Here is a 288,358-nt window from a genome sequence, read left to right as displayed (position 1 = left end):
AGTATCCCCAGAGGTTCATAAATCAACCCCAAGGGGCTCATAAATCAATCAGCATGTTAGTAGGTTTGCCTCTGAAAATATACTTGTCCCTGAATGTATGCAACCCACACAAACAAATGGTGCTTGTTCTGTCTTCGCCCTACTACTGATGTTATGAAACTACTATCAAGAAAAAGGAGGAAACTGATGCTTCTAACTACTGCTCTATCTCCCTTTTAATACGTTTCTCCATAGTTGTAGAAAAATTTAGTCACTGGCAATTCAGTTTCAAAACAGGTCTATCAACTGAGGATGCTATAGTTTCTCTTACCAATAATGTTTTAGAAGCACCTACCAATAAACTAGCTTCTGTTGGTACAGTCTGTGATTTAACCAAGGCTTTTGACTGCCTTAATCATGGAATCCTCCTTACAAAACCGATTTTTATGGCTTAAGTGGTGCAGCAGGAAATTGGCTTCATTCCTACGTAACTCACAGAAAACAGAGGGTTCCACTTCATCACCGAGATGGTACAACAGCTTCATCTGACTGGGGAACAGTACGTACAGGAGTATCACAAGTTTCTGTTCTAGACCCCTTGCTCTTCTTTATTCTTAAGCAAATTTACTCTCTTTGCTGATTATACAGCTGTTTTAGTTGTTAAAATACCTGGCAAGGACATATCAGCAACTGTCAACACTATTTTCTCTGATACTTAAAAGTGGGTCAGTTGCAATGACCAAACTTAAATGAAATAAGAACCAGTACATTAGGTTTCACAAGTCTCACAAACTTCTACAGGAGATAATACTAAAATGCTATGATCAAGACATACACTGTGTAGACTTCACAAATTTTTAGGTCTAAATTGGTTTTACCATATTCTGGATAAGACAAAAAAACTTAGTTCAGCAACTTATACATGGTATACTATAGGATCAACTATTGATACTGACACTTTTGAGACTGCATTTTTTGGTTGTTTTTTTTCATTATTGTCCTACTGTATTATATTTTGGGGTTACCAATCAATGGCAAAAAGTGTTTGTTGCTCAGAACAGAGTAACCCAAATTCTAAGTGGTGTCAATAAAAATCATTCTTTCAAAAATCTTTTTAAAAAAATATTAACAATGACATCACAGTATGTCCTAATCATTATGTGCTTTTTAATTAAGAAGCACTCCATGTACAAAACCAACACTGTATATCATGATCACGATACAAGATCTGTACATGATCCACATACTGACATCAAACATTGAGTTTTATGCAAAAGGGAGTACATTACTCAAGAACAAAGGTGTTAAAAGCACACCCATCAAACATAAGAAATCTTACCAGTGCAATATGTCAGTTTCAGAGCAAATTGAACAAATAAGTATTGAAAAACTGCTTTTACTCCTTTGATGATATTTTAATGTAAATGTTACATCTGTTATTAAAATTTTGTAAATATTATTAGTGATGTACTTTAATTTTAGCATTTTAGAACTTTTAATGTATATTAAGTATCATACACGATTTTATTGTTTTATACTTCAGTATTGCTGTAGTTTAAGTTCAAGTTTCTAATAATCTGTTTATTTTGTTCCCCTATTCACGTTATATTACAATTTGTGATTAAAATACATCAATTTTTAATTTTTTATTTATCTTGTTTATACACAGAAAAATTGATTAGTTCCATATCCATAAAATTCTTTTGCCCAGTGGATCAACAGAACATGTATAAACAAATAACTAAATATAGAACGATGGATAGGATTTCAGGGCGTCCACTGATTATTCATTTTTTCAAATTCAAGGTATTTTCCAGGTTTTTCAAGGCAGTTTCTTTCAGGTAAATTTTTTATCAGTTTTTTCTTCAAAAATATATATTTATAATTAAAAGAACAGCCATAATTAATTAAAATAATTTCATTGGTAATATAAACCACAGATATGAATTAAAATATTCATAAAATATTAAATAATGCATTTTGATTTAGAGGCAACATCAAATAAGAGATTATTAATTTGATTTGTACACACACACAAATGAAAGCAAGCAGAAAAAAAGATTTAGTAAATACAAAAGAGCAAATATGTTGTTTCAAGCCTCCAAGATTTATGCAAAGATAGGATAATTGTTTATTCGTTTCCATTATAAAAAAATTGCTTGAGTTTTTTCCTGTAAATTCACGAAATTTGTATAATGAAGATCAATAAATCATTTCTTTAAATTTTCTATCTCTACCTGAATCTTTGAAACTCCAAACTACGTGTCTGCTCTTTTTTATTTTCTAGATACTTGATTTCTACATGCCTTCATTTGTTCATTAATTAATTATTCCACCATTTCTCTTTCAAATTCATTTCTCCTGTTTTCCATATCCACTTTGTATGTACAATGTGTGCATTGTGGAAGCAATATACAACACTCACCAAAATTGAAATTTCTATTCCATAAGTGTCTTGTACCTTGTCATATGTGTATCTTTGAGCATCAAGGCTTTTTGTTTGATTTTAAGTTATGTCATGTGGCATTATTAATATACTTCATGCAAAGTCTCAGAAATTTTGGGTTTACTTTGAAGATAATTTGATTATATCAGTCTAGAGTTTATCGAGATTTTCGAGGTCTTGCAACATTTCATCTCGTCTTCAATTCTTTTGCTGCTGCAAATCTCCAAAACCTCAAGTTTGCTACACTCTGGCTTTGAAAGCAATATTCATCCATTTGGTTCCAAATTGTGAAGACGTATTATAAATCTTCTTTTAACTAAATCATCGTTTAATGCTATTTCTGTATTCATGCAGGAAATCGGACATGTTAAGTTGTATCTGAGGGGTGATTTATCAAGCAAATTCTGTAGTATGCTAACAGTACATGTTTGCATGCTTCACTTCAGTAAAAATATTTCTTCTTCAGCTACATTCTTCATTTTTTAACTATACTTGTCATTAAAAATATGTTTTTGATCATTAAGATGTCTACTTTCACAACTCGCTCCATCAAAATGTTTGTAAGATTATGTAGTTCATCATACATAAATTGAGATATCAGAAGATTGTACTGAAAATCGAGAAAAATGGTTTCAACAAATATTCTGTTGAGCTGAAGAATGCCAGTTTTAGAGTTTGCAATTTTCAGAAACCTAAATCATGATGATTGCAGAAAGTTTTTCGATTTCTTTATCTCAGTAAAATAAGTTCAAGTATGTATGAGAATTTCCACACCTTTTTCGACTGTGTTGGCATCAGTGGCAGTTCGTCCTTATTTATATTGATGGGCACCAGATGGAAGGTTAATGAACTTTATAACTGAATTTTTCTGAACTGTTGTTGTATAACGTTTATTTTTGTCTTTTATGTTAGAGAAAAGGGATATTTAAATAGGTTTCTTCCCCATAATGTAATGCAGTAAAATTATAAACTGAGTTTTGCACATAATATCTATTGTTTCATGTGTCTGCACAGAAATAAAAGTGGCAGCAATTTCCTCAGTGTAAACTTGACACATACAGTCTAAAAGGTCATTTAAGTTTAAGTGGCCATCTAACACATTATCAACATTTCCTAAAAGAGATAACAAATCTAGGAAATTTACACAGCTGAGCCCTTAGAACTAATCTATGAGTTACACATGATGTTAAACACTCTACTACTCTATCTGATATGTGTCTATTCTTCGTAACTAACTCATTATTATGTGTCTGTACTGACATTTCCATTTTCCTTGTGTGTCTTAATTCGATCTTTTAAATGTTTTAGATCCTTACAGCCAACTATTGTCTACAATCCTTCACCACCAAATAAAGCACGGGAGTAACAAAGTAACTTTTGTTGCTCTTCTCTCAGTATTAACTATGGTTTTTTTGGAGAACCATTTATTGTACATAATTGTGTTCTTATTTCCACCGAGTTGATCCACTAAGAAATCTTTTAGTTGATTTGTACATAACCACTTGATTTTTAGCTCTTCTCCCATACTTAATAAATTAAAGATTTTGGCCAGTTTTGCTGTTTGCAACATTTCCTGTTGACATACAAGTAGATGCGTTAAGTAGTGTAGATGAAACTTCAGGCTACAGACCCAAGCCAGCTGGCTCCAAACGCTGCGTAGTAGTGCATACAGGTGGGAGAGTGGCAATGTGACACAGATTGCAGGATTTGATGACATGTGAGGAAGGAGGGTGTAATCTCCCCCGCCCTTTTCCTGATTCCAGTTATTGCCCATAACTAAACGCAGTCTATTATGAAAAATTTATGAGAGGTGAAGATTACAATAAACTTTCTAGTTTCCTTAGCTTTGTGTGTAGAGTGCCCTCCAGTTCTTCTTGTCTAGAGGTCCGATTGTTGAAGCTGAAATTCTCACATTTTAGGTCCAAATGATTCATTTGATCTAAATAAATTTGAAGATTGTTGTTGCAGAATTTTTGTTGTTATGTTGACTTTTTTTAGATTTTAGTATGTCATACTGTCTTTTGAATTTTCACATTAACAAAGCGAAAATTACATTGTTCGCCCAAAATACAAAAATACCTCCAATCACTCTACATGCATGCTTACTACTACCTCATTCAGCAGAAATAATAATATTCCAAAGGGTTTACAAGTTTTCTTGACAAATAAATTTCTTTTAGTTTCGATTATTATTTCATAAATTAATCCAGAAATAAATGAAGTAAACAGTGCTAGATTGTGTAATTAATAATAGAAATTTTAAGTGTACCAAATAATATGTAATTTAAAATGCTTCTGAAAAAATAATTTTAACTGTACATTCAGAACTAGTATATATATATCGTAATGTCGTAAATAAAAATTAGCTTGAAATATAACGTATTGTGTACAAAATTATTTGGAAGTTTTGAGAAAAGCAGCTGATATAATACTGACCTGTTAAAAATTTGAAAAAGAACACTGGTATCGACAACTACTGTTGAGGAAAAGTAATGCTAGAGGAGCATCTCCCATCACAAGGAGTACGATTGAGCCAGTTTGCCTGCTGAGCCTGCCTGATGGGGCCCAAGCTATACTATGGTTAAGGGAAGAGAAAGGGAAACGGCTTGGTCATGTCCCTATGGCTGTGGGGCAGGCGGTGTGGAGTGAGTACAGACCAGTGGTTACTGGCCTGCTATAATTCGTGCTCATGCTGACTTAATCAACAGGATTTGGTTTTAAACATACAGTTATGGCAAATTTCTTATAGTATGTAAAAAATACATTAGTTAACTGTGAGTGGTTGCTATTTGTTCATAAACTAATTGGTATCTTGTAGTTACATTCTTAAATGAGTGCTATGTTTATGATATGACACGAAGGAAGATTTTTTTATAACCAAAGGTTCATATGCTTACAACCACAATGGGTGTCTTTCAAATTGTCAACTGTTGACAGTAGACCACTTAAAGGATTGCAGGGCCTTGCCCACACTACACCAAAATCATGTCATACTCAAACTGTTCGATATAATATTGAAAAAATACGCAGAATAAAATTATACCACAAATTTCTGGTGATGCTCCACTTATTCTGTGACCTTCATGCACCGAATCATATAATAAATAATAAAGCACTCTCAAAAATGAGACAATTTCACAGTTAGTTTTGACTGTTTTGAAAGCATTTTTAGGTTGCCGACCAAATACTGCACGTGGACGCCTCGCTGATGACGCTTGCTAGATGAAGTCGCCTAAGCTCCAAACTGGTAGCGTCCAGACTGGAGGCTGGTCAATGCATGTCCTAGAAAATTATTACCATTGCCCGGATGACCAGACAAGCAAATTTCTGTCAGAAATTCTCTGCACCAGGAGTGGCACAGTGACATGATTGTATGGCGTGAAAGTCAAAAAACAAGACCTCGAGAGCCCCTCTTCCATTGCACAAAGTGAGTTTCTGCCTCACTGTTTGAAAAGCTCGCCAGTGGTGACAGTTCAACAATCAAAGCAGCAGTCCCAGCTTTTTAACAGGTGCTCTAAACTTCCCACTACCATGCTCTGTTCATTTCCCTGCCAATGAATGACTTTCCCTCCAATTTTTTTGGAGGGTGGAGACTTCACTGTTGCCTAGCTTATCCCAGCTACTGTGAGGAGCTTATTCTCCAAGCTTCTGGGAGTCACGCCACCTGCCAGACATTGTATGCGCGCAACGGCGCATCGCCAGTTCGCCCGAAGTTGGGTGGCTGTTTCTGCGAGTTCTTACTGCAAAAGCCCACAGCTTGTGACGTAGAGACGAGTCCTTTTGTTCACAACACGAGCCACTAGCCGAAAGCAGCTATCTGCCGTTGTGACGGCTGTGAGAGTTCATTGCCCGGCACTCTGAACCCAAGGTAGGCCGGCAACGAGAACTAGAATGACTTTTTACAACACCAGAATTCAATCCACACGAGTATTTGTTTCATGATGGAAGTGGACAATGGTCGCTGTATTCCCTTCCTTTACAGTTTGTCAGCTGATTTAGCCCATCTCGAGTTCACCTTTCACCAGAATGGTTATAGTGAAAGACAGACCAGATGTGTGTTGTGCTCCCGACCAACTGTGCAACAGGTAGATGGTGATAGCACGGAGGTGGCACCGAAGTCTAAGGCCTTTTTGCCTTACGTAGAAAGCATTTTAAACAGGATTGGTCATATTATGCGGAAATATGATGTGAAATCTGTTCTTTATATGATGGTCCTCTTAGGTTCCGTCAAGGATGATCTTGGTTTGCGTAAGGCGGGTGTCCACCATATTCCTTGCAATTGTAGCTTGTCATATATTGGACAGACTGTCAGGACTCTGGAAAACCGGTGTACTGAGCATAATCATCCCACACATTTACAACAGCTGAACAAATCCGCCACTGCAGAACATTATCTAGGCATCCGTCATCGTATGGGGTATAACAACATGGAGAATTTGACGTGGACTTTCCAGCTATTGGGATAGAGTTAATAATAAAGCAGTTGAAATTAAATTAGCAAGTAATCTTATAAATAGAGATGGTGGTTTTTCTTAAATTCTGCATGTTTGTGGTTGTCGATGATGTCACCCAGCAGCATTCCCATAAGTTATTTGAAGAATATTGTTACAGTTATTGTTATGGAAGCAGTGCTTGAGGTGCTTCCTGAATGCACGCCACTGGCTATTTGAAATACAATATGTGGTTGAAATTGATAATATATCAATACAGGTTGGATACCGAAAAAAAGTTTTCAAACTCAAGGTTTTTGAATAAAATTAAGGGTTTTTCCCAGTTTTGAAAGTACCGGCTTTTTCCCGGTTTTCCAGATTTCGAGGTTCGCTGTACACCCTGGGTGCGTGTGTGTGTGCTGTGTGCGGACACAGGAGCAGCTGGCTGCAGTTCACCAACAGCTGAAGGCGCTTATGGCCATGGTCAGCCGTTTGAACGCTGGTGGCTCAAGGTGTGGCAGCAGGGGAGAAACTGGTGCCTCACATGACACACCACAGGTGTCACTTGTTTCACCCACTGGCTGTGCTGTTGAGATACCTTCCAACATACCCGATATGGGGGATCCACGCACACTGCAGGGTGAGTGGCAGGTTGTCACACGGCCATATCGCTAGAAGTGAAGCTTACCCATTCACTCTGTGGGTGGACAGGTGGTCGCTCCTTCAACAGGGTCTGAGCAGGCGTATGGGAGGAAAGGGTTGCTAGTTATCAGGAGCTAAAATTGTAGGTGCATTATGGAGCCCTGTAGGGAAATGGAATGCAGGGCTGCAAAGAATCTCAACGTGTGTTTGGTGTTTCTGATGGAGGTGCCTCATATGAGATGTGGAGGAGGTTGTGCCTGCGGCTATCGAGGTTGCAGGATGCACTAGTCTGCAAGTTGTTGATCATGTCGGTACCAATGACGCCTGTCGCTTGTGTTCTGAGGACATCCCCAGTTCCTACAGGGGTCCAGCAGAAGTGGTGAAGACTGTTGGTCTCATCTGTGGGATGCAAGGAGAGCTCACAAATGGCAGTACCGTACCAAAGGCAGATCGGGTACTTTGGTCTGGAGGCAAGCGGAGGGTCTCAACCAGAGGCTCAGTCGATTCTGTGACAGTCATGGCTACAGGTTTCTGGACATGCGCTGTAGTGTGTAAAGTTGTACAGCTTCCCCTAATACGTTAGGGATGCAGTTTTCTTTTTAGGCTAGGTGGTAGTTCGAGGTTCTCTGAGGAACGCCCGCCACTCAATATGCAGAACATGAAATCAGGCTAGTGTAGAGACACTTCGACTGCCAAACTTTTAACAGTAAACTGTCGAAATATTCAAAACAAAGTTCCAGAGTTTACTGCCTTCCAGAAAGTTTCTCGCTTTCTAGTTATTCTCAGGACTGAGAGCTAGCTGATACATGTAAAAAGCTCCATGATTTTTAGCAAACATATATCGTGGAACATATATCGGAAAGGCAAACTAGATGCCACAGGAATGGGTGGAGGGGGGGGGGGGGGGGTGTTCATTGCAGTTGACAAAAGTATCGTCTTTAATGAGGCTGATTTTCCAGTGTGACAGAGAAGTTATCTGGACGTGTAGGACAGGTCTAGGTGAAATCAAGTTAATTACTGAATCTTTTTACTAGCCACCAGATACCGCTGTGACAATCTGTCATTTAAGGAAAGTGTATGGTCAGTAGCGCCGATATATCCAGATCGTGCCGTATTAGCTGGAAGCGACTTTTATCTACCGAGTATAGACTGGTACACCTAAGGATTCATTGCAGGTGATACGCACAGACAGTCTTGTGAAGTACTTCTGACCACGTTTTCCTAAAGCTGCCTTGAACTAGCAAGACAAACCACAAGCGGTGGAAACATTTTAGACCTACAAACAGGCCTGACCTTATCCAACAGTGTCAATATAGAGAAAGGCATTACTGCTCACGATGTCATCATAGATAGATGGTTGCTAAAGTTAATAAATTCGTCAAGAAGGGTAGGAGAGTGTTTGTGCTAGAAAAAGCAGATAAGCAGTTGTTAGCATTCCACTTAGACAATGGATGGATATCATTTAGCTCCAGCACGACGAGCGTAAAGGAATTATTAGCAAAGTTTAAACTTATTGTAAATCGAACTCTGGAGACGTATTTGTCAAGTAAGAGGATTAAGGTAGGAAACGACACTCAGAAAAATGCTCAGGAAACAGGCTGTTGCACTTTCGGTTCAAAAAAAAGCACGCAAATGTTTACAGGCAAAAGTTAGTAACAATTCATGCATCCGAAAAAAGTTCAATGCACAAAGCAAACAACATCCACCGTCATAACTTAGCGAAAAACGTTGCCAAGAATAAAAGAAAATTCTCGTCATCCGTAAAATGGCTAAGCAGGGCGAAGGCTTCTTTCCATCCAGTCACTCGCCGACCAGTCTGGGGCGGTAACAGAAGACAGCAAGAGGAAAGCTGAAGTTCTAAATTTCACGTTAACAACTCGTTTACGCAGGAGGATCGTAGAAACATACCGTCGTTTGACTCCCGTGTCATGGAATAGATAGGAATTAGCATCCATGGTGTAGAAAGCAACTGAAAGAGTTGAAAACAAATAAGTCACCCGGTCCAGATGAAATCTCAGTTCGGTTTTACAGACAGTACTCTGCAGGATTGGCCCCTTACTTAGGCTGCTTTTATCGCGATCTCTCGCCCAGCGAAGAGTCTGAAGCGACTTGAAAAAAGCGCTGGTGATTCCCGTGAATAAGAGAGGCAAAAGAACTGACCCGCAAAATTACACACCAATATCCTTAACTTCAGCTTGCTGCAGAATTCTTAAACACATTCTGAGTCTGAATATAATGAACTTCCTAGAGAGAGAAAAGCTTTGATCCACAAATCAGCACAAATTTATGAAGCGTCTTTCGTACAAAACTCAGCTTGTCCTATTCTCGTAAGATATTCTAACAACCATGGATGGAGAGCAACAGGCAGATTCCACATTGCTAGATTTCTGGAAAGCGATGGCTTGGTGGCCCACCACAGACATGCTGAAGGTGCGAGGATATGGTTTAGATTCCCAGATATGTGAGTGGCTCGAAGACTTTTTAAGTAATAGAACTCAGTACGTTTTCCTCGATTGCGAATGTCCATCAGAGATAAGGGTATCATCAGGGGGACCGCTTTTATTCTCTATGTGGTGTCACCGCCAGACACCACACTTGTTAGGTGGTAGCCTTTAAATCGGCCGCGGTCCGGTAGTATACGTCGGACCCGCGTGTCGCCACCATCAGTGATTGCAGACCGAGCGCCGCCACTCGGCAGGTCTAGAGAGAGTTCCTAGCACTCGCCCCAGTTGTACAACCGACTTTGCTAGCGATGGTTCACTGCCGACTTACGTTCTCATTTGCCGAGAAGATAGTTTAGCATAGCCTTCAGCTATGTCATTTGATACGACCTAGCAAGGCGCCATTATCAGTTACTATTGATATTGTGAACTATGTACCGTCAAGAGCGACGTTCGTCATTAATGGATTAAAGTTAAGTATTCCACCAGCTACGTCCGTTGTTTCTAAATTCTAATTTCCTTGTCTGTTCCAGACCTCACGCCAGCCTGCGTGAGCTAAATCGCGTGCCTTTCGGCCTTCTCTAGTAACACGGTGTTGGCTCTCCTGTCAACCACAACACTCTATACTCATAAACTACATGACAGACAGGCTGATCAGTAATTTATGGCTGTTTGCTGATGCTGTGGCGTACGGGAAGGTTTGTAGGAGTGCAGATGATGACTCAGACAAAATTTCTAGTTGGTGTGATGAATGGCAATTTGGTCTAAATGTAGAAAACTGTAAGTTAATGTAACTTTCGAATAGAGCATTAGTAGGATGCTGAATGACGGTCACATCGATTAAACATCTAGGCGTAACACTGCAACAAAGTGGTAAGAAATGGAGTGAGCACACCAGATTGGTAGTAGAGAAGGCGGATGCTCGACTTCGTTTTATTAGGAGAATTTTGTAGCTCATCCGTAAAGGAAACGGCATATGGAACGCTAGTGCGTGCCGTACTTGAGAAACTTTAAGAGTGCCTGGGATTCCCGCCAGGTCGGATTAAAGGGAGACATCAAAGCAATTCAGACGCGTGCTGTTAGATTTGTTGCCGGCCGCGGTGGTCTCGCGGTTCTAGGCGCGCAGTCCGGAACCGTGCGACTGCTACGGTCGCAGGTTCGAATCCTGCCTCGGGCATGGATGTGTGTGATGTCCTTAGGTTAGTTAGGTTTAAGTAGTTCTAAGTTCTAGGGGACTAATGACCACAGCAGTTGAGTCCCATAGTGCTCAGAGCCATTTTTTTTTTTTTTTTTTGTTAGATTTGTTACCGGTAGGTATATCGCGCAAGTATCATGGATGTGTTTCGTGGCTCAAATAGGAGTCCCTGGAGGGAAGATGATTCTCTTTTCGCAAGGAACTATTGCGGATATTTAGAGAACCGTATTTGAGGCCGATTGCGGAACGATTTTAGTGTCGCCAACGCAAGCACGTTGAGGATAAGATTCTAGAAATTCGGGCTCGTACAGAGTCTTTTTAGACAGTTACTTTTCCCTCGCGCTATATGCGAGCGGAACAACGTACCCTCCGTCGCGCACCGTATGGCGGTTTGCGGAGTATATATGTAGATGTAGATCCATATTTCTCCCTCATAATTTACGGAAGTAGACATATTCTTTATAAACGACTCAAATTGCTGCTCACAGCTTGTAATTTCCTTTTACATTGTAATGTTAATACGTTAACATTGAAAATTTTACACCCACACACACGCACACACACAAGGAATGCTAGTCTCGCACACTGCTACCATCTTCTATCACACCTACAGATCAGGTGCTAGGGTGGAAATGACACCCAAAAGTAACAACATTTCGTGAAATCGCAGTCTGTGTTAAAATATTGCAGATGGATCATTTGCAGTAACACACTCATACCGGGCAGCGACAATTCCGCACCTGCTAGGTCATTGATGTCGTCAGCAGTGGAAAACAAAACACTGTAGTAAAGATATGTCCCATCGAGTATAAATATCTATGAAGTAAGCCTTTGGATGGGCAGAACGAGAAAAGAAAACCTTAGAAATGTTCAGAAAGTGACCATAGGCACAAATTAATTTGTGCTGTGAATGTAAAATGACTCGTTCCACATCATTACGATCTATGGTGCAAAATGATCCATTTTACATGAAACTAAGTAATTAACTTAACAGTCCACAATGTTCCGTGTATCTAAAGTCACGTGATTTTGTAACGGCGCATTTTAGCCTGTATAATGCTTAACATATTTTGAGTGTTATTACTTCGCTGCTACGGATAGATCACCTTCAGAAGTACTACATCTACATCTACATGACTACTCTGCAATTCACATTTAAGTGCTTGGCAGAGGGTTCATCGAACCACAATCATACTATCTCTCTACTATTCCACTCCCGAACAGCGAGCGGGAAAAACGAACACCTAAACCTTTCTGTTCGAGCTCTGATTTCTCTTATTTTATTTTGATGATCATTCCTACCTATGTAGGTTGGGCTCAACAAAATATTTTCGCATTCGGAAGAGAAAGTTGGTGACTGAAATTTCGTAAAAAGGTCTCGCCGCGACGAAAAACGTCTATGCTGTAATGACTTCCATCCCAACTCGTGTATCATATCTGCCACACTCTCTCCCCTGTTACGTGATAATACAAAACGAGCTGCCATTTTTTGCACCCTTTCGATGTCCTCCGTCAATCCCACCTTGTAAGGATCCCACACCACGCAGCAATATTCTAACAGAGGACGAACGAGTGTAGTGTAAGCTGTCTCTTTAGTGGACTTGTTGCATCTTCTAAGTGTCCTGCCAATGAAACGCAACCTTTGGCTCGCCTTCCCCACAATATTATCTATGTGGTCTTTCCAATTGAAGTTGTTCGTAATTTTAACACCCAGGTACTTAGTTGAATTGACAGCCTTGAGAATTGTACTATTTATCGAGTAATCGAATTCCAACGGATTTCTTTTGGAACTCATGTGGATCATCTCACACTTTTCGTTATTTAGCGTCAACTGCCACCTGACACACCATACAGCAATCTTTTCTAAATCGCTTTGCAGCTGATACTGGTCTTCGGATGACCTTACTAGACAGTAAATTACAGCATCATCTGCGAACAGTCTAAGAGAACTGCTCAGATTGTCACCCAGGTCATTGATATAGATCAGGAACAGTAGAGGTCCCAGGACGCTTCCCTGGGGAACACCTGATATCACTTCAGTTTTACTCGATGATTTGCCGTCTATTACTACGAACTGCGACCTTCCTGACAGGAAATCACGAATCCAGTCGCACAACTGAGACGATACCCCATAGCTCCGCAGCTTGATTAGAAGTCGCTTGTGAGGAACGGTGTCAAAAGCTTTCCGGAAATCTAGAAATACGGAATCAACTTGAGATCCCCTGTCGATAGCGGCTTTGTATACGCGTTTTATGGACATCGTAACAGTTTGATACCAGGAACCATAGACTTCCTACATACAAACTAGACCACCCATTGGCGCTAGTGTCGCGTCCTCACATTGGACGTGGTGGAAGCCGCCATTTGCAGGGAAACAGTGCGTAAACATGGTTCGTTCGTGTGCTGCTTTTAATTATAACAGTAAGAATGGAAGCAAAGACGAAGACAGAAACAATGTTACATTTCACAGGTCAGTCATTTCTTGTTGTTTGTTACTTTCTATTGCTTGTATATAGTATTTTCATGGAGAAATAATACATCACGAGGGTTTGTTTTTGTTTAGATTTCCCCTTACAAATGATTTTCTAAATCGGAAATGGATTATTGCTACTCGGAGAGAGAACTTCCAACCGACAGAAAATCATTTGCTGTGCTCTCTTCATTTTGAAGTGAATTGTTACATGGAAAATCATGTAAATAGACGTCAACTGAAGGACGATGCTGTACCGACAGTATTTGGATTTCCAACTCATTTGAAAAAAGGATAGTGTTTGCAAAGCCATTTAATGCAAATACTAAATGTAGGTGACAGCAGGTTGTTCTGTAGCCTAACCTGATGTCTATATTTACACCTTATACTGTATCTAATAAATCTTCTGCCACAAAAATTGCAAACTACATAGGGAAAAAGTTGCAGTGTTAGATTACAGACAATGGTACTGTGTTGAATGTCAAATAGTTATATTATCTTTGCATATCAATTACTAAAAGTACTAACAGGGCTAATGTACTAAGTTGAACTGAATGAAGAACTAGGCACATGATAGGTATTTAAATTTTTAATCAAATATATATTAAGTATGAATCAGAGGCAGGTCGAATAATTGCGTTTAGATTCCTAACCTGTGTTGTCAGAGGGTGATTATACTTCGTATATGGTCAAATATTTGATCAAATGTTGCAAACTCAACCACTTTCAGAGGTGCTATCAGTGTTAAAAACTAATGTGCAAATGAAATTCCTATGGTACTTCAAGTGATATGGGTTATTACAATTAATCATACCAATATTCGAGTGTAGACAATACTGTGCTAAACAAAAGTAAGCGTGCAAAATGTACACAGTAGTCGGCAAAAAGCAAACAGGACCTGACAGGTAATTATGTGAATTAAACAACAATCGTACTGTCTGCTACTTTTAAAAAAATGGTTCAAATGGCTCTGAGCACTATGGGACTTAACATCTGAGGTCATCAGTCCCCTAGAACTTAGAACTACTTAAACCTAACTAACCGAAGGACATCACACTCATCCAGACTGAAGTGCCTAGAACCGCACGGCCACACCGGCCGGCGCTACTTGAAAAGTTTCAAGTAATTATCTAATGCAAATAGCTCGATTTAACTCGCTCCACCTTGTCAGGAATGAGCCTTACATTCTTAAATTTCGCGTCTCTATGCAGACGTATTTCTACAATTAGGAAACTTCATTCACTTAAGTATACTTTTAAAATAGAAATTAGACTCGAATAATCAGTATTTTTTTAAACAAACATGTGTTTAATTTGTGCTTCAATTTGCCCTTGCTGCGTCTCATATACTTCAAATCACGACCCCAGTACTAGGATTCATCCCTGCAAATGGCGGCGATCAGCTGCTTCAAGTGGGGGACAATTGACTCGCTTCTCCGCTACGGCGTGGTAGGGGCTTGCCAGGAACTACAGTTACCTTAAAGATATTAAGAGCAACGGTATTATGCATTTTCGCCAAAGTATATAGCTCAGGTTCCGCTTTATTTAAGCTTCTTCGTTAATGGGATAAAAAGTGACAGCCAACAATATTTTTTACGTTTTCTATTGCATTTAATTCATGTTGTCGAACCTCTGTTCCAGTTAATTTGGCACAATGACACTGTAGACGCCACCGAAGTGTCCTGAAGAAGCCACGCATTTTAAACTATCAAATTGTTAGAGTAAATACGGAAGCGATTTGCACCTCCTGCCTGTCCAGTGCTATTTTCAGATTTTCTTTATTTACTCTTCTGGTTATTATGGACAAGACATATCTATAACATTTTTGTCATCTCATCAGAAAAGTGAAACCATACACTACGCACGAAAAAATTAAAAATACAGAATCGACACCCGAATTATGGCGTAATAAGAGAAGTGACAGCCAACAGTGTATCTTTTAGGTTTTCTGCTGCACTGATTCATATTATCGAATCTGTTCTAATTACGTTACAGTGACACTGTTAGTAAACTGTGTTACGGAGGAACATTTAGAAACACAGAACGGTTTGAGAACCTGCATAGCATGGAGGAAATTAATCGGACTGTCATGTATAAAGTTTATCTGCATATGCACATAGCACCAATATGTAAACACTGACTTGCAGTTTACTTAAACACATTTGAAACTTTATCTAGCACTTGTCTCGTAAACACATGACCATGAAACCTCGGAAATTATCTCTTCAGTACGATACTATATAATACTGTGTCCCAATATTTTTCATAATACAAAGTGCCTCATATCAATATGACGTTAACGATTATACATTTTCTGTACGTACCATGTTGGCTGGCGTGAGAGGATGTCTTGATACTTCGATGTCTGCTAGTTGCAGAACACGACGAACAAGTTTAATATTCAAGTCTCGCTATTACCGCATATTATAGAGAAGCAGCTCGTCCCAGAATCATGTGACTATTCCTGTTTGATGTTGGCAGTGAACTATGTTCACTCCATCGGCATATATATTCTTAAGGGCCCCCATAAATTATCAAACTTTTGTTGAACATAACTGTGCTTCCCAAATATTTGACCATGCACTGTGCTATTTGGCGTATTTGTCAAGCATACAACGTGTATGAAATGTTTGTGAGAAATTTCGATTGACTAAAAGTTTGACAAGTTGGTTGTGTCGATGTTTCGTCGCAAATGTAAGGTGAAAAATTGTTTTATTACAATTGAATTCACTTTAGGTGAATTTCTACAGCTACCGAAACGACGATCAAGAATAAAAACAAAATATCTCTGACAAATACCAAAAAGATAGAGGTATCACATCTTTTTAAGACATCTACCATGCAGGAAGATGTTACGAACAAAATCATTTTTATACGTGTATCATGCAAGAGGAAGTGCAACAAAATAAAAGAAATCAGAGTTCTCCTATTTTTCTACAGACGATGTGAGCTGTACATTCCCACGTTGTGTTATTTTAATCTTTGTCATTAGACAGCCAAGAAGAAGAGCATAAATTTTCGCATAGTTGCGTCTTTTTTTCCAGTGTGAGAGCAATGTAACTCTAAACAAGTTATTAATTGTTTCACTATCCATACGCAGAAAGTTGATGTAATCATTGCGTTCTGAGCGTAATACAGCCTATTCAAAAAGAAGGAACATATTTCAAACATTTATTGCTACCAAACGAGAAAAGATAGAAACACAATTCCAATGTTCCCGCAAAGAGACAAGTTCAAATTTTTTTGCATTCAATGTGAGCACCGTGTGTTACACGACAAATATCAAAACGGTGGCTCATTTCCAGCCACACACGAAGTAGCTGGTCTCACGTTATCGAATTCGCAGCTTCAACAATGCGATGTCACTGTCTTAAGGGGAGACGGTGGCAGAAATAATGAAAAATTTACAAATTATTTTTATTTGTTTATTCGATAGTAAATATAATTGAGATTATTATCCCAAACTTTTTCCTTGAAATTCGAACTACAAATGGCATAAAAAAATTAAAACCCTAAGCAGCATAATGTGCCAAGCCCGCTTTGCAATGTACCAAATGGAGGAAAAATTTTATTGCAGAATTTGGGCTGTGAACCTAGAAAATATAGCTTTAGAAGTGTTGTAAAGAAGGCTGTGAAGCCATTTTCTGGTTCAATCAGTGTGGTATAGAAAGCTGTGGAGTGTTGTAAACAAGTTTTGTGCTGTTCAGTGTAATTCGAGTGACGCTTGATTTATTGTGCCATTCTGTGCAAGGTTGAACTGTTGATCCCTTTTTACAATGCCTAGGCCTGGTAAAGTATTTAAAAAGTATAGTAAGTCCCATATGTCCAATATAAAGTGAAAAACTGACACTGAGGTTAGGGTTGGGCCTGCAGATGCAAACATTAGCTTGTCTCCAAGTGCATCTAAAATAAAACTTGGGACAGGGATCGTGTCAGAAGAAACAAATCATGACATAAATACAGGTTTCAGAATTGTAGATCTGGAAATGGTGGCAGAAGAACTTAGAAAAGCCTGCAAGTGCTCTGTTTGTGGAGGAAATGTGGATTTGGTTGATGATGGAAAGAGAGGAGGTTTGGTTTACACATTGCACATTTTGTGTCAAAACTGTGTTGCTGACAGACCATTCAAGACATCAAAGGTCAGTAATAGAATCTATTAAGCCAATATGAGATTTGCTTATGGACAAAGATGTATAGGGATTGGAAGAGATGGTGGAAACCTTTTATGTGGTATTATGAACATGCCTGGTCCTCCCCTAAAATTTTCTGCAATGAATACTGCTCTCCTCAATGCAGTTGCAGAAGTAAGTGAAGAGAGCATGAAAATGGCAGTCTAGGGGCTATTCGAGAAAATTTTGAAGCAACTAATAGCAATAATATAGCAGTTTCCTGTGACAGTTCTTGGATGAAGAGGGGGCATACTTCACTGCAAAGAGTTTCAACAATCATTAGTGTCGACACTGAAAAAGTATTAGACTTAGAGGTGATGTCTAAATATTGTTCTGCATGTTCCTTGCACAAGAAATATATTGATGCAGGTAAAGAAACAGAATAGCAAGAAGCCCATAAATCTGTTTGTAGCAGAAATTATGCAGACTCCATTGGTGAGATGCAAGCTGGCAGTATGAAATTCATTTTTCATAGATCTTTGCAAAAGTATGGGGTAAGATACATACAGTATTTAGGAGATGGAGACTCTAGTGCTTTCAAGAATGTAGCTGAAAGTCAGCCCTATGGAAAAGATTGCACTATTGAAAAACTGGAGTGCTTAGGCCATATTCGGAAAAGGATGGGTGGACGACTCCGAAGACTTGTTGCAGACAATAAAGCAAGCTCCTAGAGGATGGGAAGCCACTGGGAGGTAAAAACAGACTAACAAAAAAACCAATTGACAGCCTACAAGTCTATTATGGTGCTGCAATTAAAAGTAACCTCACAAGCTTGGACAGTATGAGGAAAACAGTATGGGCCATTTGGTTTCATTACTTGTTGACAGACACTACACCTCAACATGGCCTCTGTTCTAGTGAATGGTGCAAATTTTTGAAAAGTAAGAAGAGTGGGGAAGCTTATACCCATAAAAGTAACCTTCCTTATGAGGTTTCAATGGCCATTAAACCAACTTTTAGAGCACTGGCTTCACCAGAACTGCTAGAAAAATGTCTGCTTGAGAAAACACAGATCCCAAATGAAAGTTTCAATGCTCTTATTTGGAAAAGATGTCCAAAGACTGTGTTTGTTTCCAGTTTGGTGGTGAAGATTTCTGCTTTGGAAGCTGCAGCAGTGTTTAATGATGGGAATGTGACAAGACTTCACATCCTCAGAAAGTTGGGCTTTACATCAGGAGTCTTCACTGAGCAGATACTGCAGATCATCGATAACAAAGAATCGCGAAGATGGAGACTTCAGTCCAGAACATACAAAAAATTGCTAGGCAAAGGAGCAGAGAAGCTAAATGAGTTGTATAGGATGATGAGGAAGAAATGCAATATGGATATGGGCAGTTTAAGCTAAGGTATAATAGATTTTTTTCATACAAACTTTGAAATGATTCTTCTGCAACTTGTTTACTGCTTTCAGGAACACATATATTAGAAACTACTGAAAGGATTGTAATTAAATTTGGCACAACTATTCTTTTACTTTGAAGCAACATTTAAGGGGGAACAAAATTTTAATCGAGATATTATACACAGTTTTGTGGTTGATAATATATTGAAAAGTTTGCTTGTAAAAATGTTCGAATCCAAAATATCACAGAAAATAATAGCATTAATTTACCAAAAAGTTACTGCACTTAACCGTACACCTATTATTGTAGATTACGTTACCATTAAAAAAATTAGACAAATTAGTCTCGAAATTATGAAAAAGTGTAGCTCAAAATAATAATGCAATAAAAAATTCAAAATTATCACACTGCATTATATTGTTATTAAAAATTCTGAATTAAAAGAAAATCATATTAGATCTCTATACATAAGTGTGCAAAATTCCAATGATACTGAACAAAAAATGGCAAAGATATGGATTTACAAAAATATTAGTGCAAGACTGACACTGTCTCCCCTTAAAGAGTATCACTTGCAGCGAGGTTAAAAGCGCGGTCTTTCACGTAACCTCATAGATAAGTCACAAGGCGAGGGAACCCGCGTCTAAACAAGGACAAACAAGTTTACTCGTTTAAGGGGCCTTAACGAAGCCTAGGCTGCAGTCATTGAGGCACCGATATCGGTGAAGTCCGCGGGCGACCAACATCGGCGGAAGATGGTCGACCTTTTCAAATCAGTACGCCACTATGAGAGCGGTGTGGCGAAAGAAATAAAAATAAATAAATGTATTGATTTTTTTAAAGAGAAAAAATTATGGATATGTGACTTTAACTTTAGAATTTTTGAAAGACTTTTTTTTACGGACTGTATTGACTAACTAAAATGCGGACAAATTCAGTGCTGCGTGAAATTTGCCTGTAATATAATTTACAATTCCGATTAATAACATTTTTTAATTCTACGTCATTGTTGATTTAATCAGAGTTCTCACCTTAGATGTAGAATTAGTCCTTCTGCAACAATATTCATTCATTAGTCGCCATCTATGTGTATCTTCCTAAGTCGGCATCGGTTTCCTTCACGTAGACGGTAGAAACAAAGGAATACAATGCTACGTCGCTTTAAATAATTCTCGTAAAACTTAAGATACTTTTCATTATTTTTTATTCACAAGACAATAAGACTTGCTCTGCTCGTCGCACAAACCATAAATACTATCATGATGCCTGCCTTTCAACACACACCAAAAATTACGTCCATCCCCTAGAAGGTAACATTCGAAAGTGTATCTTAACTCCTTCTTGGAGTATGAAACAAAAGAGAATCCAGTATGAACATTGCAGAGGTAATATTCTAAATTCCTCTCAATTTAATCTTTGGCGCAGACTTGAAAGTATTGTATCTCTCTGCGTCGGAACGTGTCATTACAACGGTCACACTGTAGCCGATCTCATAGCCCGAAAGTATAGAATTCGGAGGACAATCGGTGAAATTCAAAAAAGTTTGCTTTCTTCGGTCAAGTCGACAGATGTTCTCACATGTGAGCTGCGATAAATTGATATTTAATCCAAGAAAGAAATGGTCTGTAGCATCCTGAGGACAAAAATATCATAATCGGTACACACTTCGGAATCTATCTACGGAAATCGCAGGTTTATTGGAAACCACACCTAGGCAAAATCTTTATCAGAAATTTTGGTTTGAATCATAATCTCAAAAAATAATTTGTTCAAATGAGGATGATGGCGCATCTTATGTTTAAAGTTACCGTAGTGGATCATTTTTGTGTTGTGGTAGGTGGACACTAGGTGTCTACAAATTATTATTACTGCTAACTGACGTTTTTATGCCAGTAGGGAAGGGGGGGGGGGGATGATTCTGTTACATGAAGTGCTTTGTGACTCTGTTACATGAAGTGGTTTGCAAATGTGATGTTACGTGAGTCCACTTTTCAGTGTTTTACCTGTTCGGAGTGTCTTATCCATAGCTTTGTTTATCTTTCACACGTATGCTACACTGAAGAGCCAAAACTGGTACACCTGCCTCATATTGTGTGGGGCCCCCGCGAACACACAGAAGTGCCGCAACACGACATAGCATGGACTCGACTGATGTCTGAAGTGTGCTGGAGGGAATTGATACTATGAATCCTGTGGTGTCAGCGCCAGACACCACACTTGCTAGGTGGCAGTTTTTAAATAGGCCGCGGTCCGGTATTATACGTCGGACCCGCGGCACCGCCACTATCAATGATTGCAGACCGAGCGCCGCCACACAGCAGGTCTAGAGAGACTTCCTAGCACTCGCTCCAGTTGAACAGCCGACTTTGCTAGCTATGGTTCACTGAATAAATACGCTCTCATTTACCGAGACAATAGTTAGCATAGCCTTCAGCTAAGTTATTTGCTACGACCTAGCAAGGCGCCATTATCAGTTACTATTGATATTGTGAACTATGTACCGTCAAGAGCGACGATCGTCATTAATGGATTAAAGTTAAGTATTCCACCAGCTACGTCCGTTGTTTCTAAATTCTAATTTCCTGGTCCTGTTCCAGACCTCACGCTAGCCTGCGTGAGCTAAATCGCGTGCCTTTCGGCCTCCTCTAGTAACACGGTGTTGGCTCTCCTGCCAACCACAACAAATCCTGCAGAGCTGTCCATAAATCCGTAAGAGTACGAGGAGTAGAGATCTCTTCTGAACACCACATTGCAAGGCATCTTAGATATGCTCAGTAATGTTCCTGTCTGGGGAGTTTGGTGGCCATCGGAAGTGTTTAAACTCAGCAGAGTGATCCTGGACCCACTGTGTAACAATTCTGCACGTGTTGGGTGTCGCATTGTCCTGCTGGAATTGTGCAAGTCCTTCGGCATGCACCATGAACATGAATAGATTCCGGTGATCAGACAGGATGCTTACGTACGTGTCACCTGTCAGAGCCATATCTAAATATATAAGGGGTCCTATATCACTGCAACAGCACACGCTCCACACCATTACAGAGTCTCAACCAGTATGAACAGTCCACTGCTGAAGTGCAGTGTCCATGGATTCACGAGGTTGTCCCCGTACCCGTACACGTTCATCCGCTCGATACAATTTTAAACGCGACTCGTTCGCCCAGGCAACTTTCCAACCATCAACAGTCCAATGTCGATGTTGACAGGCCCAGCTGGGGCGTAAAGCTTCGTGTTATGCATTCATCAGGTGTATACGAGTGGGTCTTCGGCTCCGAAAGCCCATATCGATGATGCTTCGTTGAATCATCTTGAGTACATAAAGCTGAAGCCTCATGCGTGAATCATTTTCGAATAAGGAAAGCTAATTTCGAGTACTTGTATAAGCGTGATTCGAGCTCACTCAAAAAATCCGATACATTAATGATGCAGTTCTCCCACAAATAAAAACGTGACATTAATGTATTTGACATCTGGCAATTACATCTTTCCAACATTGAAGCCTAAACCACGCTCTGAAAAGTACAGTTTCATAATTTTTTTGATATGTTGGATGCTATTTATGGTGCCCTAAAGACTAATTTAAGGGGCAGTATGAGATCAAAATTTAAAAAAATATTCTATTTTTCAAAAATGCACCTATTTTATAGCGCACGTCTTTCTGAATAGTTTGAGGTATAGAACATATATATTTGAGATATTACGAGACACGTTATTTGCTCTTAAGTGTACCAAGAGGCGGCACCATACCCCTTTGCACAGAATTCTTCTGTTATACGTAAGTTTATTTCGCTCTGTAGAATTCGAATGTTTACATTTGCGCCAGAGATTGTCATACGTGAAACAAAGGCTTATTGGTATCGATACTTTCTCTGCTGCTATCGACATGCATTGCTTTGATCACTGATTTTGTTTGTTCTCTGTTTTGAAGGCTTGCAGTGTGGTTTAATGAATTTCGAAAGGTTTTCATTTGGCTGTGTTGTTTTGTGTTCGTTTGTGGCATATTATCGCACAAGATGCCTAGAATTCCATGCTTCAACCGTAAACAACGCAGATGCACGCTAAAAGTGTGCTACAACAAATGTTACACCAGTGGATCAAGACTGCAACAAACCACCACCTAGTGCTTCAAGAAGACTTGTTTTTGGTGCTAATGAAAATGGAGACTGTGAATCTGAAGGTTCGTGTAATATTATTGTTGATGTTCACATAATGTCACAGTTAATATTGGACATTGTTATGTGCAAGCATTGCATTGGTATGCAGTGTGGTTCTGTGCTGGAATATGAGTGCCAGGAATACGCTTGCTACGAACTTACCTGTGATATCCAGCAAATGCAACGTTAGGGTGCGTCTTGCATGACATCTAAAATCATAAACAAAGGTTATGATGTGAATTTGAGAATAGCATATGGCATGCACTGTATTGGTAGGGGACAGAAGGCAACAAGAACACTTTGACAGTGATGAATCTTCCACCTTCACTAGCAAAATTTGAGAAATATTATGGCATACTGCTTGGGAGTGTAAAAGAAGTTGCAGAATCATCAATGAAAAGTGCTGTGGAATAATCGATTATCGAAAATAATGGTGACAGGGACATAGTGGCCACTTTTGATGGTGCCTGATAAAAAAGAGGGCATACTTCATTGAATGGTGTTGTTACAACAACATCTGTTGACACTGCCAAAGTACTGGATTTTGAACTGTTGACAAAAATTTTGTCATAGTTGTGTGAAAGGGATTCCAGATCATGAATGTAATATGAACTAGCCTATAAAGGTTCAAATGGAGGTATGGAAGTGCAGGGAGTTGTCAGCTTGTTTAACAAATCTGTTGCCTGCCATGATCTGCGATATGTGAAGTACCTTGGTGGCGGTGATAGTAAAGCTTTCCTTGTGGTTCAAAAATGTGCTCCATATGGAGCTGAGTCGATTGTGGAGAAGTCAGAATGTGCGGACATGTACATAGAAGACTTGTCACTAGACTTGGAGAAGGGTGAGACAAGATTTTTCAGGAAAAAAAGTATCTGATGGGAAGGGAATAAAAAGGAGATGGCGACTGACATGCAGAAATTGGCAAGCTACAGGAATATGATGGCTTAGCAATAAGAAGGAACACAGGGGACTTGAAAAATATGAAGCAAGCAGTTTGGACCTTATACTTCCACAAAATGTCAACAGACAATAACCCTGTCCACAACTTGTTCCCAAAAGCAAGTGAATTATGGTGTGGCTGCCATAGGTCAATTGCTGGTGGTGAAGAATATCATCACACGAATTCTCTACCAACTGCTGTAATGGAAACCATTAAACCTATATTCAGAAACCTTGCAAATGAAAACTTATTCAGGAAATGTCTTCATGGTGGTACCCAAAACACATATGAAAATTATAACCAACATGTATGGGAAAGATTGCCAAAAACCATTTTGGTGGGAAGAAATGCAGCTACTGTTGGTGTTTATGATGCAGTTTCATGTTTTAATGATGGTGTGCAAAGCATGAAATATACTTTAGAGAAAATGGGAGCTAAGCCTGGAGTGAACTGCAGCAAAGCTTTGTATGCAATAGACAAAGAGCATGTAGTGAAAGCAAGTAAATCATTTTTGGACATGATAAAATCAAGAAGAGTGTATCATAGGAATGTGAAAAGGCAGAAAACTTATTTAGAAAATGAGAAGGAACCTGCTTATGGTGCTTTACAGTTCTGAAAGAATTCCAAATACCGTACAAGCAGAAACTTTAACGGCCATTTTCCGCAAAATCCAAATTTCTGTGCTTAGGAACATGTAACATCCAAAAAATATCCTATTACTTTCAAACTTGGTATGCTTATCAAACACAAAATCCTTAATTTAAAACTCTAGAATTTTCCAAATCTATTAAAAACTGTGGTAAAAATTGAGATAATGAAATATAAATTTTGAATTTTTTCTAAACATGAAGTTTAAAATGTAACAGCTTATTCATTTTCCACCAATTAAATAAATTCTAAAGTTTCATACACCAGTAAGTACGGTTTGTAAGCTGTGCAAAATTCACTGAAGAATGTCTTTTACTTATGAAGAAACTTGTGCCTAAAGCAACAAATGCAGCCAAAAATAAGTGAAAAAATGATGAAATTTTGCATATAAAAAAATTATTTTCTCATGTTTTTGAACTTCCACTGCTATGAGTGTGAATCCTGAATTCTTCCTGATCATGCTGACAAAGTTTCATGAATTTATTTGTAAAAGAAGAAATTAAAATATCCTGTGGTGCCTCTCCTGCTCAAAGTCGACCTGTTTGACATCCTACCCCCCTTAAAAGCTAAAATCTTCAATCTTGCACCCAGCATACTACAAAATGTTAAATTTATTCTACACCGAATTTTGAAGCTATTCTTTGAGCAAATGCACTAAAACGGCACTGTGATAAGTTATAGATGATTTCCTTTATTAAAAGCTACACTCAATCTGAAATAATACAGCCACCAGAAACCTTGTTACTTCCTTTCCCAAATCCACTGAGCAAATGTTTAAAGAACACTGAAGTTTCCTGCACTAGAATCTATCTGAATATCCTGTCACCACTGCATTAACTACCGCCATTTTTAGAATAAGGTGAACTGCTATGAAACGAAAAATCTGCCTTTCATTAATTAAGCAATTCTTCCTTACTCTCAAACAAATTTTATCAGTGTATCATATAACGGAAACAGCATCTACTTTCACCACGTAACTTAACCATTATGTGCTCACAATTTCATTGACAAAAACTTTGTACACAAAAGTCACACATCCTACCACTATTGCAGTAATCCATGCACGGAACAACATGTTTGGGAGAGAGCCTTAATGCGGTGTATCGTTGAAACTACATATTTTCTTAATATACACACATAAATATAAAGCACACCAAGAACAGCATTTCAGATTCGAAGGTGGCGGCTCCTTCTCATGCTAGCTGGTAGTGGGAGAAGGAAAATGTTGCTACAAAGATAATGCATTCTTAACTTTTGTAGCATGGCGTTTTCCCCGTTACCTCATATTTATAAAATTTTTGGGGTATTCCAGTAGCTGATAACAGAGTTTACAGTACTCGCCACGCCCTTTTCGAGACAGATATAGTTATTTACATGCTTTTGGTATCTTTTCAATAGCAAACACTGCACTGCAGCACTCGTCTTCAAGCACAGAGCCATCATGGTATCCACCCCATCCCTGGAGGTTAAAATCTAAACTACTTCATATACAGAACAGATTCTAACCTAATCTAACCTCCTCAATCCCAACAAAAACCAACAAATAAGACAGGACGCGCAGTGACCAAACTGTCGGCCGATGTTATCGGGCAGCCTTTGGCGATGGCGTCTGATGACGGTTTTGGTGCCATTGTGAACGCAGCCTTTTAAGTTTCTTCATTTTGAATAGCTACAACTTACCTGAAACTATATTTGTTTTAGAATATGCCTTGAACAAGAATGCTAACAGGACAGATTGAAAGAAAAAAAAAACTACAGACACACAATTTTCGCATAGACAAATAGGAATAATGTGGACCTGATAATTATAATTCTGTTGCTGTTTAGAAAAACATAACTAAATGACACTGAACGTAATACCAGATAATTTTGAGAGTTATAATTGTGGTTTAATAACTCTACTATGCAAATTTTGCAGTGCAAAACATTTCGCATTTTATGTTGCTTTATGTGATTAAATGGTATACATGTTGTCTTGTCATAAGAGAAAAATTATTTTTCTGCTGTTAACACAAAACTTATTTTTCAACACACTGATCAGAGATTTACTGCTACATTTGCTCGAGCAGTTAAAGATAAATTAACTAGTTGTTTCAATAATATTCACAGGTCTCATGCAGCTATTGGTATGGCCATTTCTGAGGCTAAATTTAAGTTACAGTTTTATGTGAAGTATATCATTTTATGATACATGACTTTTTTTACGATGCGTAAGGTACAATGACTTCTGTCTGTAGGCATTCACCATGTTATGCACAGTTATATTTTTTTGGTATCGACATAACTATCCAAATTTCGGCCACAGGCCGTAATACTATAATTACGTAGATGTTTACACATTTTATGGGTAACAATGTTTTATTATTTGAATTCTTGAATATACACAAAATAAAATACTGCTGATCTATTGATAAAGAGATTGAAGAGGATGAAGGATTTTAAGTCTGCATGAGCGGTAGGGTAAAGGTTACATGATTTGGTAGTGAGGGTGTCCAAATCAAAATTCAGTAGCATTAAATTCTTCATTTCATTATTTTTGACAGGTTTAAACTTCTGCTGAACATGCTTCTGTAAGTTGCTAAACTTTGTGTTGTGAGACAAATGGATCTGTTTGTGGTCGTTGCATATGTTGCTGCTTACTTTCTGTATATCTCGAAGCTAAGCTTCTTGCTTCTGATAATAGGTCAAGAAAGTTAAGAAGAGGAGAATTAGTTTACCTGAGTCACATTTCTATTTTTTTAACTGGTCTGAAGAATTATCTGTGTAAGCTGCTTGCATTATATTAATCGAAGTTGCCTGTTTTCTTTACAATGAGGTGTTCAAGACCCCTGTATTACTTTCAGTTATTATGATATCTCAACTCATTAACACATTCACAAAGTGACCATTTAACCTCACCAGTAAGGTAAACTAATCCATGAAATGAAATCAGTGGAAATGCATTAAATAAATGTAATTATGACTACAAAACACATAAAAGTGGATTGTAACAACATTTAATTGTTAGTCTTTGATACACCTAACTGAACTGATCAAAGCTTTTTTTAAACAAAATCACACTTAGCAAAGACTGTGCCCATACACATCAACAACTGATATCAATCATGTCTTCAGATCTCTAATATAAGCCTTTAAGTGGTTGAGGAACTTCTGTAATAATATCAGCAGTGGCAACAAAACGATTTTGTTCCCTCATGGAAAATATATTGGGAGGTACGTGGTGCTTCCAGAGTCACTTGAATGTCAGAACAAAGCACCCCCTTCACTGCAGCTATATAATTGCAACCTGAATCTTTTTCAACGTGAGGAACTTTCATCCTCTGGTGGGTGCGCTGCGCCATATGCAACGCAAATTTCAGTTTTCTGAGTGTACGCTGGCTGGCGCTAGTTTTCTGTTTCCAAGGAATCTAGTATGCAATCTTCATCATAGATGGAGTGTGAGTAACCTCATTTGAAACCAGATCTGGCCATTGTTCTGTTGCAATAGCATTGTTAACTTCCGTTCAGCCTCTGCGGTATGATTGCCGCCAAGCGACTAGTCATTCTAAGTATGTTATTTGTTAAAATCATATGCTTACGATTTATTACACACGTTTTCATCATTTTTTTCTTGTTTCGAGTGTTAATTTGTTGTTTTATGGGTACACTATATTTATTTCCAGGGAAAGTGATATTGTAAGGGATCCTGACGAAATCCTACGAATTCTAGCGGAAATTTTGGAAGATGTGTTGACGTATGATAAATCTGAAGACGACTTTGATATGGAAGAGGAAGTTACTGAAGCTGACAACCACAGTAGTGAATCCAAACAGTCACAGAAAGAAGATGACAGTCAGGAAACAGCGGCACATGATGTTACGGAAGGTAACTATACATTTAATATTGGAAAAAAAAACAGTGAAACTCTTTGGATTAGTCACCCACTAACTGCAGGGAAAACAAGTGCTAAAAAACATAATCACAACTTTACCGGGCCCAAAACGGACTGCCAGAAACCCACTTACTTCTTTAGTTCCATTTTATCACTGAAAGCATGATAGAAGGAATCGTAGATCATACCAACAGATGGACTTTCTTAGAGCAATTAGGATTGCATGTAACTGTATTGCTCAATATAATTTCAATGCATTTGTGACAATTGATGAAATGCTGCAGGCCTTTAAGCGCCGTCGTGGGTTTGTATAGCACATTCCAAATAAGCATGCGAAGCATGGTATCAAAATATACGCCCTTAGTGACGCAAAAACATTTTATATCCTCAATTTTGGGCCGGCCGTGTGGCTTTAGGCGCTACAGTCTGGAACCGCGTGACTGCTACAGTTGCAGGTTCGAATCCTGCCTCGGGCATGGATTTGTGTGATGTCTTTAGGTTAGTTAGGTTTAAGTAGTTGTAAGTTCTAGGGGACTCATGACCACAGCAGTTAAGTCCCATAGTACTCAGAACCATTTGAACCCTCAATTTTGAAGTTTATTATGGCAAACAGTTCGCTGGACCATATCTAAAATCAAACCTGATGATTTTGTCGAAAGACTGGTAACTCCAATAGAGGATACAAAGTTGAATGTAACGACATAACTATTACACCAGTTATAGTCTGGCTCCGAATGTAGTAGATACAAATCTGACCACCATCGGCACTTATTCCACATGAATTCCAGGCTAGTAACACAAGGGAAAGCAAATCGACACTCAATGGCTTTCAGTACGATTTCTGTTTATCTTCAGCTGTCACTTAAAAAAAAAACTGTGATCCTCCTCTCTACGATGCATCATACAAATGAAATTGACGTCGGAATTAGGAAATCAGCAGTAAATTTGGATTATAACACCACCAAGGGAGGAGTGGATACTGTGCATCAGATGTGCGTATCATATACAACAGCCAGAATAACAAGGAGATGACCGCTGGCATTATTCTATCGACATCTCGAAATCGCAGGGATAGATTCGAACTTCACCTCTAACCACAGCCACCAAGACAATAAAGGCATTGACCCCTTTTTCTTTCAAAAAAAAAATATAACTAAAAATTAAAAATTAAAAAACTGTTGTATAGTCTTATAAATGCTCGTCTAGGACAAAGAGTGAAACTAACGAACCTTCCGATAGATATACAAATATGTCTTGCAAAATTCAGTAAAGGAGGCCCAGTTCATGATGTATCTATACCTGGTACATGTCGCATATGTGGACGACACAAACATGTCAGGACAAAGACATTGTGCAACAATTGTAGAAACACTGTCTGCAAGAAGCATTCTCCTCAGCATGTTATGTGTTCCTCCTGTGATGCTAATGACCAGCGGGTGGAAATTTCGTCTGACTGAAGACGTTTATTTATGTAACCTACTTTAATAGAGTTGACTGATTATTTCTTTTACTTTTACCTGAAATAAATAAGTAATGCAATGACACGCATTTATATTTCAGTTCTTAGGTTTGCCTAAATACGATAAGAATGTGAAGACGAAATTGCGGTGTCAATGACGCGGCACACCCACTCACACGAAATCAGAAGTCGCGCCCAGCAGATGGTTAACTATCATGAAGTCATTGGCTTCAGTTTGAAGAATGCTCAAAGTCTTCATTCTAAGAACAGTCAGTTTCTTCTAATACCAAGTTAGCACTTTCACCTAACAATCAATTAGGTTCGCGTGGAGAAGATTTCTTCTTTTTATTTTTCTTCGATTACCTGGCCAAGACTTCTTTATAATAGGCCTGCACATATGAAGTTGTAAGGTTAAGAGACTCTGCTTTAATTCAGCTATGAGTAACTCTTTCTCAGGGATCGCACTGAAGGAATGGGGGTAAGGCTTCTAAGGCGCAAATAATTTGGCCAGGATTTTTTGTCCACGGTAAGGTACCAGACATTAAAGGAACTATATCAGTAGTAGAGGCAGTAGAACATAAATGAACTGGATCTGAAATTGTAGTAGGAACATTGGCTTCCGAGACAACTCTTTCGTTCTCTTGAGGCTCAAAAGGACAGTCTGTTACAGACAAACAACAGAAAATCTGCTTCACCAAATGTTTCATCATTATTCCCAATAGTATGACGTAAAAGATTTTGAATTACAAAACTCTGTAAATTAGAAAACTAAATTCAATAATTATAATATAGTTAACTGGACCAGCATACAATATAACTACTGATGTTTTCATTCTAAGTCACTAAAAGCATTACTAAACTAAGGGTAATCAAAGACACTGTAAAGAGTAAGTGCTTACAGTTGTTACAGTGTATTCGACTTTTCCAGAACTTTTCTTGAAGTGACAAACAATAAGCAAAATGAACATAAGAAACTTATGAGCTCACGAAAAAAAGGAAATTAAAACAGCAGCTTTCTAATAGATTAAGTTGTTAAAGCTGACAAGTCGAGGAGTTTTTTGAACCATCTGACGGAGGTCACAGGAAAGATCTCCTGCTAAAAATTAAAAGCGAGGATCAGTTGACCTGATATGCCCAGTTAACCTAACTCTCACCTAATTTATCTCAGTTCTAATTTTGAAATTCATGTTTGGCTGCCAATTCATAAGAGGTTACAAATCTTTTCTACATCACTCTTATTACCTCAGAAAAGTATATCACCTGGAAAGTATATGTACCAGCATACCAAAGATACTTGCATCTATTATTTTTGTATAAAGATAACGAACTGTATCTTTCTTTGTGTCTTTCATGTTATTCTTCTGGAAGACTTTTTCAATTTTTTGTAAATATCACTTGAAGCATATTATGCCAAATTAATTGTCTTTATACTCTTTCAGTATCATTGAATAATCCACTTTTCATATTTGTAAGGGAAGAGCAAAAACTCATCTGGAAGTGAAAGACTGCTATTTTTAGAACAAGCATATAACAGTTTCTCAACGAAGTCTCCTGTAGGGTTAACAGTTTCTCACCTGAACCATCTTACTAGAATCTCTGCAAAATAGCCCACTTCAGCTCTTCATTAAACTTCAAATGTTTTCTAGTCGTAAAGTTCTCTATTTGCAGGAATAGTTGGAAATCAGAGTGTGCCAAAACTGGGTACATGTTGATAGCTCAAAAATCACCAACTTATGCAAGCGAGCAGAACATTAATGTTGAACACTATCATCAGCCTTCAGATGAATAGCACCAGCAAAGTGGGCCATTTTGTTACTTACTATATTACAAGTTTCTAAGTAGAAGCAAGTCAATTACTTAATTTTTTCAGTGAGACTTCATAGTTCCAGCTTTAATTTCATCTACATCTACATTACTCCCCTATTCACACTTACGTTTATGGCAAAGGGTTCACCGAACCACTTATAGGCTGTTTTTCAGTATTTTCACTCTCAAATAGCATGTTGGAAAAATTAACATCTGAAACTGTTGATGTGAGCTCTCACTCATGTTATTATAATGTCATTTCTCTTCATGTTGGTGGGACTCGACAAAATATTTTCGCATTCAGAGGAGGAAGTTAGTGACTGAAATTTCTTCAAAAACTCTTGCCACAATGAAAAATGCCATTGTTTTAATGTCTGCCTTCTCAACTCCCTTATATACCCCTGCCATTGTCTCCCCTATTTTGCAATAATAGAGAGTTGACCTTCTTCGAACATTTTCGATGTCCACCATCAATCCTATTTGGTAAAACAATACTCCAGAAGAGGGCAGACAAGCGTAGTGTAAGCAATCTCTTTAGCAGATTTGTTGTGGCTTGTAAGTGTTCTGCTAATGAGACACAGTCTCTGATCCACATTCCCCACAACATTTCCTATGTAATAGTTCCAGTTTAAGTTGTTTGTAATTGTAATCTCTAGGTATTTAGTTGAATATACAACCTTTAAATTTGTATTATTTATCATGTAACTGAAATTTAACAGATGTTTTTCAGTATTCATGTGGAGGATAGTGTACTTTTTATTGTTTACAGTCATTTGTCATTTTTCACATGACGTTGATATCTTGTCCAAAACTGCAATTTGTTTTGATCTTCTGATGACTTTGGCTGGTTGTTTGGGGAAGGAGACCAGACAGCGTAGTCATTGGTCTCATCGGATTAGGGAAGGATGGGGAAGGAAGTCGGCCGTGCCCTTTCAGAGGAACCATCCCAGCATTTGCCTGGAGTGATTTAGGGAAATCACGGAAAACCTAAATCAGGATGGCCGGACGCGGTATTGAACCGTCGTCCTCCCGAATGCGAGTGCAGTGTCTAACCACTGCGCCACCTCGCTCGGTTCCTGATGACTTTACTAGGGGGTAAGAAACAGCATCATCTGCAAACAAGCTAAGAGGGTGCTCAGATGGCCTTCTAAATTTAAGAACAGTAGAGGGCCTTGTAGAGGGTATAATAATTATGTGGTATTTTTGGTTGTGTATAATAATTATCTATTATTTATGGTTGTTCAAAGTAAAGATCTGGCAGAAAAACACGTAAATACTTATTATAGGTTAAGTGAACATTTTACTGACTTTGACATGTTAAGCCACAATATTCAGAAGCCGCAGCAGTTGAACAAGGAGGCTAGTGACCAGTGGAGTTTAAGCAGCAGCAGTGAGCATTTCGACAGATCAATGGCCTAGCATATGGGCAATGCTTCCAAGGAGAACAATCACCAACACAGTTTGCACATCAGCAGTCAATGCTTCAGGAACTGTCAAATTACTGAACTCACATGCGTGACATACCTGGTGATACAGAGGAGGACAACAGGACAATGCCCGACCACGTCAAACAAGGAAAGATGGCACATGTGTCGACATTGGTTACGTTTCTGCCCAAGGTGAGAAGCACAGATCAACGACCAAAGAGTCAGTCGCTGCCCTAGAAACTTTGCGACATTGGCAAAAACACCGAATAAATACCCCGACAAATGGGCATGAGTGCGGTCTTTTGCGTGGAGAAAGAAGATACGAAGAAATGTCATCTGGACTGGCGGACTGATGGTTAGTCAACGGATGTCACACTTCCTTGCAACGACTTAGCCGCTAATCTGCTTGACAGAAGATGATGGTACCGCATCAGTAGGTGACGCAGAAGGTGTCATCCCAGATGTTACCAGAAAGAAGTTCGTGTGGTACTTACCCGGGTGACTGGTGAGGACAAAGGGACTGCGGCCTCACCAAATGGATCACCTGTGAACCTAGAGGTTGATGAACTCCGACAGAAGACGCTGAACCTGAGAGTCGCTGGTTCGATTTCGGGACGAAGCACTCCGCCACGTGTAGTCGCTTGTTAATAAAGCAACAAGCGAATTCACAAGGAGAAGAACACACCGCTGTCGCAGTGGGGTCATGGGTATGGAACTGAATGGAAGAATACGACGCCTGGCACTCCGCTGTAATACAAGCAATGACTGACAGTGGAATCACCAATGTTTCACTCACACTTCAATCACTGAGACAAAGCAAGGACCCATTCCACCACCCATAAAGTGTCGCTTTCCCTCCCGCCATCCCTGACGAAGTAATGACCTTTGCTCCCCTCCGTCACTGATGCTCAATATCTAGGGTCACAAAACCCTGGCCCGCTACTTTTGGTGTCAGATAACTGTGGCTCTATTTTGAGGTGTAAGTGGTACAAGAAATTCATGATGCCATTAAAATTTCGTTTTGGATGGTGGTAGATGTCATTGTTATTTTGATTGGAATAGTAACCAAATTTCTAATGTTGCTTGGTATATAGCTGAGTCTACGTTCTTGTGGTCATAGGAAGTATATTTGTGAGAATAACCATTTGTTAAACAGGAAAGCATTACAACGACAGACTGTAAGACACAAGGAGTTTCCACCCATGAGCTATTCAGAGTCTACTTAATCAGGAAGCCCAATTAAGGTCTGACAATAATGAGTTGTGGAATCGATTATCCGAGTATAGGCTGACATCTAGTCCAACCAAACTAGATATTTTTTTGCAAGGACTGCCAACTGAAACATCGCACCATATTATGGCACATTTGCCAAGGAATTTAACTGTTGTAGTCAAACTGCTACAATATTACAGGAAATAGATGCTGCGAAGAGGCACAACGAAAGAAAAGAATGTATTTTCCACAAGAGTTCGTTGTTTCAGATGCGATAGGCAGAGACACATCTCGTAAAACTGTCGCCAACTACAGTGCACAAATTGTCAAAGAGTGAGCCATACATATAGTGAGTGTAGCGGTACAGTGATATTTGCAAAGAAGGGTCCGTTAAACAGGAACGGGAACCCCAGAACCGCTGCCAGGCATTCCTATTAAAAGTCTGTGATGTTAGAGCACATGCAAAGGCGAAGTACTGATTATCAGGCACTATTGAGGGTAAAACACATAGGCTATTTGTTGACACTGGGCCTCACGTGTCAGTCGTAAGTAAATAGTACACTGAAGTCAGGAAATATGACCCTCCAAGATATAAGTGGTCTAGGTGGAGGTGACTCTTCACATTGAAGGTGTAAGGTCCTAGGAGGTTGTGAAAGTCGTCTTAAGGGTAAGCGACGAATATGATGTTATCCTAAGATTAGATTTCCTGAATAAACATCATGCCATAATCTCGAGCAGCAAAGGGTGGAGCTTAGCGGGACATTGTTTTGATCAGATGACGTAGCTGCCAAGGACACTCTGCCGCAAGACCCCTCTCCCTAAAAGAGGAATTAACTAAACTGCAAGCCATGTCCTTGAAGGTAGATTCGTGAGATAAAATACTGTTCGGTACAGGAAACCTACTTTTGGTGGACATTAATGCTGCTTTACCAGCAAACACACTATGCATAGTGGAACCTTTACAGGAAGATGATGAATTAGGCACAGCAGATTGTTTGTGTGTAGGAGTATAGTTCGTGCTGTAACAACTGATGGAGCACAGAAAATACTGGTGAATATACATAATTTTGGAACAGAAGACAAGGAATTATGGAAGGGAATGTTAATAGCTAACGTAAGTGCCCTAGAGGAAGGTGATTTTGATTGGTCAGACGCAGATAATAGTGACAAGTCGGCCGCCTATAAAACTGCAGTGTGCCACAAGTGAACGGGATGTGATAGAAGCAGTATTGGACGAGTTTCAGGATTTGTTTGGTTCACAGGGACCACTACCAGCACCGAACAACACACAGCACAGGATTCCAACAAGAGATAACATCCCAAATTATAGGAGACCATACAGAGTTCCTCGCCAATTACAACTGTTACTTGATGAATTCATTGATCAGCAATTAAAGGGTGGTATAATAGAGTAATCAGATTCGTCATATAGTTCAGATGTCATATTTTTGTCAAAGAAATCTGCTGATAGGGCAAAACGTTACAGATTCTGTTACGATTATAGGCATTTCAGTAGCAGAATAATTTTGAATGTGCACCCATTTCCGAATGTCATAGACACCATTGACCATGTCGCCAAGAGAAAATATTTTTCCACAATTAACTTCAGGAGCAGGTACCATCAAAAAGAAGTTGCACCAGAGGACAGACATAAAACTGCTTTCTCCACCAAGTCAGGTCATTGGCAATTCTTAAGAATGCCTTTTGGATTAAAAAATGTCGCTGCAACATTACAAAGATTACTAGATGGTGTGTGACATAGCTTAATACCTCGACAATGCGTGATATACCTCGATGGCATAATCATATTTTCAAAAGACATCAAGGAGCATGCGGTTAGCTTACGGACAGTTTTCCAACGTCTCAGGGACGCTAAATTTACATTAAATTTGGAGAAGTGTCATTTCGCATTAAAGAAAGTACCACAACATATTTAGACCATGTTATCAGCGAACACGGAATCAAAACCGATTCACGGCTAATAACCGCAGTTAAAAAATTGCAACACTGCAATCTATCAAGAAAGTGCAGTAATTTCTACGGCTCTCAAGCTATTATCGAAAATTTGTAGAAGACTATGCAGTCCTCTCACGCAGTTATTGAAAAAAGCTACTAAATTTCACTGGACAACAAAATGCGACACAGCATTTGAAACATTGAAATAAAAATTAACGCATAGTCCTGCGTTAATCTATACAGACTTCAGTAAAGAATTCATCCCGTCCTGCAATGCATCTGGACATGCTGTTCGAGCAGTTTTGGGTCAAAACATTAACGGTGCAGAATATCCAGTATCCTACACATCCAGACAGTTACTCAATAACGGAAAAGGAGTTATTGAGTGTCATCTATAGTATAAAATATTTCAGGTGCTATCTGTACGGAAATAAATTCAAGATAATAACGGGCCATGGTCCTCTCAAGTTGTTACTTGGCTAAAAGACCCATCAAATTGTTTGACGTGTTGGTTCAAAAATGGCTCTGAGCACTATGGGACTCAACTGCTGTGGTCATTAGTCCCCTAGAACTTAGAACTACTTAAACCTAACTAACCTAGGGACATCACACACATCCATGCCCAAGGCAGGATTCGAACCTGCGACCGTAGCAGTCGCACGGTTCCGGACTGCGCGCCTAGAACCGCGAGACCACCGCGGCCGGCTTTGACGTGTTGGTCCCTATGCCTCTCTAAAATGGACTTCGAAGTCATTCATAAACTGGGGAAGAAACAGTGCAATGCAGCTTGTCTTAGTCAAAAGGTAGCGGTATTAGAAGCAGTAGGTCATGATGCAGAAAATGGCAAAAAAGCACACGCGTCAGGCACAGATTGCAAAAGATATGCAACAGAATGGCAGTTTTGCTTATAGGATGGGCTTCAATGTCAGACAACTAGACTCGAACCGAGAATCATGGTTCCCAAACACCTCTGACAGGAAATCATGCAAGAGGCCCATGATCATATTGTTTCAGGTCACAATGGTCAAAGAACTACTGAAAGACGTGTCAATGAATGTTTGTGTTGAGAGACAAGAAAGCACGATGTAACACAATACGTGCGCAGTTGCATACTGTGCGCCCAGCGAGTGGACTACTGCCTTCAACATATACCATTACAAAGACTCATGGAAGCGCCACACTCATTTCAAATAGTAAGAATGGACATTTATGGTTCCTTTAATACAACAGCCGGGAATAAATCATTTCTCAAGATATCTAAGCATGGTAAGTCTCCCTGATCAACAGGAAGACACCATTGCACAGGCAATGGTCAATAATTGGATTTTAAAATTCGGCTTACCAGAAACACTTATAACTGACCAAGGTAGTAACTTCATGTTTGACCTAATGAAACAACTTTGCAGTTTGCTAGAAGTATGTAAATTATGCACCATCCCCTTGCACCCACAGGGAAACGGATGGCCAGAAAGGGTCCACCACACTATCGGGAAGATGCTTTGTTATTTTATCAATGACCAACACAACAATTGGGGTATCGTCATTCAACACTGTGTAAGTGCTTACAATGCCAAAACACATAAAGGAATGGGCATTCCACCTTATGAAGTTATTTATGGATGGAAGATGCCATTGCCATTTGATGTTATCAAGCCCAAAGAAGGAAAGAGTGGAGAAGCACTTAGAAAACTTGCTAGAGAATGTGTGGAAAAAAGTACAGAAAGCAAATACCAGAGCATTAAAACGGAGAGAAAAATTATGCAGTGTGTGCTCTAAGTATCCAGATTTCAAAATTGGACAATGAGTTTTTCTATCCACTCCCTATGTTACTAAAGGTAAGATGAAAATATTTGTGCCAAATTACTAGGGTCCTTACCAAGTTGTCGAAACCACATCGCCAGTTAATGTCCAGTTACAGTTACCCACAAAAACAACTACTGTTGATGCAAGCCAGTTTAAACCTTTTAATGGAGTAACAGATGCAATGCCATCTGTGCTGGACCATGGAAATGGTAGACCACTGATCCACCAACACCTAACACGCACTCACTCATCTTGTAATGCACCTCTTTGTCCGGGAGACAAATATTAATTATTATCAATTGTTGCTGTTGTGGTCTTCAGTCCTGAGACTGGTTTCATGCAGCTCTCCTTGCTACTCTACCCTGTGCAAGCTGCTTCATCTCCCAGTGCCTACTGCACCCTACATCCTTCTGAATCTGCTTAGTGTATTCAGCTCTTGGTCTCCCTCTATGATTTTTACCCTCCACGCTGCCCTCCAGTACTAAATTGGTGATCCCTTGATGCCTCAAAACATGTCCTACCAACCGATCCCTTCTTCTAGTCAAGTTGTGCCACAAACTCCTCTTCTACGCCTACATCTACATGATTACTCTGCAATTCACATTTAAGTGCTTGGCAGAGGGTTCATCGAACCACAAACATGCTATCTCTCTACCATTCCACTTCCGAACAGCGCGCGGGAAAAATGAACACCTAAATCTTTCTTTCGAGGTCTGATTTCTCTTATTTTATTTGATGATCACTCCTACCTATGTAGGCTGGGCTCAACAAATTATTTTCGCATTCGGAAGAGAAAGTTGTTGACTGAAATTTCGTAAAAAGATCTCGCCGCGACGAAAAACGTCTTTGCTGTAATGACTTCCATCCCAACTCGCGTATCATAACTGCCATACTCTCTCCCCTATTACGTGATAATACAAAACGAGCTGCCCTTTTTTGCACCCTTTCGATGTCCTCTGTCAATCTCACCTGGTAAGGATCCCACACCGCACAGCAATATTCTAACAGCAGAGCTGAATACAGTACGCAGATTCAATTCTATTCAATACCTGCTCATTAGTTATGTGATCTACCCATCTAATCTTCAGCATTCTTCTGTAGCACCACATTTCGAAAGTTTCTGATCTCTTCTTGTCCAAATTACTTATCGTCCACGTTTCACTTCCATACATAGCTACACTCCATACAAATACTTTCACAAACGACTTTCTGACACTTAAAACAATATTCGATGTTAACAAATTCCTCTTCTTCAGAAACGCCTTCCTTGCCATTGCCAGTCTACATTTTATATCATATCTACTTTGACCATCATCATCAGTTATTTCGCTCCCCAAATAGCAAAACTCCTTTACTACTTTAAGTGTCTCATTTCCTAATCTAATTCCCTCAGCATCACCCAACTTAATTCGACTACATTCAATTATTCTCGTTTTGCTTTTGTTGATGTTCATCTTATACCCTCCTTTCAAGACACCGTCCATTCCGTTCAACAGCTCTTCCAAGTCCTTTGCTGTTTCTGACAGAATTACAATGTCATCAACGAAAGTCAAATATTTTATTTCTTCTCCATGGATTTAATACCTACTCCGAACTTTTCTTTTGTTTCCTTTACTGCTTGCTCAATATACAGATTGAATAGCATTGGGGAGAGTCTACAACCCTGTCTCACTTCCTTCCCAATCAATGCTTCCCTTTCATGTCCCTTGACTTCTATAACTGCGCTCTGATTTCTGTACAAATTGTAAATAGCCTTTCGCTTCCTGTATTTTACCCCTGACACCTTCATAATTTGAAAGAGAGTATTCCCGTCAACATTGTCAAAAGCTTTCTCTAAGTCTACAAATGCTGGAAATGTCTACATCTACATCTACATCTACATGACTACTCTGCAATTCACATTTAAGTGCTTGGCAGAGGGTTCATCGAACCACAATCATACTATCTAGGTTTGTCTTTCCTTAATCTTTCTTCTAAGATAAGTCGTAGAGTCAGTATTGCCTCACGTGTAACAACATTTCTATGCAATCCAAACGGATCTTCCTCGAGGTCGGCTTCTACTAGTTTTTCATTTCGTCTGTAAAGAATTTGCGTAAGTATTTTGCAGCTGTGACTTATTAAACTGATATTCGGTAATTTTCATATCTGTCAACACTTGCTTTCTTTGGGATTGGAATTATTATATTCTTCTTGAAGTCTGAAGAAATTTCGCCTGTCTCATACATCTTGCTCACCAGATGGTAGAGTATTGTCAGGACTGGCTCTCCCAAGGCTGTCAGTAGTTCTAATGGAACGTTGTCTACTCCCGGGGCCTTGTTTCGACTCAGGTCTTTCAGTGCTCTATCAAACTCTTCACGCAGTATCATATCTCCCGTTTCATCTTCATCTACATCCTCTTCCATTTCCATAACATTGTCCTCAAGAACATCACTCCTGTATAGACCCCTCCACCTTTCTGCTTTCCCTTCTATGCTTAGAACTGGTTTTACATCTGAGCTCTTGATATTCATGCAAGTCGTTCTCTTTCCTCCAAATGTCTCTTTAATTTTCCTGTAGGCACTATCTATCTTACCCCTAGTGAGATAAGCCTCCACATCCTTACATTTATCCTCTAGCCATCCCTGCATAGCCATTTTGCACTTCCTGTCGATCTCATTTTAGGGACGTTTGTATTTCTTTTTGCCTGCTTCACTTACTGCATCTTTGTATTTCCTACTTTCATCAATTAAATTCAGTATCTCTTCTGTTACCTAAGAATTTTTACTACCCCTCTTCTTTTATAACTACTTGATCCTCTGCTGCCTTCACTATTTCAGTCCTCAAAGCTACCCAATCTTCTTCTCGTGTATTTCTTTCTCCCATTTCTATCAATTGTTCCCTTATGCTCTCCCTGAAACTCTGTACAACCTCTGGTTCTTTCAGTTTATCCAGGTCCCATCTCCTTAAATTCCCACCATTTTGCAGTTTCTTCAGTTTTAATCTACAGTTCATAACCAATAGACCGTGGTCAGAGTCCACATCTGCCCCAGGAAATATCTTACAATTTAAAACCTGGTTTCTAAATCTCTGTCTTACCATTATATAATCTATCTGAAACCTTCTAGTATCTCCTGGTTCTTCCATGTATACAACCTTCTTTCAAGATTCTTGAACGAAGTGTTAGCTATGATTAAGTTATGCTCTGTGCAAAATTCTACCAGGCAGCTTCCTCTTTAATTTCTTACCCCCAATCCATATTCACCTACTACGTTTCCTTCTCTCCCCTTTCCTACTACCGAATTCCAATCACCCATGACTATTAAATTTTCGTCTCCCTTCACTATCTGAATCATTTCTTTTATCTCATCGTACATTTCGTCAATTTCTTCATCATCTCCAGAGCTAGTTGGCATATAAACTTGTACTACTGCAGTAGGCGTGGGCTTCGTATCTATCTTGGCCACAATAATGCATTAACTATGCTGTTTGTAGTAGCTTACCCGCTCTCCTATTTTTTTATTCATTATTAAACCTACTCCTGCATTAGCCGTATTTGATTTTGTATTTATAACCCTGTATTCACCTGACCAAAGGTCTTGTTACTCCTGCCACCGAACTTCACTAATTCCCACTACATCTAACTTTAACCTATCCATTTCCCTTTTCAAATTTTCTAACCTACCTGCCCGATTAAGGGATCAGACATTCCGCACTCTGATCTGTAGAACGCCAGTTTTCTTTCTCCTGATAACGACGTCCTCTTGTGTAGTCCCCACCCGGAGATCCAAATGGGGGACTATTTTACCTCCGGAATATTTTACCCAAGAGGACGCCATCATTATTTAATCATACAGTAAAGCTGCATGCCCTCGGTAAAAATTACGGCTGTAGTTTCCCCTTGCTTTCAGCCGTTTGCAGTACCAGCACAGCAAGGCATCTGTTTGGGTTGCACCTACAGTACAATCATCTGTATCACTGAGGCGTGCAAGCCTTCCCACCGACGACAAGGTTTATGGTTTAGGGGTGGGTTTATTATCAGTAGTAGTATATTAAGCTACAAATTATCATTTTAAACCAGTGTGGTCTCCCTGATGTGCCTAGTCGACCACAAGCCCCCGTCACGCTCTTCACTCTAAGAATGGAGTACATACAGGGTTGAAGACATGGAGAAAGATAGGTATCATCACAATTTGAATTTAGAGTAATACAACTTTCTTACCTTTATTTGTCATTGTTGCACGCTCTTGGTCCAGTGATGAATCTCGCCATCCGCTGTTTGTTAAATCAGTTTGAGGTCCAGGGTGTGTATTCTGCTGCGTAAGAACTGACACATATTTAAATTTCCAACTTTTATTTTACAAATGCTGATCATGACAATATTCAATAATTTTCAATGTAACAGCTTTTGTAATACATCATTTCGTTCCCTCTAACCTTGACCTTCTCAAAATGGTTCAAATGGCTCTGAGCACTATGGGACTTAACATATATGGTCATCAGTCCGCTAGAACTTAGAACCACTTAAACCTAACTAACCTAAGGACATCACACAACAACCACTCATCACGAGGCAGAGAATGACCTTCTCAAAGCAACCGTATTACAAGACGTCTCAACACCAACTGCCCATTGTGTCTACACCTGCCAACCACTGGCTCCTGTTCACAGAGGTCACAAACTGTGCAGTGCTGCCAACCTTGGTTGTATATCAATATTTTACACATCGTACGTATACGTATATGAAAATCATAGTATGAAAATGTTTATAATATAGTTCTGTGGCAATATACCTCATGAATGTCCTCATATTAGCAGTTTTGTAACAAAATAATAATATGTTTATGTTTACGTAGTTCAACACTTTGAGGACTGAGCGAGAGTGTGGACGCTCAACTGGCTCGTACTGAGTGATTTCACAGTTTTTCTGAATTTTCTACAGCAGATTCTATACCACAGAAAATAGATTGATCTTTTACATTTAAAAACTACGTCCATTCCCTTAGGAACACTGCAAAGAAATAAACATTTACGTTAGTGACAAGGGTTTGTATTAATTTGAGAGTATGCTGTTTTCGCAGTGAAAAAAATTTTTTTTAGGTTTTAGGACCTTTAAGGAACATAGGATTGAAGTTGTTAGTTTTAAATGAATAGCTGTTGAAATGTTAACTTTTATTTTATTAATAATCACACAGTTACATTGGCTTTTGTATGAAATATCTCGAAACATTTTGGAAAACAAAGCCCTACGTCACAGGTCTCACAATAATATAGCCGTCTTTCCTTGAAACTTTACCATATCTGGCCTTGCTTGTTTCTGCGCACCTTCTCTGAGGCCACTTAGATAATTTTGTGGGCGGAATTAATTTTGGAAAATGTCTTCCGCTTAGTCTGTTGACTGGTCAACTATTCTGAGAAGTGCATGAGTCTAAGAGGACACCTTTGTGAACCAAGTTCTCTGCTAACTCTGTGATGTATTCAACCAGATTTTTGCTTGTATTTCGCGACGTTTTGTACAAAATGTATGAATTAACAGTCATGAGTACGAAAATGTGAAGGAAAACTTTTTCCCACCACTTTATTTGTTTTCGTTCAAAAGGATAGTACGCCATTAGCTGGTCGCTATGATCCACACCAGCTTTTTTACTATTGTAGTCCAAAACACAGTCTGGCTTCATTTTTCTCCACCATTCCAAATTTAGTTTTACACTGACATTTGTTGCCGTCACTTTATGCTTTGTTGTCAAAATAAAAACGTCTCTGTTGTCTTTCCATTTTAAAAACAGCAAGTGATCTCGTCTACAAAACGAAGGTTCTTTGTTTTTAAAAATTTCTGGGCAACAAGATCCCTTGGTAGTCCTTTTCTATTATTCTGCACAGTACCAACTGCCTTAGTTCTTTTTCCCCACAAATAATACAGTAAATCAGGGCTGGTGTAAAATCTGTCTATGTATAATGTGTGACCTTTATTATGAAACGAATGACACAATCTGTCTACAATGTGTAAAATAAATTTCACAGTTCAGGGCGTACCCACTTTCACTTTCACATAGCATAAAATTTTTTATCCATATTTATTAGGATTATTTTTCATATACATTCTAAAACTCAGTCTACCACGAAAAGGGCATATTCCTTCATCTATAGTAATATTTTCGCCTTGCTTGTAAATGTTTCCACTTTGGGTCACGCATCTGTCGAATATAGGTCTTACCTTATGAATAGGATCGTGACCTACCTGGTTTTTAGAAATATATGTTGTGTTATCTACGAGATATAACATTCGTAGAATTGACAAAAATCTCTCTCTTGGCAGACACTTTGCCGCAAATGAGGACTGCAACACCGGATTTGTTGATCAGTAGTCAGATAGTTTTGGTTTCTTGACTAGGCACATATGCAAAATAACACCAAAAAATTTATAGAGTTCACTGAGTTTCACTGTTGCCCACTTGCGCCACGCTGACTGAGGCTTCAGTTTCCTGTAGCACTTAAGTGTCTCTATTGTCATTCTAGCGTAGCGGTTTGTCTCTCGTTTGATCAGTCTCACCAGTTCTTCACCGAAAAACTACGTGAAACAATCAAACACTGAAGAATGTTGGTCAATACCATCTTGAATTCCACAGGATTCAGAACAAAACAGGAAGCTGGGCGGTGATTGTATCGTCATCTGTCCACTGGCCAGAAGAATATGGCAAATTGCAATGACCAGTTGTGTTTGATGTGACAACGATGTCAACAGCCTCATCTTCAGCTCTTCCTGACGGTTCACCGTCCAAGGAATCGTTTTCGTCTATAAGAAAATTCGTAATCTTTTTTCTGACCAGGAAAAAACCACAGAATTACGGAAAATTCGGACAAAAAATAGCTTACCATCACTTATGTGAAAATCTGCAATTTCTTCATGTAATTCTGAACCACTATTGTTCAATAAAAACTCTATTTCTTCATCTCGCAAGGCCATGACGAAAATAAAGCGCAAAGCTGTCAGCCGACAACAATCTAATGTTTTGAACTGTCGCGCGCTTGTTGTAAGTCGAGTGTGAGCGCGGCAAAGCAAATGATTCAAAATATACTCCTGTACCACCTCCAATAGTGACATATGTTGCCATCTATAATTTTTTCTTGGTACTAGGATAACCAGAGAGTACTTTTAAACCTACAGAATATGAAAGTCATGCGCTGGGAGTCGTTAACATCGCTGAAAATCGGCCGACGTAGGAGCTACGTCGATCGTCTTTTTGGGGTGCTGTCGGACCGACGTAGGAGCTACGTCGCTTGTCTCGAAAGTGTTACAATTCACTTGCTCCTTCAAGTTGATTGACGGCACCGCACACTTCGCCAGCTGGTGGTATCGGTAGTTTCATAGTCCGTTACATGACAAGCTCCATATAACCTTCGGCTGCATGCAGTCAATTACGCACCCACAATATAAAATCTAATGTTCTAATGGAAATGTAAACAAGCTTTGTATAGTACAGTTTCCATTTTTTTTTTTTTTTTAAGTCGTATGGCTAGGGCCCCCTATCGGGCAGAACATTCGTTGGGTGCCGGTCTTTCAATTTGACGCCACTTCGTCAACCTGCAGACAATGAGGATGGTAGGATAGTGATGATGATGATGAGGACAACAGCCAGTCCCTGGGCGGAGAAAATTCCTCGACCCAGCCAGGAATCGAACCCACGCATAGAGGATTGACAATCCATCACACTGACCATTCAGCTGCCGGGGGCGGACACAGTTTCTAGTGTTAATTTTAATAACATGGAACCAGGTACAGAAAAGGGAATTACCAAAATACATGAAGGGGACTGCTGAGTTTCAAATAATAGGAAGTACCGACATATGTCGGACACCATCTGCTTAAATAAGCATATGTCATTCAGTAGAATGCATTGATAAGGATATCTAGGTCACACCAAGTGTGCAATAATTTTTCTTTTGCCATGAAATCAGAATTATATAAGGTACACTTTGCAAAACTACAATCGAACACATTGAACTCCATGGTTATGAAATTTCACTTACCCGCAACTACAACCAGTTCGACCATAGCCACCTCATTGTACCCACTAATTACTGGCCAGAAACACTTATGCAATGATTGGCCGCTAAAAATTTGTCTAACCTAAACAACCCCCTTGATTCCTCCATCGTGCAGACATTAGATGTGCTTATCACTGCACAAGACATGACAAGACGGATGTCAACGCTATGATGCAGCATACTGTACAGTTGAATTTATGAACCTTGTTCATAATTATACTTTGTACTACTTTCCTGTGTATCAGAAACAAACCCATGAAAACACATAATATATCAATACATCAAATTCCAGTTGAATAGCTATAAAAATCCTGAGCATACACACATACCGCTAACTGTTTGTAGATATAATTGCTGCTTGCTACTTCGATGTATTGTTACTGATCGTCATTCTACCATATTTCTAACACCACTTTCAGAAGTTTTCTTAATGCTGATCTATTGCAAGCTTCTACGGAATGAATGTATTACAAAGGGCGCTCAAAAAGTTTTGCACAGTCGTCTCTAACTTTTTTTATTTTTTGCAGGAGGAGAATGCAGTTTTTTGAGAACATACTTGGAACATTTACCTATAAGTTGGTATGTAAAAGTATTTTCTTTTATTTACAGGTGAGTCATAATGCACCATAAAGTAGATGTCAGGTTGTGACAACAGTCGATGATGGAGTTCCTCTTCAAGACCAGTTGTCATTGGGCTGTGTGGTATCACTGGTACAGTCGCTATGGTACAGAAAAATCTGTGCACATTGGGTGACGCAGGGGAAAATCAGGAAAATGGGTTGGAAAACTATTCCTCATCCTCCCTACAGTCCACACTTGGCTCGGTCTGATTTTTATCTCTTTGGTCGGGGAAGGCCCACCTGCGTGGTAAAACATTTGATAGTGGGAAAGACCTTATTTCCTGTGTCAAGCAATGGTGTAAAAGTCAATCCCCAGAATTTTACCAAAGTGCATTTACGTCATGGAAAGAATGTCTGGCCAGATGTGTCACAGAAATTGGAGGCTACATTGAGTAGGCTCAATGTATAAATAAATGTTCAAGTTGTTGTTGTTGTAGTTATCTTCAGTACTGAGATTGGTTTGATGCAGCTCTCAAAGCTACTCTATCCTGTGCAAGCTTTATCATCTCCCAGTACCCACTGCAACCTACATCCTTCTGAATCTGCTTGGTGTATTCATCTCTTAGTCTCCCTCTACGATTTTTTACCCTCCACGATGCCTTCCAATACTAAATTGGTGATCCCTTGATGCCTCAGACCATGTCCTACCAACCAATCCCCTCTTCTAGTCAAGTTGTGCCACAAACTTCTCTTCTCCCCAATCCTATTCAACAACTCCTCATTAGTTATGTGATCTACCCATCTAATCTTCAGCATTCTTCTGTAGCACCACATTTCGAAAGCTTCTATTCTCTTCTTATCTAAACTATTTATTGCCCATGTTTCACTTCCATACATGGCTACACTCTATACAAATACTTTCAGAAACGACTTACTGACACTTAAATCTATGCTCGATGTTAGCAAATTTCTCTTCTTCAGAAACGCTTTCCTTGCCATTGCCAATCTACATTTTATATCCTCTCTACTTTGACCATCATCGGTTATTTTGCTTCCCAGATAGCAAAACTCCTTTACTACTTTAAGTGTCTCATTTCCTAATTAATTCCCTCAGCGTTACACGACTTAATTCGACTACATTCCATTATCCTTGTTTTGCTTTTGTTGATTTTCGTCTTATATCCTCCCTTCAAGACACTATCCATTCTGTTCAACTGCTCTTCCAAGTCCTTTTCTGTCTCTGACAGAATTACAATGTCATCTGCTAACCTCAAAGTTTTTATTTCTTCTCCATGGATTTTAATACCTATGCTGAATTTTTCTTTTGTTTCCTTCACTGCATGCTCAATATACAGATTGAATAACATCGGGGACAGGCTACAACCCTGTCTCACTCCCTTCCCAACCACTGCTTCCCTTTCATGCCCCTCAACTCTTATAACTACCATTTGGTTTCTATACAAATTGTACACTACTGGAATTTGAAATAAGAACACCGTGAATTCATTGTCCCAGGAAGGGGAAACTTTATTGACACATTCCTGGGGTCAGATACATCACATAATCACACTGACAGAACCACAGGCACATAGACACAGGCAACAGAGCATGCACAATGTCGGCACTAGTACAGTGTGTATCCACCTTTCGCAGCAATGCAGGCTGCTATTCTCCCATGGAGACGATCGTAGAGATGCTGCATGTAGTCCTGTGGAACGGCTTGCCATGCCATTTCCACCTGGCCCCTCAGTTGGACCAGCGTTCGTGCTGGACGTGCAGACCACGTGAGACGACGCTTCATCCAGTCCCAAACATGCTCAATGGGGGACAGATTCGGAGATCTTGCTGGCCAGGGTAGTTGACTTACACTTTCTAGAGCACGTTGGGTGGCACGGGATACATGCGGACGTGCATTGTCCTGTTGGAACAGCAAGTTCCCTTGCCGGTCTAGAAATGGTAGAACGATGGGTTCGATGACGGTTTGGATGTACCGTGCACTATTCAGTGTCCCCTCGACGATCACCAGAGGTGTACGGCCAGTGTAGGAGATCGCTCACCACACCATGATGCCGGGTGTTGGCCCTGTGTGCCTCAGTCGTATGCAGTCCTGATTGTGGCGCTCACCTGCACGGCGCCAAACACGCATACGACCATCATTGGCACCAAGGCAGAAGCGACTCTCATCGCTGAAGACGACACGTCTCCACTCGTCCCTCCATTCACGCCTGTCGCGACACCACTGGAGGTGGGCTGCATGATGTTGGGGCGTGAGCGGAAGATGGCCTAACGGTGTGCGGGACCGTAGCCCAGCGTCATGGAGACGGTTGCGAATGGTCCTTGCCGATACCCCAGGAGCAACAGTGTCCCTAATTTGCTGGGAAGTGGCGGTGCGGTCCCCTACGACACTGCGTAGGATCCTACGGTCTTGGCGTGCATCTGTGCGTCGCTGCGGTCCGGTCCCAGGTCGACGGGCACGTGCACCTTCCGCCGACCACTGGCGACAACATCGATGTACTGTGGAGACCTCACACCCCACGTGTTGAGCCCTCGCTCAAAGTCCGTCAACTGCACATACGGTTCACGTCCACGCTGTCGCGGCATGCTACCAGTGTTAAAGACTGCGATGGAGCTCCATATGCCACGGCAAACTTGCTGACACTGACGGCGGCGGTGCACAAATGCTGCGCAGCTAACACCATTCGACGGCCAAACCGCGGTTCCTGGTGTGTCCGCTGTGCCGTGCGTGTGACCATTGCTTGTACAGCCCTCTCGCAGTGTCCAGAGCAAGTATGGTGGGTCTGACACACTGGTGTCAATGTGTTCTTTTTTCCATTTCCAGGAGTGTACATAGCCTTTCGCTCCCTATATTTTACCCCTGCCACCTTCAAAAATTGAAAGAGAGTATTCCAGTTAACATTGTCAAAAGCTTTCTCTAAGTCTACAAATGCTAGAAACGTAGGTTTACCTTTGCTTAATCTAGCTTCTAAGATAAGCTGTACGGTCAGTATTGCCTCACGTGTTTCAATATTTCTACGGAATCTAAACTGATCTTCCCCAAGGGCGGCTTCTACTAGTTATTCCATTCATCTGTAGAGAATTCACATTAGTATTTTGCAGCTGTAACTTATTAAACCGATAGTTCGGTAATTTTCACATCTGTCAACACCTGCTTTCTTTGGGGTTTAAATTATTATTTTCTTCTGAAGTCTGAGGGTATTTCACCTGTCTCATACATCTTGCTCACCAGATGGTAGAGTTTTGTCAGGACTGGCTCTCCCAAAGCCGTCAGTAGTTCCAATGGAATGTTGTCTACTCCGGGGGCCTTGCTTCGACTCAGGTCTTTCAGTGCTCTGTCAAACTCTTCACGCAGTATCATATCTGCCATTTTATCTTCATCTACATCCTGTTCCATTTCCATAATATTGTCCTCAAGTACATCGCCCTTGTATAGACCCTCTATATACTCCTTCCACCTTTCTGCTTTCCCTTCTTTGCTTAGAACTGGGTTTCCATCTGAGCTCTTGATATTCATACAAGTGGTTCTCATTTCTCCAAAGGTCTCTTTAATTTTCCTGTAGGTAGTATCTATCTTACCCCTAGTGAGATAAGCCTCCACCTCCTTACATTTATCCTCTAGCCATCCCTGCTTAGCCATTTTGCACTTCCTGTCGATCTCATTTTTGAGGCGTTTGTATTCCTTTTTGCCTGCTTCATTTACTGAATTTTTATATTTTCTCCTTTCACCAATTAAATTCAATATTTCTTCTGTTACTCAAGGAATTCTATTTGCCCTTGTCTTTTTACCTACTAGATTGTCTGCTGCCTTCACTATTTCATCCCTCAAAGCTACCCATTCTTCTTCTACTGTATTTCTTTCACTCATTCCTGCCATTTGTTCCCTTATGCTCGCCGTGAAACTCTGTGCCCCTGGTTGTTTTAGTTTTCCAGGTTCCATCTCCTTATATTCCCACCTTTTTGCAGTTTCGTCAGTTTTAATCTACAGTTCATAACCAATAGATTGTGGTCAGAGTCCACATCTGCCCCTGGAAATATCTTACAATTTAAAACCTGGTTTCTAAATCTCTGTCTTACCATTATATAATCTATCTGAAACCTTTTAGTATCTCCAGGCTTCTTCCATGTATACAACCTTCTTTTATGATTCTTGAACCAAGTGTTAGCTATGATTAATTTGTGCTCTGTGCAAAATTCTACTAGGCAGCTTCCTCTTTCATTTATTACCCCCAATCCATATTCACCTACTACGTTTCCTTCTCTCCCTTTTCCTACTACCGAATTCCAGTCACCCATGACTATTAAATTTTCGTCTCTCTTCACTATCTGCATCATTCTTTTATTTCATCATACACTTTTTCAATTTCTTCATCATCTGCAGATCTAGTTGGCATATAAACTTGTACTACTGTAGTAGACGTGGGCTTCGTGTCCACAATATTGCGTTCACTATGCTGTTTGTAGTAGCTTACCCGCATTCCTATTTTCTTTTATTCATTATTAAACTTACTCTGCATTACCCCTATTTTATTTTCTATTTATAACCCTCTATTCACCTGACCAAAAGTCTTGTTCCTCCTGCCACCAAACTTCACTAATTCCCACTATATCTAACTTTAACCTATCCATTTCCCTTTTTAAATTTTCTAACCTACCTGCCCGATTAAGGGATCTGACATTCTACATCCGTAGAATGCCAGTTTTCTTTCTCCTGATAACGACGTCCTCTTGAGTAGTCCCCACCCGGAGATCCAAATGGGGGACTATTTTACCTCCGGAATATTTTATCCAAGAGGACGCCATCATCGTTAGCCAAACAGTAAGCTGCATGCCCTCGGGAAAAATAACGGCTGTAATTTCCCCTTGCTTTCAACCATTCGCAGTACCAACACAGCAAGGCCGTTTCAGTTGGTTCACAAGGCCATATCAGTCAATCATCCAGACTGTTGCCCCTGTAACTACTGATAAGGCTGCTGCCCCTCTTCAGGAACCACGCGTTTGTCTGGCCTCTCAACAGATTCCCCTCCACTGTGGTTGCACCTACGGTACGGGCATCTGTATCGCTGAGGCACGCAAGCCTCCCCACCAACGGCATGGTCCATGGTTCATGGTTCCAAGTGTGTTCACAAAAAATTTCACTCTTCTACTGAAAAAAAAAGATGTCTGTGCTAAACTTTTTGAACGCCCTTTGTATATAATTTACCTGACAGACAAGGTTTCAACTTTGTATTTGTTTGTTAGTCATTTGTTGAAGGACACGAGAGAAAATTCAGGGTCACATTTTTCAGGGCAAGGCAGCAATGTGGGGTGTATAATAATTATGCATTACTTATGGTTGTGCATAATAATTAGGTGTTATTTATGGTTGTTCAAAGCAGACATCTTGCAGAAAAATATACATAAAGACTTATTACAGGTTAAGAGAGCATTTAAGAAAATTTGACATGTTAAGCCACAATATTCGGAAGCAGCAGCAGTCGAATAAGGAGGCCAATGACCACTGGAGTTTGCACAGCAGCAGTCAGCATTTCAACAGATCAATGGCCTCGCAGACGGGCAATGCTTCCAAGGAGCAATGACTGAGTTAGGGCAATGCTTCCAAGGAGAAATTACTGAGTAGACGAGCAATGCTTCCAAGGAGAACAATGACCTGTGCAATTCGCACATCAGTGGTCAATGCTCCAGAACTGTCAGCACACTGCACTCAAGTGTGTGATGTATCTGGTGATGCAGAGGATGACAGGCGATGCTCTATCACACCAGCAAAGAGGTAAAACAAGAAAAGCCAGTACATTGACACAGGTCACATTTCTGTCCAACATGAGAAGCGTGGATCAAGAACCGAAGAGTCAGTCGCTGCCCTAATGAGAAGCATAGATCAAGAACCGAAGAGTCAGTCGCCACCCTAGAAACTTCATGACATAGGCAAAAACACCACATAAATATCTCTGACAAATAGGCATGAGGGGGACTTGTGACGGGCATAAGGAGAGATGAAGAAATGTTGCCTGGATTGGATGAACCGATGGTTAGTCAGTGGATGTCATACTTCACTGCAATGACTTAGCTGCTACACTGCTCGAAAGAAGACAAATGTCGGTACCATGCCAATAGGTCAAAGCAGAATGTACCATCCCAGATGTTACCAGGAAGATGTTCACGTAGTACTTACCTGGTGACTGGTGAGGACAAAGAGAATGCAGCCTCACTAAATGGGTCACCCATGAACCTAGAAGTTAATGAACTCTGCCAGAAGACACCGAACCTGAGAGATGCTGGTTCGATTCCGGGACGAAGCACTCCAAGCCACGCTGTAGCCCCTTGTTAATAACGCAACAAGTGAATTCACAAAAAGAAGATCCCGCCGCTGTCACAGTGGGGTCAGGGGTATGGTACTGGATGGAAGATTACGCCGCCTGGCACTTTGCTGTAATACAAGTCGTCGCAGCATTGGCAGTCACTGGAATCTGCATGCTATGACTACGCACTGCACCATTGCCGTGAGGAATTGAGTGATTTAAAACACAATGTATTACTCTGTTTGTTAAAGGGTATTATGTGTCAATAAATGACTGACAGTGGAACTACCAATGTTTCATTCAGAGCTCATCCACTGCGCCAAGGCATGACCCATTCCACGCCGACAAAGTGTCACTTTCCCTCCCGCCATCCCTGACAATATAATTACCTTTATTCTCCTCTGTCATTGACGCTAAGTATCAAGTGGCTCAAAACTCTGACTCAGTACAGGCCTGTAACACCTCCTTGGGGAACCGCTGACATAACTGTGATTTCACTAGAAGACTTCCCATCAATTACCACAAAGTATGCCATTTTTATAGGAAATCATGACTCTAGTTGCACAATTGAGATGATACTCCGCAAGTACATAGATTTATTAGAAATTGCTTGTAAGCAACACTATCAAAAGTGTTCAGGAAACCTAGAAATATGGAGTAAACTTGAGATTCCCTGTTGATACCACTCATTACTTTATGCGAATAAAGAAGAAGATGTGTTGCACAACAACAATATTTTCTGAATCCACACTGGTTAAGTATCAATAGTTTTCTTTCTCTTTCTCCAGGGTATTTCATAACATTAGAAAACAGTATATGTTCCAAAACCCTGCTACAAATGGATGACAAAGATATGGATGCATTGGTGTTTGCGTATTTATGAGGCACAGACTCACACTTATTAATTACATAGTTTAGACTGATGCCACCTTTACAGTCATCGCATCGTTTAGTATCGATAGTAACTGTAAACATTTTGTTTGGATTCAGTTACAGCTTGAGCCTCTTTCCAATGTGCATCACTGTGAGAGGATATACAAGGTGGTACAAGAGATTTCCAGCATATTCCCAATCACTCTCAGATCGGTCCCCTGGTGTGTTCCGCCCAGTTAAAGCCCACATTCAAGTTGAACCCTAAGCTGCAGTTGAGTTAGAGGTAGTTTCAAAATGTGCCAGGCAATGAAAGGCTTTCCAGGACACTGATTGAAAAGTCTGCTGGTTAGTCTGACAATCAAGTTTTAGGTGCTGTGTGTGGCTAATGAAGATCTTGGGGCAGCAGTATCATTTATCTTATTCCAGAGGAAGCCTTATGGCTTTCAAGGTCTGCGCCATCACAGAGTTTGGGATTATTGATGGTTGGGAGCACCAATGATGAATGAACCCCAAAGGAAGGAATAAATTCAGTGTGCATTTTGTGTGCACGCAGGGAGGAGTAACCCCTGATGTGAAATGGGTCCTTCCAGATACCATGAAAAGCACAGCGTGCAGCCAACTGCTTGTGTGACTCATGTCAGTGAAATGCATTGCTTTGGATCAGAAGATTCACTTTGGTTTCTGGTGGCTACTTGAAGTGGGAAAAATAGCTACTCCTGTTTGCAGGAATAATGGGGAGCTCACCATCATCACTGGCAGGACCAACTGCACACTTCAGTACAGAGCCAAGGGTCTGAATCAGAGGCTCACACAATTCTACAAGCATATTGGCTCCAGAATTGTAGACATGCATCATAGGGTTGGGAGCTGGCAGTATCCACTTAATAGATCATGGGTATATTACATTCAGTGGGTATATAACTGTTACAGCTTGGGCAGTGAATGTAGTCTTGAAGCTTACAATGAAGCGAAGATAACTGTCTAGTTAAGGACCACTATGACAATGCATGACAAGAGACTTGACAGAATTCAGTGCAAAACACCCCAGGCCACGAGGATATCGAACTTGATTTATACAGACTCCCTGTCGACCTCCACTGGTGGTGAGGGCTTAAATGTATAAACAATGATTGGTGAATATGAGATCACAGTGTTGTACTTGTAACTGAAAAGAAAGTAATGAACATGGTCAAATTACAGGAATGAATGGTATACAACAAAAATTCATTGATTAAATAAGTCCGACTTCACTGTGAAAATGCCAGCTATTAGTTACAACATATCAAGCAACTCAATATTTTATGGTAGAAACCATGAATTAATATCTCCTTGTCTTTATTCATCTTATTGATCACAAATGTCTTATTATTCTCTAATGTCAAACAAAATACTTCCATGAAATCAATAAGCTTTTCCATTTGTACCCAAAACATGTTTCTCTCACATAGTTTCTGCAAAAGCTTAAAATGAAGCTCCTTTCTATGTGGTAATATACATATTACTGTAGCTGGCTCCTAACCAAGTCACTCTATCCATCAACATTGCCCCTGGGTACTGAGGGTTGTCTAGTGACTAGTTACGAAACTACTGTGTTGTTGAAGTTCTTTTCTGCTTTTGTGTTACGTTTTACTATCAAACCATGTGTGACAAGTGTGGTGGTTGCCATAGAAAATTGAAAGAGGCGATGTTCTGTATAGACTGTATGTTGTAGTTTCATTGGGGCGAGTGCAGTGAAGAGGAAACGAGGGTAGATAATGATGCTCTTCCATGGCAGTGTAGGTTATGTAGAAAGGACAGAAAAATCGCAGAACAAGAGGCAAAGATTTGTGCCCTTAAGGCTGAATTAGAAATCGCGAATTTGGAATTATGTAAGCTAAGGGAGGAAAAGGACTCTGGGTGCTGGGAAAAGGTAGCAAGCAAAGTGCGAAAAAGGGAAACAATTGATAAAACTTCTGAAGTTCAGTTAGCAAATCAGTTTGGCTTGCTATCTGAAGTAGTGGAGGAAGGGCCTCACTCAGATGTGGTTGAATGTAGGTTGAAGCAGAATACTAGCTTGAAGAAAAAAGACAGGTTGGGATCAAACCAGAATAGGACAAGAAGACTTCTGCTTGTGGGTAGCAGTCATGGGAGGGGTGTGGGCCAACAGTTTCAGGAGACATTAGGGACACAGTATCAGGTCACAAGTTTTGTGAAACCAAGTGCTAGCCTTAGCCAGGTGACAGGAAGCTTAGGTCAGCTATGCAAGGACTTTGAGAAGGAAGATCAGGTAATTATAATTGGGGGAGCAGGAAACAGCCTGGCTATGAATCCAAGATATAGTATTAGGAGTGACGTGGATAAAATTGGAGCAGAAACTGGGCACACAAATGTGGGGTTTGTGGAGGTCTTTCAGCACCATGATCAGCCCTGGGTAAACACTGCTATAAGGCATGTTAACACTGAGTTGAAAGGGATGCTCCAGACACCGGCAAAGTCTCACATGAGTGTTGTTCCAGTTGATGCTATTGGTAGGTGGGGTTACACTACACATGGCCTGCACCTTAATAGGAAGGGGGAAAATAAGTTAGCTTCTCTATTAGCAGAAAGTGTAAGACGGCCACAGTCACACAAGGGGTGATCCCTGTGGTTATTGGGACCAGGCAGACAGGTTGTTTAGGTTAAAGCCCAATTCCAGACAGACAACAACCAAGGAAAATAGAAGAAAAGAAACTTCATGCACAGCAAGTAGGGATAAAGCTAAGGGTGATAACAACTTACTTCACCAAAATATCAGGGGAATAAAAAATAAATTAGATGAGCTGATAATGTGTTTAGATAATCTCAAAAATAAGAATGAGGTTGATATACTTTGTCTGTCTGAGCACCATGTAACTGTGGGAATGGAAAATGTCAGTATAAATGGGTATAATTTACCGTCTTACACTTGTAGATCTAGTATGGATAAAGAAGGAGTTGCCATTTTCATAAACCAAGGGTATAAATACAGAACATTTGAAGTAAGCAAATTTTGTGTTGATCAGCACTTTGAGGTTTGTGTATGTGAACTTAAGCTAGATAATGTTGTGTTGATATTAGCAACAGTGTACAGGTCTCCAGTAGCAGATTGGGAGCTATTCATAAAAAAGTTTGACTCCCTATTATGCTGTCTGTCAGACAAATATAAGAAGTTATTAATGTGTGGTGTTTTCAATGTTAACTTTCTAAGCAATTGTCATAGGAAAAGTGAACAAGAAGTGTTGTTAACAAAATATAACTTAGAATCAACAATCAATTTCCCTACACATATAGCTCAAGACAATAGCACTCTAATAGATAATGTATTTGTACAGCAAGAGGATGTAGAACAAACACATGCTTTCCCTGTGGTAAATGAATTGTCTGACCATGATGCACAACTGATTCACTTACAAAACCTAACAGGGTGTACACTTCAGAAACCATTAAGTAAAAGATCACTTCAGAGAAAGTTTCGGAAATGTAAACTGGGAAGATGTATATAATGAGCCAAATGCTAATGATAAATGCAGCATATTTCTTGATAAATTTATATCCCTTTTTCAACATTGTTTTCCAAAGAAAATGACTAAATGTAACACCACAAACTATTCAAAGAAACCTTGTACCTGTATTACTACAGGTATTAAAAGTGTCTTCAGGAAGAAAAAGAAAACTGTATAAGTCAGCAAGAACTAGTAAAGATCCAGAAGTAGTTGTACACTATAAAAATTATTATAACATACTGAGAAAAGTTGTAAGGAAATCAAGATATATGTATGTTAGTGAAGAAATTAACAACTCCAGCAATAAAATCAAATCAATATGGAATGTTGTTAGAAGGGAGACAGGAAAAGTAACCACTGGGGTAGGTAGTATTACTGTTAAAGAGAATGAGACCACCTTAACCAACAGTACACAGGTAGCCAATGTATTTAACAATCACTTCTTATGTGTAGGAGAAAAAATTGGTGAGAAGAGTTCAAAAGAAAAAGCCAGGCAGTACTTGGAAGAGTCTGTTTTGAAAAATTTTAGTCAAATTAAGTTACATCTAACAATCTCTTGTGAAATAAGGAAAATTATTAAATCTTTGAAAAATAAATGTTCTGTTGGAGTAGATGACATCTCTAACAAGTTATTAAAACAATGTGGAGCAATTACAGCTGATGTTTTGAGTCACACATGTAATGCATCACTGACTCAGGGTATTTCTCCAGACAGGTTAAAATATGCCATTGTCAGGCCTCTCTACAAAAAGAGGGAAACCACATATGTCAATAATTACCGGCCAGTATCCTTGCTTACAGCATTTTCAAAAATCTTTGAGAACGTTATGAACTCAAGAGTGGTTAGCCATCTCAACAGTAATGGGATACATAGTAAATACTATGTATCTGTCACTGTCCAAATAATAGAGTCTTTAAATAGTAAAGTATCACCAGTAGGAATATTCTGTGACTTATCCAAAGCATTTTATTGTGTGAACCATGACATTATGTTAGAGAAATTAAACAGAATGGTATAAATGGAACAGCATATGAGTGGTTTAAGTCATATCTACAGAACAGGAAGCAAAAAGTCTCTTTATATGTTTCGAATGACCTCCTTTCTTATGTGAAACAAGATGCTGAACTAACACTGTTTGCTTATGATACAAGCATAATTATTAATCCAGTAAAAGGAAGTCCGATAGAAAATGATACAAATAAAGTCTTTGGAAAAGTTATTAATTGTTTTTCTGTGAATGGGTTTGCTCTGAACTTTGAAAACACACAGTGCATCCAGTTTTCTGCTGTAAAAAGTATAATTCCTTCAATAAACATAACACATCAAAAGAAGTCTCCTAAAGCAACTTTTGCAATCAAAATAATTGCCAATTTTGAGGATGCAGAAATTAGTAAGCTAACATACTTTGCATACATCCACTCTCTGCTGTCATATGGAATAATATTCTGGGGCAACTCAACACTTAGACAAGAGGTATTCACTGCTCAAAAGAAAGTAGTTAGAATAATGTGTGGGGTTCATAGTCGCAGATCTTGTAGGCATCTGTTTAAAAGGTTAGGAATTCTTACAACTGTTTCACAGTACATTTAGTCAGTAATGAATTTTTTTCTCAACAACATGGACCAGTTTAAAATGAACAGCAACATTCATGATTACAATAGCAGAAAAAAAGATAGACCTACACTATCCTCTACTTAACCTATCTTTGGCACAGAAAGGGGTAAAATATGCTGCTATAAAACTTCTTGATAAATTACCAGATGAAATAAAATGTCTGACAGACAGCAGTAATAGTTTCAAAAACAAATTGAAATCATACCTCCTTGACAAGCCCTTCTATACCATAAATGAATTCTTGAATATGAGTAAATAAATCTGAAGATATAATGTATGCATTTTGTGCCATTTAAAGGAATGGGATAGATAATAGAAATATTTAGGTATAACACAGAAAAAAAACCTTGTTTCCTGTGCGCATTTCTTATGCATTTGACGCATTCCACATCATAACAGTTTTCTGTGCAATTGATCAATGGAACAGTTTCCCACCAAGATACCCGTACACGCCAATAGTGGCCAATGACTGTGGAACTATTTTCTTCATCTGCAGTCACATGCCTACACGTATCTTCATGCACACCACCCATGGTGGCCAGGTGATCAGTCATCTGACTATGCAAATCAATCTGCCTACTTTTATAGGCTGTGCTGAGGCCACCAGCAGGCAGACGGTTCTACCACTATGGGCAATTATGCTGGATGCTTGTGGCTCACCACTCAGAGCCTCATCTTCCATTTCGGCAGACTGTCAGTATCGCCAGATTCCTGATGATCCATCCACTCCTGGTTGCGCTGTCACTCCAATCTCGTCACTAGCTCCTCGACTCTATGCCACCACACACTGTCATCACCATTGCATCCTGGGTGGCACTGCTGGTCAAGTGACACATCACAGCTGCCGCTAACACCTGCCAATGCTATCATTGCCCAGAGCAACATTGGTGTTGACCTCACCGAGTCCCAGGAGTCCCAGATGAGTCTCTTGATTGAGTGCAGGCTCACCATTGACCACTGATATCTGCTCATGCCTGTCAATGCTGTCGCTGCCTCAACATATCAGTTGGTGGTGTGGCTGTCAACTGGGATCCCTTGTGCCTCGCTTTTCATCATCACTGCCCACCTCGCACAGCTATCATCATCCAACTAGCAGTAATCGTTGAATGAGCCATGCTGCCACTCGTTGCTAATGCCTGGCATCCTGGAACTGGCATCACCCTTGAGGTCGCACCTGGCAGCTTGTCCACCCATCGACTAAGAATGGCAAGGGATGGCCCAGATCTGCCCTAGCACCCCAGTGTTGGCAGCATGGCTGTCGACCCTGAGCACATTGCCACATCTGCTACCACTGTTCCAAGCACTTGCTGACATGCGTAAGCTGGTGACAAGGCAGTTGCAGTGCCTCCTTGTTCATTTGCCTCTACACTACTGGCCATTAAAATTGTTACATCAAGAAGAAATGCAGATGATACATGGGTATTCATTGGACAAATATATTATACTAGAAATGACATGTGATTACATTTTCACGCAATTTGGGTGCATAGATCCTGACAAATCAGTACCCAGAACAACCACCTCTGGCCATAATAATGGCCTTGATACGCCTGAGCATTCAGTCAAACAGAGCTTGGATGGCGTGTACAGGTACAGCTGCCCATGCAGCTTCAACACGATACCACAGTTCATCAAGAGTAGTGACTGGTGTATCGTGACGAGCCAGTTGCTCGGCCACCACTGACCAGACATTTTCAATTGGTGAGAGATCTGGAGAATGTGCTGGCCAGGGCAGCAGTCGAACATTTTCTGTATCCAGAAAGGCCTGTACAGGACCTGCAACATGCGGTCGTGCATTACCCTGCTAAAATGTAGGGTTTTGCAGGGATCAACTGAAGGGTAGAGCCACGGGTCGTAACACATCTGAAATGTAACGTCCACTGTTCAAAGTGTCGTCAATGCGAACAAGAGGTGACCGAGACATGTAACCAATGGCACCCCATACCATCACGCCAGGTGATGATGAATACACGCTTCCAATGTGCGTTCACCGCATTGTCACCAAACACGGATGCAACAATCATGTTGCTGTAAACAGAACCTGGATTCATCCAAAAAAGTAATGTTTTGCCATTTGTGCACCCAGGTTCGTCGTTGAGTACACCATCGCAGGCGCTCCTGTCTGTGATGCAGCATCAAGGGTAACCGCAACCATGGTCTCCAAGCTGATAGTCCATGCTGCTGCAAACATTGCCGAACTGTTCGTGCACATGGTTGTTGTCTTGCAAACGTCCCCATCTGTTGCCTCAGGGATCGAGACGTGGCTGCACGATCCGTCACAGCCATGCGGATAAGATACCTGTCATCTCGACTGCTAGTGATATGAGACCGTTGGGATCCAGCACGGTGTTCCGTATTACCCTCCTGAACCCACCGATTCCATATTCTGCTAACAGCCATTGGATCTCGACCAACGCGAGCAGCAATGTCGCGATACGATAACCCGTAATCGCGAGAGGCTACATTCCGACCTTTATCAAAGTCGGAAACATGATGGTACGCATTTCTCCTCCTTACACGGGGCATCACAACAACGTTGCAATGCCGGTCAACTCTTGTTTGTGTATGAGAAATTGATTGGAAACTTTCCTCATGTTGCACATTGTAGGTGTCGCCACCGGTGCAAACCTTGTGTGAATGCTCTGAAAAGCTAATCATTATATCACAGCCTCTTCTTCCTGTCAGTTAAATTTTGCATCTGTAGCATGTTATCTTCATGGTGTAGCAATTTTAATGGCTAGTAGTGTACATTAGCCTTCAGTGGTCAAGTCCATACCTCCCACTGGCAGCAAAGATCCAGCCAGCCTTATCAGATGTGTCTGGCTGCAGCCGATGACTGATCCTCCCTCCAGTCGCCTGCTGCTGACCCTTCGACTTCTGCTCAACTTGTCCTGTGTGACAGATGGATGGCATTGGTAGAGCTCCTGCCTGCCATTATTCGCTGACACTCTGCTGGTGCTGCCTCACATCAATCCATATGGCACTCTTGCATGCCTTCTGAGTCATTTCAATATTTACATGTCCTAACCTGTTGTCCGCATATTGGGCTTATTGAATGTTTCTGGTCCATGCATGTCTTCTGGGTACCTAGCCTTAGTGCTTTCTTTCCCTGTGGTACTGCTTATTCATGATGTTGTTCTTTCTCTGCTCTTCTGCTTGTAGCAGACCCAGCAAAATTTTGCCACCACTTTGGGCCTCCCTCCAAGCCTCCTGTTGTGACAGTGCCACGACATTTAACAGTGCCGCCACGACAGTACGTGCAAACGGCGATAGAGGCATTCCGCAACTCGGCTGAGTGCGGGAGCGCCATCTAGCTACGAACGGCGCCGGCCGCATGTCACGGCATGGCAGTCGAATAAGAGATACTGAGTTATCATGTAACCAGCTATTGTTTCTAAGTGAGAGTGTTTGAATATCCATGCAATTATTGGTGATTAAAGGTTATAACACTTTTTGGCGACGAGGTCAGATATTTTCACTGCGTTGTGGGTTTGTGTGTTCGTGACAGGGCAGACATGGAACAGCTTATGCAAGCACTCATTGAACAACAAACACAGCTGATGGCTGCTATTCAGGCACAACAAACACAGCTGACGGCTCAACAAACACAGCTGACAGCTGCGATTCAGGCGTTGTCGACGTCGCTTACGCATCGTCTGTCTTCCTCTTCTCCGCCTCCATTCCCTCCTTACGATGAGGCCGCTGAAGACTGGGAGGATTATGAGAAGCGTTTGCGGCAACACTTCTCGGCTTTTGGCATTGTCGACGCTCCTATGTGTAAGTCGTTATTTCTATCTTGGATTTCCCCACGGATCTATCAGCTGCTATCTCAGTTAGCCCCTCTGCAGGAAGCTGCCTCTCTGTCCTTCCAAGAAATGTGTGACTTATTATCTAACTATTACCGAAAAAACACCCACGTCATTGGCGCCCGTGTGGCGATCTACCGGTGTCGTAAACAGCCCCATCAATCTTACCGGGCTTGGGCGGCGGAACTACACGGTCTGAGTAGGAAATGTCAGTTTGTCACGGACACTCATCATGAGTGTTATGCTGGTTCAATGGTTAGGGATGCTATTCTACGGCTCGCTCCTGATAAAGAAGTTCGGCAACGTGCCCTACAACTGCCAAACCCGTTGTTGTTGGAAGTTCTAAGCATCGCTCAATCCTCTGAAGTGTCTCACGATGCTGGCGTGCAGATAGACGCATGGTGTGATGTAGGCGCTGTACAGTCAACTTTCGACACGGACAATTTGCCTGTTTCACAGGAGAACGAAGATGTGGCGGCGGCTCACTTGCGTAAACAACGTTGCGTTGGGCCGCAACGCTCGCAGCAAAAACAGCAACCACAGAAGCAGGTTCGTTCCGCACTTCCTTCTTGTCCACGTTGTTTCGTACAGCATGACAGGGTCACGTGTCCAAAACGTTGAGCCACATGTAATTCTTATAGGAAAAAAGGCCAAATTGCTTCTGTGTGTCAGTGCCCTAAAGTTCCTGTCAATGAGGACAAGGCATCGGACATGGATGTTCACTGTGTGCTTTCTCAAACAAATAAGTTGTTTGTTACTGTTCGTGTTCTGGATAAAGACATCCGCATGCAAGTGGACACTGGCTCTGTAGTAACTCTCATTAGTTCTCGCACATATCTGGAGATGGGCTCCCCTCCTTTGTCTCCAGTTACGCGAAATCTGAGAACTTATAATAAACTGAAAATTCCTATCATTGGCCAGTTTGATGCTTCCACTGCCTACAAGTCTGTTGTTAGGCCCCTTACGTTTTATGTGGTGGATCATGCGGGCACTGAAAACCTGTTCGGTTATGATTCTTTCCAGTTGTTCGGGTTCTCCAATGATGATGACGCGCACCTCATATCTGAGGATATTCCGTATAAACCTCATATCTGAGGATATTCCGTATAAACAGCTGGATGGATTGTGTTCTGAATTTTCGTCCGTGTTCTCTGCTGGTCTAGGTCGTGCCAAGGAGTTTTGAAGGCCACATTACTCTTAAACCTACAGCTCGCCCTAAGTTTTTCCGGGCACGCCCTATTCCGGTGGCGTTGTGTGCACCTGTCAAGGCTGAGATAGACAGGTTAACAGCTTCAGGGATTCTCCTTCCTGTTACCTCCAGCGAATGGGCTTCACCAATCGTGGTGGTTTCTAAACCAAACAGGAGTCTGCGATTGTGTGGTGATTTTAAAGCCACTGTCAACGCTCAGAGCTCATTGACACTTATCCTCTTCCCCGTCCTGAGGAGTTATTTACCAAGCTCGCTGGGAGCCAGTTCTTTTCCAAACTTGTCTTATCGGAGGCGTACCATCAGTTGCCGTTGGATGCTTCTTCCAAGGAATTTCTCATAATCAACACTCCTTGTGGGTTGTATCAGTACCAGCGGTTACCATTTGGCATCGCTAGCGCGCCGGCCATTTTTCAGCAGTTTTTGGAACAGCTCACGGCTTTTGTTCCTGACTGCATAAACTATCTGGATGACATTGTTGTCACGGGGGCCTCCACAGAGGAGCACCTTCGCAATTTGAGTTCACTTTTTCGGGTTTTGCATTCGGCTGGGTTGAGGTGCAATCTGGACAAGTCACAGTTCTTCCAACCCTCCATTGTGTATCTTGGTTTCCACTTGTCCCGTGAGGGTATACGTCCCCTACATCAGCACGTTGTGGTCATTAACGCTCTACCCCGGCCGTCTATGGTCAAAGAACTTCAGGCGTTTCTAGGCAAGATTGTTTATTATCACAAATTCATTCCATCCGCGGCAGTGGTAGCTCATTCTCTGCATCAGCTGTTACGCAAAAACGTCCTTTTCTGTTGGTCCGACAAGTGTGAGCAGGCTTTTGTCCGCCTTAAGGGTCATTTGCAGTTGGCGTCTTGTCTTGCCACATTCCCTCTGGGTCAGCACTTGGTTCTAGCAACTGCGTCACAGTATGGCCTAGGGGCTGTTCTCACCCATCGGTATGAGGATGGGTCAGAACGACCCATCGCCTATGCTTCCAAGACCCTCAATGATGCACAACGGCGTTACTCTCAAATTGAAAAGGAGGCGCTCACTATCATTTATGCTCTAAAAAAGTTCAGCGTTTTTTTGTGTGGTTCTAAGTTTCACCTCATCACCAACCACAAGCCGCTGATCTCTCTGTTCAGCCCATCGGCATCGCTTCTGGATAAGGGAGCTCACCGCCTGCAGTGTTGGGTCTTCTACTTGTCTCGTTTTCACTATGAGATTCACTATCGCCCCACGGCCCAGCACGCCAAAGCGGACGCATTGTCGCGATTGCCGATAGGCCCCAACCCGGTTTTCAATTGTGATGACCTACTCTGTTTCCACATTGATGAGGAAGAACGTCGTGCGATCGAGGGTTTTCCACTTACAGGTTCGCAGGTCACGTCGGCTACCGTGCGGGACCCGATCCTTCGTCAGGTGATCGGTTTTGTTCAACAGGATTGGCCGGACAGGGCCAAGGGCCGGGAATCGGATCCCCTTCGCAACTACCATGCCTTGCGCCTTCGTCTGTCTGTTCATGATGGTGTTGTTGTTCTGGCCACGGATGGCGCATCTCCACGGGTCGTGGTGCCAGCCTCTCTTCGCAAAGATGTTCTCAAACGGTTGAATGAAGGCCATTGGGGTATTTTTCGGACTAAGTCCCTGGCCCGCAGGCGTGTTTATTGGCCCAGTATTGATTCGGTCATCGCACACATGGTTGCTGCATGTGGTCAGTGTGCCCAACAACTGGCTGCACCTCTTACAATGCCCTCTCTGTGGCCTGATCCGGTGCAGCCATGGGAATGGGTGCACGCTGACTTTGCCGGCCCCTTCCTCGGTACTTATTGGTTACTGTTGATTGACGCCTTCTCGAAGTTTCCGTATGTTGTTCGATGTCGGTCGCCCACCACTGCGGCAACAACGCTGGCTTTGTCCAAAATCTTTGCGCTAGAAGGTCTTCCATCCACGATCGTCATGGACAATGGCCCTCAGTTCTCTTCGCAGGCCTACCATGATTTTTGTACTGGACAAGGGATTCATCATGTTACAGCACTGCCCTTCCATCCGCAATTGAATGGGGAGGTCGAGTGCCTTGTCCGCACTTTCAAAAGCCAGATGAAAAAATTCCTCAGTGATTTTTCCACAGATGACGCTCTGCTGCAATTTCTGAGTTCTTATCGCTTCACGCCTCTGGGTGATCGCAGCCCTGATGAACTCTTGCATGTCCGCCAACCGCGCACTCTACTGCACCTGATTCACCCTGTCAGTCCTTGTGTTGTGTCCCCTAGTGCCGGAAAATACTCAGTGGGTGCCGACATGTGGGCACGAGGGTATGGATCTCGCCCTAAATGGATTCCAGGGGTGGTCAAGGCTCTTCGCGGCCGCCGGCTTTGTGAAATACGTGCGGACGACAGAATGGTTGTTCGCCATTACGACCAGATACGCCCAAAATGAGTGGTGGCCACGCCGGTGCCACTGCCCCTTCCTTTACCTCCACCAGCCCGAGAAGCCAGTCCTGTCACTGCTGCCGATCTACCGTATGTGTTGATGCAGCCGACTTCGCTACCGCTTCCGAGTACGCCGGAACCGGCCCCAGTCACGACGCCGCCTTCTCCGGGACCCATCTCGCTGGAGCACACCTCCAGGTACACAACACCTATGGATGATGCTCCGGAGTTTTCACCCATCATCTCGTGCAGGAGGCATGTTCCACGCACGAGCTTCCATCCTGGACATTTTCGACCACATTCTCGTGTCTCTCTGCGGGATCTTCTCGGGGCCTCACAAGAGGCCATGGATGTCTCCACACTGTCTATGTCTCCAAGGACACAAATGTTTTTTTTTTTTTTAGGGGGGAAGTGTTGTGACAGTGTTACGACGTTTAACAGTGCCGCCATGACAGTACGCGCAAACGGCGATAGAGGCACTCCGCAACACGGCTGAGCGCGGGAGCGCGACCTAGCTATGTACGGCGCTGGCCGCATATCATGGCACGGCAGTCAAATAAGAGATAGTGAGTTATCATGTAACCAGCTATTGTTTCTAAGTGAGAGTGTTTGAATATCCACGCAATTATTGGTGATTAAAGGTTATAACACCTCCCTTTTTTTGCTTGTGTGTCTTTCCACATGCCATGTGTTCTGGAAAGCAGTCACATCTTGGACAGCCATTGTTGGTGAAGCCTTCACTCCCCAGCCCATACTTTGCTTTTGGTGTTCCTAGTATGCCCTCTGTCCAGAACCCCTTCTATGCCCTCTGAGCATTACCGTTCCCCCTCTTCCCTCTTCAATTCCACTGAGTTGGCCCTGCCATCTCCTCCTAAAGGGTGCGAGGTACTGGAGCTGGTCCCATCATTACCCCCACGTCTTTTTGGATTGTCTACGGGCACGGCTGCAAGTGTTTTATCACTACCAGTAAGCTGCACGCATACCGCTGGTGTAGTGGCATAGTAATCACGGAACTATTTTCTTCATCCACGACTACGTGACTGCACATACAAAGCATTTCAGAAAGTAAGTGTACTGTGGCCATAATGGGCTGCAGCTGAGCAGCACGGATCCTCTGACCAGAGCAATCATCACAGGATCATGGTAGTATGTAAACTAATGTTTTAGTGTCCAGTTATGTGAAAGATGTTGGCAAGAAACTCCATCAAGTGCAAGACACGTACTTCAATCCGCTTCCTACTCGCAGAAGGAATAACACCTACTGAATCTTTTTCTCAAATTAAAATGGTTTACATTAATGTGCTATCAACAGGATGAATGTGTTTAACTGGTGCATGGAGTTTAGTGGAGGCAGAACAAATGTTCATGATGAACAGAGGCATGGAAGACCTCCCAATTTGACTAATGAGTGGTGCAAAAAATCAAAGAACTGTTTGTGTAGACTACCGATTGGCAGTTGATGAAATTTATGCGATGTTTTCACAAATCTCCAGAACCCTATTATGTGACACACTCACAGAAATGCTGAGATACCAAAAACTGTGTGCAAGATGGGTCCTGAAACAACTGACAGATCAGCATAAGAAAAATTTGGTTGATAGCACCTGCAAGTTTTTTGAGCAACTTGAATTTGAAGGTGAGAATTTTCTGAGCTCTACTGTGACTGGAGGTGAAATGTGGGTGGCTCATTAGATGCCTGAGCCAAAAAGCCAGTCATGACAGTGGTATCACACCAATTCCGAACATGCCAAAAAATTCAAAACCATAATTTTGGTAAAAAACATGGGTCCATTGTTTTGGGACTGAAAAGGCATAATTTAGTCAAATTTCTGCCTCATGGGGAGACCATTACTGTGATACCCTAAAGAAACTCAACAGGAGCAATCAGAACATCAGGAGGGGAACCTCGAAACATCAAGAGGGGAATACTGATGAGAGAAGTGTGCTTGTTGCATGACAATGCTCATTCTCACCAGCCTTACCCACCATGGCACTCTTGCACTAATTTGGCTGGGATGTTTTGAACCGACCCCCATATTTTCCTGACTCAGTAACTTCTGATTGTCATCTTTTCACCTCCCTTTAAAGAATGCATGAGACGAATTAAATTTTAAACCTACAAGAAGGTGCAGGACGACATTCTGAAGTGGGGAAAGGAGCTGGGAGAAGAGTTCTTCGAAGATGGCATAAAGGAGCCTGTGCCATGGCTCCCCACTTGCATTGAGCCTATAACAAGTCTCCTGTGTGTGTGTGTGTGTGTGTGTGTGTGTGTGTGTGTGTGTGTGTGTGTGTATAACATGTGAGAAAAATATATCTAAAAACAAAGATGCTGTAACTTACCAAACGAAAGCATTGGTACGTTGATAGAGACAATAAAAAACACACAAGCACACACACAAATTTCAAGCTTTCGCAACCCAAGGTTGCTTCATGAGAAAAGAGGGAAGGAGAGGGAAAGACGAAAGGATGTGGGTTTCAAGGCAGAGGGTAAGGAGTCAGTCCAATCCTGGGAGCAGGAAGACTTACCTCAGAGGGAAAAAAGGAGGAAAAAAGGACAGGTATACACTCACACACAAACACATATCAATCCGCACATATACCTGTCTTTTTTTCCCCCTAAGGTAAGTCTGTTCACTCCTGGGATTGGAATGACTCCTTACCCTCTCACTTAAAACCCACATCCTTTCGTCTTTCCCTCTCCTTTCCTCTTTCCTAATGAAGCAACCTTTGGTTGCGAAAGCTTGAAATTTGTGTCTGGGCTTTTGTGTTTTTTACTGTCTCTGTCAACATACCAACACTTTCGTTTGGTAAGTTATACCATGTATACTATCGATTCTTGCATAGGTCAAAATTATATTCATATGATTTTGTATAAGGTATATTATATTTCAGGCTAAGAAGTATAAAAAAGAAATTAATGTGTTACAATCAATATGTTGTAACAGTTAAAATTACTCTTCTTTTAAAAATAATTGAAATTATGAAATTTCCGGCATACTTTAAATTCATATTATTAATTGCACAATCTAACACTAATTATCAAATTTATTTCTGGATTTATATATAAAATAATGATATAATTTGGCAAAGACAGCAAGAATGTACTCCTAGACATAATAAGATTTTGAGCCACCACCACCAACAACAACGAGATAATCAAGGTAAGTAAAAAAGTTCTTCTTATGTAATCTTACTCCTCTCTAAGTTTTCAAAGAATGAGAACTTTAATAGTGATGTGTAGGAGGGTAAGATTACAAACCAGATGGTGATATGTGGAAAAACAGGTAACAAGTGTATCAACAATATTTTGTAATCTTTTTCAAATACATTTTTTTCTAAAAAACATATAAAAATCTGGTGAACTTACTTTCTTAAAACGCCTCCTATCTGTGCGCACCATCCGTGGTGCCACCGACTACATGCATTTCAGTCAGCTTGACTTTATACGCTGTACTAAGGCCAAAAGTAGACAGATGGTTCTCCTACTTATGGCAATTTCACTGGTTGCTTGTGACCCACCAGTCAGAGTCTCACTGTCCATCTAGCCATCCCACTAGTATCCCCAGGGACCACCACTGCTCCCATTCGTCTCCAATGCCTGCCGGATTCATTGCCACCACCTCAGCTCTACACCAGCACAATCTGTCAGCATCATCACATCCTAAGTGACCACACTGGTAGAGTGCTGTCTCACAGCTACCTCCAATGCCTGCCGACACTGCCATTGCCCAGAAAAACATCACACTTGCCAACTCATTGGCCTTGCTATGTCCCAGGTGGTGAATGCTGATTGAGTGCTGCCTCACCAATGGCTAGTGGTGCTGGCTTATTGGGCTACTGATGCTGCTAGTCTTATTGGGCGCCAGTTGCACCTCTCTCACCCCAGTGTCAATCACCGGGCATCTGTCGCACCCTCCCACACATTACCTGGTGCCAGCCATGTGCTGACCACATCTCCATGCCAGGTCAAGACCAGATTGGAAAGAGCACCTTACATCGTGTTGTTATTAACCTTGTGCAGTAAACTGTTGCAGACATAACTGGGAACACTATTTCTTCCTGTGTCCTTGCCACCAAGTAAGGACACAAAACATATTATTAACTAGTGAAAACAAAGTAAAACATCTTGAAAGTAGTGAGGTTCATACCACTGGCAGAGCATGTGCTTTGTTCTTCTATGGTAATCAGAGGAATTCATACCTATGACATCTAGCAGCTGAGAGCGTAAGTAGGGTGTCACAGAAATTTATTTGCTGGATAATGCAGTTACTTGGAGGAATAAATGTACACAACTGGTAACACCATGCTCTGCAGTAAGTTTCCTCATAACTGGCTAGGTCAGAGGAAGGCAAGAGATACCACATACAGTGGAACTTTGTCTCATAAAGAATTGTGGTGCTTGACCTATCAATCGGGTTTAACACAACTTTACAGTTTTTTATCTAGGAAAATGTGAAAGGATATTGCATGAGGTATACCTTTTGCTGTAAGTGAATGTCAATAAATCACCATTAAAGAATTCCATACATTATTTGTTTCTCTTTTCATTTTGAGCTTTTAAGGTACAAGGGCAGTTTGAAAAGTTCTCAGAATCACCATGAGAGGTCAGTGCTAGGGCAACGAGTTTTTCAGTTGATATTCATTAGATTGCTGTCACTTGGAAGAGAGCTGTGGTGGTGATGTGGCTTTGTTGTTGTTCCTGCAGAGTGATTTGCGAATATGGAAAAAATTGAGATTTGACCAGTGGTGAAGTTCTTTGTAAGGAAAAGTATGAAAGCAAAGGACATTCATGCCGATTTCCATAATACATTGAGGGACTCTGCTCCATCATATTCAACTGTTGCCAAGTGGAAAAATTAATTTAAATTTGGTCTAGAGAGCTTAGATGATGATCAGCACAGTGGTCGGCCAAGACATGTCACTACTCCAGAAATCATTGCAAAAGTGCACAAAATGGTCATGGAGGACCACCAATTAAAAGTGCCTAAATTGCTCATGCTTGCCAGATGCCATCTAAAAGGTGTATCACATTTTAACTGAAGAATTAGAAATGAAAAAATTATCTGCACGATAGGTGCCACAACTCTTGAGCTGGATCAAAAACGCATGAGAATGGATGTATCAGAACAATGTTTGGCCTGTTTTAGAAAAAACGAACAAGATTTTTTGTGCCGGTTTGTGACCACAGATGAAACTTGGGTGCACTACTATACCCCAGAGGCAAATCAACACTCAAAGTAGTAGAAACATGCTGATTCTCCACCACCAAAGAAAGCAAAGACAATGCCTTTGGTAGAAAAGGTCATGGTATCAATGTTCTGGGATGTGAAGGGGATTCTGTTTGTAGATTGTCTCCCCACTGGGAAAACAATTACTGGAGAATACTATGCCAACCTCTTGGTCAAATTGCAACAAAATATATGTGAAGAAAGGCCACATTTAGCAAGGAAGAAAGTCATCTTCCATCAAGACAATGCACGCCCACACGTGTCATTGCCCTGGAAAAATTACATGAACTATTGTATGAATTGTTGCCACATCCACCTTATTCACCTTATATGGCTCTGTCAGATTTTCATCTCTTCCCAAAACTGAAAATTTTTCTTGGTGGGCAAAGAGTCACTTCAAACTAAGAATTGTTGGCAGGAATTGACAACTATTTTGCAAGCCTGGAGGAAACTCATACCTGCCAGATGGGATAAAGGCACTGGAATGTCATTGGACCAAGTGCATTAGTCTACAAGGAGACTACATTGAAAAATAAAAAAAATAAAAAGTTTCAGTGACGTAAGAACTTTTTTTCTACTCTGTTCCGAGAACTTTTCAAAGCAGTCTCGTAGGATGTCTTTATCTCCTGCGTCAGACACAGCGTTTCAAACAAACCTGTAATTTCTGAAGTTGTAGCAATATGTGTAGTTACAATAAATTTACAGTTCAAATCATAATAAAATACCCATTGTTTTAATGTCAGTCTTCTTGTGCCTGGAACTTTCTTACATTTATAATTTTTGTCTGAAATATTATTGTTGTAAATCACTCAGATACCTCACACATACAAATTTAAATGCAATTTACATAATGGAATATGATATGTCTATTGCTTTAACACACACATTACAGCAATTTACTGACATACAGAATTTAATGACGTGAACAATGAAAACTTGTTTTTACACAAGGTTTCTTCCTTAGTAATAGAATACATTGTGTGCCAGACCACAAGCAAATGCAGGTTTTGCTTTTCATTGGTAGCTACCTGAACTGTCCACAGGAGCTTGAGGAACACATTCTAAAAGTCATTCTGCTTTTATTAATCTCTTATTTTTACATGCTTCCAATAACTTCTCCTCTAATTTCTGCAGACTAGGTGGACTCCCCAGTTCAAGTATGGTCAAAGTGACAGCTTTAATGTAACATAAAATTTCATTTCATACCTGCCAGTATTGCAGAAAGAGACAGATCTTTCATTACAAGATCTAATCACATGTACTTTGAAGTCTTACAAAATTAAGTACTTAGTCAGATTGCCATTAAAATGATTAGTAATCTTTATCAACTGTTTTCTGGTAGAAGTGAGGAGCTAGTTCTTCGAGCCATGAAGGCTCAATAACAGTCAGATCTCTCATGTATGCTTCATTTGTGTAAAGAATTTCACAGTATAATAACCTGGAATAAAAGATAATAAAATATAAGACATGTGAAAAAGTACATAAAGAAAATGTTGCTCAATAACAAAACATTAAATGAATGTTTAATAGAATTTTTTCATTAATGAAATAAATTCACATTTAAATTAAAAGTCATATCTCTCCTTGCACTGATAGCAGCTCTATGGAATGACAAATTTTTTATACCATTGGGTATTCTAAGGTCATTGGTAATGAATCTAGTACCAACAACAAAAGCTGTAGCAGTAGTAGTAGTAGTATTAGTAGTACGAGAAACAGCAGCAACAACAACAGTGAAAGAAATAAGAAAGAAAGAAGTTATAGAATAGGATGTTGTGGAATACTACAATAACCAATAGTTACAAGAAATTATGACCTGCTGAACTTAGAAAACACCAGCTAGTAAATTAATGAGCATTTTACTGTAACACCACAAACCATGCAGTACAACAACTGATCAAAGAAAAAATTAGATGTTACACAGCCTACTAAAATAACTTAAGAGAGGAGACTACTATAACAAATCTGACTTATAGGATGTTTAAATTATTATTTTGTCCAGCTTGTTTGTTGGAAATATGTTAATCTGCAACTGTTATCATCAATTTTATTAAGTAGCAGCTCAAGTTACATTAAAATATATGTATTCATATCACCACGTTCGATCCCAAGACTGTTATCAGTGATCAGTCCTGAATATAAAAACAGACATGAGTCTTAAAATGAAGCATTATCTGCTAAACATAGTGTAATTATGAATAATGTTGCACAATAACCTATCATAAGTAAAATGTATATCCATATAAGCAGAAGTCATGTTGTGAGTCTGAGGACTCAAGACACACTGGGGAATGAAAGTAGTTGTTGCACTTCTTGTTGTGATCTGCAGTCACAGAATAGTTTCATGCACCACTGAAAAATAGTCTAGCCCATGCAAGCCTCTACATCTCAACATCTAAACACACTCTCTCTCTCTCTCTCTCTCTCTCTCTCTCTCTCTCTCTCTCTCTCTCTCGCTCTTCCCTCTACTACCAAACTAATGATTCCTTGAAGCCTCAGGATACGTGCTACAAACCAATTATTTCTTTCACTTAAGTTGCAGCATAAATTTTTCTTTTTCCAAATTTGATTCATTTCCTTTACTCTATTACTTGCTCAGTGTACAGATGGAGTAACATCAGAGATAGGCTACAACTCCCACCCCCCCCCCCCCCCCCCCTTTTCAATTATAGCCTCAGTTTCATGTCCTTCGAATCATAACTACTGTTTAGTTTCTGTATAAGTTATAGATTGCCTTTTTCTCCCTGCATTTTATTCTTGCTATCTTCATAATCTCAAAGTGTGTATTACGACCAACAGTATCAAAGGAAGTCTCTAAATCTACAAATACTGTAAATGTAGGTTTTCTTTTCTTCAGTCTCTCTTCCAAGGTAAGTTTTGTAGGGTCAGTATTGCCTCATTTGTTTCTATTTTTCTGCATAACTGAAACTAATCTTACCTGAGGATGGCTTTTATAAGAGGGAAGGGGGTAACAGACACCAGCTGTGTACAAACAAATATGGTGTTAGGTTTTTAAGACTCTTTTTTGCAGAAAGAAAACGTGACACTTTTTTTAAAATTTTGTGTAGATTTATCCTTAAACTGGTTCACCATACAAGTTCAGTGCCTTGTCCTGCAAATTTAATGTGAAATTAGTCTTTAAAACTGTTAATATTCTTGATAAAATACCAACACACAGCATTAAAACCGACATACAAAATATTGAGGCAGCAGATCCAGATAAACATCCAACACACTGAATGTGAACCATTTTGCATTGGCCAACCACTAGTCAAAGATATGAACAATGCCAGAAGCATTGGAAAATCTATTTTTTTAAAAAAATTATACCCTAGATTCACTCCTTCAAATGCCCAACATCATTAATCTTGACGGAATAAACCTCATTTTGTTAGTATACCCCACACTGAAAAATCAACGTGTGTGATACGTGAGGGTTGAGGAGTCAATTCAACAGTACCTTATCTGCCAATAATTTGATCAAAGTTTTCATTTAGAAAGGCTCTCATAATAACTTCATAAGGCAGTAGCGCTCCATGTTGTTGCCATATAAGCTTTTCCTTAACTGGCTGCAGATGTTCAAAAGTGGACTATTTTCCACTTCTTGAAGCAAATCTAAATGATTTATGGAACTGACATAATCTTTAAAAAAAAAAAGAAGCACCAATTAGCCCACTGCTCATACACTCACATCAGGAGAATTTAACTCTATTACCGCCACATCATGGTGATTCACAGAATACCAGTAAACACTGGTGTGTCTGTTCACTGTGCTATTCACTTTAAAATTCGTTTCATTGCTCCAAAGAATGCTTTTGTAAAACTTGGGATTGCCTCTTGTTGGTTGTGTACAACTCACACAATTTCATACGCCTGTACAGATCATCTTCATTTAGGCATTGAAGTAAATTAGGCCTATATGTATTGATTTCAGCTAAATTGAATCATTCATGTACTTTTTATTTCTATTCCATACACTCTGGCTCCTTTTCTTTGGGATATAGTCGACGACTGTAGAAAACACGTGATAACATCAAGGTTCTTTTCTGTAGTAACAGACTCTGGCCTATCTGAATGAGTAAGCTCAACAACCAATCCAGTTGCAAATACCTTGTTGAGATGGAAGTTGGATTTTGCAAAAACATTCCACAAACAAATCAAAAATATCACTACAATTATAGACATATTTCGACCATGTTAATAGAACAAATACAAGCTGTTCTGTAGTTAACTTTCTAGTAATTGTTTCTCAGATAACAACAAATAACATAATCCAAAACTGCTAGTGTCAACTGACCTATGGATACTTCGCACAAGTAACTTTCACAACTGACAACCACTACTCTAGGCAATTCAATCTCTAAGAGTTCTTAGTGACAACTTACTTTTGGCCCACTCTGTTTATTACTGTGTCGGCATTTGATTCAAAATATGGTTTACTGAATTTTATTTGTGCCCGACTTAGCCTGACTTAGCCTCCCCCCCCCCCTCCCTCTGCCACCTCCCCCCCCCCCTCCCTCTGCCTTCTCTGCTGCCTCTGTCTATTACCATTTTTCCCTATTATTATTCTACTAGATTCTAACACACTCCAACTCATTACATTATTTTTGTTGTGCAAGTTTTTAAATGTTTGTATGGGTACATATTTTACTTATTATGAGCAACTCTCCACCTTTATTCATAATTATACCACAAATTTAGCTGCCAGCTAAAGAAGGATAAAGTACTTGATAATGACCTAAGGGCTGGAACCAGTCATGTTAACAAATACATATTCGTGTATTTGGTGCTCTATAATAAAAATGACAATAACTTATTTACACAGACAGGAAAGAATCGTAACACACAGAAAAAATTAATGTAGTGTAATGAAATTCCAGGAATACATTTGTCTACACAACATATTTAAGCAATTAACATTGCAAGATCACAGGTTACATCTACATCTACATGACTACTCTGCAATTCCCATTTAAGTGCTTGGCAGAGGGTTCATCGAACCACAATCATACACTGTCTCTACCACTCCACTCCCGAACAGCGCGCGAGAAAAACGAACACCTAAACCTTTCTGTTCGAGCTCTGATTTCTCTTATTTTATTTTCATGATCATTCCTACCTATGTAAGTTGGGCTCAACAAAATATTTTCGCATTAGGAAGAGAATATTGGTGACTGAAATTTCGTAAATAGATCTCGCCGCGACAAAAAACGTCTTTGCTTTAATGACTTCCATCCCAACTCGCGTATCATATCTGCCACGCTCTCTCCCCTATTACGTGATAATACAAAACGAGCTGCCCTTTTTTGCACCCTTTCGATGTCCTCCGTCAATCCCACCTGGTAAGGATTACACACCGCACAGCAATATTCTAACAGAATACGAATGAGTGTAGTGTAAGCTGTCTCTTTAGTGGACTTGTTGCATCTTCTAAGTGTCCTGCCAATGAAACGCAACCTTTGGCTCGCCTTCCCCACAATATTATCTATGTGGTCTTTCCAACTGACGTTGTTCGTAATTTTAACACCCAGGTACTTAGTTGAATTGAGAGCCTTGAGAATTGTACTATTTATCGAGTAATCGAATTCCAACAGATTTCGTTTGGAACTCATGTGGATCACCTGGCACTTTTCGTTATTTAGCGTCAACTGTCACCTGCCACACCATACAGCAATCTTTTCTAAATCACTTTGCAACTGATACTGGCCTTCGGATGACCTTACTAGACGGTAAATTACAGCATCATCTGCGAACAACCTAAGAGAACTGCTCAGATTGTCACCCAGGTCATTTATATAGATCAGGAACAGCAGAGGTTCCAGGACACTTCCCTGGGGAACACATCATATCACTTCAGTTTTACTCGATGATTTGCCGTCTATTACTATGAACTGCGACCTTCCTGACAGGAAATCACGAATCCAGTCGCACAACTGAGACGGTACCCCATAGGCCCGCAGCTTGATTAGAAGTCGCTTGTGAGGAACGGTGTCAAAAGCTTTCCGGAAATCTAGAAATATGGAATCAACTTGAGATCCCCTGTTGATAGCGGCCATTACCTCAAACGAATAAAGAGCTAGCTGTGTTGCGCAAGAGCGATGTTTTCTGAAACCATGCTGATTACGTATCAATAGATCGTTCCCTTCAAGGTGATTCATAATGTTTGAATACAGTATATGCTCCAAAACCCTACTGCAAACTGACATCAATGATATAGGTCTGTAGTTAGATGGATTACTCCTACTACCCTTCTTAAACACTGGTGCGACCTACGCAATTTTCCAATCTGTAGGTACAGATCTATCGGTGAGCGAGCGGTTGTATATGAGTGCAAAGTAGGGAGCTATTGTATCAGCGTAATCTGAAAGGAACCTAATCGGTATACAATCTGGACCTGAAGACTTGCCCGTATCGACCGATTTGAGTTGCTTCGCAACCCCTAAGGTATCTACTTCTAAGAAACTCATGCTAGTAGCTGTTCATGTTTCAAATTCTGGAATATTCCATTCGTCTTCCTGGTGAAGGAATTTCGGAAAACTGCATTCAATAACTCCTTTTTAGTGGCACAGTCATCGGTAACAGTGCCATCGGCACTGCGCAGCGAAGGTATTGACTGCGTCTTGCCGCTTGTGTACTTTACATACGACTAGAATTTCTTCGGATTTCTCGCATTGAAGTCCGTGCCAAATTTCATGCATCTGTAAGTTTTAGCCAATCTTCGGGATTTCGCGTTCTTCTGAACTTCGCATGCTTTTTCTGTTGCCTCTGCAACAGCATTCGGACCTGTTTTGTGTATCACGGGGGATCCGTTCCAGCATGAGATAAGACATTGCAAATGTGAAATGCTGGTACATTAATGACAGTTGTAACCATCAGAATGTTGCATGCAAACATGTATGCATTGTGTTGAACAGGTCCTGGAAGCCAGTTTGTTGGATGGAGTTCCATGCCTGTTGCAGTTGGTCAGTCAATACAGTGACAGTTAATGCTGTTTGTGGATGACTCTGGAGTTGTTGTACGATGATGTCCCACAAGGACTTGATTGGAGACATATCTAGTGTTCAGCAACATGTTGACACTCTGTAGAGCATATTGTGTTACAACAGCGGTAAGTGGGCAAACATTATCTTGTTGGCTGGAATGCTGTTCATGAATGGCATCACAACAGGTTGAATCACCAGATTAACATATAAATTTGTAATCAGCTTGTCTGACATAATCAGGAGAGTGCTACTGCTGTCATACAAAACCACACCCCAATTCCCCAGATCATAACTCCAGGTGTAGGTCCAGTGAGTAGCTTGCAGACAGGTTGACTGCAGGCCTCAACTGGCCTCCTTCCCACTAACATACAGACCTCCACCCTGCCTCCAATGAGCTCTCACTCACAAATCACAGTGGTTGGGGATCAGTGGAATGCATGCCACAGGATGTCTGGCCTGAAGATGTCCTTGAAGAAACCAATTTCCAACAGTTTATTGTGTCACTGAGGTGCCAGCTGCTGCTCAAATTGCTTTTGCAGATGCAGTACAATGCACCAGAGCCATGCAATGAACACAATGGTATCCCTTCTTGGTAGTGGCACTTGGCCACCCAAAGCCCAGTCTTCCAGCGACCGTACATTCTCAAGACCATTCCTAATAGTTCCTTCACGACACATTATTTCTGAGCACTGAAAGCTTGAAGTTAGTAGTTTAATACTCTTGAGAGCTGCTAAATAATGTTCCAGCTTCCAAAATGTGCTACATGACTTGAAAATCATATTACAGGCATAATAAGTTCCTTCACATTCGTTGTTGCACTGTGCTTTCATAGCTGTCTTGATTGCAAAAGCAAAACAGAGGACAGTTGGACTGGTAAAGAAACTGTGAGGATGCTTGAAGAATCTGGTTCTGAAATTATGATTATGGTTTTGAAATCATTGACAGTATTTCTGAATCACTCGCCAATCTGCTTGAATCCTTTATCTTATGAAGAGAAGCCACACAAAGAAACTGAAAAAGTTTACATCATCTGTGGGACTGCAGCAGTACTGTGGCCCAACTGGAATTTGTTAACAATGATTAGTTGAGTCACAGTGCAACAACATACTTGTCACTTCAGAATTTGATGAGTGTAACAACCAAGGTTGCAGAAGTCACTTACAGTATGTAGCACTGTACTGTACTGGGAAATAATTGCTAAGAGAAAAGTTCAATACATTAAGTCGTTTCCGAGTTAATTCACACTGAAGTTAACAAATCACGTCATTGTGCAAGCAGATTCACATGGTCCACCAGATACAATTAATGTCAGTTTTTCTGATAGCATAGATGATAGCGCACCAGACTGCTCAGCCTTTGGCTCGGGTTTGATCCTTACTACCACCCCATGTCCAATTTTTGTATCACATCTTGTTCAGCTTTAGAAAACCAAACAAAGAACACATTTGGTGACCCCACCTCTGGGAGGCTGCTTGAATTTGTGCACACAATGGCCTGATTGGCTAACTTCAATGCTAACTAAATCAGAAGTGCTGCAAAATATGCAATTTTTTCTTAACAATTATTTCTCAGCATAACCTACCCTGAAACACAATTACAAACTTTTCAGACTGTTTGTGACTATTTTGTATAGAAACCATGGTGGAAATGGTATAAACATTGTAGGCATTAGAAGTACCATATTTTGTAATGATTTGAGAATGTCTGCATAAATTCTAGAACCATTCAGCCTTACACCATCTCGAACACACGATAATTTAGATGTGAGTGGGAAAAAGAAACCCTATCTACTACAAGTCACCAGTCTGTGTGTGCAGGTCTGAAGTTTGTTGTGAGGAGACTGTAGACTCAGTGATCGAACGGCACCAACAAGTACTTGTCGGTCGATCTGTGGAAGTCGTAGCGGAAGCACATGGAAGAACCAAGGAACTTCTGTGTTATTGTGTGATGTTTTGTAATTGTGACTATAGTTAGTGACAAAAGTAACTCTTAACACAGACTTGCTAGAGGCAAGACATGTTTATGATTTCTATGGTTGTTAAACCAACTCTGTTGTAAATGTATCTTAATTGTGTCTAATGTGAGACAACACAGGTGACTTACAAGAAGTTGAATATTTATGTAAGAAATGATAATTTTGTTCTTTGTGGAAGTTGAAATATACCAAGATTCAACTATTCTTCGAGGACCTACTTATTTCACGAGTAGAGAGAGAGTCTCATATGTTCCTTTAACTAGCATCATTCTTTGGAGAAGAAGTTTTTGAAATTGATGAGGCTGGCTGGCTATCCAGAGTAGCTGTGCATACCACGTAAGTCAACTCATGTAAAAGAAGTGGGATGGTTGCAATCTAACTTCACACATTCTTGTCATCAAAAATGTTAGAATTTGTGGACTGTTATATACAGAATAGGACTGATGGTGTGATGTGAATAACTAATCAAACCACATACAGTGTCAAAACTACATAGATTTATGTTAGGAGGGTGTTTATCTGTGATGCATCCAAGTGGTGTACCAGAATAACAGTTAAAAATGTGTGTGTACCATAATGAAAAAAAGGCAGCATGTATAAAAGGTAATGATGTGTAGTAAAAGGATCTGGTTAAACAATGGTCCAACTGAGGCACGTACATTATGGCTACCTTAAAACTATTTCATGGTAAATATATAATACTATTCACAGGCAGAATGATTATAATAATGGTGGAACACAACCATGGATGCTTGAAAAATTAAACCTGAAGATATGACATTAGCATTTGAGGAACTAATAATTATTTAAAAGAAACGTGTTTGACTGTAGTTTGTTTACTTAAAGTGGACTCTGGGTTGTGGTTCAGATTATACAGGTTCTCAATTTCTTCTAGCAAGCTGCAATCTCTGGGCTGCAGTGGAAAATGCTAAGATTTTCATACGTCAGGTATCGAATACTTGTGAAACTTAAGATGGTTAGTTAAGGGTGATTTGGAGTTGCCTAAATCTTGGTATTCTTTAAATCAGATAGCAAATGTGTATCTTGTCTGGCTAATGAATAGACAATGACAATCATTGCATTTGATTTTGATTGCACCTGACTGTATGTATGACTTCTTATTACAGATTTACAAGTTAATACTTCATGAGACAATGAGAGAGTGATGTATGCAGAGAGATGGATTTTGAGTCAAATGAGAGACATTTGCAGTTATATATGTACTATTTTACAATCTTTGACCACTGCTTGCATCCCAGTTTATATCACAAGTGCAGCTAAGTCCTTACATTTCATTTTTAACTGCAAGCATATTGAAATGAGTGGTTATTTTCTTTATATAGTTTATATAGATAGTTTATACAGATTACAGTAACCATAGTCTCCTTAATGTTCAAGCAGTTTCCACTAAATGGAATGTTAAAACAGTAATGACAGTTCATAATTTATGTACTAGTTAGAGGATACACATTCTTTTTATCTCTTGTTGCTTGTAGCAACATTTTAGACTATTTTCTTCTTTATAGATACTCAGTGATGATGTTTACGTGAGATACTGTGATGGATCTTCTTAAATCTGATAATATTATAAAATTGAAGATAAAACTACAACTTCTGACAAACACATTGCATTCAGTTATGAATTTACAGCTGTTGCTTCATTTTATGTAGATGCGATATGCAAACATAATTTTGCAAACAATGATGTTTATACTGCAACAGGGGTAATCCCCTTTAGGATGGGGTTATGTCATGTCACCGCTTACCCAAAGGGGGAAGCAATACTCTCAATCAGTTTTCAGTAAGTTTTCATCAACACTTACTCCAAGAATCACTGTGAAGGTACTATTTATCACTGAGACAGTCAAGGTGTCGGATTTCTGGAAGAGTGATGGGATAATTATTGTTAACTGCCACTTATGTATTAATTCTGTGAAGTTTATGTACATTGCTGACATTATTTTGTAAAAGTAATAGAGCATGGTAATTGTAAACTGATCTTCACAAGCATGTGTGTCAATAGACATTTATACAGGAAGGGGAAGATGGAAGGGGGAAGGAGGGAAAGGTTCTGATTAGATTAGATTAGTTTTTCAATCCATAGATCCATGTTGAGGAGATCCTCGTTGATGTGGAACATGTCACCTTTTTTTTAAGCAGAAATAACAATACTAATAGTATAAATATATACAACACATCATTTGTTTCTATTAAAAAATTCGTCAATGGAGTAGAAGGAGTTGGCCACTAGTAAGTCTGTGAGGCTCCTTTTAAACTGATCTTTATTTGTAACTAAATTTTTTATGTTTGCTGACAAATTATTGAAGATGAGTGTTCCTGAATAGTGGACCCCTCTTTGAACTAAAGTAAGTGCTTTTAAGTTCTTGTACAGATCATTTTTGTTCCTGGTATTGTATGTATGAACTGAGCTGTTTGTTGGAAAAAGAGATATATTATTTAGGACAAATTTCATTAAGGAGTAAATATACTGAGAGGCAGTAGTTAGTATACCCAGTTCTTTGAAGAGGTTTCTACAAGATGTCCATGAGTTTACTCCACAAATAATATGTATTACACGCTTTTGGACTCTGAAAACGTTTGTTTGACTTGAAGAGTTACCCCAAAATATTATACCATATGACATTATGGAATGAAAGTAGGCAAAGTATGCAAGCTTTTTCACTTTTATGTTGCCTATGTCTGCTAACACTCGAATTGCAAATACAGATTTGTTAAGGCGTTTCTGCAGTTGTGTGGTGTGCTCCTCCCAACTGAATTTATTATCAAGTTGTAATCCCACGAATTTAAGACTGTCAACCTCTTCTATCTCCTCTTCTTCATACTTTATGCATATGCTGGGTGGAAACATCTTACAGGTTCTGAATTGCATGTAGTGAGTCTTTTCAAAGTTTAATGTCAATGAGTTGGCTTTAAACCATTTATTAATATCCATGAAAATATCATTAGCAGATCTTTCTAGAACTACACTCGACATACTATTTATTGCAATACTTGTGTCATCTGCAAACAAAACGAACTCTGCTTCTGGCAGTGTAACTGATGAGAGATCATTAATGTACACAAGAAAAAGCAATCGCCCTAAGATGGATCCTTGTGGGACACCACATGTAATTTCTTCCCATTCTGATGATGACTGATGACTTAATTCACTAGTCCCTTGCACTGACACCTTTTGTTTCCTGTTAGCGAGGTATGACTTGAACCGTTTTGCAGCACTACCCTTGACACCATAGAATTCTAATTTATTTAAAAGGATGTCATGGTTTACACAATTGAATGCCTTTGACAAATCACAGAAAATACCTGTTGCTTGTAACTTGTTATTTAATGAATTAAGTACATTTTCACTGTAGGTGTGAATAGCCTTTTCGATATCAGAACCCTTCAGAAATCCAAACTGTGTTCTTGACAATATGTTATTTGTGGTCAGATGGTTGAGAAGCTGCCTGTACATTACTTTTTCTCAAATTTTTGAGAATGCTGGCAAAAGTGAAATCGGTCTGTAGTTTGATGGCATCTCTTTATCCCCTTTCTTGAATAGAGGCTTAACATCTGCATATTTCAGCCAGTCAGGAAATGTCCCAGGAACTTAGAATTGTACTAAACTCACAAGAACATGCCTTAATTAACTTTGTTGATATTTCATCGTAACCACTAGAATGCTTTGTTTTTAAAGATTTTTATTATGGAAGCTATTTCTTTTGGTGAAGTGAGTGACATATTCATGTCCCTGAAGCTATTTGTAAAGGCTAGTTTCAGATATTCAAGGGCATTAGTTACTGATCCTGACAATCCCATTCTATCAGTAACGGATATAAAGTACTTATTAAATAGATTTGCCACACTATGCCCATCGGTTACTAATGTGTCATCTACCCTTAGTGCTATTTGCTCCTGTTCCTTTCTGATTCTACCAGTCTCCTCTTTCTCTATCCCCCATATTGTTATCTATTGCAATTTTAACAACAATTGTTAAAGACATAGTATTGTCTTACTGTGATCAGCCATGTAATGGTACAATTGTCCAAACATGAAATGTAGAAGTGTATAAGAATTCTGTAATGATTAAAAACTTTGTGCTTCAGGAGATTTTTTTTTTGGAGGGGGGGGGGTCTCTCCTATGGTCACAGGTGTGTTTTGTGAAAATAAAGTGCAAGTGCACTGAGGGTAATTTCAATACTGACAGTGTCATTTCCATATTTTGAATCATTACTAATATGTATCTATTTACTCAATCAACAGAACTGCACCATATGAGGCATTAAGGTCAGTAATATTATTACTGTCCCAATACAGTTACTACTGAAAAGGAGTAATATCTGTGTGCCAGTACTAACCATTGAGGCTGCTCCAGTGTATATATAACAGATGTTGGATGTATGTTTAAGACTTGGTCCCCTCGTACAGTCTTATAAACACCAGAGTAGTGAAGATAGACAGCATTTGGGAAGAGGCCTGCCGTAATGCAACGACAAATCACTTCTGTGTTACCTGCAGGAATATACTGCAAAAAATTAATGGTATTGTACAACACTAAAATGTCTTGACTTACACACAAATAAATACTTATAATCCTATACTACTACATGATAAATATGAGTTACTTTTTAATTGTGAATCTTTAGGAACCTATCTGCAATAGTCACAGTCATTTCATTATCATCCATAAAACTTATTGAAAATCATCTCATTTGTATAGCATCTAACTTATTCTAAGTATACTGTTATAAGCTACATTTGATGTTTGTCTTTTTGGTTCAAAGAGAAACAACTGCATTGTTAGCTGTCCCAAGTGGAAGATGTGCTCTGTTGGTGCTCCACAAGTTTGATTGCGAGAAACTGATGCAGTGTCCTCCTTTGGCACATCAGGGTAGAAGGTAACACAAATTTAACTAAGAAAAAAGTCTGTGCAATTTGTGTATTTATTTACAGGCATAAGTCAGCTTCCAAACTTGTCTTTAAATGGGACCACATGTGCCAGATCAGGTGCTAGTTGAAAATTCTAATACTTTGCTGTTTGAGTAATTTTTGCATCCTTTGATTTATTGTGTTTTCAGGTGTATCATGATATGTTTTGACTTTTGCAACATTTTTGAGTACAGGGCAGAGCTCATACTGTATTGTCAATTACAAATTTAATTTGCACTTTTTAGAAACATGTGACAACAGTTTATGGATTCCTTGTTTAACTACATCATTGTTGCTAAAATTGTTTCCTCGCATAGCCATTCTTTGTTTAAGAAGCTTCTCTCTGCATTAGCAGTTACAGGTTCCAATTACATTACAAACTGTATTCTAAAATTCTATGATTGTTACTTCATCAAAACATAATAATTTATATACTTTCCTTAGGTTCCAGCAGCAGTAATATGGACCCACTGGACAGGTAAAGTATCAAAATCAAGAAATTAGAACTTTAAATATTTTGTGACTTAAAGCTTTGCACTGTATGAACTATGACATTCTCATGCAAAAGTAGATTTATTTATGTGAAACGAAGCTGTTTGTATCTATTACACATACATTGCATAGCTATTCTGATTTTGAAGGAGTCTGATATATTGTACCTTGGTTCCTGTGTTGTTTCCAGAATAAATTAATTATCCTGCATTTACACTGTCACAATTTTCAAATGTTCTTTTCATTCATGATGCAACCAAGCATATAATAAAAATATCACTTATCCATTTTATAAGCCCGTACTGAATATCTGAAGATGCCAGATTAGTCACATGAAGTAAAATATTTCAGTAGTGCATCTGATGACTGAATTCATATTGGAACACCACACACCTCAATTGCCAAAACAAAGTTGTGCACCAAACTGTAGAAAAGAATACTAATCTTCCTGCTGAAAAGACAACTAATGAAAAATTTGAAGAAAGTGTAATTAGATGAATGATGAACACTAACTTCACTTAACAAAGGCTTATTCAGCACTTGCACATACAAGAGTGTGGAGCAAACTGCCTCCGGCCAGAACACATACAGTATACACTCCTGGAAATTGAAATAAGAACACCGTGAATTCATTGTCCCAGGAAGGGGAAACTTTATTGACACATTCCTGGGGTCAGATACATCACATGATCACACTGACAGAACCACAGGCACATAGACACAGGCAACAGAACATGCACAATGTCGGCACTAGTACAGTGTATATCCACCTTTCGCAGCAATGCAGGCTGCTATTCTCCCATGGAGACGATCGTAGAGATGCTGGATGTAGTCCTGTGGAACGGCTTGCCATGCCATTTCCACCTGGCGCCTCAGTTGGACCAGCGTTCGTGCTGGACATGCAGACCGCGTGAGACGACGCTTCATCCAGTCCCAAACATGGTCAATGGGGGGCAGATCCGGAGATCTTGCTGGCCAGGTTAGTTGACTTACACCTTCTAGAGCACGTTGGGTGGCACGGGACACATGCGGATGTGCATTGTCCTGTTGGAACAGCAAGTTCCCTTGCCGGTCTAGGAATGGTAGAACGATGGGTTCGATGACGGTTTGGATGTACCGTGCACTATTCAGTGTCCCCTCGACGATCACCAGAGGTGTACGGCCAGTGTAGGAGATCGCTCCCCACGCCATGATGCCGGGTGTTGGCCCTGTGTGCCTCAGTCGTATGCAGTCCTGATTGTGGCGCTCACCTGCACGGCGTCAAACACGCATACGATCATCATTGGCACCAGGGCAGAAGCGACTCTCATCGCTGAAGACGACACGTCTCCATTCGTCCCTCCATTCACGCCTGTCGCGACACCACTGGAGGCGGGCTGCACGATGCGAATGGTCCTCGCCGATACCCCAGGAGCAACAGTGTCCCTAATTTGCTGGGAAGTGGCGGTGCGGTCCCCTACGGCACTGCGTAGGATCCTACGGTCTTGGCGTGCATCCGTGCGTCGCTGCGGTCCGGTCCCAGGTCGACGGGCACGTACACCTTCCACCGACCACTGGCGACAACATCGATGTACTGTGGAGACTTCACGCCCCACGTGTTGAGCAATTCGGCGGTACGTCCACCCGGCCTCCCGCATGCCCACTATACGCCCTCGCTCAAAGTCCGTCAACTGCACATACGGTTCACGTCCACGCTGTCGCGGCATGCTACCAGTGTTAAAGACTGCGATGGAGCTCCATATGCCACAGCAAACTGGCTGACACTGACGGCGGCGGTGCACAAATGCTGCGCAGCTAGCGCCATTCGATGGCCAACACCGGGGTTCCTGGTGTGTCCGCTGTGCCGTGCGTGTGATCATTGCTTGTACAGCCCTCTCGCAGTGTCCGGAGCAAATATGGTGGGTCTGACACACTTGTGTCAATGTGTTCTTTTTTCCATTTCCAGGAGTGTATATACAGCTACTGAGCATTCCAGTACAATGATACTTGACATTTGTCAATACTTCTAGAATGTACTCGAACCCAATATAGACATTAAAATGGTATAGTCCAGGTGAGTTTTGAACCCATGGCCCTCCATTCAACAGTTTAGTATCATAACCACAACACCACGGTATTACTCGGCTTCTTCTGGGCCATTTCTCCCTCCTTAAGAGAACAGCATCTCAGTGTTACATCCTCCTAGTCTGGGAACGAGTCATCAGTCCTACATACTCTGACTCCATATTACTGATGTTCGCCCTGACAGTGATCTTCTTAGAATTTATTTTGCTGCTACACTCTTCATCACCTTTCCACCTGTTGCCTGCCCCTGGAGCTTTGAATTTACCCTGGGTGGCAGGATCCTTGTATGGCTTCATTCAAAGGATGTGGACTGTATCTCTGATCTTTCGTTGTCTTGCGTTGGGGTTGAAATCTTCAACTTCATAAGTAACATCAGACAACTGTCTTACAATCTTATAAGGTCCAAAGTAGCGCTTGAGGAGCTTCTCAGAGAGACCAACCTACCAAACGGGAGTGAAGGTCTAGATGAGGTCACCAGGGCAGAGGCTTGCGTCATACCTTCGGCGATTGTTTTCTCGAGCCTGCAGCAGGCGAAGTCAAGCTAACTGCCGAGCTTCCCCAGCTCTGGTTAACACCTGACCAATGTCGTCATTGTCCACGTCATCAGGAGGTAACGGAAACACAGCATCCATTGTTGTAGTCGCCTCACACCAGGAAAAATGGCATAAATCCTGTGGTGTCTTTTTTGGCAGTGTTGTAGGTAAATATCATGAAAGGTAGCACCACATCCTAATTGCTCTGCTCAACATTGACAAATACTGAATGCATGTCGGCCAAGGTCTTAGTAAGGCGTTCAGTAAGCCTGTTAGTTTGCGGATGGTAGGCAGTCGTCATCTGATGAGTAACGTAGCACTGACGGTTTCTCTCTGTCACAAGATTCAATTGAAAAACTTTCCCTCGATCCATAATTAACAACCTTGGGACACCATGTTTTAATACAATGTCTTCCAAAATGAATTTGGCTCCCTCAGATGCTTCTGCTGTTTTCACGGCTTTTGTAATGACATAGAGTGTCAGATAATCAGTGCAAACAATAATCCATCTATTGCCACTAGCATATGTCAGACATTGTCCCAGGAGGTCAATCCCAACAAACTGGAGAGTCGTTTCGGCTGGTGGAATTGGTATGAGTCGGCCAGGTGGTTTCTGAGGAACTGCCTTTCTCCTCTGGTACTCTCGATGGTGTGATACATAGGGACAGACACTCCTAAATAAACCTGGCCAGAAAAATCTCTTGTGGATCCAATCGTTTGTCTTAACAAATCCTAAATGTCCGGCCTCAGGTGTGTCATGGAATTTCTGTACAACATCTATGCACATGTGTTTAGGAATCACTGGTTGGCACCTCATTCCAAACGGATCAAAGTTTTTCTTGCCAAGTAATCCATTAACTACCTTAAATTGTCCTTTCATATCCTATGACCGATTTAAGGCAAGCATAATTTGAGATATCTTCTTCTGCTCAGCAGAGATATCCTGGAGTGCAGCGAGACAGTCACTATCTTCATCAAAATCTTGATGGTCTTGTACAGGGTTTCTTGACAGACAGTCGGCATCTTGGTGTTTTCATCCACTTTTGTACACTATGGCAATGTCATACTCTTGAGGACATAGTGTCCACCTGGCGAGCTGTCCTGTTGGATCCTTCAGACCTGTCAACCAACGAAGTGAATGATGGTCTGTAACAACTGTGAATGGCCTTCCATAGAGATACTGTCGATATTTGCACATGGCCAAGATCACAGCGAGACATTCTCTTTCTGTAGTTGAGTAGTTTCTCTCAGCTTTTGTAAGTGTCCTAGAAGTATAGGCTATAACCTTCTCTTTTCCATCTGAAATTTGCACCAGAACAGCACTGTGCCCACACCCACTGCCATCTGTGTGTAGTTCTGTAAGTGCTCTCTCACAGACCAAGTACAGGGCCAGTCTTCAAAGCTTTTCGCAGCACATCAAAAGTATCTTGTTGCGCACCACCCAGATAAATTTAGCAACAGCTTTTAACAACTCTTGGAGTGGCCTGGCTTTGATTAAAAAGTCTTTGATAAAACGTCGGTAATAAGAACAGAAAGGGAGTGAGACAGGGTTGTAGTCTCTCCCCGATGTTATTCAATCTGTATATTGAGCAAGCAGTAAAGGAAACAAAAGAAAAATTCGGAGTAGGTATTAAAATCCATGGAGCAGAAATAAAAACTTTGAGGTTCACCGATGACACTGTAATTCTGTCAGAGACAGCAAAGGACTTGGAAGAGCAGCTGAACGGAATGGACAGTGTCTTGAAATGAGAATATAAGATGAACATCAACAAAAGCAAAACGAGGATAATGGAATGTAGTCAAATTAAATCAGGTGATGCTGAAGGAATTAGGGAAATGAGACACTTAAAGTAGTACACTGACGGCGGCGGTGCACAAATGCTGCGCAGCTAGCGCCATTCGACTGCCAACACCGCGGTTCCTGGTGTGTCCGCTGTGCCGTGTGTGTGATCGTTGCTTGTACAGCCCTCTCGCAGTGTCCGGAGCAAGTATGGTGGGTCTGACACACCGGTGTCAATGTGTTCTTTTTTCCATTTCCAGGAGTGTATAATAGAGGGAAACATTCCACGTGGGAAAAATATATCTAAAAACAAAGATGTGACTTACCAAACAAAAGCGCTGGCAGGTCGATAGACACACAAACAAACACAAACATACACACAAAATTCAAGCTTTCGCAACCGACGGTTGCTTCGTCAGGAAAGAGGGAAGGAGAGGGAAAGCCCTGTCCCTTAAAACCCACATCCTTTCATCTTTCCCTCTCCTTCCCTCTTTCCTGAAGAAGCAACCGTTAGTTGCGAAAGCTTGAAATTTTGAGTGTGTGTGTGTTTTATTTAATGTGCAAGACTTACCAAGCGGGAAAGTGCCGGCAGACAGGCACAATGAACAAAACACACAAACACACACACAGAATTACTACCTTTCGCAACCGATGGTTGCTTCTTCAGGAAAGAGGGAAGGAGAGGGAAAGTCGAAAGGATGTGGGTTTTAAGGTAGAGGGTAAGGAGTCATTCCAATCCCGGGAGCGGAAAGACATCTCTTAGGGGGAAAAAAGGACAGGTGTACACTCGCACACACACACACACACACACACATATCCATCCACACATACACAGACACAAGCAGACATATTTAAATATATTTTTCCCATGTGGAAGTTTCTTTCTATTTTATATGGGCTCTCCAATCTCAAGACAAAATTTTCAGTTCTGCCAGTCTTTGCTGTGGTTATCCTGATCTTACAAATTTATTGATTTACTTGTATATAAAAAAACTAATTTAAAAGATCACTAACTCTAGATCCATTCAGACCAGAATGCACAAGATTAACTTGAACAGCATATTAGCGATTAGCTCATTCCTATTATGGAAATTTTTTCATGGATAAAAAGATCAGTATCCAAAAAGTCATTGTAGCAACAGCTCAATGTTAAAAAGAGTGTGGAAATGAAGCAACTACAACTTCACAGAGAAAAGTATTTTCCCCATCATGAATCAGAATAGCCACATTGGAGTTGATCCTTGCTTCTCCTCATGAAGAGTCCTAAATTTTATTAGCACACTTGGGTCATTACAGTGATGGTCAAGGTTATATTTAAAAGAAGCAGCAGAACTGGTTGTAGTTGTGCCTTCTAAGGACTGACATGAGTATCTTCTGTTTCCTGTCAAAACTGGAAAATTCTAATGAAGTGTGGAGGAGTGATGCAAGCAACCACCACCCATCACATTTGATAAAACTGATCAAGCATTAAATAAGTTCATACATACCTTCACAAGATATAATAGGAATATTGAAGTGGTGTAGAAGTTTGCTCATTTGCTGTCTAATTTCAGATGCTCTACGCAGCCCTTTATAATTGAGAAAGTTTGTGTGGCACCATTCTCGAGACATCTCATGCTTTATGAAGGAATTGTAAACATTGAGGTATGTCAAAAGATCACCTTCTGAAACTTCAAATTTTCTCTTTGCAATGCGAGCCTTAATTGCAAGCTGGCCAATGCTAGGCTTGGTAAAAACATTTTGAACCTGCAGCATTGCAATTATTGACAGCATTTCCTCTGAGCAGCCAAATTCACCTAAGGCAGAGTATAAAATCAAGTTAAATTGCTTACATTTATCCAGACTCATACTCTGTTCTTACACATTCAACAATTACTATTCTTATATAGCTTATTAACATGCTTCAAAAAACATGAAAATGTATATAACTTACCAGAAATAATTAAACATTTTGAAAAGAGAGGTTCAATTGGAAACTCTGCCATTGTTACTCCAAGTGGTTTTGTCAGCTGCCCATCTCTGTCTAATGCTCCAAGAGCATACAACAATTCAAGACCAGAAAGAAGATTCTTGGCTGGTGGTGGGGAAGGAAAGTTAAATCGTAGCACATTGTCAATTCCAAGAGCTTTCAACTGCAAAATTGCCATCGATAAATCTGTTCGTTGCATTTCAGGTGGAGTAGCTTCTACAAGATCTTTGAAGGCCTCTTCTGTGTATAGCCTGTAAAAAGTAATGGAACACTTTGATGTAAAGATTTGTTTACTTAACTGACTGCAAATTAAATACAGGGTGCGGCAGAACCAACTAAGCAGTTTTAAGGAGCAATAAAAAGTAAATCTGGGTGTATAGAGAAAAAATGTTTTTATTTTCTAAATTAGCACAATACACAATTTTACATTCATATTGTTTTGAAAATAATGTCCTCAAGATGCCAGCCTTTAGCATCAATACATTGTTGTACACAATCCCTGAAGTTTCGAGCAGCTTTTGCATACATATAGTGGGATATGGCATTCACTTCATCAATAATCCACTCTTTTTAACTCGGGTAGGGTGTGAGGGCGGCTTTTGAGAACCTTTCCTTCAGATATCCCCAGAGAAAGTAGTCACAAATGCTCAAATTTGATGACCATGCAGGCCACCCGACATCACTCCTCAAAGAGACGAGGCGTCCTGGAAACGTTTCTCTCAAAACATCAAGTGAAATTCGAGATGCGTGAGCAGTAGCTCCATCCTGTTGGAACCACAAGTCTCCCAGTCCATGTTCTTCAACAATCTCATCCATTCTGGGTTGCAGAAAATTTTGCAACATTGAAACATAACATGTGGAATTCACCGTCATGGTCACTCCTTCCTCCTCAAAAAAGTAATGGCCTAGCACACCAAATTGTGGTATGGCACACCACACTGTCTCTTTAGGAGTATGTTGCAGCCTTTCATGAATAATTCGGGGGTTATTTTCAGCCCAGTAACAAAAGTTATGCTTTTTCACGCATCCACTAAGATGAAAATGTGCCTCGTTGCTACTGAAGAAAGCTGCATTCTGAGGGATCTGAGCAAGCATTTGCTCACACATATTTTGATGGTTGGCATAGTCTGCTGGGTGTAATTCTTGAGAAATCATTATTTTGAAAGGGCAGAACTTCAAATCGCATTGCAGAATCCTTCTCAAACTGTGGTCCGAAATCCCCAATGCAACAGCATGTCGTTGAGCAGAATGTTGCAGAGAGTGTTAAACTGCTATTCTCACCTGATGCACATTTTCTGGCATTCTGATGGAACTGCGTCAGCCATGTGTATCTATTCTTAGTGTGCTACCAGTTTCCTCCTACTGCGGAATGGCATTGTTGTGTGGAATGTTGAACTGTTGACGAAAAGCACATTGTGTAGTGATCACAGATCTGTTGTTTTCATAATGAGTGCAAACGGCAAAACCACAATGTGCATCAGTCCAGACCATGTTGGCTACTGAAATGGGGTCAACCAGTGAACAAAGACAGACCACATGCAACTGTCTACCCCCACCACAGCCCCAGCAGTAATTGATAGAAATTGCTTAGTCGGTTCTGCCACACCCTGTAGTGGACAGTAACGTAACCAAAAGGGTTCTATCATTAATATCTTTTCTCAAAGAATATTTTAATTCAACAATGTTATGAAAATGATAGTCGCTATTCACCCTATGGCGGAGATGATGAGTGCCAGATAGGCACAACAAAAGACTGTCAGCAAGTGAACTTTCAGCCAACAAGGCCTTCATCAGAAATAGGCAAAAAAAAACACAGACATACACACACACTGTGTGTTTCCAACGAAGGCCTCATTTGCCAAAAGCTCATTTTCTGACAGTCTTTTTGTTGTACCTCCCTGCAACTCAGCATCTCCGCTATATGGTAGGAACTATTCTTTTCATAATATTGTTACATTCCATCCTGGATTTTCCATTGTTTAATATTTTAATTCATATTTAATTACTATTTTTCACTTACATATTTAGCATATCAACATCATTAAGTATAGTAAGAGCATGTTTAGTAGTGTAAGAGCATGTTTAAAAATAGTGTACAACCAAACATGGTTGCAAGTGAGCTGAACACTGAGCTAATGTTTAGGTACGTGAAAAATTTAGTGCTAGTCCATTTTTTTCCTAATGCATTTTTTGCCTAATGCTTTCAGATAACGAGACTAGCCTGTACTTTTTATGTGATATGGGTCATCCTTTTGAGCCCAGCTTTCAGCTTTTATATTCCGTAAAACTGTTGTTTGAAGCAACTCACCTGTACACTTTTCCTACACGTACTCGACCTGCTCTGCCTGCCCGCTGCTCAGCTGATGCCTGTGACACTGGCACGACAACCAATGAGTCTGCATGGTTCTCCGGATTAAACCAGCGCAACTTCACAAAACCACAGTCCACAACTGCAATGCATACAAAGAAATATCTTCATGGTCATGTGCAACCATATGTATGCAATTACCGCATACACAGAATTATTACATTTATTTTTTGCTTGTCAGTTCAAGGGGAAATTCTGTTAACATTAAAAATGATTTTGTCTTTGTTTAAATGTGATGCAGAAGAGTTATGATAATCTGGCACCAATCATTTACAGAATCCACACATTTGATTAATTATAATTCAATGTATGTGTGTCAGATCACTCATTCTAAATGGATGCAGAATGCACATAAATAATTACCATACACAATTCCTGGAATTGTTACAGATGTCTCAGCTATATTAGTTGATATTACAACCTTCCTCATACCTCGAGGAGTAAATCGAAACACTTTCAATTGCTCTCCATTAGGTAGGGAGCCATACATAGGCAGGATAAGAAGTTTACCTGAAATATTAAGACAATGAAATGTTTTTAATCTACGAGTACACTACATTTAAGTGCATCATTTCACTGATTTATATCTCCAGTTACCTTTGTCAGATTTAAGATGAGCTGCACGCTCTTTCAAAACTGACACAGCTCTCTCCACCTCTTCCTGGCCTGTGAGGAAGGCCAGTATGTCTCCTAATGGTTCATTTTCATGGATTTTTATAACTGTATCGACAACTCCTTGAACATAGTCGGCTACTGGTTCTACACAATCAAATTTCATATTATTTTTAGATCTCTACAGAATAAAAGTTATCATGCCTCAAAACATGTGTTTGTAGGAGGGAGGGGGGGTTGCACGCATGAGACATTACACAACACCTATAAGCAAATAAAACAGTAAAAATGTATGAATATTTATGTTACAGTTACATATATGTAAAAGAAGCATACTTGCAATGAATATTTTGCGAACACTGAAACTGAAATAACCTGATAAGTATTTTTCACTATAAATGAAGCCTTTAATGACTATGTTCCCTTCAGCAGGTGCATGTAACTTCATATGTATAACCTTGGCATATGAGTTCAATGAGGGCATTGAAATATCTGCATTAGGGAAAGTGCCGGCAGACAGGCACAATGAACAAAACACACAAACACACACACAGAATAACTAGCTTTCGCAACCGATGGTTGCTTCTTCAGGAAAGAGGGAAGGAGAGGGAAAGACGAAAGGATGTGGGTTTTAACGGAGAGGGTAAGGAGTCATTCCAATCCCGGGAGCGAAAAGACTTCCCTTAGGGGGAAAAAAGGACAGGTGTACACTCGCACACACACACATCTCCATCCGCACATACACAGACACAAACAGACATATTTAAAGGCAAAGAGTAAGGGCAGAGATGTCAGTCGAGGTGGAAGTACAGAGGCAAAGAAGTTGTTGAAAGACAGGTGAGGTATGAGCGGCGGCAGCTTGAAATTAGCGGAGGTTGAGGCCTGGCGGATATCGAGAAGAGAGGATATACTGAAGGGCGAGTTCCCATCTCCAGAGTTCGGATAGGTTGGTGTTGGTGGGAAGTATCCAGATAACTCGGATGGTGTAACACTGTGCCAAGATGTGCTGGCCGTGCACCAAGGCATGTTTAGCCACAGGGTGATCCTCATTACCAACAAACACTGTCTGCCTGTGTCCATTCATGCAAATGGACAGTTTGTTGCTGGTCATTCCCACATAGAAGGCATCACAGTGTAGGCAGGTCAGTTGGTAAATCACGTGGGTGCTTTCACACGTGGCTCTCCCTTTGATCGTGTATACCTTCCGGGTTACAGGACTGGAGTAGGTGGTGGTGGGAGGGTGCATAGGACAGGTTTTACATCGGGGGTGGTTGCAAGGGTAGGAGCCAGAGGGTAGGGAAGGTGGTTTGGGGATTTCATAGGGATGAACCAAGAGGTTACGAACGTTAGGTGGATGGCGGAAAGACACTCTTGGTGGAGTGGGGAGAATTTCATGAAGGATGGATCTCATTTCGGGGCAAGATTTTAGGAAGTCGTATCCCTGCTGGAGAGCCACTTTCAGAGTCTGATCCAGTCCCGGGAAGTATCCTGTCACAAGTGGGGCACTTTTGGGTTTCTTCAGTGAGAGGTTCTGGGTTTGAGGGGATGAGGAAGTGGCTAAACATGCCTTGGTGCATGGCCAGCGCATCTTGGCACAGTGTTACACCATCCGAGTTATCTGGATACTTCCCACCAACACCAACCTATCCGAACTCTGGAGATGGGAACTCGCCCTTCAGTATATCCTCTCTTCTCGATATCCGCCAGGCCTCAACCTCCGCTAATTTCAAGCTGCCGCCACTCATACCTCACCTGTCTTTCAACAACTTCTTTGCCTCTGTACTTCCGCCTCGACTGACATCTCTGCCCTTACTCTTTGCCTTTAAATATGTCTGCTTGTGTCTGTGTATGTGCGGATGGATATGTGTGTGTCTGCGAGTGTACACCTGTCCTTTTTTCCCCCTGAGGGAAGTCTTTCCACTCCCTGGATTGGAATGACTCCTTACCCTCTCCCTTAAAACCCACATCCATTCGTCTTTCCCTCTCCTTCAGTCTTTCCTGAAGAAGCAACCATCGGTTGCGAAAGCTAGTAATTCTGTGTGTGTGTTTGTGTGTTTTGTTCATTGTGCCTGTCTGCCGGCGCTAAGATTCCGAGACTTACCAAGCGGGAAAGCGCCGGTAAATAGGCACAATGAATAAAACACACAAACACACACACAGAGTTTCGAAACCAGCAGCTGCTTCATCAGGAAAGAGGGAAGGAAAGATGAAAGGATGTGGGTTTTAAGGGAGAGGGTAAGGAGTCATTCCAATCCCGGGAGCGGAAAGACTTACCTTAGGGGGAAAAAAGGATAGGTTATACTCGCACGCACACACACACACACACACACACACACACACACACACACACACACACAAGCAGACATATTTAAAGGCAAAGAGTTTGGGCAGAGATGTCAGTCGAGGCGGATGTGCAGAGGCAAAGATGATGTTGAATGACAGGTGAGGTATGAGTGGCGGCAACTGGAAATTAGCGGAGATTGAGGCCTGGTGGATAACGAGAAGAGAGGATATATTGAAGGGCAAGTTCCCATCTCTGCAGTTCGGAGAGGTTGATGTTAGTGGGAAGTATCCAGATAACCTGGATGGTATAACAGTGTGCCAAGATGTGCTGGCCGTGCACCAAGGCACGTTTAGCCACAGGGTGATCTTCATTACCAACAAACACTGTCTGCCTGTGTCCATTCATGCGAATGGACAGTTTGTTGCTGGTCATTCCCACATAGAAAGCGTCATAGTGTAGGCTGGTCAGATGGTAAATCACATGGGTGCTTTCACACGTGGCTCTGCCTTTGATCGTGTACACCTTCCGGGTTACAGGACTGGAGTAGGTGGTGGTGGGAGGGTGCATGGGACAGGTTTTACACCGGGGGCGGCTACAAGGGTAGGAGCCAGAGGGTAGGGGAGGTGGTTTGGGGATTTCATAGGGATGAACCAAGAGGTTACCCAGGTTAGGTGGATGGCGGAAAGACACTCTTGGTGGAGTGGGGAGGATTTCATGAAGGATGGATCTCATTTCGGGGCAGGATTTTAGGAAGTGATATCCCTGCTGGAGAGCCACATTCAGAGTCTGATCCAGTCCCGGAAAGTATCCTGTCACAAGTGGGGTACTTTTGGGGTTCTTCTGTGAGAGATTCTGGGTTTGATGGGATGAGGAAGTGGCTCTGGTTATCTGCTTCTGTACCAGGTCGGGAGGGTAGTTGCGGGATGCGAAAGCTGTTTTCAGGTTGTTGGTGTAATGGTCCAGGGATTCAGGACTGGAGCAGATTCGTTTGCCACGAAGGCCTAGGCTGTAGGGAAGGGACCGTTTGATATGGAATGGGTGGCAGCTGTCATAATGGAGGTACTGTTGCTTGTTGGTGGGTTTGATGTGGACGGATGTGTGAAGCTGGCCATTGGACAGATGGAGGTCAACGTCAAGAAAAGTGGCATGGGATTTGGAGTAGGACCAGGTGAATCTGTTGGAACCAAAGGAGTTGAGGTTGGAGAGGAAATTCTGGAGTTCTTCTTCACTGTGAGTCCAGATCATGAAGATGTCATCAATAAATCTGTACCAAACTTTGGGTTGGCAGGCTTGGGTGACCAAGAAGGCTTCCTCTATGCGACCCATAAACAGGTTGGCATACGAGGGGGCCATCCTGGTACCCATGGCTGTTCCCTTTAATTGTTGGTATGTCTGGCCTTCAAAAGTGAAGAAGTTGTGGGTCAGGATGAAGCTGGCTAAGGTGACGAGGAAAGAGGTTTTAGGTAGGGTGGCAGGTGATCGGCGTGAAAGGAAGTGCTCCATTGCAGCGAGGCCCTGGACATGCGGGATATTTGTGTATAGGGAAGTGGCATCAATGGTTACAAGGATGGTTTCCGGTGGTAACAGACTGGGTACGGATTCCAGGCATTCGAGAAAGTGGTTGGTGTTTTTGATGTAGGATGGGAGACTGCATGTAATGGGTTGAAGGTGTTGATCTACGTAGGCAGAGATACGTTCTGTGGGGGCTTGCTCCAGTCCTGAATCCCTGAACCATTACACCAACAACCTGAAAACAGCTTTCGCATCCCGCAACTACCCTCCCGACCTGGTACAGAAGCAAATAACCAGAGCCACTTCCTCATCCCCTCAAACCCAGAATCTCTCACAGAAGAACCCCAAAAGTACCCCACTTGTGACAGGATACTTTCCGGGACTGGATCAGACTCTGAATGTGGCTCTACAGCAGGGATATCACTTCCTAAAATCCTGCCCCGAAATGAGATCCATCCTTCATGAAATCCTCCCCACTCCACCAAGAGTGTCTTTCCGCCATCCACCTAACCTGGGTAACCTCTTGGTTCATCCCTATGAAATCCCCAAACCACCTTTCCTACCCTCTGGCTCCTACCCTTGTAGCCGCCCCCGGTGTAAAACCTGTCCCATGCACCCTCCCACCACCACCTACTCCAGTCCTGTAACCCGGAAGGTGTACACGATCAAAGGCAGAGCCACGTGTGAAAGCACCCATGTGATTTACCAACTGACCAGCCTACACTATGACGCTTTCTATGTGGGAATGACCAGCAACAAACTGTCCATTCGCATGAATGGACACAGGCAGACAGTGTTTGTTGGTAATGAAGATCACCCTGTGGCTAAACGTGCCTTGGTGCACGGCCAGCACATCTTGGCACACTGTTATACCATCCAGGTTATCTGGATACTTCCCACTAACATCAACCTATCCGAACTCCGGAGATGTGAACTTGCCCTTCAATATATCCTCTCTTCTCGTTATCCACCAGGCCTCAATCTCCGCTAATTTCCAGTTGCCGCCACTCATACCTCACCTGTCATTCAACATCATCTTTGCCTCTGCACATCTGCCTCGACTGACATCTCTGCCCAAACTCTTTGCCTTTAAATATGTCTGCTTGTGTGTGTGTGTGTGTGTGTGTGTGTGTGTGTGTGTGTGTGTGTGTGCGTGCGAGTATAACCTATCCTTTTTTCCCCCTAAGGTAAGTCTATCCGCTCCCGGGATTGGAATGACTCCTTACCCTCTCCCTTAAAACCCACAGCCTTTCATCTTTCCGTCTCCTTCCCTCTTTCCTGACGAAACAACCGCCGGTTGCGAAAGCTCGAAATTTTGTGTGTGTGTCTGTGTGTGTTTTTCATTGTGCCTATCTACCGGCGCTTTCCTGCTTGGTTAGTCTTGGAATCTTTGTTTTTAATATATATATATATATATATATATATATATATATATATATATATATATATATATATATATATATATATGTCTGCTTGTGTCTGTGTATGTGCGGATGGATATGTGTGTGTGTGTGTGTGTGTGTGCGCGAGTGTACACCTGTCCTTTTTTTCCCCTAAGGGAAGTCTTTCCGCTCCCGGGATTGGAATGACTCCTTACCCTCTCCCTTAAAACCCACATCCTTTCATTTTTCCCTCTCCTTCCCTCTTTCCTGACGAAGCAACTGCCAGTTGCGAAAGCTCGTAATTCTGTGTGTGTGTGTTTTGTTCATGTGCCTGTCTGCCGGCGCTTTCCCGCTTGGTAAGTCTTGGAATCTTTGTTTTTAATATATTTTTCCCATGTGGAAGTTTCTTTCTGTTTTATATATAGAAAGAAACTTCCACATGGGAAAAATATATTAAAAACAAAGATTCCAAGACTTATCAAGCGCGAAAGCGCCGGCAGACAGGCACATGAACAAAACACACAAACACACACACAGAATTACGAGCTTTCGCAACTGGCAGTTGCTTCGTCAGGAAAGAGGGAGGGAGAGGGAAAAATGAAAGGATTTGGATTTTAAGGGAGAGGGTAAGGAGTCATTCCAATCCCGGGAGCGGAAAGACTTCCCTTAGGGGAAAAAAAGGACAGGTGTACACTCGCACACACACACACATATCCATCCGCACATACACAGACACAAGCAGACATATTTAAAGGCAAAGAGTTAAGGGCAGAGATGTCAGTCGAGGCGGAAGTACAGAGGCAAAGAAGTTGTTGAAAGACAGTTGAGGTATGAGCGGCGGCAACTTGAAATTAGCGGAGGTTGAGGCCTGGCGGATATCGAGAAGAGAGGATATACTGAAGGGCGAGTTCCCATCTCCGGAGTTCAGATAGGTTGGTGTTGGTGGGAAGTATCCAGATAACTCGGACGGTGTAACACTGTGCCAAGATGTGCTGGCCGTGCATCAAGGCATGTTTAGCCACAGGGTGATCCTCATTACCAACAAACACTGTCTGCCTGTGTCCATTCATGCAAATGGACAGTTTGTTGCTGGTCATTCCCACATAGAAAGCATCACAGTGCAGGCAGGTCAGTTGGTAAATCACGTGAGTGCTTTCACATGTGGCTCTCCCTGTGATCGTGTACACCTTCCGGGTTACAGGACTGGAGTAGGTGGTGGTGGGAGGGTGCATAGGACAGGTTTTACACCGGGGGCGGTTGCAAGGGTAGGAGCCAGAGGGTAGGGGAGGTGGTTTGGGGATTTCATAGGGATGAACCAAGAGGTTACGAAGGTTAGGTGAACGGCGGAAAGACACTCTTGGTGGAGTGGGGAGGATTTCATGAAGGATGGATCTCATTTCGGGGCTTAATCCTACTCCCAACATCACCACAGCCGAATCCCAGGCTATCCGTGATCTGAAAGCTAACTGATCCATCATCATTCTTCTGGCTGACAAGGGTTCCACGACTGTGGTACTTGATCGTCGGGAGTATGTGGCTGAGGGACTGCGTCAGCTTTCAGACAACTCTACATACAAAGTTTGCCGAAGTAATCCCATTCCTGATGTCCAGGCGGAGCTTCAAGGAATCCTCAGAACCTTAGGCCCCCTACAAAACCTTTCACCTGACTCCATCAAACTCCTCACCCCACCGTCACCTCACACTCCTACCTTCTACCTACTTCCTAAAATTCACAAACCCAAACATCCTGGCCGCCCCATTGTAGCTGGTTACCAAGCCCCCACAGAACGTATCTCTGCCTACGTAGATCAACACCTTCAACCCATTACATGCAGTCTCCCATCCTTCATCAAAGACACCAACCACTTTCTCGAACGCCTGGAATCCGTACCCAGTCTGTTACCCCCAGAAACCATCCTGGTAACCATTGATGCCACTTCCCTATACACAAATATCCCGCATGTCCAGGGCCTCGCTGCAATGGAGCACTTCCTTTCACGCCGATCACCTGCCACCCTACCTAAAACCTCTTTCCTCGTCACCTTAGCCAGCTTCATCCTGACCCACAACTTCTTCACTTTTGAAGGCCAGACATACCAACAATTAAAGGGAACAGCCATGGGTACCAGGATGGCCCCCTCGTATGCCAACCTGTTTATGGGTCGCTTAGAGGAAGCCTTCTTGGTCACCCAAGCCTGCCAACCCAAAGTTTGGTACAGATTTATTGATGACATCTTCATGATCTGGACTCACAGTGAAGAAGAACTCCAGAATTTCCTCTCCAACCTCAACTCCTTTGGTTCCAACAGATTCACCTGGTCCTACTCCAAATCCCATGCCACTTTTCTTGACGTTGACCTCCATCTGTCCAATGGCCAGCTTCACACATCCGTCCACATCAAACCCACCAACAAGCAACAGTCCCTCCATTATGACAGCTGCCACCCATTCCATATCAAACGGTCCCTTCCCTACAGCCTAGGCCTTAGTGGCAAACGAATCTGCTCCAGTCCTGAATCCCTGGACCATTACACCAACAACCTGAAAACAGCTTTCGCATCCCGCAACTACCCTCCCGACCTGGTACAGAAGCAGATAACCAGAGCCACTTCCTCATCCCATCAAACCCAGAATCTCTCACAGAAGAACCCCAAAAGTACCCCACTTGTGACAGGATACTTTCCGGGACTGGATCAGACTCTGAATGTGGCTCTCCAGCAGGGATATCACTTCCTAAAATCCTGCCCCGAAATGAGATCCATCCTTCATGAAATCCTCCCCACTCCACCAAGAGTGTCTTTCCGCCATCCACCTAACCTGGGTAACCTCTTGGTTCATCCCTATGAAATCCCCAAACCACCTCCCCTACCCTCTGGCTCCTACCCTTGCAACCGCCCCCGGTGTAAAACCTGTCCTATGCACCCTCCCACCACCACCTACTCCAGTCCTGTAACCCGGAAGGTGTACACGATCACAGGGAGAGCCACATGTGAAAGCACCCACGTGATTTACCAACTGACCTGCCTGCACTGTGATGCTTTCTATGTGGGAATGACCAGCAACAAACTGTCCATTCGCATGAATGGACACAGGCAGACAGTGTTTGTTGGTAATGAGGATCACCCTGTGGCTAAACATGCCTTGATGCACGGCCAGCACATCTTGGCACAGTGTTACACCGTCCGAGTTATCTGGATACTTCCCACCAACACCAACCTATCCGAACTCCGGAGATGGGAACTCGCCCTTCAGTATATCCTCTCTTCTCGATATCCGCCAGGCCTCAACCTCCGCTAATTTCAAGTTGCCGCCGCTCATACCTCAACTGTCTTTCAACAACTTCTTTGCCTCTGTACTTCCGCCTCGACTGACATCTCTGCCCTTAACTCTTTGCCTTTAAATATGTCTGCTTGTGTCTGTGTATGTGCGGATGGATATGTGTGTGTGTGTGCGAGTGTACACCTGTCCTTTTTTTCCCCTAAGGGAAGTCTTTCCGCTCCCGGGATTGGAATGACTCCTTACCCTCTCCCTTAAAACCCACATCCTTTCATTTTTCCCTCTCCCTCCCTCTTTCCTGACGAAGCAACTGCCAGTTGCGAAAGCTCGTAATTCTGTGTGTGTGTTTGTGTGTTTTGTTCATGTGCCTGTCTGCCGGCGCTTTCGCGCTTGGTAAGTCTTGGAATCTTTGTTTTTAATATATTTTTCCCATGTGGAAGTTTCTTTCTATTTTATATATATATATATATAAATAAAACAGAAAGAAACTTCCACATGGGAAAAATATATTAAAATATATATATATATATATATATATATATATATATATATATATATATATATATAAAAAATAGAAAGAAACTTCCACATGGGAAAAATATATTAAAAACAAAGATTCCAAGACTTACCAAGCGGGAAAGCGCCGGCAGACAGGCACATGAACAAAACACACAAACACACACACAGAATTACGAGCTTTCGCAACTGGCAGTTGCTTCGTCAGGAAAGAGGGAAGGAGAGGGAAAAATGAAAGGATGTGGGTTTTAAGGGAGAGGGTAAGGAGTCATTCCAATCCCGGGAGCGGAAAGACTTCCCTTAGGGGAAAAAAAGGACAGGTGTACACTCGCACACACACACACACATATCCATCCGCACATACACAGACACAAGCAGACATATTTAAAGGCAAAGAGTTAAGGGCAGAGATGTCAGTCGAGGCGGAAGTACAGAGGCAAAGAAGTTGTTGAAAGACAGGTGAGGTATGAGCGGCGGCAACTTGAAATTAGCGGAGGTTGAGGCCTGGCGGATATCGAGAAGAGAGGATATACTGAAGGGCGAGTTCCCATCTCTGGAGTTCGGATAGGTTGGTGTTGGTGGGAAGTATCCAGATAACTCGGACGGTGTAACACTGTGCCAAGATGTGCTGGCCGTGCATCAAGGCATGTTTAGCCACAGGGTGATCCTCATTACCAACAAACACTGTCTGCCTGTGTCCATTCATGCGAATGGACAGTTTGTTGCTGGTCATTCCCACATAGAAAGCATCACAGTGCAGGCAGGTCAGTTGTTGGTAATGAGGATCACCCTGTGGCTAAACATGCCTTGATGCACGGCCAGCACATCTTGGCACAGTGTTACACCGTCCGAGTTATCTGGATACTTCCCACCAACACCAACCTATCCGAACTCCGGAGATGGGAACTCGCCCTTCAGTATATCCTCTCTTCTCGATATCCGCCAGGCCTCAACCTCCGCTAATTTCAAGTTGCCGCCTCTCATACCTCAACTGTCTTTCAACAACTTCTTTGCCTCTGTACTTCCGCCTCGACTGACATCTCTGCCCTTAACTCTTTGCCTTTAAATATGTCTGCTTGTGTCTGTGTATGTGCGGATGGATATGTGTGTGTGTGTGCGAGTGTACACCTGTCCTTTTTTTCCCCTAAGGGAAATCTTTCCGCTCCCGGGATTGGAATGACTCCTTACCCTCTCCCTTAAAACCCACATCCTTTCATTTTTCCCTCTCCTTCCCTCTTTCCTGACGAAGCAACTGCCAGTTGCGAAAGCTCGTAATTCTGTGTGTGTGTTTGTGTGTTTTGTTCATGTGCCTGTCTGCCGGCGCTTTCCCGCTATATATATATATATATATATATATATATATATATATATATATATATATATATATATATATATTATGGAGCCACAAACTAAACATCTCAAACCCCATCACTTGGGAAAAACAAACTACAATATCATCCCTCTATTTTAATCTTAATTCATAAGTTCCTTGGCACCCTGTGAACCAAAGCTATCTGATCACGAAATGAGTAATTGTATACTAAATTTAAAAGCCAGAAGCAAAAACTATAAAAAATTTTAAACAAACATCAAAAGGATTATGATATTGTATAGAATATATAATGTTACAGCACAAGGCTTGAAGGCACTCAACATAACTCTTATGGAGAATTAAAGGAGAATGTCCCAAGAAAGTCTTTCGATTTGGTGTTGAAAATCTGGGGTTCACCAATAGAATTTTCAGCTCACCTGCAAACTTACTAAAAATGAAACCTGCAGACTAGTGCACTGTTTTCTGTCCTTTGCTTGCAGAGGTGTTTTTCAAGGGTAATTTATATTTCCATACAATTCACCAAGTGAATGTGGAAGCTACTTTTTTTTTCTGAATAACTGCACATTATTATCTACAAGTCCTGTGAGGCAGTATACTTATAAAGAAGCACAGTTTGAATTTCACAACACTTGAAGAACAGCCTGTACTAAACTCATGAACTGGTAAGACAGACCATTCTGACAACTGTTCAATGGATTAAGAATACTTTTTGTAAATGTAGAGAGTTGTGCAAAATAAGATACCATAGGATATGACTGAGTAAAGTGGGAAGTAACAGGTCATTATCTATGGCATAATATACAGGCCACATTTATCACATTACTCCATTTCTAAGTTAGCAACAATACTGTGTTCATACTTTCAGTTACATATTTCATTTTTCTATTCAAGATATAATGTCCAATAGTCGACAAAAGCAAATTGGCCATGGGAAAGGATCCAACACAGAAAAGCAACAACCGTCTCAAAAATCTTCTCTACTTTCACATTACAAGCATTACCCCTATCAGTATTCAAGAAAGATTTTACCTCTTCTGTACAAAAGATGAAGTGCAAATTTATTTTTGTAAAAATGAAAACAAACTGTCTTCAGTCACAGAATGTGATTTTTATTTCAGTACTTGATACCTTTTCAGCTGGGCTGATCTTGAGGTGTTTGAACAGTCTACATAATCTTTTGTAAACCAGTTATACTATTGGTCTGTTTCAAGCAATGGTTACATAGTTTTATTCACAGTATATGTAGACATATTCACAAATATACATGGTGTCTCAAACCTTTTGGGTCGAACTGAGACAGTTGATAGTGGTTCCACAAGCAATTATCTTGAAGTAGGGAACCAATGGTGAGAAATACATATTTATTGTGTTATCGACATATACATTGTTCACCGCATGAGACAATGTAGCTCATAGTACTTGTTCAAAGTCACAACTGCCAGTCTCAATGCATGTATGGCAACAGTGCATGCAGTTCATCTGCACTCTCACATATATTCCTGGTGTCTGTTGTACACTGGAACAGGGCAGCAGGTGATAAACAGCACACGCCCCTGATCACAAGTCATGCTATACACTACTTAGCTCATGGCATTCGTGTCATGTGGCAATCGCATGCATCACACCGGTGCATTAACCTTTGCCGCATGTATACTACTGTCCCTGGTATCAGTTGTCCATTGCATCAGACAGCTTGTGATATGTCGATGGTGTGATGTGTTACTGCATATGGTGCACGACATGTAGTCAAAGATTGAATGTTATTCACCACAACAGTTGGCAGATTTGCATTTTCAGGGTTGCCACAAGTTTCCCTATGTGAAATTCCCTGATATTTCCCTGGTTTCCAGACAAGTTTTAGCATTTTTCTCTGACAAATCTTGAGATCTCGAGGGCAAATAATGACCTACGTTGGCAAAAAAGTAAGGACTTCTGTATTTCTCTCCCATGTGAGCAAGAACCTTAAGTACTAACATCAACATCTTTTGTAATGATCTGTTTTTAGATGAAGAAGGCAACCCAAATGGTGTATGTGTTTCATTAAGACCACTGTTATTATTTTGTTTGAATAAACTGAAACACATTTGGTGACAAAAACATGTATTTCCTTGGAGTCACAAGACAGATTTAAAGTAACTTCACTGATCTCAGAAATAGCCTCAGAAAAAGGTAAACCTCTTGAAAGAAGTGAATAAGGCAGGGAAGAGTTGTGTAAACCAACACTATAGGTGACAACCAATAAAATGTTGGTTCTACTATGTTCATTATTGTTAGTTATTACCCACTGTTTTATGTCTATTATTTTACAGATAATGTGTGATTTTTCTTTTGAGACATATATGACTACATAGTGTACAAACTGCCAGTGACTGCCACAGTTTTCTTCTTCTTATCTTTCATACTTTCTAACATATAAATTATTTTTGAAGTGACAAAATGTACTAGAATAAATAGAATGTTTGTAAAACTGTACAATGTACTTGAGATGAGACAGTCGCAATTCCTGAAATCCATTGCACATGGCCTCTGGCCTGCCAAGGAGCACCACAGTTCTGGATCCTTGGATAAACCACAAAAATCCACTGCATTATGCCACACACAAACAGCCCAGCCTGCAGCCAAATCCATGACACTAGGTCTAATGGGCAGGGCTTGAATGTTAGTGGAAAATGATGGGCTTCAGATTGGCAGGCCCAGTCTGTTAGAGATACCCATGAAAATGGCCTGTGGTTTTGGCCCATAGTGGAAGTCCACTCATTTGACCAGCTATTCATGTGTCACAGACACCATGTTGATGAAATGAGACTGCTGTGATCAATCCATGCAACAGATAACTTGTGCAAATATTCTGAAAATCAGTACTAATGAGGACAGGTAGCAACTCACCATGAAGAGGATCACTGAGCTTCAGACAGGCTCATAGAAAAGGCAATCACACTCACAATTAAATTTTTGGCCACAGCCTTTGTCAGAAAACGAGCACACACACATTCATGAAATCGCTCAGACACAACCCATGCACACTTGACTGCCCCCTCCAGCCAATGTGTCAACAATCTCTGAGAATCAGATCCAGGCAAACCACTCCTCACACCTTCCTGCCTCTCGTCGGCAGCTGCTAGGCTACTGGCAAGAAGTGGTGACAGCACTGACTGCAAGCTGAGGGGAGCAGTAGGAAGGGGAGAAGCAGTAAGAATGAAGGAGCATGGAAGTGGAGAATATACTCAGCTGTGTCCAGCCAGCAACAATGCATGACATCTCTGCAAACAAACCATTTCATCTACTGAGACAAAAATGACATTTTTCAAGCTTTTTTTTTTTCAAATTTCCCTGATATTTCCCTGACACAGTTAAAATTCCCTGATTTCCAGAACTTGTGACAACCCTGACTTAATGCATAGTGTGGCAGGATGCTGTGCCCATAAAGCAGAATGGATGTACAAATAACACTTTCCCAACATGTGCCTTCCTGACTGAAAGAAGTTTACCAACTTATGAGAGATGGGGTTGTTCACATCACAGGGAGCAGGCCAAGGTTCCTACCAAAGACATATCCAAACACAAGACTTTGAAGGGATGATGTTGGCTCATGTGGCAAACCACTTAACAATAAGTACCTGTCAACTTGCCCATGAAATACACACTTCAAAGGATACAGTGTGGAGAGCACTGGTGGAACAGGTATTAAAACCCTATCATAAATAACATGTGCAAGAAACTTCCTGGCAGATTAAAACTGTGTGCCCGACCGAGACTCAAACTCGGGACCTTTGCCTTTTGCGGGCAAGTGCTCGCAGGAGAGCTTCTGTAAAGTTTGGAAGGTAGGAGACGAGATACTGGCAGAAGTAAAGCTGTGAGGACCGGGCGTGAGTCGTGCTTTGGTAGCTCAGATGGTAGAGCACTTGCCTGCGAAAGGCAAAGGTCCCAAGTTCGAGTCTCGGTCGGGCACACAGTTTTAATCTGCCAGGAAGTTTCATATCAGTGCACACTCCACTGCAGGGTGAAAATCTCATTCTGGAAACATGTGCAAGCATTGGGACCAATAGACTTTGAGCCACAAGTTCACTTCTGTCAACTGATTATCTGAAGCAGTGCTGTAATGACAAATTTTGTAAAGATTGTACTGTTCACACTTGAAGCCTCATTCACCCCTAATGGTGTTTCCAACAGATGCAACAGTGAGGACACCCCCAATGCCAAACAAATCAGTGGTCACCAGCAACGATTCTCTATTAACATATGGCAGGCACCATCCAAGATCAGACAACAGGAAAACTTTATTTGCTGCCTGCCCATCTACCTGGTCCCCGTTACTTAGGATTCCTGCAAAATGTGCTGCCACAGTTCTTGGAGACTGTACCTCTTGTTGTCCACAAAAGTGAGTTGTTTCAACACAGCAGTGCGCCAGCTCACTTTGATGTTAATGTCCGTGAGCACCTGAACAACACATGCCCTCATTGTTGGATGGGAAGGGGAGGTCTGTCCCACAGCGAGTACGATTGCCGAATCTCACACCTCTGGATTTTTTTCTCTGGTTTTATATCAAAACATTGGTGTATGAAACCACTGTAGAAACAGATGAAGACTTGTCTGCTACGGTCCAAGCTGTTTGTCCCCTGGCACAACAGTCACCAGAGATCACTGAGATAGTACAGCAGAACTTCATGTGCTATTGCCATGCATGCATTCATTGAGGCTGATAGTTGTCATTTTGAACAATTACTGTTAGCTACGTTATTGTTATGTAGTTACACTTCATATGTCTATAACACAATAAATATGAATTTCTGACCACCGGTTTCCTATCTCAATACAATAGGTTGTGGGCCCACTACCACCTGTTTCAATTTGACCCAACAGGTTTGAGACACCCTGTATACACTTTTTTTGTTTCACAGCACACATGAACACAAAATTCAGACAAGACCTTCTTTGAGCAAGTATCTAGGGGACTTATTTTCTCTGTTCCTTGCTTAAAGAGGAAACAGTAAATTCAAAAGTTAGACATACATTGTGTTGTCTGTATTCCCCGTAAGTAGCACTGTTTACATGTTACATACTACTGTTTTTACAATCCTGTGATATATTTTTAAAAATATGTCTTTCTCCAATAACAATCATTATGTTAATGACTTTGATATGCTTCCTTGCTTTCAGAATTAACAGCTTCTTCCTCAGGGAAAGCACAGTAAGTTGGGGAAGGTTAAAAAGGAAGGACAAGTCACTCAGACCCCAGTACGAGAGGAAGCAACCTGTAGTGGGGACAGAGCTGCAAAAAACCCTAAAAACTCTAGTCCCCTCACATGTAATCACAATTGCTCCCGTAGAGCTCCATAATTCTCCTGATCCACTAAAGCCCCCAACAAACACATCACTGCCTTGTTCGACCAGCATCTCAAACTCATTACACAGAGCCTCCCGGCCAATCAGTTCCTGGAACATTTCAAAGCCATTCCCACACATCCCCCAACTGGAACCCTTCTTGTAACTTCAATGTGACCTCAATTTACAGAAACATTCCACGAACACACAGGCTCTTAGTCCCATGACACTAGCTCTCCCAGTGATTACCCTTAGGTGGGTTCCTCTTATCCTGAAAGCCTACACCCTCTCTTTAACCTTCCCCAACCTACCTCACTTTTCTCATGCGGATGGAATCTTTAGTTTCAAAGGACATGAAGTGAATCATTTTGATGTGTGTCTACTGGCACTAGTACGCATTTCGCCTCTTGAAGGTAAGCCTTACAAGCAATTCTGCTCATAACTTACTAGTTATCTCAACTGAATTTTCCATAAACACAATATTAGTGATTTTTTACTTTCTTTAACTTGTGTTCAATAAGCCTGGAAGCAGTGAAATAATTTTGGTCACAAAATCATACAAAAGTTGTATCAACATGCACCAAAAATTTTACAAGAAAGTCAAATTGTGACTTCAAGGAAGAAAGCAAAGAAATAAAATTCAAAGTGCAACAAACAAATTACACAAATTGCTACTGAAACTAGTTCACAGAAATGATTAAAATAGAGGGAGAGAAGGAGAGACAGAGTGAGAAAACTTCTCAATGAATGATATATTAACTGTTATTGATGACTGGAATGATACTGAAAAACCTCTGGAAAAATTTCAGAGGAACATGGCAGCACATGGTCTACATTTAAACAGGCAATGAAAGATTCACATTTGTAATGTGTCTATCTCTTTCTTACATGTAGAAAAAATTAAAAAAATAGTATAGTAATAAAGCATACACAAACACAAATGGGCAGACAAGTAAAAAACAACTGTCTTAAAGTGAAAGTACCAAACAAGAGCAAACAGATAATTATAGACCATTATGTGGGTAGAAACAAGGAGCTGAATTTCAAATCAGCAAATACAGTAACAACGTTGTCATTAATGGATAGATGGATGAAAAACAACGCTAATGAAATGGTGACTGGAAGCAGCTCACCAGATGAAAGGCAGAATCTCACATCTAGTGAACCAACCAGCGAAAAGTCAAACCCCAAGCATCTACCCCTGGTAATAATCAGGATTTTGTTTCCAGTAGACACAATAGTGCTTGCAGTGAGATACACAGTCACGCATGAAATAATACAGAGCTACTACAAATAATTCACTTGTTTTCAAAGTTCTATATTTTCCAAAACATTACATGCACAAATATGCTGATGCATGAACAGAACTGTTAACCCCTGAATTGCCATCGTGCCCACCACTTGACAAAATGGTGACAAAGTGAGAAAAGAGTTTTTGTGTGTTGGTATATGTGAAATGTTTAACTGTCACAACAGTAAAGTAGGGATTATGGAACAGAAGTATCATGTGAAAAGAGCATTGAGCATTGGTATCAACAATTTACAGAACCGGTTGTCCCTGAAAACAGAAAAGTACCACTCGACCAAATGTGCCAGAAGCAACCACGGAGAGTATGAGGAAAAGTTTTGTATGCGATTAAAAAAAATCAACAGTCCCTGCAAACCACAATGGTTGAAATCCTTAGCAAACTATGTGGAAGATTTTGCGATGGTGGTTACCTTTCAAATGGTGCCATCTGCAGCTCATGCATCAATCAAAACCAGAAGATTATGGCCAGTGCCTTCAATTTTGCATCACAGTGCAGGAAGTTATAGTGGATGAATCTTTTGTCTCCAAGCTGATATTCAGTGATGAAGCAACCTTTCATTTATGTGGAAAAGTTAATCACCAAAATGAGAGAGTATGGGGCACTGAAAGTCTGTGGTGAATGAAGGAGATTCACTGAAGGTTTGTGATTTTTGTGCAGTGTCAAAGAGGAAGCTGTAAGGGCTATTTTTCTTCAGTAAGAAGACTATGAGAGATACCACCTGACTTAATATGCTGTAGCTGTGGTTGTTCCCACAAATGACTGCTGATTCCAAGAATTTCATCTTCTGACAATACAGGGTACCCTTTATTGGAGCACTGATGTTCGTCATTACCCATTACCAAACACAACTAGGTTAGGTGTAGTGGTGAATACGATGTGGCTCTGTTCCCTTCATCCCCCAGATCACCTGACCTACTGCTTGGTGACTTTTTCCTCTGGGGGTAGATTAAGGACCACGTTTATGTCACGAATACTAGAACAGCTCAAAGAAAGCATCCATGTTGCTGTGACAACCACTGGAAGGATGTTGCTACATAAGGTATGGAACGAGTCATGACTACTGCTCGGACATGAGTCATGTGAGTAGAGGGGTATTGTTGTTGTTGTTGTGGTCTTTAGTCCTGAGACTGGTTTGATGCAGCTCTCCATGCTACTCTATCCTGTGCAAGCTTCTTCATCTCCCAGTACTTACTGCAACCCACATCCTTCTCAAGATGCTTAGTGTATTCATCTCTTGGTCTCCCTCTACGATTTTTACCCTCCACGCTGCCCTCCAATGCTAAATTGGTGATCCCTTGATGCCTCAGAACATGTCCTACCAACCGATCCCTTCTTCTGGTCAGGTTGTGCCACAAACTTCTCTTCTCCCCAATCCTACTCAATACTTCCTCAGTAGTTATGTGATCTACCCATCTAATCTTCAGCATTCTTCTGTAGCACCACATTTCAAAAGCTTCTATTCTCTTCTTGTCCAAACTATTTATCATCCATGTTTCACTTCCATACATGGCTACACTCCAAACAAATACTTCCAGAAATGACTTCCTGACACTTCAATCTATACTTGATGTTAACAAATTTCTCTACTTCAGAAACGCTTCCCTTGCCATTGCCAGTCTACGTTTTATATCCTCTCTACTTCGACCATCATCAGTTATTTTGCTCCCCAAATAGCAAAACTCCTTTACTACTTTCAGTGTCTCATTTCCTAACCTAATTCCCCCAGCATCACCCGACTTAATTCGACTAGATTCCATTATCCTCGTTTTGCTTTTGTTGATGTTCATCTTATATCCTCCTTTCAAGACACTGTCCATTCCATTCAACTGCTCTTCCAAGTCCTTTGCTGTCTCTGACAGAATTACAATGTCATCGGCGAACCTCAAAGTTTTTATTTCTTCTCAATGGATTTTAATATCTACTCCGAATTTTTCTTTTGTTTCCTTTACTGCTTGCTCAATATACAGATTAAATAACATCGGGGAGAGGCTACAACCCTGTCTTACTCCCTTCCCAACCACTGCTTCTCTTTCATGTCCCTCGACTCTTATAACTGCCATCTGGTTTCTGTACAAATTGTAAATAGCCTTTCGCTCCCTGTATTTAACCCCTGCCACCTTTAGAATTTGAAAGAGAGTATTCCAGTCAACATTGTTAAAAGCTTTCTCTAAGTCTACAAATGCTAGAAACGTAAGTTTGCCATTCCTTAATCTTTCTTCTAAGATAAGCTGTAAGGTCAGTATTGCCTCACGTGTTCCAGTGTTTCTACGGAATCCAAACTGATCTTCCCCGAGGTCGGCTTCTACTAGTTTTTCCATTTGTCTGTAAAGAATTCATGTTAGTATTTTGCAGCTGTGGCTTATTAAACTGATTGTTCAGTAATTTTCACATCTGTCAACACCTGCTTTCTTTGGGATTGGAATTATTATATTCTTCTTGAAGTCTGAGGGTATTTCGCCTGTTTCATACATCTTGCTCACCAAATGGTAGAGTTTTGTCAGGACTGGCTCCCCCAAGGCTGTCAGTAGTCCCAATGGAATGTTGTCTACTCCGGGGGCCTTTTTTCGACTCAGGTCTTTCAGTGCTCTGTCAAACTCTTCACGCAATATCATATCTCCCATTTCATCTTCATCTAAATTCTCTTCCATTTCCATAATTTTGTCCTCAAGTACATCGCCCTTGTATAGACCTTTTATATACTCCGTCCACCTTTCTGCTTTTCCTTCTTTGGTTATAACTGGGTTTTCATCTGAGCTCTTGATGTTCATACAAGTGGTTCTCTTATCTCCAAAGGTCTCTTTAATTTTCCTGTAGGCAGTATCTATCTTACCCCTAGGGAGATAAGCCTCTACATCCTTACATTTGTCCTCTAGCCATCCTTGCTTAGCCATTTTGCACTTCCTGTCGATCTCATTTTTGAGACGTTTGTATTCCTTTTTGCCTGCTTCATTTACTGAATTTTTATATTTTCTCCTTTCATCAATTAAATTCAATACTTCTTCTGTTACTCAAGGAAATTCTATTTGCCCTCGTCTTTTTACCTACTAGATTGTCTGCTGCTTTCACTACTTCATCCCTCAAAGCTACCCATTCTTCTTCTACTGTATTTCTTTCCCCCATTCCTGTCAATTGTTCCCTTATGCTCTCCCTGAAACTCTGTACAACCACTGGTTCTTTCAGTTTATCCAGGTGCCATCTCCTTAAATTCCCACCTTTTTGCAGTTTCTTCAGTTTTAATCTAACGGGCATAATCAATAGATTGTGGTTAGAGTCCACATCTGCCCCTGGAAATGTCTTACAATTTAAAACCTGGTTCCTAAATCTCTGTCTTACCATGATATAATCTATCTGATACCTTTTAGTATCTCCAGGGTTCTTCCATGTATACAACCTTCTTTCATGGTTCTTAAACCAAGTGTTAGCTATGATTAAGTTGTGCTCCGTGCAAAATTCTACCAGGCGGCTTCCTCTTTCATTTCTTAGCCCCAATCCATATTCACCTACTACATTTCCTTCTCTACCTTTTCTTACACTCAAATTCCAGTCACCCATGACTATTAAATTTTCGTCTCCCTTCACTATCTGAGTAATTTCTTTTATTTCATCATACATTTCTTCAATTTCTTTGTCATCTGCAGAGCTAGTTGGCATATAAACTTGTACTAATGTAGTAGGTGTGGGCTTCGTATCTATCTTGGCCACAATAATGCGTTCATTATGCTGTTTGTAGTAGCTTACCCGCATTCCTATTTTCCTATTCATTATTCATCCTACACCCGCATTACCCCTATTTGATTTTGTGTTTATAACCCTGTGGTCACCTGACCAGAAGTCTTGTTCCTCCTGCCACCAAACTTCACTAATTCCCACTATATCTAACTTTAACCTATCCATTTCCCTTTTTAAATTTTTTAACCCACTTGCCCGATTAAGGGATCTGACATTCCATGCTCCAATCCATAGAACGCCAGTTTTCTTTTTCCTGATAACGACATCCTCTTGAGTAGTCCCCGCCCGGAGATCTGAATGGGGGACTATTTTACCTCCGGAATATTTTACCCAAGAGGACGCCATCATCATTTATTCATACAGTAAAGCTGCATGCCCTCGAGAAAAATTACGGCCGTAGTTTCCCCTTGCTTTCAGCCGTTCTACCAGCACAGCAAGACCGTTTTGGTTATTGCTACAAGGCCAGATCAGTCAATCATCCAGACTATTGCCCTTGCAACTGCTGAAAAGCCTGCTGCCCCTCTTCAGGAACCACACATTTGTCTGGCCTCTCAACAGATACCCCTCCGTTGAGGTTGCACCTATGGTACGGCTATCTGTATCGCCGAGGCACGCAAGCCTCCCCACCAACGGCAAGGTCCATGGTTCATGGTGGGGCAGAGGTGTATTAATAAAACATTTATAGAGTATCTAATTCAAATTTGATGTGTTTACATTCTATTCACACATCAGTCATATTTGTACATGTAATACTTAGGAAAACAAAAAACTGTGAAAATGAATGAATCATTTATAGTAGCCTTGTACCTAATTTTAAGTTGCTCCATGACAACGTTCAATCATTGTCCAAAAAGCTTAATGAAATAAAAATAATGGCAAATGATCTGAATGATATTTCTGTCCTATCCTTTATTTATCAGTGAATTAATTTAGGTATGTTACAAATGACAGACCTCCCTAAGTCCAAACTTGCAAGAATGTTTTGTAGAAAAACATACTCATTGGGGTGGCTGTGTAAGTGTTAGAGAAAATATTGAATTCAAATTGTAACAAAATAATAATCTGTCCAATGAGGAAGATATAGAACTCTCTGCAGTTGTATTACGAAGGCAAAATGGAATTACTGTTTATTTGCACTAGTCGCCAGATGGAAACAAAAGGATGTTTTATAATCATATGGAGAAACTTTTGGAAGAAATTAACTCCTCCAAGAAAAATAAGATCATATGTAGTGACTTCAACACAGATTTCTCAATACCAAGAAATTCGAAGACAATATTATACATTTACTACAGCCATTCAGTGTAAGGCCAACTATAACTGGACCAACTCAGGAAACAGCAGTTTATGCATCTCTCATTGATAAGATTTTGATAAGAGCATGGAAATATGCCTGTGACACACAGGTAGTAAACACAGGTTTTAATGACAACTGCCCTTAAATTCTCACAATGAATATTACAGAGACTCAATACCCCATGGAATAAGACACACTATAACGACTGCAACACCAAAATCATGGAGGGGAGACAAATGTAATGATGTATACAACTTTAAGCAGTGACAAATATGATAAGTTCATGGCCACATATAAGCATTTTTCTGAAATAGCTTTTAGCAAGAGAACAACCACATTTAAGTCTGTTCAAAAAACAAACTAATGGATCACATGAGGGATAAAGATATAATGTGGAAGAAGAGGAGACTCTACGTATACTCCAATCAAAAAGTCAATCCTGATTCTATTATTTACTTCAGAAGACACAAATGAATAGTAACAAATATTACTAAAAAAACTAGAAAATGACAAACTAATGTGTAATTTCAGGAACAAAACTAAAGTGATCTGGCAAGTCATAAGAAGACAAATAGGTACAAGGTCAGGTAAGCACAGTAATATAGAGCCGATTAAGATAATAATACAAGCATTATTTCTCAAATATAGCACAGCAGTTGATAAATACAAATAATAATGAACAGCCAGACAACAAGAGCACACAGTCAGATCAAAATATTCATGGAATTATATTATTCCATAGCTAGCAACAACCTGAAGAACTTTATAAAATTATAAAAGGATAGCCTAATAAATATTCAATGGGTGCTGATGAGATACCAGATGCTACCATCAAAGTTAGTACAACATTTATTGTAGAACCACTAGCAGAATAGTAAATTCATCATTTGATAACAGTGTATTTTCAGATACACTGAAAACAGAAAAATAACACCTCTACTTAAAAAGAATACCAAATGTAAAATTGCTAATTATAGGTTAGTTTCATGTTTGGCAGGCTTCAGCAAAATTGTGGAATAAAACATTTCTTAGAAGATTACGAGCCTTCTTAAATAAAGTAATACTGATAAATGACTCATAGCATGGCTTCAGAGCTGGAAATCTAATCCAATCAACAATTTTTGCTTTTAAATGAAATGTTAACAGCAGTGAATAGTGAACAACATGTACGTTGTATATTTCTTCTTTTTTGTTTCTGCCTTATTATTCCCACATTAGTGCAGGGCTAGCACTGTTATTTAATGATTTGGCAAGGTTAGTTTTAAGAGGTGGCCAGATGGCCTTCCTATTGCTCCCCCCCCCCCCCCCCCCTCCTGTTTTCTTTCTCAGGATGGAATATGTGTACCCCAACTCTCTGAGTGTAGTGTAATTCATGTGAAAGTGAGCAGAAGTGTTCAAAATGTTTGCAAATCATGTAACAGAGGTGGGACTTGGGGACACACCCAGTATTTGCCTATAGGATGTGAAGAACCAACTAAAACCACATCTAGGCTGCCTGGCACACTGAGCCTTGTCCTTAATCTGCCAGGCAGATTAAATACAAGACCAGTGCATCTCACTGTCCCAGGACCAGTGCCTTAACATGCACAGCTGCCTGGGCAGGCATCTAGTGTATTTCTTTATCTTACTAAATTGCTGTAGTAATTAGTGTTAGAGCTGCATCTTCTTTAAATTAAATTCAACTGATAGGTACCTCTACTTAAATGAAGTTTTTCTAACAAGAGAACCACATTCAAAGGTCAGGTATCCAAGTAGTGAAGGAATTAGCAAATTTCATTAAAATATAAGAGGTATTAGCTGTTACCCATGGCTGCACTAATTTATCAGTAAAATGAAATGAAATGTGCGAATGGCTGGGAGACACCGGTCAGGATTTTTGAGCACTTCCTGCAAGTCTTTTTATTTGATGCCACTTGGGCAACTTAATGTTGGTAAAATAATGAGAACAACTAGATAGGCATTCTCTAGTAAAAGAGTACATAGCCTTTCAAACCGTGATACAAAAATTTTAATACTAAAGGCGTTTGTGCTCAAACAAATGTTATATATAATTACAAACTATGTAGAAAAGCTAATCCAACAGCAATAGAGCATTTTTTAAATCTCATTAAGGAGCAAGAGTGACAGGATGTTTGTAGTGCTGATAACATAGATGATGAATATAATGCTTTCCTTAACACATTTCTCATGCTCTTTGGAAGCTGCTCTCCAGTAGACCATTCAAAACAGGGTGCTAGCAGTAAAAGACAGTCAGGGTGGCAGACTAGTGGGATAGGGATATCATGTAGAACAAAGTGGGGATTATATTAAAACGTTAGGAGGAGTCACAATCGAGATACAGTAGCTCATTACAAACTGTACTGTAAGGTGCTTAAAAATGTTATTAGGAAGGCAAAGAGTGTGTGGTATGAAAATACAATAGCTAAATCACAGGATAAAACTAAAACCATGTGATCAGTCATGAAGGAAGTGTCTGGTCAGCAGCACAAGGTTGAGGATATAAAGTCAGTATGTAGTAAAAATGTTTCTCTTATTGATAAGTCAGATACGTGTACAGTATTTAACATTCGCATTCTGAACACAGGTGATGAATTAAATAAAAACTTATTTTCTAAAGGGAATCATATAGCTCTCTGTAAAATGTGTTTCCAAGACTGATACCTGAAATATTTCTCCATGTTACTGATAAGGGGCAGATTGAGCCAGTAATCAAATCACTGAAGACCAAGGACTCTAATGGATGTGATGGATTATTTAGCTGAATCCTAAAGTACTGTGATGCATATGTTGGCCCTGTACGTAACTATATTTGTAAGTTTTCCTTTAGGAATGGTCAGTTTTCTAAATGATTCAAGTACTCAGTACTAAAGCCCCTTTAGAACAAAGAAGAAAGGAATAATAAACATCATTTTAGACCTATTTCTATGCCCTCAGTGTTTGCTAAAGTTATTGAAAAGGCTGTAAATGTAACGATAATTGATCATTTCATTTCACATAATTTGCTGTCAAAAGTACAGTTTGATTTTAGAAGTGGATTAACAACTTAAACTGCTACATTCTCTTTTCTCTGTGAGGTACTGAATTGATAAAATGAAATGTTTCAATTGCTAGGGGTCTTTTTTGATTTAACTAAGGCATTTAATTGTTTAGATTGAAAAATATTGCTCCAGAAGCTGGACCATTATTGAATACAAGGAGTAGCTCACTATTAGGGATCAGTGCTGGGGGCACTCCTGTTCCTTATTCATATAAATGATACACATTCTAGTATCACAGGTGATTCTAAAATATTTCTGTTTGCTGATGACACTAGCTTGGTAGTAAAGGATGTTGTGTGTAATGTTAGCACTGTTTCAAATAGGACAGTTCAAGAGATAAGCTCATGGCTTGGAGAGAATAAGCTAGCACTAAATCACAGAAGTCTCAGATTTTGCAGTTTCTAACCAAATAGATACTGCCTACAGGAAAATTAAAGAGACATTTGGAGAAAAGAGAACCACTTGTATGAATATCAAGAGCTCAGATGGAAACCCAGTTCTAAGTAAAGAAGGGAAAGCAGAAAGGTGGAAGGAGTATATAGAGGGCTTGTACAAGGGTGATGTACATGAGGATAATATTATGGAATTAGAAGAGGACGTAGATGTAGGTGAAATGGGAGATAGGATACTGCGTGAAGAGTTTGACAGGGCACTGAAAGACCTGAGTCGAAATAAGGCCCCCGGAGTAGACAACATTCCATTGGGACTACTGACAGCCTTGGGGGAGCCAGTCCTGACAAAACTCTACCATCTGGTGAGCAAGATGTATGAAACAGGAGAAATACCCTTAGACTTCAAGAAGAATATAATAATTCCAATCCCAAAGAAAGCAGGTGTTGACAGATGTGAAAATTACTGAACAATCAGTTTAATAAGCCACAGCTGCAAAATACTAACACGAATTCTTTACAGACGAATGGAAAAACTAGTAGATGCCGACCTCAGGGAAGATCAGTTTGGATTCCGTAGAAACACTGGAACACGTGAGGCAATATTGACCTTACGGCTTATCTTAGAAAATAGATTAAGGAAAGGCAAACCTTTGTTTCTAGCAATTATAGACTTAGAGAAAGCTTTTGACAACGTTGACTAGAATACTCTCTTTCAAATTCTGAAGGGGCAGGGGTAAAATACAGGGAGCAAAAGGCTATTTACAATTTGTACAGAAATCAGAGCGCATTTATAAGAGTCGAGGGGCATGAAAGGGCAGCAGTGGTTGGGAAGGAGAGTGAGACAGGCTTGTGACAGTGAACAGTTCACATTTCTAGGGGTTCAGATAGATAAACGTCATGAGGCTCGTGTTCAAGATATTGTTCAAAGTCTTAACACTGCCATTTTTACTAATAGAACAGTATCTGAAGTAAGTAATAGTTCGACATGAAAAATAGTCTACTTTGTTTATTTTCTTTTGCTTATAACACATGGTAATATATTTTGGGGTAACTCTTCCCATTCTCAAAGGGTGTTTTTGGCTCAGAAATGGGCAGTTTGGGCAATAAGTGATATAAGTACATGAACCTCCTGTCAACCACTGTTAATTAGTCTGGGTAGTCTGACAGTGGTATCTCAGTATATATACTCTTTAATGTTATTTCATAACAATATCAGCTTATTTCAAAGAAATAGCAGCTATGAGTCAGTTAATACTAGGCAGAAATCCAGTCTGCATTTGGATTGCACCTCTCGACTCTTGTGCAGAGAGGCATGCAGTATTCTGTTGCATCCAATTTCAATAAGCTACCACATGAATTCAAAAATTGTTGCAGTAATCCATGCACTTTCAAATCTGAACTGAAGGGTTTCCTCATGGGTCACTCCTTATATTCTGTTAAGGAGTTCCTGGAAAAATTAAACTAACTCCTGTGTTATATGCTTTTATCTTATAGCTTGTCCGTCTTTTTAGGATTCATATTTTTTTCTTTTATGTTGTAATTTCATGTACTGATTCAGTCCATGACCATGGAGATGGATAATAAAACATAATACAACTTAACGCAACATACCAACCTTCAATGTTAATAAAGTTGCATAAGTTAAGTAATTATGGAATTAGAGGCCAGTCTAAAAGGTGGATAGAGTCATAATTCAATGATCATCAACTGATTACAGAAATAAAATACAAAGACAGTGAAATACACAGAATTTTTACTTTTTACAGTAATGAGCTAAAAATCAAGTACTGAGTTCCACAAGGTCAGTTCTGGGGTCTGTCTTATTTCTGCTGTATGTAAATAACATCACTGATAAAATATCTGATGGAACCACAGTAACCTTTGTAGATGACACTAACATTCTAATCAGATCACACAGTAAGGAAATCTGCAGAAACAGCAACATCAGTAATCCAAAGTTTAGCATGCTGGTTCAGAACCAACAGACTAATCATAAATTCTGAAAAAACTGTGAAGTTAACTTTCATACCATCCAAAATCTCAATCGTGCAAACTCTGTTTTCGCCACTAAAGGAAAATGCGAATAATATGAAATTTTTAGGTATACATTTTTAAGTGGAAGATGCAAGTTAACACTCTAAATAAAAGAATGAATACACTTTTGTAAGCTGTTAGAATTCTAAGTCAGAACACAAACTACTTGTCAGTGGTGACAATGTGCTATGGCAGTATCCAGTCGCTAATGATGTACGGAATCACACACTTTTAAAACAACAACACAAAAAATTAAAATACAAAAAAATACACACAAAGAGATAAATACAGAGATTCCTATACATTCCTTTTCAAACGTCTGAAAAATACTATCTCTGCCTTGTTTGTAGATATGTATGAAACACTAATCTGTACAAAAGAGAGCATCTTAGGAAAGAAAACATCTTCACACGTAACTATGAGTTACAATCTTACAAGACTAGGCAGAAGCTTAACATACACCAAACACAATTTATACAACTTCATGCAAAAGAGGAGTATGTGATACTGGAGTTATATAAAATAACCATACTATTCTTACTTAAAATGCATACTGGCATTAAACACATTTAAAATAAAGTTGGGACAATTCTTCCTTGAGCAGTCCTTCTACTGTGCTTCTGAGCATGACAATAAGTAAAAGGGACCTACCTAATACATAGTCACTTTATATTATTGTTTACTTTGATTGAGTTGATCATGTAGTGCCATTTATAACTAATGGTATTATAAATTAACTGTGTTACAACCTGACTTGCTCTATATCATAGGTGCAAGCAATGTACTAAAATTCATTTACTGGCTCAGATAAAAATAAATGAAGATATACAAGTAACACCTTTTTCAAGGCTTTATGAAGACGGTTTCTCAATAATTTTTGCTTTGTTTGTAATGTAACCAGTTCTGTATGTTTTATCAAGTTTATCTGAATGATAATCAATTTGTAGTTTAAAACAAAAAGTTGTGCAAGTGTGACATATCACTAAGTGTTCTGACTACCTGACCTAATACTTTATTTCTGAAGAACATATAACTCCTATAATTTAACACAATAAATAAATATTCTCTCACCTTTTAGATAATAGACACTGACTGGATACAACCTTCCATGAACACTCATAATAACTGCAGTATCCTTATTACTGGGTGAATGACTAAAAAAGTTCTTAAGCTGTTCAGCATCAACTGTAGCTGAAGTGACAATCAGCTTAAGATTCTTCCTTTTCTGTAATAATCAAAATAGTCTTGTAGCAAAATTTTGATGGATGAAAACATATAACTTAAAAGCTTTTTAAACAAAATTATAATAAAACATTTTTAAGCCAGCTGGAAGTCTTTCATAGTGCAGAAGCAAATTCACTGTTGTGGAGCTTTCTGACAACTTCGATGAAATATTGAGCTAGAATAGGATATGATCCTGAGCTTATGTATTAAATAATTAAGTTATTCTGAAAACAATTCCAGTGTGTTGAAGTCACTCTCCACTACATCCCTCTTCTCAGGAATGCAAGTCCAACAAGGTGTACAGGAAAGTTTTTGTGGAATTTGGAAAATAGTTGTAGGTAGTAGCAAAATGAAGTTGCAGGGTGAATACTAATCCTGAATGCTGCCTGTGTAATATTAGTGTCTCTTATGCACACCTGCAAAGTTAGATGTTAAATTAACACAATTTTAAACAGAATGACTCTAGTTAACAGAACATAACTAATCTAACATCAGTGATGGTTAAGCAGTTGTCATCACCATCATCATTACCATCACAATCATCATCAGGCACTGCTGGATAAAAGCATCCTTCAGACTTTTCCATAAATTACAGTTTTCTGCTATGCTCATACTGGTTGCTCCTGAATGTTTTCAAACGTTATCTACCCACCTTATATTATGTTGTCATTTAGATATTTTCTCTGGGAATCCTCCAGCATACTTCTTTGGTCAACCTACCGTCAATTTTCCTGGCTCTCTGGCCTGCCCACCTCTATTTTATTTTAATTACAGTCAGTCATAATCACTTGTTACACTCTAACACATTCCTTAAACAAATTATCTACTTTCATGCCTCTTCCAGTAATCCTCCAGGTGCATCTCTCCAGTGTTTATTGAATTTTTGAATGACTTTCACATCCATGTCTCACTGCCATAAGTAAAAACTGGTAAAACAAATTTGTTGTAAGTTTTCTCTTCCAAATTCATTGGGAATCGAGTTTTTTGATTTACCAAATGCACTCTAAGCCATTTTTACTTTTCTATCTGTCTGATTTCTCTTCTTATTCTGAGTTTCTCAATGTCCTGATAACTACTGGAAGTTGTAGTACTGTATGCACAGTAGTTGGAAAAAAACATGAAAACATTGCAATAAATGCATGCTTGAACACAAATACACACACTAGCCTAGCCTGCAGGTTGCGCTGGTGTATTCGACCACAAATTGCACCTGTGCAATATCATCAATATGTTGCAACTGTCAGTCATGATTAGCACAGTGTTCTGTTTAGCTGTGAGTGCATTAATGTGCGGCTGAGTCAATTCAAATGTGGAAAAATTGTTGGTGCCTGTTTGGTGGGTACTCCCATAACCAAGGGAACCAAAGTCTTTGGTGTTACAAGAGGCACCAACCAAAGATTTATATTGTGTACAGAGAAAGTGGAAAAAATCATCCAAGAAGTCACAACGCAGTGTGTGTTGGGTGGTCATAACAGACAGACATTGAAGAGGATTCTGACAAAAAATAAAAGGACAGCTAAAAAGATCACTGCAGAACTGAATGTTGCACTCGTAAACCCTGTCAGCATCAAAACAGCATGAAGGTAGCGCTATGAGCAGGGAATTGCAGGGTGAGCTGGAATTACAAATCCACTCATCAGTGATGCAACTGTCAGCAAAAGGAAAACGTGGTGCCAAAACAATAAAACCTGGATTAGGGGGCAATGGGAGAAAATAAAGCAGTCAATTGCGATATTCCATGGGCATTACAGCAAAGAATTATGTGACCATTTTAGCAGATCAGGTTCATCCCATGGTACAATGTTTCTTCCCCACTGGAGATGTGTTCCAAGACAACAGAGTCCCTGTTCACACAGTTCACATTGTCCAGAAGTGGTTTTGTGAGCATAAGGATTAATTGTTGCGTCCCTCCAAGCCACCACAGTCACCAGATCTCAGTATTAGTGGGCCTTCTTGGTCTACTTTGGAGAGGAGGGTGCATAATTGCAATCCATCTCCATCATAATTACCTGAACTTGTCACTATTTTGCAATAGGAATGGTGTTAGATCTCCCTTGGAACCATATAGGACCTGTAGTTATCCAGACCAAGAGGATTGGAAGCTGTTTTGAATGCCAATGGGTTTCCTGTATCACATTAGGCCTGGTAATGTTTTGTCTTTGGTGTTTTAATATTTTTATCCACCCCCTGTATTCATTCTTCAGTATATTAAGACGGGTTCAATCAATGTCATGTTCCTCAAGGGCTGTTGGTATAGAGTTTGTTGAAACTGGACAAAAAATGCTCCCAAAAGCTATGTATCCTAAGCAAGGTGGTAATTCACACTCACTATTCCATTCCATAATTTCACTAATTACATAAAAATGGCCCTTTGTTCTATATGTATTTCTAATATCTTTATCTTCCTTTGTTTGATCAAAATCTAATTCTTTTTTGTGTATTCTGGAAATGGTTTTAGCGAATATTTTGCCCATCATTGTGTCACAGCTATACTTTTTCTTGTCTTATCTGTTATGAAGCAGAAAAATCACAGCTTTGTACTGATTTTGGGGAAATGTCTTCCTCTGCACTAAATAATTCAGGAATTTTTGTTTGTACAAACTTTTCCTCCAGCAGTCAGGTAGCCAATGTATTTAATAGCTGCTTCCTTGAAGTAACTCAGAAGACCGCTCTGAGCAGTTCAAGGAATAAAGCAATAGACTATATGCAAGAAGCAATCCCACATACATGCCATAAAATTACAGTTAATCCATGCTCTGTTAAAGAAATTGCAAATGTAATTGATTACTTTGATTCCAAAAACTCTCACATAGTTGACAGTATCTCAAATAAGGTATTAACATACTGTTCTTCACACATATGAAATGTATTCAGCCACACATGCAACCCATCACTGCTACAGGAGAAACTTCAAGACAGACTGAAAATGTGAATATCACATTTACATGTGATTCTTGAGTTTCTCCCGGTGTATTTGATAATCAAAATGTCCAAGGGTGTACTGCCGGTCTATAGTGTCCAACGGGCACAATATTTCGGCGATCAAACATGTCGCCATCATCAGGTGAACTGATGGACTGAGCTCCTGTGAACGTGCCGGCACGGAGATCCGTACGCTATGGCTGCTCAGGGGGAACTGGGTTCGGTCGCGGCGGCGGCCAATTTAAATACCCTCCGCCCGCGGCGCGCTCCCTCCGCCATCCGCGCCACGGTAGCGTGGTGGAACAGATTGCGACGGCGTCTGAGATGACGTCGGTGTGATGGCTCTGTCCGCCGTGGTCGTCACAACTATGCGTTTGCTCGATTTACTCTTGATTAACCCAATCGCTGGTTCCCAAGCCTTGCTAAGATTATAGCCACAGTCACGGTTTATGAGGTCGTCATTGGTGCGAATTTCGATAGCCTCTCTAACAACGCTGTCCCAGTATCTCGACGTCTGTACCAGAATCCTCGTGCGGTCATACTCCATAGCGTGATTTTCCGACAAACAATGTTCAGCGACCGCCGACTTGCTCGGATACATCAGTCGAGTGTGCCTCTGGTGTTCACGGCATCGATCCTCGACGGTACACATCGTCTGACCAATATACGACTTGCCACATTGACACGGAATCTGATACACGCTGGCCTTCCTCAAACCGAGGTCATCTTTGGCGCTCCCCACCAGTGCACGAGTTTTATTCGGAGGAAAAAACACAGTTCCAACCCGGTGTTTCTTCAGAATGCGGGCGATTTTCCCCGAGAGTGCGCCTGTGTATGGAATAAATGCAGTGCCTACCTCCTCCCTCGTGACTTCATCCATCTCAACAGGTTGTGCTGCAGTGGTTGGGCGGAGAGCACGTTGGATCTGCCACTCTGAGTACCCATTCTTTCGAAACACAGTTCTCAGATGTTCCAATTCCTGGGGTAGACTCTCTGTGTCAGAGATAGTGCGCGCCCTATGTACTAGAGTTTTAAGTACCCCAGTCCTCTGTGAAGGGTGGTGGCACCTGTCTGCGTGCAAATACAGATCAGTGTGTGTTGTCTTTCGATACACCCCATGACCTAGGGTGCCGTCAGCCCTTCTCCTGACCAAGATGTCAAGGAAAGGTAATTTACCCTCCGTTTCAGTCTCCATAGTGAATTTGATGTTGGGGTGTATGGAGTTTAGATGTGTAAGGAAGTCAAGGAGTTTATCCATACCATGTGGCCAGATGACGAACGTGTCGTCCACGTAATTTACAAGTACATATTTACTTCTCGCCTGAACACAGTCACTCTGGTGATGAACTCATTTCTCCCAGAGTGAGACCAGTTTGTTGATACTTTCACTAGAGAATGTCTGGCGGAGCGACAACCTCACCTCTGTTTGCTCTGTTTCATCACTATCAAAGTGAGTCCTTAAAGGTGTCCTTTAGGTTTTGGAAACAGATGAAAATTGGAGAAGGCCAGTCAGAACTGTAAGGAGGATGATTGGTGACAGTGAACCCAAGGCACTGAACTGTTGTAGATGTCACAGCACTTGTGTGTGGTCTGGCATTGTTATGCTGAAGGAGATAGTGCTCTATGTGTGGATGAACTCTTCAAATTCAAAATGCAATTACAGAAAGCTGTTTCTCACTCTCTGACATACTTTCATTACACACTGCCATGTTACAGGGTACAATTTGGAGCCTTATAGTGAAGAGGGCAGCAAATATTTTGAAATTTGGTCTACAAAAGAATTCTAGAGATTGGGTGGGTAGATTGCATAACTAATGAGGAAATACTAAATAATTTGAGCAAAAGACGGGACTGGTTGATATTGCACATTCTGAGCCATCAAGGAATCATCGATTTATTACTGGTGGGAAGAGAACAGGGTAAAAATTGCAGAGAGAGACAGAGAGATGAATATGCAAAGGTTCAAACTGATGTGAACTGCAGTATTTATTTGAAGATAAAGAGGCTTGCACAGGATAGAGCAACATTGAAAGCAGAATCAAATCAGTCTTCGGGTTAAAGACCACAACAACAACACGGGTGATGGGTTGGTGTGGAGTCTACTGCTCAGCTGGTTTCTAAGCTTGACACAAAGCCATGCTTCAGTTTTGTTAGGAACTGCTTAAATAGTTTCTGCAGTAGACATTGGACATTGGGTGGTTGCATATTTCAGAGAATATTGCCAACTCAAGTAAGGGGATTATAAATATACTGCCTTCTAATTATGTTGGAAGCTGAATTGTGATACTGGCTAACCATGTTGAAAAGATACTCAGTTTCGCAATCCAAAGACAGTGTTATGTTGAGTCAGTGGAGCAAGGGATGGAAGAGAAAGATTCAGTAGGGTTGATGGAAATATGTCAATTGGTAATGAGAGGGGAGGTTCTGTGTAAGTTCATAAAGAGGAAGCAAGCACTGAGGCAAGCAAGAGCTAGCAGGAGCTATGGTAGAGTAGCCAGAATTTGATGCTACTTTCCCGTAAAAATAACATATGTGTCAAGCCATTTTATCAGTACCTGTTTGTCCCATTTGTGGAAGGCTGCCTTAAAATGTACAATTTCAGTTATAATCAACTAAATAGTTTGATAAAAGACCACACTTGCAACAAGAAAACACTACAAAATTTTAATTGAGTGTTTCTTTACACTGGTAACACCTGACCTTTACTCCTTTTATGTTTTTAGTGAATGTTTCTTTTCTATGAAACCATGAGAATGGTTCATCCTTATTCTTTCCTTCAAAATGATATCATTTGATCCTTGGGAACAAAAAGAACTTCAGGTTTGTTGATGTAGCCAAACAAATCAGATGTCATACTTAACCTCTGTGATTTCAGAATTTATGCTACAGCTATGAAAGATTTATTTTCATGTGCACTACTTCATGACAAGCATTTACAATGCACTGATGTGAGAAAAAACTCTCCTAATCTCTAATTGCTTCCAATTATGATACATGTATTACAGTTTTATGTCATTTTGATCACTTGATACATACTTACTCTCAAAATCTTTTTAAGTAGTCCCATGACAATATCAGTGAAGAGTGTTCTCTCATGAACTTCATCCAGCATTATAACACAATAATTTCTCAGGAGAGGATCAGCCATCATTTCCCGGAGCAAGATGCCTTCTGTCATGTACTGTATGAACAAATTACCCACGTTTAGCAACAGTGAACATACTACAACAAAAGTAGCAACTTACTTTAACAGTTTTCAATGGTATTAATAGCAAACAGACACACATTCCATGTTTAATATCATCTTTTGCTTCAATACTAATTTTATTCTGTTACAAGCATCATAGAGAGCATTTAACTGAAAATGCTACTTTATGAGAAATTTCCTAAACATTTTAAGTACTGAAGCTATTCATATAAGATTTTTATGGAATTGTGCAATGACCCAGTTGTCGTACATCCTTAAACCAATACATTATGAAATTGGAAATTCAGTTGCCTACTTAGAAATGTTTTTCCTATCATCTGCAGTCACATACACCTTCCCTTTGTGAAGTATGACAGGTGTGTGTGTGTGTGTGTGTGTGTGTGTGTGTGTGTGTGTGTGTGTGTGTGTGTGTGTGCCTGTTAAGTTGTAGATGACTGTAATGGTGTTTGTGTGTAGTGTAGTGTAGTGTAGTGAAGAGAAGTGAAATGTTGTGTTCTTACTGGAGATGTGAGAAAGTAGATGGTCAAACTTGATGGCAGAACACTGACTACTCCTCTTAAAAACCACCATGGGACTCACCAAGCTTAAGATCCCCATCCTAAGGACAGATCACCATCAACACTGTCACATGCCCTCACTTCATGAGGCATTGCGGAGAGGTTTGGAATTTAACCCAGAACATTGTTGCAAAGACTGGTGACCAGGGACTTTATGCCACCATCCCTCCCATACTCTCTACCTGACAGAAAAATTGACAATAATATGTGGTGTTCCTGGATGGTCACCCATCACTATTGGCTATGCCCAATGGTGCTTAACTTTGGTGATCTGGTGGGTACCAGTGTATCCACCTCGACACAGTGTCTGACATTATGAAATAATGTAATCCTATCTTACAAACCAATGTAGAGTCTCTGTTCTACAGAAATTTATTTTATAATTGCTCCTAACCATATTGGAATACTATACTGGAGCAAATGGCAACAAATAAACATGACCTTTTTGAAGACTTCCACACTGAAACATGTATCAGTAACCATGAGGCAGTAGTAGCAACAATGATTACTAAAGTACAAAAGACAACCAAGAAATTCAAATTTTATTTTATTGTCTATATTTTTCTCTGTATTTATACTAATAATGAGACAACTAGTGTTTCACCATTTGAGTCGCAAATATAAGACAAAATACATAATTTTAAAAAAATCACCAGATTAACCTTTCTTATCATAGTTAGCAATGATTACAAGAAGAAAATGAGAAAAGCAAACAGAAAATTCTTTTATGGAAGTAGTTTCACTTTGGAACCAGTGGGACATACGGCTTTCAAACACCGATCTTTTCATATGGTATATTTGAAAGCAACTTTGCATTTTTCCTAGACACAATTCCACATCTTGAAACTCCCATAAGGCTGTATCCAAGGGGTGGGGAGGTTTCAGGGGGACCAGACCCCCACTGTATCAACCAAATGAAATTACACAGGACCTATTTGCCGTGTAGTGAAACTGAAAGATTTTCATTTTCAATCATAAGATGAAATAGGGATACTCATTATTGATAGTAAACAAGGCCAATGATAGATTCAAACTGTTAATACAATCATAGCACTATTGGCTACTGACCACCCATATTTTAGTCAAGACCAATTGTTGGCCTTGCTTGGGCTGAGTTGTTTTGTTAATCAGTTCACTTCTCACTTGCAGTTGAATTTAATGTGTAAGTGCTACCATTTATTTTTTTATGCTGTGTACTGTTGTGATTCCCCACCATGAACCATGGACCTTGCCGTTGGTGGGGAGGCTTGCATGCCTCAACGATACAGATGGCCATACCATAGGTGCAACCACAACGGAGGGGTATCTGTTGAGAGGCCAGACAAACATGTGGTTCCTGAAAAGAGGCAGCAGCCTTTTCAGTAGTTGCAGGGGCAAGAGTCAGGATGATTGACTGATCTGGCCCTGTAACAATAACCAAAACGGCCTTGCTGTGCTGGTAGAACGGCTGAAAGCAAGGGGAAGCTACAGCTGTAATTATTCCCGAGGACATACAACTTTTCTGTATGGTTAAATGATTATGGCGTCCTCTTGGGTAAAATATTCTGGAGGTAAAATAGTTCCCCCCCTTGGATCTCCGGGCGGGGCTACTCAGGAGGATGTTGTTATCAGGAGAAAGAAAACTAGCCTACAGTAGTACAAATTTATATGCAAACTAGCACTGCAGATGATGAAGAAATTGATGAAATGTATGATGAGATAGAAGAAATTATTCAGGTAGTGAAGGGAGACAAAAATTTAATAGTCATGGGTGAGTGGAATTCGAGAGTAGGAAAAGGGAGAGAAGGAAACATAGTAGGTGAATATGGGTTGGGGGTAAGAAGTGAAAGACAAAGGCGTCTGGTAGATTTTTGCACAGAGCATAATTTAGTCATAGCTAACACCTGATTCAAGAATCATAAAAGAAGGTTTTATACATGGAAAAATCCTGGAGATACTAAAAGGTATCAGATAGATCACATAATGGTAAGACAGAGATTTAGGAACCAGGTTCTAAATTGTAAGACATTACCAGGGGCAGATGTGGACTCTGACCACAATCTATTGGTTATGAACTGTAGATTAAAACTGAAGAAACTGCAGTTTAAGGTGATGGGACCTGGATAAATTGACCAAACCAGAGATTGTACAGAGTTTCAGGGAGAGCATAAGGGAAAAATTGACAGGAATGGGTGAAAGAAATATAGTAGAAGAAGAATGGGTAGCTTTGAGGAATGAAATAGCGAAGGCAGCAGAGGATCAAGTAGGTAAAAAGACGAGGGCTAGTAGAAATCCTTGGGTAACAGAAGAGATACTGAATTTAATTGATGCAAGGAGAAAATACAAAAATTCAGTAAATGCAGCAGGCAAAAAGGAATACAAACGTCTCAAATATGAAATGGACAGGAAGTGCAAAATGGCTAAGGAAGGATGGCTAGAGGACAAATGTAAGGATGTAGAGGCTTATCTCCCTAGGGGTAATATAGATACTGCCTACAGGAAAATTAAAGAGACCTTTGGAGAAAAGAGAGCCACTTGTATGAATATCAACAGCTCAGATGGAAACCCAGTTATAACCAAAGAAGGAAAAGCAGAAAGGTGGAAGGAGTATATAGGGGGTCTATACATGGGCGATGTTCTTGAGGACAATATTATGGAAATGGAAGAGGATGTAGATGAAGATGAAATGGGAGATATGATACTGCGTGAAGAGTTTGACAGAGCACTGAAAGAGTCGAAACAAGGCTCCGGGAGTAGACAACATTCCATTAGAACTACTGATGGCCTTAAGGGGGAGTCAGTCCTGACAAAACTCTACCATCTGGTGAGCAAGATGTATGAGACAGGCGAAATACCCTTAGACTTCAAGAAAAATAGAATAATTCTAATCCCATAGAAATTAGGTGTTGACAGATGTGAAAATTACCGAACTATCAGTTTAATAAGTTACATCTGCAAAATACTAATGCGAATTCTTTACAGATGAATGGAAAAACTGGTAGAAGCCGACCTCGGTGAAGATCAGTTTGGATTCCGTAGAAATGTTGGAACACGTGAGGCAATACTGACCTTACGACTTATCTTAGAAGATAGATTAAGGAAAGGCAAACCTATTTTTCTAGCATTTGTAGACTTAGAGAAAGCTTATGACAATGTTGACTGGAATACTCCCTTTCAAATTCTAAAGGTGGCAGGGGTAAAATACAGGGAGCAAAAGGCTATTTACAATTTGTACAGAAAGCAAATGGCAGTTATAAGAGTCGAGGGGCACGAAAGGGAAGCAGTGGTTGGGAAGGGAGTGAGACAGGGATGTAGCCTGTCCCCGATGCTATTCAATCTGTATATTGAGCAAGCAGTAAAGGAAACAAAAGAAAAATTTGAAGTAGGTATTAAAATCCATGGAGAAGAAATAAAAACTTTGAGGTTCGCCGATGGTACTGTAATTCTGTCAGAGACAGAAAAGGACTTGGAAGAGCAGTTGAACGGAATGGACAGTGTCTTGAAAGGAGGATATAATATGAACATCAACAAAGGCAAAATGAGGATAATGGAATGTAGTCAAATTAATAAGGTGATGCTGAGGGAATTAGATTAGGAAATGAGACACTTAAAGTAGTAAAGGAGTTTTGCTATTTGGGGAGCAAAATAACAATGTAAAACAACCAGTTGTCTCAAATTCTGTATTGACTTCGGGTGGCTATGCATATTGAGCCACTGAGATAGAAATCCCTGGATCAGGAGGAGAGCTGGTTTGTATGCTTCCGCCAGCATGCTCGAGAATGGTTTTCTGCGGTTTCCCATTTTCAGTCCAGGCAAATGCTGGGGTTTGTCCCTTACTATAGGCCATAGCCTTCCAAAAACCATTCTTTTTTGAAAGATTCCAATTCCCTTAAAGATGCAGCCCCTCTGTTTAAATGAAAAGGGCTGCATCAAAGATGCGTCGAGCATCTCTTTGGAGACTCTTGGCACTGAATACCCTATGGTGAACAAATAATAATTAAAATTCTCCTAATTTAGGCGCATGCTGGAACATTCTTTAATGAAGAAAATGATTTTTCTTGTATTGCAAGAAGTGAGAGACGCATACTTAAATGATGAAATTTGGGAAAGTGTAACACTGAACAATTCTGGAGCCTTTTCGTTTTCACCACCAAAAATTGTTCTAGGTTCTCCGTCGAACAGGGATCTCTTTATTCCAGAAGCCCTATCGATAATAATCATGGTATCGCAAAAAAATTAGTGTTCGTCTGTTCTTGATCACTTCCTCAGCTCAAACACAGCCTGAAAGAAGAACAGTGTAAAATCACATTGAAGAGTGAAAGGAGATTGGAGCATGACTGCTTGTTAGTGATTTGCCAAAATACACAACTCCTACATATCATGGTTGTATCTCCACTTGGTGTAAATTCTGATATCACTGTTGAATAAAATGGCTTATCATTCTTTACGTATATTTTAAGAACAAATGAAAAATGTGTATCATTTCAAGGTCGCCTTTCACAAAACGGACTCCCCCCTTCGGCAAAACCTGGCTGTGTCCTTGACTTCCATGACCTCATAATGCCTCAAACAAATTCTAGTCCTAAATAACAACTTAAAATGGGCCTAATATGTGTAAATTTTGTATTAAAATTACATTCTGTCCCAGTGGTCTTATTTTGAAACCAGTCACAAAAGCAGTAATGCCAAATTTATGTTACAATAACTTTATATATTAAAAACAAAGATTCCAAGGCTTACCAAGCGGGAAAGCGCTGGTAGACAGGCACAATAAAATAACACACCAAAATTTCTAGCTTTCGCAACCAACGGTTGCTTCTTCAGGAAAGAGAGATGGAGAGGGAAAGACGAAAGGATGTGGGTTTTAAGGGAGAGGGTAAGGAGTAATTCTAATCCCGGAAGCGGAAAGACTTACCTTAGGGGGAAAAAAGGATAGGTATATACTCTCTCTCTCGCGCGCGCGCACACACACACACACACACACACACACACACACACACACACACACACACACACAAGCATGTCAATTAAATGATTGTATGGCATATATTGGCCAGGATACCCACTTGGGGGTTAGGCCGCCATATTGCAAGTCTTTTTAATTGACGCCACTTCAGTGATTTGCATTTCAATGATGATGAAAGACACACAACACCCAGTCACCTGCTGGGAATCAAACCCGGGCCCCCTTGCGTGGTAGGCGGTAATGCTACCGCTGCGTTACAGAGGCAGACTGCTATACACTAATTTCTATATAACAGCTGCATGAACTTTAGTTATGCAACACAACACTGAATATTGCTCAAGTGCATGGAACCCGTACCAGATAGGACTAACAGAGGATACTGAACATATAAGGAGAAAGGTAGCACAAATGACTCAAGGGTGCATCACAGCAATGTCGAAAGAACTTAATTGGCAGATTCTTGAAGATACATGGAAACAATCCTGTAAAACCCTACTTTAAAAATTTCTAGGACCAACTTTAAGTGAAAAATCTAGGAATGTACTACAACTCCCTGCATATCATCTCATAGAGGTCACAAAGACAAGATTAGACTAATTATAGCACATACAGAATCATTTAAGCAATTATTCCTCCCATGTTCCATATGTGTACGGAATGGGAAAAAGCCTATATAACTAGTACAATTTGACATACCCTCTGCCATTCACTACATGGTGGTGTGCAGAGTACGGATGTAGAAATATTTAAACTAATGCACTTCATGTCTCTTAGCCACATTAAAAAATGAGTCTGGTGGCTTCAATATAGGCAAGGAAGGAGACCCAGCAACAGTGCGCTATTCTCAGTAACTGTCCATTGTAATTGGCCTTTGGTCACAGTACTGCAATGAAAGTAAGAGCGAAGAAGAATTAACAGGATCTGTTGAATGGAATGAACAGTCAAATGAGTACAGAATTTGGATTGAAAATAAATTTTAAAAAAGGCAAAAGTAATGATAAGTAGCAGAAATGAGAAAAGTGAGAGACTTAACATCATAATTTGTAATAATGAAGTGGATGAAATTAAGGAATTCTGTTACCTAGGCAGCAAAATAACCTATGACGGACAGAGCAAGGGTGACATTAAAAGCAGAGTAGCACTGACAAAATGGGCATTACTGGCAAAGAGAAGTCTACTATGTTTGGAGAACAGCATTGTACAGCACTGAGACATGGACCACAAGAAGACTGAACAGAAGAGAAGAGAAGCATTTGAGATGTGGTGCTACAGAAGAATGTTGAAAATTAGATGGGCTAATAAGGTAAGGAGAGAGGAGGTGGTTCTCCATAGAATCAGTGAGGAAAGGAATATACGGGGAAAAAAACTGATAAAAATAAGAGGCAATATGATAGAACACCAGTTAAGCATCAGGGAATAACTTCCACAGAACTATAGGGAGCTGCAGAGGAGTAAAAGCTGTAGAGGAAGACAGAGATTGGGATACATCCAGTAAATAACTCAGGACATACAGGTAGGCTGCAAGTGCTACTCTGAGATGAAAAGCCTGCCACATGAGAGGAATTTTTGGCGGACAGCATCTAACCAGTGAGAAGACTGATGACTCAAAAATGCAATGGTCTTTCGTGCAAGTGCATAGCTTGTTATTAATCACAGACACACAAAATTCTGCATAATGATTCCAGCATATGACCTGGCTGCTTTCACACATGACTCTGCCTTTGCTGGGGTAAGGTGTGCCAGGAATAATACTGGAGGAGGTGATGGTAAGCAGATGTATGGTGCAAGTCTCAGACCTAGATCTTCCACAAACATATGATCCTCGGTACAGGAAATTTACAGCGAGGAAGGATGTTTAATAGTTTGGTAATATGCAAACACTGTTTGACCTCAAATGTTGGTATGACTACAACCACGTTATCAGTCAGTATGCATGCACATAAACAGAGGGTGTACACCAGTAACTCACAGTAACTTGTTGTAGAGCACCCTCTGCTACATGATAGTCATTACCTCGATGCCTGTTACTCCACGTGTGCCATCTGGATTCTTCCCCCAGACACTAGCTTCTCAGAATTCCGCAACATGCCTTCGTTTCTCACTACCCACCTGGTCTTCTTCATTCTCAGCATTTCTTCTCACTTACTACTGCTTTCCTTACTCTCTTTTACTTTTCTATCTTTTTTTTGACTTGTCTATTTCCCCACAACTCTACCACATACAATGTACTTATTTTACCACTCTTATTATCTGTTACACTTTTTTTGTCAGTATTCTCTATCTTGTTTATTACCCCACGTTCCATCTTTAAGCACACAGGTTTTCAAATCTTATCTGGTGCAGTCCCCACAAATCAGCTTTCCCTTCCCATCGTCTCTAGTGAGTCTCCCTTGACCTGGAGTTCTCAGTGACTTTTCCAAACTCTCCCCATTTCCTAAACCTTGCCAGTCTTTTTTCTTCACCCCTCTTCCTTCTCCTTGAAACTATCTGCCAGAAGGAGCCACTAGCTCCAAAAGCTTGCAAGTTTCCTTAACCTTTATATGTATGAACTCTCCTGCTGCCAATGGTGAGTAGATTTCTTTATCTATCCAGTTACATTATGCTTTCAAAGAGTGATGAAGATAACTGCTGTAGAAAAAAAGAATAACTGCCCAAGTAAACATTTATTTTCCACAGTTCTTAAAGTATAAAAAAATGTATATGTATATAATATAAAAAATTGTATAATATTTTTTATAACTTGCAATATGTTTTAGTCTATCATACATATAGCCCATGAGATATAAGAGCTCAGCTGTTTGAGATGGAGTCTTAGTAATTCGTACATTTACAAAGTCAGCAAGACTTCTGAGTCCTGTTGTTGCTGTATCAAAGAGACTTAGCAAATTTTACATGTGATGAAACTTAACAGTTCAGCTGTTACAATGTCAGAGAGAAATAACACTTCATACATTTTCACTTATTGGTGTTACATTAAGCAGACAATTTTTTTTACAATTTTACTGCAACACGAGGCTTTTTATTACAGTAACAGGAAGCATGACTATGTACATGGTAATTTGTTAGAATTTTTGCTACAACATGACAATGTATGGGTCAACATGAATTTCTCTGTTGAGCTAACCCAATGTAGGTGATGACGTCTTATACATCAGGCACTGAACTGTACAACTCTGCTGGTTCAGGATGTATTTCCACTTTATAGAATCTTTAAGCATCATATGAAAACAGTTCAAGGTTTAACATCTGACTCAGCATAGAAGTTGATAGTCTTCTCCCAGCCCTACATTCATGAGCTTCTCCTCCCTATAACTCATATATCCACTGCATAACAGATGTAAAAGTGTAAGACCACAAACAGAGAGAGACTTTATAGTCCAAGTAGTTGATATGTGAAGAGACTTAGCACATTTTATGCGAGATGAAACAACAGTTCAACTGCTGCAGTGTCAGACCGGTATAACAGTTTATATATTTTCAGTTACCACTTTGTGTACATACATTTTTGTACTTTATGAAATGTAGAGAATAAATCATTACTGTTAAAACATAATTAGTATTTTTTTCTAATCTCACACTTTGCAATTAGCACTCTCACAGCTGCTGCTCACTAAACAGCTGCTGCTGGAGGCTTCCAACTACATCTTACATCTCTAGATGATGTTAAACTCTCCCAAAGATGATGGTCTGAAATGTGGTGCAAAATGCGGTGCACAAGTAGGGTTTCGATCACTTCTCTCGTAAAAATATTGTTCTTTCCCCCCACTGCACAACTCTGAAGGACAAGCGTGCACCTTCCTTTTTTTATATTTTGGATTCCCTTGCAGAATGTATCTACATTTATACCCCACAAGCCACCCAATAGTGTGTGGCGGAGGGCACTATACGTGCCACTGTCATTACCTCCCTTTTCTGTTTGAGTCGCGTATGGTTCGCGGGAAGAACGACTGTCTGAAAGCCTCCGTACATGCTCTAATCTCTCTAATTTTACATCCGTGATCTCCTCGGGAGGTATAAGTAGGGGGAAGCAATATATTCAATACCTCATCCAGAAAGGCACCCTCTCAAAACCTGGCGAGCAAGCTAAACCGCGATGCAGAGCGCCTCTCTTGCAAAGTCTGCCACTTGAGTTTGCTAAACATCTCAGTAACGCTATCACGGTTACCAAATAACCCTGTGACGAAACGCGCCGCTCTTCTTTGGATCTTCTCTATCTCCTCCATCAACCCGATCTGGTAAGGATCCCACACTGATGAGCAATACTCAAGTATAGGTCAAACGAGTGTTTTGTAAGCCACCTCCTTTGTTGATGGACTACATTTTCTAAGGACTCTCCCAATTAATCTCAACCTAGTACCCGCATTACCAACAACTAATTTTATATGATCATTCCACTTCAAATCATTCCGCACGCATACTCCGAGATATTTTACAGAAGTAACTGCTACCAGTGTTTGGTCCGCTATCATATAATCATACAATAAAGGATCCTTCTTTCTATGTATTCGCAATACATTACATTTGTCTATGTTAAGCAGTTGCCACTCCCTGCACCAAGTGTCTATCCGCTGCAGATCTTCCTGCATTTCGCTACAACTTTCTAATGCTGCAACTTCTCTGTATACTACAGCATCATCCGCGTAAAGCTGCATGGAACTTCCGACACTATCTACTAGTTCATTTATATATGTTGTGAAAAGCAATAGTCCCATAACACTCCCCTGTGGCAGGCCAGAGGTTACTTTAACGTCTGTAGACGTCTCTCCATTGATAACAACATGCTGTGTTCTGTTTGCTAAAAACTCTTCAATCCAGCCACACAGCTGGTCTGATATTCCGTAGGCTCTTACTTTGTTTATCAGGCGACAGTCCAGAACTGTATCGAACGCCTTCCGGAAGTCAAGGAAAATGGCATCTACCTGGGAGCCTGTATCTAATATTTTCTGGGTCTCATGAACAAATACCCCCCATGAACCATGGACCTTGCCGTTGGTGGGGAGGCTTGCGTGCCTCAGCTATACAGATGGCCGTACCGTAGGTGCAACCACAACGGAGGGGTATCTGTTGAGAGGCCACAAACGTGTGGTTCCTGAAGAGGGGCAGCAGCCTTTTCAGTAGTTGCAGGGGCAACAGTCTGGATGATTGACTGATCTGGCCTTGCAACATTAACCAAAACGGCCTTGCTGTGCTGGTACTGCGGACGGCTGAAAGCAAGGGGAAACTACAGCCGTAATTTTTCCTGAGGACATGCAGCTTTACTGTATGATTAAATGATGACGGCATCCTCTTGGGTAAAATATTCCGGAGGTAAAATAGTCCCCCATTCGGATCTCCGGGCGGGGACTACTCAGGAGGATGTTGTTATCAGGAGAAAGAAAACTGGCGTACTACGGATCGGAGCGTGGAATGTCAGATCCCTTAATCGGGCAGGTAGGTTAGAAAATTTAAAAAGGGAAATGGATAGGTTAAAGTTAGATATAGTGGGAATTAGTGAAGTTCGGTGGCAGGAGGAACAAGACTTCTGGTCAGGTGACTACAGGGTTATAAACACAAAATCAAATAGGGGTAATGCAGGAGTAGGTTTAATAATGAATAGGAAAATAGGAATGCGGGTAAGCTACTACAAACATCATAGTGAACGCATTATTGTGGCCAAGATAGATACGAAGCCCACACCTACTACAGTGGTACAGGTTTATATGCCAACTAGCTCTGCAGATGATGAAGAAATTGAAGAAATGTACGATGAAATAAAAGAAATTATTCAGATAGTGAAGGGAGACGAAAATTTGATAGTAATGGGTGACTGGAATTCGAGTGTAGGAAAAGGGAGAGAAGGAAACATAGTAGATGAATATGGATTGGGGCTAAGAAATGAAAGAGGAAGCCGCCTAGTAGAATTTTGCACAGAGCACATCTTAATCTTAGCTAACACTTGGTTTAAGAATCATGAAAGAAGGTTGTATACGTGGAAGAACCCTGGAGATACTAAAAGGTATCAGATAGATTATATAATGGTAAGACAGAGATTTAGGAACCAGGTTTTAAGTTGTAAGACATTTCCAGGGGCAGATGTGGGCTCTGACCACAATCTATTGGTTATGACCTGTAGATTAAAACTGAAGAAACTGCAAACATGTGGGAAATTAAGGAGATGGGACCTGGATAAACTGAAAGAACCAGAGGTTGTACAGAGTTTCAGGGAGAGCATAAGTGGACAATTGACAGGAATAGGGGAAAGAAATACAGTAGAAGAAGAATGGGTAGCTCTGAGGGATGAAGTAGTGAAGGCAGCAGAGGATAAAGTAGGTACAAAAACGAGGGCTCCTAGAAATCCTTGGGTAACAGAAGAAATATTGAATTTAATTGATGTAAGGAGAAAATATAAAAATGCAGTAAATGAAGCAGGCAAAAAGGAATACAAACGTCTCAAAAATGAGATCGACAGGAAGTGCAAAATGGCTAACAGGGATGGCTAGAGGACAAATGTAAGGATGTAGAAGCTTATCTCACTAGGGGTAAGATAGATACTGCCTACAGGAAAATTAAAGAGACCTTTGGAGAGAAGAGAACCATGTGTGTGAATATCAAGAGCTCAGATGGCAGCCCAGTTCTAAGCAAAGAAGGGAAGACAGAAAGGTGGAAGGAGTATATAGAGGGTTTATACAAGGGCGATGTACTTGAGGACAATATTATGGAAATGGAAGAGGATGTAGATGAAGACGAAATGGGAGATACAATACTGCGTGAAGAGTTTGACAGAGCACTGAGAGACCTGAGTCGAAACAAGGCCCCCGGAGTAGACAACATTCCATTAGAACTACTGACGGCCTTGGGAGAACCAGTCCTGACAAAACTCTACCAGCTAGTGAGCAAGATGTATGAGACAGGCGAAATACCCTCAGACTTCAAGAAGAATATAATAATTCCAATCCCAAAGAAAGCAGGTGCTGACAGATGTGAAAATTACCGAACTATCAGTTTAATAAGTTACATCTGCAAAATACTAATGCGAATTCTTTACAGACGAATGGAAAAACTGGTAGATGCAGACCATGGGGAGGATCAGTTTGGATTCCGTCGAAATGTTGGAACACGTGAGGCAATACTGACCTTACGACTTATCTTAGAAGAAAGATTAAGAAAAGGCAAACCTACGTTTCTAGCATTTGTAGACTTAGAGAAAGCTTTTGACAATGTTGACTGGAATACTCTTTTTCAAATTCTAAAGGTGGCAGAGGTAAAATACAGGGAGCGAAAGGCTATTTATAATTTGTACAGAAACCAGATGGCAGTCATAAGAGTCGAGGGGCATGAAAGGGAAGCAGTGGTTGGGAAAGGAGTGAGACAGGGTTGTAGCCTCTCCCCGATGTTATTCAATCTGTATATTGAGCAAGCAGTAAAGGAAACAAAAGAAAAATTTGGAGTAGGCATTAAAATTCATGGAGACGAAGTAAAAACTTTGAGGTTCGCCGATGACATTGTAATTCTGTCAGAGACGGCAAAGGACTTGGAAGAGCAGTTGAACGGAATGGACAGTGTCTTGAAAGGAGGATATAAGATGAACATTAACAAAAGCAAAACGAGGATAATGGAATGTAGTCGAATAAAGTCGGATGATGCTGAGGGAATTAGATTAGGAAATGAGACACTTAAAGTAGTAAAGGAGTTTTGCTATTTAGGAAGTAAAATAAACTGATGATGGTCGAAGTAGAGAGGATATAAAGTGTAGACTGGCAATGGCAAGGAAAGCGTTTCTGAAGAAGAGAAATTTGTTAACATCGAATATAGATTTATGTATCAGGAAGTCGTTTCTGAAAGTATTTGTTTGGAGTGTGGCCATGTATGGAAGTTAAACATGGACGATAAATAGTTTGGACAAGAAGAGAATAGAAGCTTTCGAAATGTGGTGCTACAGAAGAATACTGAAGATAAGGTGGATATATCACGTAGCTAATGAGGAGGTATTGAATAGGATTGGGGATAAGAGAAGTTTGTGGCACAACTTGACTAGAAGAAGGGATCGGTTGGTAGGACATGTTTTGAGGCATCAAGGGATCACAAATTTAGCATTAGAGGGCAGGGTGGAGGGTAAAAATCGTAGAGGGAGACCGAGAGATGAGTACACTAAGCAGATTCAGAAGGATGTAGGTTGCAGTAGGTACTGGGAGATGAAGCAGCTTGCACAGGATAGAGTAGCATGGAGAGCTGCATCAAACCAGTCTCAGTACTGAAGACAACAACAACAACAACAACAACAACATGAACAAATAAAGCGAGTTGGGTCTACCACGATAGCTGTTTCCAGAATCCATGTTGATTCCTACAGAGTAGATTCTGGGTTTCCAAAAACAACATGATACTCCAGCAGAAAACATGTTCTAAAATTCTACAACAGATCGACATCAGAGATATAGGTCTATAGTTTTGCGCATCTGTTCGACGACCCTTCTTGAAGACTGGGACTACCTGTGCTCTTTTCCAATCATTTGGAACCTTCCATTCCTCTAGAGACTTGCGGTACAGGGCTGTTAGAAGGGGGGCAAGTTCTTTCACGTACTCTGTGTAGAATCGAATTGGTATTCCGTCAGGTCCAGTGGACTTTCTTCTGTTGAGTTATTCGAGTTGCTTTTCTATTCCTGGGACACTTATTTCAATGTCAGCCATTTTTTCCTTTGTGCAAGGATTTAGAGAAGGAACTGCAGTGCGGTCTTCCTCTGTGAAACAGCTTTGGAAAAAGGTGTTTAGTATTTCAGCTTTACGCATGTTATCCTCAGTTTCAGTGCCATCATCATCCCGGAGTGTCTGGATATGCTGTTTCGAGACACTTACTGATTTAACGTAAGACCAGAACTTCCTAGGATTTTCTGTCAAGTCGGTAGATAGAATTTTACTTTCGAATTCACTGAACGCTTCACGCATAGCCCTCCTTATGCTAACTTTGACATCGTTTAGGTTCTGTGTGTCTGAGAGGTTCTGGCTGCATTTAAACTTGGAGTGAAGCTCTCTTTGCTTCTGCAGTAGTTTCCTAACTTTGTTCTTGAACCACAGTGGGTTTTTCCCGTCCCTCACAGTTTTACTTGGCACGGACCTGTCTAAAACGGATTTTACAATTGCCTTAAACTTTTTCCATAAACACTCAACATTGTCAGTGTCGGAACAGAAATTTTCGTTTTGATCTGTTAGGTAGTCTGAAATCTGCCTTCTATTAGTCTTGCTAAACATATAAACTTTCCTTCCTTTTTTATATTCCTATTAACTTCCATATTCAGGGATGCTGCAACGGCCTTATTATCACTGATTCCCTGTTCTGCACTTACAGAGTCGAAAAGTTCAGGTCTGTTTGTTAGCAGTAGGTCCAAGATGTTATCTCCACGAGTCGGTTCTCTGTTTAATTGCTTGAGGTAATTTTCAGATAGTACACTCAGTATAATGTCACTCGATGCTCTGTCCCTACCACCCGTCCTAAACATTTGAGTGTCCCAGTCTATATCTGGTAAATTGAAATCTCCACCTAAGACTATAATATGCTGAGAAAATTTATGTGAAAAGTATTCCAAATTTTCTCTCAGTTGTTCTGCCACTAATGCTGCTGAGTAGGGACGTCGGTAAAAGGAGCCAATTATTAACCTAGCTCGGTTGTTGAGTGTAACCTCCACCCATAATATTTCACAGGAACTATCCACTTCTACTTCACTACAGGATAATCTACTACTAACAGCGGCAAACACGCCACCACCTGTTGCATGCAATCTATCCTTTCTAAACACCGTCTGTGCCTTTGTAAAAATTTCAGCTGAATTTATCTCTGGCTTCAGCCAGCTTTCTGTACCTATAACGATTTCAGCTTCGGTGCTTTCTATCAGCGCTTGAAGTTCCGGTACTTTACCGATGCAGCTTCGACAGTTTACAATTACAATACCGATTGCTGCTTGATTCCCGCATGTCCTGACTTTGCCCCGCACCCTTTGAGGCTGTTGCCCTTTCTGTACTTGCCCGAGGTCATCTAACCTAAAAATCCGCCCAGTCCACGCCACACAACCCCTGCTACCTGTGTAGCCGCTTGCTGCGTGTAATGGACTCCTGACCTATCCAGTGGAACCCGAAACCCCACCACCCTATGGCGCAAGTCGAGGAATCTGCAGCCCACACGGTCGCAGAACCGTCTAAGCCTCTGATTCAGGCCCTCCAGCTCTGTACCAAAGGTTCGCAGTCAGTCCTGTCGACAATGCTGCAGATGGTGAGCTCTGCTTTCATCCTGCTAACGAGACTGGCAGTCTTCACCAAATCAGATAGCCGCCGGAAGCCAGAGAGGATTTCCTCCGATTCATAGCGACACACATCATTGGTGTCAACATGAGCGACCACCTGGAGATGGGTGCACCCTGTACCCTTCATGGCATCCGGAAGGACCCATTCCACATCTGGAATGACTCCTCCCGGTATACACACGGAGTGCACATTGGTTTTCTTCCCCTCTCTTGCTGCCATATCCCTAAGGGGCCCCATTACGCGCCTGACGTTGGAGCTCCCAACTACCAGTAAGCCCAGCCTCTGTGACTGCCCGGATCTTGTAGACTGAGGGGCAACCTCTGGAACAGGACAAGCCGCCATCTCCGGCCGAAGATCAGTATCAGCCGGAGACAGAGCCTGAAACTGGTTTGTCAGACAAACTGGAGAGGCCTTCCGTTCAGCCCTCCGGAATGTCTTTCGCCCCCCTGCCACACCTCGAGACGACCTCCCACTCTACCACAGGTGAGGGATCAGCCTCGATGTGGGCAGTTCCCGGGAAGCCACAGTCGTAGTCCGATCGGGGGATGCGTGGGACGAGTTGGCCGTCCCCGACAAAACCCCAACCGGACCCCCACAGTGATGCCCATTGGCAATAGCCTCAAGCTGTGTGACCGAAGCCAACACTGCCTGAAGCTGGGAGCGAAGGGATGCCAACTCAGCCTGCATCCGAACACAGCAGTTGCAGTCCCTATCCATGCTAAAAACTGTTGTGCAAAGAACGTCTGAACTAACCTGCAGAGAGCGCAAACAAATCGACACAAAATTTAAACGGTTATTAAAATACAAGATTGCCTAGTAAATGCAGTAATGCTGCTACTTGCGCACTGCTGACACACTGCTTGGCGGCAGAAGAAGACTATGCGATTTTACACTATTCAGGTACTAAAACGCGATGCTATAACTCTCAAGTACTATAATACGCCCAAAATTTATGAATTAAACAATGCAAGTACCAAAAACACACAAATAAATCAAGAATTAAACTATGTACCAAATGAGTGAGCTAGGAGTATATGACTTTCTGCTGGCAGCTGCTTATCCAACGGCGGCAGGGATCACACTGGCTGTGACCAACCGACACTGGCCGTTCAAAACAAAAACAGAAGACAGACGACTACGCGAATTTATTCTATTCAGGTACTAAAACGCTATGCTACAACTCTCAAGTACTATAATACGCCCGAAATTTATAAATTAAACAATGCAAGTACCAAAAACATGCAAAGAAATTAAGAATTAAACTATGTAACAAATGAGTGAGCTAGGAGTATACGACTTCTGCTGGCAGCTGCTTATCCAACGGCGGCAGGGAGCACACATGTATGTGTGACAGGTCTTTTTAAACTTAGGTGATTTGTCAAACACATTTCAGGCTTGCAACTGGCCATCATGTAATTCATTCCATGATATTTTGATTGGACACATGCCAGTCATCTTCAGGTGAGCCATAAAAGACAGATATATAATTGATCCATTCTGCAATATATAGTGCACTGAGAGTATTTCACACATGCGTCAAAATCAAGTTGTCATACAGATCACACTTCCTGGTGGCAGTGCCTTCACTGGTTGAACCACAGAACTCAGCTGTCCTTTGCATTATTGCTTGTTGTGGCTGTTGGCGCACTGTATCATCTTTGATTAGAACATATCAGAGATGGTGGTGTTCCATGCATTGTTCAACTGGTAGCCAATATCATGACTCACCAGTTTTTCTACCAGGCATACGTCCATGGAGTCTTTAATAACGCATTCCCAAAAAGGTATTGCTGTGGTCAGAATCATAGTTCTATCATATTCCATTGAATGCCCTGTATAAATACATTGTAAGTGAATTTTCGAATTTCCCCTGCCATTTTGACTGAAGTCACTTTGGCCTATGGACGCAATGCCATCATAAACAGCATGCTAGTAGCACCAACCACAACTACTATTTTGCACTTGACATTAGACACTTGAGTTGGCAGTATGTGTACAGCATCTCTAGGCACAGAGCTTTCACTGGTGGACAGTATCACTACGGCACAGAAATGCATGAATGAACCGGAGCTGCTTACAGCTGGCACAAGCTAGCAGCAACAGGTGTATCTGCCAGCATGCACACATATCAATAGGCAGAATTCTTTGAATGTGTGTGGCGCGCATGGGTGTGGGTCAGGAAAAAGTGATGGCCTGTGCAGTCACAAGTGTTTTTCCGTAGTCTATAACTGCAATCGGCAGACCACGTGGTTGAGCTTAGTGTGAGCTCCTACCTATGCTTATGGAAGTGTCTTTGGCATTCTCTGTTCATTTTCACTTACATTTTATCATGTCCTCAAAATACCCAGTGCCCTGTGATTGTGAGGAAAGTTCGCTTTGTTCCGGACATGTGTGCATTGCTCTCCCCTGGTCATCCAAATGGCTGATGCACTTGTCACCGAGGAGTGTATACCCTCCAGAATAAAGTTAAAGTCGAACTACAGTGCAAAACCATAACCGTGAGCACCAGCTAATAAACATTGTAAGCAGAATTTACTTTATCAAGAGTTGCTATATTCTTTCGAGTACAATAAACGTTTTTATGGCAAATGTGTACTGCATGCAGTCCCATCACCACACCATCACTATAGCCTACATCCTGAACATTGTGCATGGGTGGCAGCAGTAAAGCCAGCTCACTGCACAACTGACAAGCAGTGAAACCCACATGTTCCCACTTCAGCATGACTCCAGGGCAAGTGGGACTACATAGTTTGGCGGTGTGCCAGACTCATATGTCTGCTGTGGGCTGTAAGACAGTAGTGGCACACTGAGTGGACTTAAACTTAAGACATGTTAGCTCGAAATTTATGGTGACAATTTTAAAACTATAATGTCAGAAGGGCGAAGAAAACAGTCTAAACTTTAATTTCAGAGGGGGCAATTGGTTAAATTTGGCAGCTGGGCTAGCAACATATTTAAACTTAGGGAAAGTGGACTCCCAATTTCTGAAATGAATTTAAACGTAGCACTAATAGACTTCAACTTAGTGCAAGCAATATCTGTGATGTCAGGGAAAACCCAATGAACATCTTGAATTCTATACTTAGAGTAAGTGACCTGACAACCACGACTGCTATAAATAGCCTTGCAAGGTCCTGCATGTCTAAGCAAATAACAGCTTTCTACTTGCATGTGGGAAAACATATAAACTGACACCTTAGTTTCTCCTGGCATATACTATGTTCCAATAACTTATGGTAATGCAGCCAGTTCACATCATTGACAGCTGCTGATACTTCAACAAGAGCACACCCTGCCATTTTCAAGGCAACACTGCAGCAAGATAGGCCATATTACACACAAGGGAACCGAGAGAAGATGGAAGCAACTGATCAAAACATAAAACATTACAATAGAGGAAGTGCATTGTGCATTAATTAAAATGAAGAATGGCTACTCACCTGGTCCAGGGAACATTCCTGTTGAATTTTTGAAGGCTGGAGGAAGATAACTTATCTGAAGAAACGAATAACCTGGCTGATGAACAACTGTTGTAAAAGGATTGAAATTCCCTCATAATGGAAAAAGTCATATATGGTTTCTATTTTCAAGAAAGGTAATAGAAAAGACACAAATTGCTATAGAGGCATTAGTGTCAACTGTACAATGAGCCGCTTATTTGGCATGATACCGTTCAAAAAAAAAAAAAAAACCAGACATAATGTTGGCCACCATATTGGGGAAGACCAAAGCAGGTTCAGGCAGAACAGATCATGTGCAGATAACCTATTTATTTTCCAACAACTAATGGAGAAATTTATAGCAGTAGGGAAGGAGCTACACATTGTCTTTGTATATTTAGCAAAAGCTTATGATACAGTCCCTAGATCTAAGCTGTGGGAAACTGTGAAAGATATAGGTATGGATGATCACCTTTCACAAATTATTATTGAAATGTACAGAGATAATGTGGTACAGATAAAACGAGGTTCAAAGTTATCAGAACCTATTAATGTCAAGGTTGCAGTATGTCACCCACCTTGTTCAATTTATATGTAGAAGTGGCTCTCCGAAATTGGAAGAACAGCTTTAGAGGTATGGAAATCACTGTCAATGATGTAAAGATATTTTCATTAAGTTTTGCTGATGATCAAGCTATTATAGCATAAAATGATTATGACCTTGAGTTCATGATACGACAATTATATCAGGAATAGAACAGATGGGGACTACACATGAGTCTAACAAATAGTGATGCTAAATTTGAAGTACACGTCAATGGCAAAGCAGTTGTGAGAGAGGTAGAGAAATTTAAATACCTTGAAGCACATATTGATAAAAATGGATTGGGCTATATAGAAGTAAAATATAGAATACAGCGAAGCAGAAAAGTGTTAGGGTGTATGAATTTTTTTTTTTTTTTTTTTTTTTTTTTTTTTGGTGGGCTAAGAATATTTCCAACAGCAATAAGAAAAGAGCAGGTAAGATAATGGTTGAATCAGTGCTGTGCTATGCTATGGATCAGAACTATGGATCTTAAATGTGGATCTCAAAAGAAGACTTATAGCTGTGGAAATGGATTATTTGCGTAGGAGTGCCAGAATGTCAAGAATCAAAAGGAAAACTAATAATGAAGTAAGAGCTAGAATGAAGACAAATGATACAGTGATAGATAGAATTGAAAGAAAATCATTAAAATGGTATGGACATATGATGAAGGTTTATGAATGGAAACCCCCCTGGCAGTCGTTAACGTGGAAGATCATGACATTCTTGGACACACCACATAAATGGAGTAATGGAACATCAGAGCATCGACAAGGAAGAGGCACTGGATAAAGAGGCTTGGCGCAGAATAACAGGAATACAATAAGATGTTGTTATTAATTAATCTTTGTATTGATTAATCCTGTAATAATAATAATAATAAATAATAATCAACAGGTCAAGTAGCATAAATTCTGCCCTCTGTTTTTGACAAATGAGAGAGCAGGATTCCATGCATAATTTAAACAAAAACAATTTCTATTTATAAAGTTACATGCTAATTTAATTTCAACAGCTCCCTTAATAACACTGCCACAGTAGCTGGAAGCACATGTCAGAATCTCCATGTTGTTATATTCCATAGGATGACTGATGCCAAGACAATGTTCTGCAATGGTGGATTGGCTTGGCTGTTGTAAGTGTGTATGTTGTAAGTGTGTATGACACTTATGATCAGTATACCAGTCCCCCACAAGCCTGATAGTCTGACCAATGTATGATATGCCACAACTGCAAGGAATACAGTAGACATTCCCTTATTGAAACCAGGATCATCTTCTACAGAATATAAAAGAATCTTGATCTTAGAAGGTCATTGAAAAACGCACTTCACATCATATTTCCACAAAGTACAACCAATTCTGTTCAAAATGCTCCCTGTGTAAGGCAAAAAGGACGTAGACTTTGGTGCCAACTCAGTATTATCATCACTTGCCTGGTGCACAGTTGGTCAACAGTGCAACACACATCTAATCTGTCTTTTGCTATAACTATGCTGATGAAAGGTGACTTCAAGACAGGCTAAATCAGCTGGCACACTCTCAGGGTTCAAGATGATATGGACCCTGTGAATCAAGATACACTCCTTCACATTGAGCCGGATGGTGACAACTGTGAGTCTGCAGAAACAAGTCAGTATGAGTACACTGCCTATAGACAACAGGTCCCAACGAACACTCCACTTTCCCTCTGACCAAAACATCATGCACAGAAAGACAGCTGTTCTTTTCCAACTCCATTGTGAAATAAATATTCAACTGGATTGAATTCAGGTGTTCTAAGAAGTAATTCAAATTCTCATGGCCGTGCGGCCAAACAACAAAAGTATCATCTATATATCTGAAAAAAACATGCAGGTTTCAAGGCCTTGTAGTTAGTTGATTAGTGTTATTAGGGAACCTGTTGAAATGGAATTAGCAAGTAACCATATAAATAGAGATGATGGTTCTTGTTTAAATTACTGGATAGAATTCTGCTCTCTCACTTGTCAAAAAACAGAGGGACAGAGTTTCTGCTTTAACACCTGTTGATTATTAATTTCACCATTGATAACTTCTTATTTCGGTCATCTTTTGGGTATGCTACAGTCAAAATGTCAGCAGCTGTCAATGATGTCACCCGTCTGCATTCCCATAAGTTATTTGACCATGTTAAGTGTCATTTTTGTCACTGAAAGTAGCAGGTCAGTTCAGGCTAGTTATTTCCCATGCAACAGTCGCCATTTTGGATTCTGACATCATACAGACTGCACTAGTATCCTCAGATCACCATCTAGGATTATGACATCATACAGACTATCCTTGAATTTCACATCATCAGTGCAATGCACCTTCTTAGACATTTTAATTTCCCACCAGTTTATACTTAGAACAATAGGTATACTTTCATAAAGACATCGTAGGAGAGGGATGGATAACCCTAGTTGTTTTGAATTTCCCACCATTTTATACACAGAACTATTGGTCTATGTCAGAGGGTGTGGGGGAGGGGTGAAATCTGACAACTTATGACATCACTGATGATGTCATTAGAAATCTTACAATGATGCACTCTGTCCCACAATGCCCAGTTATACTACTTACCACTTAAGAGGAATAGGGAGAGTATTCCACATTTCAAGGCTTGATGAATATAGTTGAAAACTCTGTGGAGAATGTGATTTATTTGTTCTGATCCTAGTTGGTACTAAGTGGCAGAGAGGGCTCAGCAGGTGTTTTGTGTGTTTATATCATATGGCATCCCCCCCCCCCCCCCCCTCCCCAATGAACCATGGACCTTGCCGTTGGTAGGAAGGCTTGCAGGCCTCAGCGATACAGATAGTCGTACTATAGGTACAACCACAATGGAGGGGTATCTGTTGAGAGGCCAGACAAACGTGTGGTTCCTGAAGAGGGGCAGCAACCTTTTCAGTAGTTGCAAGGGCAACAGTCTGGATGATTGACTGATCTGGCCTTGTAACAAAAACCAAAATGGCCTTCTGTGTTGGTACTGTGAACAGCTGAAAGCAAGGGGAAACTACGGCCGTAATTTTTCCCGAGGGCATGCAGCTTTACTGTATGATTAAATGATGATGGCGTCCACTTGGGTAAAATATTCCGGAGGTAAAATAGTCCCCCATTCGGATCTCCGGGTGGGGACTACTCAAGAGGATGTCATTATCAGGAGAAAGAAAACTGGCGTTCTATGGATCGGATCGTGGAATGTCAGATCCCTTAATCGGGCAAGTGGGTTAGAAAATTTAAAAAGGGAAATGGATAGGTTAAAGTCAGATATAGTGGGAATTAGTGAAGTTTGGTGGCAGGAGGAACAAGACTTTTGGTCAGGTGAATACAGGGTTATAAACACAAAATCAAATAGGGGTAATGCAGGAGTAGGATGAATAATGAATAGGAAAATAGGAATGCGGGTAAGCTACTACAGACAGCATAGTGAATGCATTATTGTGGCCAAGATAGATATGAAGCCCACACCTGCTACATTAGTACAAGTTTATATGCCAACTAGCTCTGCAGATGACAAAGAAATTGAAGAAATGTATGATGAAATAAAAGAAATTACTCAGATAGTGAAGGGAGACGAAAATTTAATAGTCATGGGTGACTGGAATTCGAGTGTAGGAAAAGGGAGAGAAGGAAATATAGTAGGTGAATATGGATTGGGGCTAAGAAATGAAAGAGGAAGCCGCCTGGTAGAATTTTGCACAGAGCATAACTTAATCATAGCTAACACTTGGTTTAAGAACCATGAAAGAAGGTTGTATACATGGAAGAACCCTGGAGATACTAAAAGGTATGAGATAGATTATATAATGGTAAGACAGAGATTTAGGAACCAGGTTTTAAATTGTCAGACATTTCCAGGGGCAGATGTGGACTCTGACCACAATCTATTGGTTATGACCGGTAGATTAAAACTGAAGAAACTGCAAAAAGGTGGGAATTTAAGGAGATGGCACCTGGATAAACTGAAAGAACCAGTGGTTGTACAGAGTTTCAGGGAGAGCATAAGGGAACAATTGACAGGAATGGGGGAAAGAAATACAGTAGAAGAAGAATGGGTAGCTTTGAGGGATGAAGTAGTGAAGGCAGCAGACAATCTAGTAGGTAAAAAGACAAGGGCAAATAGAATTCCTTGAGTAACAGAAGAAATATTGAATTTAATTGGTGAAAGGAGAAAATATAAAAATTCAGTAAATGAAGCAGGCAAAAAGGAATACAAACGCCTCAAAAATGAGATCGACAGGAAGTGCAAAATGGCTAAGCAAGGATGGCTAGAGGACAAATGTAAGGATGTAGAGGCTTATCTCACTAGGGGTAAGATAGATACTGCCTACAGGAAAATTAAAGAGACCTTTGGAGATAAGAGAACCACTTGTATGAACATCAAGAGCTCAGATGGAAACCCAGTTATAACCAAAGAAGGAAAAGCAGAAAGGTGGAAGGAGTATATAGGGGGTCTATACAAGTGCGATGTTCTTGAGGACAATATTATAGAAATGGAAGAGGATATAGATGAAGATGAAATGGGAGATATGATACTGCGTGAAGAGTTTGACAGAGCACTGAAAGACCTGACTCGAAACAAGGCCCCGGGAGTAGACAACATTCCATTAGAACTACTGACGGCCTTGGGGGAGCCAGTCCTGACAAAACTCTACCAGCTGGTGAGCAAGATGTATGAGACACGCAAAATACCCTCAGACTTCAAGAAGAATATAATAATTCCAATCCCAAAGAAAGCAGGTGTTGACAGATGTGAAAATTACCGAACAATCAGTTTAATAAGTCACAGCTGCAAAATACTAACACAAATTCTGTACAGACGGATGGAGAAACTAGTAGAAGCTGACCTCGGGGAAGATCAGGTTGGATTCCGTAGAAATACTGGAACACGTGAGGCAATACTGACCTTACGACTTATATTAGAAGAAAGATTAAGGAAAGGCAAACCTACATTTCTAGCATTTGTAGACTTAGAGAAAGCTTTTGACAATGTTGACTGGAATACTCGCTTTCAAATTCTAAAGGTGGCAGGGGTAAAATACAGGGAACGAAAGGCTATTTACAATTTGTACAGAAACCAGATGGCAGTTATAAGAGTCGAGGGACATGAAAGAGAAGCAGTGGTTGGGAAGGGAGTAAGACAGGGTTGTAGCCTTTCCCCGATGTTATTTAATCTGTATATTGAGCAAGCAGTAAAGGAAACAAAATAAAAGTTCGGAGTAGATATTAAAATCCATTGAGAAGAAATAAAAACTTTGAGGTTCGCCAATGACATTGTAATTCTGTCAGAGACAGCAAAGGACTTGGAAGAGCAGTTGAATGGAATGGACAGTGTCTTGAAAGGAGGATATAAGATGAACATCAACAAAAGCAAAACGAGGATAATGGAATGTAGTCGACCTAAGTCGGGTGATGCTGAGGGAATTAGATTAGGAAATGAGACACTTAAAGTAGTGAATGAGTTTTGCTATTTGGGGAGCAAAATAACTGATGATGGTCGAAGTAGAGAGGATATAAAATGTAGACTGGCAATGGCAAGGAAAGCGTTTCTGAAGAAGAGAAATTTGTTAACATTGAGTATAGATTTAAGTGTCAGGAAGTCATTTCTGAAAGTATTTGTATGGAGTGTAGCCATGTATGGAAGTGAAACATGGACAATAAATAGTTTGGACAAGAAGAGAACAGAAGCTTTCGAAATGTGGTGCTACAGAAGAGTACTGAAGATTAGATGTGTAGATCACATAACTAATGAGGAAATATTGAATAGGATTGGGGAGAAGAGGAGTTTGTGGCACAACCTGACCAGAAGAAGGGATTGGTTGGTAGGACATGTTCTGAGGCATCAAGGGATCACCAATTTAGTATTGGAGGGCAGTTTGGAGAGTAAAAATCGTAGAGGAAGACCAAGAGATGAATACACTAAGCAGATTCAGAAGGATGTAGGTTGCAGTAGGTACTGGGAGATGAAGAAGCTTGCACAGGATAAAGTAGCATGGAGAGCTGTATCAAACCAGTCTCAGGACTGAAGACCATAACAACAACATCATATGGCACAGAAGATCCATTTTTGGACAAGGTCAGAAAGACAATTCTGGTCCACAAAGAGCCCCAGCAACACACTTGACATAGTGAGAAAGGGACTGCTTGTCATTGTAAATCAAGTAATGCCAGGCATTTAAAGAAGAAGAATATGGCAAACCTAAGTGCAAGCATTGTTCCATACTGTTGCTCACCACCTCCTACTCAAGCCCTGTCATTGGCATATTTTATACTGTTAATGGGAGACACATATGAAAGAAGATACATCATATATTACGCCTGCTGCAATCACTGCAGAGTATTGTACATGGACATAGGCCTGGTCACTAACAAACTAACCACTCACATCAAAGTCCAATACCAAGTGGTGCCCAAAGGTCAGCTAGACTACACTGTTGTTGATCATACTGTACAATACAATGTGGTCAACTTCAGTGGCTGCTTCAAACACATGACATTCCACTTGGATTCTCCTTATCAAGACCAGCTTTTTTGAATTGCACATCTGGGTACTCTCCCTGAAATATGTCCGATATTCCTCTTCCTCCAGTCTCACTCTACACTAGTCTTCCCCCATAATCATTTTTCCAATTCCCCACCCCCACTTTTTCCTGCTCCATTCCACCCTTTTCGCAACAAACCACACTCTCACATCCCCTCTCTCTTGTCCTCCACTCCATCCCAGTTCCCTCACTGGAATCAGTTTCCAACTTCTATATCTTTCTCCTACTCCGTATTGTTACCCTGGTGCTCTCCCTACTTTCCCCATTCTGTATGTTCCTTACATGCCTACCCCACACCCGCCCTGCATCAGCTGTTTATTTTATCAAACTGTGACCTTTCATAATTCTTCACCTGCCTTTTGCCTCACTCGGCCTATTCCACACCCCACTCAATTTCCCCAGCAACACCCTCATCTTAGTTGGCCAGTTGCCCCATCAAGCAACAAGTGTCAGGAGACAATCAAAATCTTCAGTCACAAACTTGAAAAATGCCACAGATTTTGGATAGTTGCTACTCTGGTAGCAATGCACTACATATCATCATTATATAGGGATATCATCCAACTAATAATGTATCACTCAGAACCCTGCAGAATTCTCACAGACTTGTGGCATTTCCTTGGACAAACTAATAAAATTTCACTTACACTGTATTAGAGTATCCAGAATGAGAGAGTGCTAGTTCTGCAAGGTTCGCAGGAGAGCTTCTGTAAAGTTTGGAAGGTAGGAGACGAGATACTGGCAGTAGTAAAGCTGTGAGTACCGGGCTTGAGTCGTGCTTCGGTAGCTCAGATGGTAGAGCACTTGCCCGCGAAAGGCAAAGGTCCCGAGTTCGAGTTTCGGTCGGGCACACAGTTTTAATCTGAAAGGAAGTTTCATGTGTTAGAGTACTTCATATGGGCTAAGAATTTTTTTCTGCTTGCAAGATCTGATTTTTAACATCGCACAATCAGTTTGGAACGGCTGCAGACTGTACCCAGTTTCAGCTACGACATTATAAAGCAAAGCAGCACTCTGGACTCACATTCGGGAGGATGACAGTACAAACCTGTGTCTGGCCATCCTGATTTAGGTTTCCCATGATTTCCCTAAATCACTTCAGGGAAATTCTGGAATGGTTCCTTTGACAGGGCACAGCTGATTTCCTTCCCTAATCTGATGGGACTGATACCTCGATGTTTGGTTTGCTACTTCACTGTCAAGTAGCTCCTCAATTGACCTCACAAGGACTGAGTGCACCCCAGTTATCACAGAGCTCCAGAGCTCGTAGGTCCCCAACCAACTGCCGGACATGCCTGACAGTGCTTAATTTCGGTGATCTGACAGGGACTAGGGTTCCACTGCAAAAGGCCATTTGCGTGAGCAGTATTTATTTACTTACCCTTCAGCTTTTGTGCATGGAACCAAAGACACACATTAACCCAGCCCAAGGTGCTTAGAGCCCCCTTCTCTAAGCACACTTGATTAATTCTCAGCACGCACATTTACATCACAAGGGTGGACCCGACTTTCAAGCTGATGACAAAGTTCTGCTGGGGACCCAGTATCCCAGGGTATAAAGCATTACCCATGCCCAGGATTACGGAAGCACCAGACTTGGCGTAAGTGGCACCTCAATCCCACAGGTAGCCAAGGGAGAAATAGACACAGAGTCTCTGGGCCCAGAAAGGCGATCATCTAGTGGAAGAAAACCACGATTAAAAATCACCTGGTCCCCCAAGTCAGGGGTTAGGCATTGGACGTGCACTCCATCCTAGCAAAACAAATCACTTGCAAAACTTCCCAATTTAGCCTCGGAACAGAATGGATCACAGCGAAGACGACAACAGGCATGAAAAAGGACAATGAGAATTGCAACATGGAATATACAAGGAATTTCTACAAATAAATGTGAAGTTTTTAAAGAAATAAAGCGCCTTGACGTCGACATAATGGGCCTAACAGAAAACAAAGTGAATGGGCATGGTACAGAAGAGACAAATGATTACATATATATTTATAGTGGAGTACCAAAGGAACAACGGGCCCAAAGTGGAGTTGCCATTGCCGTACAATTCAAGGAAAACCTATCCAGCTGGGAAGATGTCAGTTATAAAATTCTGCAAGCTCAGATGAAAATAAAGGGCCATTCTGTGGTGATTATTGCAGTCTATTCACCAAACGACAACGCTGATGTAGTGAAGAAAGACTTATTCTACACTCAATTGGCAAGATCTCTTGAAAACTTAGGGAATCGCAAAGAAGTCATTTTACTAGGAGACCTAAATGCCAAAATAGGATGCAAAGCTAGTGACAACATAGTGTGTCAATGTGGTGACGAAATCATAAACAATAACGGTGAAAGATTGATAGAATTCAGCATGTAAAATGACTTAAGAATTCTGAATGGGTGGTTCGGGCATACGGACATCCACAAATATACATGGACAAAACGAAGCGTTAACCTCTAGTCCATTATAGATTATGTCATAATAAAACAAACAACAAAGCTATTATACAAGACGTGAGGGTTGTAAGATGTGCAGAGTGCGAATCAGACCATTTTTTGCCAATGTCTAAGATATTATTCAAGTTTATCAAAGACACAGAAATTCAAGTGGAAACTGAACCAGTGAAAGCCAATAATACCCAATATAATTTACAAAACCTTGACCACAGTACTATCTGTTTCTTGTACCAGCAAAGGCTAGCAAAAAAACTTGCTGCCATTGAAGAAACCTCTGCAGATACGATGTATGAGATGGTTAAAGAAGCCATCCATAACACAGCTGATGAAGCACTGGGAAAAAAAGAAATCCAAAAGAGTAATAGAACATATGATGAGTGGTGGAAGCACTTGGTACAAGAGAAGGTAGAAAGTAAGTAGAAAACTTATAATAAATGGTTGAACTCAAGATCAGACAATGATTGGCAGTAATACAGAGACAGGAGAAAAGACAACACTTAACGCAAAAAACGAAGCCTGGCAGAAAACCGGTGAAGAGATAGAAAAAAGCATGGGGAATACATGAGCTAATAAAGCCTGGAAGGTATTAAAAACAATGAGAACACAGAATAAAGACAAAACAGATATAAACCTCATTAGCATGCAAGATGAGTACAACACTACCAAGGACTACTAACTGAGAACAGAGCGGCATTCACTGAGAACCCACCAGACACTGAAATCAATAATGTTAATATACCATTGAAAACCCCAAAGGAAGTGCAAATTACAATTAATGCCATGAAAAACATAAATTCGCCAGGTCCAGGATTAATTTATACAGAACAGGTTAAAGCAGCACTGTCAAAACTGTTCGAGATATTGGCAGCGATTTTTGACAAATGCCTTAGAGGTAACGAAACCCCAAAGGAGTGGAAAAAGGAAACAATTACATCAAAATTTAAGAATGGCAACAGGAGAAATTGTGCAAACTATCATGGTATTTGTGTGATGCCATCCATGATGAGAGTCTATGGCTGTATCCTAAAAAAGAGGATAGAAGAAGAAATAACTGAATCTGAAGAACAAAATGGATTCAGATCTGGTTGGTCGGTTTGTGGGTTTAAGGGACCAGACAGCAGCGGTCATCGGTCTCATTCAGATCTGGTCGCTCCTGTACTGATGGAGTATTTATCCTCAAAAACCTAATGGAGAAAAGGACAGCAAGGGGGTCTTATGACACAGTTCCACAGAGCAAGCTAAGGACAATTCTAATTAATAATAACGGGTCACCGAGCTATGTGAAAGCTGTCAGACTCCTCTACCAAGGTTGTACTGCAATGAGAAAAGTGAGAAATCAACTAACTCAAGAGTTTAAGATGACAAGGGGCTACGCCAGGGATACACACTCACCCCTACACTCTTTAAGGTCTATCTAGAGGAGGCACTAAAATCCTGGAAAAGGAAATGTGGAGGAATGGGTATCCCCATAGACGATGAGATCTTGTTCACTTTATTTTTTGCTGACAACCAAGTGTTAGTAGCTGGAGATGGGGAAGATGCAAATTGGGGTCTTGTCATAAACATATCTAAAACAGAATATCTGAAAGTTGGAGAAAATGCTGTTAACGACTTACAACTCGGTGCTGCTACATTAAAGGGTGTTATAATTTCAAGTTCCTGGAAGTGACACTGTCATCCAATGGTAGAAATATGGATTATATAAGAAATAAAAGTGGCCAGGGCAAGCGAGCCATAAAACAACTACATGGTATTCTCTGGAATGAAAACATAATGTGCAAAACAAAACATACCATCTACCTCACAATTATTGAAATTATCACAACATATGGTGCAAAGCTGTGGGAACTAACTCAGAGGCAGAAAGATCACCTGCTGGCTGTCGAGATGGCTTTCTGGAGACGGAGTTGTGGATATTCCAGGCTTGATCATATTAGAAATGAAAGGATCAGAGAGGTTATGAATGTTGAAAGCACAATCCTAGACTACACAGAAAGGAAGCACCTACTCTGGTATGGTCACTTCAAAAATTTCTTGCAGCAATTTACCTTACAACTTACTTCTATGATGAAGAGTCTTTAATAAACAAATGAATCAACACACCATTTTACTAAATTATGATGTTCTTATGAACAGAAAATGTAACATTTTATTGCCATTTATTTCCTCTCTTTGTAAGACAAAATCAATCCTTCTCTTCTAAAACAAACAGATGAATTTTCACATTAAGAAACTCATTCCGCATAAAAATAGAATCAACAACTTGGCTGAAAACACAAAAGCACACTTCTAATCAAGCATACCACGAAAACCTGAGTGATTACAAGATTCATAATAGTCCAATCAATTCATGGCACTCACTTTTATTTTAGTGTGTTCAGGATCAAAATGATCATCAAAGCGAATGCTGTAGCCAACAAGTTGACCAACCATGCAGTTTTTTTCATCTGCAACTCTCATTGCTAAAGTCGTAGCAGCCACACGCCTTGGCTCTGTCACACCCACTATTTTTCCGTCGGCTGCCCATCCTGCCTCCACCAGATACTGTAAAGTGAGGAAAAGAAAAATTTATTTTATTTGGCTGCTCTCAGAAGATCCAGCTGTAGCTGTCAGGATTCAAACAATAGTACATTAAAAAGTTACTGCAAACAGTTCCTATGTTGTAACATGAACATAAACCATAGTGAAATTTCTTATTTAGCACACTGCTTTTCTCAGGTCTTAATATCCCATCAACAGTGAAATTTTCAGATTGTGTACCAATTACAGTTTCATATGGCTGGCTGTAGCAACATATGAACTGTGAGTACAGTACATTAGTCAAAAACTGGGAAATACACGTTGCACAGTTTGTCGTTCAGACATCTTGTTGAACTCATCAGCTGCTAGGTTAGCTTGCATTTAAATATACCTGCAAAGGCACCTTCATTGTATCATATTTTTCATCCTCTTAGCTACTGTTAATATTTGTGTGATGTAAGTTCACACTGCAAGTATCACTTGATAATCTGCTAACATAGAAATTAGTCATAGGAATATGAAATATAATATAGCGCAGCTAAGGTCAAACCATATTTATCATTTTCACAGTACATGGTCATTTTCACAGTACATGGCAGCTGGTAAATCCTGCACAAGCCAAGTAGATGTTAAAAATTTATGGAAAATCCATGACAGAATAACAATCTGAATTAGGATATGCTGCCTCTCACCACACAAAGGATGCATTGAGCAGCAGGCACATCTAAAAGTAGATATAACTACCAGACAAAATCCTTTAGAAAAATGCACATACACTAATACACACACAGCTCACCCACACATGACCACTGTCATCAGCAGGCACTGAGAACCAACTGCCTTTGTTGTGGTGGTGGTCGATAGTGGTAGTTCAAGGCAAGAATACGAGGTGAGCAGTCTACTTTTAAATGTGCCTGTCTGGTGTACAACACCCCTGTATGTGGAGATCAGCAATCAGTCCTGATTCATATTGTTCAAAAATCTGTTAAGTAATTGTAAACAAGTAAGACTTTGCACATAACTACTCACAATGCATGAAACTGGATTTACTTTCATGATATAAAATAGATGTAACTTAGCACAAATGTAAATACAACTATTCTCTGTGCATCAAAAATATATTAATACTGTCATTGCAGCAGAGTTGAAGAATCACTTGTTTTTGTGGTATTCAGTCCTGAGACTGGTTTGATGCAGCTCTCCATTCTACTCTATCCTGTGCAAGCTGCTTCATCTGCCAGTACTTACTGCAGCCTACACCCTTCTGAACCTGCTTAGTGCTTTCATCTCTTGGTCTCCCTCTACGATTTTTACCCTCCACGCTGCCCTCCAATACTAAATTGGTGATCCCTTGATGCCTCAGAACATGTCCTACCAACCGATCCCTTCTTGTTGTCAAGTTGTGCCACAAACTCCTCTTCTCCCCAATTCTATTCAGTACCTCCTCATTAGTTATGTGATCTACCCATCTAACCTTCAGCATTCTACTGTAGCACTACATTTTAAAAGCTTCTATTTTCTTCTTGTCCAAACTATTTATCATCCATGTTTCACTTCCATACATGGCTACACTCTATACAAATACTTTCAGAAACGACTTCCTGACACTTAAATCTATACTTGACATTATGAAATTCCTCTTCTTCAGAAACGCTTTCCTTGCCATTGCCAGTTTACATTTTATATCCTCTCTACTTTGACCATCATCAGTTATTTTGCTCTCCATATAGCAAAACTCCTTTACTACTTTAAGTGTCTCATTTCCTAATCTAATTCCCTCAGCGTCACCCGACTTAATTCGACTACATTCCATTATCCTCGTTTTGATTTTGTTGATGTTCATCTTATATCCTCCTTTCAAGACACTGTCCATTCTATTCAACTGCTCTTCCAAGTCCTTTGCTGTCTCTGACAGAATTACAATGTCATTGGCGAACCTCAAAGTTTTTATTTCTTCTCCATGGATTTTAATACCTACTCCAAATTTTTCTTTTGTTTCCTTTACTGCTTGCTCAATATACAGATTGAATAACATCAGGGAGAGGCTACACCCCTGTCTCACTCCCTTCCCAACCACTGCTTCTCTTTCATGTCCCTCAACTCTTATAACTGCCATCTGGTTTCTGTATACATTGTAAATAGCCTTTTGCTCCCTCTATTTTACCTCTGCCACCTTCAGAATTTGAAAAAGAGTATTCCAGTCAACATTGTCAAAAGCTTTCTCTAAGTATACAAATGCTAGAAATGTAGGTTTGCTTTTCTTAATCTAGCTTCTAAGATAAGCTGTAGGATCAGTATTGCCTCACGTGTTCTAACATTTCTACAGAATCTAAACTGATCTTCTCCGAGGTCGGCTTCTACCAGTTTTTCCATTCGTCTGTAAAGAATTTGTGTTAGTGTTTTGCAGCCGTGGCTTATTAAACTGATAGTTTGGTAATTTACACATCTGTCAACATCTGCTTTCTTTGGGATTGGAATTGTTATATTCTTCTTGACGTCTGAGGGTATTTTGCTTGTCTCATACATTTTTCTCACCAGATGGTAGGGATTTGTCAGGACTGGCTCTCCCAAGGCTGTCAGTAGTTCTAATGGAATGTTGTCTACTCCCAGGGCCTACAATCAGTAGTAACTAGTAATTTGATTTCATTGTTGATGCACATGAAGAAATGCATACATAGCCTAGCAATGTTCACAGATACCCATGAATGCAGTACAGAATTATCTTCAAATGTGAATTCAAACATTTTCAAAGCAAAGTGATTACAGTTTAAAATCTTGTTCTCCTTCATAACATCCAAGCATGGGTCTCATGGCAGTCTCTTTCTAACTATGAGGCTTCATACAGTAGACACCATTCTGTCACCATGGGTAGCACCTCATCTCATGTGATATGACATGTAAGAGAACAAGGTAAAAGTTTTCTCATAAACGGCTTACGGACAGTGGAAAACCATGTGTGTAGTGTCAAGGTACTCATTTGTTGATCAAACCAGACAAGCATGTCCACTTATGACATGAGGTCATCATTAGCAACTGAACAGTTTGCCAAAGACCATCAATAAGTGAATCACATTAAGTCCATAGGCTATACTGCACAAATGGAAGTACATACCAAATAGCACTTCAACAGTTGATATTTTTCCTAATTCGTCACCAACTGCTGTCCCAGTTTTATGCCCATTTACTGGTCACAGGATTGGCCCATGTGACATCATGATAGAGATGCTTGTTTGTGTTTTATGAAACTCATGAGCATGTTACCAGGAGGTTGCTAGTTGATTCAGAGTAGTATGTCAGCTGTTAATCAAGTGGGAATACAAGATCTCTCCCCCTTTTCAACCATACCTTAAGACTGTTAGCATCCTAGTTAGTAAAAAGGGGAGGGGGGGGGGGGGGGGGTATAGTTGAAGATAACACCACTGAGTGGTCTGCTTTGAATCATAATGTGAACTGTGCATGCACATAGGATGCCACAAGTGCAAGGTGGATCCAACAGTATGTAGACCTCAGCTGCTGGACACTTCTGTGGTTGGACACAGTGAACAGTTTCCATCAGTTACTAATCTTTCACTTCAGTTGTGTTGAGAAATGAAGGATGAACACTGTGCTGCACCATTTCCAGAAAGGATTGTTGATGCTGATGGTACTACTTTTCCACCTCTTTCCATAGTTTCAGGACCAGCTAAAAGGTCACTTAACTGTCATGGTAACCATTAATTCCAGTGATAGATCGTGTGTCTGCCTATGGCTCAACCATAAAAGGTTACTGGCCATGGCTTCTGTGAATGGTGGCAGGTACTCAACTCATTCAGTGTCTCTCTGTGTGGTCACAGGCCTAAGAGACTGCCTGTAACTGTGGATGCTGGCAGAATTTCAGCACATGGTTGTGCTGGCCAGAGGAGATCTAGTAGTACTCAATGGCATCATTCATGCAGGATATCTGCTGGGCTGCAACTATGTATGGAAGTAGATCTGCAATTACTCAAAAATATACTGTTTCTTTGGAGGGTTTCCTACTGACTTTATTATGACTTTAAAAGTCAGCATCACACATTCTGTTGGTACATTTGAAGGACGAAATGGCAGAGATTTCATGTAGATAAAACCATTCCTTTGTCAGAATTCAGTAAATGTAGTAGATGTTAACTGTGGTGTACTGATTTTCACAACCCCTTGCGATACCCTTCAATATCATTTTGTAGTAAATCTTGATAGGGGATCATTCTGCTGTCATATGTACTACAAAAGAAAAATTCAACTATGGGTTGGCCACTATGAACTTTGAAGCCTCCAGAAAAAGAAGTTGCAAAGTCAATAATAAGGTGTTCTCAAGATTTCATTCTGTGTGCATGTCCAACACACAAGTAGTGTTATCTGTGTCGTGACCTTGCTAGTGCGTACATAGTATTGCTGGATTGTTAATTCATGAGATATTCCAATGATCTCTATGTAATATTTTAAAAAATGCACTTTCTGAATGTGTGTGGTGTGGCTACTCTATATTCGTCATTTTTTGTCTCAAGTGAAAGCAGCCTGAATAGTTGGTGGTGGATTGCAACAAATTGTGTGTGTGTGTGTGTGTGTGTGTGTGTGTGTGTGTGTGTGTGTGTGTTGTTTGACTTTGTGAGAAGTGTTGGGTGTTCTAGTGTTTTGTGATTTACATGATGGCCTCTTAGCAGAAAACCATCTAACACATTTTGTATTCTTTGTTTATTTGAAAACAAAGTATTTCTTGAGCATCAGACCTCATGTTTGATTTCATTGGTACCAATAATAATGCATTAGTATTAGTATGCTAGCAAAAATATCAACAGCAGATAGTTAAGTTGTAGTTACTTAAGAACAGTGCCAACTGTTATAGTCTCTTGACAAGCTGTTTCATGTAGCCACATACGAGTAACAATCTGACCTATCCAAGGTCTATCATCTTTCATTAAATGGGGCTCAATTCCACAAAAATATATATTAAATTTTCTCAGTTAGATGTTAATTAGAAGGACCTCTTTTACTGTTTCCAAGTAGTTTATTTGCACTGTCATTACAGTTTTTCGGGTAAACTTGACTGGCTATTTGTGAGACCAGAACACAAATGCCATGCTGCATGCATTTCTGGCCAAGACCAAAATTTTTCTGGTAAGAAGATAAGTTTTTAATGTGAATTTAAACAATGGAAAATCTGGGATAGAATAACAGTATTATGACAGGATGGATTGCTACTCACCATATAGGAGACACTGAGTTGCAGACCGTCACAACAAAAAGATTGCTATACATCTGAGCTTCTGGCCAAAAGGCCTTCCAAGACAGTGGTACTGTGTGTGTGTGTGTGTGTGTGTGTGTTTTCCACTTAGAATAAGTCTTTTAGGGCGAAAGCTCAAATGGACAACTGTCTTTTTGTTGTTCAGTCTGTGATTTAATGTGATTTTCATATTTAATGTCCTTTTCTAAATAATGTAAGGATTATGAAATTTGAGTCATGTTCAGAATCACACAACATGGCTGAGTTATTTCACATCCAGTAAGCTACGTAACTTGTTGCTCACCGAAGAACCCATTCAGACAGTGTTGTTCTGTAAATCCAGATTCTTAAAGGAAATATCATCAGCGACTATATTGACTGAGTCCTGAATTTTAAATCTAGAAGCAAAAAATGCATCCAACCAAAAAAAATATTTCCTGTTGTGGGAGTTGCTACCACTAGCAGATTTAATGACCTTTTCTTCCTGTGGCTGTTGGCATGACTTGCCCATTTACTGGGATTGACTTTAATTTCATAGCTCTGCAAACTACCATGAGGTGCATGGCAGAGGGTATGTCCCATTGTACCAGTTATTAGGATTTATTAGGATTTCTTCCTGTTCCAGTCACATAAGGAGCACAGGAAGAAAATTATTTGAATGCATCCATGCGCGCAGTAATTATTCTAATATTATCCTCATGATTCCTATGTGAGCGATACGTAGGAGGCTGTAGTTTATCCCTAGAGTAATGATTTAAATCCTGTTCTTGACACCATGTTAATATACTTTCTCAGAATAGTTTAATCTGTCTTCAAGAGTCTGCCAGTTAAGTTCCTTCGGTATCTCTGTTATACTCTCCCACAGATCAAACACCTGTGAGCATTCGTGTTGCCCTTCTCTGTATACGTTCAGTATTTCCTGTTAGTCCTATCTGGTACAGGTCCCACATACTTGAGCAATATTCTACAACTGGTAGCATAAGTGATTTGTAAGCAATCTCCCCAGTGTTCTACCAATAAACTGAAATCTACCACCTACTTTACCCACAACTGAACCTACATGATCATTCAATTTCATATCCCTACAAAGTGTTACACCCAGGTATTTGTACAAGTTGGCGATTCCAACAGTAACTCATTGATATTATAATCACAGGATACTATGTTTTTGTTTTGTTATGTAACTGCAAAATTTTACATTTCTGAAAATTTAGAGCACATTGCCAATCTCTGCGCTACTCTGAAATCTTACCAAGATCAGACAATATTTATGCTGGTTCCCTCAGGTAGTACTTCATTATACAGAACTGCATCATCTGGAAAATGCCTGATTTTACTATTACTATTGTCTGCAAGACCATCAATATACAGCATGAACAGCAAGTGTCCCAATACACTTCCCTGGGGCAAACTCGAAGTTACTTCTACATCTGACGATGACTCTCCATCCAGATACCATACTGCATCCTCCCTGCCAAAAAGTCCTCACTCCAGACACAAATTTCACTTAATACCCCATACGACCATACTTTTGACAATAAGCAAAGGTATGGTACTGAGCCAAATGCTTTTAGGAAATCAAGAAATTTAGCATCTACCTGACTGCCTTGAACCAAAGCTTTCAGAATGTCATGTGCGAAAAGTGAGAGTTGGGTTTCCCGAGATAAATGTTTTTGAAACCCATTCTGGTTGGCATTGAGGACATCGTTCTGTTCAAGATACCTTATTATGTTTGAGCTAAGAATATGTTCTAAGATTCTACAACAAATTGATATCAAGGATACTGGACAGTAGTTTCATGGATAACTTCTACTACCTTTCTTGTATATGGGTGTGGCCTGTGCCTTTTTCCAAGAACTGGACATGGTTTTTTGTTTGAAGTACCTGTGATAGATTATAGTTGGAAGAGGGGCTAACTCAGTCACAAATTCAGTAGAGAATCTGACAGGGATTCTATCGGGGCCTGATGCTTTGTTCAGTTTTAGCAATTTCCGCTGTTTCTCAACACTACTGACACTAATTATTTCATTCATCTTTTCAATGGTACAGGATTAAATTGGGACAATTCTCCTGTGTTTTCCTTTGTAAAGGAACATTAGAAAACAGAGTTAAGAGTTTCAGCTTTTGCTTTGCTGTCCTCAATTTCAATTCGTCTCATTTGCTATGACTGGACACAAACTTTGATGCTACTAACAGCCTTTATACAGGGTGTTACAAAAAGGTACAGCCAAACTTTCAGGAAACATTCCCCACACACAAAGAAAGAAAATATGTTATGTGGACATGTGTCCGGAAACACTTACTTTCCATGTTAGAGCTAATTTTATTATTTCTCTTCAAATCACGTTTATCACGGAATGGAAACACACAGCAACAGAACGTACCAGCGTGACTTCAAACACTTTGTTACAGGAAATATTTAAAATGTCCTCCGTTAGCGAGGATACATGCATCCACCCTCCATCACATGGAATCCCTGATGTGCTGATGCAGCCCTGGAGAATGGCGTGTTGTATCACAGCCGTCCACAATACTAGCACAAAGAGTCTCTACATTTGGTACCACGGTTGCGCAGACAAGAGCTTTCAAATGCCCCCATAAATGAAAGTCAAGAGGGTTGAGGTCAGGAGAGCGTGGAGGCCATGGAATTGGTCCGCCTCTACCAATCCATCGGTCACCGAATCTGTTGTTGAGAAGCATACAAACACTTTGACTGAAATGTGCAGGAGCTCCATCGTACATGAACCACATGTTGCGTCGTACTTGTAAAGGCACATGTTCTAGCAGCACAGGTAGAGTATCCCGTATGAAATCATGATAATGTGCTCCATTGAGCGTAGGTGGAAGAACATACTGACAAAACTAAAATGAGCTCTAATATGGAAATTAAGCGTTTCCAGACACATATCCACATAACATCTTTTCTTTATTTGTGTGTGAGGAATGTTTCCTGAAAGTTTGGCCATACCTTTTTGTAACACCCTGTATAAGACCAAAATTTCTTTGGATTTTGTGAAATATCATTTGACAATATTCTGGTATGGTAATCAGTGATGGCATCACTGCTCTCTTCACAGCAAAATGCATTTCATTCAGTATCTCTCTATCTATAGCTCTACACTTTGTTCTACACCTATTATGCAGTGATCTCTGTTTCTTTAGAAGTTTCTTTACAGTTACTGTATAGAATGGAGGTTCCCTCCCATTATGAACTGTTCTACTGGGCTCATATATATCCAGTGCATGGTCCACTATTCTTTAGAGACATACTTTGTAGTTCATCTACATACTCCTGACCTTTGCCAAAAGTTACAAGTTCCTCATTGAGATATGATACTACTGATGTTCTATCCAGTTTACTGAATGTATATATCTTTCTGCTTGTTTTAGTTGTACTTTTTAATTTGGTAATCATTGTTGCCACAATCGCATCATGGTCACTGACACCAGTTTCGATGTCAATATCCTTGAAGATGTCAGAACTGTTTGTTGCCATTAGATCGAAGATATTTCCATCATGAGTGGGGCTCCTAACTATCTGCTCCAGGCAGTTTTCGGAGAAGGCATTTAGTAAAGTTTCACAGAATGTCTTATCACGCCCACCACTAACAAAACTATAATTTTCCCCATTAATTGTTGGATGATTAAAGTCTCCACCTATGATTACAGTTTAAGTCCACTGTCAGTGGTAGAATGGCCACCACAGAGCATCAGTGTTGTCTGTTTTTAGTGTCGTTACCAAGCCTCATTGAGTATACAAGGGATGAGAACAGTGTCAGACTTTAATTGATCCCTGTGAAGGACACGGAGAAGCTTTGTACTTGGTTAAGACAGTGTTATTACCATCTGACACAGTTTGAATGGGGCCTCATTGTGGGTCTCTGTTCAGCTAGCTGACTGAATTGTGCAATATCCAGATTCATGGGACATTTGGATGTGACAGTAGGCCAATGATGGACTGTGTGGGAATGTGAGGGCACGCATACTCATTGCCAAAGTTCTGGTGGACCATGTCTGACCACCATAAGGGACGACCACTTTACTGTGCACCAAGTACATTGTAGCACCTTCACATCTGTGTCTGTTGTCTGAGAACAAACTCCCTACAACACCCTGTGTCATCCCGAACCATTGGACACAGACTAGCCAATTCTAGGCTAGGAAATAACTGTCCCATATGTAGACTGCCTTTAGAACACCACAAAAGAAACAACTGCATTTGGAGTACTGCCATGGCTGGGCAGCTTCGACTGCTGATGCGTGACATCACATTATGTTCATCAATGAATAATAGTTCTGCACAACCCTGGATGATCATCATCAGCAAGTATGACTGACTATTCTTTCAGCATTTTGGAGAGACATTAGCATTACTAAACACACATGGCTGAACAGATGCACACATGTACACAAACCAAAAAAACATCAATTTCACAAATAAGGACAACTCTATACAGAAGAATCGCAGTTGCTAGTTGTTATAACAAGGCAGGACTACATTGAGCATTTTTTTTAAATTTTTTAATGTATTACTGATGTTAATGCCTATTGTGATGTGGTAGAAAAACTTTGAATAGTTATTCAAAACAAAAGGGAGGGGTCTGCATCTCACTCGGCAATACCTATACGCACAGTGAAAAAATCGGTCTTCTTACCTTGATATCTTACTTTCATGTGCCCCATTCGCAATACTTCTGTTTTTCACACACTGTTCCTGATAAGCAGTTAAAGAACCCAAATTGGAATTTGCACCACGCCAACAGCAGCAATTTGTACAGGTGTACTTTTGTCTGCACTATTACGATTAATTTTCAGTTTCATAGATCCTGCTATTTTGTACCATTATGTGAAACATTTATGTGACAGATAGGTTGGGAATAGTTGCTTGCAAGTGTCTATATTTTCTACGAGGGTGAGTCAAATGATAACCTTAAATTTGTAATAACAAATCGAAATTTTGTGCTGTTATCCTGTAAATTGGTAAGAGTGCTACAAACAGCATGCAGTATGGCCTGTAGGTGGCAGCATTGTGCAGATGCACACACACCGTCACAGTATCATATAAAGATGGCTGCCCCACTTGCGACTTGCAACAGGGGAGAAGAGCATTCTGTTATTTGGTTTTTGCATATTTAAGGAGTGAAACCTATTGAAATTCATCGACAAATGAAGGTTCAGTATGGCGATGCATGTTTGTTACAGCAGAAAGTCTACGAATGGTGAAGGAAGTTCAAAAATGGTGCGACTTCAGTGAAAGATGCGCCTCGTCCAGGTCAGGCACAGCGAGTTGTGACTCCACAGAACATTGCAGCAGTTGAAGTTATAATGAAGGAAAACTGCTAAGTGACACAAAATGTCATTGCAGCATGTTTACAGATTAGTCATGGCGCAGCATACCACACTGTGCATGATGTGCTCCAGTTTCACAAAGTGTGTGCAAGATGGGTGCCACGGCAGCTGACTCCTGAACAGAACCATCAGCAGGGAAGGTTACGGTGACACTCTTTTGGGACGAAAAGGGTGTCATTATGGAGCAGTACATGCCTAGAGGGGCCACTGTCACCAGTGCATCATAATCTGTGCCCTGCATTCAAATCAAAGCGAAGTGGGTTGCTGTCGGCAGGTGTCCTTTTGCAACATGACAATGCGAAGCCCCACACTGCCCGTACAACAGTTGCAACAATCACAACCTGCATTATGAGTGTCTTCCTCATCCACCATACTCACCAGACCTAGCCCCACGTGATTTCCGTATGTTTGGACCACTCAAAGACGGAGTAGGAGGAAAGAAGTTCCATTCTGATGAAGAGGTAAGCCACGCGCTGCGTGAGTGTTTATGCAGACTACCAAAATAATTTTTTCCTTAAGGAATTTATGCAATTTGTAAGTGCTGAAGGACTTGGGTTGAGCGTGGGAGAGATTATGTTGAAAAATGATACAGCTTAGTACCACTTCTGCACAATATAATATTTTAAAAAAATATTTAAGGTTTTCATTTGACTCACCCTCATATTTGTATAATTCCAGATTAGAATTACGAACATATAAAAATTTGGGAGCGGATGAAGCAGCTTTATTCAGTGTTTGTGATTTCAGCTGTTTCTTAAGTCACTAAGATTAAGATCTATTTCACTCATCTTTGCAGCAGTACAAGAATTAAACTGGACAATATTTATGGCTTTTACTTTCTAAAAGAACATTTGAAAATACAGTTCAGAATTTCTGCTTTTGCTTTGACACCCTCAGTTTCAGCTGTCATTGATGGTGTCTGGACACTGACTCTGGTACCACTAGCAGCCTTCATATACAACTAGAATTTCTTTGGGTTTTCTGAGAGATCTTTCAATAATATTCCACTATGGTGGTCACTGAAAGCTTCACGCATAGCCCTTTTCACAGCCAAACAATGTTTCATTCATCATTTCCCTACCTCTACCCTATACTTTGTTTTAGCCTGTTACACAGAAGTCTTTCTTTCTTTCCAAGATTTATTTACAGTGACTATATAACCAGGACGGTCCCTCCTTTTATAAACTGTTCTAGTAAATACATACATGGTGTTTCTAAAAAGCTCGGTGAATGGCGCATATCTGAACGGATATTTGGCGCATGTGGGCATGCATGCACATGCATCTTCACGGACTTGAGGAGAATCAATACACAGCATGCACAGCATTTGACTGGCTGTGTAAACAGACTGCAACCAGTTGAACGTAGTCAGTGTGAGAGGAAGTGTCACAGGGCAATGGAGCAACATGTAAACATCAAGTTCGCTACAAAGTGGGGAAGACTGCAACGGAGACACATGGAATGTTGGTGCAGGTGTACAGGAGGGAAGCCGTGAGCAGAAAATAAATTTACGAATGGTTTAAACACTTCCATGAAGGGAAGGAAACAACTGAGGATGAGCCATGTTCAGGTCAGCCATCGACGGGCAGAATCCCAGAACAGATTGAGAAAGTGCAGAAAATACTGGCACAAGATTGGTGACTGGTGACAGTGTCTCAGATTGATTGTGTAAAAAGTGGGCATTACCAAGGACATGGTGCACACCATCGTCCATGATGATTTGGGTAAGTGGAAGATCTGCTACTGATTTGTGCCACACAAGCTCACAGACGAGCAGAAAGTGAAATGGAAGGAAACTGCTTGAGATTTCATTTCCATGTGAGACCACAATCCATTGTTTCTGAACACCATTGTCACGGGAGATGAGATCTGGTGCTACCAGTTTGATCCAGAATTAATACAGCAATCGATGTAATGGTGTTCACCGTCTTACCCAAGACCAAAAACAAAAAGAAAGGCCATCTGCCAAAATCCAAGGTGAAAACACTGTTTATCGCCTTCTTCGACAATGATGGCATCATCCACAAGGAATCTGTTCCTGCAGGTCAAATTATTAATACTGCATTTTACCAGTCCGTTTTGAATCTATTGGTATAGTGTATCCAGCAGTTTTGGCCAGAGTTGCACAGGAATGGAAAATGGATACTGCTCCATAACAATGCACCTACACACTGTGTGATCTGTGTGCGCCAATTCCTGGCGCAAAAGATGGTAACTGTTCTTGAACACCCTACGTACTCCCCTGTTCTGGCACCTGTGGACTTAGGCCGGGAACAGTGTAACTTCTTTTGGATAAAGACTTATATCAAACTGTGAACAGTTATAATGCTACTGTTTATTACAGAGCTAAGAGGTGTGTCATGTCAGTGTATTATTGGAAGTAGTGAAATCTGATTGAACAGATTGGCATCAAGACTCTATCATCTGTACATATTCCACAGACATAAACATCAGCTCACTGTAGCATATGGAGTATCTATCATCAGCCATAATGGTAATCACATCCTGGTTTCATTCCTCAAATCTTATAGTGTTATATCTTTGCTCTACTGTAGAAAGAACAGTGAGGAGAGCCTCATCGAGCAAAATAAATACTGGTCAGGCACAACAAAAGCCATCAAAAACAGCTCAATCGCTCCTGTAACAAGTCCACCAAATAGCAAGCTCCAGGAGTTACGAGTTGTCCCATTGTCAAGTCCAGTGCATCCCTGAGAGTGAATATATCAAAATTTTACCAAACTGGAAGCCCACTTATTGTGAATCTGATATCAATAAAAATTTTAAGTTTTTTATTGATAAAACTGCATTATGTATGAAGACTTCATGGGTTTTCAGCTGAGTAGTGTCATCGTCTTGTACCAAAATTTCGATGGGATGCGTCTCCATGATCAGACCAACTGTGTGATTGGATTGAGGAGTTCCTAGATAACAGAACGCAGCATGTCATTCTCAATGGAGAGAAGTCTTCCAAAGTAAGAGTGATTTCAGGTGTGCTGCAGGGGAGTGTCATAGGACCGTTGCTATTCACAATATACATAAACAACCTGGTGGATGACATCGGAAGTTCACTGAGGCTTTTTGCAGATGATGCTGTGGTGTATCGAGAGGTTGTAACAATGGAAAATTGTACTGAAATGCAGGAGGATCTGCAGCGAATTGATGTATGGTGCAGGGAATGGCAATTGAATCTCAATGTAGACAAGTGTAATGTGCTGCGAACACATAGAAAGATAGATCCCTTATCATTTAGCTACAAAATAGCAGGTCAGCAACTGGAAGCAAGTAATTCCATAAATTATCTGGGAGTATGCATTAGGAGTGATTTAAAATGGAATGATCATATAAAGTTGATCGTCGGTAAAGCAGACTGAGATTCATTGGAAGAATCCTAAGGAAATGCAATCCGAAAAGAAAGGAATTAGGTTACAGTACACTTGTTCACCCACTGCTTGAATACTGCTCAGCAGTGTGGGATCCGTACCAGATAGGGTTGATAGAAGAGATAGAGAAGATCCAACGGAGAGCAGCGCACTTCGTTACAGGATCATTCAGTAATCGCAAAAGCGTTACAGAGATGATAGATAAACTCCAGTGGAAGACTCTGCAGGAGAGACGCTCAGTAGCTCAGTACGGGCTTTTGTTAAAGTTTCGAGAACATACCTTCACCGAAGAGTCAACCAGTATATTGCTCCCTCCTACGTATATCTCGCGAAGAGACCATGAGGATAAAATCAGAGATTAGAGCCCACACAAAAGCATACCGACAATCTTCCTTTCCACGAACAATACGAGACTGGAATAGAAGGGAGAACCAATAGAGGTACTCAGGGTACCCTCCGCCACACACCGTCAGGTGGCTTGCGGAGTATGGATGTAGATGTAGATGATGGAGACGCATTCCATTGAAATGTTGCTACGAGACGACGACGCTACTTGGCTGACAACCCGTGAAGACTTCATATATGTAATTCGCCGAGAAAGCCTGCACTCACATAAAACTGCATTAAATATTTGAAAATGTATTTCAAAAAAGAGTCTACAGAGCACACAGCAAACAACCAGTGTAGAAGCTGTGAATCACGTTGCGCATTAAAATACCCAGTAAAAGGAAATAAGATCTACACACTGAACACAGATGTTCCAATAATCCAGCTAAACAGGACTTCTGCAAAATATATTGTAAAATTCTAAACAAAGTGATTGGAAACACAAGAAATATGTATTAGTTGAACAAAAACAATAACTGAGGTAAAAACAGTGAAAGGTATATGGCATGTCATCAAAAGTAAGACTAGTTTCCCTTGACCCTCCGAAGTTTCCTATATCATCCTTAACCACAACAAAAACAAAGTTAGTGATAAGGCAGAAACTGTCAAAATCTTCATCGAACACTTCTTAAGAGCCACTGAATAAATCAGCTGTAGGTCTGACCTTTGTGAGGATATAAATATTCTGAAACAATACACTCCATACACTTTTGATGAAATACTGTTCTCCTACAACATTTAGAAAACTTAAGAATACCACTGTCTCATTAAAAAACTATATAAGGAAATCTATCTCCAGTTCACTACTGAACAAAGCTCTAGAGGAGAGGATGAAATATGTCACTGTCACTCTTCCAATAAAAGGGGATGCCTCGATGTAAACAATTGCATATTTCATTTTTTACATTGTATTCAAAAGGTTGTTGCATGCTAGGATTGTCAAATGCCCAGAATACTTTAGTAATTTAAACAAAATCCAATTTGGTTTTCAAAATAATATACTGCCTTAACAGACAATCTTCCCATTTGTGGAAGGTAGAGTCTCCAAATAAGAAAAGTTAACCAGTGGTTATCTTCTGTAAATTGACAAAACCCTTCAATTATGTAAATCACTAAGTACTATTAGAGGAAGCCAAGAAGCATGGCTTCAGCAGCTGATAAGATAATGAGCTGCAATCCAAAAAGAAGCAGTAAGTAATTTTAGAAGCTCTGTGGATTGCAAATTGGGAGCAGCAGTCACATCAGGCTGGGGCATTATTCACCAATTTGTCCCATAGGGTTCTGTCCTGGATCCCTTATTGTTTGTGATTTACTGTTATGATGTGCCTGCAGTTGTGAATAGTGTTGAGCATAAATTTACCATGTTTGCAGACTATTAACAGAGAATCTGTCAAAGACAGTCAACAACAAAGTTTGATCAAAGTCTTCAACTGGTCTACTGTTAACTCTCTTCCTGCCATGTTAAGCGGGACAAATTTTATGCTGCTCAGGAAAACTGAATGACAAGAACTGATAGTCACAGAACCTTGACAGCACCACACTCCTGGGCAATAACTTAGACTGAAAACTAAACTGGGAACAAAAAATTCAACTTTTTCATTAAGAACGTTCTCACGTACTGGAAACCAAATAGTCACAAAGGCTGCTTATGTGCAATCTGTCACGTGTTACAGTATTCTCTCCCGAGATAACTAACCTCTTGCTCAAAACCATCTTAATTACTCAGAAAAAGTGTCTCTTACATGGAGTAAGATCCACGAACCTCCTGCCTTGAATTATTTAGCCAGTTAGAAATATTTACCATTACTTTCCAACACATTTTTCTGTAATTTACTTTGTCATAAAGAACCCATTAAAAAAAAATCAGCAGTTTACCTGCATGACACTAGAAATAAGAATGATACACACTATCAATTAAAAATTTGATCCCAGTTGTAAAGAGACGATAAGTATGCTGCTACAAAAAATTTTACCCTCCTTCTTACTGAATAAAGGAAGTTTAGGAATAGTGAATCCCTTTCTAAAATTAAACTATGATAAATTCTCTTGAATCATACATTCTGCGCACTTGAGGAATTTGTGAAAGAGAGTTTCCCAAAGGGAAGACTTAGTTAAACAGTTTCAATATCGTCAAAAGTTAAAACAAGAATTTTAAGTAGATCAGACACTGTGTTCTGTGTGTATGTATTTCATTCCATATTTTGTCAGTGTGCTTATTATCCAATAGTATGACATCTGTGGCTGTTAAACTGTTTTGAACACATTCATAATGAGGAGTGCAGTTGATTACCATTTCTTATTTTATTTGCAGTTCTGCAGTATCTGTTGAGCAGTTAATTGTAAATGAATATATATGGAACTATATGTTATCATAATCTTGGTGTATTCCATATCTAGAACAAACTCCTCGCTGTATGGATCCATGGAACAAGCAAAACTAAAAATAATAAAAAAAGATGTTCCCTCAAATCTGGTTAATGGTGATGAATTATGTTGTTCAGTTTTAATTATACTATTATCTCCCCATCATGAAAGTGACCATCACTCCATTAGCTGATACTCTGGCCACCAAGGGCCTCCTGCAAACCATTGCAACATACAGTAGAATGAAAAATTCATATCCCAGAAATTTCAACATTTCTGCAGAAGCAATGGCATCCTGTAAGCCACAATTACTACCGATGAGGCAGACCAGTGGTTCACACATTCACAAACCAAATACTGAAAAACAGTGAGGAAAGCACAAATAGAGTCAACCTTAATTTTATACCTTATTGTCTATCTCACCCAATGTCACTGAATACCATGAGCTTGACAGAATACTACATGACCAACAGCCAGGGACAACCTTCCTGTATCGCCTCCTTGACCTTAGCCACACTACTCTGCTCCCTCAGGATGGTATGGACATGCTCTTTCAGAAAGTTCACAGTCAGAATATCTATCAAAATGCATACTACTCAAGGCCACTTCATGTACAAATTACCACACACAAAAGCTTCCATCAGTCGCATGAGACTCCATTGCTTAGAGTTCGGTAATAACAGAACACTGTTTCCACACAAGGATACACAGAGTCATTAGCCATACACAGGATTGGGGAAGCAGTTGCCAGTTTACCACACTTCAACTGTAATGTAAAACTTATAACAGATTGAAACTGTGAGCTGAACGAAGATTTGAACCCAAACTTTTAATTTTCATGAACAATACTCTTACTAAGAGCTTTCCAGCCATGACTAATTGTGACCCAACATCACAACTTCAGTTCTCCCAATTTTCCAAATTTCAGAACAGTTCTCCTTGTACACTTGTTTGAACTCCCACAGTGAAAAATTATGTCTGCAACCAGACTGTAGCTCAAACGTTGATGATATATGGATAAACTGTAAGTGTGCTACACAGTCATAAGACTTAAACAAAATTACTGTGAATTAAATTCTATTCAACAATACCAGAGAAGGAGAGTTGCTACTCACCATACAGTGGAGATGCTGAGTTGCGATAGGCACAACAAAAAGATTCACACAATTCATCTTTTCTAAATAAGAATTTCATCACAGAAAATATTTTGTTTGGCTGTAATGTCAAAGAGGGTATGTGTGACACCAAATGTGTGGCTATGGACTGTGCCTCTCAGTAAACTACATCTACATCTACATTTATACTCCGCAAGCCATCAGTGTGTGGCAGAGGGCACTTTACGTGCCACTGTCATTACCTCTCTTTCCTGTTCCAGCCTCGTATGGTTCGCGGGAAGAACGACTGTCTGAAAGCCTCCATACACGCTCTAATCTCTCTAATTTTACATTCATGATCTCCTCGGGAGGTATAAGTAGGGGGAAGCAATATATTCAATACCTCATCCAGAAACGCACCCTCTCAAAACCTGGCGAGCAAGGTACACCGCGATGCAGAGCGCCTCTCTTGCAGAGTTTGCCACTTGAGTTTGTTGAACATCTCCGTAACGCTATCACGGTTACCAAATAACCCTGTAACGAAACACGCCACTCTTCTTTGGAACTTCTCTATCTCCTCAGTCAAACCGATCTGGTACGGATCCCCCACTGATGAGCAATACTCAAGTATAGGTCAAACGAGTGTTTTATAAGCCACTTCCTTTGTTGATGGACTACATTTTCTAAGGACTCTCCCAATGAATCTCAACCTGGTACCCGCCTTACCAACAACTAATTTTATATGATCATTCCACTTCAAATCATTCCACACGCATACTCCCAGATATTTTACAGAAGTAACTGTAAGTGTTTGTTCCACTATCATACAATAAAGGATCCTTCTTTCTATGTATTCGCAATACATTACATTTGTCTATGTTAAGGGTCAGTTGCCACTCCCTGCACCAAGTGCCTATCTGCTGCAGATCTTCCTGCATTTCGCTACAATTTTCTAATGCTGCAACTTCTCTGTATACTACAGCATCATCTGCGAAAAGCCGCATGGAACTTCAGACACTATCTCCTAGGTCATTTATATATATTGTGAAAAGCAATGGTCCCATAACACTCCCCTGTGGCACACCAGAGGTTACTTTAACGTCTGTAGATGTCTCTCCATTGATAACAACATGCTGTGTTCTGTTTGCTAAAAACTCTTCAATCCAGCCACACAGCTGGTCTGATATTCCGTAGGCTCTTACACTGTTTATCAGGCGACAGTGCGGAACTGTATCGAACGCCTTCCGGAAGTCAAGAAAAATAGCATCTACCTGGGAGCCTGTATCTAATATTTTCTGGGTCTCATGAACAAATAAAGCGAGTTGGGTCTCACACGATCGCTGTTGCCGGAATCCATGTTGACTCCTACGGAGTAGATTCTGGGTTTCCAAAAACGACATGATACTCAAGCAAAAAACATGTTCTAAAATTCTACAACAGATCGACGTCAGAGATATAGGTCTATGTTTTGCGCACATGCTCGACGACCCTTCTTGAAGACTGGGACTACCTGTGCTCTTTTCCAATCATTTGGAACCTTCCGTTCCTCTAGACTCTTGCGGTACAGGGCTGTTAGAAGGGGGGCAAGTTCTTTCGCGTACTCTGTGTAGAATCGAATTGGTATCCCATCAGGTCCAGTGAACTTTCCTCTGTTGAGTGATTTGAGTTGCTTTTCTATTCCCTGGACACTTATTTCGATGTCAGCCATTTTTTTGTTTGTGCGAGGATTTAGAGAGGGAACTGCAGTGCGGTCTTCCTCTGTGAAACAGCTTTGGAAAAAGGATTTTAGTATTTCAGCTTTACGCGTGTCATCCTCTGTTTCAATGCCATCATCAACCCGGAGTGTCTGGATATGCTGTTTCGAGCCACTTGCTGATTTAACGTAAGACCAGAACTTCCTAGGATTTTCTGTCAAGTCGGTACATATAATCTTACTTTAGAATTCACTGAACGATTCACGCATAGCCAACCTTACGCTAACTTTGACATCGTTTAGCTTCTGTTTGTCTGAGACGTTTTGGCTGTGTTTAAACTTGGAATGAAGCTCTCTTTGCTTTCGCAGTAGTTTCCTAACTTTGTTGTTGTACCACGGTGGGTTTTTCCCATCCCTCACAGTTTTACTCGGCACTTATCTGTCTAAAACGCATTTTACGATTGCCTTGAACTTTTTCCATAAACACTCAACATTGTCAGTGTCGGAACAGAAATTTTCATTTTGATCTGTTAGGTAGTCTGAAATCTGCCTTCTATTACTCTTGCTAAACAGATAAACCTTCCTCCCTTTTTTTATATATTCCTATTAAGTTCCATATTCAGGGATGCTGCAACGGCCTTATGATCACTGATTCGCTGTTCTGCACATACAGAGTCGAAAAGTTCGGGTCTGTTTGTTATCAGTAGGTCCAAGATGTTATCTCCACGAGTCGGTTCTCTGTTTAATAGCTCGAGGTAATTTTCAGATACTGCACTCAATATAATAACTGTTCCTAAATGGGATATTTTAAGGTGTGGATTTACAGACAGATGTTTCTTTTTTCGTAATGTTGAGAATTAACTCCAAATAGTAAAATACTTATTTATTAGCCTCCTTGTGACATTTTGTCTAAAACAGTCCAGCTATTCCAGTTATTGCCAGTAACTGACTTAGGAGAATAAATGCCTATTCATTTCCTGAGACTTCAAGAACATCTGAGAAATAATGACTTACAAGAGCACAGCAGCGAGCTGTACTATGACACTGTACTGGGTAGTTTAACTTGTTTAGTATCTGCACTCCTCTGACAAGTTCTTGTGTGGATCATGTCATGTGTGAACAGGGCGTTCTGAAGCATTTTTGACAATGTTCCTAGTGTTTAACCATAGTGCATATGATCATTTGGGAATGGCCATGTAATCAAGTACTAGGAGCTAGAACAAGCATAGGTTACCAGTTTCAACAAATATTGGACCAGGTGATACTTAAAATGAAGACTAATGCTTGCAGGCTTATCCCAGAGCGAAAGGAGAACTGTGATACAATTTACCTACACTGCATATCACAACTGACTTGAACAGTGAATTACGTTACTGTGCATGTAACATTCATACACACTGTTTTCATTCCATACAGTCAATCATTTGTTCAGTAAAAATATAAACTATTATCAGTACTATACAATCACAGTGAAGGCCAATGCCAAAGATGATGTAACTTACCAAACGAAGGCGTTCGTATGTTGATAGACACACTAACAAACACAAACACACACACAAAATTCAAGCTTTCGCAACCCACGGTTGCTTCATCAGGAAAGAGGGAAGGAGAGGGAAAGACGAAAGGATGTGGGTTTTAAGGGAGGGGGTAAGGAGTCATCCCAATCCCGGAAGCGGAAAGACTTACCTTAGGGGGAAAAAAGGACACACACACACACACACACACACACACACACACACACACACACACACACCAGAATTTCCTCTCCAACCTCAACTCCTTTGGTACCATCAGATCCATCTGGCCCTACTCCAAATCCCATGGACCTCCATCTGTCCAATGGCAAGCTTCACACATCCGTCCACATCAAACCCACCAACAAGCAACAGTACCTCCATTATGATAGCTTCCACCCAATCCACATCAAACGATCCCTTCCCTACAGCCTAGGTCTTCGTGGCAAACGAATCTGCTCCAGTCCTGAATCCCTGAACCATTACACCAACAACCTGAAAACAGCTTTCCGATCCTGCAACTACACTCCCAACCTGGTACAGAAGCAAATAACCAGAGCCACTTCCTCATCCATTATTTTCCAATTAAATTTTACATTCCCAAGGACACAACTGAGAAGATACAAGCAGACATATCAATTTTCATTTACCATACAACAATTCTATGAACGTAATTTTGATGAACCTGAAGTACACTGACACCTTTACAAATGCAGAATTCAGTGTTCTCTTTTCCTCTTCAAAGTCCTCCATAAATATTATAGTTATATGGAGAAAAGAGGGTAACACATGGCAGTGCTATCAATCTATTAAAAATCTTGGTAAACAAATTAAAAATAATTGAAAGATATGTTTGTTACAGTGCCTGTGTAGACTATTTATAATAACTGAGAAGAAGAAAGAAATCCCAGAAGAGTGGGAGAAAAGATCAAAATCTACTCATATTTAGGAAAGGAGATAAGAAGGAATGTAATAATTACAGAATGATTAACCTAAGACCTTTGAGAGAGTTTTGTGAAGAAAACTGAGGAGGAAATTAGGAGGAGATACGGAACAAGAACAGTGTGGTTTTAGGAAACACATATCAATGTTTGACCTGATCTTTACATTAAGATATTTGAGGGAGAAAAGATAGAAATTTGAGAGAAAACATAGAGATGACATTTACTATATTCATAAAGGCTATGACAGTAGATTAGACTGATGGTCTGGGAAACACTAAGGGATAAATAAATTAGTTAAGTGGAATTGCAAATGATTAAACTATGGACAAAATTATGTTAGTAAAGACCAGTGTAGGAGAAACAAAAAAGTTCAAAGTTGAAACAGATCCACAACAGAGAACTGTGCTATCCACCTTATTCATCACAGTAAAGGAGAAAATTCATAAGAATATGAACAGAAATTAGGAAGAGATGCAACAAAAACCATGTTGTTTGCAGGTGACATACTGATAAAGGGTAAGGGCAAAAGAAAGCGCAAAGGCAAGTAGATGTGTGGGGCCATGAGATAAGAAGATGGTATGAGAGTACGCACAGGGAAGAGCAAAGCAGTAGTGGTACTAAGTGGAAGGAATGAAGGAAGGAAGGAAGGAAGGAAGGAAGGAAGGAAGGAAGGAAGGGGAAAGACAAAACTAAATGGAAAAACTTTGAAGGTGGTCAAAAGTTTCAAGTACTTACGGAAGTGTGATCATAAATAATGGTAAGATACTCGAGGAAGTGGGAAAATGAATACAACAAGCAGTTTCTACCAAAATGTGATGGGTATTATGAGGAATAGAGATGTCCTGAATTTATTATGAATCCATTCTAGCTTTCACACCTGGTACAAGAACTACAATAAAACAGGAAGAGAGCAAACTGCACGCAGCAGAGATGAAATTCTTACATCATCAAAGCCAATAAAGAAAGGACAGAATTAGAAATGATATAATACAAAAGAATGAGAATCTCTCTCTGGACAAGATAGAAACATTACAGGGCATAGAATGAGAACTGGAGAGACAAGAGTGACACAAAAAGGATTTTGTGATGATTAACTGAAAAGAATGAGGAAGATCCAGAAATTGTTGATTAGATACAGTGAGGGAGTACATAAAGAAAAAGGGTAGAACATGAGAAGATGAAATTAAGAAAGGAGAGGAGTGGTTGGGACACGTGACAATGGAGATCCTTGATTCAAAGCTCAACCAAAATTCTGGCCAATGAAGAAAAAGACATGTCAATTATTTATATATAATAGGGAATATGTCTTCCAATGCACCCAAACTAATAATGCATGCCTCAAATTAGGAAGTAATAGTCTTGTCAAATAGCTGGTTAATACACACAAGACCAGGATAGTACCGAGTGACAAGAGGTGTACACATAAGTTTTATTTTTATTTTTTTAGGGATTGGCATCACCTGGATTGGCTGTGGTGGCTTGGGAAATCTGCCTTTTAACTAGTAGGCCGGTGGGGTCATTATGTCCAGTGAAGGCTGATGTGAGAATGATGGTGTATTGCTGTGAAGAGTCTGCACCTGCACCTGAACCTGAACCCTTCCCCCCCCCCCCCCCCCCCCACTCTCTCTCTCTCTCTCTCTCTCTCTCTCTCTCTCTCTCTCTCTCTCTCTCTGCCAAAGCTGCACTGAAGCGAAAATTTGACATGGAACTGATGGCAAGTGTCAAATGTAAGTGCTGTTGCAAGTTAGTAGGTCTAATGTGAACAGAAGTGCGTAGCTGTTCCTCAATGAGGGTGAGGCCACCATCGAGGAAAGTGACCTGGGATTCGGAATTGTACTGTGTGGAATTTAACTGGGATTCCAAAAATTTTAAGAGGTCAGCCCCACCGTGAGTCCATTTGGAAAAGATGTCAGCAACATATCCACACCAAACCAGGGGCTGAAGGCATGTAGATCCCAAGAAAGCTCCCTCCAAGCAACCCAAGGAAAAGTTGGCATAGAAAGGAGTCATCCCAGTTCCAGTGGCCATGTCTGATTGTTTGCCTGTCTGCATCTCAATGGTAATAAAGCAGTTGTTCATAAGAATAAAGCTAATTAAGGTGAGTAGGAAAAACATCATTGGTTTGGAATCAGATGGGCACTGGTTGAGGTAATGTTCAGCAGCAGATGGATCATGTACATGAGGAATGTTAGTAAAGAGGGATGTGGGATCAATGGTAACAGGCAAAGTGGGAATTGGAAGGGGACAGATTTTAGATGATCTATGAAACAATTGGTGTCTTTAATATAGGAAGTAAGTCTTTGTGCTATAGGTTGCATGTATTGATCAACTAAGGCAATGGGGATTTGAAGACAGCTACTATGGGACAGCCACAGTGACTGGATTTATGGATCTTGTGATGGGAGTACTTGGTCTGGATGGGGTAAGAAGTTTTATGGATTGAGGTATTAGTCCTTGTGAAGGGTCTGAGGATTAATGGTGGGACTGAAGGTTTGTACCACAGGAATAGGCTCCTGATGGCAGATGCTGTATGCAGAAGTGTCAGAAAGCTGACATTGAGAATACTGTACTGTTGTGTCTGGTCCTTGTAATCATGAGTTACCATTGCTCTGCAGGGCAATGGTGGAGGCTGAGGCATGTTAAGGAGGTTGGTCACACTCAGTTTCTAGGAGAGGAGTGGTGGTTGAAGGTGTGACTGTTTAGGGATCTGGGGGACAGAAATGGAAACACCATTGTCGGGGTAGTTTAGGAAAAGGAAGGATAGCTTCTTGAGGTGAAGTGTGGACTGTTGCTGCAATGTCAAGTTGGCTTTGCAGATGAAACCATCCAAGAAGACGTCACGGGCAGTTAACTGCAGGTTTTTATGGAAGGAGAGAAATCTGCTGGAGCGAAAATTGATGGATGGGGCATATAGGTCATAGATTAGCCAGGTAAGTGCAAGAGTTTGCCATGATTGAAACTGCAAAAGGGGTTGGTGTAGAGTGGCATTACATTCAGAAATAGTGACTTTAAATGTTAGGTCTTTGGGGATAACTCCCAGAGATGAGCACGTTTGTGAGTATCTCAACTAAAGTCCCAAATTCTGTTTCTTGAAACCTGTGGAGTCCACCAGTATGGTACTTGGTCAGTGTGTGTAAGGGTGGGTCTACACCAGCATTCTGACACTTCTCCGTACAGCATCTGCCATCGGCATCAGCATTGTGATACAAAATGCTCTCGCCTTTTACCTTCTCCCTAAGATCCACAAACCCAACCACCCTAGCCATCTCATAGCAGCTGGCTTCAAAGCACCTGCTGAATGTATGTGTGTCTCAGATAATCAACACCTACAATCTAAAGTACAAGGACTCCCCTTCAATATTAAAGGACTAAACATCAATTTCCCAGATTGTCACCATTGATGCCACATCCCTCTATATCAACATTCCTCATGTACATTGTCTGTCTGCTGCTGAACATTACCACAACCAGTGCCCACACAATTCCAAACCTACAACATCCTTCCTGCTCACCTCAACCACATTATACTTATGAATTAGTATTTTACCTTTGAAGGGCAGACATACAAACAGATCATGGACATGGCCAAGGTAACCAAAATGGCTCTTCCTGTGCCAACCATTTCATGGGTCACTGAGATGGGGCTTTCACGGGATCCATAAGACTTCAGCCCAACATTGATGACACCTTCAGCATGTGCACTCATGTTGGGGTTGAACTGTTACATGTTTTGGAATCTCTAAATACATACTCCCAATTAAATTTCACATGATCCTATTCCAAATCCTGTGTCACTTTCCTTCATGCTGACCTCATCCTCACCGAGGGTCAGCATTTCTGTTCACGTTAAACCTAACAAGCAACAGTACTTACATTTGGTAGTTGTCATCACTTCAATCCCATACAGCTTTAGCATTTGAGGCAAACATATTTGTTCAGACGCAGATTCTTCACAGCAATACTCCATCACTCTCACCTTAACCTTACCTGGATGAAATTCCTCTGTCAAACTGATTTTCCGGACCTTCGCATCCAATCCCGGTACTACAGATCTCCCCCAAAAAACCAACTTGGTCTCGAAGGTATTAATCAGCTGCTTTGAAAAATCTATGGCTTACTAAAATTATGTCCCTGAAATGAGGAAATGAGGTCGTTCTGTCTGAAATTTTGGCCTTCACGTCTGCAATAGCTTTTTGCAAGCTGCCCCCCCCCCCCCCACCCCCACCCCCACCCCCACCCCCTCTCCCCGACCCAAAAAAATCCACAATATCCTGGTGAGACCTTATGCTCCTCCTGCACTAATTTCATATGGCTCTTACCCACATGACTGTTTTTGCAGTAAAACTTGCCCTATGCACCTTCCTACCATACAAGCCCTTTTTACCAAACAGAGAGGCACCTGGAAAACGACGTGCCATCTACCAGCTGTTATGTGAACACTGTTCAGCCTTTTACATTGCCACAACTACAACAAAGTTAACAGTTAGGATGGGTGGGGTGAATATTGGCAACACACAATATCCTATTGTCGAGCATGCTCTACAAAATGACAGTTTTCAACATCCTTGGTGCCTGTGTCATCACACGTGCCATTTGGATTTCTCCCCAAAACCTATTTCTCTGAACTCTGCTGGTGGGAACTGGCATTACAGCATGGCCTTTGCTTTCATCGCCCAATTGATCTTAATTTACATTAATTTCTTTGATCTCAGCATTCAGTTTCAATGACTATTCCTTTCCTCTCTCCCTTTTGGTTTAGTATACGCAGTGGTCAGAAACAGTCTGAAAAATTTGTAAGTGTGGTGCAGAGAAAGTTAAGCTGAGAAACAACTGTTAACAAAAAAAATTCAGTAGTTGTGCAGTTTCTGAATTAATTAGCACTGAAGTTAATCAATTAGGCCATTGCACTCACAGATTCAAGTGCCCTGCCAGAGACAAGTAATGTCAGCATAGATGACATCCCACTAGACTACTCAGCCTTTGGCTCTGGTTCCAATTTTTATATCGCTATCTTGTTCAGTTTTAGGAAACCAAACAAAGAATGCATTTGGCAACACTGCCTCTCGCAGGCCACTTAAATCTGCATACGCAACTGCGTGATTTGCTAACTTCAATGCTGATTAACTCAGAAATGGTGCAACATACTGAGTTGTTTTCGTAACAACTATGTCTCAACAGAACTTACCTTGCACCACCCATACAAGCTTCTTAAACTATTTGTGACCTTGTAACCATCCTGCACATTTTATTTTCTGACCTGTCTGTTTTTATACTTAAATGTGGTCTCCGTTCTGTTGGGCATGTTCGACAGAATGAACAGGCACCACTGGTAGTACAGTAGCTGTACAGAAATTATATTAGGATAAATCAGGCCTTCAGTCACCTAAAGGCATTGAAAAGAATCAAAGGTTGAGGTTGCAAGTTTGGTATCCATGTCACTAAGCCTTTAACCTCGAAAGGATAGATTGTTATTCATCATATGGAGGAGGCATTCAGTTGCAAACAGGAACAATTATTTTTCATTGTGCTTTGTGCAAATCAAATGCTTCCTATGTTTACTCAATAGCCATCTGTCCTTTCCAAATCATCAATGATAAACTTCGCTACAGAACTAAAAATTATTTATTTCTAAAAAGGAAAGCACTACCCTGTTGCAGGTCATATGTCCCATCTTCAGGTGCATATTAAAATGTGAGTCCACAAGGAAACATAACTAAGGTCAAAATAGATTAAAATATGTTAAAATAGTGCATTTCAGTTATGCGCTCTTGTGGGCTCACATTTTAATATGCACCCAATGATGGGACATATGTCCTGAAGCCAAGTATTGCTTTCCTTTTTAGAAATAAATAATTTTTACAGCTGTAGCAGATTTTATCATTATACAATGAGGTGATGAAAGTCATGGGATAGCAATACGCACATATACAGATGGTGGTAGTATCACCTGCACAAGGTATAAAAAAGGCAGTGCATCAGTGGATCTGTCATTTGTACTCAGGTGATTCACGTGAAAAGGTTTCCGATGTGATTATGGTCACATGATGGGAATTAACAGACTTCAAATACGGAATGGCAGCTGGAGCTACATGCACGGGAAATTTCATTTCGGAAATTCAATATCCTGAGACTCACAGAGTTGACAGTGTGCCGAGAATACCAAATTTCAGGCATTATCTTTCACCACAGACAACATAGTGGCCAACGGTCTTCACTTAATTATTGAGAGCAGCAGCATTTGCGTAGAGTTGTCTATGGTAACAGAGAAGCAACACCACATGAAATAAGGGCAGAAATCAATGTTGGGCATAAGATGAATATATCCATTAGGAAACTGCAGTGAAATTTGGCATTAATGGGCTATGACAACAGACAACAGATGCTAGTCCCTTTTTAAAAAGTACTACATCACTTGCAGCACCCCTCCTGGGCTCGTGACCACATCGGTTGGAACCTAGATGACTGGAAAACTGTGGTCTTGTCAAATGAATAGTGATTTCAGTTGGGAACAGTTGGTGGTGGGGTTCGAGTGTGGTGCAGACACCATGAACCTATGAAACCAAGTTGTCAACAAGGTACCATGTATTTCGTAGTGGCTCCATAATGATGTGGGCTATGTTTACATGGAATGTACTGGGTCCTCTGTTCTAACTGAACTGATCATTGACTGGAAATGCTTATGTTTGGCTACTTGGGTATCATTTGCAGTCATTCATGGACTTAATGTTCCCAACAACAATCCCTTACATGAATCCTATTGAATAGTTATGGGACACAATTGAGAGGTCAGTTTGTGCACAAAATGTTGCACCGGCAACACTTTTGCCATTATGGACAGCTACTGTGAAAGTATGCCTCAATATTTCTGAAGGGGACTTAAAACAACTTGTCAAGTCCATGCCAAGACAATTTGCTGCAATACGCTGGGCTAACGGAGGTCTGACAATTTTAGGAGGTATACCATGACTTGTCACCTCAGTGTACCGTCTGTTGTTCTGTGTATAGTTATGGTGGTGACTCCTGCATGACTTAACTAATCTAGTTAGCATACACAATTTTAATATAGTTGTTTTGGTACCTGAGTAGCCATCTTAACAAAAGCACAACAAAATATGTAATTTTTCCATCAGTTATTGATTGGGCTGACATTGTTTTGGTCTCTTATAGATACAGAACTTGAAATGGTATACAATTCATGATACTGACACATAACGGTAACTAGTTTCATATAGCACATATACACAGTCATTTTGCAAAAACTGTCTCTCTACACTACACAGAAGAGAAATCTTAAAGACTTATTATCGAGTCCTGACAACACAGGAAAAACAGTATTCTTCTCTTTATCACACAGTATCCTGTAGACAATAAATCCTTGTAGTAAATGCATTAGCTTAATTTTAGAAATCAATGACGGGGAAAAAAAAAAAGCCCAGACTGAGGCCGTATTGGAGGAACTGTGGAGTATTTAGGAAAACCACAGAACATTTCACCAACACGTAAGCACTAGGATTTGAAATCAGCTTGTAATGTAGTGGAATGCAAGCACCAAACATTTAGCTGATTCAACACAATCTTTGTTTAACCTTCCCTTTAAGATTAAAGTAAAAAGCAACAAAAAATTAAAATCAATTACAATGTAAAAAGATGTACAAGTAAGAAGTCCTCAAATTCTACATTTTTCTTATTGCATCCATATTAGAGAGTGTGGTTCTGTATGGAACAGAGACCTGGACAATTAACATGAAGCACATTAAAAAATTACAAGCTCTAGAGATGGACTTCTGGAGAAGGTCAGCAAGAATTTCCAGGAAAGAAAAGATAAGGAACACCTAAATAATAAGGAGAAAGGAAATAAAAGAAATAATATATGACATAATGGATAGGAAGAAATTACAGTAGTAATGGCATGTATGACGAATGGAGAAAACCAGAATATCAAAATTGATACTGGAGTGGGAACCAGAGGGAGGGAGAAGAAAAAGACGATGACCTATGACCGCCTGGCTCCAAAATGTACAGCACACAATGAGGAGAATGGCCGCAGAGGAACAGGGCACAAGATCGAAACACCTGGAGGAATATTTTGAAAATATAGTTTAAGAACGTTTATTCTTTGTATTGTAATTTCCAAGTAAATTATTGTGTTGGAGATAAACCTCTCAATGAGGAAAAAGCTCAAATAATGATGATGATGATAATAATAATAATAATAATAATAATCTTTTTGTTTGTTTGTTTTTAGTTCACTGCATTCTTATTTTTAATTTAACATTATAACTTCTCCTTTCAAAGAGATAATTATGAAATTTGCTTTACAGAACTGCATAACTTTTCTGCACCTCAGCTTTCACAGCACTTCCAACTGCACTTCAAGAAGCAGTAGCTTAGATCAAATTTATTTCACTCCTGGCAGTTCATGTTCAGATTTTTTGATTTTTGTAACACACTACTTAGATGTATTTTACAAGTTTAATGCGAAGTGCAGTAGTTCTCAATGTTAACCAAGACAAAAAAAATCAAAGCCTGTAGAAGTAACAACTTAGTCATTGTATAGTCCTAGTTTAATTTATATTTTGTGCTGCACAATCCATTAAAAATCACATTTTGAGATTAGGAGTTGAAAAATTAAAGAATGAAGTGTGAGGAGAACAGACAATCCCATAAATTCCTTGTAAATACATGAATTGGGAACCTCAACTCACATGTAAGCAGTACTGGCCAATCTCCAAAAAATGGCTGCTATGTTTTACAATTTGTGACAGGAAGCGTGTGTGATCTTCAGTAACTCACACTGGCAGATAACTTTCACGGGGATGAATAAGTAAAATTAAAACAAGAATATTTTTTTTAAAAAAGAAAAGCTTCTGCTTACCACACAACAGCAGCAGAAAGTTCACACAAAAATTGTCAAATGTTTTTAGAACCAAAGATTCCTTCATCCAATGAAACAGAGGTAATGTTTGGAAAGAATTACCTTTCAGGCTTACACTTGTTTTTTACAGAAACAATGTTGTTCAATGGACTTTGTACTGCAGGTAGGAAATCACTACATGTAGACTTCTAACATAATTCAAATGAAAATGGAGAGCTAATAGTACATGGACCAAGGTTAACCATGTAAACAAGCAAATTTCACAAATCTTGATCTTACTGTTTTCATAATCTCCTTGAAACGTGTGGCTTCTTGGTTATGCATGTATGTATCACACTACAAGTTTAAAGCTTTAGAGATATATCTCTATTTCATTTTTTTACCTGTCATCCTCATCTTCAACTCTGGTAGTGCTCTGGCTACGTTAAAAAGTCAAGGTGAACTTAAGTTTGAATTCCACGCTAAATCATTAATAACTCTCATAACTGGCTGGAGGAAATGTATTACAGGTCAAAGGAATGCAAGGGTATATGAACATATATAGTAAATAACAACATTTAGTATAACCATGAGGTTAGGTGTTGCTTTACTTAGTAGCATAATCGACTAAATTTGTAGCAGCTGTGTTAAGTCTACCGCATAGCTGAAAAGCATTTGTGTCAGCAAAACTTCAGCCCTATTGAAGCAGACTATTTATACACACAACATACACTAAGTTTCAATGATGACCAGAATATATTCATCTCCCATGTTAAGAAAATAAAACAAATTCCACAATAAATAAGTTACACATTAACATTTACATGACTATTAGGAGTTTCTTAGAAGGAAATACAACCTGCCAATGGTATCACACACATGGTCCTGTAACATTGAGCCCCATTTAAGATTTATGATGAGAGCCAAGCTTGTGTAAATCAAGGATAGATAACATATAGAAGTCTGATGCATGTCTGAGTCAACAATTGGGTGAAAAAGGGGAGTAGGGAGAAAAACAAAGACCTTGTGATTAGTTGTGACATTGTAGCATGAAATACTTGAACCACAGAACATACATCCTATAAACTGGAAGGCTCTTGGGGGCAGAGCGATAGAGCAGTAAATTAGTTGGACAAGATATTGGAAAAAATCATCCCATCATTTAAGAAAGCTTCAAAAAACGTAAATCTGAATGACTCGAAGATTTGAACTCCATTTCTCAGAGTGTCCAAATCCAACTGGGACAGGGCCAGAATTGAGAGGAAAAACTGCAGTATTACTGCTGCCTGTATTAACGAACTAACCTAAAGGTTTACGACAACATGAAATATAGATTGAGAGATATCTGTAACACTGGTGTCTTCTGTGTTATTACATGAGAATGAAGAAACCAGAGTCATTAGCAGTGTTCCACTTGTTTGTAGAAACTGGAATAGTGTTGACATGCTAGTAAAATGTAACCAAAACTGAGTTTCTGTTCTGAGTACAATTTTGATACCATTATACTGGTGTGCAAAACTTAAGGACAAAAGTAACTTTCACATGATGTGTCACTCCCAGGTACCATATTTCAATGAAACTTGGGCCATATACATGGAAAGAACTGATGCAGTGTAGTATAGAAGGTAATTGAAAGAAACATGCAATGAGACTAACTGAAATGACACTTTTATTCAAAGGCAATAGTTCATGATGGTCCTTTGGACATTACAAAAGGGGAGGCATGGTTCTTAGTAGGGTCTGTGATCACCATGGACAGTACTGCAAGCTCTTCAACATGCTCCCATGCTGGCCATGAGGTGGGTAATTTTTTGGGGTAGGTCATTCCATTACTCCACCAATGCAGTTTGCAACTGCTGCGTGGTCACTGGTGCATGAATATGCTACAGTACATCTTCCTATCGCACACAAGTGCTCAATGGGTTTCAGTCAGGGAAACTAGCAGGTCAGACCACTCACCATATATCCTCTCATTCCAAGAGCTCCTCCACCTGCACTGTTCAATGCAGATGACCATTATCGTCCAGAAAAATGAAATCATGGCTGAAAGCACTGCTAAAAGACACATAGGGAAGGAGTACAGTGTCATAATAATTTTGACAGCTGACTGTATTGTGTTGTGTTCAAAGATTTGGAAGTCAGTACACCCATGAAACATTATGCCCCCCCCCCCCCCCTTTCCCACCCCCACCCCACAACCTAACACCTCGATCACCAAAACTATTGTGTTCAACAATGCTGGACTTACCTTCATGTGGTAAGAGTTGGGAACACACAATACATCCAACAATATCAGTGAACATGGTTTTTTGTTGCTCTTGGTGTTTGGGAGTGGGAAGGCATAATGTTACATGGCTATACTGGCCTTTGAACACTATACACTTTGCAGTCAATGTTATTGTGATCCTGTACTACTACTCTTCGTGCTTCTTTTCTGTGGTGCATTCAGCTCTGGCTTCATTTTTATGAATAAGAATGCACAATCATATCGAACAGTGCAGGTGGAGCAGCTTTTGGAACAAGAGGACATTCGGTAAATAGACTGGCCTGCCTGTTCCCTCGACATAATTCCATCAAGCTCATGTGGGATGCATTGAGGACATATTCATACCTGCCACCCTCAAAAATAATGAATGAGGAGATTCAATTTTAAAAACTAGCAGGTGTGAATGATAAAAATCCCACCTCATTATCAGTATAATCCCAAGACTTTTCCTATGACCCCCCTCTCTCTCTCTCTCTCTCTCTCTCTCTCTCTCTCTCACACACACACACACACACACACACACACACACACACACACACACACACACACACCTTATAAAAACACGAAAGAAGTCCCTAGAACTACCATAAATATTGATTAGGTGCTTTTTGTTCCCACGTGTTCGGAAGCATTGCTTTTTCCACCATGTGAAATACAAATGTCACATCAGCAAAGAGCACAAATTACCGACATCAAACCTTTTTCTAGGCTCGATAATGAACATAAACTGTTCCAAATATTACTTCAAGAAAACAGCTCCGTTGTTGTTGTTTTGCCATAATGAACACTGAATACCAAATCAAAACACTAATAATATTATGACAATGATACACATGAAATAACAGCTTAAATAAAGCCTTAAAGGAATTAACCATCCACTCAAGATTTATACCAATTTCTTAAGCACAATGATAGCACATGAACAAAAAAAGCACAACACTGAGCAATAAGAACATACATCCTAAATAATGCTTGAGAAAGAGGAAAAATAGCAACTGATATATAGGTTGCACCCAACTTCCTGACTTCAATATGTGCAGTAACGAAAGACAACTAATGAGTTTAAAGTTTCCTAACCATCTGTTTAAAAAAGAAGAAGAAGAAGAAGAAGAAGAAGAAGAAGAAGAAGAAGAAGGAGTGGGGTTTCAACACAAAGGTCCTAAGTTTGGTGAAAATTAGCTGAAAATATGGAGAAATAATGGAGTACTCAGGACATGGAAGAAAAATTGGGAAAATGGAAAAATTGGCAGGTATGTGTTTTGCACCACTTCCACATGCACCAATGACCATTTAGCAGTTGTCAGGAACATAGCAGAGCATTCATTACCATCTGTGGTGATCAAACATCATATTAAAAACTATGTCCTGTTTTTTGTAGTGTGTGTGTGTGTGTGTGTGTGTGTGTACTTTCAGTAACACACTGTACTACACAGTAGTAGTCCTTTCTGTGTATAATCCAAGTTTCACTGAGCTACATTACTTGGCAGAAACACATCACAAGGAAATTACTTTTGTCCTTAAATTTTCCACACCAGTGTCTAAAGTGGAAAAGTGTAATGAAAATAAGTTAACTATCAGAGTCAACCAACATCACACTACAAAAGTAATATTCTGTAGCTGGAAACATAATACCATAAGTATGGGGCACATTTGCTGGCATTACCAAGAACATACTATGCTATTAATAGATTTTAACGTAACATAACTTTGGTAACATAGAATTCACATAGATTATGCAGCACATCTTAACAAGACAGACATCCATTTTCAACAAGTCATTGAACAATATACGTTCTGACAAAGAGTGCATGTTCCTAAGATGGGTTACCATGTTCCAGTTCTACATGTGTATCTGTCATTCAGTGTCTCCGTAATAAGATGAATGATTACCTTTACTAATCCCACTATTCAAAAGTATGGGTAATGCATAAATCAGATGCCTGCTAAGAGCTGACAAGAACGGAGAACATGGCAATGAATTTCAGAATTGTGGCATAGTAACAGAAGGTGATTTGAACTTTGCAGTTATTTACTAGTGGAGTTACACATTTACTATTAGAATCACCTTTAATTCTTAAATACTGCAGAAAATTTACACTATGAAGTGGATCCTAGACACTCACTTAACCAAAAGACCACAGCTTATCAATGCAGTAGTGTTGAATATGTAGCTGGAAAGGGGAGTGGAGGGGGGAGATCGACTTTCGACTTAAGACTATACTTTTATTGTTACATTTTGTTTACTGCAGAATTGTAAAAATACAATGTGGTTTTTTTTTCAGACAGATTTTTTATTTTATGTGTCATCACTCACCTGTAAAAATTAATATGGACTTCTGTAGCAATGATCAAATGACATCTAGCACATGGCAGTTAGCCACAATGCTCAAAAACTGTAGTCGAGAGAAGACATACAGAATTTTTTTTCAGCCTGTTTAATGTTGTTTATAAAGTCCAGCAAAATCTTTCAATCGAAGTATATAATTACAGAATATCTGAATGACCCAATAATTTCTCGCAAGTTAAAATTCAATACATTATTTTTGACAAAGGTTCACACTTGAAAACAAACAATACAACATGCCTACAGAGAAGATCGCAAAATCACTTCCACTGATAGCGTTACTTAAATTATTTCATAAATAAACTGACAGCAGATCCATATCATTTTAAACAGACTTTACAACTGATTATAGAGAAATGATGCTTATGAAGGGAGCTTAAGAATATTAGATAATCCAAAGGACCAATCTGTAATGATATAACAAGATTAAAAACAAAACACGAACATAGTTTAACCTGGCTGAAATTAACTACAGTGTACTAGGGTAGCCAATCAATCATTGGATTTTGAGAATAAAATACATCTTAGTAAGATTCGACAAATATTATTCCCCACTGCTCAAAATGATAACAGATATTAAACGTAAGTTAGTGCAATTAAATGCTGGTAACCGAACAAAAATTTGCTGCATTGTTTTCATGTAGCATACGCTGCAGATCCCAACTCAAAACATACTTCAAAAATGCCAATTTGAGGAAGTTAAACAAGTTGGAACGACCAGAGGAATGTCTGCCTCAGTAGCCAAGATTGTTAATGTACAAATGTGCATTGGATCTTTATTCAGAGGTAGCTGTTTGAATCTTGCTGGTTGAAGATATTTGCCAACACGAGGAGCAGCAAATGATGGCACAAGGTTCATGATCACCCGAGTCCATACCAATGCCTTGGATTAAATTCCAAACCTCTCCACTGTTTCTTCTGGATTGAGGGTATGTGTCACTGTCAACCAATAATGATGGTGATCAGTCTGTCAGATTGTGATATTGAGCTTGTTGGTCCCTTATTATTCACAGTAGTAGTTCATAAACCAGCACTGTGTTTCACCTTATCCTATCTTTTATCATCACGCCACAGAAATAGGACACACACACACACACACACACACACACACACACACACACACACAATAACCATCTAGACCAACAAACATGATTAAGTGGACAACTCTGACACTTCATGAAGAAAAACTGCCATTGTAACTGAAAGAAGAAAAATCTTTGTTTGGGCACTAAACTTTCTGCTTGGAATCTCCCAAACAACAATACCCTACAACTCTTTTTTCTTCCTATGATGGTAATCAGTGCATGGAGGGCAGACACTGGACTATAGCTTTTTTTGGAAAATGTTGTGTTATGGAGGAAGTAACTTTCAAGACACTCGTACAGCTTTTCTTGGAAAGGATGATTAATCCGAAAAGTTCAAAGAAAAATTGCCTTATTAACAACAGGTTTCACAAATACTCATGAAATCATTATAATGATACAAAATGAATTCCAATGGTGTACCTTAAAAGACACATATGCATCACATGAAATAGTAATTTTAAAATATTGATAATGTATCTCCACTCATCACGCATTACCATCAAGTAAACACCAATGTGATGTGATGAATTACATTAGCACATTAGTAAAAAAACAGGTAATACACAAACAGTGTGTGGCAAATTCTTCAGCAGACTGAGTAGTGCTGGCTGGATGCAAATAATTTGCGAATAAAGGAGACCACACGCCAAATCCTCCCCATGAACCATGGACCTTGCCGTTGGTGGGGAGGCTTGCGTGCCTCAGCGATACAGATGGCCGTACCGTAGGTGCAACCACAACGGAGGGGTATCTGTTGAGAGGCCAGACAAACGTGTGGTTCCTGAAGAGGGGCAGCAGCCTTTTCAGTAGTTGCAGGGGCAACAGTCTGGATGATTGACTGATCTGGCCTTGCAACATTAACCAAAACGGCCTTGCTGTGCTGGTACTGCGAACGGCTGAAAGCAAGGGGAAACTACAGCCGTAATTTTTCCCGAGGACATGCAGCTTTACTGTATGATTAAATGATGATGGCATCCTCTTGGGTAAAATATTCCGGAGGTAAAATAGTCCCCCATTCAGATCTCCGGGCGGGGACTACTCAGGAGGATGTTGTTATCAGGAGGAAGAAAACTGGCGTTCTACGGATCGGAGCGTGGAATGTCAGATCCCTTAATCGGGCAGGTAGGTTAGAAAATTTAAAAAGGGAAATGGATAGGTTAAAGTTAGATATAGTGGGATTTACTGAAGTTCGGTGGCAGAAGGAACAAGACTTTTGGTCAGGTGAATACAGGGTTATAAATACAAAATCAAATAGGGGTAATGCAGGAGTAGGTTTAATAATGAATAAAAAATAGGAATGCGGGTAAGCTACTACAAACAGCATAGTGAACGCATTATTGTGGCCAAGATAGATACGAAGCCCACACCTACTACAGTAGTACAAGTTTATATGCCAACTAGCTCTGCAGATGATGAAGAAATTGAAGAAATGTACAATGAAATAAAAGAAATTATTCAGATAGTGAAGGGAGACGAAAATTTAATAGTAACGGGTGACTGGAATTCGAGTGTAGGAAAAGGGAGAGAAGGAAACATAGTACGTGAATATGGATTGGGGCAAAGAAATGAAAAAGGAAGCCGCCTAGCAGAATTTTGCACAGAGCACAACTTAATCATAGCTAACACTTGGTTTAAGAATCATGAAAGAAGGTTGTATACGTGGAAGAACCCTGGAGATACTAAAAGGTATCAGATAGATTATATAATGGTAAGACAGAGATTTAGGAACCAGGTTTTAAGTTGTAAGACATTTCCAGGGGCAGATGTGGACTCTGACCACAATCTATTGGTTATGACCGGTAGATTAAAACTGAAGAAACTGCAAAAAGGTGGGAATTTAAGGATATGGGACCTGGATAAACTGAAAGAACCAGTGGTTGTACAGAGTTTCAGGGAGAGCATAAGGGAACAATTGACAGGAATGGGGGAAAGAAATGCAGTAGAAGAAGAATGGGTAGCTTTGAGGGATGAAGTAGTGAAGGCAGCAGACAATCTAGTAGGTAAAAAGACGAGGGCAAATAAAATTCCTTGAGTAACAGAAGAAATATTGAATTTAATTGATGAAAGGAGAAAATATAAAAATTCAGTAAATGAAGCAGGCAAAAAGGAATACAAACGCCTCAAATATGAGATCGACAGGAAGTGCAAAATGGCTCAGCAAGGATGGCTAGAGGACAAATGTAAGGATGTAGAAGCTTATCTCAGTAGGGGTAAGATATATACTGCCTACAGGAAAATTAAAGAGACCTTTGGAGAGAAGAGAACCACGTGTATGAATATCAAGAGCTCAGATGGCAACCCAGTTCCTAGCAAAGAAGGGAAGGCAGAAAGGTGGAAGGAGTATATAGAAGGTTTACACAAGGGTGATGTACTTGAGGACAATATTATGGAAATGGAAGAAGATGTAGATGAAGACGAAATGGGAGATACGATACTGTGTGAAGAGTTTGACAGAGCACTGAAAGACCTGAGTCGAAACAAGGCCCCCGGAGTAGACAACATTCCATTAGAACTACTGACGGCCTTGGGAGAGCCAGTCCTGACAAAACTCTACCAGCTGGTGAGCAAGATGTATGAGACAGGTGAAATACCCTCAGACTTCAAGAAGAATATAATAATTCCAATCCCAAAGAAAGCAGGTGCTGACAGATGTGAAAATTACCGAACTATCAGTTTAATAAGTCACAGCTGCAAAATACTAACGCGAATTCTTTACAGACGAATGGAAAAACTGGTAGATGCAGACCTCGGGGAGGATCAGTTTGGATTCCGTCGAAATGTTGGAACACGTGAGGCAATACTGACCTTACGACTTATCTTAGAAGAAAGATTAAGAAAAGGCAAACCTACGTTTCTAGCATTTGTAGACTTAGAGAAAGCTTTTGACAATGTTGACTGGAATACTCTTTTTCAAATTCTAAAGGTGGCAGGGGTAAAATACAGGGAGCGAAAGGCTATTTACAATTTGTACAGAAACCAGATGGCAGTCATAAGAGTCGAGGGGGCATGAAAGGGAAGCAGTGGTTGGGAAAGGAGTGAGACAGGGTTGTAGCCTCTTCCTGATGTTATTCAATCTGTATATTGAGCAAGCAGTAAAGGAAACAAAAGAAAAATTTGGAGTAGGTATTAAAATTCATGGAGACAAAGTAAAAACTTTGAGGTTCGCCGATGACATTGTAATTCTGTCAGAGACGGCAAAGGACTTGGAAGAGCAGTTGAACGGAATGGGCAGTGTCTTGAAAGGAGGATATAAGATGAACATCAACAAAAGCAAAACGAGGATAATGGAATGTTGTCTAATTAAATCGGGTGATGCTGAGGGAATTAGATTAGGAAATGAGACACTTCAAGTAGTAAAGGAGTTTTGCTATTTAGGAAGTAAAATAACTGATGATGGTCGAAGTAGAGAGGATATAAAATGTAGACTGGCAATGGGAAGGAAAGCGTTTCTCAAGAAGAGAAATTTGTTAACATCGAATATAGATTTATGTATCAGGAAGTCGTTTCTAAAAGTATTTGTTTGGAGTGTAGCCATGTATGGAAGTGAAACATGGACGATAACTAGTTTGGACAAGAAGAGAATAGAAGCTTTCGAAATGTGGTGCTACAGAAGAATACTGAAGATAAGGTGGATATATCACGTAGCTAATGAGGAGGTATTGAATAGGATTGGGGAGAAGAGAAGTTTGTGGCACAACTTGACTACAAGAAGGGATCGGTTGGTAGGACATGTTTTGAGGCATCAAGGGATCACAAATTTAGCATTGGAGGGCAGCGTGGAGGGTAAAAATCATAGAGGGAGACCGAGAGATGAGTACACTAAGCAGATTCAGAAGGATGTAGGTTGCAGTAGGTACTGGGAGATGAAGCAGCTTGCACAGGATAGAGTAGCATGGAGAGCTGCATCAAACCAGTCTCAGGACTGAAGACAACAACAACACGCCAAATACTACAACCAACAAGTTGTCAACAGATTAACAAAAAGACTGAAAAGAACATTTTAAACAGTGTCAAATATTTCACTATTGTCTTCTTTGTCTAACAGACAGAGCAACCACAAAATGGGTACAGAAAAAATAAATTGCAGGCACAATATGACTAGTACTTTCATCATTAACATGAACAATTCATCTGCAACTTGCTCCCTCTCTCTTTAATTCAGTTACAAGAATTATTATTATTATTGAGTGAGTTTTGTACAACCAACAAATGATTGTCTCATTACAGATGAACCAAGATTAAAATTAAAATAATTTTTTCTATTAGAAGCCAGAAATTACATAGTGTGTCTAGTGTTGTGTGTATGGTAATAGCATGCTTGTTTAAATCAGCAGTGAAATCAAGATGTTGAAGTCCTGAACTTCACAAATTATTATAACACAACATACTATTTATAAAAATGCCCATTTCAAGATGGCTTTCATCCTTTATTGCTTTGACTGTATACACTAAGTTTCACAAGTAGAAATGTAAAAAGTTAAATAGTTCTTGTAAACATAGAAATGCTACATTTATGAAGAATAAGTTATATGGAAACTTTCCATTCAAAATACTGACATTTGCTAAAATATTAACAAGAAGAAAGTTAACAAATGCTAGCAGCAATATAGGAAACAACACTGCACCTGATGCTCGAAAGGAACATATTGTCAACTTATTGAACAGTGTGGAACAACAGTGCAGAATTCATTACCAATTAAAATTATTCTTATATTCTGATGTTACATTATTCATTCCTGTAGTTGCAAATAGTAACTTAATTAGTAACAAAGTAGCATGCTAAATGAACAGCATATTCAACTTCTGTCAGGAAAACATTATTCCCAGACCATAAGAATCTATAAACAAAATTTCAGCAAAATTTATTTTAATAGCATGAAACAATTAAGTAACAGTTTAAATAGAAAACATATATGACTTTAAATTCTCAAAAAATAGGTAGTTTTAAAAGGTGTACAAAAATACTACCACACTTAAGAGAGTATATGTTCATTAAGTTAAGCAGCCAGTTGCAGCTACAGTGTGAACAACACACTTGCTACAAATATAAGGAAGACATCTAACTGCACAATACTGTTATTTTGTAAATTAATTTTAAAAGCAATTCATTGTGACTAGACTGCTTAATACAGTAATAGACAGTAAATGCATGAAAACATTGCCATTACATTTATAAAGGAAGAGTAAATACAGGTTACTGAAGGACTATGTGATAATACAGCCACAAAAATGTAGCTGACTAGTAAATTTGCATACAGCCTACAAAATACTCAATTACATATAACATAAATGCAAAAGAGAAAACATTCTGCAGACAGTCAGTCTAGAAAGTTCGTTTCCATATGCATGTGGCAGGAAGTGTGACTACATTTTTTCCATCTCTTTCTCTCTGGCCAACATATATGCCAGACACCTTTTTAAAGTACAAACAACAATTAATATAATTTTATGTAGTAAATTAATTTTACAATCTGCAAAATTTTTAAATTTCCTTTTGGGTATAAAAATTTCCTTAAAATGACTTCAAACTATGCAACAGTCTTAATACTTCAAAGCTATCATGTTATCAGTTCAAAAGAAGACATAAGTATATTCATATTGCAAGTATTCCTTTGTTTTTATAGTATTTTCTACAGCACTGTGGTAATATTTTAAATGGTATTTATTGTAATATATTTTAGAATATTAAGTCACAAATTAGGTTTCTTTCCAGTTTACAATGTATCAAAATCAAAAATAAGCCTGGAAGTACAACTGAAACGGTGGCTGATACCCTTTTTGGAAGGATTAATGACCAGAGGTTTAACAGGTGATGTTTAAAAAAGTTTACAAAGGTTCTATTTTGTTTCAAGAATAGATGATTGGTATTTTACTATGAAATTTTAATGGCAATATATCCAAATAAAATTAAGAGCTAAGCTGTAGCACAGAAATATTCAGGCCCTCTGACTGATACACACTGCACTAGAGCTGCATATTAAATTGTAATCATACAGCTAACACCATCACAGATGACACTTATCAGATCTTTAGTAATTTCATAACTACAAATGACTTAAAAGTGCTAGCTGTAGAGAACAATATGAAAATTGCAAATCTGTGATCTATCAATCAGTTTCCATGCAAGTGTACATGTACAAGAAAGAAAGAAGATTCTTGATTTTTTCTTGGGTTTCTACCAGTACTTGCTATACTTCCATACCATTACAAAATTGTAATGAATAACAGATCTTTAAAAACAGCCCATTCCATTTTTGGTTCTTCATGAAAAGAAATTCATGGGCAAAAATTAGACTGTTCTACATTAAAAATAAAAAACTATAAAGTGTACTAATAGAAACGGGCATATTTTTGATACAATCATAGCTTTTTCCTTCTACAGAATAAAAATTATGGCCAGTTATTCCTATGAAGTGAAAACGAAATATCCCAGGATAGCATACCCACTCTGACATACAATATGTGAAAACACTATCAAATCACTCTCAATAATGAAAAAGAAAAGCTTAAATTTGAAAATTATATTCCCCTTCAGTACATCAATCATTGTTTATTACTTCAACTCTGAGGTATGTGATTGTCTATAAGTCCTATATTTGTGTACCTCCCAATCTTTGCTTCCCACTGCTACCTCCATCTCTACACATTGCTACTGTAAGGCATTTCTATACTGTGACTCGCAAACATTTAGTTCAGTTACAGGCTAACAGTCCCACATATAAGGGTGGCATAAGGGCAAGGCACTCTTTAAAGAAAAATTAATAGAGTCTTAACTTTCCTAATGCGAAACATAAAAGCATAAATGCATTCTTCTTACTAAACTTCAAAATCCTGAGGAGTATATCAGTTCAGGTTCACATGCAACAAATCATGTCAGAAACTACTTCCATGTAAGTTGTTTTAGATGCAAAAACAGTTCTATGAACCCAGTAATAAAAATTCTGAATAACTTATTAACATCTTCAAACCTAATCATCATTCTTGTTATAATACACATAAATTAAAATCTATGCAATGTTTTTGTTAATGCATTTCTTAGGTGAATAAGCCAACAGTACAAATGAAACAGCAAAAAACAAAATGCTCATCACACAATGTAAACACAACAATAAAATAATAATACAAAACAATGTGTCAGACAGCTGCAACAGTGCTTGCATATGCAGAGCAAACGTAAAATAAATATAAATAAATGCCCCAAAATGCAAAATTTTTCTAATAATTTAACTGAAAGATGGTGACTTTCATACATAAAAATATACTGAGACATTGCCATTTTAAATACTGATGCTAAACAGCTGTACTATTAGTGAGGGTCTTATAAATGAATGACTGGACTTCCTGTACATGCATTTCAGAAATACATACAATGCTTACAAGAATGAGGAAACCCACATACTGTATGGCACATAAGAATTCCCACAATTTATCACAGAAAACTGCCACAAGTAATGCATTGATTAAAGCATGCGGGTTAAAAATACGCCACAACCATGCCACCACCCACATAAGCAAAGACCGGAATGCCTGTATTTGACACAAAGCTTGGGCATCAGTAACAGCTCTTCGCTCAAGGAGATCTTGGTAGAGGGCAATGTATCGATTCCAAGCAGTTGAGCTGAGGAGTAGTTGTGCTCCAATACAGCTCAATGTCTGAAAAATTTTCTTTGATGTGATCTTGCCTTTGTAAACAAATCCTGGTCCTACTTCCTTTGTTGCATCCATTACTTGCGGAATAAGTGACTGAAGGTGAGTGTAACCTCTTCTAGGTGGATTGTTTTTTAGGTATATTAGGCAACCAATAAGCAGAGCTGTTGTTCCTAGAGCATCACACAAGCCATCCACAAAAAAGCCCACTGAGCCAATTTCTGAACCCTCACCGTGTATGTTCTTACGTGCTCTTGCAACATGTCCATCAAGTTCATCTAACATGCTTCTGATTAAAAACAAAGCAACTCCAACCCGGCGTGTAACCAAAGAATCAGATGCTACACATTTAGCTGATGCCACAGCAATTAACACATGAAACACACTTATCATATTTGGTGTTATGTACTCTATTTCATGTATTCTAAATATTTTATCAAATAATGTAGCCATTGGGCTAAACAAATAATGGTTGGGATGGTCTAACATTATAGATTTAACAGTTACATCACACAAAGGAGAAAAGTCACAGGAGCCATAAGAATTTGAATCAAGTACGGACATATTGTCAATATTTCTCCGGAGTGGAAAATTTTGAATACGAGAATACAGTTTGGCATCCATATACAAGAAGTATAACAATAACAGAATTAAGCATCCCAAAAGCAACCTGCTAAAGGAGGAAGATTGTCCAACCATAGTGGCAGATATCTTTATTATGTCACAGAATTCACAATATTTACAACTAAACAAAATAATATCCCTGCAGATGCTGAAGGCCTTTCACCTGAATAGAAAACAAGAAGAGAATAGTAAGTGAACATGCAGAATAAACCATCACACAATAAAAGCTCTTTTCAATTGACAGATTTGCAAATGAAAAGCTGTTTCACTGGAGATATAATTCACAATAGGAACAGACACAATGAGAGCAACTACAGTACATACACCATGTATCAATAATATAACATCCAATAGGCACAATAAGTTGTGTATACACTGCTGGAATGGAAAAATTCATATTCACAAGTGTGTTTCTCCAACAATAATATCAAAAATGACAGTTTTCAGTGAAAAGGTGATTAAAGTGACAACAGAAATAATGAAACTTCTTGGCAGATTAAAACTGTGTGCCAGACCGAGACTCGAACTCGGGACCTTTGCCTTCCGTGGCCAAGTGCTCTACCAACTGAGCTACCCGAGCACGAGTCGTGCTCAGGTAGCTCAGTTTGTAGAGCACTTACCCGCGGAAGGCGAAGGTCCCGAGTTCGAGTCTCGGTCTGGCACACAGTTTTAATCTGCCAGGAAGTTTCATATCAGCGCACACTCCGCTGCAGAGTGAAAATCTCATTCTGAAAACAGAAATAATACAGCAACACATTACAGATGGCAGACAGTGTACAGGTCTCTTTTATAAGACACTGGCAACTGGTCTGAGTAGATAGCGACAAGCTACATACTACAGAAACATCTCGGAACTCCTGCTGACACACTGGTCTACTATTTCTACACTGTTACCGTAATAGTGTGGTGATTTTATTCCATTAAAGGGTTTCAGATTTCCTGGTTTTTACAGGCAGAAATTCTGAATTTCCATAAACCAACTTTTGTTGTGTGTAAGAGGAAATTGTCAGTTTTTACAGCTGCAATTTTGTGTGTTATGGCAGCACGTATTAGAGGTTATTCTGAGATAAATTAGGACTGAGAACAACATATAGCCAAAACTGATTTTTACTTTCTTGTTCAAGAAACAATTATCGGTTGTAAGACTTTACTATAGATCATCAAAAGAATTTTATTAGAAATATAATTCCCACTGAAGAAACAAACCAGATACATGATCTGCATTATTTATAATTTTTTAATTATATTACGCTTTCGTTAACATTAATACAGAACATGCACATCACCACATTATATAATCACACATTAAAACACACACCTTGCAGAATTTCTAGCATTTTTATACATTAGATATAATTAGCTATCACGAATTTGACACTGTAAAGTTAGTAAAGAACCAATTTGTAACCACATTAGGAAAAGAAAGGAGGATATATACTTGAACATTCAATATTGATCAAAACATGTTAGTTCAGCTATATCCATTGTCTGCAAATAAATAAATAAATAAATAAAAACCTACTAACTCCACTATACCAATCCCGAGCCCAAGACCTAACTGTGCAAGTGACGGAGGAGGAGGGAGAAGAGTAACAACCTTGTTAAAAATCAAGTTTTCACCTGGCCCATGTGACAGCATACTGTAAGGGCCTCTCACTAAGGTGGTAACAACAATTTGTATAGTAATGAAGGCAGGAAGAATAGATCCTAACAAAGCAGGAATAGCAGAAGAGTCATCCTATTCAACAAAATACATTTTGTGACCGATTTTTAATAAGTGGCAATGTGGTCAAAGTCTGCTGATCAGCAGTGAGGAAAGAATTAAACTCTTCAACTCATTTACCCCTGCTTTCACCTGAGTTTCAATCACAGAACTTTTTAACTAAACTATGTTATTGAAAGTGTAATGGAGGGTTTTAGTGATCATGAAATATTTACAGGAGATGATAAATCCTCTGCTAATGGAGGAGCAACATGGCTATCGGATTCTGGGGAAATCAGTCAGATGCTAAATTCCAAATCAGACAAAAAGAGTCTTGAGGCCAATTCATTAATAAAATCAAAAAATTCTCTGGCTCAAGTAATATTAACTCACTTTTAATTCCACAAAAACACTACAAACTATGTGAGACACACACGTATGCGTGCACATGCGCAAATCTGTCTTGCAAGGATTACCACATGAGAACCCCTTGGATTACAGAAATTGTAGCCCAATGAGAAGTAAAATTGACCAAAAAATCCTTGAAAAGCACACATCAGTTGCCGCATTTGTAATTTTGCGATACATTCTTGGTTCCATGATCAAAGTAAAGTGTGTTAACAACATTTTAAGAACAATTCCCTTTAAATATTCACACAAAATGTACTGAGTTGTTCACACACTAAGTCAAACAAGAAAGGAAACAAAACAAATCTGGAAAAAGTATTGGGAAAAATTTCAATCTCGGAATTATGTCTACTCATCTGAAGGAAAAAACACGAGTAAATAAATAGTGTTCATCTAATAAGAATGTAAGTTAACTTCAAACTGGCTATATCATGAACTGGAAATCTTGACAAATACATCTGTGCGCACACACTTTCTCTCTCTCTCTCTCTCTCTCTCTCTCTCTCACACACACACACACACACACACACACACACACACACACACACACACACACACACACACACGAGGGTGGACTCAAACCTCCAGCAGGAGAGGCTGCGCAATCCTTGACATGGCACCTCAAACCATGCGGCCACTCATCGTGGCACTATCCTTACACACAACCTCTGAACACTGCTAAGACAGGACAAGTTGATGGGCAGAAGAGACCAAACATCCTCAGACCATGGGTTCTTTGAAGAGGAGAGGGGTCAAGGATAACTAAGCACACAATGTTCAACAGGCACCTGGACGCACTGGGTACTTACGACATTTTGCTGCTTGTTCTGCTTGTCATAGGTACATAGACTTAGCACCTCGTATCAAGTGTGTGGAACAGTGATATAATTCTTAACCTAAAATTTGTTACATAAATGATATTTTTTCAATGAGGAAACACCTTTTGCAGCATATAAAATATTTAATTACCAACCAGTGCTCCACAAGGAAACTTAAAATGCCAGTAATCACATCAAACTAGGTCATATGAGGTCTGCTCCAAAAATTCTGGAACTTTGTCCACAAAATGTTTCTATGTTTACCTTTTACTTATTGTGCATGGTCCTCAAAATACTCTCCTCCCCACCCATTGCTTTCTACTTCTGGAATCAGTCTTGTTACACGTCTTCCTGGACTGTGCAAAGTGCCATCTGCAAAATTTTCTTTTATCTCGTCTATTGTTGCAAATCTTTGTCCTTTCAATGGGATTTTCAACTGGGAAATGAAAGGAGTCCATAGGAGCCAGGTCTGGAGAATATTGAGGATGAGGCAGAGTGATTTTGTATTTTGTGCAATAGTCAAACACCAACAGTGATGAATGTGAGGATGTGTTACAGAGATATAAGAGCAACGAATTGTCTCACCACATTTCAAGCCATTTCCTTCTCACTTTTTCTCACAGGCATCACAACACATCCCGATAGTACCATCAATTAACTGTTTATCCCTGTGCATGAATTCATGATGAACTAATCCTTCAAAGTCAAAGAAAACTATCAGCATGGCTTTGACATTTGACCTGACCTAACCTAACCTGAAGAGCTTTTTTCAATACTGGAGAATCTTTCCCAACCCACTGTGAAGACAAAACGGCTTACGCACTGATCACTGTAGGCTTCCTGCACCATTTGGTGTGTGTGTGTGTGTGTGTGTGTGTGTGTGTGTGTAGGTTTTCTTGAGTTTCAAACAAAATTTAATGCAAGCACATTGCTCCTCTAACTCAGCCATCTAATAATTTAGAAACTGTGTGACAACATTCTACTCAACACAGCACTGAATAATAACTAACACATATACAACAAAGAAACTTCCGGCAGTTACTCACTAAACACAAGAGTATGCAGAGATGCCAACAGCATTTCACTTCAATGCACCAATGGTGCAAAATTTTTTGAACAGACCTCATATGTACACAGCTTAGTAACTTTTAACTTGTCATAAAAAAATTACAATAATCAAGTAAATAACTGATAACTACTTAGCAGCATGAGGAAGAACCAAAAGCTTGTGTCACCTTTCTAGTGTAAGAACACTGATACATAAACAAATGTTCTGATACTTCATGTTGCCCATGGATGAAGTTCCATGCTGAGTTACCAAACACTCCACAAGGCTTGTTATTAACACTGAACAATAGTGTCAGAACAATGTAGCAGTATTTAGATTAATTAATGGAAGAGTCTCAAGAAGAATAATTTCTCCAGAGATAATTCAAGAATGTGTTTGTAAAATGTCCATATCTGGAAAGCTGCCATTCGTACTTTATTGGCCATGCATATTTTGCCTGACTCCAAAGTATTATAAGCAGGAAAATAAATTTTCTCCAGTAGTGCAATTTTGGGTGCCCACACAGGTATGACCTATGACCAATTCATCAACTCACACATGCAGTTGACCATGCAAATTGGCCATAGTCTCACTCAATCATGGACTTGTTTGCTAGCCTTGAGACAAATATTTTTAATGTCAGGTAAATAAGCCCATTGCCAGAAATCAAAGTCACATGACGTGCACACACATATCAACGCCATTCATTTGTTGCAGCAAGTGCATTTCTGCTGTTTCTTAACAAGTTCAACTTTAACACTCGCAAAGCACATAATACAGAAGTTAAAATAAGGTTAAGTAATAGTATAATACCATTGCAGCTTACTGCGAAATGCAAATCTAGATTCACTTTTATACACAATAGAGAAATTAAATCGCTTTTAAGGCTTAATGAAATAAATAAATTTCTTAGTGTTTGCAAACTATCCAATAACATAAAAATATTAATTATTTTATGAAATAAGGTTTCCTCAAAATAAGATTCAAATCTAGCCTCTCAGATCCGGGACATTATGCTTTCACATTATGTAACAGTCATTCGGAGTAGAGCATAGATGAAATATGAAGATTTTCTCAAAAATAATAGCATCTAAAAATATAAAAGGCAAAATATATGTCAATCCCTTTGCAATGACGACATCTGTGCAAAATTTGAATCATATCAAAAATCCACACACATTTGTCTGCCTCACAGTGTTGATTATCAAACCAATCACTACTACATGACAACTCGTCATCTGCAAGAATATTTTTCATACATACCCAAAAGTTATATTGGCAATGCCACTAGTTTTTTTTTTTTGTGTTTTGCATGATTTGCTAATTTGTAGTTGCACCTGAATGTCAGTGAGTGAATTGGGAAATGGTGACAGAATAGAGGAAGGGGAAACTGGGAGAAGATCCTCCCAGCTTCCAAGAATTCCTTATCCCAACTTCGTCTCACCATTCTTCCCCAGGACCCTTCCTAAGGACAGTAACCTTTCAGCAAAGGAAGGGACAGCTATACACAACCTAAAAACTGATACTGACCCACCAATGTAGTTATGAATCTCAGTGATTACTCAATGGAAGGCCTCCACCAACAATCTGACTACTCCACCTACAATCTCTGCCAGAATGATCTCATCCTTTAGTCCAACATAACCTCCTATTCCTACTGAAATCCATATTCCCTTCCCATAACCCCTCGCCAGAATCCATCTCCTTCCTCATCCCAACACCACCCCACACATCCACCTTCTACATGCTCCATAAAACCAACAATCCTGCACACCCCATTTTAGCTGGCTATTGTGCTCCTACTGAAAGAATTCCTGGTCGCCAGCACCACCAACCAATCTAGCATCCTACATCAAAGATACTAACCATTTCCTTCACCAGCTTTCCACCATGCAGACACCTCTACCTCCCAGATCCTTACTCGTCACTATTGATGCCACCTCCCTGTACAATTAATCCCTCATGCCCATGGCCTTACCGTTATCAAACACCACCACCCCTCCCTCCTCCTCCCCCGCCCCCCCCTCCAACGTCTTTCCGACGTTCTTTATACACATTACCAACTATATCCTGACCCACAACTATCTTTCCTTTGAAGGGAAGGTTTACAAACAAATACATGGCACAGCCATAGACACCCATATGGCACCCTTCTATGCCAACCTGTTTTTGGTCAATCTAGAGGAAACCTTCCTAGTCTCCCAAAATTCCCAAACCGTAGTCTGGCTTAGGTTCATTGATGATATCTTCATGATCTGGACTCAGGGCCAGGACTACCTGTCAACATTCCTTCAAAATCTAGACATAATCTCTCCCATACACTTCACCTTGCCCTCCTGTACCCAATGCACCACCTCCCAGGACATTGACCTCCATCTCGCTGATGGCTCCAGCCCCACCTCTGGCCACATTAAACCCACTAACCACCAACATTACCTGCATTTCGACAGTTGCCATCACTTCCACATCAAAATATCCCCTCCACATCAAAATATCCCTTCCATACAGCCTAGCCCCTCATGGATGACGTATCTGCACTGACAAGAACATCCTTGTCCAATATGGTGAAGGCCTCACAAAGCCCTTTACTTACCAGCGATACCTTCCAAACTTAGTCCACAAACAGATTTCCCATGCCATATCCGCACACATCCCAGTCTTCCCATCACCTCCAACAATCAGCTACGAAGAAGCACCCCACTAGTCACTGAACATTATTCTAGACTGAAACAACTTAACAATATCCTTTACCAGGGCTTTAAAATGAGGGCTATCGTACCCAGATCCCTCTCCCCCTACCTAACATGGAATTCCAGTGTCCATCCAATATACACAACATCCTAGTCCATCCCTATGCCACTCCCACTACAACTCCTTATCACAGGGATTATATCAATGTCGCAGACCACAGTGCAAGACCTGCCAGATTCGCCCACCCAGCACCTTCCACTCCAGTTGTCACATGTTTATACTAATCCATAAGATGCCAGGCAGCCTGTGAAAGCACAGAAGTTGTATACCAACTCTGATGCAAAAGCTGCACAGCCTTTAATGTTGTTAAGACTACCAACCAGCTGACTTGCTGACCACCACGATGAATGGCCACGCCACTGCCAAACTTGTCCAGAACCAAGGTAACCACCCTGTAGCACAACACGCAGCTGCCCAACATGCTCAATTTCAATTTCAGCTTCACACCCAAGACATGTGGAGCCTTCCGTCCACCAACAGCTCCTCTGAACTATGCAGATGGGAATTATCCTTACAACACATCCTCCACTCCTATAATTATCCTGACTTCTACATCTCATGTAAACCATTGTACCCACACCCTCCACACATTTTCCATTCCTCCATACTGTCACCGCTTCCCAATGTATGTCTCCCACTCCCCCCCGTCTCTCTCTCTCCCCGTGTCTCTCTCTCTCTCTCCCCGTGTCTCTCTCTCTCTCTCTCCCCCCGTGTCTCTCTCTCTCTCTCTCCCCCCGTGTCTCTCTCTCTCTCTCTCTCCCCGTGTCTCTCTCTCTCTCTCTCCCCGTGTCTCTCTCTCTCTCTCCCCGTGTCTCTCTCTCTCTCTCTCCCCGTGTCTCTCTCTCTCTCTCTCCCCGTGTCTCTCTCTCTCTCTCTCCCCGTGTCTCTCTCTCTCTCTCTCTCTCCCCGTGTCTCTCTCTCTCTCTCTCTCCCCGTGTCTCTCTCTCTCTCTCTCTCTCTCCCCGTGTCTCTCTCTCTCTCTCTCTCCCCGTGTCTCTCTCTCTCTCTCTCTCCCCGTGTCTCTCTCTCTCTCTCTCTCTCCCCGTGTCTCTCTCTCTCTCTCTCTCCCCGTGTCTCTCTCTCTCTCTCTCTCTCCCCGTGTCTCTCTCTCTCTCTCTCTCCCCGTGTCTCTCTCTCTCTCTCTCTCCCCGTGTCTCTCTCTCTCTCTCTCTCCCCGTGTCTCTCTCTCTCTCTCTCTCCCCGTGTCTCTCTCTCTCTCTCTCTCCCCGTGTCTCTCTCTCTCTCTCTCTCCCCGTGTCTCTCTCTCTCTCTCTCTCCCCGTGTCTCTCTCTCTCTCTCTCTCCCCGTGTCTCTCTCTCTCTCTCTCTCTCTCCCCGTGTCTCTCTCTCTCTCTCTCTCCCCGTGTCTCTCTCTCTCTCTCTCTCCCCGTGTCTCTCTCTCTCTCTCTCTCTCTCCCCGTGTCTCTCTCTCTCTCTCTCCCCGTGTCTCTCTCTCTCTCTCTCTCTCTCTCCCCGTGTCTCTCTCTCTCTCTCTCTCCCCGTGTCTCTCTCTCTCTCTCTCTCCCCGTGTCTCTCTCTCTCTCTCTCTCCCCGTGTCTCTCTCTCTCTCTCTCTCCCCCCGTGTCTCTCTCTCTCTCTCTCCCCGTGTCTCTCTCTCTCTCTCTCCCCGTGTCTCTCTCTCTCTCTCCCCGTGTCTCTCTCTCTCTCTCCCCGTGTCTCTCTCTCTCTCTCCCCGTGTCTCTCTCTCTCTCTCCCCGTGTCTCTCTCTCTCTCTCCCCGTGTCTCTCTCTCTCTCTCCCCGTGTCTCTCTCTCTCTCTCCCCGTGTCTCTCTCTCTCTCCCCGTGTCTCTCTCTCTCTCCCCGTGTCTCTCTCTCTCTCCCCGTGTCTCTCTCTCTCTCCCCGTGTCTCTCTCTCTCTCCCCGTGTCTCTCTCTCTCTCCCCCGTGTCTCTCTCTCTCTCCCCCCGTGTCTCTCTCTCTCTCCCCGTGTCTCTCTCTCTCTCCCCGTGTCTCTCTCTCTCTCCCCGTGTCTCTCTCTCTCTCCCCGTGTCTCTCTCTCTCTCCCCGTGTCTCTCTCTCTCCCCGTGTCTCTCTCTCTCCCCGTGTCTCTCTCTCTCCGTCTCTCTCTCTCTCCGTCTCTCTCTCTCTCCGTCTCTCTCTCTCTCCGTCTCTGTGTGTGTGGGGGGGGAGGGAGGAGGGGGGGCGGGGGGTGGGAGGGGGTGAGGGTGGCGGGAGGATAATTCGAAGAGGTAGCAAATTTTCCTCCTTTTGTGTGTGCCTATTGACATCTCCATGCTTCTGCTTTTCCACGAGTGCTCTCCTTTATTCTTTAACTATTTACATTCTACAAGAACTTTTCTAGTACATTTCTTCCTCATTTGTAATTACAGGAAGAGAAGGAGCACAATTACAGTTCAAGCCAGCCTCAAAATATGCCAGGACATGCACACAAGCACTTGTGCAAAATCAATTAACAAAGACAGATACCAGATTTAATTAACATCTTATTTACAGTCTTATGTAATATGGATCCCTTCTTTAGAACTAACACAATGGCGTATTTAAAATTTTAGCAATAATTTATTTATGTGGACACTGGAACACAAGGGGTCTAAGTGCCATTTTCTAGAATTGCCAGTTTTACTGAAATTGTTATTGTTGTTGTGGTCTTCAGTCCTCAGACTGGTTTGATGCAGCTCTCCATGCTACTCTATCCTGTGCGAGCTGCTTCATCTCCCAGTACTTACTGCAACCTACATCCTTCTGAATCTGCTTAGTGTATTCATCTCTTTGTCTCCCTCTACGATTTTTACCCTCCACGCTGCCCTCCAATGCTAAATTGGTGATCCCTTGATGACTCAAAACATGTCCTACCAACCGGTCCCTTCTTCTAGTCAAGTTGTGCCACAAACTCCTCTTCTCCCCAATTCTATTCAATACCTCCTCATTAGTTATGTGATCTACCCATCTAATCTTCAGCATTCTTCTGTAGCACCACATATCGAAAGCTTCTATTCTCTTCTTGTCCAAACTAATTATCGTCCATGTTTCACTTCCATACATGGCTACACTCCATACAAATACTTTCAGAAACGACTTCCTGACATTTAAATCTATACTCGATGTTAACAAATTTCTCTTCTTCAAAAACGCTTTCCTTCCCATTGCCAGTCTACATTTTATATCCTCTCTACTTCGACCATCATCAGTTATTTTACTCCATAAATAGCAAAACTCCTTTACGACTTTAAGTGTCTCATTTCCTAATCTAATTCCCTCAGCATCACCTGATTTAATTTGACTTTATTCCATTATTCTCGTTTTGCTTTTGTTGATGTTCATCTTATATCCTCCTTTCAAGACACTGTCCATTCCGTTCAACTGCTCTTCCAAGTCCTTTACTGTCTCTGACAGAATTACAATGTCATCGGCGAACCTCAAAGTTTTTATTTCTTCTCCAAGGATTTTAATACCTATTTCAAATTTTTCTTTTGTTTCCTTTACTGCTTGCTCAATATACAGATTGAATAACATCGGGGACAGGCTACATCCCTGTCTCACTCCCTTCCCAACCACTGCTTCCCTTTCGTGCCCCTTGACTCTTATAACTGCCATTTGCTTTCTGTACAAATTGTAAATAGCCTTTCGCTCACACTAGATCGCGTGTTAATTTGAAAGCTTGTCAAAAGCTTTCTCTAAGTCTACAAATGCGAGAAACGTAGGTTTGCCTTTTCTTAATCTTTCTTCTAAGATAAGTCTTATGGTTAGTATTGCCTCACGTGTTCCAACATTTCTGCGGAATCCAAACTGATCTTCCCCAAGGTCTGCTTCTACCAGTTTTTCTATTTGTCTGTAAAGAATTCGCGTTAGTATTTTGCAGCTGTGACTTATTAAACTGATTGTTCGGTAATTTTCACATCTGTCAACACCTGCTTTCTTTGGGATTGGAATTATTATATTCTTCTTGAAGTCTGAGGGTATTTCGCCTGTCTCATACATCTTGCTCACCAGATGGTAGAGTTTTGTCATGACTGGCTCTCCCAAGGCCGCCAGTAGTTCTAATGGAATGTTGTCTACTCCCGGGGCCTTGTTTCGACTCGGGTCTTTCACTGCTCTGTCAAACTCTTCCCCCAGTATCATATCTCCCATTTCGTCTTCATCTGCATCCTCTTCCATTTCCAGTACATCGCCCTTGTATAAACCTTCTATATACTCCTTCCACCTTTCCGCCTTCCCTTCTTTGCTTAGAACTGGGTTTCCATCTGAGCTCTTGATGTTCATACAAGTGGTTCTCTTATCTCCAAAGGTCTCTTTAATTTTCCTGTAGGCAGTATCTATCTTACCCCTAGTGAGATAAGCTTCTACATCCTTACATTTGTCCTCTAGCCATCCCTGCTTAGCCATTTTGCACTTCCTGTCAATCTCATTTTTGAGACGTTTGTATTCCTTTTTGCCTGCTTCATTTACTGCATTTTTATATTTTCTCCTTTCATCAATTAAATTCCATATTTCTTCTTTTATCCCCAGATTTCTATTAGCCCTCATCTTTTTACCTACTTTATCTGCTGCTGCCTTCACTACTTCATCCCTCAGAGCTACCCATTCTTCTTCTACTGTATTTCTTTCCTCCATTCCTGTCTATTGTCCCCTTAGGCTCTCCCTGAAACTCTGTACAACCACTGGTTCTTTCAGTTTATCCACGTCCCATCTCCTTAATTTCCCACATTTTTGCAGTTTCTTCAGTTTTAATCTACAGGTCATAACCAATAGATTGTGGTCCGAGTCCACATCTGCCCCTGGAAATGTCTTACAACTTAAAACGTGGTTCCTAAATCTCTGTCTTACCATTATATAATCTATTTGATACCTTTTAGTATCTCCAGGATTCTTCCATGTATACAACCTTCTTTTATGATTCTTAAACCAAGTATTAACTATGATTAAGTTATGCTCTGTGCAAAATTCTACCAGACGGCTTCCTCTTTCATTTCTTCCCCCCAATCCATATTCACCTGCTATGTTTCCTTCTCTCCCTTTTTCTACTGACGAATTACAGTCACCCATGACTATTAAATTTTCGTCTCCCTTCACTACCTGAATAATTTCTTTTATCTCATCATGCATTTCCTCAATTTCTTCATCATCTGCAGAGCTAGTTGGCATATAAACTTGTACTACTGTAGTAGGCGTGGGCTTTGTGTCTATCTTGGCCACAATAATGCATTTACTATGGTGTTTGTAGTAGCTTACCCGCATTCCTATTTTTTATTCATTATTAAACCTACTCCTGCATTACCCCTATTTGATTTTGTATTTATAAACCTGTATTCACCTGACCAAAAGTCTTGTTCCTCCTGCCACTGAACTTCACTAATTACCACTACATCTAACTTTAACCTATCCATTTCCCTTTTTAAATTTTCTAACCTACCTGCCCGATTAAGGGATCTGACATTCCACACTGCGATCTGTAGAACGCCAGTTTTCTTTTTCCTGATAACGACATCCTCCTGAGTAGTCCCCGCCCGGAGATCCGAATAGGGGATTATTTTACCTCCGGAATATTTTACCCAAGAGGACGCCATCATCATTTGATCATACAGTAAAGCTGCATGCCCTCGGGAAAAATTACGGCTGTAGTTTTCCCTTGCTTTCAGCCGTTCGCAGTACCAGCACAGCAAGGCCGTTTTGGTTAATGTTACATGGCCAGATCAGTCAATCATCCAGACTGTTGCCCTTGCAACTACTGAAAAGGTTGCTGCCCCTCTTCAGGAACCACACGTTTGTCTGGCCTCTCAACAGATACCCCTCCGTTGTGGTTGCACCTACGGTACAGCTATCTGTATAGACGAGGCACGCAAGCCTCCCCATCAACAGCAAGGTCCATGGTTCATGGGGGCTGGCTGATGTTCATGGTCCAATCATAATGTGACCACCACCTGTGTTTGACGTCATCATGCAGCCTCCCTTTTCCCATTCCAGCACTATACAGCCCTCATTCCACCATCACACCCAATCTTTTTACTTCTTTTCCGCTACCCCCTCCCCCTCCCCTTCCCCCCTGTCTAACATCCCGACTGCACAAAGCTTCCCTACCCTCTCTCCACCTCATCCCTGTACACTCCCCAGCAGTACTGCAATGTTTGCCATCCCTACCCTACTATAGCTCCCCTCCCCTCCCCTCCCCTCCCTAGCCACCACCTTACCCCCAGTCACCATTCCCATCATGCACTAGTGCTGCTGCTTGCAGTGTGGTTACAGTTGCCTGAAACTGCGCTCGTGTGTGTGTGTGTGTGTGTGTGTGTGTGTGTGTGTGTGTGTGTGTACGTGTGTGTGGAGGGGGGGGGGGGGGGTGACGAAGGCCTTGTGGGCCGAAAGCTTTTAAACTTTTTATTCCACATAAAAACAATTTTTCAAACTAACTTTGATTTACTCAAAACTATTAAACTTGCACTTAGATTTTTTGTGTTCTAGGGTCCACATATGGATTAACCCCACTAAGAACAATTTGGAAAAAAAAGTGAAAATAGCCACGTTCCTAAAGAACGGGTGAGCAGTACCTCAAAATTTGATCTCCAAAATTATCATTATGAGATAAGTTTCTATTTTCATCAAAACAATGACAACTACTAGAATCTGTTAAAAATGTGGATAGCTCCTCCTTCTACAAATAATCATCTTGATATGAAACACACCCATCCTTGCGCGCCTGTTAGCATCAAACCAGAATAAGAAAACCGATGGAGAACAAAGCCATTATCCGCTTCCTATGTCTCAGCAGGTAAAACATGGTCAATCCCTTCTCAGTAATTGGCAAAAGGTTGGAATTTTAATGAGAAACAGTACTCACAGGTCATTAAACACCAGAACGTGTCCACCTCAACAGTTTCGCTTCGGACATCAGTTGTGCTGTGAGTGTTTCTTTCTCATTCCACTCAGTATGTCCCCCTGATCTGGTTTTATGGGCCAATTTTCCTATCTCGACCCCACCAGTCCTCTATTTCTCTTCTTTTGCCTCAAACACCCTGCCAGAAGAAGAGCCACTGGCTCCAAAACTTTGCTAATTTTAATATCTTTAAATAAGAGTTCCCCAGCTGGCACTTACTGAACAGATTTTTTTATCAGCCTGATACATTATATTTTCAAAAGGTGGTCATGGCTAGATGGAGCATCCAAAAGATACTAACAAATGTTGTATTCGATTTCATGCATTTTCTGCCTTGGGTTATCATTATAGTTTTGCTGTTCATTATCTTTGACAAACATTGCAATTAAGCACTACTTGTTTAATGCAGCAAGACCAAACAGTTTTCCATGAGCATTGTTGCAATCTGCTGGGTGCTGTCACTGGCACTGCTTTGTGATGCCATTTCCCATTTGCAAGTTTATCAGCATTTTAAATGTCATTATCCACAACGATTTTCTGTTGCGTGAATACAGTGTCAGGGGCTGATCTCAGAAATGTGTGGAAAGGCCCTGATTTTCAAACATATGAACATTTAAATGCTACACTTTTTCTTTGTGTGTTGCAACCCCCTGGGCACCCTCTTAGTCTCTCAACTCACCAATATTGAACCACCACCACCGCCACCCGCCAGAAGGGACAAATTTGATATTCTTACATCGTCAAGACCGAAACGAAATGGACAGGCACAAGATGATTCCTTTCCCTTCCTCACTTGATAGGGAGTTATCTTGCTTTTGGAACATTATTGCTTGTCACTGAACTGGTAATTATGCTGGCCACATTAATACTATTGTAATGGAGACAGCCATAAGCTCGATGAAGGATATGCTCAGTGACTCATGAAGATTGATTAGTGGAACCTCTGAAAATCCTTAATAAGATGTCAGATTGCCATCTGTACCAACATCACCTGAAAACCTGCAATTTAATAAGGTTCTTGAGCAATGTTCAAATGCATCAGAGATTACCTGCCAATAGGATGAATGGGTAGATCACGAGTGCTGCCCTAGTTAATTAACAGCATATTTCCTCAATATTAAAGTCATATAGAGATGGTCTGGTTCAAAATGGTGTTTTCTTTTCCTTCAAAAAATACTCATTTTAAAAGGTAGAAGAGAACAATGCTGTTGCTTCCCTTATATTTGACATCTGAGTACCACAGATTTGGGTGCATATGGAAACATCCAGATGGCCACTTCCCCCTTCCTTTCCCCTCAATCTATTTGAGAAAGAATTACATTAATGCAAATAACCGTCTCCCGTGCAACTGCCTGCTACCTTGGCGTTTCAGAAAGTTACTCATAAACTGGAATTGGTTCTGATCCTTCATTTGTGATTGGTTCATAAATTTTCAACTTCTGGAGAATAGCAAATAATTAATTTTCCATGTCCAGCAGAGCATAAAATCAGTAAACCAAGATTTCTCCATTAGTAAAACACAGTTAAAACACCTGTAATAAAAGCACTGCAGAAACCAGCACAAGACTGACAGAAGTGCTGCAGCTTCAAATTACTATATAACTTCATTAAACAACATCCAAGTACGTGCATCCTCTGTGCGTAATATTTCAATTATTTGTACACTGGATACTGATGCAAACATCAGAGGGAAATTAAAACTGTGTAGTAGCCAACTGGGATTCAAACGTGTAACTAGTGCAGCTGAACCATCTGAGTCTTAAAGCAAGCTTACAAAAAATATGAAGTGGTAAGAGATAAGTAACACCACACTAAAGATCTGAATTGCACCTCAATGTGTATTTAGAGTTAAACTGGAATGGTGACAAGTGCAAATGCAAAATTACCAGCTGAATGACAGGAGGATACACAGTTTTAATCAATCCCAAATAGTGCGTGAAACTTTTGAAATTTTAAACAGACAAACGTTTTTGGGTTACTGATGATACCTATGAGAAAGGAGTTGTTCCCACAGGTGTTTCGAGGTGTAATTCACCTCGGCATTTGTGGAGACAACCATTGACTTTGTGCAGCAAAAATGTGACTCTCACACAGAGTCGACGCATTTCCATTGATCGATGGTCAAATCCCCATAGTCCCATACCTGCTGCAACCTTAACTGGAGATGATGTCGTGTCAACATGTGAACACATAGGAGTAGTCTGCTACGGAACTCCATGTTCAACAATGTACGATGAAAGGTATGGTCTGAAACACTTGTGCAGCACCAGCAATTTGCTCTTTTAACAGACATTCCACAGACCACCATCTATCCTGCTTTACAGAGCTGAGAAGCCTACAAACTGCACGTCCTGTGAAGAGTCATGGACATCCAACCATTTAGTGTCTAGTGGTAGTTTCAGTGTTCTACCTCTTTCCATCGATGGTCATGACTGTAGTACATGAACATTCGACCAGTTTCACCATTTTTGAGATGATTATTGACAGACTCTGCATAATACTAATCTGCCTTTCTTCAGAGTCACTTATCTCAACCAATTTACCCATTTGCAGCCCATATCTTTGCTGAGGTGGTCCCCTGTGCATGTCTTCTCCACTTACATACTTTCGTTACCATGTCATGTGCCCCCAACACCACCAGGCAGCATCCGACATCATGGTGGACAGTGATCATAATGTTTTGGTTTATCAGTGTTGTGTTCTGAGAAAATTACACTGTACTGCCACAATTTCCTCGCATTAAAGATCAAAATTAACAACTTATTTCAAACTTCTCATTTGGAAGAACAACTATGAAGTTGTAAGATACACATAAATGATTAAAATTTTAGAATTATCACATAGCAGATGTGCTATGGCCTTCACCACCTAGTGTTACAAAGACACTTTGTATTATATTGTGGTCTGATGCCTTAGAACAACATTGAACATTTTGGAACCATTTCACCATTTTAATACATTTATACCATGTGGCTCAAATTTAGTAAACAGTTTTGCTTTCATAGGCCTACACTTTCCAGATAACAATGTTTACCTTATGTTACATCATCTGTAAAGTGAGGACACATGAAAGCAAATATGAGCTAATAGCAGGAGCCATCCATAACGAACTATCATTTTGTTGTAATTATTGAGGTATAACACATCACAATGCCACAAAGATGTGTTACCAAATATCTATCTAGCCAACAAATGATGATAAACGTTGAAGCATTTTATTAGTTGGATGATTATTATGATGATTACTGGTTTGTGGGGTGCACAACTGTGCGGTCATCAGCACCCATACAAATTCCCAATCTGTACACAGTACAATTTAGCCTCTTACACAAAGATGATGGAATAATGAGGACAGCACAAACACCCAGTCCCTGGGCAGAGAAAATCTCAAACCTGGCAGGGAATCGAACCCGGGACCCGGTGATCCAGAGCTAGCAACGCTAGCCACTGTAACACGAGCTGTGGACCTGCATAGATTGGTAGTGAGAATTTGATTCTGAGTCAATTCACCTGCAGATAAAGTTGGTCACAAAAAATGGTTAACATTTTAATTAAATTAGTAACTGCATAGCTATTAGAAACAGTGGCATCTAGTATTCTGTGAAGTCTGGTTACAAAGGAGAACATTAGCAGTAACGCTAAATGGTTACCATAAATCAGAAACCATGTGTAGCAGAATTAAATCAGTTTCTCAATTTGTACCGTGTCCTGTTTTAGGACGAGAGCACTAGCATAGACGTACAGGAGGGCTAGTAGTGAGTGTATTATGGAATGGACATTATAGTGGGAAGCAACAGGAACATCGAAATGCAAAAGATAGTATGGACAGGAAGTGAATTATCAGCCTATGAGAAAAGCTGACAACAAAGATAGCACCAAAAAAAAATTGTAATGAGAAACATGGACAAATCTAATGAAGGCTAATTGTAGGCCTGCAAGAGGAACTAGTGAGCAGGATAAGAAAAGAAGCAAATAGAATAAGAGAGGCTATCATTTCGAAACACGAAATAAGGCATGGATGTACACTCTTGATGTGCTGATAAAAGTGGAATCAGAAACAGGCATAATGAGTGTACTGGATGTTGCAGATGATAATGTATCAGTAAATATGTGACTGGTGAGTGCAGAGGCACTCTCCGAGTACAGATCATTCACAGTATGACATGTCAGTAAGATAAAAATCACAGCTAACAATGCAAATGAGAGTTCCAAAAAGGGAATATCTGTGCTAGTTATTTAAATGAAGAAAAAACAACCAATACCAAGCTATGAGAATTGCACAGTGACATACTCGATTGCTGAGAGATAGGTTATCTTATACTGAGACTATAAGGGATGAAATCAAACTTCCACCTGAAACAGAAAGTGGGGTGATTTGTTTGCAGCCCTGAAGGGCACAAATGTAAGTGATATAGCAGGAAACGCTGCTACTTATCCCTCCAACCACAGCCAACCTAATCCCAATGCTGAACACTACCTCTCGCACTCCATACCACCATCCAAACATGACCCTACATCTCAAACTTGGCTTCACAATTCTCCCCCGAGTCCCTTCACAAGAATACAAATATCTCAACAAAACAATGGACAGCCATCTACAAACTCAAAGCAAACCCTGCTTTTATCATCCTCCTTGAAGAAAGAGCCCCCATCACTGTTGTGATGAATCACAGTGACTACTGGGGAGGGGGGTGGGGGGGGGGGGGGGGGTGAGCTTCTGCCAACTGATTCCTACATCTACAAGCTCTGTCACAGTGATTCCATCCAACACATCCAATATAACCTCCAACCCCTACCGAAATCCTCAGCCCATTCCAGAATCTCTTACTCGAGTTCACTGACCTTGTCACCCTAACATCACCCCATTGTGGTTGGTAACTGTGCTCCCACTGAAAGAAATTCTGCTCTTGTCGACCAATACCTTCAACCAATTGCCAGAAGCCCAGCCTCTAACATAAAAAAAAATACTACCCACTTCCTTCACCCACTCAACCACCTCTAGCCCTTTCCCATTCGGATCCCAACTCAACACTGCTGATGCCACCTCCGTACACAAAACAACCCACGTTTGAACATGCTACTAGCAAACACAACCTCTCCTAATATATCTAGATCTATAAGCCCTCCTAATGTTGTTCTGATTTAAAATCCACAACCTCATTTACCTCTCTTTGGAGTTTTTTTGAGTCATCTGTCTTGTTTCTGACTGGTTTGATGCAGCCCACCACAAATTCCTCTCCTGCACTAACGTCTTCATCCCAGATTAGCAATTTCAGCCTACAACCTCAGTTATTTGCTGCCTATATTCGCATTTCTGCCTTCTCCTATAGTTTTTATCCTCTACAGCTCCCTTTACTTCAACAGAAGTTATTCCCCGACATCTTAACACGTGTCTTATCATCCTGTTCCTCCTTTTTTTCAGTGTTTTTCACATTGTCTTTCTTCACCGATTCTGCAAAGAACCTCCTCATTCCTTTATCAGTCCATCTGATTTTCAACCTCCTCCTGTGGCACCACACTCCAAATGCTTTGATTCTCCTCTGTGTGAGTTTTCCCACTATCCATGGTTCACTACTATAGAACACTGTGCTCCAACTGTGCATTCTCAGAAAGTTATTCCCGAAATTAAAGCCTATGTTTTACCAGTAGACTTCTCTTAGTGAGGATTACACCCTTCACCTGTGCTCGTCTGCTTTTTATGCTGACCTCGCATTGTTGTCATACGTTATTTTGCTTCCAAGGAAGTAGAATTCCTTAACTTCACCTGTTTCATGATCACCAGTTATGGTATTTTTATTCTCATTCTGCTACTTCTCATTACTCTCGTGCTTCTACTTCTCATTAGTCTCGTGCTTTTATTCTCAGCCCATATTCTGTACACATTAGACTTCATTTCATTCAACAGATCCTATAATTCTTCACTTTCACTAATCACTGATATCCCTTCACCATGACTTAATCCCATCCTTGAACCTATCTTTTATTTCTATCGTTGTTTCTTTGGTGTATAGATTGAACAGTAAGGGTGAAGGAGTGTGTCCCTGTCTTACACCATTTTTAATCCGAACACTTCTTTCTTGTTCTTCCAATCCTATTTTTTCCCCTCTTGATTCTTGTATATATTGTAGATTACCAATCTTTTCCCGTTAGATTGCCCCCTATTTTTTTAAAAAACTTTCAAAACTCTTACATTTTACACTGTCTAACACTTTCTAGGTAGACGTATCCCCTATGTCTTCCACATTGATTCAAATTTCTTCTTCAGTCATGTCATCAGACAAGCCCTTCCTTTCATAGAGGTCTTCAATGTACTCTTTCCACTAATCTGCTCTCTTCTCTGCATTTAACAGTGGAATTCCTATGGCACCCTTTTACACCTTTCCTGCAGCCATTTCGCCTTGATTGCCCTACACTTTCTATTTATTTCACTCCTAAGAGATCTATATTGCTGTACTCCTTGTGTCTCTGAACATTTTTGTACTTGAATGAAATTTTCACTCTGCAGCAGAGTGGGCACTGATATGAAACTTCCTGGCAGATTAAAACTGTGTGCCGAACCGAGACTCGAACTTGGGACCTTTGACTTTCATGGGCAAGTGCTCTACCAACTGAGTTCAAGTCTTGGTCCGACACACAGTTTCAATCTGCCAGGAAGTTTCATTTTTGTACTTCCTTCTTTTGTTGATCTAATTAAGCATTTCTTCTGTTACACACAGTTAATTCGATTTTAACTGTCTTGTACATGTGTTTCACTGTCCTATATCTGTAGTAGCTCTTTTTAGGGTTGTCCATTCCTTTTCAACAGAACTGCCTACACTGGTATTCCTTGTTGCAGTATCCACATCCTTAGCAAACCCCATCTCATCATTCCTCAGTACTTCAGTGTCCCACTTCATTCCTCACTGATTCTTAAGGACAATTCTCTCAAACTTCAGAGCACTCTTGACCATTACTCAATTGTGATCTGAATCTACATCTGCTCCTGGATACACCTTATAATCAAATATCTGATTTCAGAATCCCTGTATGACATTGATATAATCCACCTGGGATCTTTCCATGTCTCCAGATCTCTTCAAAGTATGCCTCATCCTCTTGTGATTCTTGAACAGAGTACTTGTTACCACTCCTCATACACCTTGCCAACTCTATTCTCACCCATAACAACTTCTCCTTTGAGGGTATGTAAACAAATACACAGCACAGCCTTTGACACCTGCATGGCACCCTGGTATGCCAATCTGTTTACAGGACATCTAGAGGAAACCTTCCCCAAACCACTTGTCTGGTTCAGGTTCAGTGACATCATCTAAATCTGGACTCAGGGCTGACACACCCTATTCTCATTCTTCCACAACCTCAACATACTCTCTCCCATCCCCTTTCCTGTGGTCCTCCTCCAAACCAACATGCCAACTTCCTAAATGCTGACCATCTTGTCTCTGATGATGACTCCATCTACACGTGTCCATATTAAATTCACTAAACACCAACAGTATCTGCATTCTGACAGCTGTCACTCCTCCCATACAAAAAAGTTACTCCAATACAGCCTGCCCATTTGTGGATGACATTTCTGCAGTGACAAGAATTCCCTCACACCATATGCTAAGCTTCTCAAGAGGACATTCACAGGCAGGCACTATCCCTTACAACTAGCCTACAAACAAATTACCTGTGGTATACCCTCACATACCCCTAATACTATGCCCCCACTCCCAGTCACCCAGTATCACCATGGACTGGAACAACTGAACCATATCCTTCCTTATTCTATCATCAGGTTCAGAAATTTGGGACATTCTACACAACACACTTTCCACTCCTCCTCAAGTGGTATTCTATCACCTACCCAACCTACACAACATCCTGGTCCATCCCTATGCCATTCCTACTCTCTACCCCTTGCCACATGGGTAATATCCCTTGGAAGACCCAGATGCAACACCTACCCGCTTCATCCACCTGGAACTCCCTACTCTGGTCCTACCACAGGCTTATCCTATCGCATCACAGGCCAACTCTGCAGCAATTGCTGAACAGTATTATTTTGTCTGTGCGACGACCAACCAGCTGTTCACCAGAATGAATGGCCACTACCAAATTGTGGCTAAGAACAAATTTGACCAATCAAAGCCATAACACACTGCTGAGCACAACATGCTTGCGTTCAATGGCTGCTTCGCAACCCATGCATCTGGATCACAAGCTTCTTAGAGCAACATGGATGGATGTTTTCCTTGCAACATATCCTTTGTTATTGTCATCCTTCTGCCTCAGTCTCTGATAACCATCTGTAGATATACTCTCTACCCAATGGTTTTCCCTCCCAATCCACCCCTCCATACCATCTTCGTTGCAAGCCACAACTCACCAGCTTCAGTATCCTTGCATCAAATACATAGCCTTTGCACCTGCAACTGTGCCCCCCCCCCCCCCCCTTTCCTGCATTGCTAGCTACTACCTACCCCCTCCACAAACCTTCTTCAATCTCCCCACCTCATTCTCCCTCTAACCATCCCACCCAACAACCTCCACCTCACCACAGTCTTGCTCTCTGTTTGTTCAGTGGCATTCCAGAATGTCCACCTGCCTTACATGCTTCGAAAACTAACTCCTTATATTTCTATCACAGTGGATAACTCAACACTGCCCACATTCACATGCATTAAGATGGCCGCGAGTGTGGAAGTGTGAAACTCTAATACGAGAAAAAGTTAGTTATGTGCTAAAAATGGGAGTTTGCGAGAATTGTAACGTCGAAATAACAAATTTAACAGAACGAGTTTCAGGTCTACAATTCTTAGTCAACATTTTAAGAAGCAAAATCACCACACTCAAGAATGAAAATTGGGAACTGCAGTTGAAGAACAAATCAAGTGAAGTGACACCTGACAAAAGGTACAAATCTTCTGAGTGGAAAGAAGTGAGACACAAAGGTAGGACTTCAGCTGGAAAAATAACAAACTTTGCAACAGCAGTTACATTTACAGATAAAAACAAATACGGTGTTCTGCAGTCCAGTGACAGTGTTGAAGACAGTGTAAATGATCCACACCTTGCAAAAGACAATGCGCTGAAAACGAATAATCACTCTGAGAAAAATGATGATAAACAAGGAACATCAGGTAAAAAGAACAGTGAGCTTTTTCTAACAGACAGCCACGACAGTAATAAATCTAGCAGGTTTCGAGAAAAATTGAGACATAGCAGTGACCAGTGTTATCAAACCTGGGAGAACTAAACACATTTTAGACACTTGCATTCAAACAAAATCCACGCTGGAAAATGACTGTCATATGCATAAAAGGATTAAATGATGATGTGAAAAATGAAGCAGATGTTTGCATAAAAGTGCTTCAGAACTTTCCAGAAAAAAATAAATCAAGGAATACAGTTGTTGCTACAGTGCCTCACAGGCACGATCTAATCTATAGTTCGTTCGCTAATAAAGAAATTTGAAGAACAAATACTAAAATAAAGGAACTGTGCTCTGAATAAGCAAATTGTGCCGAGATCGATATAAATAAACTGCAGCCAGACATGGGCACCACCTAAACTATGAAGGGGAAAAAGTGTGTGAGAATGTGTCAACGAAATAATTAAAGAAAGACTAGCACGAATAAAACAATCCACGAAGTAGCGGTTTGAGTAGTACCTAGAATGTTCGTCATTGTTTAGCATAAAAGTCAGTGAATCGGCAGGTAATAAACCACCTGTGCTTGTACTAGGTGCTAAAAGCAACATTTGAACGAGAATGTGTTCACAGACAATAAAAATAAATCTGTTACTGTGATGCAAACGAACATTCGCTGCATTAGGAACGAAGTATTACAATTAGAACATTTTTGCCGTATTCAAAACGTTGATGATGTTTGTGTCTCAGAACATTGGCTGACAGAAGATCAAGTACAATATTTTGTTCCTCAAGGGTATGCTATTGGAGACATTATTTATAGAAGTGAAAGAAAGAATGGAGGTTTCTAATATTTGTTAAAGACACTGTAATGTTTACCAAAATAGATGTTAGCTCTTACTGTACAGAACTAGATGGAGAATTCAGCTGTATAAGACTAAATGCAGGGAATACTATAATTGCTAGCTTATATAAATCACAAAGTGGAGGTGCAAATACATTTTTTGAAAGATTTGAGCTGCTTATGAGGAAAATATTAAAATCTAAACCAAAACTAATTATCTGTGGCGATTTCCACATTGAAATGGCCAACAGTGATGAACATGTTACTAGAACATTTTTTAATATCTTATGATCACTAAATTTACAATGTACAAAATACACACTAACACTGGATAATGCATGCTTAGATAATATTATAGTAAATTTTTCTCGAGATATGTATGACGTCAGACTTGCCGGTGGAGCCCTAGCTGATCATGAACCATTGATTTTAACATTCTGCTGTGATCAGTTGGCTAAATCAGACACATCAGTCAGAATCAAGTCTAATGCCACATGGATAAGAGGGCAGAAAATGACTATTTATTTATTTTTTATTTTTTATTTTTTTATTTTTTTATTGACAGATTATCTGATGTTAACTGGGACTTACTATACAACACACAACTTGGGAAGGGTGCTGGTGAAATGGTGTTTAACAACTTCCTGAAAATACTCACAGAGTTATGGTACTCCTGCTCACCATTAATCAAAAGTAGCCCTAAGCATAAACAGAAAAACAAACAGCTAAAATGGTATACAGATGAGCTAGCTCTCACTACGTAGGAGATGCTCAGACTGTACAGCATATATAAAAATTCTTGTAAACAAGGACCTGAACAAGATAATACTTCTAATAGGGCTTATCTGAAAAGTAAAAAACCTACAAAGAGAAACTGTCCTTGGCCAAAAAACATGCATGTGAACATTACATTGAAAGTGCTCCCAACAAATGTAAAGCAGCATGGGACATCATCAACCAATATAATTCACAAACCCACACACAAGATGCAATGCTGGTCCCATAAGAAGTACTTCCTAACCTCAGTGAGTGAGCTGAAAAACAAAAATCAAGCAAAATGGCTCTTCTGCACTAGATCATCTTGGTGCTGTGCCCCATAGAAGGTATACTTTCCACTGGAAAGTCACCCCAGAGGATATTGTAAAAGCTGTGGCAAGATTCACGAACTCCAAAAGTATGGAACGTTATTGGTTCTCTAACTATGCAATGAAAAAAATAATACACTTTATCTGTAAACCTCTTTCTTTCATTTTTAATGTGTGTTTAGAATCGGGAGTTTTCCCAGATCCACTCAAAACTGTTAGAGTGATACCAGTCTTTAAAAAGGGACATAAGCATCTGCCCCAAAACTATCAACCAGTTTCTACTGTCCCAATTTTCTCTAAAGTTTTTGAATATCTAATGTACAGCCAACTAAATAGCTATTTTGAAAAGCATGATCTCCTCTCCAACAGAGAGTTTGCATATCAATATGGTAAAAATATCACTACTGCTGTCACTGAAGTTGTTAACCAGGTGTTAACTGCATTCAAAAATAAGCATCTAGTATCAGTTGTACTTTGTGATCTTAACGAAGCCTTCGACTGCGTACCATTTAACACCCTACCCGCAAAGCTATAATTTTATGGCGTACACGAACCATCTTTAGATGTAATCGAATCATACTTAAGTAACAGGAGACAGTTTGTATCAATTAAAAATAGATGCTTCTCGCTGCATCAAGTTCAGACTGGAGTGCCTCAGGTCTCGGTTCTACGTCCTTTTCTGTTCATCACTGCATTTAATGGCTTATCTTACCATGTACGAGCAAATTCAATTGTGTGTTATGTAGATGGCAACACTGTTCAATACACATCATTGTAATACTGTGTGCATTCCCCTCACGTGTTTAAGTTAAGTATTAGGCATATTTATGCGATCGGGAATGCTCAGCAGAAGCTAGGCTACATGTACATTTGACAATTAAGCATCAGCAAGGAGCATTAGTGATTAAATCATAGGACGCAATTTTGCGCAACCTTATTAGGGACAAGATACGACTATTTGGGAGTAGGATCTTACAATCTGAGACAGTGTTCCGAAACAAACTTCCGTCACAATGCCCGAAAATGTGGTGTCAGGTCAGCCTAGCAACAGTGATCTGAACGCCCATTGGCTGATTAGTCGCGAGGAGCCACTCAAAACGCAGGGTCGAGTAACCGGGGTGGCTCTAAAACAACGGTCATGAGTACATATTTCAGCTGTTAAACCAAGATATAAAGTGAAGTTACTAGTTATCAGAATGCCACGTGTCGTGGGCAGTGTCTATCTTTATGTAAAGCCAGAAAACGGTGTTAAGGTGGTAACGGGTTGAATATAACGGCATAGCTCAGAGCCGCCATATTGCAAATTCTGATTCTGTGACATTTGTGACAAAGCAATTGCTGTATTAAATCAATTGTAGTACAAACGTTGTTGACAATTAACAACTGGCATCCCTAAACACTGCACTTCAGCAGGATCACCACCTACATGGAACCTGGTGACTGTGCACTAGTACTGTGCTACAAGGGACTTATCGGAGCAGCAAGACACCAGGTTAGTGATGCCACCCAGAGAAGTACTTCCTTGTCACTACAATGCCACTGAGGGTGTTGTACATGGCATCCCCGGTGGGGATGTAGCTGAAGAGTATCCTGGTGGAGTAAAAGTGTCTGCATTCAGCAGTCATTGTAACAGATTGCGCACTAAGATTTAGTGCACGCGAGAATACGAAGGTGATGAACAGTGACTTAAATAGTGAATAAAGGACTTAAACATGAACAGTGAAGTAGGAAAAAAGAATTAACTGGACAGTGACTTGAACAGTGACTTTGGACAGTGTAAGCAGTGATTAGACAGTGAGCATTTACTTAGTGTTATGAGACAACAGTGCAGCGGAGAACATGAGATGTAAAAATCAGTGCAGTGCATAACGTTTATATGTAACCTGCTCGGCGCAGCGGAGAGGCGCGCAAAAAGTGGTGGCTCATGATGCAGCAGAAAGCGAGCGCAGCAAGAGCTGGTTGAAACCGGTTTCGGAAGTCTGTCAAGGCCACACACACGAACACAGCCGACACGAGGAACCTGGAGGTGCCTATCCAAACTCGGACGAAGAAAGGGGCAGCGTCTGGAGCAGAGAGAAGACCGAACTTCGCTGAGGACATATGGCACAACCCGAGGCTGAGAGGTAGGATGCATGCTTCTGGCTAATATTAAGCCAGCAGTGCAGACACCAACGAACAGCAGCTGGGGCGGCGCCATCAGCAAAACAGTGCACCGCTACGCAGCATTCTTGCTGAGAACATAAAGCAAGGGTAGAGGTGGTCAAACACAGCGGAGCTGACATAATATTAAGCATCCTTGGTTAGCCTAGAATTAAAAAGAGAGGTAAGAGTTATTGACACCATGGCAGATAACAAAATAATTCACTTGCATCACATAGATGTGATTTATTCTCCAGAGAGAAGTGAAATTAATAACAGTGACACTTCCGAGGAGAATGAGGCAAATCACGGGACTGTAGAATTAAAAGATCAGAATAGAGACATTTATGCAAATGAGATGTATATGGCTGATGGTCAGGAAGTGGGTCGACATTTTCCGGATTTCCCAGCTGTTCCGAGGTGTACACATCCTCTTAATCACTAGATTCTCCACTGGTTGTGGTATAAACAGCCATGGTGGACTGAAGATTGTGATAAGACAGTTGATCATACAAATGGCCCATAAAACAGGGTACACAGTAAAGCACAAGATGGGCATTCTGTTAGTAAAAGGGTGAAGGCCTTTCAGACCATGATGAACAAATTTTTTTACGCTAAAAGTTTTCTGTACTCAAACAAATGTTATATATAATAGCAAACTGCATAGAAAAGCTAATCCAACAGTAAGAGGTTTTTTTAAACTTCATTAAGGAACAAGTGTGGCAGGATGTTTACAGTGCCAACAACATAGGTGACAAATATAATGCTTTCCTTAACACATTTCTCATGCCTTTTGAAAGTTGCTTTCCATTTAGAACATTCTAAACATGGTACTAGCAGTAAAAGGCAGCCTTGGTAGCTGAGTAGTGGGGTAAGGATATCGTGTACAATATTGGAATTATATTAAAATGTTAGAAGCAGTCACAATCAAGCTACAGTAGCCCATTGCAAACAGTACTGTAAGGCATTTAAAAATGTTATTAGGAAGTCAAAGAGTATATGGTATGCAAACATAATAGCTAATTCACAGGATAAAATTAAAACCAAATGGCCAGTTGCAAATAAAGTGTGTGGTCAGCAGCACAAGGTCAACTATATAAAGTCAGTCAGTCAAAATATTTCTGTTACTGGTAAGTCAGATATACGTACTGTAGTTAACAATCACTTTGTGAACATTGCAGGTGAATTAAATAAAAGCTTAGTTTCTACAGTGAAATGCCTTTCCAAGACTGATGTCCAAAATACTCCTATGAGTATTTCTGACAAGGTGGGGACTGAGTCAATAATTAAATCACTGAAGACTAAGGACTCATGGATATGATGGAGTACCTAGCAAAATATTAAAGTACTGTGCTGCACATGTTAGCCCCATACTTATCCAGTTTTCTAATTTTTCCTTTAAGGATGGTCAGTTTCCTGAATGATTAAAGCACTCAGTAGTAAAGCTGCTTTATGAAAAGGGAGAAAGGGATGCTTTAGAGAATTTTAGACCTATTTCTACACAATCAGTATTCGCTAAATTTCTTGAAAAGACTGTGTATAAGGATAATTTACCATTTTATTTCACATAATTTGCTATCAAATGTACAGTTCAGTTTTAAAAGTGGTTTAACAACTGAAAATACTATATTATTTTTTTCTCTGTGAGGTGCTGGATGGATTAAACAAAAGGTTTCGAATGCTAGCCATCTTTTTTGATTTAACTAATGTGTTTGACTCTGTTGACAAGATACTGCTTCAGAAGTTGGACCATCATGGAATATGGGGAGTACCAGTAGCTCACAACTGATTTATGTCTTACTTTACCAACAGACAGCAAAAGGTCATTATTCACAGTGTTTAGAATGGCTATTATGTGGTGTGTGAGTGGGGCACGGTCAAGTAGGGGGAGCCCCAAGGGTCAGTGCTTGGGCCAGTCCTGTTTCTTATTTATACAGTCAATATGCCCTCTAGTATTACAGGTAATTCTAAAATATTTCTGTTTGCTGATGACACTAGCTTGGTAGTAAAGGATGTTGTGTGCAACATTGGCTCTGTTTCAAATGGTGCAGTTCATGACCAAAATTCATGCTTGCAGAAAATAAACTAACGCTAAATCACAGTAAGACTCAGTTGTTACAGTTTCTAACACACAATTCAACAAACACGACATTTTAATTTCACAGAATGGGCATATAATTACTGAAATTGAACAGTTCAAATTTCTAGATGTTCAGATAGATAGTAAACTGTCATGGAAAGCCCATGTTCAGGATCTCGTTCAAAGACTTAATGCTGCCATTTTTACTATTTAAATGGTATCTGAAGTAAGTGATAGTTTGACATGAAAAGTAGTCTACCTTGCTTATTTTCATTCGTGTATGATGTATCGTATAATATTTTGGGGTGACTCTTCCCCTTCTCAAAGGATACATTTGGCTCAAACGGGTGGTTTGGGCAATAAGTGGTGTAAGTTTGTGAACCTCTTGTCGACTCCTGTTCACTAGTCTGGGTAGTTTGACAATGGCCTGTCAATATATATATTTTTTTATGGTCATTTCTTGTTAACAATATCAGCTTATTCCCAAGAATAAGCAGCTTTCACTCGGTTAATACTCAGCAGAAATCAAACCTGTATTTGGATCGGGCTTCCTTAACTCTTGTGCAGCAAGATGTGCACTATACTGCTGCATCCATTTTCAACAAGCTACCACAAGAATTCAAAAACCTTATCAGTAGTCCATGCACTTTCAAACAAAATGAAGAGTTTCCTCATGTGTCACTCCTCCCATTAACTTATGTTTTGTCTATTTTGGTTTCATAAACTTTTTATATAAAAACTCTCACTGTACGAAGACATGTAGAAGTAGACAGCAAAAACCCTTCATAAAGCCTAAAGAGCCACAGTCATTGATGAGATCATAAGCACTAAGTCAGAATTCACAAGGAAGAGTAGGAGGAACTTTTGCAGGACCTCCCAGCAGCATACGAGTATAAATGACTACCCTGGTCTTAACTTCAAGAGGGTTGATGGGAATCTGGCAGCAGTGAACAATGAAGAGAACTGTTACATCCTAGCCCAGAACTTTGGAACACTGCTTAAAAGTGAAGAACGCAGAGCAAAATGTCCAAGAACATTTCCAGAGCAAATAAACAACAATTCTATTACTCCTACTCCTGACGAACTGCGAAAGATTTCATGAAACTGAAAAACAAGAAAGACACTGGGGAAAATTCAACCACAGCGGAAATGTTGATAAGTGGAGAGGAAATAGCCGTTAATTCCAAGTTAAGTGCTGTGGCCTTCTCCACCAGACATCATGGCGCCTAGAGTATCAGTAACCAAACTGACAGCCTGCAGCTGTGGGTTGCCCGCCTTCGCGAGCACACCAAAGCACTACACAACTGACAGGCAATATTGATTAACGGCCACGGCCACAGCAACAACAACAACAACAACAACAACAACAGCAACAGCAGCACCACAGCAAAGACACCTGCACCACCAGGGGCCACTACCGACCCACATAAACATAAGGAAGAGGTCGCTGCAGATCCCGGAACTATTTTCACACGTCAACCACGTGACAGAAAATAGTTCCGAGGTACTTATCCACTGAATCGCTATAAAGGCCGGTGCTCGGCCGCACATTGACAGTTCATTGACCGACAGCAGACTTGGATAGCTGCCGCCTCAGCAGCCCAGCTTGGATCTTCTCGCTGATCTCTGGATTGGGCTTGGTATATCGGAGAAGCCTCTGGTGGAGACTAGTAGGAAATTATTTCCGTTGTTTTGTATCTTATTCTTGTGTGTAGTTGAGATTCGAAGACGGATCACTGTTTTGTGTTGGTGTTATATTTGGAGAATTTGTTTTGGTTAATTGAACAGTCCAATAAATTGTTTTGGACTTTGATCGTTAGTTTCTTCTGCTTATGCAGACTTTGAATACCTAGAACAGACTGGTGATGACTATTCACAGCCCCTGACAATGATACAGAAAACTTCAAGTCATAACTCGCTGCTAACAGAAGAGAGATCTTTTGGCAGATGTGATGGCAAGTGGGAGCTGGTGATCACATGATAACGTGTTACAGCACATTGTAAATATCACACTAAATTTATGCCATTTCTGTTCAGGCACGAACCAGAAATCATACTAAAAATATGCCAATTCTCATCTAATGCACACTGGTATGCATATAAAATAGACGAAAGGATGTTTTTAGCACACACTGTGATAAATAAAAACCAGTGTCAAATGCTGAAATGATGGTCAGCCATACTACAAATCAACTCTGACAAGGGACACAGCTGTCCATTTACAACTGCACAGACTGTGATCTGATATCATAACTGCCGGCACTGAGGCTGCTACATTGCTCACAGCACCAGGTCAGTATTATTCTTTGAGCACTGCATATAAAATACTCTGCAAGTGTAGAGTAGGGGGGATTTTAAAGGATCAGTTGACATAATCGCACCATGGCCAAGTGATCAAGTGCACTGACTGAACATCTGTAGGCTCGGAGTCAATTCTTGCTGCTACTGACCTTTTTTCCCTTCATTTTATCTTAATCCTTGCATTGTTAAACTATCATCATAAAATTTAACCCTCTGACTGCTACAAAAGTGCTTTCTATGATCTATGCTGAGAGCGGCTGCGTTTTCACTGTACTGCTCGCCTAATGCTGCTACCTGTGTGCAGAGAGTGTTCCAGCCACTATGAAATACTTATCCAATTTTAAGGACACCATTAGGTGAATTTTTTTTTCTTTTTTCTTTTTCCAGTCTGTAATCTGCACTTGATAAAGGACTGAATTTCCTTTTCATTATGGATCATAGTTACAGTGCTGCATCAAATTAAGTACAGCATTGCACAAACTTTGCATACGGTGATTTTAGCCCCTGCATTGCTGTGTATGAAATGTAAATATGATATTGAAATTTTATTTAAAATTGAGAGCAGAATGATCTCATTTTGTTCTAAGTTACTGGTTTTTATATTGGGCAGATGGTTGCATGCTACATGCCCATTTCTGTCCTTGCACACTGCAAACTGCGATTATAAGAATCATCACATTTCATAAATGGTTCGAGATGTCAAAACAAGGTTTTCTGAAAATGATAGCACATAAAAAACACACGTTATATATAAGTACATGAAACTTTTTTATTCACCAACATAGGGAAGTAACTCACCCATAGCTGTCAATCAGTTGGATGGGACGTCTAAACATGTCAATAGAGTTTAGTTCTCAGAAGACTTATGCATAGAGTATGGCAGATTTTGAAGCAGCGGTCCACATGCGAGTCTCATAGTCCAGTGGTCAAGTGCATCGCCTGCCTATTTGTTGGCTCAAGTTTGATTCCCACTGCTACCACTGGCTTTTTTCCCCTCAATCACTTTACTTTTTCTCATAAAAATTATAAAATTTAAATATATTTCAACAATCCAGTTTATATTATTAAAATTAACATGTTCAATTTAGTTGTGATTACTACCCTTTTAAGTCAAATAACTATGGGCCACCACGCTGTAACACATTGAAAAAAGTCTGCATGAGCCACCACTGACAGTATCACTGAATTGGCAAATATAGTTTTGAAGAATGAAAGACAGACAGACAGACAGACAGACACTGATCTATTTTGTTTCAGATGGTACGAGGGTGTAAAGTACAGTGGCCTAAGATTTTTTTTTTTTTTTAATAAATCTTACTGTCACTGGAAAGTATGCTTAGCTGTAAGACGTGAACATCAGTTATTATTTGATTTGAAACCAAAATACATAACCTCAAGTATTCAACAGTGATTGCCATTATTCCAACAGTTTGCATCACCCATCACCTTCCTCCCTAAACTGTGTAAGTTGTTTCTCTGTAATTTAACAATTCTAAAAATAGACTCACACAAAGTATGTTTCAAGTGTAGCCATCGATCTCATGATTTCCTTCAACTGAATTATTAATATACCATTGCAGCTCTATACCCATTACCCCGACAACCAATGCACCAAAGAAGTCTTAACTGATGCCACATAAGCACTGTACTGGAAACCATCCTCTGGTGCATGGCTTTTGAAACAAATCATGCAAAACCAAAGCTCCAGATTCATACTCTGATGGGCCAATTGTGACCAACTGACCACTGTGTCATCCTCCATAAATGGCATCATATGGAGGGGCTTAGAGTCAGCACACCACTCTCCTGACCCTTATTGGCTTTCTAGACCTCAGAGTTTCTACTTGTCACCCAAGTAGTTTCTCAACTAGCATCACCAGGTTGAGTGAAGCCCACTCTAGTCCTCCCACCAATGAAAAGTCACTCGTCGTATCAGGAATAGAACTCCAGACATGTAGACCAGTGTGCTATGGCAGTGAACTGCTCTTTAAGAAGATACTTCCAATTCATTTACCCTTTAGATAGTAACAGACTTTAGTCCAGATCATAAATAAGTTTCTCTGCCAACAGTCATATTGTTTTGTTGAACACATTCTCAAACAGTGCCTCAGAGGCACTGTTATCCCTTCAGTGTCTTAGAGACCAATAGTTGTGTCAAAAAACGGACCAGTTCCATTAATTGACCCGATACCTGCACTTTCCAGTTTATAAACACTTTCCAGTATTCAATGACACAAATAATGCTGACCTAGATTACCACAAGTATGTGCATGCACCCCCCACCCCCTTTCCCAGTTCAGTGCATGCTGGAAGAGCAGTTCAGAAATAGATAGGTTTTGCAATACAGGCATAAATATAATTACTACTCTTTTGTCATAATATGTGACCCCAACCACAACAAATCACTTATGCATGCACTTTAAACTTTATTGCTGTTACATTATAGAAGTGACATAGAACATCCAAAGGAGAGCACCCAAACACCATTCATGTGATCCATCACCACGGAAGATAAGTGCTGTTCAGTACTAAACCAGGCACTATGAAAATAAGATTTTAAAAGCAAGCTAATAGGGTTGAATGATTTGTACCAGGCTGTTCCAACACTAAACCATAAGGCGTGGGCACGCTCACACAACCCCCAACTCATCCTCCGGCAGGCACAGCTACCGCCAGCTGGTGGCTCAATTGCACGCATTCTGCAGATGCATGATGCACTTGGCCACCTCTGCCCAGAAGTGCTTGGGCAGTGTAGTAGGACTGCATAGGCACAGGCTGAGTTCCCGACTGCTTGCACATCAGATGTTTGTCCACCTCTTCCTATGCGTGCACTGCTAACCACCGACAGGAACGTGAGCTGGAACAGCCTGGTTTGTATCATCACAACACAGAATTCAGTTGATGAACATGCTGTGAATTACAGTGGGTCTCATGGACCTAGACAATCACAACTGAGCTACAGCTATTACTATCCTATCAAGTCCCCTAAAGAAGGCTATTCTACGATGTACCATTGATACACCTTTAAGGCACACATGTTCTTACATCTGGTCTAGTGTAAATATAGTTCTCCCTTCAGTTCCATAGCTGCAAATTTATTTCCTGCCTATTCTGTGTCTTTCACTCATACTGTCCCAATAAAATCTTTCTGGGTTGATTAACAATGTCTTTTTTTTCAGTCACACATTTCTCACTCTCAAGCTCCCCTGAACTCATTAGGAATGTGCATGTTTATTTCACATAAAATTTCATCATGACAACATTTTCACCCAAGTAGAAAAGATAAAGCTGTCCTCAACACAAAGAGGGTTTGAACACAAGTCTTTACTTGGCATGGTGCCACTAGACGCAATATTCCCATGCCTTCCTCTGACCTTACTTATCCAACCAGTTATAAGAGGTCTAACAAATTAACATTCATTCTGAATCACAGAGCAAATTAGCATTTTCAAAATTATAAAACAAACTGAGGAATGAACCCCAGAACTTTGAATTTTTTGACTGACACTTACCCTCTTTCCCATGGCCTTTACAAATAAACCCAATCTATATGTTTCAACTCACAATCTTTCTATATGTGTCAACTCAGGTTTTCACCAGATCGTAGTATATATTAACAGGTCTTAAATTTTAATTTTGTTTGTATACCATCAGTTCCCAATGTGGTTGCCCTATGACTTATTTCTTCCATTTGATAAGTATTGTAAACATCAGTTTTGACAGTTTAACCTCCTATATGGTGAGACACGAAACTAAATATGGTGTCTCGCATAAGGTGGAACTCCTTTATCTACAGATGTTTCTTAGCAATGGAAAAATAAGATGCTCTACAACATCGAAGGAAAAAAAAAAAAAAATCATCTCTTGACTATTTCCTTAGTAGTCATTAACGTTACATTTGATCATTTCTATTAATGCTAAAAGACTTCATTTAAAAGGAGTTTCACTCTATATTTTCATTTGTAGCTGTTCTTTCAGTCTTTCAGTTTTTTCCTAATTTTGAGTTTTGATTATCAAAGAGACATTAAGCAAGCACTGTAACTTAGTCCAATAATAAAGAGCATGTATTTAATCTGGAAAAAATGAAAAATAGATATTTTTGTTATTAGAAATGCATAATGTATGTTAGAATTGCAGCATAAACACAATCTGACAGTTCTATAATGTTGAGCACTAGAAAGATATTAAAACAATGCTTCATCATTAATTATATCTAATTTATTTTCATCAGCGAAATTTCAGTGCATAGTGTTTTCATTTTAATCTCACCTGAGGAACCTGAGTACTTTTGCCACAGCCTGTTTCACCCACAAGCACTAATGTCTGGAAATTTTCCAACAGGTACAATATATGGCTTCTATTGCTGAAGACTGGCAACTGCTGACGCTGCTGTTCCAATGAAAATGAGACATACGGATTGTACACAAACGTCGTGCCATTATTTGGATCAATTTCAGACTTGTCCTCTTCCCACCAATTTTCAGCTGAAATCACAAAAAAAACAAAGTATTGTGTCACATCGCAATCCACTAGCTTTTCCTCAGAACATAATGCTGAGCTATTATTGTTGTCAACATACTGTTTTGTAATATTAAATGAGAGACTTACAATATGAAAATATGTATGTAGCACCAATGTCTCATGGCAACCAATGAGTATCTGCTCTGACACAGACACTAATTGTACCTCCTGACTTATGTATCACAGTCTACAGCTGAAAACGTGCCATGTTTTAATTTAATGATATGAATATAATAGAGGGAAACATTCCACATGGAAAAAATATGTCTAAAAACAAAGATGATGTAACTTACCAAAAGAAAGCGTTGGTATGTTGATAGAGACACAAACACAAGCACACACAAAATTCAAGCTTTCGAAACCCACGGTTGCTTCATCATGAAAGGGTGAAGGAGAGGGAAAGACAAAAGGATGTGGGTTTTAAGGGAGAGGGTAAGGAGTCATTCCAATCCCGGGAGCGGAAAGACTTCCCTTAGGGGAAAAAAAGGACAGGTGTACACTCGCGTGCACACACACACACACACACACACACACACACACACACACACACACATATCCATTCGCACATACACAGACACAAGCAGACATATTTAAAGGCAAAGAGTAAGGGCAGAGATGTCAGTCGAGGCGGAAGTACAGAGGCAAAGAAGTTGTTGAAAGACAGGTGAGGTATGAGCGGCGGCAACTTGAAATTAGCGGAGGTTGAGGCCTGGCAGATATCGAGAAGAGAGGATATACTGAAGGGCGAGTTCCCATCTCCGGAGTTCGGATAGGTTGGTGTTGGTGGGAAGTATCCACATAACTCGGACGGTGTAACACTGTGCCAAAATGTGCTGGCCGTGCATCAAGGCATGTTTAGCCACAGGGTGATCCTCATTACCAACAAACACTGTCTGCCTGTGTCCATTCATGCGAATGGACAGTTTGTTGCTGGTCATTCCCACATAGAAAGCATCACAGTGCAGGCAGGTCAGTTGGTAAATCACGTGGGTGCTTTCACATGTGGCTCTCCCTTTGATCGTGTACACCTTCCGGGTTACAGGACTGGAGTAGGTGGTGGTGGGAGGGTGCATAGGACAGGTTTTACACCGGGGGCGGTTGCAAGGGTAGGAGCCAGAGGGTAGGGGAGGTGGTTTGGGGATTTCATAGGGATGAACCAAGAGGTTACGAAGGTTAGGTGGACGGCGGAAAGACACTCTTGGTGGAGTGGGGAGGATTTCATGAAGGATGGATCTCATTTCGGGGCAGGATTTTATATGGGGGGGGGGGGGGGGGGCACGCGAGTATATACCTATCCTTTTTCCCCCCCTAAGGTAAGTCTTTCCACTCCCGGGATTGGAATGACTCCATACCCTCTCCCTGAAAACCCACATCCTTTCGTCTTTCCCTCTCCTTCCGTCTTTCCTGAAGAAGCAACCGCTGGTTGTGAAAGCTAGAAATTGTGTGTGTGTATGTGTGTGTTTGTGTGTTATTTTATTGTGCCTTTTGTAACATTACAGGACATATTGGGACATATTGAAGTATTCGATACTGTAGACTTTTAGGGGATGTTGATACAGATATGCAAAATGTAAAGGGAAACTTTGGTGATGTTTAAATATTGTACTGTGTCAATATTAGAAAATTTTGCACAGAAAGAACAAAAATAGAATTAATGTAAATATATATTAGTGTTAGTAACCTATTTTCATTCAATTTTGTAATTATATTTCATTTTGTAAAAGAAAGACTCACTGTTTGCTGTAGGTCTGATTGATTGTGTGAATTATCAGTTTTGAGCTAAATTATTTTGTATAATATGGACAAGATACTTTTGAGGACTCACCAGCTAAAGAGAAAGTCTGTGAATGAGCGTTTAATGCACACTTCTGGAACTTTCTATGGAGAAATTCTATATTATGATCGCAAAAATACGAAAACTTGTGAAAACTGTTTCATAATCTAATTTCGAAAGATGATTTGTATCAAGAAATATTGCTAAAAAGATTTGTTTGCGTTTTGAAACACGATTTAAATCATTTTACATATAGATAGTTGTTCTAAATCACTCAAGAAATATCCAGAATCAAATGTCAAGATATTTCTGGAAACATCGGTACAAATCTGGTGAAGGTTATCCAGAAGCTGGTAGAAAAATGTTATAAAATCTATTTGGAAATTATGCTTTTAAGAATTTATATGTACTGATCCTTTTACTTACTTTTATCTGTACTAAAATTCTGTAATGTCTAATTTAGTTTTAAGTCGTGAATTGCTATCGTATTGTAAACAAAACATTGTCAAAGACTCTCATTGTTTGGAAAGATATTAATACACCTAGGAGTTGTCAGTTGCCAGTTCAGTTCGGATATGCAGTGCGGTTAGCTCTGAGAGTCAGTTGTTGAGACTGTGAAGTCTGGCAGTTCTGTTTGTAAATAAACGTCTGTAATGAAGAATTACTTGTTGTCGTCAATATGAACTCAAGACCTTTTGCACGAAGCAGACACATCCTAATGCAACATTTTAATTTGGTGTTGAGGAGCTGAAATGTTATAATTTGGTGCAGAAAGTCCTGGGACGTTATAATTTGGTTGAGGAAGCTGGGATGTTATAATTTGGTGGAAAGAGCTGGGATGTTATAATTTGGTGGAGGAGCTGGGATGTTATAATTTGGTGGAGGAAGCAGTGATTCTTCAAAATAAAATACGTCTATTCTGGGATCACAAGAAGAAAATACGTCTGTTTAGGGACCACAAGAAGAGGATATACGACGGACCAGTCATTCTTCAGAAGTATATACGCCGATTTTGGGGTCACAAGAAGAGGAGTGAATCAACCGAGCGAAACCATCCTGGAGTTGAAGAAATTTCGCAAAATACGGACACCAACGACCGCCGACGGACACTAAGATAAGTACCTGCTTTCTAAAATAATGGAAAAAGATGCAGATTTCAGTATTGACAGCGGTGTAGCAAGTACACCTATTAGGGAAAGTGCTTCTGACAGTGCAGGAATGTTGGAAATGTTAAAACAAATGTTTCCAGAGTTAAACTCGAAGATGGATGATTCTCGTGCCGAATTACGTCAACAAATTGAACAGACACAACAACAGATGGACAGGTCGATTTCGAAGGCTGTGTGTGATTTAAAATCAGAAATAAATTCAAATACAGAACAGATTGCTCACACTAATCAGGTTCTCGAAGAATGGCGAATTACTTTTGAGTCAAACCAAAAAGAACTTAGTTGTCGTGTGGACACGGTTGAGAGTAAAATTTCTGTCCTTGAAACTGATTTAAGTAACGAAATTTCAAATAACCAGTCAAAACTTAAAGTTGTTGATTTTGCAAATGAGGAAAATTCTCAACTGAGAAATGAATTTGACCAGACAAAACGACTTTTTGAAAGCGAAATTGAATCTTTCAAATCTGATTCTGACCACCCAAAGAGAATAAAAAACGAACAACAGGAAAGACGGCAGATGACACAGGACAAGATAGACTCAGACAGAGATCAGACGAAACAAATTAAAATCACACAGAGTGTGAAGGTGGTTGGCCGACCATAGAGATAAAAAAGGAAAAGCCAACAACCGAGAACACATTAAAAACTCAGTTTAAAACCCGTAGGCCAAAGGCCAGAATCAACAAAAAACAATAAAATAAAACATAAACACTCAGATTAAATGATAAAAAAACCCTGCCCGAATAAAATGCAAAACTAAGCCAGCCATAGCAGGGTCATCAGTTAAAAGGGCAGGGAGCATATCGGGCAGTGCTAACATCTGCCCGAGCGCAGCTAAAACGCGACACTCCAACAAAACGTGGACCACAGATAAAACGGAGCCGCGGCGACATAGAGGTGGGTCCTCACGGCGCAATAAGTGGCTGTGCGTCATCCGAGTGTGCCCAATGCGCAGCCGGCAGAGGACAACTGACTCCTGGCGGGAGACCCGCTTGGACGACCGCCACACCGTCGTCGTCGCCTTGATAGGGCAGAGTTAGTTTGGCATGGGCAGGTTGCGCCATTCAGTATCACATAGGTCGAAAATTTTGCGGCATAAGATTGCCCACAAATCAGTCGCTGGGAGGCCAATCTCCAGTGATGGTTTACTGGTGGCCTCTTTCACCAGGCGGTCAACATTTTCATTGCCAGGTATCCCAACATGGCCAGGGGTCCACATAAATGCCACAGATCGGCTGCAATGGGCAAGAGTATGCAGGGACACCTGGATAGCCATCACCAGACGAGAACGAGGGTAACACTGGTCGATAGCTCATAAACTGCTCAGGGAATCACTACAGATAACGAAGGACTCGCCTGAGCAGGAGCGGATATACTCCAGGGCTCAGAAGTGAAAATGCTGCACCCAGCCGGCAATGAACGTTGTTCTGAATGTCTCCCTAGAGTTAGAGCAAAACCAACACGACCAGCAACCATCGAACTGTCAGTGTAAACAATGCCAGAGCCCTGATACGTGGCTAGGAGTAAAAGCTGCGTCGGAAGGCCTCAGGAGGGACCGAGTCCTTCAGGCCCTGTGCCAAGTCGAGCCGAAGGCAAAGGCGGGGCACACACCACGGGGGTGTATGCAGAGGGTCCCGGAAAGGAGGTGGAACTGGGAAAACCTCAAGCCCGGAGACAAGCTCACGGACGCAGTCCGCAATCATGCAACCTGATCGAGGCCGACGTTCTGGGAGATGGACGACTGACTGCGGGAACAGGAGACAATAATTTGGGTGTCTGGCAAAGCTACAAACATGGGTAGCATAAGCAGCCAGTAAACGTTGGTGCCTTAACGGCAGTGGAGGAACACCTGCCTCCACAAGTTTGCTGTCCACAGGGCTGGTCCTGAAGGCACCAGTGGCAAGTCGTATTCCATTGTGTAGGATTGGGTCCAGCACCAGCAACGCAGATGGGGATGCTGAGCCATAAGCGAGGCTTCCATAATCCAGACGAAACTGGATTAATGCCTGGTAGAGCCCTAACAGGGTAGATTGGTCGGCACCCCAGCTGGTGTCGCTCAAGCATCACAGAACATTTAGATGCCACCAACACGCCTGTTTAAGCTGCCGAATATGAGGCAGCCAAGTCAACCAGGCATCGAAAACCACACCCAAAAACCTATGTGACTCTACCACATTAAGAACTTCGCCGTCAAGATAAAGCCGCGGCTGCGCGTGAACAGTGCGTCGCCACCAGAAATGCATAATGCAGGTCTTGGCTGCCGAAAACTGGAACCCAAGAGTTACAGCCCAAGACTGCACCTTACGGATAGTGCCCTGTAGCTGACATTCAGCAGCTGCAATGCCAATAGAGCTATAGTAAAGGCAGAAGTCGTCAGCATACAGGGAAGAAGAGACAGAATTTTCCACCGCTGCAGCGAGCCCATTTATTGCGATTAAAAACAAGCAGACACTGAGGACAGAGCCCTGTGGTACCCCGTTCTCCTGGACTCGGGAGGAACGGCCGCGACTTGCACGCGGAAGGTACGATACGACAGAAAATTTCATATAAAGATCGGCAGAGGGCCCCGAAGCTTAGAAAGGATGTGATGACGCCATGTCGTATTGTACACCTTACGCAGGTCAAAAAAGACAGTGACCAGGTGCTGACGGCGGGCAAAGGCAGTACGGACGGCGGGCAAAGGCAGTACGGATGGCCGACTCCAGACTCACCAGATTGTCGGTGGCGGAGCAGCCTTTACAGAACCCACCCTGAGACGGAGCCACAAGGCCCCGAGACTCTAGTACCCAATTCAAGCACCGGCTCACCATCCGTTCGAAAAGCTTGCAAAGAACGTTGGTGAGGCTAATGGGGCGGTAGCTGTCCACCTCCAAAGAGCTCTTGCCCAGTTTCAAAACGGGGATGACAATGCTTTCCCACCATTGCAAAAGAAACTCACCCTCGACCCAGAGACGGTTGTAAAGGTCGAGGAGGCGTCGTTGGCAGTACACTGAAGGGTGTTTCAGCATCTTACAGTGGATGCGATCTGGCCCAGGAGTGGTACCAGGGCAAGCGGCTAGGGCATTGTGAAATTCCCACTCACTGAATGGAGCATTGTAGGATTCAGGATGGTGGGTGCGAAAAGAAAGGCTCCGACGTTCCATCCGCTCTTTAATGGAGCGGAAGGCCAGTGAGTAATTCGCAGAAGCGGAATTTAGAGGAAAATGCTCTGCCAAGTGTTTGGCAATTACATCGGAGTCAGTACAAACTGCTCCATTCAGTGAGAGTGCACGGACGCTGACAGGGGACCGAAAGCCATAGAGGCGTCTAATCTTGGCCCAGACCTGCAATGGAATTACATGGAGGCCAATAGTGGACACATACTACTCCCAGCACTCCTGCTTGCGTTGGCGGATAAGGCGGCGGGCCTGTGCACGCAGCTGTTTGAAGGTGATGAGGTGTTCAATGGAGGGATGTCGCTTCTGACGCTGTAGCACCCACTGATCTTTAATCGCCTCAGCGATCTCAGGCTACCACCATGGCACAGTCCTCCACCAAGGGGACCCAGAAGAATGGGGAATGGAAGATTCTACAGTAGTAACGATGAGGGTGGTGATGGAGTGAACCACCGCATCAATGGCGGCACTAGAGAGAGGCTCAATAGCGGCAATGGAGGAGAACAAGTCCCAGTCCGCCCTATTCATAGCCCATCTGCTAGGGCGACCAGAAGAGTGATGCTGTGGCAGTGACAGAAAGATCGGGAAGTGGTCACTACCACACAGGTCGTCATGCACTCTCCATTGAACAGAAGGTAAGAGGCTAGGGCTGCAGATCGAAAGGTCGATGGCGGAGTACGTGCCATGCGCAATGCTGAAGTGAGTGACTGCACCATCATTTAAAATGGAAAGATAGAGCTGTGCCAATAAATGCTCAATGGTGGCACATCGGCCTGTTGCCACTGACCCACCCCACAGAGGGTTATGGGCGTTAAAGTCGCCCAGTAACAAGAAAGGTGGGGGCAATTGGGCTATCAGTGCAGCCAGGACATGCTGCGCGACATCACCATCCGGTGGCAGGTAAAGGCTGCAGACGGTAACAGCCCCTGGCGTCCACACCCAAACGGCGACAGCCTCTAAAGCTGTTTGTAGAGGGACAGACTCGCTGTGAAGAGAGTTAAGGACATAGATGCAGACGCCACCAGACACCCTTTCATAAACTGCCCGGTTCTTATAACCCCGATAGCCACGGAGGGTGGGGGTTCGCATTCCTGAAGAGCAATGCAGAAGAAAGGCTGAAGGCTGATAAGTTGTCGGAGCTCAGCTACATGGTGGAAGAAACCGCTGCAGTTCCACTGGAGGATGATATTGTCCATGGCTGAGAAAGGCGTGACGGGACTGGGAAGGCAGATTACGCCGCTGGTCACCGGCTGCCTCCGATTGAGCACCTGTGCTAGTGCTATCCATTGTGTCCGAGGGACCGGTAAGATCGAGATCCTCAGCGGACGCCAGAATCTCCACCTCATCCTCAGACGCATAGTTGGAAGGTTGCGGTGGGACAGGTGCCACTGCAATGTCAGAATGCCTGGGAGCCTTTTTCTTCGACAGCTTTGCACGCTGTGCCTTTGGTGGGTCTGGCTGGGAGAGCCCCACTGGTTGAGTCTCAGGGACGGTCGACGACCGTGAGGCCCTACGACCCGAGACTGGTGGTTGCTTCAAAAATTTGCAGGTGTCCGCTTTGGCACTGGGCAAAGCCTGGGATGGGAGGGCCCCAAGGGACCCCTTCCTGGTGAGAGTAGCTGAAGTCTCACACCTCTCCGGCTGGGAACGGGGAACTAATGTCCCCGATGGTTGGGGTGGTGTTCCTCCTGAAATAGATGGAGCAGGAGCAACAGAAGGGGAAGTGACCCCCACAACCAAGGGGGCCGGTGCATTTTGACATAGCTGAGAGGCAACAGTATGTGACGACACGGGAGAGGATCGTACCGGTGTTGCAGCAGCGGCGTAAGTTGATGGCATTGGCACAGAATGTAGCCGCTCATATTTCCGCCTAACCTCTGGGTAGGTCAGGTGGTGCAGGGTCTTATATTCCATTATCTTCCTTTCTTTCTGGAATATCCTACAGTGCGGCGAGCAGGCTCCACTAACCTTAGCATAGTTGGAGACTTAAATATTGATGCAAACTCCTGTAATATAACCTACTCAAAAATAGCAGATATATTAAACTCATATAATCTCACAAATATAGTGAACTCTGATGCTAGAGTAACAAAGTCAAGTTCCAGTAAGACAGATTACGTAATGGCCAACAAAAATGTATAAGACAGTGTTAATTTTCATTACTCAGATCACTATTGTCAGGTGTTAGAATAGTTAAGGTTAGCTGTACCAACTGCAACTAAGATAAATGAGAAGAAGCAGATCCTGAATAGCACCAATGTCAGTGCCTTCAGAACTAAGTTAGCAGAGAAGAAATGGGACACTATTTACCAAACTAAAGGGTTAGAAAACAAATGGGAAAAAATTTTATAGGACAGTGCTGAAGCATTTCAACTGCTGCTGCCCCCTCAACGAAATAACCAGGATACGTACCAACTCTCGTCTTTAATGTAATCTAGGCTGAAACTTACAACTAGGCTGGTTAAGTTAAGACGGAAATATATATGATCTTGACTGTTTATATAAGGAAACAAAGCTATGTATATTTAAGGAAAAGTACAATGAAGCCAAAAAAAAAACAACTTAAAACAGACCTTTTACACTTGAGGAAACAGATAAACAATGATGTAACCGAGCATTCAGCCAACATAGGTGAGACATCCTGGAGACTAATCAATAAACATAGTAAAGCCACCAGCAAGGGACAGAGTGAACCAGTTAGCATTAGACACGAGGGCCATGTAGTGAAAGACCCAAATGAAGTATGTAATTTATTCAGTAAGCATTTTCTCTCTCCTTTTGACCAACAAGCCCCTATTCTAGATCTACAAGCTGCCACACCAAATGATGTCACGGATGGTACAGAGTTCGAATTTATGGAGGTGAATGAAAAGGAAATATTTAACACAATGCAAAAGCTAAAGAACAAGCATTCATCTGGATGGGATGGTATCTCAAGTGTGGTGTTAAAGAAATGTGCCAATGAAATAACTAAACCCTTACCTATCTTATCAACTGTAGTATTAATGAAAACATATACCCAAATGCCTTAAAAATAAGTGTTTACAGCCAATCCATAAGAAGGGAAGTAAAGAAGAAGTCTCAAATTATAGACCAATATCACTAATTCCTACCTTCAGTAAAATATTTGAAACAGTTATCCTATCACAACACAACATTTTTCTCAAGAAACAAAATGCTTCCTGAATCGCTGAATGGATTTAGGAAAAACCTACACATGATCACTGCTGTTACCAGTTTCTTCCATCAAGTATATAGCAATATAGAATGGGGTATGCACACAGCTGGAATATTCCTTGACCTGAGTGAAGCTTTTGACTCAGTAAACCATGAGCTTCCCTTAAAAAAATGTGGGCATATAATATCAGGGATGCATCAATAAAACTTCTATCCACCTATCCGGCGAATTGGAAACTGGGTACCAACCTTACACATCAAACTGACAATAAGATCATAACCTTTAAATCCACAGACAAAACAGTGACACAAGGAGTCCCTCAAGGCTCAATTCTTGGACCTTTTCTCTTTTTAGCATATATTAATGACATTGTACAGCCCATAAACTCGCACATTATAAATTATGCTGATGAGACCTCAGTTTTATTTCATGCTACAGAATTTTGAGGAACTAAAATTTTCAGCAAGTAATGGAATACTAGAATTAAGTTCGTGTTTTCATGCACAAGGATTAAAGGTCAATGTAAATAAATCCCAGATGCTAATATTTACAACTGGCAGCTCACACCACTCTTGCATAAATGAGGTATGTGGCATACTGGCAGAGGAAGCAAACGAGTGTAAATTTGTAGGAGCCCATCTGAACTCAAACCTAAAGTGGATTAGCCACATGTATGTAAAAAAAGTCAGCAATGGGTTATATCTTCTTAGCCAACTGTCCATAATGGTGCCCACACACACACACACACACACACACACACACACACACACACACACACACACACACACACACTTAAAACTGTATTATGAGACAATCTGTCCCCATCTTAGCTACTGTATAGAAATATGGGGTTGTGCTGCAGACATTCACCTTAACAGAGTACTACTGCTACAAAACAGAGGATTATAATGGATTAGGCTATAAAGACTCTTTCCGTGATGTTTTCAGACAACACAAGTACTTCACCATATACTCTTTGTATCCTTATAAATTAATTACTTTTTTTGTCTCTCAGAAAACTGAAGTAACTAAATGTAGTGATATATATTACCACAACACCAGGTCCAAAGAGAATTTCTACCAACAAAGAATAAGATTAAAAATGATGGACTAGAGCCCATATACTAATGGACACCCAGTGGTGTAATAAACTGCCACAGTCCATCAAAAACAGGAACAAAAAGCAGTTCAAATCAAAACTAAAAGAATTCTTAATTGAAAAGTGTGTATTCACCCAACGAATTTTAAATGGTTAAGTTTAAGTGCTGTAAAATAATGTATAAAAATAATTAGCTGTATTAATATGTCTAAGATGTAATGTATTTTGACAAGCATCAATTTACTGTGTATTTACTATCTGTAAGGCTATGATCTAAATGTATTTTGCATTTGTAACTGTACTTGACATTTGGAGAAGCATCATATTGATGACTCCAGGCAAAACAAATCTAAATAAATAAAAATTGGAGCAATTCTTCTTTGTAAAAGAACATTTGAAAATGGAGTTAAGCATTTCAGCTTTTGCTTTGCTATCCTCAATTTCAGTTCATCTCATTCACTAGGGATAGCACACTAACTTTGGTGCCACTAACAGCCTTTACATATGACCAGAATTTCTTTGGAGTCTGTGAAGAGTATTTGAGAATATTCTGCTGCGGTAGTCACTGAAGGCACCACTCATTGCTTTCTTGACAGCAAAACGCATTTCATTCAGCTTATATCTTTCTGTAGCCATACCCTTTCATTTACAAGTATTATGCAGTAATATCTGTTTCCTTAGAAGTTTGTTTACAGTGACTATACCATGGAGCCTTCCTCCCATTGTGAACTGTTCTACTGGGTACATGTCTGCCCATTGCATGGTCAGCTATTCTTTTAAACTTGAGCCTCAGTTCCTCTACATGCTCCTGATCTGTGCTGAAAATTTCAAGTTTCTCACTGAAATATGACACTACTGATTTTTTATCTAGGTTACTGAACATATGTATCTTTCTGCTTCTTTCAGTTGTCCTTTGCACTTTGGTGATCACTGTTGCCAGAACTGCATCTTTGTCACTGATACCAGTTCCAATGCAGACGTCCTCAAAGAGGTTTGGTCTATTTGTTGCTATTAGATCCAATATATTTCCATCATGAGTTTGGTTCCTAACCATCTGTTGCAAGTAGTTTCCAGAGAAAAAAATTAGTAAAGTTTCACAGGATGTCTTATCACACCCACCACTAACAAAACTGTAGTATTCCCAATTAATTGTTGGATGATTGAAGTATCCACAGACTATTACAATATGATTGAGGAACTTAGGTACAAGTGAACTGCAGTTTTCTCCAAAGTTTTTTGTTACATCAGGAGATGAGTCTGGTAGGTGATACAAGGATACAATCATCATTTTATGCCCACCCCTTACATTGAGTCTTGCCTAAACAATCTCACTAGCAACTTCAATTTCTATCTCAGTGGATTTGGGTTTCTTGTCTACTGCAGCAAATATACCAATTCCATTTCCCATTTGCCTATCCTTTCAATATAGACTTAAAATTTTCCCCAAAAAATCTCACTGCTATCAATTTCACATTTCAACTTGCTTTCTGGACCAAGTATTATGTAAGCTCCACTGTTTTTCACAAGTGCTTCAAACTATGGCATTTTGCTGAATGCTTCAGCAGTTTATCACGAGGATGTTAATACTTTCACTTGTGGGAGGAATTTCTTTTGATCTTACACTGATACTTCTGGTTTCCTACAGCTATCATTTCCTGTATTGGATGGATGGATGGATGGATGGATGGTGTTGAAGGGACCAAACATCAAGGTCATCAGTCCCTTGTTTCATATGTGGTCCATTCACATAGTTTGACATCTCAGAAAAGTCAGAACAATAAAAGGGAAAAGGCTTAAAAACGTAAAAGTGCTGTTGTGTCGTCAATGGTAAAAACAAAATGAGGGGCGTGGAAGACAGGACAAAGAAGGAAGCTGAAAATCACGGCAAAGAGACACAAGGTGGAGCCCAACCGGTAAACCCGCCCGAGGGCGGGAATCAGGTGGGCGACGGCCATGGTCTGGTAACATGATAGAATAGGAAGGATGAGTGAGAGAGGAACGGACAGCAACTGCATAAGACACCAGAAGCTGGGACCGCCGAACAGAAAGAGGGGGGGGGGGGGGGGAGGATCCCAGCTTCAACCAGGAGACTATCAACAGGGCTAGTAGGGAAGGCACCGGTGGCCTAACGGATACCACGATGGTGGACTGGATCCAGCATATGCAGTGTGGAAGGAGCAGCTGAACCATAAACTTGACAACCATAGTCCAAGCGGGACAGAACTAAAGCACGATAAAGGTGGAGAAGGATGGAGCAAGGAAGCGAAGAACATTGAGTTTACGGAAAAATCCTACCGTCAGAAGTCTGACATGAGGCAGCCAAGTCAGCTTGTTGTTAAAAAGAAGACTCAGGAAACAAAACTGTGGGACCACAGGCAATCTTTGTGCATCGAGATAGAGCTCTGGATTGGGTTGGATCATAGTACGGCGACAGAAGTGGACCACCTGCGATTTTAAAGGAGAGAATTGAAACCCGTGTGAGAGGGTCCATGCAAAGGCATGCCTATTAGCTCCCTGGAGCTGCCGCTCTGCATAGGCCATCGAAGAGGAACTAACCCAAATGCAGAAATCATCCACATACAGAGCAAGGGTGACCAAAGGACCGACAGAGCCACACGTCCATCGATAGCAACGAGGAAAAGAAGTACACTTAGTACAGAACCCTGTGGGGATGTCAGTCTCCTGGGTCCGAGGAGAACTAAAAACAGTACCAACCCGAACCCTGAGCAACCGATGGAACAGGAACTGGTGGATAAAAATTGGGAGTGGGCCCCAAAGACACTACTGATGAAGTGTAAGTAAGGTGTGATGGTGCCAAGCCGTGTCATAGGCCTTGCGAAGATCTAAAAATACGGCAACCAAATGACAGCGCTGGGAAAAATCCTGCGGAACTGCAGATTCCAAGTGAAGTAAATGAGCGGAGACCGTCCCTCTCAGAAGCCACACTGGTAAGGGCACAATAGATCCCGAGATTCGAGGACCCAATTGAGCCAATGGGCTACCATCCGTTCAACATTTGTCCGATTAATTGGCTGATAGCTTTCAACAAATAGGGAGTTCCTACCAGGCTTAAGGGCAGGAACCACAATGCTATCCTTCGAAGGAAAGTCACCTTGGTGCCAAATAGGGTTAAACACCCGGAGAAGATGTTGCCGTTGTGGAGCATTGAGATGTTGAAGCAGTTTATTACAAATAAAGTCTGAGCCAGAGGCTGTATCATGAGAAGAAGAAAGTGCAGAAAAATAATTCCCATTTAGTAAAAGGTTTGTTGTAAGATTCAGACTGACAAGGGGTAAAACATATGGCGGAAGGTTCGACCCACTGTTTCTGGTGAAGGAAAGCACCAGGATAGGAGGCTGAGGCTGATGCCATTGCAAACAAGCCGACGGGGAAGTGAAGGCCTGGGAGGGTGGACTGCCGATGGCAACCTTGGAGCGAAGCGTAGCCCATACCCATGACATAGGGACAGTAGAACAGATGGAAGAAAAAGTGTTCCCAACATATCCATTTGCTCTGTTTGATTAAATGGCAGGCTTTAGCCCGAAGGCGTTTAAAGATAATAAGGTTGGCAATATATGGGTGCCTCTTAAGGTGTTGCAAAGCTCGATGGCAATCACGGACAGCAATGGCAATGGCCATACTCCACCACGGGACTCGCCGGCAGCAAAATGGTCCAGATGAGCGCGGTCCAGCAAGGTTAGCGTTGCGAAGAATCTTGTCAGACACGTCATGTAATACGTCATCAATACAACCCGACAAAGAGGGAGATAAAACAACCTGTGCAGTGTATAGAGGCCAATAGGCCAATCGGTGTGTTGGAAAGAGCAACGAGGTAACCTGTCCATGGGGGGCAGGAAGGGAGCGACAGGTCAACAGGAAATGGTCACTATCACAAGGTCATCGTGTGGTGACCAGGGTAATGAAGGGAGGAGAGAGGGAGAAGAAAGATCAATGGCAGAAAAGCTACCATGACTGGCACTGAAATGAGTAGGGGAGCCATCATTAAGAAGGCACAAGTCGTGGTCTGCAATAAACTGGTCTAAGAGAAGACCTCGTCTAGATGGAAATGCACTGCCCCACAAGGAATGATGAGCATTAAAATCCCTGAGAAGGAGGAAGGGAGGAGGAAGTTGCTGAAGAAGGGCAGTTAAGGAAGCAGGTGTAAGAATCCTGTCAGGAGGGAGATAAAGATTGCAAACTGTGACCTCAGAGTCCAGGTGGCCCGCAGGGGGCTGACCCTATTTTGACAGAAAACGTGAAACCCAAAGAGTGTCGGTGAGTGATCAGTAAAATGAGATTCCTGTAGAACCATACAAGCTGCAGAGCAAGACGAAATAATGGATTTCAACTCCAGAATGTGATGGTAATAGCCATTACAATTCCATTGGATAACCACAGAATGATGATTCAAATGGGGGTTGAACAGGCTAAAACCAGTCATGCTGCCAGGTCACCACCTGTCACTGACAAGGGGGGGGGGGGGGGGGGTACAACATCCATGAACAATGGGTCAGAATCTGGTTGTGAAGCCGGGGATGGGACTTCTGGTGACACCAGAGGCTCCTTGTTCCGGAACTTATGTTTCTTCTTCTTTTCTGTTTGAGATCGAGGAGGGCTGTGTGGCATAAAGGAGCCAGCTGTAGCAAGATCGGGAACAGAAAGAGATCGGGCGACCTGGAGGCAAACCGACTGGTTTTTGCGGTTGATGTGTGGCAGCAGACCTTTGGCCTGCAAGGTGCCGGGAAGGGGTAGCCCGGGAGGGATGCCCTTGACCGGTAGACGTCAAAGAAGTCGGACACTTCTCCGGCTGGGGAGGGGGAGCAGTGCCCGGAGGAGGTGTGGGAGCCGCAGGAGGGGGGGGGGGGGAGGAGATGGTTCCAGGACTGTGGTTAAGGGGGAGGAAGGGGTGAAGATGTAACCAAAGCATAACTAAGATGTCTTGGACACAGGGTGAAGACGTGCATACTTCTTGCGAGCCTCAGTGTAGGTTAAACGATCAAGGGACTTACACTCCTGTATCTTCTTTTCCTTCTTATATACTGCGCAATCTGGTGAATGTGGAGAATGATTGCCATGACAATTAACACTCCCCTCATGGAGTGGATGTCCACAGTCACCACAGAGAGGGGCCTGCAAACAGCGGGAAGATGTGTCCAAAATGCAAGCACTTAAAACACCTCGTAGGAGGTGGGATGTACGGCTTCACGTCACATTGATAAACCATAATCTTTACATTCTCAGGGAGGGTATCCCCTTCAAAGGCCAGGATAAGAGCACCAGTATTAATGCGATTATCCATCGGACTCTTCTGAACACGCCGATCAAAGTGAACACCCTGCCGTCTGAGATTGTCCCGAAGTTCCTTATCAGTTTGAAGGATGAGGTCCCTGCGAAAAATCACACCTTGAACCATATTTAGAGACTGGTGGGGGGTAATAGACACAGGAATTGTGCCAAAATGGTTACACGCACGAAGGGCTACAGACTGGGCAGCAGAAGCAGTTTTGATCAACAATGAACCCGACTACATATTGCTCAGGGAGTCCACTTCGCCAAACTTGTCTTCAATGTGTTCCACAAATAATAAAGGTTTGGTATCGGTCAAAGTATCTCCATCAGTTCTGGTGCAAACCAGATAGTGGGGGAAAGGTATCGCCCCTAGCTGATGGGTCTGACCCTCCTCCCAGGGGGTAGCCATGGTAGGGAAGGCCGAATGGGCAACAGAAGCAGCACTAAAAGAATCAGTTCCACGCAGAAAGACGGCCACAGATTAAGGGCCAGAGTTCTGGACCCGTATGCGTTTCATTTGCATAGCATCCACCCTGATACCACCCATTCTGATCAGAGGCTCTCCTCACGGGAGCCACCCAGCCACAGCAAGGGCCAGCTGGCACGACAACCACTGCCAAGAGTTCCAATGCTCCAGGATGACAAGCAACCACTCCTACGCTTACATGAGATCACAGCTCAGGTATCAGAAGTGTGATCCCTGTTTCAGGGGGCTCAACCAAAAGGGTACATAGCGACCCCACCACATGGGCTGGCTATGCACCCTAGCATCAAACAACAATGTGAAAGAAAAGGTGGAATGAACTAGGAGGACACACGTTGGAGACACTAGGTAGGGTGCTCTTCCCCAAATGGCTCACACTACGAAATAGAAATTTAGTAATGGAGGTCAAACCCCAGAGGGGGACCAGAAATGCCAAAAGGATGAGGTGATTACGCAACAAAACTAAATCGCAAAACCAACATAACCAGGAAGATAGCGGGGCCGACATAAGCAAGGACACCAAGAGAGGGAGAGGAAAGGAGGGGAAGGGCAAGGAAATGCAGCCCTGGAAAGAAGGAAGGCTGCAATAGCTCGGGCCCCTGTGCTCACCACGCACGTACTCACAAAAGAACTGCGAGCCCCCGAAGGGGGAGGGGGGGGATTGGATGGAGAGTCGCCTAATCTAAAAAATCCTTGTGTGCACCCCACACACCGTTAACTACCTCAGTAGCAGCTGAGCCTTCTGTACTTCCATCTTTCCACAGCTCGTTTCCTGAGGGTCGTGTGGAGCCAATATTTTTGGTAATCGACAGTGTTTGCGCGCGATTGTGCACTAGCATCTCGTTGCTGCCTTTTATTGCTTCGCTTCTATTTCGTTTTTCCACGGTTGTTCAGGGTTGGTCTTTTATGAAGTTCTTTCGTTTGAACTCCCGCCCGTAGTGTACTCACTACCGATTGCAATTTCTGTCTTTGGCGTACTTAGAAACCGTAGGTTGGTAACACGACCGACTCACGTGTTTACTGCAGCAGACTCTTTGGCCTCTACTATTTATAGGCGAGCGTGATCATGCTGGAAGAGGTTGTCGTCCAGTGGCCTTCATGTCTGCTCTAGTGACGACATCCTGCCTTCCGCGTACGGGTGTTATCAAACCCGGACTTCTACACATGTAGGAACATCGGCCTGGTTGAGGCCCCTCTGTCCGCTCTTCACTGGTTGTCCGCGGGAGGCGGATGGCAGTCTAATCATCGCCTGCATTGACGAAGGCAAACAAACAGTAACCATCATGGGGCGGTGGAGCCACCGTTCGGCGAGGGTTTGAGTCTGGGGGCAGTTCAGCTGGGTCGGTGTCTGCCGGGACGACTGGGGACGGCTCAGAATTGTGCACAGTAGTCCTGGACAAACGACGAAGTGCGCCGAGAGAAAGGAGAAAAGAAGATAAGTGTGACTGTTTCAAGTTGATCGTCCTTTGGGATCGAGTTCATCCAGACGTCTTTCCCGCCTTGTGGTCACCGCCGTGGCAATCCTCTGTTCTGTTCGCTGGTGCAATTCTGACAGTGCAGATTCCTCCACACATCGTTGCTAACCGGTGTAGTGGTGTATTTTGGTAGTTATTTGTGCACATTTGCACTGACAGTAGTTGGGGGTTCTAGTCCTGTCACGGAGCTGATAAGGGGTAACATTGATTTTGGCTTGTCAATTGGAGGGTGTAGCCTTAGAGGTTTGTTAACATTTGCACGTCAGCGTTGTCTATCGCTACCGGGACCTAACGGAGAACATTGTGCTGATTAGGGAATGTTGTTACATGTTCTCTTTTCATTTCCATATCTGTATTTGTGAAGGCAACAGCATGAAGTAAGATCTGTTCTTAAGCTGTGCTGGATCTTGCGCTCTTGGTATTTTTGGTTCTGTTTTGATCCCTACTATTTGGGCGTCGGGAATATGGAAATGTGTTATTAATGTTTGGCTCGAACAGCGGACACGTGGCTAGTTTGGTACGTGTGTAGTGGCATGGCATCCTCGTGAAGGCGTGCCCGCTAGATTGCTATTGCATCTCCTCAAAGTGTAATTTCCACCTTACTAAAATCCCCTTGTTAAAAGGGAGAAAAAAAAAAAAAAGAACTTTAGAAATACCTTCTATTTGCATTAACTATCTTACCTGTCGCTTAAGTAAATATCTGCTCAGTGATTACGCTAATGGGAACACCTATCCTAAAAGCAAGTAGCACAATTCTGTTATGGTGGCCCTCATGCCTATTTTGATCCGAAAGATTGCATAAACGGGCTTACATGCTCCGTATTGAACTTCTGATGATGTTTGAGTGATTGTGGATTATTAAAATTCACTATAGCACAAACGTTTGTATTTTACCAACTGTGTTTATAAGTTATTAATGTGATTGGCTGGAATGTAATACAAAAGTTTTATGACCACAGGTTGTCCAGGTAGAAATTTGAAGCCATGTTGTGTTGTGAATTCATGTATTTATGTTTTACATTGCAGAGAGAATTTAAATGTGGTAAACCCACACTTTGTGATTAATTATTAAAGGTTTAAGAGTGTGTTCACTTAGCACTTATGTTGTTTCATTATTATTTTAAAAAATTATATTAGGCATTTTAATTTCTTAAATTAAAGCCTTTCCAATTCGAAAGTGGTAGCCCTCCCATTTTGGGCAATTGTAAGCATCGAAGCAGGATTTACGTAGTTGGTGTTATGTATTGTATGTCACGAATAAATTATTTGTGTGTTAAATCACGTCTGATATATCAATTCCTTAGCCCCGTCCACATCTTGGTCATAGCTTTTAATATTAAATGATCAGACCACCGTTCTAGCAGCCTCTGATGTTTAGTGCACACCCAGCCTATTTAGGGGGACTCTTACAGTTCTGAACCCTAAGGCACAGAAACTTCAAAGTCTCTGGTTCACTCCGTCCCCTCAAATTGGAACCAAAGGGCAATGATCAGTTTTGGGGACAATGCTGCAAATTGTGAGCTTTGTTGAAACTCTAAATGCAAGGTTTGGCTCCTCAACCTTCTGTGCCCGTCACTGGAATGGCCTGAGAATGACCTCGAAGCCCAGACAACGGGTATCATTTGTTCTAAAGTGCGCCACAATCTGCAGATGGTTATACCCTGTTCCCTCAATAGCTGCCAGAATAGCCTCTTCAACAAGTTGAATGGGGCCTGCAGGCATAAGTACTGAGTGCATCTGCTGCCCTTTCCTGTCCCTTGCCACCTTTTCCCCAAGTTTCACGATACATTTGACCTGCCAACAATTAATAGTCCCCTACCCTTTTGCGTTTGCCACTTCCTGACATCAGACAAAACAGGTTTCCCCAAAATAGGAAAAGTGAGTCCCTCTATGGGAAACTATGCTCAAGGGGGTAACACTGCCGAAAATGAAAAAATAAAATTATTTCCAAAAAAATTCATTTTTTAACACATCTCATTTAACAAGTGAAGTGTTACGTCCTTGTATATACATGATACATAATTTTGCACTGCAGTTCCCGTAACTGAGTTCTACTGACTGCTCTAGACAGTGTCAACTTCAGGAGATGGTGATTGTCTGAAGATGGCCTAAGACTAGGCTGAAACTGGTCATTTTAATAAAATAACCATCACGATCTAGACAGGTTTTTCACTGATTTTACATAGGTTAAAAGATTAACGTTATCAAAAATTTAGAAGTTCATAACACGAGTCTTTGACTTCATCTTCCATATGGCACCCTGTAGGCGACACTGCGGCAACCATACAAGAGGAGCAATAACAAAAGCAAAAATCGTCATTATATGAGGAGCATGATACTGAAGACCCCACAGCTGCTGCTAGACCATTGATGGCCACCAGAAAGAGGAGGACACTGTGAGATCCTGGTCTTTTGGATATGGCGGTGTTGAATGAAGTGCCCATTGAACCTACAACATATGGTGCACCAGGAAGTTCATAACAAAAATCGGGAATGGTTCTGGAGACCCCACTCGAGTAATGTAGTAAGGATGCGATGACGCCATGTCGTGTCATATACCTGTAGTTTGAAAAAGACAGCAATGACGTGCTGACAACATGCAGAGGATGTCCAAATAGTGGACTCCAGGTGAATCAAATTATCAGCAGTGGAGGGCCTTTGCGTAACCACCATGAGATGCAACAAAGGGCCCAAGACTCGAGGAGCCAACACAGCCACTTGCTAACCACATATTCAAACAACTTACAAAGAATGTCGATAGGGCTGATTTGGTGATAACTGTCATTCTTAAGGGGGTTCTTACCCAGTTTCAGTATTGGAACTATCTTGCTTCCTTGCCACTGAGATCGGAAATCATCCATGTTCCAGATGATTCATGAGGACAAGGATGTGATGCTCACAGTCACAGAGATGTTTCAGAATCAGGTTGTGGATGCGGTCTGGCCCTATGACTGTATCAGGGCAATAGGCCAGGACACTGGAGAGTTCCATTCAGTGAATGGAGCATTACATGGCTCTAAGTGACTGGTAGTAAAAGACAAGTGCATTCGCTCCACCCACTGTTATACAAGCCAGAAGGCAGAGTGGTAGTTCTCAAGATGCAGATGTGCGAGGGTAATGTTCTTCAAGTATTTAGGATCTAATGGAATACTTGGTACATTTGCAGGGGATTGGAGCCCACAGAGTCATCTGATCTTTGCCCAAAACATTGATGGGATGCACATGACCCAAAAGTGGAAACGCACCAGTCCCAGAATTCTTGCTTTTATCATTTTATGAGGAAGTGGACATGGGCACGCAGCAGTTTACAGGCAATGAGGTGCTCTCATGAAGGGTGCTGTTTATGGTATTGGAGCCCACCTACAATCTCTAACAACCGCAGCCATCTCTGGGGTCCACCAGAGTACCATCTTCTAACAGATGGGATTCCAAGGGAGAGGAGATGGCTGCCAAAAGAATGGCTGCTGTTGTGCACTGAACAGGCGCATCAATACTGCCTTACAACAGGGGGCTAAGGTTGACAGCAGGGATAAATTCATCCCAGTCAGCACTATGGAGAACCCATCTGGGTGGGCATCCCGGGGAGCAATGCTGAGGGAGGAACAGGAAGATTGGGAACTGCACCTTCTATTTATTTCACTCATCTGCAACTTATTTCTGTATTCCTGAATTTCCCTGAACATTTTTTTACTTCCCTCTTTCATCTATCATCTGAATGGGTGCTGATAACCACACAGTTGAGCACCCCACAAACCAAACAACGTCGTCGATATCATCTGAAGTACTTCTTCTCTTACTCATGGTTACTTTGCACTTACCTTCTTTGTACCTATGTATTTATTTCCAGCTTCTGTGATTGCAGAGATATCCATTCCTCTTCAACTGTACTGCCTACCGAGCTGTTCCTTATTGCTGAATTTACAGCCTTAGAGAACTTCAAGCGTATATCGTCATTCCTTAATTCCATATCCCACTTCTTTGCATATTGATCCTTCCTGAATAGTTTCTTAAGCTTCACCCTACTCTTCACCACTACTAAATTGTGATCCGAGTCTATATCTGCTCCTGGGAATGCCTTACAATCCAGAAATGGTTTTGGAATCTCCGTGTGACAATGTTGCAATCCATCTGAAATCTTCCCGTATCACCCAGTCTTTTTCAAGTATCTCCTCTGGTGATTATTGAACACAGTATTCACTTTTACTGACTGAAGTTTATTACAGAACTCGGTCATTCTCATGTTTCATTCCTTTCCCCAAGCCCATGTTCTCCTGTAACCTTTTCTTCTACCCCTTCCCCTCAAATTGCTTTCTAGTCTGCAATGATCATTAGATTTTCATCTCCCTTTACTTACTGTATTACCCTTTCAGTATCCTCAAATACTTTCTCTACCTCTTCATCTTCAGCCTGCAACATCGGCACAGATACCTGGACTATCACTGTCTGAATTTGCTTGCTGTCTATTCTGATAAGAACAACCTTATCACTGAACTGTTCACGATAACACACACTCTGCCATATCTTCCTATCCATAATGAACCCTACACTCGTTATGCCATTTTCTGCTGTTACCAGCTTCTGCCATGAATGGTTGGTCAGTTGGTTGATCGCTTTGGGGAGGAGGTACAAACAGTGAGCTCATCAGTCCCACAATCCACAGTGCCAGAAACTAAGGGAGGAACAACCCCCAGACCGTGTGGGCTGCAGATTCCTCAACTTGCGCTATAGGGTGGTGGGGTTTCGGGATCCGCTGGATAGGTCAGGAGTCCACTACATGCACCAAGCGGCTACAAGGGTAGCAGGGACTGTGTGGTGTGGACTGGGCAGTTTTTTAGGTTAGACGGCCTTGGGCAAGTACAGTAAGGGCAACAGCCTCAAAGGGTGCGGGGAAAATTCAGGACATGTGGGGACCAAGCAGCAATTGGTATTGTAATTGTAAACTGTCGAAGCTGCATTGGTAAAGTACCGGAACTTCAAGCGCTGATAGAAAGCACCGAAGCTGAAATCGTTATAGGTACAGAAAGCTGGCCGAAGCCAGAGATAAATTCAGCTGAAATTTTTACAAAGGCACAGACGGTGTTTAGAAAGGATACATTGCATGCAACCGGTGGTGGCGTGTTTGTCACTGTTAGTAGTAGATTATCCTGTAGTGAAGTAGAAGTGGATAGTTCCTGTGAAATATTATGGATGGAGGTTACACTCAACAACCGAGCTAGGTTAATAATTGGTTCCTTTTACCGACGTCCCGACTCCGCAGCATTAGTGGCAGAACAGCTGCGAGAAAATTTGGAACACATTTCACATAAATTTTTTCAGCATATTATAGTCTTAGGTGGAGATTTCAATTTACCAGATATAGACTGGGACACTCAAATGTTTAGGACGGTTGGTAGGGACAGAGCATCGAGTGACATTATACTGAGTGTACTATCCGAAAATTACCTCGAGCAATTAAACAGAGAACCGACTTGTGGAGATAACATCTTGGACCTACTGATAACAAACAGACCCGAACTTTTCGACTCTGTATGTGCAGAACAGGGAATCAGTGATCATAAGGCCGTTGCAGCATCCATGAATATGGAAGTTAATAGGAATATAAAAAAAGGGAGGAAGGTTTATCTGTTTAGCAAGAGTAATAGAAGGCAGATTTCAGACTACCTAACAGATCAAAACGAAAATTTCTGTTCCGACACTGACAATGTTGAGTGTTTATGAAAAAAGTTTAAGGCAATTGTAAAATCCGTTTTAGACAGGTACGTGCCGAGTAAAACTGTGAGGGACGGGAAAAACCCACTGTGGTTTAAGAACAAAGTTAGGAAACTACTGCGGAAGCAAAGAGAGCTTCACTCCAAGTTTAACCGCAGCCAGAACCTCTCAGACAAACAGAACCTAAACAATGTCAAAGTTAGCATAAGGAGGGCTATGCGTGAAGCGTTCAGTGAATTCGAAAGTAAAATTCTATGTACCGACTTGACAGAAAATCCTAGGAAGTTCTGGTCTTACGTTAAATCAGCAAGTGGCTCGAAACAGCATATCCAGACACTCCGGGACGATAATGGCTTTGAATCGGAGGATGACACGCGTAAAGCTGAAATACTAAACACCTTTTTCCAAAGCTGTTTCACAGAGGAAGACCGCACTGCAGTTCCCTCTCTAAATCCTCGCACAAACAAAAAAATGGCTGACATTGAAATAAGTGTCCAAGGAATAGAAAAGCAACTGAAATCACTCAACAGAGGAAAGTCCACTGGACCTGACGGGATACCAATTCGATTCTACACAGAGTACACGAAAGAACTTGCCCCCCTTCTAACAGCCGTGTACTGCAAGTCTCTAGAGGAATGGAAGGTTCCAAATGATTGGAAAAGAGCACAGGTAGTCCCAGTCTTCAAGAAGGGTCGTCGAGCAGATGCGCAGAACTATAGACCTATATGTCTGACGTCGATCTGTTGTAGAATTTTAGAACATGTTTTCTGCTCGAGTATCATGTCGTTTTTGGAAACCCAGAATCTACTCTGTAGGAATCAACATGGATTCCTGAAATAGCGATCGTGTGAGACCCAACTCGCTTTATTTGTTCATGAGACCTAGAAATTATTAGATACAGGCTCCCAGGTAGATGCAATTTTCCTAGACTTCCGGAAGGCGTTCGATACAGTTCTGCACTGTCGCCTGATAAACAAAGTAAGAGCCTACGGAATATCAGATCAGCTGTGTGGCTGGATTGAAGAGTTTTTAGCAAACAGAACACAGCATGTTGTTATCAATGGAGAGACATCTACAGACGTTAAAGTAACCTCTGGTGTGCCACAGGGGAGTGTTATGGGACCATTGCTTTTCACAATATATATATAAATGACCTAGTAGATAGTGTCTGAAGCTCCATGCGGCTTTTCGCGGATGATGCTGTAGTATACAGAGAAGTTGCAGCATTAGAAAGTTGTAGCGAAATGCAGGGAGATCTGCAGTGGATAGGCACTTGGTGTAGGGAGTGGCAACTGACCCTTAATATAGACAAATGTAATGTATTGCGAATATATAGAAAGAAGGATCCCTTATTGTATGATTATATGATAGCAGAACAGACACTGGTAGCAGTTACTTCTGTAAAATATCTGGGAGTATGCGTGCGGAATGATTTGAAGTGGAATGATCATATAAAATTAGTTGTTGGTAAGGCAGGTACCAGGTTGAGATTCATTGGGAGAGTCCTCAGAAAATGTAGTCCATCAACAAAGGAGGTGGCTTACAAAACACTCGTTTGACCTATACTTGAGTATTGTTCATCAGTGGGGGATCCGTACCAGATCGGGTTGACGGAGGAGATAGAGAAGGTCCAAAGATCACAGGGTTATTTGGTAACCGTGATAGCGTTACGGAGATGTTTAGCAAACTCAAGTGGCAGACTCTGCAAGAGAGGTGCTCTGCATTGTGGCGTAGCTTGCTCGCCATGTTCGAGAGGGTGCGTTTCTGGATGAGGTATCGAATATACTGCTTCCACCTACTTATGCCTCCCGTGGAGATCACGAATGTAAAATTAGAGATTCAAGCGCGCGCGGAGGCTTTCAGACAGTCGTTCTTCCCGCGAACCATACGCGACTGGAACAGAAAAGGGAGGTAATGACAGTAGCACGTAAAGTGCCCTCTGCCACACACCGTTGGGTGGCTTGCGGAGTATAAATGTAGATGTAGATGAACAGCACACTCCAGTCATCAATGGGGGAGGAAAATTGGCAAACAATGAGGCAGATGGAATTTTGGGGCAGCAGGAAGAGTGAAGATAGGGAAAGGGGGGAGGAGGGGAAGGAGTGAGACAGAGGGTGTCCCATAGATGCTACGTGCAACAAGGTGCCGACACTGCTGCTGGCCCATCCCAGCCTCATACCGTACCATAAACACAACACAATGGAGACACCATCACAGGAAGAAGACTCTACAAAGAGGAACGAAATGTAGAGAAAGGGGGGCTGGCATGGGGACAAGGCTGAAGGCCTCCCAAACCTAGGCCAATACTAGCCAAGGGACTGTAATCTGGGAAGACAAACCACTTACGGAAAAAAAAAAAAAACAAGAATGGACACCCCCAAGCACGAACATCAGCTAATACAAGTGACAAGGACAGTGGGAGGGGGTACTTAATGTGAAGGGCCAAAAGGCAGGGCAGTCCAGCAAAATACTGATCTTAGACAGGGTGGTGGCCTGCAGAGAGTCGGCCCATGACAGAGTGGAAAGGAATTTTATGTGAAGCCACAAATCTGCACCGGACAAGTCATGGGGAATGATTGACAGTAAGCATAGAACTTCAAATTTTTATGGTCATATAAAAGTCACGAATATATTTCTCCAGTACCTAACACTTTGCGTTAAAAATAGAACTACATGGACATTATAAAATTGTGTGTGTGTGTGAATTAAAAGCACTCTTCTGTGGCATCATTAGTGCTCTGTAAAATTAGATAAATCTATTACAGTACCAGCATGAGCACAGTAGTCCTACCTCTATCGAAGTACTGGTCTTGCATATTGTTATAGAATTTAAAAGATAAGAACAGCTCTGAATTTAATAATGCCCTTGCTGCGATCAATTTGACAATTCTAGACAATTAAAATTATGGAAAATAAACACGAAATGTAAAAGTTTAGCTTAGCTCACCTGGTTTCAAGAATTTGGGCCTCTGCTTTGAACTCTGTGCTGTCATAACTCAGCTTCACATGAAAAATGACATGTATCTATAACACCAACATTATTAGTTACTACAAAATAATGAGTTGTAATTACTGTCATACTTTGAGCTATTTTTAATTGTGGATATTTAAATAACAAAAACAATACTTAGAATATTTATAGAAGTTAATTTTTGCTAGTTCTCACCTGATAAAGATTGTCATGTATGACATCAGACAAACTGTACTATTTGTACTTTCAGATTTTGAAGGAAGACTAGTCATGCAGTCAACTGAGACTTCATCAGCTTCTAAGCCACTGCAAAAATAGAAACAGACTTAAAACATTAGATTAATGTACTCAGTGTAGGAATCAAGCAGTAAAAACCATTATTCCTCTATGAGAGAGAAAGAAAAAAATATTACCAAAAATCCTGCACACAATGCTGGCATTAGGCCAGGAGTACCACTATTTTGTTTCACACGTCAAACACCAAGACAAAATGAAATAGTTATATATTAATGAAAGTTTTAAAACTCCAAGCTGTAAGGGTCTAAACAAATTTTAACATCTAACATTTTACAGAAATAGATCTGACATTATCAGCAAAAAATCTGAAATGAAACACATGAAAAGTAAATTTAACACTTAAAAGGTAGAAATTATGGACATCGGCAGCTTAAAGCAAACATCACATACTGTTTATGCACTTTACAGCCTTAGGAAAAAACTACTAACCCAAAAGATATTTACTCATGCCAATAGATCGAATTAGCCTACAAACAGTACCTACAGTAGGAAGGCAAAATGCAACTAAACAGAAATGAACCAAGTAGAGCAGCTACAAACAACAAAGGTAATCATATGGGCCAAACAGGAAATCATCACCTATGACTTGGTACAGTAAAAAAGTGCAGTTAAACACAAATTTAAAAAATTAATAAACCAACTATGTTTAACCTAATGCGAGGAAAAATGACTTATGTGAGAAGCAGACTTTATATTTTTATTTACATTTCTTTTTGCATACAGTTATCAAATGCTGACTTCTTGCACGATTAATACACAGTTTCACATACGAAAATGAGGCAATAAAAATCACAGCGTACATAATGTAATTTTTGCTCTCATTATTTGCAAATGGTAACCTAATATCCATTACTAACTTACAATTACTGTTGCCCGACACAGGTTATTTCATACTGTACTTAGGTATCATCTTTCACGGCTATGTTGCATATGATCTCTCACATTATTTGATTATTTTCATATTGCCATTATTTATAATTTTATAGATACGTAAACAGGAGTTAAGCTGATGTATGTCTGGTGTTGCAAGCCCTCAGTTTCTGCGAAGAGCAGTGGAGATAAGAGGAATGTTCGATGCGAGTCATTGGCTTTGATCAGTGATATAGGAAACAATGTGGATTATATATATAAAAAAAAAAAAAAAAAAAAACCAAAGATGCTGTGACTTACCAAACGAGAAACCCGGGATTGGAATGACTCCTTACTATCTCCCCTAAAACCCACGTCCTTTCATCTTTCTCTCCCCTTCCCTCTTTCCTGATGAAGCCACCAGGGGTTGCCAAAAGCTTGAAATTTCTGTGTGTGTGTGTGTGTGTGTGTGTGTGTGTGTGTGTGTGGTTTTTTTTATTATTTTTTTTTTTATTGTGTCTATCTACCAGCGCGTTCTTGTTTGGTAAGTCACAGCAAATATTTCCCTCTACTATATTCATAAACAATATGGATTCTATAACATGATGTTATTAGCTATTTTTTTAAATGAGCTGAGCTACAGATCACTGTCACCACAAACATGTTTATTTAGTTTCACTTTCGTTGGCTTCACCCACACACACACACACACACACACACACACACACACACACACACATCCATCCACACATATACAGACACAAGCAGACATATTTAAAGGCAAAGAGTAAGTGCAGAGGCAAAGATGATGTTGAATGACAGGTGAGGTATGAGTGGCGGCAACTTGAAATTAGGGGAGATTGAGGCCTGGTGGATAACGGGAAGAGAGGATATATTGAAGGTCAAGTTCCCATCTCCGGAGTTCGGATATGTTGGTGTTAGTGGGAAGTATCCAGATAACCCGGACAGTTTAACACTGTGCAAAGATGTTCCCGTGCACCAAGGCATGTTTAGCCACAGGGTGATCCTCATTACCAACACACACTGTCTGCCTGTGTCCATTCATGCGAATGGACAGTTTGTTGCTGGTCATTCCCACATAGAAAGCGTCACAGTGTAGGCAAGTCAGTTGGTAAATCACGTGGGTGCTTTCACAAGTGGCTCTGCCTTTGATCATGTACACCTTCCGGGTTACAGGACTGGAGTAGGTGGTGGTGGGAGGGTGCATGGGACAGGTTTTACACCGGGGGCGGTTACAAGGGTAGGAGCCAGAGGGTAAGGAAGTTGGTTTGGGGATTTCATAGGGATGAACCAAGAGGTTACGAAGGTTGGGTGGACGGCAGAAAGACACTCTAGGTGGAGTGGGGAGGATTTCATGAAGGATGGAACTCATTTCAGGGCAGGATTTGAGGAAGTCATATCCCTGCTGGAGAGTCACGTTCAGAGTCCGATCCAGTCCCGGAAAGTATCCTGTCACAAGTGGGGTATTTTTGGTGTTGTTCTGTGGGAGGTTCTGGGTTTGAGGAGATGAGGAAGTGGCTCTGGTTATTTGCTTCTGTACCAGTTCGGGAGGGTAGTTGCAGGATGCGAAAGCTGTTTTCAGGTAGTTGGTGTAATGGTTCAGGGATTCAGGACTGGACTAGATTCGTTTACCAAGAAGGCCTAGGCTGTAAGGAAGGGATCGTTTGATATGGAATGGGTGGCAGCTGTCATAAGAAGGTACTGTTGCTAGTTGGTGGGTTTGATGTGGACGGATGTGTGAAGCTGGACAGATGGAGGTCAACGTCAAGGAAAGTGGCGTGGGATTTGGAGTAGGACCAGGTGAATCTGATGGAACCAAAGGAGTTGAGGTTGGAGAGGAAATTCTGGAGTTCTTCTTCACTGTGAGCCCAGATCATGAAGATGTCATCAATAAATCTGTACCAAACTTTGGGTTGGCAGGCTTGGGTAACCAAGAAGGCTTCCTCTAAGCGACCCATAAATAGGTTGACATACGAGGGATCCATCATGGTAACCATGGCTGTTCCCTTTAATTGTTGGTATGTCTGGTCTTCAAAAGTGAAGAAGTTGTGGGTCGGGATGAAGCTGGCTAAGGTGATGAGGAAAGAGGTTTTAGGTAGGGTGGTAGGTGATCGGTGTGAAAAGAAGTGCTCCATTGCAGCGAGGCCCTGGACGTGCGGGATATTTGTGCATAGGGAAGTGGCATCAATGGTTACAAGGATGGTTTCCAGGGTTAACAGACTGGGTAAGGATTCCAGGCGTTTGAGAGAGTGGTTGGTGTCTTTGATGAAGGATGGGAGACTGCATGTAATGGGTTGAAGGTGTTGATCTACGTAGGCAGAGATACGTTCTGTGGGGGCTTGGTAACCAGCTACAATGGGACGACCGGGAAGATTGGGTTTGTGAATTTTAGGAAGAAGGTAGAAGGTAGGGGTACGGGGTGTCGGTGGGGTCAGGAGGTTGATGGAGTCAGGTGAAAGGTTTTGTAGGGGGCCTAAGGTTCTGAGGATTCCTTGAAGCTCCACCTGGACATCAGGAATGGGATTACCTTGGCAAACTTTGTATGTAGAGTTGTCTGAAAGCTGACAATCCCTCAGCCACATACTCCCGACGATCAAGTACCACGGTCATGGAACCCTTGTCAACCGGAAGAATGATGATGGATCGGTCAGCTTTCAGATCACGGATAGCCTGGGCTTCGGCTGTGGTGATGTTGGGAGTGGGATTAAGGTTTTTCAAGAAAGATTGAGAGGCAAGGCTGGAAGTGAGAAATTCCTGGAAGGTTTGGAAAGAGTAATTTTGAGGAAGAGGAGGTGGGTCCCGCTGTGATGGAGGACGGAACTGTTCCAGGCAGGGTTCAATTTGGATAGTGTCTTGGGGAGTTGGATCATTAGGAGTGGGATCAGGATTATTTTCTTCATGGCAAAGTGATATTTCCAGCAGAGACTACGAGTGTAGGACAGTAAATCTTTGACAAGGGCAGTTTGGTTGAACCTAGGAGTGGGGCTGACGGTGAGGCCTTTGGACAGGACAGAGGTTTCGGATTGGGAGAGAGGTTTGGAGGAAAATTTAACTACTGAATTGGGGTGTTGTGGTTCCAGATTGTGTTGACTAGAATTTTGAGGTGTTGGGGGGAGTGGAGCTGTAAATGGGAGATTGAGTAGATGGGAGAGACTGGGTCTGTGTGCAATGAGAGGAGGTTAAGGTTTGTTGGAAAGGTTGTGGAGGGTGAGCGAGTTGCCTTTCCAAAAGTGGGAAACCAGGAGATTGGATAGTTTTTTGAGGTGGAGGGTGGCATGCTGTTCTAATTTGCGGTTGGCCTGTAGGAGGATGCTATGAACAGCCGGTGTGGATGTGGGAGAGGAAAGATTGAGGACTTTGATTTGGGATAGGACTTGACAGGTGTGTTCATGGGCCGAGTCGATGTATAGGTGAAGGATTAGGCGGGTGAGGGCTATGGATTGTGCAGTTTGGAACCGGTATAAGGACTGATGGAAAGAAGGATTGCAGCCAGAGATGGGAAGTGTGAGATGGGAATGTGAGGCCTTTGGGGGTAATGCCAAATGTCAGACAAGCCTGAGTAAATAAAATATGGGAGCGTAATCTGGCTAGGGTGAAGGCATGTTTGATATATAGGGAGAGATAAAGGTGTCAAAAAAGCGAAAAAAGTGTTGGTTTGAGATGAGCTATGTTGATCCTGTGCTGAACTTAGGTTGGTGAACAACAATGGGTGCAAAGGTTAGGTAGTTGTGTTGTCACCAAAACAGATTAAAGGGTGGGGAAATTCAGGAAAATTCAGAAAAAACTGCGTGTAAATGTATTCAAAAGACTAGTTATGTACTGGCAGATTATGAAAATGAGGCTAACAATTGTCGGGCTCCTACCCTTGTAACCACCCCCCCCATGTAGAACCTGTCCCATGCACCCTCCCACCACCACCTACTCCAGTCCTGTAACCCGGAAGGTGTACACGATCAAAGGCAGAGCCACTTGTGAAAGCACCCACGTGATTTACCAACTGACCTGCCTACACTGTGACGCTTTCTATGCGGGAATGACCAGCAACAAACTGTCCATTTGCATGAATGGACACAGGCAGACAGTGTTTGTTGGTAATGAGGATCACCCTGTGGCTAAACATGCCTTGGTGCACGGCCAGCACATCTTGGCACAGTGTTAAACCGTCCGAGTTATCTGGATACTTCCCACTAACACCAACATATCCGAACTCCGGAGATGGGAACTTGACCTTCAATATATCCTCTCTTCCCGTTATCCACCAGGCCTCAATCTCCGCTAATTTCAAGTTGCCACCACTCATACCTCACCTGTCATTCAACATCATCTTTGCCTCTGCACTTCCGCCTTGACTGACATCTCTGCCCAAACTCTTTGCCTTTAAATATGTCTGCTTCTGTCTGTATATGTGTGGATGGATATGTATGTGTGCGCATGAGTGTATACCTATCCTATTTTCCCCCCTAATGTAAGTCTTTCTGCTCCCGGGATTGGAATGACTCCTTACCCTCTCCCTTAAAACCCACATCCTTTCATCTTTCCCTCTCCTTCCCTCTTTCCTGACGAAGCAACCGCTGGTTGCGAAAGCTCGGAATTTGTGTCTGTGTTTGTGTGTTTTTTGATTGTGCCTATCTACCGGCACTTTCCCGCTTGTTAACTCATGGAATCTTTGTTTTTAATAAACTTCATGATTGAATATACATGTTGCAAAGGTGCTGCAAATATCACAAGTTTTTAATACAAATGTCTGCAAGGATATCTTGGAGAGGCTCAAGTTCTTATTCTGATTTAAAGACTTTTGTGCAATGAATACTTTTTCTCTTAATGTTGAATTATATGTCATCATATGAAAGCAGTGAATGGAAACAGGCATAGTAGGCTAATTTACAAATGTGTTTATCACCAAAATTTGCAATAACCCTAATATATATGTGGCTGAACCTAACCATTTCAGCAGATTATCAATGCGTTTCTTCCAATTCAATTTCTCATCAATGCACACATGCAGAAATTTTGAATATTCTGCCTTAGCAACAGACCTCTGTTTCAAGTCTGTATTTATCACTGGTGTTATGCCATTTACTGTAAACGCTTGTATACGCTGTGTTTTCTCAAAATTTGGTGAGAGTCCATTTGCAGAGAACCACTTAATAATCTTCTCAAAGACTTTGTTTTGGCATAAGCTGTCACCAGCACACCGGCCATCAAAGATCCAGTGCTAAGATCGATAGTAGGAGCTGAATCAAGCATGCACATCCTGAGAGAGGCCAAAGACACACACGCAAGGAACATTCCGCCAATGCCCTCAACAGCACATATTTAGACCGCCGATGCTGACTGGAGGGTACTCACTCGACTCACTACTCGCGTCTGTCAGTTCAATCGTAGAGAGGCCTCAGTTCACATCGCAGGTTATGACAGTACATAGGGACCAGATTAGTGACTACAGTGAGACTAAAGTTTGTGATAGCAAGATTACCAATATCGTCTGCAAGAGGACTATTACTCATGAGCTTGTACCGCAACACATGAACTCTATTCAAAATATGCAAATGTTCATGTAAATAAAAAAATAACATATAAAATCACGTGTGTATTTGTGTTGCGGAAAGAGGATACTGGCCACCCATAACAACATCCTCTCCCTTGCTTCTTCGCAATAGAAGACTCTACACTGTTATTTCCTCAGCTAATTCTTGTTTGTCTGGTGTGATTATTATACTAGTAGCATCAGCAGAAAGAAGTAGCTTTGTATATACAGGAATAGAGTGGCAAGTCATTAACATATATAAAGACCAATAAGGCACCTAATTCTCGTCTCTGTGGTACACCATTCTTGATACCTCCCCTGTTAGAGGTCCCTGCTGATTTTTGGAGACTTGTCTGTACTGTTAATTTTAACATTCTGCATTCTTCCAGTTAAATATGAATTAAGGTAAACGTAAATAATTATCTGTACTTAGATGCTCTCTCTTTTGGTCCTTTTTTTATATATTGGTCTGACAATCATTTTCAGTGGTGCACTGGGAAAAACATGAACTTTTTGTTATTATTTTCCCAACCAGCTGAGTGTTTCTTTAGCTGTGGAACTATTTTGATTACATCTTCTCTTTCAGTTTCTCAAATTTAAATCCATCATGTGTCTTGCAGCAGTATACTGCCTTGCTAAGTTGATTTGTCCCTCTAATGGCACCAGTTGGGGAGTTAAATTAATCAAGAATGTTATAAAACTGTTCCTGGGTATTATACCAACTGACCCTTTTCTCCTCTTTTCAGTACATCTGTCAAGACAGGTATCAACTGGCTGTCATCCTTACCTCTCTTTGTGATGAGAGAGTCTTAACTCCTTCCTCTCGTGACATCTGTTAGCATTCCATACCATCTTCTTCCTCTCCCTCTTTCCCCTTTTACTTTTCCTTCCACATTTCATATGTAATGTGTGTCCCATCAACGATGTTTCCCTATTATGAAGTTTCTCTCTTCTCCTACCTTGCTCAGCATCTCATTACTAATCTAGTCGATCCTTTCAGTTTCTCCATTCTATAGATCAATTTTTTTATCTTGGCGGTTCGCGCATGCCTGCCCAGACATGGGAGATTGCTGCGTTGCCAGTTGCACGCGCCAAGCAAACTTACGTTTAGGGGGGAGCGCGCAGTTTATGAAGTAAAGTCCCCACGGCCGCATTAACCCTTTCGCTGCTACAGAGACGTGCTCCCCGCATTCCGTGCTGTGCATGATTTTGTCATCGCCTGTGCAGACACATGGCGTTCCAACTGCTTTGACACACTTATCATTCGATTTCACAAAATCTATTTGGACCAAAAATTTGATTTTTACACATCATCTTGACTGATACCTTCCCCCCATTAATGACTTAATTTTGTTTCGATGTTCAGTGCAGTTATTGTGCAGCATTAAATGTAGTAAACCACTGCACAAAATTTTGAAGAGTTTGCAGAGGTAAAAGTCCATAGCGTTTACTTTCTGTATGGTTGATTTCAGTTGCCACTAGATATATTTCAAAAAATTGCATTCAAACAAATAAAATTCATGAAGTAAGAGTTCGATATTGTTTTTAAATAAAGAAAATATTAAGCACCAAATAAAGTTTGAACTCTGAACATTTCGCTTAGCAGCCAAACACTGTAACCCTTACGCTAACGCAGCTTGTAATTTAATAGACTTCCTGGAGGACTTTAAACTTGGACGCAAAATACCGACAAACACTGTTGGTATGACTATGAATTACTCACATTTCGTCGAAGTACAATAGGAAATAAACAATTACCGCTTTATTGCGAAGAAGCGGTTAGTGAGAATGATACAGATACCTTTCCTTGCTATTGTCTGAATTAGGAGGCTTATTGCTTGTTTGGTTTAATTAATTAACAGAATATGAAGCAATTGGTATAAAGAATGCTTTTTCCAAACTGTCTATAAAAGAAATTCTGCTATCAAGACATTGCTTTCGTTCAGTTACTTTATTTATGACTTCATTTTTAGAAACATTCAGACACTCGTCCGTGATCTGTATTGCAGTCGAGCTCTGGCAACGGCGTTCTCTGTTCATTGGCTGACTGTGTTTTGTGACGTTAGATGCGCAGAACAAACCTTAACTCTGCCGCCGTCATAAATGATGTGCATTTTAGTGAATAACCACATTTCAAATCTTTCAAAAAGAAAGTGTTCTTTTTGTCTGTCTATCCACATTTCTGAACCACGGGACACTACATTCTACACAAAACATTTGGTTTATTTTATGTATGATATAAGCACATAACATGCATCAAAATATTTTGCAGAAAGCTGAAAATTAACTATTATGTCTTCTGAATTTACTTGCGGTTTTAGTTTTTATGATGAGAAATCCCTAAACATAGGTAAGTGTCCTTAAATATGATGCAGGCAAACATGAGGCTACACTACCGGTCAATCTGTTACCAACCTCTACATCGCAGGCTTTGCCAACTCGCAACCAAATTATTATCTTTCAACTTACTGCAGACCTTGAGCTACGCCACAGTTTAATCTGTCACTAAAAGCAAGATTTTGACGGGGTTTTATACCACATTCAATCCTATTCTGAAAATGTACATACCAGAATTTATACAGTACATACAGGGCATGTACATTAATATTAATCTAGCTGGTAATTTTAATGGAACTCTTTCCCCCCATAGATTGGTAGTCAAGTATGTTGTCTTTTTAATTGGACAACCGAAGTCAAAACTGAATAAAATGCATCCTATTCTTTATTTGATCCTCCCGAGCTAGTTTATTTTTGTGGTTGTTGGGCTTCATTTCCACTCAATTTTATTTGCAATTTCTGGAGGATTAGCATTTATGTAATCAATTTGGTAGCAATAAAAATGAGAGCAGTGAAATTCCAGGCGACTGAATTTAATGCTACCTCCAACATGTTTGCTAGTTATTACATATTCTATCACACTGAATGATAAATCTGTTATTCTGGTGTCTAAAATCATTATATCTTTAAGATTATATGAGTTCAATATACCCGATAAACTTGAATTACTATTGTGACAGGAATTTGTGTCAACATTTGAGACACCTAAAAAAAAACAATTAGTTGCTTGACCATGTCAGAAAATTTTTATATTTGATGTGTGAATTCCCCAATCATTAGTAGTCAAAAAATATTTTTAAAAAATTGTTCTTTATTATTTTGAAATGGTGGCCACATTTGTTCCAGGTTGCATGAGTTTTTTTAAGAATTTGCAAGTATCTACATTTTTTACAATTATTCAGTAGTGGCTTGTCCTAAGCCTTTCAGATAAAATGCATTTAGTACAACACACACTGGGCTACAAATTAACATCATTATCACTTAGCTGAATGTATTCTAAAATATATATTTAATAGTTCAAAGTTATCAGCCACAAATTAAAAAAACTCAATTTTTGAACAGTAATTTTCCAAAGAAAGATTATTTTCTCAGCTTTAATATTTTTTCTGCTATTACACTGTATAGTATAATACAGTTACTTTTTTCTAGGGTATCAATGGTGTTCAGCTTACACTTAAAAAATACACTATTTTAAAAAAAGGGATTTTTTAATTTTTCCATTTTCTGGCCTGCAATATCTTTGTTGGGGGATCAGATAAAAATCTGAAAATTTCACAGTTAATAGGCCTTTATGATATCAAACTTCAGTATAAACTGCAACTGAGATTCAAATGGAATTTACGGGGAAAAAAAATATTACAAACAAGAGGCAAAAATACATTTTTTAACATCTGAGATATCTGGTAGGCTAATCAAAATATATAAACTGCATAATGTAGCACACCACATTACACTAGTTAATGATTGTCGAAACAATGCTGCGGTAATTGTTTCAGCAGGCCAACAATTGCTTCTTGGAGCCTATACAAATCTGGTTGTAGCCATCCCCCTTACACCAACAATTGTCTGCTCACACTTATTTAGCTAGAAGTTCTTGAAGTGTAGAGTTGAAAAATGGTGTATCCACGTTATGTTGGTGGTGGTGTTATTAATGAAGCATGTCAACATGTCATGAAAGTATGTATGGAGTGCATCCTAAAGACATTACTTTAATCAAAAATTACAGAGAAGAAGAAAAAGCAATGTTTTACTTACGAGTTGGCCCAGAGGTCAAATTAACAATCAAGTACCATGAAATTAAATATTTAAAAAAATATTTTGTCACCTTTTTGACCAGTCTTACACAAACCCTTTTGAGAAACATAAGTAACCTATAACAGAAGAACTTTGAGAAATAACATTTGATCATTATTCTAAATATAAAAGCCCCTATGTCAATCTCATACCAGGAAAATCATTGTGCCCAACATGGGGCATTGTGTCCAACAAGGAGAATTCACCCAACAAATATAAAATTTTTCTGAGACGGTCAAGAAAACAGTGCTGGACCATTTGGTATGGATGGACCCTTAATTCTAGTGAGCCTATTCTGCAGCACTGGTAATATTTTACTCACGGCAGTGGTAGCAGCTGCAGTATAGTGTGCTGATGTTGGCCATAAGGTATATAATGAATGCTGTTCCTACTCTATGACCGACAGGTTCTTGTATGTACCCTCGCCTACTCAGTAAATTTTCTTCGTAAATCAAACATTTCATAACGAAACATTCGCATTAATATGAATGTTATAATTCCGTGCAGTCAATGGTCATCACCAACATCAGCAAACTGCGTAAATGACAACTTAAGAATAATTTCGCCACAGCACTGTTCCAAGATAAAAAGAGCTTAGAGCTTTTTTTTATTTTTAATATACTGACCAACAAAGGGTTAATGTTACCCACAGTAATTACTTACTACTGGCTATCCATTTAATTTAAAGTTCATCTGCTTCCAGCCATCTTCCGTCACTGCCAATGCAAGTGAAATATGTTGATTTATGAATGCCTGTAATTCAATTCTTAGGCAAGTCTACTGTGCATGAAAATGTAGCAGACACAATGGCCTTGTTTGTTCTACATCTTTACAATGCTTACTACAGAAGGAAGCTCTTTGTGTATAACTGCACAGTCATTTAGCCTTAAAAAACCATGACTGTGTAATAAGGTATGAAAAGATTTACACAACACTTTTATACAAGTCATAATAAATTTGGTAACAAGAATTTGCAAACTTTGACTTGGAATAATGGTTTTTTGTTCAGACACGTGTGTGATACTGTACAATTGCTCTGTGGCTAAATACAAAGGTTCAGGGTTCAATCTTCAGTTGGTTGCAATTTTTCATTTGTTTTTTTTTTTAATTTAGTCACTAATCCCTTATTCCAACTTGGGTAACAACTTATTAATGTGAAATACGATATCCTCCACCCTCCCCCCATAACTGGCTCGACAAAGCGCTTCAAATGTTGGTAGAATACAACGGCATGTCATGTCAAATACCACAATGCCTAATAACTTCTGTATAGTTCAAACCTACATCTGTGTCGAGGTTATCCTTGTTTTACTGTAGGATAATTCGCTGTCCAACATCATTATGTATAGCGAGATCCCAAATATAATTTTCATAGGTGGAACATTAATTAAGATTCACAAAAATTCTACTGTTTTTAATTTACTGGCAATACTTGTTATTTAAGGCAAAAATGTCAGTTTTCCATATAAGCAGATTTTAGTAGCAACACTAACGATAACATTTCTAAGTCAACTGGGCCAAACGTCAAATTGTGGGTTCTGGTTCTTAGAAATTCTGCAGTTATGCAATTAAGGCCCACATGAAATCCCAAAGATGTAAGTCAAGGAAAACATTTCCAAAAATATGACGACGAAACTGTTAGTAATGCTGTCGTAATGTTTCCCTGTTTTGCGAGTGCAACAGGACAATGATAGGCGACAGGGAAAAATTAAAGACTGTGATGCTCCTGCAATATACATGACAGTTATGTTCGCCCATAGGAGTGTCAGAATTCATGCTTGGGTTTTGCTGTATACGACTACCCACACCGATAAAGAAATAAGCGAACAAATCTGTTCGGGAAAAATTATACCCAAACCACGCAAAAATTTCCTCATACATCGCCTTAGCTTACCTCGTGAGCTGTCTTGTCTATTAATCCGTGAACAGTAAACGGACTATACATTCAGGAGTTCCAAACAAAACAGCAAATTCACTTTTTCATATGAGTACGATACCGTAACACATCGCAACTTCAACATTAAATGCAGCGGGCACAAGTTTCATGCAATTTGACAAAAAATAATCTCGGTGTAAACAGTTTTGCCTGACTACATATAAGCCCTACAACTTCACTCCAACACATCCACACACTACCACAATTGTTATTCCGCGCGCCAAAGATTACTATAACACGCAACCTTTCTGCTTTGGCGTTTGGTACCAACTGTCAAATATGATATCACAGCTTCGTCATTTCTACTCTGTGCTGCGTCATAGAGCATGATAAAATGTGGTAACGTCATGCGATATTCAACTCCAGGGATCCAGTAGGATGCAATACAATTGCGAAAGTACACATACGTATTACGTAAAAGTGCCAATTGCTTTATGGAGCCGAATTGAAATATGCAGTTATGAATTTCTGTTACCTACTTTTCGACTGACATGTTCCACTGGGAATATGAAATATGAAACACGGAACTAACCATTTAACGTCAGAAATAGGATTTCCGTCAAAAATTAAAAGCTTTGGGGAAAATGCAAGTACATATAAGGCTATATGCTTAGGTTATTTATGTAACGTAAAATCTTTTATACGTACAATATATGACAGATGTTAGACAATTGTTTAGTGTACAGTAACATTAGACAATTACTGATTTGATGCCTATATTATGAAACACGGTGAAAAACTATTCAATTAAACGGATTTGACAGTTTTTAATGCATTCACTTGATTGGTGCTCTTTATATTATAATTGTTGTTGTTGTGGTCTTCAGTCTTGAGACTGGTTTGATGCAGCTCTCCATGCTACTCTATTCTGTGCAAGCTTCTTCCTCTCCCAGCACCTACTGCAGCCTACATCCTTCTGAATCCGCTTAGTGTATTCATCTCTTGGTCTCCCTCTACGATTTTTACCCTCCACACTGCCCTCCAATACTAAACTGGTGATACCTTGATGCCTCAGAATATGTCCTACCAACCGATCCCTTCTTCTAGTCAAATTGTGCCACAAACTTCTCTTCTCCCCAATCCTATTCAATACTTCCTTATTAGATTACACAGGATATTCTAATTACTAATGAGGAATTCCGTTATTCGACAGAATGAGTTTTTAGAAGAAATGGTTTTAGTCTACAATTCTGCTGCTTGTCAGAAATTTTATTTCTCCATGAAGATTGTGGAGAGTTTTATAATCGTGTATTTCCTTCAGTGATCTGTAAATAAGCTGGAGTGGAATTCCTACTGTTACAGCGTGTCGGCCAAATTTTCCTGTTTTTCATATTTTGTCCAACTGCAAAATGAGGCCCAAGAAATGTCACAAGAACGAAAAGTAAACATGTCTTGATTCCGTATCCACTTGAACTAATTACAGTATAGTCCTGATGTATGATCGTGAAATGGCAGCTCTGCCATATCATATCAATTTTCTTTTTTTTTTTTTTTTGTGATCCGGACATTGACAAGGTGATAATAAAATGTCTTCTGTTTTATTTCTCTTGTACTTCATTCGTACACCTACATCTACATCTTCACCCATATTCCGTAGTAAAGCACTGTCGAGTGCATAACAGAGGGTACTTCCCATTGTACCAGTTATTTGCGCTTCTTCTCGTTCTATTCGCGACTGGAGCGTGGAAAGAGTGATTCAATGCCTCTTTTTCTCGCTGTAATAAATCTCATATTGTCCTCACAATCGCTGTAGGATACATTGTGTTATCGTACAAAACGATTGTGAGATGCTTCAGAAATCGATAAATCGGGTAGGCTAATTTACTGCGCAAATATTTGTGTAACTCGCAAAATAATATGTTGTAAGCAGTGCAGATGGTGGTTGGTGGTTGGACATAGTGGTCATAGTTTGCTCATAAAAATTACGATGCATTAAGAAAGTTTTGGTGTTAACGTAAATGCTGTAGGCAACGTATTGCTTCAAATTTAAAGTACTGATATGCAAAAATATATTTCGATTTACACTAAGCAGTAGACGAAATTTCGATTTTTACATCAAATATACTTTTTAGCCCTTCCTCCACCCTTTTCATCTAGTTCAAGCACATTTTGTGCGCAAACAGAGCCAGCAGTTCGTGAAGCCACGATTGGCAATCGGCTAAGATTAATTTTAATCACAAGGTACATCATAATACTGACATATGCGTTTACAGATGGCCTGGGAATAATGTCAAAAGTCACAACAGTAAAAGAGGCAATTTCAGAAGAAGTTGGACGTTTGTATACACAGATAATTCTGGAGGGTGTTGAGTTAGTTAGGCTACTAGTTCTGATTTTTTGATTCTATTAAAAATATGTTCTCAACACTCACTAAGACACATGCAAAACCCTTTTTGTTTTGGAGCTTAACAATATTAAATGAACATTATTGAATATTTTGTTGTTACTTATAAAGCTAAATCATCTGAGTGACAAGGTGAATCCTGGAGCTGCAGTCCTGGACAATCAAGACAGAAACTGACAAGATCACTGTACCCATAAGAGTTGTGGATTTGGAAACCTGCTGATGGGGACTCGTTTTTGGAAAAAGAACTCTCAAGGCATATTACTAAATTCTTGGTCACACAGAGAGAGACTGAAATTTCTTGTCTTATTTTAATGTGACAGATGACAGGAATCTGGATGCATGCTGAAGTTCTATACTCAGAGGAATCTCATTATGTTCACCAAACCGTTTCTCCGCCATAGCTGTCATATATGTTGGAGAATAATCCAGCCAGAAGCAGAACAATTCCTCAGTATGTATTTGTTGAACTGATACGATCACACCATTATCCATAATATAAGTATACTGGTCAGCATGAAGACAGTCATCTATTCTGGGTAGCAAAATGAGGCAAATAGGATCTGCTGCAGGGACCAGTGGCCTTTGTATTTTTATGAACGGCCTGGAAGTCTAGTTTTAAGAAATACCATTGTACCACAGAAAGAAGAGTTTATAATTATAAACACACCAATGGCTCAATTTTCTTACAAGAAGATGATGCAGAAGATGTAAAGAAGTAGCCCAAAAAAGTCTTCCACTCACTCTTACATTAAATGCACTGTTTATACCAAAACATTGAGCACATTGACTTTCTCATTATGGCTATAAGAAAACAGAATGGGGAACACATATCTGGATCTATAAAAAGCCAAACTGTGCTGATATTAATACTAATGGAAATTCATGCTGACCATGGCAGTATAAAATGGCGTACTTTAGAGTCATGATTAATAAAATTTTAAGGCAACTGGTCTTAGCAAGCAACATCATCACGGAAACAACAGTTCTAAAATAAATTATGGCCAATAATTACAAAATAATAATGTAGGTCGAAGACTGCACAAGAAAGTGAAAGGACTACACTAATATGAAAACTCTGCAAGTTCAGCAAATAATGCTGCTTCTAACAATAGCAGTGGAACGAATGCATGATATGCTACAATTACTCAAAATGGACAAATATCAGACAAAATAGAAGAATGGCTATGATAGTTGATTAGTTATCTAATTCCATGCTCCATACATCATCTGCATGATAAATTATAATGGTTTGGAATGAGTCATTTTATATTCACACCACAAGTTATTTTGTAAATGTGGGTACATACCAATGATTTATAACTGTTTTATTTTTTTAAGAATGTGCCAACACAGTTCCTACCCACCACTATTTACATTTTACAATAATAGAAGTGTTCTGCCAAATACGAGTTGTCAGGGAGAAACTTGTTCAGTTTGTTTTCAAAATTTTTTTTGCTGTCAGACAGGCACTTTTTACAACTGGGTAAGTGATCAAAAATTTTCATTGCAGCATTGTGCACACTTTCTTGTGCTGAAGACATCCATAATACAGCGTAATGAATAGTATCTTTTTCTGGTATTGTACTTACATACATTGTTGTTCCTTTTCAACTGCAGTAGATCATTCACTGCAAACTGTTGTGGTTGGCAACAGAGCCAACCGTATTGCTAAAGAAGGCCCGAAATGCACGCGTCTCAGCTCACGCAGGCTGGCGTGAGGTCTGGAACATGACAAGGGAATTAGAATTGAGAAAAACGGACGTAACTGGTGGAATACTTAACTTTAATCCATTAATGGAGAACGTCGCTCTTTATGGTACATGATTCACATTATCAATAGTACGGATACTGGCGCTTTGCTAGGTCATAGCAAATGATATAGCTGAAGGCTATGCTAAATATCGTCTCGGCAAATGAGAGCGTAGAGGTCAGTGAACCATCGCTAGCAAAGTCGGCTGTACAACTGGGGCGAGTGCTAAGAAGTCTCTCTAGACCTGCCGTGTGGCGGCGCTCGGTCTGCAATCATTGATAGTGGCGACACGTGGGTCCGACGTATACTACCGGACCACGGCCGATTTAAAGGCTACCACCTAGCAAGTGTGGTGTCTGGCGGTGACACCACACAAACCTCATCATAAAATAAATATACTGTGAAATAATGGTCAAATGCCTATCTCCTACAAGAAGATCGTTGCTCAGGACCACAAATTTTTCTTACAGCACGTTTTTGAATAATGAGTACTTTCTTTCTTAAAGATGAGTTGTCCAGAACATTATTCCAAGTAGCATTATTGAATGAAAATACGCAAATAATGTCAATTAATTGATATGTCTTTCTTTAAGAGGTACAATGTTTCTAAGTGGTAATGTGGGTGAGTTGTTTTTGGAGTAACAAAATGATATTTGCCACTTTAAACTTTCATCAATATGGACATCTAAGGATTTGGAAGTTTCATCTACATCTGCATATATACTTTTCTAGCCCTGTACTGTGTTTGGTGGAGGGTACCCTGTACAGCCACCAGTCATTTTCTTTCCAGTTTCAGTCATAAATAGAGCAAGGGAGATACAACTGCCTATATGCATCCATCTGTATCCACCCTTTTTGTTAATTCCTCGCCATGTTCTACACTTATCATTTGAGTAGTATCCCTAGACATGCACATCTGAATATGTTGGGTCCTTCTCAAATTGAGAGTGACGCCACTCACAGAAAACCAGTCAATGATACTTTTAAGAATTATCTTTTCTTGTGGTGCTGTGTATGTAGTTGGATTGATTACAGTGCTACTATAATTCGCAAAAAGAACTAATACTGGCTGTTGAATATTAGACAGAAGTTCCTTTACATGCATAAGGAACAATATCAGACCTAAGGTTGAGCCCTGGGGAAATCAATACCTGATTTTTTTTTTCCACTGTCAGAATAATTTCTCCTGACTACATTGATTGAATTCAGAAAGTACCATATTTCGTATTATTTTGGTTGTGCACTGGTTGGCTATACCGTCAATTGCATAAAATCTCAATTTCTCTAGGAGAATACTGTGATTCACTCTGTGAAATACCTTATATAGATCTCAGAAAATACCAATTTAGTAATTTAACACGTGAAATGAACATGTAAATGACACTCTCATTAGAATAACTCTTCTGAAATCCAAACTGTGATTTACTGAGGACATTATTGTTCCTTGGGTTAGATACTACTCTAGAACACATCAGCTTTTCAAAAATTCTGAAAAATGATGTCAGTAGTGAAACAGGTCATTAGTTTTTGACATCCTTCTTATCACTTTTCATACAGATATTTCAATCTCTCTGTAAAAATGTGTTAACTTGGTGATGCATTACATATTTCAGATAAGGCAAATCTTTAGTACTCTGTTGGAAACACCACTAAAACCACGTGAGTTTTTATTTTTGAGAGAACATAAAATTTTCTTAATTTTAGAAGGAGAACTTGGTAATAAATTCATTTGATTGAATTTTTAAGAGTTATTTTTTCCATATACTACCGCAATTTTTCTTTTGAATTGTTTGTCCTATGCTTTCTATTATACTTAATAAATGATTATTAAATATTTTTCTTACCTGTGACCCATCATGTATACCCCTTCTACTCAGTTCGGTAGTGATGTTTTACTGATCTGTGGTTGGTTGTCCTGTCTCTCGTTTTACTAGGTTCCATATAGCCTTAAGTCTGTTGTTGGAATTATTGATTTCTGACATTTTGTGTGTCTCCTTCATTTTTAATAACCTTTCTTAGTAATTTTGAGTGGTTTTGAAGTGTGTAACTACTGCAGGATCCCTGCTTGTTGTCAACAGATACATGTTCCTTTTCTTTCACAAGATACTGTAATCCCCCTAGAAGTCTGAACAGCTGTTTAGCGTCCTTTCTGATTAGCCTATATGGAAAGTTGATTTCAAATAATGATATGAATTTGTCATGGAATAGATTAAATTTTATATCAGAATTTGGGTCATTCTAAATATCATCACAAGTAATCTCTTGTAAACTATTCTTAAAAACATTTATTCTAGAGTCATTAATTGTTCTTACTGATTTCTGCTGAGGAGTATCAGTTCTGTAGGGCAGTATCTTTTTTATTCTAATCAACACATTCAATGATCACAGGGAGCAGTTGTTGTTACAGGGCATAAAATTTGAACTTCTTCAAATAAAACATTATGATTTAGGATGCTGCTGTCTTTATCCACCCACATTGGAAAATTAACTAACGAGGTCAAATTGTAGGATCCAAATAATGTTAACAGATCATTTTCCCTAAAAGAATCCTTTAGAAAATCCATATTGCAATCACTGCAGACTATTAATTCGTTTCTGTTGTCTGACAGATAGCATAATAAGGAATATAAATTCCTCAAACACAGTTGAAAATTTCCTAGCAGGAATCGATATACAGTTACAATTAAAAGTAAAGTATTTTTCAGTATTAATTCACAACCACGGACTTTTGTGTTCTGATCACAACAAAATGTGCTTGCTCAATACTTTGAACTAATGTTCTGTCTTAATATACATAAAACTCCCCATTTTCTATATTAATTCTACACAAATAAGACACTAGAGGGTAGTCTTTTATATTTAACTTATCTAACCCCATGGTTATGAAGCACTGAGATAGTCACAGGAAGTCTACCTACTCAGAGTTCACTAAATTTTCTAAACATACTAGAAGCTCTTCTATCTTTTTACTATATCCCCTAATATTCTGATAAATAGAC

General features: G+C 40.6%; 2 protein-coding genes across 4 annotated transcripts; both read right to left on the bottom strand.

The window, feature by feature from the left end:
• Nucleotides 1–72,650: 72,650 nt before the first annotated feature.
• LOC126271933 (probable ATP-dependent RNA helicase DHX35) lies at nt 72,651–281,537 on the bottom strand. 3 transcript variants are annotated; one of them, XM_049974353.1, is made up of 14 exons: nt 281,221–281,537; nt 268,697–268,807; nt 268,478–268,530; nt 241,947–242,161; nt 161,578–161,760; nt 130,256–130,396; nt 124,141–124,294; nt 95,630–95,791; nt 95,396–95,542; nt 94,973–95,114; nt 92,629–92,915; nt 92,183–92,491; nt 85,256–85,409; nt 72,651–73,377 (listed from the first exon to the last, which is right to left on the bottom strand). In XM_049974353.1, exons 3-14 carry the CDS (start codon nt 268,521–268,523, stop codon nt 73,251–73,253), a joined length of 2,067 nt encoding a protein of 688 aa, XP_049830310.1. In that variant the 5' UTR covers nt 268,524–268,530; nt 268,697–268,807; nt 281,221–281,537; the 3' UTR covers nt 72,651–73,250. The 3 variants fall into 3 exon arrangements, with proteins under 3 accessions (XP_049830310.1, XP_049830311.1, XP_049830312.1); XM_049974354.1 differs by having other exon boundaries at nt 268,478–268,554; nt 281,221–281,536; XM_049974355.1 differs by lacking the exon at nt 72,651–73,377 and having other exon boundaries at nt 85,345–85,422; nt 281,221–281,519.
• On the bottom strand, nt 204,516–206,681 carry LOC126271935 (ceramide phosphoethanolamine synthase). The gene has a single exon (XM_049974356.1). The coding sequence runs from the start codon at nt 206,593–206,595 to the stop codon at nt 205,540–205,542; it is 1,056 nt and encodes a 351-aa protein (XP_049830313.1). The 5' UTR covers nt 206,596–206,681; the 3' UTR covers nt 204,516–205,539.
• Nucleotides 281,538–288,358: the final 6,821 nt, after the last annotated feature.

The sequence above is a fragment of the Schistocerca gregaria genome, chromosome 5 (genome assembly GCF_023897955.1).
Source record: "Schistocerca gregaria isolate iqSchGreg1 chromosome 5, iqSchGreg1.2, whole genome shotgun sequence".
Classification (NCBI taxonomy): domain Eukaryota; kingdom Metazoa; phylum Arthropoda; class Insecta; order Orthoptera; family Acrididae; genus Schistocerca; species Schistocerca gregaria.
Note: the sequence above shows the minus strand (reverse complement) of the source record. Positions and strands in the feature narration are given on the sequence as shown.

What these genes read in the sequence shown, in the direction of transcription:
- LOC126271935 (XM_049974356.1), bottom strand. Translation starts at nt 206,595, where the DNA reads ATGGTTGGACAATCTTCCTCCTTTAGCAGGTTGCTTTTGGGATGCTTA.
- LOC126271933 (XM_049974353.1), bottom strand. Translation starts at nt 268,523, where the DNA reads ATGACAGCACAGAGTTCAAAGCAGAGGCCCAAATTCTTGAAACCAG. An exon ending in AAAGTACTCAGGTTCCTCAG is followed by an intron (nt 161,761 to 241,946) that starts GTGAGATTAAAA and finishes CTCACTTTACAG; the next exon opens with TATCTGGTGGAGGCAGGATG. An exon ending in AATTCCAGGAATTGTGTATG is followed by an intron (nt 95,115 to 95,395) that starts GTAATTATTTAT and finishes TATGCATTGCAG; the next exon opens with TTGTGGACTGTGGTTTTGTG.